The 288,358-nt window shown below is 38.1% G+C and overlaps 2 protein-coding genes across 4 annotated transcripts in view; both read left to right on the forward strand.

Moving 5' to 3' along the window:
- The first annotated feature begins 22,311 nt into the window (after positions 1-22,311).
- AKAP6 (A-kinase anchoring protein 6) lies at positions 22,312-226,046 on the forward strand. Of its 2 annotated transcripts, none has more exons than XM_088529284.1 (12): positions 22,312-22,683; positions 56,957-57,208; positions 61,709-63,502; positions 81,823-81,945; positions 94,898-94,994; positions 96,250-96,416; positions 148,895-149,043; positions 155,362-155,482; positions 184,532-184,678; positions 188,135-188,359; positions 202,385-202,600; positions 221,869-226,046. In XM_088529284.1, exons 1-12 carry the CDS (start codon positions 22,369-22,371, stop codon positions 225,211-225,213), a joined length of 6,951 nt encoding a protein of 2,316 aa, XP_088385410.1. In that variant the 5' UTR covers positions 22,312-22,368; the 3' UTR covers positions 225,214-226,046. The 2 variants fall into 2 exon arrangements, with proteins under 2 accessions (XP_088385410.1, XP_088385411.1); XM_088529285.1 differs by having other exon boundaries at positions 96,253-96,416.
- A 53,866-nt stretch (positions 226,047-279,912) lies between these two features.
- Positions 279,913-288,358, forward strand: part of NPAS3 (neuronal PAS domain protein 3) — a 565,719-nt gene continuing 557,273 nt past the window's right edge. For both annotated transcript variants that reach the window (XM_088529242.1, XM_088529243.1), the window contains exon 1: positions 279,913-280,267. In XM_088529242.1, the coding sequence (XP_088385368.1) occupies positions 280,218-280,267 (50 nt within the window). In that variant the 5' untranslated portion in view covers positions 279,913-280,217. The remainder of the gene's footprint in view (positions 280,268-288,358) is intronic.

The following is a 288,358-nucleotide window of genomic DNA, read 5'->3' on the forward strand; positions in this document are numbered from 1 at the left end:
ATTATTATAAACTACTGTAAAGAAGTTCTTGTTTGTTTTCACTGTGAACAAGCTGGGAAAAATCTGCACTTAACTAGTCCTTTAAATCAGCAAAAGATTTTAAAGGAGCAAGAGATGCTTTGGAAGGAACACATATTTTGGAGTGATAGGCAACAGTTGCAGCATCTGAAAAGCTCTTGCATTCAGGGTTTTTTTCCTTGCTGAGACCAGTAAATCTTCTTTTAAGGTCTTCTGAAAGGTGCAGTTGTTGCCTTAGCTACACTGAAAATTGGGGTTGACATCTATATTTTTCCTCAGTCATATTCACACCTATCTTAAATTATTTAAAGTTTTTTCTGATATGTCAGTGTCCCTATGTTTAAAATTCACGCTTTCATTTTTATCTGTTTCCATAAAAATCGTGTTTGATTTCTGCTTTCCTTGTACAAGGCAGAGTTAGTAGTATAGACAATTCTTCCGCTAGTCCACACTGAAAACCTGATAGTATGAAGAGAACTTTGAGACCCCTTTTCACAAACTTTCTGACTAAATGAAAGTTTCTGACCTTCAAAATATTGTTTAATTATGTATTTAACCCTCAAAGCATTATGGTTCCTGTGAGGCTCCATAAACTTTAGAGATTTACAATGTTCAGGGTTTATTTGAAACATATCACTTCTATAGAAAACCATCTGTGAACTCTGCTTCATAAAGTTAACTCGAAGGTACAGATAGATATTATAAACAAGGCCCATAAATCTGGTAAAAGGGGGTGTGACATAGATGGGTTTTGTAGAAGTGTAGATATGTACTTTATGGAAAAGTGTAGTAGTAAAAACATGTAAGAGTAAAACTAAACTTCTACAGTATTTGCTTTCTTTGTGGCATACTGAATTAACTACAAAACTCTGCCTACATTTTTCACATTTAGGTGGCATTGTCCTTCAAAGCTTGCATAGATTTAGTTTCCATTTAAATACAAGTTTTATAATATATAATTATATGGCTCAATTTGGATGAAAATTGTCACTTGTGGAAATCATTTTGCAAAAGATGAAAAATAGTAATCTTATTATTCTTCATTGGTCATCAGGTCTTTATTGACCCTGATTACTTTTAATCAGGGTCAATGAAAAGAAGTGCAGTATGAGGAAGGATAACTTTTACTGCTGTAAGAACATGTGCTCCTGTCTATGTATATAAAGCTGTAGAGATGGAAAGAAACAGGATAAAGGGGAGGATGTTGGGTTGCCAGGACTCCTCTTGATACATATGAAAAGAACTGGAGACATGTGCAAAGCTTCAGGTAGTTAGTTCTAATGTTTATCTTGAACTATATGCTTTCCAGAGTGGCAGAGGAATGGGAGCAATGGGTAATGTAGCAGCAAGGAAAGCAGTAGAGTGCTAGAGAATAAATTGATTACTGCACTATGTAATTTGTAAGGGCTTACAAATAATTCCATTCCATGCATAGATACATTTTTTTAATGGAGTCCAGCTTATTGAAATAAGGAGCTGCGTAAATTTAAAACCCCAAAACTGTGTTTTTTTTTTTTTTTTTTTTTAAGTGCTATAATTTCAGTTTGGCCTCAGACTATTACCCTAAGTTCCAAGCTGAGTATCTTTCTCCTCAGAGGCTAATGAGTTAGCATTGAAATTAAACTATCCTCCTGTCTTGGAGGAGGGGTGTTGATGACTCATTCACACAATGTGCAGATATTGAGAGCGAAGGAATGGTTTGAATCCATCATCCAAAAAAGACTTCAGTGTGAAGCTGCAAGGAGTGAGTTGAAGGTTTTTGATAGAATCTGCATGATTTTTGTGTGTGTTAATAAAAATATATAAACTGGACTTGGGAATAAAGCACAAATCTTCTCCCTGAATTGTTTGAACTAGAGAACTGTTCTCATAATTCATTTTATGGGCCGTGTTTTATTATTGCAACACCATGAAACAGCTCACGAAGAGTTCCGTTTATGCTTGAGCCATTCCCTACTCGCTATGCCCTGTCTCTAGGCAAGTGTCAAATGCGGCTTCAAAGCCCGTCTCTACAGGGGCTTTTATCTGTGCCATCTTTCCCAAGAAAACAATTTTGATCTACTTCGAAATTTCAGGCCTTTATGTCAAGATACTCCTCAGTCCAGTACCTGAAAGTCAGTATGTTCCTCCAGAACAAGTGCTCCCTGGAGAAGATGGGGGAATTTTCTCATCCTGTTGAGGTCTGTATGAGATGATCACAGGCAGCTAAGGGCTCTACACATTTAGGTGGCTGCATGTGTACTTGGCAACAGAAATTTATCTGCCTCAGATCTATACCAGATGCTAAGGATTTCAGACCCCTCTAGAACTGGGCTAGTGTGGCACTAATTAGCAGCTTGATTTTCAAATCTGAACACCTGAATCAGCATCCATCTCTTTTAAATCTCTTTGAGCAGTGCACTCTGCATACATTGCTTTTAAATCTCTCAAACTTGCAAGGGTTTTGGAATACTTTTGGAAAATGCTAATGATTGTGTGGTTTTCCTCTAACTTCATAATCTTGGGCAATCATAAGCTATTAATCAAAATACTATTACAGGCAGAAGTGGGTGTGAGAAGTGTTTTTTGCTGTTTTATTGACATTATTTTTTGTCTGTGTGAGTGATGTTTTGTGTCTTCATTTCTGACCAGGGTGCAAGCAGTTGCAGGGACATAATTACATGCACTCAACATCAAAGTAAGATGGCACTGATGCTCTGACTAGCAGTATTGATAGCTTGGATTGTATTGAATTCTCCCAACTTACTGATGCTTCGGTTTTTATATTTTGCATCTGCATCTAACATCAAATGACTGCCATGAATGACTATTTAAATATTTAGTAGGCCATTAATCAGAAGACTTTCAGTGTAGAGCAAAAATGATAGTAAAAAGTTAAAAGGGAGCTCTAAAACAGCAGAAGGTAGAAATAAAAAGCAAGAAAGAACATAAATGTATAAAACAGTATAGATCTGTTTTTTTTGTTGTTTGTTTGTTTGTTTTTTGCAGCAGTTCCTTCATCAAGGAACCTCTAAAGCAGTGATTTGGAGGTAAGGATACCAATCTTAGTCTGAAGGGAGGGGTTAACAAATGATTTTCCTATATTGCCATGTAACCTTCAATTGTATGACATGATGTGGGTGAAGAGGCAAGAACAAGCTATGACTGAGCTGGGAGTAGCTGACAGTGCAGCTGCAGATATGAGCTCAGTTAGAACTCTCATTTTCTACTATAATAGCTGATACATAAAAGTAACTGCTAAATCAATATATGTTTCCCCCTTTCTAGCACTTGCTACAAATGCAGTGTGCCAAAAACTTTGAACAAAAATGTATGTTCTCCTATTACTGCTTATTACTTGATTGTGCCTTAAGGCAACATTTCTCCCATTTGTGCTTGTCCTCACACATAGTAACTATTATACAGGAAAGGAGAAACATGATATTTAAAATAAATATTTGGAATCTAGAGGAAGTGTGAAAGAAACTTTTGCTTGTAGATAAAGATATTGTATGCGGAAAAACTAGAACAATCTGTGTCCAATGTACTAAGAGTAAACAGTGACATGAACTCAAGAAAAGCTTCAATGACATATTCATATATCTATGAAAATGTATAGAGATGTATACACCTATGTGAAAAGCAGGCAGTTATACTGTTAGTAAAGACTGAGGTGGCTTACACCTAGTGTGATCCTTAGGTTGGTAGTTTTGATCAAGGGACAGTGGTGTACACAGCCCCTGGTGAACTGCAGTACTACCCCAGATGGGCTATTGGGGTTGTATCTTGCTATCAGGTTTGTCTTCAGATACTTCAGCTAACTTACTTGAAATGATGATTTGCAAATTACTAACCTGATACATCTCATTCTATATACCTTGATTTTGCAAAATTGCATCAAGTATGTTGGTTTACAGATCAAATTATGCAAGATAATATACCATATCATATAATAGGTCTTGTAGAGACCAATTCAGGAAAGTTGTATTTTAATATATGCAGTATCTATAGTGACGGGTGTTTTGCTCATTTTGTGAATTAACTGACATCTGAAGCAGTGCCTCCATGACTGACTTTTCAGACAATGTGCAGGCATAACTTTACGGAGACCAGTAGCAATTATTTACTGGTCAAGATTTTATTATTATGGCATATCTTGTTTTGTTTGTGCATGTATATTTTTAAGGTTGTTTGCAACCTTTGTTTTACTAATAAGCCATACACGCAGACTGGAGTTATAGTATCAGTTTTCACAGACTTTTTCTTAAACAAAACATTGTGAAAAGAAATGGTGATTAAGTTTATGATGCCTTAGATTTAGTCTTCAGTTGAATATTTAAAAATCTTTGTGCTGTAGAGGTTTAATATATCATGACTTTAAGAGGTGCAAATGAGGTAGTAAAGATAGCTTGTGTTAATGGCACATATCAAAGATGTGATAAAAGTGATAGCTGAACAGCTGACAGCAGGTTGTACAAGACTTTCAAATAATGCTGTAGAAAAACTCACGTAGGTGGCAAATCTGTTAGGGCTTCTCAGTGTAATGTGGTAAATCTAGGGCTCTTTGCATGCCTGCTGCAGGCTCAACTTTCAACAGCAACCATTAAGTGCCTCAACATCCTGGAAATGAGGAGCTGCAGAAACAGCAGTGCAGGCTGCACACAGTTAGCTGCCCTTTGCTATAGAGCTGGTGCATGGGCAATATTGTAGCCCGGGGCTTCAGCTTAGGCCTGGTAACATCCGACTCGGTTGGCAAAACACCCCCAGTACCATTATCAGCCCATTTGCGGAGGCCATGGCCTTTGCCATGTTGGAATGGCATAGGATATACACAAATAATCAGTGTTTTTTGATTTGCAGTGGAGCAGTGCTGTGAGATGCAGTGTGGGAGTATCTCATTAGTCTCTCTGAAGGAGGAGAATTGTCTCCTGGATCTGACTGCAGTCCCAGGGAGATGCTGGACTAGGGTACCCAACCTGCTGCCCTCTGTCATTGTCCCCTCTAAAAGGACTTCAGTTTTGGGGCCATAACTATTCATTATCACATATATCAGAGCCCTGCACTAGGTATGTGGCAGACGTTTCTGGCCTGGTCACAGGCAGACTTTGCCTTTGAACAACTGCTGCAACTTGCTGGTCAAGGAGGATTGGATTAAGGATTATTTAAGCAAACTGGGGATTATTGATTAGGGATTACACAGTTAGGGATTATTTAGGCAAACTGGACACCCATAAATCTATGGATGGATTCAGGACTGGCTGGGTGGCAGAGCCCAGTGGGTGGTGATAAGTGGAGCCAAGTCTAGTTGGAGGCCTGTGGCCAGTGGTGTCCCTCAGGGGTCAGTCCTGGACCCGGTGCTGTTCACCTTGTTCATCAGTGACCTGGATGAAGGCATGGAGTGCACCCTCAGCAAGTTTGTGGGCGATGCCAAACTGGGTGGAGTGGCTGACACTCCCGGGGGCTGTGCTGCTGTTCAGAGAGACCTGGACAGGATGGAGAGTTGGGCAGAGAGGAACCTCAGGGGGTTCAACAAGGACAAGTGCAGGGTCCTGCACTTGGTGAGGAATAACCCCAGGCACCAGTACAGATTACGGGTTGACCTGCTGGAAGGCAGCTCTGCAGAGAGGGATTTGACAACAGGTTAACCATGAGCCAGCAATGTGCCCTCATGGCCAAGAAGGCCAATGGGATTCTGGCCTGCATCAGGAGGAGTGTTGCCAGCAGTTTGAGGGAGGGGATCCTGCCCCTCTCCTCAGCTCTGATGAGGCTGCACCTGGAACACTGTGTGCAGTTCTGGGCTCCCCAGTACAAGAAGGACTTTGAGCTTCCCGAGACGGTGCCGCGTAGAGCGACAAAGATGATTAAGGGACTGGAGCATCTATCGTATGAGGAAAGACTAAGCGAGCTGGGCCTGTTTAGCCTGGAGAAGAGAAGGCTGAGAAGAGATTTGATTAACATGTTCAAGTACTTGAGGGGTGATTGTAGGGAGGATGGGGCCAGGCTCTTCTCCGTGGTGGCTGGTGACAGGACAAGGGGTAATGGGTGTAAATTGAAACACAGGAAGTTTAGTCTCTATATGAGCAAGAACTTCTTTCCTGGGAGGGTGACAGAGCCCTGGAACAGCCCAGAGAGTCTGTGGAGTTTCCTTCTCTGGAGATCTTCAAAACCCACTTGGATGCCACCCTGTGCCACGTGCTCTAGGTATCCCTGCTAGAGCAGGGGGGTTGGACTAGATGATCTCTAGAGGTCTCTTCTAACATCAGCCATTCTGGGAGTCTGTGATGAAGCCACCCACAGTTTAAGATGGAAAACTCATGGGCTGCTTATACCTGCCAAAAACTGTACCTGACAGCAGTTCCACTATGCAATTTATGCAGTACAGAAGGAGGTATAGATTCCTCATTCTGAAAGATTAAATTGAGCTTATAATATATGATGGTTGTGATTTGACAGCACCATAGCTGCTTTACAGGGATGCATGCAGGCTTGCTTTTCCTAGAATCTTATTTATACGAACAAGTCTGCAGCTCTTCAAAGATGGAGCAGTTCTGTGAGTCAGTGAATTTTCAATTCCCTCCCTCAAATGGGGGGAGAAAAAAAAAGTCTAGTGGAAAGAAACCCTGAGTCACCCAGGCTACAGCTCTATATGAAAGACTGCTGTAATTACCCTGTGTACTATTGAAGTGTCTTCAGAATGATCATGAATGTAAGTACAGATCTGAGTCCATTCAGAAATGTCCTGAATTAAGAAAAAAACAAAAGCATGCCATAATATTAAAATTATAAATATTAAGTTTAATTATGGTTTCTTATTCATGGAGTCATTGTTGAGGTTGTTATACATGTACATAACATTAAAATCACGTTGTTTTCCTCTATCCTTTTAAACCATTCTCCCCCTACCCCTGCTCCTAGAGAAAGAGGTGGAAAAGGAAGGGGATTTCTAAAAATTTCCTTTCTGTCAGGTTGACTGTTTACATGGATTGCAATGTACAGACTATTTTTTCCTGTCCTTCTGAATCTGCATTTCTAGAAGCAGTCCTGTTCTCAGTAATTTATAATGTAACTTAGGGCACTGATAAGCTGAATTAAACCAGTATGGTAATACCGATGGCTAGGCTCTAAACGAAGACAATCGGGACACACTCATGACTATTGAAATACTCCACTCTCAGTGATGTTACTTCAGCTGTAATTCTGTAAAGAGTATTTAAAGGCTATTCTGTAGGTGAGGTTTATCCTTTACATTCACAAGTTGTTTAAAAAAAAAATAGTTGGAAAATTGATTGGATTATTTTCTCTTTTTTTGTACAGTTGTTTGTACAGCTCCTTGTATTTCCTAATGAATTTCTTCATTTTGGGAGAGAAGAGTTTTGTAGTTGGGGAGGGGCAGGAAATGGCATCGGGACACTAATGACAGTAAAAAAAAAATTTTTAGATCACAATCAGGAGGACTCGAAAGTTCATTTTCATGTTACTGCAGCATTCTCTACCAGGGAGACTTCCTTAGTGGTGTCTCATCCCTTCTCTTGGATGAGCTGGGCACAGGGGATGCTGCAGCCAGCTGCCCTGTTGTGCTGCCTGCTTTGCTCTTTAAGGTTCTGGTGATGCAGCTGACATGGCTGCATGCAAGTTTTGGTAGCATTAACCAGTGTGAATGCTTATTTGTAATACCTCATATGTTTTGGATCTTCCATCCATGAGGAATAGCCAAGGTAGTGGAAGAACCTGTTGTTTTTTTTACTAAAAAGGCAGTATAAAAGACAAGCTATGGATGTGCTGGATCTTGTTCATAGCATTCTTCTGAGATAAGGTGAAAGTCTGGGTCTTGAATAGGAATAAACTATTATACCCCAAAGCAGTGACATAAAATTTCCCCCTCTTCCCCTCTGTCCTATACATGTTCTGGCAAGACAGGATGGCTCCATCTCTGTGCAAGTATCCCCTGTGCTGCAGTGTACCAGGCCCTGGTTCTTCCCATGGGAAGTGCTGTCTATGTGCCTGGGTAGGAGTAACTGGGCACAGCGAGGCATGCAGAGAGGTTGTTAGGAGAAAACTTGCATTACTTCAGCTTGTTTCTACTTTCCTCACAGGACAAGTACATGTCCCATTTCCAAGCTTGTCTGGCATCTTTTTTTTTTTTTTTTTTTTTTTACAAAAAACAAAAAGCCACTAAATCTGTTCGACTGGAAAGAGACTCAAGGCAGCAGAGGGGCGGGGAAGAGCGTCACTGTGCAGTGCTCCAGGAGCTCTGCTTTCAGGCAAAGGAGAACACTGAACAAAAACGTTCTCTGGTAGCCAAAAAGCTGGTTTCTATGCTGATTAAAGCGGTTGGGTAACATCATGCTAAAAAGGATCATTAGTGTGGCAGAAGAGGGTACCAATTACTATCATGCTATGTTATGCAAAAGAATGCTTCCGCTAACAGCCAGAGCGGCTTGAAACAAGATATGCATTAAAGCTTCTACAGGGAGCAATAGCTGCAAATAATGGGTAAGCAGGAAACTAATGTGCTATCATCATAAGTGCATCTCTACCTTTGGCATTATTTCAGCCTCCTGATGGTCTAATGTGTATTTGTATTTAAAGAATAGTAATCTTCTTTATCCAGATATCACTAACAACTTGATCAGTTAATTCTGGCTTTATATATGTGTAGGTATGCATGTATTTCTGTTTCATAGTGATATATAAATTACCTGTCTGAATTTAGGTTTCAGAATATTCAGTATATTCTGATGTTGGTGCATCTTAGAAATAATTGTGCATCTTGGTATACTATTTCTTCTTGCTAAATGGGATGGTCATAGCTTCGTATGACCATTCTATACTGAAGTGAGTTGGAAGCTGGCGCATTTTTGTAGAATAACTATTTGATTACATTCTTTTATTCAATTAAGAATCACAGAATACAACTGATCCAAGCAGTTTGAGAAACATGCGACATTTGTACCTAAAATAATGTAAGCCTACTTCTGTAACTTAAAAATTGGAGAGTTCTACTGTCAAATGCTTTTACTCTTCCTTGACTTGTTTTATTTGTGATATTTTCTATGATTTCTGACTAACATTCATTCTTTCCACTGACAAGTTGCTTTTCCAGCACCATCCGTGTGCAGCTAATCTGGAAACTTTTGTTATTCAGGAAAAGGTATTAAAGTCATCTAAAAATGGTCTTGACAGCACATTCAACAGCTTTGTAACACCAAGTATATCTCTGTTCAAAGATAATACTTTCCAACATACTTTGCTTTTCTCTTCATCTTGATGATTAATATTTCAAATTGAACTTACTTGAGCTTTTCTGTGTGTTTCAGCCTCCTTTAATACTGTATGTGCAATCAGATATGCAAGGATATGGAAAGAATAATAGATTTGTTTCTAAGGAGAAATAAATCCTTTAAGAAAAAGGGAAAACAGTGGTATAAAAGTGAGATGATCAAATTTATCTGCAGTTGTACATGAGCAGAGCATATCTGATCATAGAAAAGATATAATATGTTCTTTGAGTAATGTGTGTGCTTCAATGACTCCTGAAAAAATTCTTGAGTTCTGGTGAAGAGGCTTCCAGCTGGACTTGATTCTCTCCTGAGAAGGAGACTCAGGATAAGACTTGGCAGAAGGTTGTGGTGTCTTACAGTGTGATTCAAATAGGGCAGATAATTTGAATAAAATTAAAGGCTAGAGACAAATGAGCATGAGAAAATATACATTTACAATGTTGAGAAGATAAAGTTGGCTAGCTGTAATAGGGACTGTTTGAACACAGTTTAGTTGCTAGTAGGTTACGGAGAAATAACACTATGCTAAATACTAGATTATATTAGGAAAAATGCTTTAAAATTCAGGAAAGATGAGATGGCTTCCAGGAAAAATTTTGAATGAGAAGCCCAGTTAGCCAGCTAGATGTAATCTATTACTAGTACACAAGAGGATTCATATTCCCAGTTTACCTCAAACTTGTTGCTAAACACATTACAGTTAAGTTCTTTCCAAGAAAATGAACAAATTATTGAAGGAAAGACAGAATGGGCTTGAAGTCAGAGATACATAAGGCTGCTAGAGCTGTACTAGGTCTTTGTGTTTACTGTTAGTTTCTTTCATATCTTTCTGTTACTAAAATAATAATAATAAAAATACCCCAAAAAACAACCTTGGAAGCAGTTGCTTTTTAGCGAAGTATGGCTGTCAACCCTTTTGTTGTGTAGCTGGAGTGTAACCAAGTTATCCCTCATTACCTGCAGTGCCTAAAATCCCCCGGTCTAATGGGGTTCTCTTGTGTTAGCTCTGGTACCTACTGTGGACTTATTGGCCTGAGGAACTTGCTCATTAAAGGGTGGAAATGGAAGCACTGAGAGGTACAACTTGTATAGTTAACAAATGCAGAAAAAGGATTGGCATGAAGGTGTCCGACACTGCCTCTTCATCTACACAGTACAGAGTGCAAGTGATGCTGGCAGAGAACGGGAGATATTCTATATGTTACTGAAAACCCTACCTGACATATTCTGTATCACAGGAGGGCTTCATTCATTCTGAAAATGTTGATCAGTGAATGAAAGAACAAGCTTGGGAAAGGCAAGTATCTTATTTTTGTGCATCAAATGATTACTCTGAGCTTAGAAGTTTTTAAAGCTGTTTCTAAGCTATAGCATAGTTTCTCACTGCACAAAGAGGCATCCTAGTCCTTGTAAAACTACCTTTTCTCAACATAAGGAACAAACAGATCCATTATTTCATGACGTAGTTGGACTTTTGGCTTGCAACACAACTTTGAGAGAAGCATCTGTTTCTTTTTAAAATAACATCAGGGGATGTATTTACCAATTAGAAAAAGTGATTCAGAAACATCCATGTCATCTTAATTGTATCAGGTTTTGGCAGCTGCAAGTAATTACCTGCTAATAGCTAGTTCAGCTCTTCCTCCTTCTGAGATTTTTTTTGCTGCTGTGAAGTCTTTCTGGGAAAATGTAAGCACTATAAAAAGTATTTCTTTTCACAGCTGCTATTTCACATAGCTGTTTGCAGTGTTTTCCACTGTTTCAGCTGGTAGTTTCCTGCTAGAATGTCTTATGTTATTTTGCCAACTGCTAGTTTCTAGACTATTTGAAGTTCATCACAGCCCTTATTTTGGCCCCCAAAATAGCCCAAGTATTTTGGCTGTTGGTTGAGCTTCTGTGGTTAATAAGTACATCAATTATTTGATGCTCATGGATTTCCTGAACAGCAAAATGAATTTTCATAGGCAACTTAAAGAAAAACAATACAGCTTAGTAGGCTTTAGCTTTTTTTTTTTTTTCTTTTTTTTTTCTGGGAGCTCTGCAATGATGACATGTATGCTACAGATTATTTCCTTTCTGCGTCTTGGCTCAAGCACGAAGAACTTTGCAATAAAACAAATTCTGGCGTTGAAGTGCTTTTTATAACAGACCTAATTAGACACAAGTATCTTTCATATTTTTGCTTTCTTGTTTAAACTGTCAGAATGTTTCTCTGCAACCCAAGAGGAGACTCTCTCTGTTATTGAAATAACACATTTCTCTTGAAAATAGTAGCTATTTTGAATAAATTAGCCATTGACTTTAATCATTACACTGCCATTAAAATATGTCAATAAGAGTAACTGGATTACTGTCCATGTAGTGGGTGAGTAATGTCAAACCTGTTAAAGACATGGCTTGGTGTGATCCTTACGTTCATGAATTTAGGAGTTTTCTAGGGTCCTGATGCACCCAGTGTTTTAACAATTGCATTGTTAAAACATACAAACAAAAATAAATAAATTCTACTCTCTATAGCTCAGTTAAACAATAAGGGTGAGTGAATTGTGCAAATCCTATGGTGTTTGATTGCATCTTGTTTGACACTGCTTCAGTTTCATGCAGGTCGGTTTCTACCCTAGACCTTATTATAAATGCAATGGATTCCTTGGTGCAATTTAAGGAATTTCAGTAGCAAGAGGAAAATGTTTTGGAATTGGGACCCCCCTGCCTTGCCCCTCTCCATGTCATCGTACGTGTTGACTTTAACAGTGGGCTCCAAGTGGGTGTTTCAAATCCTCAGAATGTAACAAGGTGCCAATGTTGATGTAATTGCTTGATCTCAAATTTAAATTGCATAGCAAATTGAATGTACCTCCTGTGGACAGTTTTATGGCATCCCTATCACTATCATTTTCATGAGTTTGTAATTTATTACAACTGTTATGTGATATTAAAAAGACTGTCTTGTATGAAGTGATTAACAACAGCTCTCAAAAGAGCAGCTGACACAAGTGTGATTCACATTAAGAATTTTTTCAGTATATAAAAAAGAAAATGACAAAAATGATGTGTGTATTAGACAGGATTACCAGAGCTGGGCTCCATAGGCTCGCAGTGAGTAAGGAGAGTGCACTGCTTCACTGGCCCATAAAATGTGCTGGTCACTCACCTGTTGGGGGCAGCAGGCATGGTCAAGAGCCATTGCTTTCAACCTACTCCTACAAAACAAATTTTATCTTAAGAATTTACTTGGGCAGATTTAGATGCTGGGAAATTAAAATACAACTCCCTGGCTGTGTTTCTAGGAGAAATCCCTGTGCTTGAAAGTATACAGAGAAGTTACGGAATGTGATGCATGTATCTTTTGGTGAAGGAGGAAAAAAAATGATAAGAAAAAGAACATCATATCTGTCTGAACATCTCATCCATAAAGTAAATGTAGACTACTTGCAACAGTGCAGACAACAAAGGCAGTGCAGTCAGATGTGTTGGGGTCCAAGCATCTGAATTGAACTGTTTTCTCCTGCTTATAAGTAGGTTTAATGACAAGTGGTTTCCACCTTTCTTTTCTTCTTTACAGTCTACTGTACAATTGATCTAGTTCTGTGGTGTGTGTGTGTTTTTTTATATATATATATATTTAGATTTTTCTTCCCCCTGTGTGTTAGTTGGGATGCACTATGCAAGGATAGCTTTGGGATGGTCTTTTGGGGTGCTCTAAGATCACTTCTGCACCATCACTGTCTGTTAGGTCTCGCTGCAAAATCAGTATTTTCTGGTGACTTTCTGGCCCCTTTTTTTCATAGAATTGCTCAGAAGTCAAAATCATGTGCAGAGGGAGGAGGAGAGGTGGCATTTCTGTTCAGAGTTCCTTTTCTCTATGCTAAAGTTAATACACTACTTTTCATGAAAGATGACTGATAGCTTGCTTGCTCCTTGCTACCAGAAGGATGCATTGCTTCTTAGGAAATACACTAAGAAACTGCTTGAGCTATATGAATAGAAATGCCATCTTTGATAGCATTCATATTTTCTCAGTGGTAAACTTGGAAATCTGTGTGCGTGCAAGTGTTTTTTGTTTGTTTTGTGTGGATGCTGATTAAACAAGGTTGTCGGGCAGGAAAGTAAGTGTTTGTTTTAGGAAACCTTGTGTCTTGTATAACTGCCTTTTTCTGACATAGATATTGTCACACTTTCTCTATTGAGTCTTTCTGCTAGTGTCTGCATTCTCAGGTAAGTTCAGCTACTTAACTTCTGAGTACCCTCAGATGGGTACCTCAGGGGTACCTCAGTACCCTGTGATGAACTGATCATCCTAATTAAAGGAAGAAAAAAGTGTGATATCTGGGGAAGTGGAATGAAAAGCAATGGTTATGGTGATTTTTCTAGTTAAGACTTGAAAAGTCTGAATTTAGCGCCTAAATCATTTACAATATTACTTTTCACAGCATAGTGTGGGCTTGCTAGGTCAGCTGGGCATGATCTGATCTGTCTTGCACAATACAGAGTTCTGACTTTCAAAATGTATTGGTCTCAGCAACTACACTGCACATCTTGCCAAGCAAAGCACTGCTTCAAAAAAACTGCTAGGTTACAGTAAAATGATTATTTAGTGTAATATAGCTTGTTTCAGAAATCACAGTATGTTTTGGGGCAGCTTTGTGTATCTTGGTCACCATGATGGGGACAGGGACAGCTTAGGAAGGCAGGGGAGATTGGTTCTTGGGCCTGACATACTGATGTCCTCTTCTGGGGATTTCTCCAGGCAAGTTATTGGCAGTTGCTGTGTTTAGTTATGTGTGTGGAAAGCGTGTTGTTTGTTTTACTTAATCTCTACAGAGAAACTTAAATATCAGGCTATCTACAATGTGCTTCATGCTGCCTTGACTTAAGGAGGAAGCCCAGCTGATCACCTTGAAGGACAGCTAGAGGTAGGTGTAAGGCTTAACGTATAGTTAGAGGCTGACTACGACTGACACACTTTGAGTGGCATATATAGAAGGAGAAGAAATGAGAGCTTAAAAATAGGCTGAAGTAACCTTGTCCAGTTCTACTTGTCTGTTCTGAGGCCTTGTTGCTTGATACAGGAAATGAATTTTTAATAGTCTTCCATGATAGAAAGGAATAAACTTAATTTGCTTCTGAATAGCTTTATTTTCTCTAAAATAGTACAATCTGTCTCAAGCGATTAATAGGTTAGAAATTAGAAATATTGGAGTGTGAAATTAAAGTGAAAATACTATTTTAATTTCTGTAACTCAGAGCTAAGTTTTGCAATACAGTCTTCATGCTACTATCATACAAGAAATCTTGAGAGTGCTGATGTAAGAGAAGCTCTGGAAAAGACAGCAGGACTTCCTGAAAATTCAGACATCCGTCTGCATAAAAACATATGTTTTAAGTGCCAATATTTGTGGAAAAGTAGTATGTATTTGATTGTTTTGTAGGAGCCCTCTCTTTCCAAGTTGCATGAAAAAGGCAAATTAAAACAACACTTGAAATCTCAGTAAAATGAAACTCTGAACCAAAGCCCTTGCTTTTTTGTTCTATGAAAAATGTCAAGAGCAATGTTGCTAATTGATCAAGCAATTTGAAGAGGTTAGTTATCATGGGAAACTTTTATAGGAGGAAGTTATTTTTCTATCTCAGACCAACAATTGCAGATCACAAATGCAGAATCAAATTTATATAGTGAGGCTGTCAATTAAAACTGTCCTAGTCTCAATTACTAGGGGTGTTGGTGGAAGAAGTGTTCAAGCAAGCAGCCTGTTTATGTATTTTAAATCATTTATGGATACTTCATTTTGTTTTAGTGAGTGGACACTTTAATTTGTATTTGATGCTGAATGCATTTTCAAAAAGCATCTCAATTTCAGAGCTGAAGAGCCTGTTCAGGCAGATGCACTGGGCAGCTCATGGTCAGCATTAATTTTCCTAGACAAAAAGACAGTTGTCATCAGGCTCTCTGCCACTCATGGTACTTAAGGGACTTGCTTGTTCTCTGTGAATGAGGTAACTGTTCATGAGCAAAAGTTGCTGTCTGTATTTGCTGTTTTGAAATTAATAAGCAAACATGTTGAGTGGTAGAGTTGAGTCATACCAACTGGTTCCAGTTTAGCCCTGGAAGCATTAGCATTATTAAGGCTTTTCCATTTATTTTGGATATACTCCAGTTCACAATTACTGTGCAATGGAGTGTCTGCTGTAGTAATATTATTTTGTACACTTTCAGTTTCATCGTGCTAAGTAAATCGGGTATTTATTGTTCCCTTTTCAGGGACAGGAAAGCACAATCAGAAAAGTCGTAATTTGCTTTGTGTGACATAGGACACGAATGCTGAAATTTGGATTAATCAAACTTTGTTACTCCAAAACATATGGAAAACAATACATCAAGGATGAGGGCTAACTTGTATGAAAGGGTGAGTGTAGAAGACTAATTTTTTTTTTTTCATACATCCTTGCTGTTGTATTTTTCTTTTTAGACTTTGGTAGGAAGTACTCGATAATTTGCCCTTGCTTGCCCTGAATTTGAAGAAAAGTAAAATCACCAACTTAAACACCTGTGATGGGATTTTCAGTTAATCATCAGTGGCCTGCTTTCCTACTCTTGGAGTCCTGGGCATGATACTCTTAATGGAAGTGGAGTTAATCACATAAAATCATGATTCACGTTACTGTTCAGCCTTAGTACTGACATTACAATACAAGACTTTTTGGACCATGTCCTGTCCTGTTCAGGCACCACTGTGATCCCTAGCAGACTCTCCCTTCTGAGAGTCTGCACACATTAATTACCAGGCCCAGAAATTGTCAATGGAAACTTGTCCCTTTCTACCTAGTTCATTCTGCTACTTAAGTTTAACGTATGTTGGTAGGAAAAGGAGTTATTTCAGAAATATGCTTATATAGCCGGCTATGCCTAGAATCATAGGGTCTCTTGAAAATACATTCTGTGAAAGCTTTTTGAAATTCTTACATTAAGTGTATGAAATCAATAATAAATGTATGAAATCAATAACAGAATCAATGTAGCGTGGATCATGTTAAAGCGGTATTAACTTCAAGTTATTCTCAAGGCAGTTATTGGTTATTGTGATTATATCAGAAGTTTTTTGGTGTACCAACTCAGTACATATTTGTAGTTGTTTGCCAGGGAAAGGTATAATCTCTTTTAGCTGGTAGAAGATTCCTGGCAACCCTGAAATGGAAAAGATATGGAGATAAAAGTTGTCTTTGTAAAATACCCATTTTGACAGTACCTGTTAAAAATGCAACATCAATGAGATCATTAAATCTGATGCTGAAATTTGCATCATTAGACTTCAAAAATCAGTAAGCATAATTATTCGGTGTAGTTTATCTTGCTTTGGTGGGGCATTTTGGAAAATAAAAAGAATTGTCTTCCTGATAGACAGGTGGCTGCATAATGCCTATGGTTGATTTTAACAATATGTGACAGTGAGAAAAATTAGAGCTCGTTAACATTCACTTGAGCCAGTATCTGCACTGCTGATCAATGCTTGGACTGCTGTATGGCTTTAAATGCCTAATGAATCCGTTTGACAGGAACCAACTGCCGTTATAGGAAAACATGGATGATCTGATAGGTGGCTCAGGGAATATGAGTTGTGCTTTATAAATGTGGAAAATGTGAGTGATTGGGGAGCAGAATGAGTAAGAGAAGGCTTCCAAGGCTTGTGATGATTGATGAACTATATTATGGTTGACACACACACATCCTATGTTTTCCATAAAAGCGTTAGCATCTGATTGTGCGGAAAACCTAGGAAAGTGAGATTGCCTGTGTGATTAGTGGAAGGTAATCAGCCATCTGTTAAGTTGACTGTGCTTACTAAAAATGAAGATGGACAAGGTTATGTGTGCATGTGCATGCACACTATTTCTCACCTTTTACACAAAGGTTTATGACAATATGGGACTGCATATAAAGAACAAAGTTATTGCAAAATACGTATCTCCTACCAGAAAGAGTATAGACTCGTAGGTATGTTATGTAGTTGAATTTTTGCCTGTCAGCAGGCTGAAATAATAGTTTAAAAAAGCTTTTTTTTTTTCCTTTTTAAGTAATACTGCTGGAACTCTGTTATGCTCTGATTGTGATGATGAAAATAAGAGTATACTCTGGAAATGCTGAGTATGAACACTTTGTTGATCACAACATGCTCTGCAGAGAAAGACCTGGGTGTCATGGTGGACTACAAGTTGACCATGAGGCAGCAGTGTGCCCTCGTGGCCAAGAAGGCCAATGGGTTCCTGGGGTGCATTAAGAAGAGCGTCTCCAGCAGGTCGAGGGAGGTGATCCTGCCCCTCTACTCAGCCCTGGTGAGGCCACATCTGGAGTATTGTGTCCAGTTCTGGGCTCCACACTACAAGAGGGATGTGGAGCTGCTGGAGAGAGTCCAGCGCAGGGCCACAAGGATGATCAGGGGCCTGGAACATCTGCCCTATGAGGAGAGACTGAGAGAGCTGGGCCTGTTCAGCCTCGAGAAGAGAAGGCTGAGAGGGGACCTGATCAGTGTCTATAAGTACCTCAAGGGAGGCAGTGAGGAGGATGGTGCTGGCCTCTTTTCACTGGTGGCCACTGACAGAACCAGAGGAAATAGCCACAAACTGAAACACCAAAAGTTCTGCATGAACTTAAGGAAAAACTTTTTAACAGTGAGGGTGACAGAGCCCTGGAACAGGCTGCCCAGAGAGGTTGTGGAGTCTCCTTCTCTGGAGATCTTCAAAACCTGCTTGGACGCAGTCCTGTGCCGCGTGCTCTAGGTGACCCTGCGTGCGCAGGGGGGTTGGACTAGATGATCTCTAGAGGTCCCTTTCAACCTTAAGCATTCTATGATTCTATGACAACATATGAGAACTTTTCAGTTGTATTCCTGCAAATTTAAAATGGTTGTGTTGCTACAACTAGTCAAGATAGAGAGGAGCTAGAGCCTAATTCCGCACTGCTTTGCGTTTGCATTGCTTGTTCACCGAAAACTATCACTCACTCTGGTTTTCTCATATATCACCAAATCCTAATAGAGTGAGCTGAGCTACTTATTAAAAAACTGAAGTTATAATGGTTCTGCTTGGAAGGCACTTTTATCACTTCTAACTTTTCTCAAAAAATTTGCATAGTTGCATAATTTTTGCATAACAACTCTAAAAGTAGAGAACTTAAAGATTAAATTTTTAATTGTATTACTAAATGCTGCAATACTTAAAATGATTTCCAGTTCATCACCTGTGCATCTCAATTTGGTAAAAACAAAATAGCCCTGAAATACAGTAAAACTCTATGGTCAAACTTTTCAATTCAGTGAGGTGCCCAGCACTGTACTTATTGCAGCAATTTACTTCAGGCTTTGGGTTGGCTTATTTTTCCACAACTGTAAGTTAGAAGAAGTATGGTTGAAATGAGAAAGCTTAGTATTTAAAACCTAAAATCAATTGTGTTTGCAGTTTATATCCCTGAAAATTCTTTGGGTTATTCTTTGGGTAGTAATATGGTTTTGGATATGAACTGTCTTTTGGTAGTTGAAATTTTATCTTCAAGAGGATTTAAAGTCGAATTTACAAGGAAACTAAATTTACAAGGGAAGAGATCAGCCTTTTGGTACCTTAGAAATTAGCATAAAGGACTTTCTATTTAGAATATCAAATGCTACAAAATATGATCCAAAGGTATTTAACTTGATCATGAATTCTTATGCCCTCTCCAAGTATTTTAATCCACTAGATATGAAATTCATATAACAGCTTAATGCAGCATTGTTCTTGAACAGATATTTTCCAATAAAAATGTTTTTGCTGAGATTTAAAGTACATTGCTGATTAAATCCCAGAAGCGTTGCAGCTGGATCTCTGTGTCCCATCTTGCTGTTTCCAGCTTTCTTGCTGCCATAGGAAAGTAATACCCTATGTGGGAAAGGCTGTAACAGGAGGCTGAGAGCCACGAGTGGCTACATGAGAAGGGTGAGGACATCAGCTAATTTAATCATGTCGGTGGGCTGGTGGCTCAACAGGAACTTCACAGTGAAGGCATCCAAGTGCCAAGCTGCCGAATGGCGTGGGGAGAGGGAGGTTTCCCTGCATGCTTTCCCTCTGTGTCCACGGTGTGAAGGAAATGAAGCAGGTCCTCACTGTTGTCAGCAGATGTGTTTGGTCCTGTAGCTGAGGGCCAGGGTGTCATGGCGCCTTACGTTGCCTTGGCCTTTGGCCGGCTGCCATGAGAGGGGGAGGGAGAGCTGGGGAGGAGCTGCCTGTGCCCGGCCGCCTTCCGGAGCGCTCCTGGGAACACACTCCTTCAGTGCCAGCGGCCTCGTGGAGGCCAGGGGACCCTCTGCTTGCGGTTGCGCCAGCGCAGCTGGATCTTGATGCTCCTCTGCTCTGCCAAGAAGCAACATGGTGAATCTGTGTGCTCAGGCTGAGTCACGTCTAGCTGTGGCAGCTTCTCCTTTCAAGTGTTTCTGGTCTCTTTAAAGCTTTCCCAGACCTTGTTAGCAAGCATCCACAGTATGTTTTATTATCTTCCTGTGGACTTTGAAGAATGTGCAAAGAATGATCTGTTCTAAAGCTTCTCCACATACTCTTACTTCAAGCGTTGCAACTTGTCGTGTTCTGGCAGAAAGAAAATGATTCAAAGGACTTGCCTTTAACAGCAACAGTGGATTAAGGAGGTATTAGCTGCGATTAGCTGCTGGAGAGTGTCAAGCACATGCTAACAAAAACCAGGTCAGCAGGTTCCTAACGGTGGCTTGTTGCAGACCTGGTTCATCCTAACTTGAGCTGTGCTCCGCATGCTGCCGGGCTGCCTTTTGCTTGCTTCTGCAGGAGAACACTTGGATTTCTGCGTGTTAACTGCCTTGGTGTCCTTACTAGGGTTGGGTCATGTTTAAAAGCTCTTGGGAAATGCAGGCTCCGTGTGTGGAGGGGAGAAAACAGCTAAGCGAGTACCGCCCTTGCTGTGCTTCTACGTCACTCGGGAGCAACTCTTCTGCGGGCAGGCCGGTGTCGATGCTTCGCGGTACACGCAGGGGAGGGAGGGCTGCATGTGCTTCACCAGAATCTCACTGTTAGGAGGAAATGATGTGAAGAACATCATCTCCTAAAGTAATAAAGTTTTTGCCTGGTAGAATAGTTGATTAACATGCTAAAAATACAGTATGAGTAGCAATGTGTAAGATGAAGTGTTTTCTAATTAGTTTGCCTAATGAAATGCATTTGTAAGGCTTCTGGCAACAGTGTTTTAAGGTGTAAAACTTCTTTGGGAAGAGATGGATGCAGGAGATTCCTGCTACAGAGAATTCAGTTGAAGTATTTGGGAAAATATTTCACTAATCACTCTAGATGTAATAGTGAAAAGTGCTGTCTTCCTTTCTGGAACCTTACAGCTGTTATGCTAAACTACAGTCTTCATAAGAGGAAAAAAATGTAAATATTTGGAATGGTACTTGAAGCAGTAATTGTATAACCAAGTTGTATTATATTGCAGTCTTAGTTATGAAACTTAAGAAAGAGGCATAGAAGAACAAATTGTTAACACATACTTGATTTTTTTTCTAACATTACTGGCTAAACCGTTTTAAAAAGACCTGGTCATCTTGATGCTATTGATATAGACATATTGAATAATTTTTACTGTTAAAGCATTGAAGAGGTTCTAGTAAAAGTTTAGTAAAACTGTCCAAGGTTGCCAAATTAGAGTCTTTCCAAATTAGGGCCAACTACATTACCTAGTGAATGAAAATTGTCATAATGCTGTGGGCATGTAACTCCAAACCAGGCTCAGTGTTACTAAGCAAAGTATCTTCTTCTCAGGCTTATGGCTTACAGCAGCCTGCAGTGCTGCATACAGGTAGAGTATACAGAGAGGGGCATAAATTGAAGTGCTTCCCTTGCCTTTTCTGGTCAGTCTGATGTTATGTTGTTAATTTTCTATTAGCTAACCAAGTTGAAGTTTCCTGAAAAATAATTTAAAAAAACCCCACCATTTTTATTTTGAAAAGAAGTATTGAATAGAATTGTTATCCTAAACAGCTATGTCCAGCTTCAATTTATTTGAATAAAAACTTTGCATTAATGTGAACATTGCACTTTTAAGGAATATATTTTTATAGAGTAAGTATATTTAAAATTGTAAAAATACAGTTTGCCTTATCCTAGCGAAATATGCTTCATTGGAGAGCACATATATAAACAGATAGATGCTCAAAGCAATTTGTATTTGGTAAGAACCAGCATGTCTTTTCATCACATACAAAACTGCACTGAGACAATTATCGTCTGTCATAGCCTTACTGAAAACTTTTACTTGATCACAAGTAAGCATCTTTGGAAAAGATCTTCTTAAGCATTTCTATACTTATGAAAATAAATTACACCCATTACATGTGTGTTGAAGACGAATGTTTTGGGGTTGAGTATGACTGCACTTGAGATATTTTAGTGTTAGGTGTGTACTTTGCTAACCTGTGGATTCTTATCTTATAAACTTTGGTATAAAATCATTGCTCGATGCGGCAATTTTTATAACAAAACTCCAATTTCAAAACTAAAACTTACCTACAGTAAATCAACCAAATATCCTTAATGTTGCCTTAAATCTGCCTTCAAAATTGACCTTGTGTGTGATCCAAAGTCAAGTGAGCAGTTGTGAAAAATGAACTTTCACTAATTTCATATAATAATTTCAGGTGACCTAGTGTGTTTTAATTCATGCTAGTTTACAAATACATATCTATATTAGCTCTGGACTTCAGTAAGTTCTATTAGCTTTGTTGGTGGTGAACTTGTTTCTTAATAATTGTAGGAAACCAGCACACACTTGGCAGCAATGAAAAGTAGCATTTTCAAGGTGGTGACTTTTTGCAGTGTTAGAAATGTGAGATGTGTTATTTTTTCCCCAAACAGCAAAACTTATTTAAAGATCTATTTATGCTTAGACTTCTGCTGTGGATTTACAGCAGACTACTTTAAAAGTATGATCTCTCCGAAAAGTTCAAGTTAGTTTTATTTTTAAAATGTTTTTATTTCAAGGTTCTCTTTTTGTATTTGCAGGTATTTGGGGAAGAATTATGGTTTAGACTGGCCCACGTTAGCAATGGATGTGGCACTTTCTCCCATGAGAACACAAGAACTGGATCCCATGCCTTCTGATGTGTCTCCCATGCTTATAAACATGACGCCTACAGTGGAAAAGGATGGGGAAGAGGATGTGATGAAGGAGCTTGATTCTGGCCAGCAGTATGAAAAACCTCCTCCTCTCCACACTGGGGCAGACTGGAAGATTGTTCTTCATTTGCCAGAAATTGAGACATGGCTTCGGATGACATCGGAAAGAGTCAGGGATCTGACATACTCTGTGCAGCAGGATTCAGATAGCAAGCATGTGGATGTGCATCTAGTACAGCTGAAGGTAGGATGAAACTTACATTGCAGACTTCTAAGTGAAGGTGTTTTCCTGTGCTCTGCTGCTGGCAAAGCAAATTAAAGGCCTTTTTGTTTAACTGCAGTAGTATGTCTGACAGCCTCTATGCTTAGAAGGTAAATAAATCCTTCTAGAAGGAAAACCAAGTGCCTCACTTGCAGATTGCTTGCAACATTATTTACTCATCACTTAATTCAACTGTCATGAACATATCTATAAACACGTTGACAGTCCATGAGCACCAATTTGCAGGTATCTGGCTGGAAGTCTGCAGAAGGGCCCAGAAATCTTCCCATTTTTAACAAATTGCAGTCCTGAAATCTCCAAGTCTGTGTTCAGTGAGTACAGCAGCTCTTTTGAAAACTAAGATGGTTTCAGGGACATTGTTGTGTAAAGGTTACATTGAAGGTTGAACTCAGATGGGACTACAAAATGGTAAATAAAATGTAGTGATTTCTTAGGTCTGCGTTTTTGTAAGAAATACGAATTGGTCAGATTACAGTGTTCATTGCAAGGAAACAGCTACTACTTCGTCATTAAGAGAATGCATTTCTAAACTGGGGCTTTGCCAAAAAATCTCTTTTAAATAGTACTGCTGTCCAGGTGTCAAACTGAAATATCAGTGTTGAATCTTTTAAAAAATTAAGGAAATTCAAGGCAAAAGTCAAATGTCAAATTAGTATTCAGTGGACCTGTGTGTGTGTTTGCATGGCTTGGTCTGCTGCAGCAGATGAAGCATGCTTTTGAAGGCAGCAAACAACTGCCAAAAATAGCAGCACATGTTATCTCTTCAAACTGAGCTGTCTTGAGAGTTCTGCATTCTGAGGCCTGTTTATGCAAACAGAGCTTTCCTTCTTACTCAGCGCTATGGTATTTTATGTGTTTATTTTAGGACTGAGGCTTTAGGCAGTCTTAAAATATAATTCTGCGTACTAACACTCACCATAGAATAACTGTACAATAATCAATGCTAACCAATTAGAGCTGATTAGTTTTTTAATGCTCCAGACATTATTAGCCTTTAATAAGGTTATGGCCAGAACATGCAATAGTCTCTTAGAAAGTATGTCTAAAAAAGTGTTATCATAGGCAGGCACGAACTCTGCTGACCCCCGGCTTGTGGCAGTAGCCGGACAGAGTTAATCTCAGACTGAAGAGCTGTGGAGCCTTTGGGCTGTACTTGCCTGGAGCTCGGGACCAGCTCAGAGCACAGGCAGAACTGATTTGTGCCTGCTTGCAAAAGAAGGATGTTCTGTACACACAGCTCCCCTTCATTCATCCTCCAGAATGCTTTATTTCCAAGGGGGTCAGTGAATTAATAGCATTCCTTGCAGTTTTTTTTTAAAGTTTATTTGCAAAGTAGTAAGTCATCAGTATTTCATAAAATTCTTTACTAATGTTTTTTCCATGTAAGCAGCTCCTAAATTGCCTAGGGATTGTTCCCAACTAGGAAGGGATCTGGTTAATGCAATTGTAAAACTGGGCAGAGACTAACATATCTGGCCTGTCAGACTGGGAGGGCCTGTCACTGAGGCTGTCAAACAATTTGTATACAGACCAGGACTTGCAGGGAAGAAGTGCTGTCTTTCTGTAGGTGTATGTGTGCCTGTTCATTATCAGAACTTGCATTTGCAGATATAATTATGATTTTTTTTTTTTTTACAAAATAAACTTTTATGAAGATCTTAGGTAACAGCAAAAGTGTCAGAAATGTGTGTTCAAGAATATTATGAATACAGTTCTCCTGTATGTCTTGAAAATCCTATACAGTCAAAGAAATAGGATTCCAGAAAAGCAGATTTTGTAGAAATGCTTTCCTCTGACTTTTCATTTTATATCATTTACTCTTGTATCCAGTTGCATTCTGTTGCTTAATGAAAATCAGCTAAGGAAAAAAAAAAAAAAAAACTGTGGCAGTAGTATTTCAGTTCAAGAAAAATAACGCTATTAGGGCTCTTGGAATTTTAGACCCAGCTCTGTAAGATGTATAGAACAGGGTAATTCCTGCCATGGTCAAGGTAATAGACATGTTTAGAGAAAAGGAAAATGCGTTCCTCATGAATATAATGAACTCAATGCATCTGCAGCTAATTGATGCTTATTTTAAATGCATAATTAGGAAAACTATTTTTAGGTGATTTTTTTTTTTCTTCTCCCCTGCTTTGGAGTCCAGGATGAGAGAAGCAAACTGCTTCAAATGCTGTTTTTAAGGAGGGAAAAAAAAAACTGTCTTGATAATTAATATTTTAATAAGTAAGTCATAATGCAATTGCTGTACTAAAACAATGCATCTGCAATATAACACTTAAATTTTAGGAATAAGATAATGTTATTATGAGAGTTAATGTTAAGAAACACTGTAAGATGAACAACCAGATGAGAACAAATCTTGCCCATTTCTTCATACTGCAAGTTGAAAGTCAGTAAGAGCACACAGCCAGCCACCCCACATGGAAATTTTGACATAAATGTGATCTAAAACCTGCTCTAATTTATAAAACGTGATTGTAATTCTTTTCCAAAACAGCAGGAAGTGGGTGATTCATGTTCAGCTTGTGATGTAGCAAAGGAGCTTGGAGCTCAAGTTACAGCACAACCTACTCAACTCTTATCCATTGCTGGTGAGAGTGGCTCTCAACTTTTAATTCTGTATAATTCTGAAGCTGTCAGTTATTGAATGGCACCTTTGTTCTTCCTCAGACCATTTCCCACTGTACCTGTGACACTTTCAGTTCCACACCAGCCTTTCTGATATACTTGAAGTACCTTCCACCAGTGCAATATTGGTTTCATCTGCAAATTTAGTTATTGTTCAAACTACTCCTTCATTCAAATCATAAAGACAACAATGAATGACACAAACTTGAGACAAAACTCTTTAACACAGTATGTACTGTATATAATTTTTACCTTGTAAATGCAACAATATTTTCATTTTTTCCATAGCTTATTTGCCTTGGAAGCAATGCAGTTCTATTTTCACATAGTTCTACTTGTGTTAAACACTTAAAGTTGATTTCTCTGGCTGTCAGTTTCCTTGTGGGGATGGGGCTGGTTTTCATGTCATAGCAGACTCTTATTCTATTTTCCGTTACAGAAAAATTGCTTAGCAAACAGTCTTTTTTTGTCAAGATTTGCCAAGATCTGGAATGCCTTGATTATAATCAGTTATCTGGTCATCAGTCTTAACACAAATATAACTGCTACTTTTGTACTCAACTAGTTAACTAGCCCTTTGCCTTTAGGGCCTGTGCTGAAAGGACTCTTTAATGACACTTGATAAATTTCAGGTGCTCTCATCCTGTTAAAGCTTTAACCTTCTCTGAGCAAATTCATCTCAAAAATTTGAAGTTTGATAGAGCTTGAATGCTTGTGTTCCCTGAGTCAGGAATGTTCACTATGATATCAGTAGGTATAAATAAAACCACATTTGAATTTTTCTTAAAAAGATCTTTTCCCTAACATTTTCAGTGTCCACTGAGGTTTGAATGACTTAATATTTGAAATTTTCAAGGTCCTTATTTAACTGTGATTATGTAAAAGGTTCACAGCTGAAGGCTCTCTAGGGAATTCGTATCGCAAGTTTGCTAACAATACTTTGGGTCTTTGTTCTCAGTGTAATGTATGGTGTTTCCATGTTAGATTAATCATTTAAAGGGAAATATGTAGAAAATTATTTTGCCCTCAGCTCCCAGGCTTTGGGCAATTTTCAAAGTCTCACCTTAATCTAATCTGATATCAGGTCATTTGGTTGTGGGGAACTGAAACACCCGATAAATAGCAATATGACTAAAAACCTATAACATGAAAGCCATCGTACTTTGTGCACAGCAATCCCCAAAATCCGATGCAGTCTGGCTAACTACAGATGTGATGTCTGGTTTTCTTATAACCCAGTGTCTTAGGTAAGCACACCTTAGCTAGAAATGCATTGCCTAATTGGCTGCATATCAAAATGTCTCTTTGTGAAAGTGTGGTGAAAGATAAATTTACTACATGGTACATTGTTAGTGGAATATATTTATGTAAAAATATAGGTTTATATTTTACTTGTATCAGTGAAATATGTGTATTTTTGGAGAAGAATGGGTGTGTTCTAACTAAATCCTTACTCATATGTACTTTGTGCAGTTGTCCCAACATCCTCAGTTGGCCAGCTCCATATACCTAAATTTATTCACCTACTATGTAAACAATTGCTTATAGGGTTTGTTTAGGTAAAAACAGAACTATTGCAGATTGTGTAAAGTGTTTGTAAAGGTATTGCTTTATTGGTATTGCTTTAAAGGTACTGCAATTCTTGTTGTTTTTTCAGATCAAATACATTATGTACTCTAGCTTTATACTTCTGTGTTGCAGTATATATCTTCTATATTTATTCTACCCTTTATGAACACAAGATTTACTCTAAAGGAAGCAACTGGATGTTTGAAAAGATCTATTTGCTTTGTCTTTGTTCTAAACAGCTCAGTAGAATGAAAAATCTACTAGAACAATCAAGTGTAAATGCTGGTAAATATAGTTTAACTATTTCAAACATTGGGCTTTGTGGAGGATACTTGTTTCTCACCGTTTGGGCTTGAATATACAAAACAGGATTTCTTATGAAATTTTCATTTCTGAATAGTTAAGTGGATCTGCTTTTTTATTCTTTGTGCCCTGCTCTCCAATTCCATGCCCAGAGCATAGTCCTGACTTGTAGAAGAGCGCAAAAAAGTCTTGTTTAGAGTGACAATTTTAATGGAAAAGTTTTGTGTAAACATGTCTTTAGCATGTTCTAGCATGCTTTACAGCAGCATAAAGACAACACATGGTTAGGGGCACTGTCATAATATTTTCACCTCTGTGAAGTTGATAGTTACGATTTATTGGCCACAACCTCTAGTTGCAGTAATGAAGAGTGGTTTCAGTAACAACAGTTGATAATAGCATCCCTGGTGTTAATTTAAACTGTTCCTTCTCCAGATAGTTATAGAGCAACAGGGGCCTCTGCAGTGAGCAATGTCCCTTCTATTTCCTTAGCTTATTGCAACAAAATATATAAATTACTTATCTATTGAAAAGATAGGACCTGTATAAACTGACCTGACAACCAGAGTAGTGATATTTATCTAATCTGAGTTTGTCTAAAACTCCTCAAGCAGGAAACTTTCCTTTGGTTCTAACTGACCGTCTGTGAGGACTCTTGCCTCTGCAGGCTCTTTTTTTTTTTTTTAACCTTTAAGCATTTTAGTATTGCCACTGACTATGTTAGCTTATAAAAACTCAGTTAACTTATTTCTCTTCAGTAATTTTCAAAAAAGCAAACATTAGTGTTAACGGCAAACTGTGATCTGTAATTATTGGTGCGGCCATATTTGTAGCCATGCAATTTTCAAATGGAATTTTATGCCTTCAATATTTTGCTAATGCATACTGGTGGTACTTAAACTTTAAACCGTTAAGAAAAATGTTAATAGATCACTCTCTTTAAAATGGATTAAAACCCTACAACTCTAGGCTAAAGAAGAGTGTCCTTTTCCCTCCTCTGCCAATATTGTATGGTCTGTATAGCAGTTTTCTTAATACTGCTACAATTAAGTAAGCAAGTGTATTGATATAGCACATTTATACAGACCCATGGCTCTTGCTCTGTATGGATGCTCTGGGCCAAAAGAGCGTAAATGTTACTGAAGATCCATTGACTGGGAAAGCTGGGATTGGCCCTGTTTTCAGGTATCAATTTAGACACAAAGCTATTGGTTAGAGTTCAATAAAAGGATGAAAGAGTTGTGAGGAGTGCTGGGGGAAGCAAAAACGGTAAGAAATTCCTATCTGGGGTTGTATCATGCCTGCATAGAAAAATAAGAAGTCCTTGCTCGTCTGCTGATATGTGTGATATGTTGAGAGCCAGGAAGGGCCTAACTGGTGAGGCCTTCATCCGGGACCTAGGTGGTAGTAGAACCGGCTTGCTGACTGAATCAGAATAACAAATAAACAGTGTAGCGTGTGCTGAACTTCTTTAGTTTGGGCTTTCTTTCCAGAAGACCAGGGAATGAACCTCGGTAAAAATGCCTGGGTTCGAATAATGCTGGGAGGGTTAGAAGATACCAGTGCCAGGTACTTGCCCTTCTGTGCTTGAGTGAAAGGGGAGGTAGAGATATCAGTATGTGAATTACTCAATTTAGGTTTTAAGGATTTGGGGTCTTTAGGTGTGATTCTTGAGGTATGTATACTGTTTGGAGTATTTAAGCCCCCTCTAGCGCAGGAAAAGATCAGACCAGTGTCTAATACTGGCTTGAGCTTCTCCAAGGGAATGCTCTCCTGCAGTAGCATCTAAGCAGCTACTGACATACAATGCAGTCTATTTGGGCATCATGAATGATGCGTAATTTGGGAAGAAGAAGATATATGGGAAGAGTAGCACATGTAATGCCACTGGTATCCTAAGGTTGTCCTACAATGGATGCTAAGATTATTCAGCAGTTAGGGACTCAAGAGAAGAAAATTGAAGTATGCTTGTGAAGTATGCTTGTGTAAGATGGCAGGTGTTTTACCACTCTCTTTATCTAGTTGTTAAAAAATGCCCTATAAAATCTCACACCCACTCAGATATGGCTATTTTTGAAAACAGTTATTCCTGAACTTCTAGTTTGGACTTAGCAATACATTAATGTGTGTAAGTGTCTACTGACCAAATGTAATGGTTACTTCTCCCTCTTCTCTGTGCATGTTGCTGTTATATTACTACATGCTAATACAAGCTTTAGAAAAATGAGCCAGTGTACTCTACTAATAGGCTCTGAGGAAAGATTAGAGTTAATGTTCTGCACAGGTGTTAGTTGTGATCTTTCTTAGGCTGTCTCATAATGTGATTCAAACACAAATGTTTACTAGATATAACAAGCTTTTAATTATGATGAAAAAGTGTGTTGATAATAGTACCTGCTGATGACAATTTGCTAACAAAATCTTAATAGTAGATTGATGGTATGAGTAAAATCTAGTAATGTTAACATTTTTCAGTTAAAGGCCATTGATGTCATGATTTGTATTTGAAGGGGAGAATTCCAAAGGGAGTTTTTAATCATGGTAGCTGTGATTTTTGCCAAAGTATGTATATTTTCATGTAGACATATGCACACACCAGTGCTAAATAGATTCCTGGGCTTCTTGTTTCCTGAAGATTGAAACATATAATTATAACTTAGATAATATTTTATAACATGCACTTAGTTAACAATGTAAACCAGAACTATTATATTTCCAACTTTTTTGCTTAACATATTTCAGTGTGGATATATTTCTTTCTGGAAATATTTCTTATTCATTAAACCGGTACAGTTTGTTGCTTTTTCATTTTATAATTGCATATAATTATGTTTTGGAGGTATCTAAAAGATATAATATGGCATGAAGGAGCAGTCAAAGAACAGGCACAGGAAACTGCACAAAATGTAAGGAATTTTTTAGCTGGCTTCATTGTTAAAATTGCCTGCTGGGCTTTTTATTATGAGAGCTGACACAAGAAATGTCAAGTTGCAAGATGACGGCTGTCTGAGAGCCAGAAATGCAGCATGAATGTTTCAGTAACCCAGAACTCCTGGGCTTCAGTAAGAAGTGTAAACAAGTTCCACAAGTTTATGATTTTAAATATCTTTGGGTGTTTGCCTCCTGAATTGTATGAGCTTTTTTCCTCAGAACAAAATCCTGCTCTGTATTGTTAACTGTTGAAGAGCCTTCTGTGAGTTGGTGTGATCTCTTAGTAAGCCAATTAATCTCATAGCCAAGAAGCAATTAAGCACAGCAAGAGTGTTCTGCATTTCCCTTGGAGACAAATGATGTGTCTGTATATCTTTGTATTAAGATGTAGCCCTAAGGACAGGCTAACTGATCCTGCATCCCCTTGTCCACATATTTTCTATATGGCAGAGCTGCCCACTTTGCTGTTAAGTCTCCGCTGCCTAGTACTGGGTTGTGGTTGTGTGAGATACCTCTGGAGGATTAAGCTGCAGTGTTTATGTACTCTGCCCATACCTGACTAATGCCTTCTGTGTAACTATCTTAAAGGAGAATGCTCAGAGGCAGAGACAGGTGATCAAGAATGTGATCGTTCATACGATGGGCTGAGTAGCAAGCAGGGACCCAAAACGGGAGCAAAGAATTCCCAGCTACCAGTTCCACCTCAAACTTTATAAATCCTCCTGCTACTGCAAGTGAATCCCTGGAGGAAGATTACAGGTTTTGTGAAGTCCATTATGATTCTGTCTCCCTTGAAGGGATGGAACATGTGTTCTTATAAGAGTAATGTTTTTGTTTCTTCTTGGAAAACACATACCATTTAGAAGGCTTAAAGTAGCACTGTGCTAATGATTGTAATACTCCAAAGTTTTGACAGATCTTTGGTAAGTTTTCACTGTGTGTGTAATCTACTGGAGTCTGTGAGCACTTTGTGATTTCCTTCCTGTTGATTGGTGTATGGTAGCTGAGGAAAAAGCATATTGCAATTTTGAATAAATTGTATTTTTTCTCCTTTGTTGGCCTGCAAGGATAACTGTCTTGAGCAGTGGTTAGACATTTCAAAAACACCTACAATCATGTCATATACAGTTTTTCTTCAGGTACAAGCCCTTTATCTTGAAGAAAGTGAGTACAACCACTGCTAATGCCAGGCTGCAGTCTGTGTCAGGTAATACATATGGAAAGGAGTTTCCTATTTGTCTTTCTAAGTGGTTATAATCTGACTGTGACTGGTGTTCTGAAATAAATTCATATTCATCATTAACCTACATACATGCATGTAATACCAGAAAAGAAATTCAGGACTGCTATTTAGTATATATATATATATATATATATCCATTTATTCCTCCTCCGCTTCTGCTTTTTATCCCATTCTTCTCAATTCTCTCTCCAAAAATATTTGACTGAATGCAGCAATTCACTGTAGTAGGTCATTTAATCTGTTTGTGTGATGGCAGTTAGCCTCAAGCTGAGCTATAATTTGGTAATTAGGCTGTTGTTCTACATAGGTATTGATGGGTATTCTATGTCTATGTATCTGTTTAGTACCCTGACAAAATACAAACATCACCTGACACACAGAATACTGAGTATACTCTTTAAGTGAGTAACTCCACTGAAGCTAATTGCTTGCATGTTTGTCATTGACTCAGTTTAAACACTCATTACATCAAGTAGAGTGTCACCATTTTTGGTGTCTTTATACTGTCAAAAGAGGCGATACCAGATAAGTGACCTCATCCTGTGCAGGAGCTAAAGAAATTCAGGTATTCCAAACCAGTTCTTGTCCTCAGGCAGGTTTCACAGGCAGCTAAACCGGCATTTCTGGGTATGAATAGCTTGGTTGGGTTTCTGGAGAAGCCAGGAAAGACTAGGTAATTAAGAGGAAAGATGAATGGACTAAAGCAGTAAATGTGAAGTGTGTTAAATTAGTTGGAAGGAGAAAGGTTGAAAACTTGCGAGGAGCTGAAAAGAAAAAGAAATGTAGCTAGCCAGATGGGTGGTTCTTCAAAATCTGGTTACTGTCTGCATAGCACCCCATGTTTGCTGGCTGACATAGAAATAAAGTCTCTTTGACACTGGGTAGCAAGAAGTACGCTCAAGGAGTAATTTCATAGTATAAATGGTACTATCTTTGTGCTTTGAAAATTTTACTTTCATAAATGAAAGACTGAAAAGATGCCTTCAGGTGTAAGACCTGAGCACAGAGGAGAAATAAGTGTTTGAAAGTAACAGCTGATGGGTACAGGTAAAGAGAAGAGGAGTAGTTTGGAAGGACAGCAGAGCATGTGCAAGGTTGCTTTGCCTGTTGGAAGGCAAATGAGTGGAGCCAGGGAGTCCAGAATGTGCAGCTACTTGCACCCCCTACAGTGCAGCTTCCTCAGGGTTCTTGTATATGATACATATAATCTTAAAAGAGTACCTTAAATAGCCACCCTGTGAATCTCAACCAGCAGTTCGACACAAGACATTAATGCAAAGTTAAATAGGGAAAGTATACATATGAAGGAAGCTAATTACTTAATAGAAACACTACATCTTGGATAATTTTGCTTTCAAAGAAGGCAAAATACTGTCAATACTGTATCTCACAATTCAGGTGGAATAAATGAGGATTCTTTTACTTAAGTGTTTTTAACACCCTGCAGTTTAAATGTTTTTGATCTGAGATGTGTGAGAATAGTTTTCATGACTCACACTTCTCCTTAAGAAGCTTTCTAGGTTCATGAATGAATGAAATGAATTATAAGGTCTCCTTCTATATATATATTTCTGTGTTTTATTTCTAGTTGTTAATGCTATTGAATAAATATTTAGAATATTAAACTATTTGAATTACAGATTTCATAGTGAGCTCCATTGATATTCAAACCACTATCTTCATTTTTGTAGTTACAGTATCTGGGGTTTGTATGTCTTTTGCCTGTTGTTCTTCATTACTAGCTAAATTTTCTTTGCTAATGCGTTGCCTCACATAGAGCATCTGACAAAGCTATTGACTCAGAATGATAGAGATACAACTAGTGTCTTTGTTGTAGATGTTGTTTGAAAATGTATTAAGACAAAACCCAGATTATTTAGGTATCTCAGAACTATTGGTAAAGAGCTATGTTGCCATATAGCTTAGAAAGAATAGCTTAGGGGCTTTGTTGGTTAGAGTAAAATAAATGGTTTTCTTACATCACTAGCTTTGTTTTCTAGCCTCTGTTCTATGTCCCTTCTCCTTTATCTCTTTCTTTTTTTTTTTTTTCTCCCTTTTGTCTTTCAAAATTCCCATAGGATTCTCCTCACTTTTTTCCTTCCTGTTTGTCCTTTGCCAGCACACACTGCAGAGTCATCTTCTGCTCCCATGCAGAGTTGCTGCTTCAAACAGCCTTTTCTTTTCCTTTGTCTGGACCAAAGCCACATTGTGGGGAGAGGGCTGGAGCACATGCTGGAGTAACGCGCACTGCACGGGAAGTGCAAGTAGGGAACAACACCATTCCCTACATGTGGGCCAGTTCTCACTGGAGGAAGATTTAAAATCTTTTTCTATGATGTTCAGAGGGGGGTGGGAAAAATATAGTGTGCAGGGCTTGCAGCTACCTCAGTTTGTAGTGTGGCTCCTGCAGCAAATGAGGCCACGGGCGATGAGCTGTGTGCCTGGCTGGCTGTGTGTTCAGGCTGTCTCCTGTGCCTGGAAGCCAGTTCTGTTGGCTCTGATGGAGGCTCTGTGCTGTGCCCTCCATCTTCTCTGACTAGAGACTAAAACTGAAGGGATACTGGTTTGGTTTTATTGCTGTTTGAGAAATTTGGTGTTGAGTAAGAAATACAGTTGTTAACATTGAGAGGCAGCTCCACTTTGGTGTTGCAAAATGGGAATAGGGAAGCAAATACACATTAGAAATCTACATGTGTCTCCCAGTGTCCTCTGTTAAACCAAAATTATGAAATGCTTTGAGCCAAGCCTACTTAGTAAGGCCTCACTTGGTCAGCCTGCCCTGGGAGAGTTGTCTTCTGTGGAACCCAGCTGCAGCTGGGTGGCCACCCAGGGCACTGGAGTGCACTTGCCAAGGCCAAAATGAGCAAAGATGCAGTAGTTCCATGAAGCAGGAAACTTCTGTTCTCAGCAGTATGCACAAAACCAGAGAACTGGGTGCATTTAGGGCATAGGTTTGTAAATGCATGTCTGTAAACCTATTGAACTATGTGGGACCACTCAGATGTACAGAATTAAACAGGAGTGTTTGTCATTAGTATGAAAATGTTTGTAATGTCTTTCCTCATTAAGCCATTTTTAAGAAGGAATAAAATCTGTACAGACTTGCACTCCCATTAGTGAAAATATTTTGCAAGGTGCAAGTTTCATGCCCTTTTGTCCTATAGGGAAAACATTTGCAACTTACCCTGTTGGCTTACTATATAAGAATATTCTTAAGAGATAAACTACAAGCTTCAAATGTGTTTGTCTGTAACTAGTTCGGTCTGTTGTTATTCATTTTTTGTTCCTTATTCATATGCCATGCAGAAAACCTGGAGTTTTTGTAAGGATGGAGGGCAGCATGAAAACCCGGAGCGGAGCGGAGCGGAGCCCGTGTGCAGCGGTGTTCGGGGCGCAGCTCGCTCACCCGCTCCGCGGAGAGGCCGTGCGGCCGGGCCCGCCGCGGGGCGGCGCGGGATGGCGGCCGCGCCTGGGCGGCAGCGCCACCTAGCGCCGCACGGAGCGCCCGGGGCTCTGCGGCACCGCAGCTCGCGGCGAGGGGGCAAAACAAAACACCTCGTCTTACATGGTGACATTAACAGCCCGAAAGGGAAGGGGTGTACATTATGTATGTGCTTATCTATACCGGTGTTCTCTCGAAATACTTGACTTGTGCAGTGCTTTATAGAGGAGGGAAAAAATAGCAGCCTGGCTGTACTGCTGCTGGGAGATGGTGTTTAACCTCGGGTTAGCCCTAGGAAGGGATATATGTGTAGTCCCAGCAGTTTCTCTTGGGAAGACAGAATTACAGCTCCTACAGTTGCTTATGAATCCCTAATGTTTTAGGGGGTTTTATCTGCTGTTTTCAAGTTACTTGCACAGTGTAAGTTAACATTACCATTCTCGGTGTATATACATGATATAATTGCAGAACAGATGGGCACAGTGTGACTTTTACAAAAGCCAACAATATATTGGTAGCCAAATTGGAAATAGGAAGGCGCCATCCCTAACATTATCATCGCAACCTTTCAGAAAATTCCCAAGGAATCTCTCTATTCAATAGCATATTTCTGTTACTGCTTTATCTGAATTAAATTGTGAAATGTAAATATGCTTTTGTATTTTAGAGGAAGCCTTGCTAAAAAAACAAGTTTTCTGGGAGACAACTGTTTCCCAGGCAGCTGTCAATGTGTAACATGCTGGAAACATCTAGCATGATAAAATTCTAGCATCAAGAATGCCCTTATGCTTTAAGTAGACCTTAACGGATTTTGTTAACCGTAAGTTCCTGGCCATCGAATGTAGCAACAGCATCAACTTTTTAGAGCTGCTTATGATTTTCTTCACTGCAAAATGTAAGCAATGAAAAATGCATAGGGGGAATGTGGGGCCCAAAAAGAGGTTAATTGTATGAGCTGGCACATGTATGCTCCACATCTGAGTGGGATTTTTCTTACAGGAAGCCCTGTAGAAAGTATTCACTCAACGCAAACAGCTGTGCACATCAAATCCTAGTCAGAAGCACTGTGAGCTATGCAACAAAATACTGTGCTGATTTCTAGAGTGGGATGAATAAGGGGCTGACACTCCACGGCAGCAGTGATAAAAGTAGTTTTTTTGTATATCATGTTTCTCCTAAACTCCGTTTCCTGTCTGTTACCTTGAGATGATATGTGCATTCATTTATCTATGAAATAAAACTGTTTGGTCTTTTGTGCAGCTTCATTTCACTGCAACTCAGACAAACTGAAAGAACAGCTGAATAACTTGATATTGAAAACTTAAAGGTCATGAATATTGGATGTAACAGCTGTTTCCATTAAAAAAAAAAGTAATCCCATTGCCTAGAAATGTCTGGAATGTGACAGTCGCTTGGTACAAGACAAGGAAAACCAGTTTTGACCAGCCTTTCATTTCCTAGGAAAGACCATGTTTAGAGTTTTGCATGATTGAATCCTTAAGTGGAAGAGCTAAAAATGCCATTTGTCTAGCTATTTAATCTCCATGAAATTATAAAAATGCAGTTTAGAAATGGAATTTCTCTGCAGAAGCCTTACTCAGCTTTTGCTTTTTCTAAAGCATTGCGAAATGGCAGAACAGAGAAGCCTGACTCTACTTGGAAACCTTCAATTCCAGAATACAAGCCTGAATGTGTCAACTCATAGTTCATAATGATAACACATTGAGGATTTTTAATAGGATGCCAAGCTTGAAAAGTGTAGTGTAATCTCCTATTAGAAGAAATAGGAAGCCAGCATGTATGCATTCCAAACAACCCAATTTAATTCTTTATTTTCTGAAAGGATTTGCAAATATAAGGAAAAACGGACTAAATCTTCAGCCCCTGCTGCCAGAAAGAGGAGTGTGTGCTATGACAAAGGGATGTAGGGTAGATATGCAGTAAAAAGTGATTGAGTTTCTCAAAGACTCAGTTAAAGGCCGGTAATGAAAATGGCAAAGGCAGCCTTCACAGGTATTGCTTTTATGAAAAGGAGATGTTAATGTCTATAAAATTTTTCTGTGCCTCAGGTGTATTTCTCCCCCTCCCCCCTGTCCCCAAGATATTTAAGTAAATACATTCAATAGGACCAGCAGACCAGCACTAGGGAAGAATTTGTTTTTAAAGTTGTTTTATTTTTTTGGGGGGGGCGGGGGGGTTAAGCCATAGCAATACTCAAGCTGCAAAACCCATCATGATAGAATTTCTGTTTTGTTCTTACCTATCTAATTCCAATTAATAGTTTCTTTTATCAAAGCAACAGGGAGGTTTAGGTAAGATTTAGAGGAAATTATGAACAAAATTTCAAAATATAAGCCATCTCTACTACCAGGCTGTTAAATTTTGTTAGCAGTTGACTTAAATTTCATGGAGTTAGATTGCTTGTCCACTCTGATATTGAGACATGAAATGAATTTCACTGAAATGAAATAAAACCATTTATTTTGATACCTTAAAAAATGCAGGTGCATAGCTGTAAATGCAGAGACATGTAGTATCATGCCCTTCACCTTGATACATGATAAGAACCCAAGTCCTGTGCAGATGTCCATGATGATCTCAGTGCACAAGTGCACTTGACTGAATCAGTAAATATCATATTGAACCAAAGCTGAAGTCTTTTGTCCCTTGTCAAATCCCACCTGAGGATCACAGATGCACAGAGGGCTGCAAAACAAGTGCTGTAGGTGTTTTGTTTTGTTTTGTTTTTTAAAAAAAGGATTTGCTTGTTTTATAGGGATGCTGAGTCACTTACACAAACCCTGCAGTGACATATAACCACCTCTGATTTCACAGGGAGTCTGCTCTGGGTTTCGGAAATGTTTCTTGTCAAAGGGTACCCCAACTTCGCAAAGTTTGATTTAAACTTTTTTTTTTTTTTTTTTTCTCCTGGGGAGGAACCTGTATAACTGGAACTTTTGAACTAGTGTGGCTTATATTATACTTAGTTGGCTAAAATGGTAGAAGATCAGGCTTACTGTATGGGAGAGTTACATTGTTTCTTATAAAAAGAGACACTTTTTTGTCTTGTTTTTAAATATTAAGTATTTGCCTGACTAGTTAAGGCAAATAGTTAAAAATGTAGACACTAAGCCCCAAACAGAAGTACAGTACTGAAAATGGTTAAAATGACCATGCAGGTTTGAAGTGAGAAGCCATCCTTATCTGATTTCTGAAACTTATTTTTTTAGAAATCAAATAACTAATTATTTAAAAGTCTAAACCCATCTACTTAGCGTCTATAAGTCCACCTGTGAATAAGCATTTAGGTTGTGAGCATCACTGCATTGCATTTCTGCGTGTTACCCAACCTTTCTAAGAGTATTCTTATTCAAGGAAAGTGTGTATTTTATTAATTCTATGTGTGAATTGCTTTCCTTAGCATCTTCTCTTTTTCCATTGCACTGAGCTACTTGGAGCAAAGGTCTTTAAAAACACTACACTTAAATCATCCAGCTCTGTTGAATTGTCTAGTTGCCCTAGTTGAGACATGTGATATTTGTTGACAAAAATGATAGGCTGTCTGTGTTATTCTGCTCACATCTGTTTCACCGTGGATTTTCATATGCCCTCTATAGTTTTACTGATAGAGACAGTTGTCCATGTCGGTCACCTGCTCTTCAGCAGGCTGTACCTGCCCTTGTCATCCAGCTGTGCTCCTTCCTTCTTGGCTCTGGCTCCCGCCGGGAGCAGCCAGTCCTGTTTGGGAGGAAGATACAGGGCTGCAGCACAAGCAGTGGGCAGAGATTTGCTGCTTGGAGTTCCCTGGTGCTCCGCAGGGAGTGGATTTCCTGCTATTAGCCAGATAGGAATCGAGCCTCGCAGTCAGCGCTGAGCGGCGGGTCCTCACTTGGACTTTCTCAGCAGTTGACAGGCCGAGCCCAGGAATGGAGGAAGCTCTGGTGATTCATAGCATTTCCTCGTGGCATGCTACTGTTATGTGTATATTAGATAAAACTTTTAATTAAACAAGATTTTTAATTAACCTTGAGGAAAAAAGTCTGTATTGTGAAGAGGGTGTAACCCTATTTGGATCCTATGTATGTGTCTGTTTATATATTTAGGTATGTAACAGCAGTAGTATTTTCCTGTGGAAGATATTTATGAATCAAGAAAAAATAATTTGAAACTGAGCTGAAATAATTACAGATTTTTATAATAGTTACATACTTTTCCTCTTTTTGTTTTTAATCTGGATAGAGCATTTCATATCAGATTGATCTAGGTAGCATGTTGTGGGCTGTAGTTTTGGGATCTCCACCTGGCAGCTGTGGTGAAACCTGGAAATGCTGCTTCAGTCTAAGGTTTCTTTCCCCTCCTCCAAAATTACAATCGGGGAGCAAATCCGTTGTGCTTTTACGATGTGTAGAAAGTTACAAAGTGATTGGAACTTAAGGAAAAAAAATTTTAACAGTGAGGGTGACAGAGCCCTGGAACAGGCTGCCCAGGGAGGTTGCAGAGTCTCCTTCTCTGGAGATCTTCCAAACCCGCTTGGACGCAGTCCTGTGCCACGTGCTCTAGGTGACCCTGCGTGTGCAGGGGGGTTGGACTAGATGATCTCTAGAGGTCCCTTCCAACCTTAAGCATTCTATGATTCTATGATTTGTAGTAGCATGAAGCTTTCCTAGGTATTTTTTTCTTTTATTATCCCCTTTAAAATAAGTATTACTATTTAAATGGTGTTATCGCTGTATTTTCAGAAGAGGTCACTTTGTGTGTGCGTGTGTGTGCACACGACTGTCTGCAGTGTGCCTGTGGTGCAGAGAACCAACCTCTTCCCATTGCAGGAGTTTCTCACACTTTCCTCTGGTTTTCTCAGTTCCTCTCAGTACTACAAAGGGCTTTGACAGAGTTCGGAACAAGCTTTTGAAATGTAATCAGGAAAATCTAAACCACATCTTGACCTGGTTCTGCTCTTACTTGGTTACTTGTGGGTGATGACAGGCCTCAGAAGTTAAATTGACACCAACTATTGAACTGTGTTTCCATAAAATATAGCTAAACTGAGCATTTGACACGTTTGTCCCTGTAAATGCTTGGCGGACTTATCTGCTTAGTCATCTTAGTAAAGTGAGAAGTGGGTTAAAGGCATCTAAGTAGACTGGAGGCTTTTACAGCTGCTTTTCTGAACAATTTTGGTGTATTTATTTGGTATGAAAGTCATAGTAGCTGGTGGTGGAGTAACTGTAAAGGACACATTTGAAATCTTTGGTTTACAAGTAACGGGGGGAGGGAGACAACAGTGCTGCCGCCCAGTCCAATGTTACTTGGAGGATACGCGAATGACCAAATAGCAATTAAATGAAATCAGCAGCCTGGAAAACAAGTAGAATTAGAAGTGCTTATTTATTTTTTGTTGTATATTTGAAATAGCTTAAATAGATGTTTTCTCCATCAGTGAAGCATGTGAACTCTTTGTCCATCATTCTCTCACAGTATACGAGACTGTGGCAGAAATTATGACACTTCCAAACTGCATCTGATGAGTCTGATTTCAGCTTAATAAAACCCTTCTTCAACACCAGGAAATTTTTTACCCCTAAGGTAGGCAAAAACCTCAGACAAGAGATGTCCCTCAAATGTTCTTTGAGTTGCCATGTGGAGCTAAAGGGAGATTTAGAGTTGTAACTCATTTCTGCTGCAAAAGTTTTATCGAGTGCTCCATGAGGAGACTGTGTCTTGCCACTCCTGTGAACTTTCATTTCAGTTATCTCTTTTCCAAAGGCATTTACCCTCCCCACAGCTCTGTGACTTATGGAAATTATGATCTGCAGTTAGTGATTAATCATTCTCATTATTCTAGACCTGGCAAAGAGCATGTGAATGCTTTTTAACTCTTCATCTTTTGTGCTGTTCATATATTATGGCAATTAAAAAGTACTTTTTACAGGAGAGGACAGGCAGAAATCTAGAGTACAGATATATTTATCTGCAGATATAATATCACTTGAGATTATTTTTCTGATCTTTGGATATTACTTGAGATGGCTTGTATGCTCTGCAGGCACAAGTTGTTCTATTTTTTTTTGTTTCAACATGAAACTTGGAAAAGCCATGAAAAAAGAAATAAGGAAAATTCATTTGCTGTTGCCAGTTCTTCCTTGACTTCTGTGCAGATGGCAAACCATGGTGCCAAAAGTACAAAATTAAATAGGGTTTTTCTGCTGTGTCTGCAGGAATGCTAGGAATTATATAGCTCAGTAGCCCAGCATCACTGAGTAAGAAGGCTTTACGTCTGAGCATCCTGTGGAATGTTCTGATGCATGAATATAAAGTGGATATTAATTGAAAAAATCACCTTCCCAACTTTTCTATATTGTTCAGCTTCCCAAAATTATTTGTCGTTAGAATTCTGGAATAGGCTGTCTCCTTCTCTGGAGATCTTCCAAACTCGCTTGGACGCAGTCCTGTGCCACGTGCTCTAGGTGACCCTGCGTGTGCAGGGGGGTTGGACTAGATGATCTCTAGAAGCCCCTTCTAACCTTAACAATTCTGTGATTCTATGATCCTATGTCCATTTGCAGTTGTATTAACTGTCATATGAAAAATTAAAATACACTTTTGTTCACTTCTGAGATTTTGAAAGAGGAAAGGAACCGATTTGGATCTTTGCTAGTCTAAACTTGAATACTGATATACTAGGATTGTAAAGGAAGTAAAGCAAGTAACATTTACAGAGTTGGGTGCTTTTTTATTGTAGAATTTAGTGGCTCTATTCTGAATTTGGTTAATAATGTCGATTTTTTTTTTCAGAAGAGGCAGCTGACTATTACAACCCTAATCTGGGACAGTCAGAGGAGCTGTTTATCATGGTCTCATCTGTGAGGTTAGATGTGCTGTTGTTGGAGATATGGGAATGGGTGGGAACAGGAAAGCTGATCCATGACCAGAAAAAAAAAAGGAAGGAGGGGGAGGAATGAGCCTGAACAACGAGTGAGGGTGTGGAGCTATGACTGAGCCTTTCGACATGACTCTGAAATAGTTGGACAGCCAGAGAATCTGAAAGGAATTCAGGGTAAATATAGGCTCCTTGGAGGCCCCGTACAGAAGAGGGAGCCCTCTTCAAGATAACGGTGAAAAACTAAAAGACACTGCTCAAGTCCAGCTGTAAAAATTTCAGCTTCTTAAGTAATTCTCTGCTCCCAACTCATTCTTACAAATGTGACCATTACAAATGCAACTCTCTCCTCGCTGTAAAGCGTGAATCGTTCCAGTGGGGTACTCAGAACTTCTTCTATTAATACAGTTGTTCCAGGCATATGATCTAGCGTGTCCTAAAATAAATTGTAAGCTTCCTAATATTAACCCAGCAAATCTTTCCATTTCTATGGAAGCTTATAAGCTAGAATCAAAATAAGTTAGGAGTCAGATATTTACTTATATTCTGCGAATCAGAGCCTCGCTTCTCTCTGCACTCAGCTTTCCAGGCTTACCAAGTGACCGATATTATACTAGATGCCTTCCTGTTACAGGGCCATAGACATTCTGCTGCAACTTAGGTCAGCGCTCAAAATAACCTTGCTAATTGCAAGTCTACAAGTGTCGACTGAAATTTCAGTTAGCTGCCACGCAGCAGAGCCGAATGCTGAGAAATCACTACTGTAGTTCAGAACGTGCAAGGAGAGGGCAGGCAGGCCCCAACTTGAGCTGCACAGTAACACAGAGGCAGCAGGTTATTTGCTGTATTTCGTGCAAAACAAAAGCAGTTGACTCGACGTTGAAGATGGATTGGGTCGCAAATCATCTAAGGCTTGCCTCTGTCTTTTAAAAAGGCCTTTATTTCCTGGATTACTGGTTATGTGTAACTGCTTTGACTGAGGAAAGGAAATGGGACAGTTGATTCTTTTGCAAACCTGATACCTGAAAACTCTTCCTTCAGTATAAATAAGGTAAGACATTACTAAAGGGAAATACTTTACAAAATATTTGTAATCCCTAAAGCAATAAATTATTAGTATCTGCAAACATTTTCTGTATCTGTAAGGGTGAATTCTTCTCAATCAGCTCATTTTTCAGCCATTAAACTAGGAGTGGGTGACATGTATGCGCTGGTTTGAAAAGATGTATTCTATTTCCTGTGCACTGTAAATCTAAGTTGCTCTTAATGTAGGTTTCTGAACACTGAGCAAGTCTTGTTCAAGCTCTTTCATTCACTGTTATACATAACATAAAGTTTCTGCCATCATATTCTTATGTTCAAGTAATTGAAATAGTTTGAAATGTTTGTCATCATTAAAGCTCTCAGTCCACATCTGTAACAGGGAGATTATAATTGTTTTTTGCATAGGTGAAACTTAATGCGCAGTCTTCTGTATGCCCTGAGATGTTACTCAGCTAACTTTTTATAGGTCATAGTATAATTAGAAGTAGACACTGTTGTATTATAATTACATTACTTTGGCTAAAACTTTGACCTATATTGTGAAGAGATGTGTTCAGTTAAGGCTTAGGAAACCAACAGGCTGAAAATAAGTAATGGAAAATATGATTGTTTGTTATGATATGATTGATTGTTATAGCTGGATTTCAATACCTCATTAAATTATGTAGCCCTTCCTAGAGGGACTGAATTTGACACAGTGAGGAACGCTGGTTCTTACTGCAGTTGTGTTTATTTAGGTGACCATTTTCAAAGTATTCTGTGAGCTGGTAAACTTCCAAAGGGCCTTTTGCTTTGTTCTCAGTTCAGAGTTGCCTGTGTGCTGTGTCCTGAGGAATATGCTCAGACTGTTCCGAAGTGGCTGTTCTGTCTGCAAAATCATCTGTTCTTTTAAAATTATATCTAGAGGGAAAAGTTCAGGAATTCTTGGTTAGGCGGGGAGAGTTTCTTCAGAGATCTGCATTGGATGAAGATGATAGAGCTTTCAGACTTCCTTTGAGTAGAAGCCGGAGGAGGATGAGCAGTTACACGTTGCTGGCTGGTATATAGTTTATATAGGTGCCAACAGAATGGGAAATCTGCCATAGATTATGGTAGCAGTTATCTCTCTTTTTGGGTAGGAACTTGTCATTGTCTAGTAGGTCTTTAAATTTGGTGCTTAACTGCCCATGCATGAGTTGCCAAGTGCTCTTGTTTAAACTTTGCTGTCTAAGCAAGCAATGACTGTTCTCTATAATGGCAGTCCATGCCATGGTCTTCTCCAAAAATACCACTCATAAGTTTCACTTAAAGCTCAGAAGCACCAAGCAATGGGATATTCTGCTACATGTGTTTACAGCTGCAGGTATGCAGGTGCCTGTCATATAAATATTATAGCCCCACTTCATTCGCATTTGATTTGTTGTCGTATCTGCAGTGACATTCTTTAGGTGAGTTTCCTGCCTGAGCACTTTTTTTCATTTTATGTGCAGCTGGCTGGCATGAGTTAGAGATATAGTAGGCTGGTATACTATATGCCTTTCTCTATCACATGTGGCACTTAAAAGTCAGGATACTGGTGGAGGCTTTTCTTTGTTTTTGTGGTATACTGGTCTCTGAGACAAAATCTTAGAATCTTAGAGAATTTTAGTCAAGTCAAAAGGGTACCTGTTCATGTTTTGAGAAAGGTGTATTTGGTAATACTGCGAGTAATTTTGCCATCCTTTCTGTTCATGCATCAGATTTGGGAGGGAGGGATTGATGTGTTCCTTAAGAATTCTGGCTTCCCGCAGCCTTTTAAGGGGGCTAAGCAGTTTGTACAGGTTTTAGGATGTCATCTTGTTGGAAGCTACTTTATTGTAATTCGTAAGAGTGGTCATAATAATCTATTCAATACATTAGTGTTTAGTTAACACTTCTGGTGGTAAGGTACTGAATAGGCTAGTACGATAAGAAAAAGGACAGAGGGAAAATACGTATTAGATCTGACAGATATGCTGTTATCTATACTACCTCAAGCATTTTCCAGCTCACTAAGGTTCCTCTGGGTTCAGTGTGACACAGTGTGCCATGAAACTCTGATGAAGTGTTGGAAAGTCTCGGAAAAGATTTGAATATTTTATAGAGTGTAAAAAATTGATTATTTAAATATACCAACATTCCTTTTACTTAAACTCACGAAAAGCTAGGCCAGAGTCAGCTAATAGCTAATATCAACTGATAGCCATAGGTGGCCTGTCAAGAGAGAGGAATCGGTTGTAGTTTTTATTTGTTTATATATCTTTATACAGACTTCTGGTATTGCTGTTTTGGTAGAAAATGACCTGTATAGAAAGGCTTTTTAAAGTTAAAATGTATTGAAAATACAGAAGCAACAGATCACCTAGAAATGTAGGGGTTTGTATCAGTTCCAGCCCAGATTTCATGAATATATGAGCTGCTACAACTGCTTTTCCTTCCCAGACTGTTACATGGTAATCCTGTCTTTAACATACTAGAGTTATTCAGCTCCTCCTTATCCATAAGTATTTTGTATTAACCATACAAAAGATGACCATACAAAAGTTCCGCTTTGCAGGGTCATTTCCCACCTGGAAGCAGCGAGGCTGCTTTATCAGGGGGAAATAGGACTGCCTCTGGCTCGGCAGGGTCTCGCGAGAGGCAGGAGAAGGGGGCTTGATGCAGGTCGGTTTCAGCTGGGCTCTGTGTCTGCAGTCTGCGAGGGCTTTTGCAGCCTGGCTCTATGCACGTGCAACGCTTGTGTTCAAAACCAAGAAGGATTTGGATGGTTCCTCATGAAGACTGAACTGAGGCTGGTAACGCTGAGATGGCATTCAGTTTCTTCAAGGCACTCTCCGTATAGCCACAGTTTTGGAACTTTTTCTGCTTAGAAATACTTTCTCACTTAGCAAATGCAGGAATGGCAGTCCTGGGACAAGTCCTGTTGCAGCTGGAGCTCCGGAGCGTGTTGTGCGGATGCCCTGGGGGGATGGTGACGCAGTGCTGGGCCACATTAGCTGTCCAGCCCCACTGCTGGTGCAGCTCGCAGCGCCTCAGGCCCAGCACTGGGCCCTGACATGTTCCCCTCTCCAAACCTGCTGTGGTGACGCTGCATTCATGGGTCCTTTAATGCATCTGTGCACGGGTATTCTCTATACGTATGTGTAAAAGGTGGTTTGCAAAATGTGTGTTTGGGAAACTAAAAAAAAAAAAAAAAGGTAGATGAATTCCAGGATATAAAATTAAATATAATCCTTAATTTTCTGAGTACCTGGCTAGCATTAATGATAACTTCAAGGTAATCTGCCGAACTGTGGGAATTTCTTTCTTAAATGTGGTGATCTCGAAGAGTAACCTAGGCCACTCTTGTGGTGCTTGTCCCAAATGCCAGAGCAGTGCTCCCAGTGTCAGCATGAGCTGGCTTGGCAGGTGGCCTCAGGTCGTGCTTGCCCCATCTGTTGTGAGCTGGGAAAGATGTGCCAGAGGTGATAACCTTTCACTACAGTATTCTTACATACAGTAGATCAGTGGATACAAAATCAGGCTCTAAAAGCCCCCAAACAGTAATACTGTCTCTGGATTTTCCATTTTCTTTTTCCTTTCTGATCCTCCAGATTCCATAAAATCAGAAACTCACTGATAGCTCCAGGCAAGGTCTCTAGTAATCTTAGCAAGAGTAGGATTTAGTTCTAGTTTGGTTGGCCAGGTAATGGTTATGTCCCATATATGAACCAACTTATTTCAAGTAAAAGGTAATTTAAAGAAAAAAGGGAAAAAGGTCTAATCACTAAAACTTATTGACATGGTTTCTTTAAAACTATCATATTATGATTTTCTTGTTTCATTTTGTTTTCAGTTACAACAGAACTTTAAATATTCCTTTCTGCAAGAGATGAACCGAAACAGTGGAGAGAAGCTTCCTGTAGGATTTTTCTCCTCCTTGTCAGAAACAATTTAAGTTCCTAACCTTACCTTCTTCCCTGTTTACGCTGCAGACTGCAATGGTATTTGGATCCTGTGGCATCTCTGGTGATAAGTACTATCTGAGAGAGATGAAAGATTTGGCTTAGTGTAAGCTTAGGATACAATAAAGCTAAATGGTTAATAACTACTTTTTGCAGGAAATACAAGTATATACAAGTGAATAAAGTACACAAATATTCATTTGAAGCTTGAAATCACTTAGTTCCAGTCACTTCCTCACAGCCGAGTTGGACTATTGAATTGCGAAGTGTTAGTTGACAAGCCCAGGCATGTGAACAGCTTTTCTTTTTCTCATTGTTCTTGTACAGAAGTAAGTCTTACTCCCCTTACCAAAAGCTCTGATCTATGAAAAGGTAATTTGTAACTCATCTCCATATTCCTAGGGAAAAAAAGAAACAACACATGTATACAAAAAAGATATGCAAGGCTGCTGATAGCTAAAATTGTTTTATTTATTACCATAAAAAAACAAAAAACTTAATTCTCAACAAAAAGCATAGGTCACAGTGGCTTGCTTTAAGATATAAATTGCACTGAAATTGAAGTGTTTTATAAATCTTATTCCAGTTAGCAGCATTAAATATATTTGCCTCTCTATATAAGCACTGCTGATTTCCAGCTTCTTTCAAACCACTTCAACTCAACTATATAGAGTCCAAGAGTACTTTCCCGAGCAACTTTGATATCTTAAAGCCAATAAGCCTGTCAATGTTATAAAGTTCTCTACTAAAGCTAAGCTGACACTGTTGAGAGCTGTCCTGACAGACCATAACTTGACCTCTCAAAATTGTTGCATTGAAATGTGCTATATATCAGCTCTAATGCCTAGTAACACTTATAAAAATTACAGTCTATTTAAGTATTTCTATCAGTAACATGTCTAATATTAAAAGAAAATACTTGTTTCTAAATACAATGTTAAAATACTAACCTCTGGCACATATAAACAGCCGGAACAAGCTCCTCTTATTAAATTTACTGAGTTTTAATAGATATTTCCTTAAGACCAATTTAATTAAGAATTAATTTCGTCAATTACGTATGCCAGTTTTGATTGCATTACACTAGAAACTTTAAGGATTAAAGCTTGTAAATACTGCAGAAGTAGTATAAAACCTGAGTCTTGGTCACTTGCTGTTTATACCATGTCCTACTACTCAGATCTCAGTAGTAGAGATCTGTTAAGTAGATCTCAGTGTTCTTGAAAATCAAGAAGGTTATGGACATGATTTTGTTTGAAAAGTAGGTACTCCACACAACCCTTTTAAAATATCCATCTATATTAAGACACCTATTGTATGACAGATTTGGAAATGGTCAGCTAAATCATATAGTTTACATATGCTGTATTGTATATTAATTTTAAGGATTTCAGTGTTTGCTAAAAGCCAACTAAAGACGCATACTACCCGTTGCACACTAATTAGGAATTATGTCTGATATACTCTTAGAAATTAAGTGAAACCAGAATAAAAATATTGGTAGCTTGTACATTTTAGATTTCTTGAGATTCACCTTTATCTCTTGGTTCTGGTTTTCTAAAATTTGCTCTTTTATTTCTTCATTCACTTAAGAGTCGCTTTTAATCTATGTGAAAGTATGTTATACTTCTACTAAACTTCCAGGTTGTTCTTCCTGGAGGTGGCAGCTTGGCTGCGGTGTTTGTTGGACTCACTAGCAGTGATGGCCGTGCTAACTCGGCCTCATGCAATAGAGCAAGTGGTAGGTAGGCAGTGTGAAAGGGGCCTCCTGGCGCGCTGGGTCCATGGGGAAGTGCCCGTCTGGGGCTGCTGGAAGCACGTGCGTATGGCTGGAATGCTTTGAAACATCACTAACCCACGGGATCATCTGCGGGAGTGCTCTGGCTGACTTGGATACTTCTAGCTTTAAAGAAAGGGCAGGAAGGTCACTAACATAACATGTGGGATGCAATCCAGGCTATACAGTAAGGGCATCCTTTGGATGGTTCTAAACTGGAAAAAAATTCTCTGTGATCTCTGTAAGTGTTGGTGGATTGACACAAAAGGAGCAGCAGTGCCAGGAAAGCAAAGGCTGCCCAAACACAAGAATGAGAACTTGCCATCCTTCTTGCTGTCTTCGACAGCTGATGGGAAATAATTTCAAATACAGGAGCATGTGACAGACATTCCTGGTGCTTTAGCTGCATTGAAGTAGAAGAGAGCCACTTAGCCTGGAAGCTTCCTACCGCGCTATCAGCTTTCATTGTGGAAAGCTTGGCAGCAACAACACGGCTCCGCTTCTCACCTGTTCCAGTAAAGAAAGGAGAACGCAGCCACCGCGTGGTGTGTCTGCTGCAGCAGGAGAGATCTTCCCGATCCTTTCTTGAATGCTGTTTTTGCCTGGAAGACTTAGTCAAAGAGAGTGAATGAGATTAGTGCTCTTTGGTTTAGCAAGTCAAAATGTTTTGATTAGAACTTTTCCCTTGTGCGCTGCATGTCTGTGCAGAGGAACGGAATTCATCTACTTTGTGAAACTGCAATTGCTTTTATTTATTTATTTTGGTGTATTACATTTCAATAGCTTATTGATGCCTTAAAATGCTTTATACTTGTTTCTGTGAGGTTACACTTCGGTAATTGCAACCAAATTATTTCAAGAATGAATCTGATTTATCTCAGAGAAATTTTTCTTCTGAACTGGCAATTTCTCTTTAGAAACAGCTGATCTCCATTGAAGGCTCTAACTAATTCTATTGACTTTAAGAAAAAGAATGTTTCTCAAGAAGTCTATAAAGTGGAAAATCTTTTAAGATAAATACACATATTCCTCTTTTGTATAAGCAGTAAAAGGAGATCTGCTCATCAGTAACCACTGCTCAAACTAAAAAGATTATATGTCCCCACAGAAGTTTTCAAGAATTTTCTTGTTCAATGTCAAGACTACTATCAAATCTTCAAATTACAACAGGGAGAGAAGATTTGGATGCATTCACAGCCAAGTTCTCTAATAATAGGTTAGCTGCAGAAGGCTTTGAAAAGTCAACATTTTCAAAAGGATAATTGTTTCAATGGAAGGTTGCTGAACTATTGGTGCATTAGTTTTGAATTCTGATGATTTATTTTATATGGATGATCAAGTGGTGAAGGTTCTGGTCAAATTCGATGAAGATAGGAGTGTTTTTCTGTTTCTTCCTATGGTTGACATTATTATTTATTACACTTGTTTTTTAGTATATTTTGAATGAAATGGTAGCAGACGGTTCCTTGTTAAAATAACTATTCTGTAGAAGGTCAAAAACAACCCAGTCCTGGCCAAGCTACCAACAGACAGTTGTTCCATTTTTGCAGGAGAAGTGCTGTGTTGCATGAAAAAATCTATAAAGTACTTGAAGGATGTTTTAACAAGTTTTTACTTTCAATTTCAGCGAATGTGAACATATAATGTATGATGAAGGTACTTAATGTAGCATAAAGCTGCATTATTTTTGACAACATTAAATGATCAGTATTAGACCTCAAAGAGCACAGCTTTTAAAAATGCCTATTTTTTTAAAAAAAAGACTTTCTCTCTGCTGCTCCTTCCTGGAAAAGGTTTTCATACAGTTTTTATTCTCTTTTGCTGGCAGTGTCAGCCGTATCTAGAATTGAAACCTGCTGTAAGTTTTGTACAGGTCAATAGCAACTATGCTCCTGTATGTAAAAACTATTCTAGTTATTTGCCATATTCAAATCTCATTCAAGTTTTTCAATGCCACAAATACCCCAGAAATGACTGGTCCTAATTTTGTTTGTCCTGCTCTTTCAGTACAGTTCTCAAGGGTGTCTCTTTCTTGCCAGAGCTTTTCTGTGGTTCTTCCTTTGTACCCCCTACCAGGTGTTATAATAAAGTGTTGTTGTGTTTCAGCTCTGTGAGACCTGGCAGGTGGACCAGCCTACCTAGGTGGCTAGCCTCTGATGAATGTTACGAACATAAAGTCTTTTTCAGCCAAAATACCAATTAAACTTAATGGTGGAAACAAGCATTTGAAAGTAGTCCGCCTTTTCTGCAGCTATCTTTTTCCATGGCGAAAGTACAGCATGGTCTTGTTCACTGCTCTGGTCCTGCAAGCAAGCTGGAATAGCTTCCAGCCGCGATTGCCTGTCTTCTGGACAGAGGAGCCTTTGGCTTTTTCTTAGTGTCTTTGATCCTTTGGCCCCACCAAAGGCCCATATGCTAAAACAAATGCCAGTTTGCTGGCATCTTGGGACAGGAGCTTCACACTTAACATTTTAGTGCTTAACCAGCTGATGTGTTTAGTGAGTGATTGCATCTCTGCCTGCCTGCCTTCCTGCTGCTCTTCCTGTCTGACTGATGCTCAACCACAGTGAGCATCCTAATAAAACAGGTCACATAAACTATTAATTAATGCCTCCATCTATCAGCACTGATAATTTGACATCTAGTTCATCCTAGTTTGTAGATTTGAAGTGTGCAGATATAAGAACATAACCGACTGATTCTTGAGATGACAGAATACGGTAGAAACATCTACTGAGATGACACCCAAAATCAAAGTCAATCAAAATAGAAGGCAAACAGGAAAAGAGAATAATGTTCAGAAAAGAGTGATGCTGCAAATAGAGTTACTATTAGTAAATATGTGTAAATATGATGAGGGAAGAGAGAGGGAAGCTAGCTTAGAGGACCAGTGTTTCTTCAAGCTCTTGTTTTTTTCAGTGGAAAGGCAGGGTCAGTGATCATAAAGCTCCTGTTAACAGTTATCCCACTACTCTTTGCCTTCTTCACCAGTAATTTGCAACCATTTTCCCTGCTCCCTGAATGCCACATCAATATGAGCTACAGTGCTAGCCTGTCAGCTCACTGTCTAATTTATGACTTGCAGTGAGCCTAGAGCTTTCCACTGCAGTTGTATTTGTTTGGTCAAGTTCTGGATTGTGTGTGTGTGGCTATTTCCTCCAGCTTCACTCTTATACTTAAGACATTTACAAAAAATGTAAAGTGTCTTCTCTGAAGGTTCTGCTAAGTTAGTATTCCAAAACAGGGAAGAAGAAAAAAAAAAAAAAAAAAAAAAGAAATCGCATTATAACACTATTTGGTAGATCTGCATTCTGCAGGTATTTGCTAGATGCAGAGAAAGATGAAATGTATTTCTGTTTGAGAAATGTTATTTTTAAAGGACAAATACTTGCTAATAGCTTTTCATACTTTACTAGGACCTGTAGATATTTGTTAAGCAATGCAAGTATTCTCTTTTGTGCTACTGCTTGACTTGACTCCCTAATTTTCAAGTACCTGGGAAAAAGGATCTGAAAAAATCTGAAATTTCTTCCTCAGGCTTTTTTCCCAAAACAGATTTCTACATTCTGATTTGAATCTTCCTATTGAATAAAAATGCACTTTAAAGGAAATATCAAATGGATAGACATTTTCTTAAATCATAGATTTTTTTTTGCTTGTTCAGTACTCATAAGAATATGTAGCAATACGTTTTTTCTAAAGAGGTTTTACTGAGAGATCAAAGAAGAGAAATCTTGCAGTTTAGTTCTTCTGTCATTGACGTTAACTGGAGCAATGTATTGCAACCTTTTATCTTTCTGCAACTTCATATAGATCTTAGCAGACTTTCTTGCATAGCTCTTTTAACGTTAAAGCTTAGTTTCCCTTGACTCTAAGGGTTTGTTTATGCTCATTTTCTTTGTCTATAGCAATGCTTGCAGTTCAGGCTATTTTAGTTGACACAGAGGGCTGTGAGCTTAGCTGATGGATTCAGCAGCTGCAAATTACAGCATCAGCTGTCTGGAAGGCTGAGTGAAGTGGGCAGTTGGCAGTCAAATGGGCACAAGCCTTATAGCCTAAGAAATTCCATAGTCCATAGTAGAAGATGGCCCGTGAGAAGATGGCTGAACTTTTACCTTACCACCAACTGTGAAAGCATGTAAACAGAAATGCCCAGTAGGTTACAAATGGTTACAAAAGGTTGTTTCAGAAATGGGGCTTTCTAAAATGCCTGCTGTGAAAGTTCTCAACATGAAATTTTATGCTGATAAAATGGGAAATAATTTCTATTATTTGTAGGCTCTTTGTAGGCTCTGCAGCTGACATGGAGCTGCCATCAGATAAACCATGTAGTCTTAAGTAATAATAATGATAATAATAATGACATCTGACAATATATTGTGTGTTTTGTTTTGGTTTCTGTCACTGCACTGCCTAATACTACAGAGAGGTAGGAGAGAGGAGGTCAGAAATGCCGTGGTAAGTGGTACCAGGTGCCAAGGGAGCAGGTGTGGGGTCATGGTTGAATGAGGTCGTGGCTCTGTTCAGATAAGGCTCGAGAAGATGACTTGATGTAAGACGGGGAGGCATCAAAGTGTATTTTGCTATGCAAAATATTGTTACTATTTAAAATATTATAGCAGAATATTCTAACTGCAAAACTCTGTATACTAGGTGCTTAAGGCAGAGACTTTTTTTAAAAATTGTTGTTTGTTGCTGCTTTGGCTATCATCTTTTGCTAGGGTTTCCTTGCCATAGTTGGAATTATTTTAAAGTTTTGTCTTCCCCCTGCAGTTTTTGTAAATTATGGTAAAAATATTTGGAAGATGGAGTTCTTGTACTAAAAAAAAAATCTTACCATCATTATTTCCACTGTCCAAAAGTACCATTTTTAGAGACAGGACTTCAATAAACACTGGAAATAGCTTGCCTCTTGCAGTTTTAGCAGGACAGTTGTTGACCTTGAATTTCCTCAGAAGGGAATGACATATTTCTGCCTTTAAAAAAAAATATAAAATCTTAAATTCAAATCTGTACTAGATGTAATTCTTTGTTTTGTTGATTTATATTCAAATATAGATATCAAGGCTGTAGTAAGAATAAGAAAGTGGTGTAGCCAGCTTTGGATTCAGTGTGGTGGTATTTACAATCAAGATCCTGTTTTGTGCCAGGGAATCCTAAAGACAGAACACAAGTGATACAGCTTAAACAGGCAGCAGCTTTATTGATGTCGTGCTGCTGAGGACTAAGTAACGTTAACTCATATAGAGAAAACCATAGTTTCTTCCTAATCATTGCTCCTTGGTAGAGGGCTGTTTTTAGCTTTTACCTGTCTATTCCTGTGTGTAATATGGGATACAGAAACATGAGTTATATGACTTATCTCAAGAATTACCCAGAAGAGTGATATATGCTCAGGTGCAGATGGCTAAAGGTCTGCAAGTGCGTGGTAAACTCAGCAGACCCCAAGTTTCTGCGGACTTGCGGTGTGCATGTAGGTGGGCAGCCCAGTGCGTGTGCCATGGGACAGTGTCACCTGGACGTGGGGCACTTGTGCATGCACAGCAGCCGTTTGTTGAGGACGTCTGAACACCGAGCAACTGGAGCTAATAATAGGAGAACTAAATCCCCTTAAATCTATGCCTGGCCCTGTTGCAGATTAAATCAGACTTCCTGAGCAGTTCGATCAGATTTTCACCTAATGTGAAAAGAGAGTGGGGGAAAAAAAAAACCCAAAGCACTTCATGTCAACTGACACGTAAACAAAGGAAATTTTCCATCATTTTGTCTCACAAAGGTAAAGACTGCAATGACAGAAATCTAATGCTATGCAGTCCTAGGGCTGGAGGAGAGTGAGCTGTTTATACAGTCCCAAAAAGGAGGGAGATCAGAATTTACATAGCAAGAAAGGGTATGTAGGGACGTGGTTACATGATCTCTTTCCTGGCTAAGTATCCTCCTGGTTTTTGGTCGCACATTCTTTCTAAAATGTTACTCCTTTAAAGAGCTGGTACTTCATTTCTTTCTAAGAGACAGTATGTAAGAGTAGTCTTATATTTGAAGACTCTCTCTGCTTTACAGGGAGCGTCAGATAGGCTCCTTTCAGAGTATGTGACCTTTACTTGCATATAGACTAAGTCGTCCGTAAGTTCTCTCCATGTTGCTACAGCTGTCAGGAGTGGTTAACTATCTTGTTAGTACATAAAGGATTTTGCCACTGCTGTGTCTAAAGCAATTGAAAGACTTTCTTTGTGCATGTGGAAAATCAGCAACTGATAACAAAAATGTAAGTATTAACAGATACTCACTGTTTTCACTTAAATACATGCTTCTCCCAAAACTTCAGTGATGTTGGGTTTTCCTTTTTGGGACAGTTTTATGTATTACTGGGGAAAGTTTCTCCACTTCAGAAGCTGCATGTGAGATGGGTAGCTAGTTGAAGAGCAGCTCTTGAAAAAAATGACTTTTTTTTTTTTTTTCATTACAGATGCAGAAATTCACACTATCATCTAGATTCATTAGGTGATACTTTCAATACATTATCTGGTGCTTGTCAGGAGCTTTTTGCTCCTTGATCATAATCTCTTCATACAGCTTGCAGTTTTACAAACTGTCTGACAATTCCTTGGGGAGTTGAATTTGGAATGCAACTAGGTGCATGATAGTTAGAAAATAATGAAAACCGATAGTGTAAATTGAAACATACTGAAGTTCATCCACATGAGTTTAAATACAGCTGTGCTAAAGTCTTGCCTGTAGGCTGAGAAATGGGTAAATGAATGATAGCTTTCTCCAAAGCTCAGAAAAGGACTTGCTGAGAGGTTGAGCTTTAATCAGGGCGTGTTTCTGTAGAATTCGAGCGCGGTGGTTGGCCTGCCTGGTGGTGAGCGAGTACCGCGCGGCATGGGCAGGCCCTGCAGCACGGGCAGGCCCTGCAGGCCCCGCGCGGGCGAGGAGGTGCTGCTGCTGTGGTGGTGACAGCACCTGCAAGGGGTTCACAAGGGACCTCTGTCTCAAGGCAGCCCTGCGACTCTGCTTCTTGAAACCCCAAGGTTTTTTGTGCTCATCTGTCCCTTCAGAGGCTTTCATGGCTCCTGCAGGGGCCTCCATTTAGCCTTCACTGCTTCATTAAAACAAGTTACTGCTGACAGCACTCAAGCATAACAGTTGCTCAAGGGCTAATATCGTGCTGGCTGCTGTACTACGTTTAAATTTTTTTTTAATATTCAAATTTCATTTTGGTTAAATTAAATTTGGCTTAATTTGTAAATGCTCCTGCCAACCACATATTGAATATTTTGGTTTTACCAAATTGAATTTCAAACTTAAAATGTCAAACCTGAACTGAGGAAAAAAAAAATACTATATTGATAACTTAAACATTTGGAAAGATTCAGCTTTAGTAGGTGTAGTAGATGTCCTGTTATTTTACTGTTGCTATTCTGCTGTACAAAAACATAAAGAGAATCAAAAGAGACATAAGGTTTCATGATAGTCATTTGGATAATCAAATTTTAAAAGAATCAGAATGAAGCTCATCTCATTTTTGGGTATTATGTAATTATTACCATTTGCTTAAAGAAATTATAGCAACTTAAAGATTGAAAACTTTTTTTTTTAAAAAAAAACTTTTTTCTAAGGGAATAAGTGTTGTAACTAAAGTACAGTAGTGATCTGCTTTTAAGTTTACGCTACAGATGAAGGAAAGTATACTCTGGGCTTTGCAGTAGTGTGTGCTCAAGTGTTCCCGTGTTCTTTCACAAATATGATGAAGTCTACATTGCACTGTATGCACAACAGGTTGAAATTCTAGAGCATGAACTGTTAGAATTGGAGATTATCATTCCATGACAGCTTACCCTGTCTTTAGAAGCTGGTAACTGTTCCAAGGCGCTCTCCCTTTCTCTCTTTCTCCACCCATCATCTTACATTTGTTGTTGGCTCCCCAGACCGACTAAGCAGAAGATGACAAACCTCTCATCACAGCAGCCAGAAATGGATCTCAGAAATGCCTGCATTGAGTCTACCCCAAACATATGCCCTATTTGGCTATAGAAACTAGATTAAATAATTTTGTACGAAAGAATTTTGTTGATCGTGGTACAGATTTGATTCATTTAAGTGGACCAAAAAAAAAAAAAAAGACTGGTTGCAGTGATCTTAACTCTTTGTTTCTTACTGTTACTGTATTCTAGGATGTCACTTGACAGTGTTAATTTTCTATTTCTGATGTATGTGATCCTGTTGTGCCACCCTTCCTTGCTGTAAGCTATCTCTGCACTCACTGAACACTCCTGCCAAACAGGACAGCTGCTGCTTCAGTTGTTGTAGCATTGCCATAAATAAAAAAAAGTAGAGAGAACCCTCAATGTATTAATTATACTATCTCCCCTCTCTAAAAGCTATTCTGCATTTAATAAAAGTAAAAGACAAGTAGAGCTGATCCATGGAAGGACTGTGCCTGTAGCTAAATACCTACTTTCTTTTTTCATTACAGGATATTTGTGAAGATATATCTGATCATGTTGAACAAATTCATGCTCTTCTAGAGACTGAGTTTTCCCTGAAGCTTCTGTCTTACTCTGTCAATGTGATCGTCGATATCCACACCGTGCAACTGCTGTGGCACCAGCTGCGTGTCTCTGTTCTGGTTCTGAGAGAGCGAATTCTCCAGGGACTGCAAGACACCAATGGAAACTACACCAGGCAGACCGATATTCTGCAAGCGTTTTCTGAGGAGACAAAGGAGGTATAGTAGCTACATTCAGCAATTTTAAGAACTTTGTTTGCATTTGAAGCAGCTCATCCCCACAGAAATGCTAGAATTATGGTTTTAATGATGACTTACTCAGTATCTGCGTATTTGATGATAATTTCGTAAGAAACTGTCATGTGTCCTCAATTAATGTCTATCCGCATTGAAGCAAATTAAAGGAAGTATCAGTCCACAAGTGTCTCAGGTGTCAGAGGTACGTTTGGACCAAAATCCTGAGTCTGATCACCCAGAAATGTAAGGTTCATGTCCACTTCAAAACTTATTTTTTGTTTGCGAAGAATTCTTTAGCTTAGGCATTTCTGGATTTGCATTTCTGGTTGGACATACACAAAATGTAAGCTTACATAATATTGTCCACAATTTCCCAGACTGGATTAATTTTGCTTTAAAACAGAGTACCTGAGCTTACTTTTTTTTTTGTGGCAAGCCTGCAGTGTGCCTCTCAACAGTTGTACGTTTTGCCTGAGAAGCAGCTATGCAGTCATCGTATGTTTTTTTCCACTCTTAAGTAGTGTAGAATTCAGACGCATGTATATGGTTTGTAAATCTGGATTCTTTTGACTGTACTGCCTTTTGGTAAGCATCGTTATTAAATTAGTTTAATTAAAATGATACTATTGATCCAAATTCTTAAAACTGAAAGAAAATGCAAATTTTAAGTAATAAAGCCAATAATATAAGATTGTTTATGGTGCAGAGAGTTCTTCATTTTCTGGAAACCCTAATATTGGAAGTAGATGCTTTAATTAAGATTAGGTAAATTTATCTACAGGAGGAGACCTGCAGTAAGAATGTAGTGAGATTCTGTGACCTCTGCTAAAAAGGCCACTAAACATGTTCTTAATTTCAGATCATTCGATATATTTTTTTAAAAATGTACATATTTCTCTAGTCACTGTTGGGTTTATAATTGCCTTTGCTACAAGAGAGTGGGTGGTTCTGAAATCAATGCTCAGATATGCCCAGGCCCACCTTCCGCACCCCCTCTTCCTGACGTGCACATACCTGCTGCTTCAGATTCGCTTTCTGCTTTGCTGTTGCTAGTAAACCTTTGCCGGCAAGTTTCGAAGAAATCCTCCCTTGTCTTAAAATGCAGAGCGGTGAATTAAAATGAAGTTGTTTTATGGCATGAGCATGGTGATTTCAAGAGAAGGGGCTGATTCAAATACCAAGAGACAAGACATGTCTGGTACAGATCAGGTTACAAATGCTATAAAAGAAACACCCCTCGAAAGAGGGGAGGTCTGACTGAGGAGGATGGTCTCTCCCTGGAGGAAGATGATGTTGCCAGATAGACTCAGGACATTATAAAAATGACAAATGTCCTACCATAGTGTCTCTTTTTTTTTGCCCTGAACTAAAACATAGGTAGTTTTTCATAAAGTTAACAGATAGCAATAATAGAGAGACTATTAATATCAAGTTTTTGTTCTAATGTTTGAATAACTTTCCAGAATTACTTTGTAGATTTTAGCTTTTAGTTAATTGTTAACTAAATAACTAATAGTTAACCAGACATAATGGTAGGTGCTGCAATTTAGTATAATAAATAATATATAAATAATAAATAAATAATATATAAAATAGAAACAATTAATTCTTATCTGTGTACTCTTATGGAAGTTTTCCCCTGCTACAACACTTTTCTGGAAGAGGAAGTCCTGATGGTGCGCTGTGGTAGGACCCAGAGGCATGGTTGGAAAGGCTACCTATGGAAGGGTCACTTTACGTGTTTATTACTGTCAGTAATAAACTGGCTGCATTTACAGTGTATTTGCAAAATGCACAAATATGCATAAATCAGCCTTGACACAAAGAGCAGGGGTCGTCCTGGCCAAGTAGCTGCAGGAAGGAACATGAGGATGTGGAGCACAGGCTGTGCTGGCTGGGTAATCCAACTCAGTAGTTACTGGGGCAGCCTTTGGGTATCTCTCTTTTTTTTTTTTTTTTTTTTTTTTAGTAAAAACTTCAGGAAGTAACATTTTGAAAGCCCTTTTTTTTTTCTGCTTCTGGGGTTATCCAAAGATAGATATGGAGAGGAAAAATGAGCTGTGTGCAGCCGCTGCGGGGAATTATCTTTTGGATCAAAAGCAGGCAGGAAATGCTCAAAATAGTTTTCCAAAGATGGCTCCAGGCTTTGAATTTTCAAATTCAAATGAAAATCAGTTAGCTTCTAGGAATTAAATTATCAATTTTACTTCACAGTTGATAACAACAGGAAAATATAGAAAGGAGCAGAGAAGGCCTGTGTTAAAATCAGATGAATCCTGATGTGCTGTAGCTCTCTGTAGAACATAAACTGTGAATGTAAATTCACAAAAAAATGTATCTTTCAAGTTAAACTAGCTCATCTGAAATAGTCAATAAATGCAGAATTGTATCAGTTTAAATATAAACACAAGGAAGGTATTGGAAATGCATCAGAGAGCTTTACAGGAAACATTAATTCACAAAAGGCATTTTTTTCAAAGAAGGTACTCCTGTTGGCAGCCAAGAAAATAATTAAATATAACATTTTCCTGAAATAAAAACTGTAGCAAAACTGGCATTGAATAATGTTCCTCTGAAACACATTTTTTAAGAGGCTGCCTGGGAAATGACCAAGCAAGATGGCTTAATGCATGTGATTGTAAAGTTTATTAATGTTAATAAACACTTTTTTAAGAGAAAAAGGAATGGAGCTCATTACTCAGGAGAAATGAAGGCCCTTAGGGCCTTGGAAAGGATTTTGATTTATATATGGCTTTACATTCTAATATTTTCCCAAGATTGGAGGGAAAATGCAGCTGTAATATACATCATTGTTTAGTCATTATTTTCCTTAATAATTGCAGCTACAAAATATAAATTTGGCAGATTTATAGGAACTTCCCCCTTTAATTCCAAACTATTGATGAGGGACGATTTATGGTGTGGACTATTCATTTAGATAAATGTACTAAATAAAGATATTTTTCAAAGCCCAAAATTTTTATTGATGAATAATTTTTAACCAAATTCTCTATAAACAATATTTCTATCTGGAAGTTTTTATATTTTGATTACTATGAGGGGGGTGGACAAAGTAAAGGGATCAAACGCTAAATGTGCTCATAAAAGATGGAAATGATAGCCTCTTTTGAGACTATTCTTTTCCAGACCATAGTCAAAGCAATTTATTGCTAGACGAATATAGCTGTGGAGTAATTGCATCGACTTAGGCGTGTTGCCTAAGATCCTTAAGCTATGGATTTAGTCAGTGGAGTGAGACAAGCTCCTCCAGAGAATAATTAGTACAGGAACCTATTATGAATACTCAGAATTTGCTTTCAAAGACTCTATTACAATGACCAAACATGGGAAGAAAGACCAGTATGCTAATTTGGGCACCTGATGTTAAAATCCTAAAGCATGCAGTGAGTTCTGCCCTTTATGATTGTTTTTAAATAGTTATTGTAACTGCTTGAGCTAGTAATGGCTTTCTTATATTTAAGTCTGTTAACTTCTCTTGTTACAGACAAGAAGTTTATGTTTATGAAGTTACCTAATGTGTACACTGTACTAAAGAACAGAAATTGTTTCTATAATTTTCAGAATAATTCAGTTATGCATTCAGATTTAAAGCTGTGTGCTGATATCAGGAAATAGCTGAGGCCTGCCTAGGTGTTAGAATAGTACCTGCTTTTGCTGTTATTGCTGTATATCAAACTGCTACATAGCATTTGCCAGCTGTGGTAGTCTTCTCTGGTTGTGTCTGTGACCAAAGAACTTCCATCAAGAAGGTTCTGGCTGGAGGCCATGGCAGGATGAAGCTGTTGGGATTCCTAGCTATCTTGTCTATTTCTTGAGCTGTTCTACATTTCTCCAGCAATAATTTGTCACTTGATAGCTAGAAAGATAGTGAAATGCAGTTAGCAGTCAATGTCTTATGGGTGTGGGAAGAAGTGTCTGTCATTGCTAGGTTTGAAAAGCTTGAAAATGTTTGAAAAGATAATATAAAATCTGAAGAGCATAGATTTGTGAGACCACAGAATTAACAAAGCAGTGGAAATAGTCACACTCCCCAGGATGTTCTCCTTCCATCTAGCCCAGGTAGTTAGCACCAGGAATGCTCTGAGTCTGCTCCATTGGATTTCTGATTTCTGAGTAAAAGGTCAGATAATAACAATGCTAATGTGGTAAAAGACCTAAAAATAACAACTTGAATATAAACGTTTTTTATTTTAATTTCACTTTTAATTACAAAATACTATAGAATGTCTTGCGTCAGGTTGAATATAAATGTTTTTTCTTTTAATTTCACTTTTAATTGCAAAATACTGTAGAATGTCTTGCGAATCTGTAAGGTACTGCACAAACTGTGAGGCAGGTTGGTGATGAATGCTTTTCTGGATGTTAATGTAGTGAAACATAGTAGTTAAGTGTTCATTACTTCCTGTGTGCTGTGTATGAGATTTAATCTTGTAAGAAGTACCTATGCTTTGTCTCTTCCAGGATCGTCTTGACTCTTTAACTGAAGTAGATGATTCTGGGCAGTTAACTATCAAATGTTCTCAAAATTATTTGTCATTGGATTGTGGTATTACTGCATTTGAACTATCTGACTACAGTCCTAGCGAGGATCTGCTTGGTGCTCTGGATGATATGACCTCCAGTCAAGGTAAAGCAAAATCATTTGAATCTTGGAACTACAGTGAGATGGATAAGGACTTTCCAGGACTTATCAGAAGTGTGGGATTGCTTGCAGTGGCAACAGATTCCATTGCTCCTCAGTGTAACGAAGCTTTAAATGAGAAAGAAACACATATACCTCTTTCAGCAGAAGATGAGGAAGGAAGAAAAGATGAGGAAGCACCACATGAGCTTTCACTATTACCTTCTTCTGAGAATTCCTCACTACCTAATGGACCTTGTTCTGAAAATGGTGTCTTATCAACTGATGGCAAAACAGTTTCCACGTTAGAGACACAAGAATGCGACCTTCCACAGCATGGTGGTGAAAAAATCAAACAGTCTCACTGTGAGAACTCAACTCCTAAGAGGTCCATTAGAGACTGCTTTAACTATAATGAAGATTCCCCTACACAGCCAACGTTGCCAAAAAGAGGTTTATTTCTGAAAGATGATACATTTAAAGACTATATGGAAGTCAATGAATTAAAAAGACAGATCTCTCAGATAGTAAAGAATGAAATGAGTAGAAGTACACCCTCATTGTTAGACCCACCAGACAGGTCCAAGCTTTGCCTAGCTTTGCAGTCACCCTACACTAACAATTTGTCTGCAGTTAGTCAGTCATATGATTGCTTGAATAAAATAGATGATAGAAATCTTGAGTACACTGTAAACAACCACTTTAAGGACAGTTCTGTAAGTCTACGTAAGTCTCCTTACTACATCTGCAAAGAAAAATCGAAGCAGAAGAAGTCTCATGACGCTATAGAGAAAGTGAAATCCAACAGAACACCTGGTGGAGTGTGTAAAATGGGGCCACCCATACAAGTCAAAAAAAGAGGACACTCAGGTCAACAAAATGGAGTTATTTCTTGCAACTCTCAGTCTCTGGAGGGGACAGAAGCAGATGCTACTTCTACGTCATCAGATTCTTGTAACCAGAAAGATCCAAATGAGCAAACAAAAGATAAAACTGAGCCTTTTAGTTCACCAGTACTTAGTCAGAAGTGTACTTCTCCAGTTGTTTCTGAACTTAACAACTCATCACCTCTTCTTCCAGCCAGAATGATGAATAAAAGTTACTCCTCATCACCAGGTTCTGTTAATACAAATGGTAAGGATTGTGATGAGGTCTGGTATGGATCTGATGAATATTTAGCACTTCCTTCACATCTCAAACAGACTGAAGTATTGGCTTTGAAGCTCGAAAATTTGACCAAGTTGTTGCCACAAAAGCCCAGAAGAGAAACTGTTCAGAACATTGATGACTGGGAACTGTCAGAAATGAACTCAGATTCAGAAATGTATCCAACATACCAGATAAAAAAGCACAAAAAAGTGGGTAGGATTTCACCAAGCTCTTCAAGTGATATAGTATCTTCCCTGGGTGACAGTATTGAATCCGGGCCTCTCAGTGATATTCTTTCTGACGAAGAACTCTGTATGCCTGTGTCCTCCATTAAAAAATACATAGAAGAAAAGTCAGAAAGGACTGCTGTCAATCAGCCCACTGAGAATGAGATTTATGGTTCAAGTAAATCAGGTTTAATTCATCAACTGATGCAAGATATACAGCATCAAGAGAATTATGAAACCATATGGGAAAAAATTGAGGTAAGGCAGTAATACTGTGTTGTTATGCAGTTTTTTTGTAAGCCTATACATGCAGATGAGAGTTGGTTTCTTGTTTCATTTTAATGATGAAACAAAATCTCACCTGGTCCAGCTACTTTGAGTTGAAAACGGCAGTGGACATTGTCATTATAGTACTCTGTAGTTATCTTTAACTGTGCAGAATTTGCCTGCATTATTTTATCTACAGCAGTGTCTTTAAAGCTTGGTAAAACATTGTTTTATCACTGGAGTTTCTCTTCATAAAGAATCAGGTAAATTATATGTTATTTTGGGGTGAAATGAAAGATAAACATTAGAAAATCAAGGATCTTTGTTATATTTGGATGAAGTGATGCTTTGGATCATCTGTCTGTTTTAAACAAAACCGCTTTAGCCCAGAGATAGGGGAATCATTTTCTTGATTCCTGTTGTATCATGAACAATAAAAACATGTCTTCTTAATCAGTTCACTTTCCTAGCAGTGATTTTACATTCCTCCTTTCTTGCACCCCCAGGGCTGCTGGAATTAAGCATAGGGCTGATCTTTGGGGTTTTTTTTCCTCAAGTAAATGCTCCTAACAATGGCAATATGTGGTGCAGCTCTCCCGTTCATCTTTGCAGAAGATGGGATTTTATCCTTGGCTACTGCATCACCCCTTCAGCTCTTCATTGGGAAAGAAAAAGGGGTTGTAATAGCAACCACAGACCTTTTAGAGAAGAGGTGAGCTTTGGAAAGAGAAGGAAGCTTGATGAAATCTTCAATTGAAGACCGGTCCATCTAAATAATACAGTTTTTACTTTATATTCTTAGAGTGTTTTGGGTTTTTTTTTTTTTTTTTTTTTTCCCCTCATGAGTTTGTATTCCTGGCCATTGTGCAAGAGTTCTTCTGTTCAGAACATTTCATGTGCATCTTCAGTAGAGTTTTGTAAAATGGGTGTTTGAGGAGGAGGAAGCTCCATCTCTATCGTGATGCCAACAGCTTTTGAAATTGACAGAAGATGGGATAAAGAGTGGTCTGTGTACCTGAATTTCAGACCTGGTATCTGCATAATCTTCTGTTTTGTCAAGCTCTGTAAAAGCTTTGGAAATAACAAGGACTTGGTTTTGTAAGTTCAGTAAACACTTTTTATGATGTATGATCTCAAAAAAATTTGAAGATACTGAAAATAATGACCAGCAAAGGGTATTTGAGCTAGAAATGTTTGAATATAAAGCCAGGATACAAAACAGAGGTTTCTTTTTAGAGGATGGAGCAGCAGCTATCAACCTTGGAACAGTTGGCTCAAAAGGGTAGCAACTCAATGATTTAAGTCATTCCCTTCATCCTGATGGCTGTTCTTCATCTTGGTGGCTGGGGATCACCTTCTGGACTCTAAAGAAAGAACTGCCTTCGTAACTACAAGTTGTTTTTATGTTTAAACCTGTATACTGTTAAAATTAGTCAAGATGAAGCTGGCAGATACAGTTTACTCAAGCAGTAAATCCCATCAAAGCCACTTGTGAATAAATAAGATGCTCTCTAGATGCAGACAAGCATCCTTTTGGCAAGAAGCAGGCGGCAGAGAAGCTTCTTGCAGCACCCTCTTAAATCATCGTACTTGCTTTTCTCAAACTTTTTGAATGGGTTAACCCCCCATTTTCAGGGTCATCTATTGTTGTGTTTCCCTGCAGCTGCAGGTTGGTTCTGCTGGAATTGAGGAATAGGAATAGGCTGTAATTGCTGGCTGCAGCTGTAAACACCCAGCTTCTTTCCCCATACCCTTCTTCCCTACGTGGCCTGCAGAGAACAGATTGAGCTCCTGGCAGCAATTAAAAAGTAGTTGGCCATCCACTGGCCAGAGTGAATCCTCCTAGCCAGTCATTAATGCTTCATCTCTTGTCCTTGAGGAGCTTAGCTACAGTTAACATGGCTTTTACTACAACTTCTCAGTGTTTCTGGTTGGGATCCCTGCTTGAGAAACGCTGAAAATGGTGTTTGAGAATATCCCTGTCATGTCTGTTATGAGAAGGGACTCAGAGCAGGAGAAAGGCTTAAAGAGAAAGAAGGCCAGGTGCTAAGAGCAGGAAAACAGCAGCTCAGTGATGAATGTCCTTAAAAGCAGCATACAAGAAAGTATCATATTTATTTAATGCAGAAAGATATATACTAGCTATACTAGTACATCTTAAATATGTACTTCCTGAACGGTGTATAAAAATAAGCAAAGGAAAATTTTTGAAATGTTTTGCAAAGCAATAAGAATTTTTTAAAGAAATCTGATTTTCACGAGCTGCTTGCTTAAGTTATCCCATTTTCTCTAGCAATTATATCTTATTCATCATCATTTTTTTGGATACATGAAATATTACTGAGATGATTTTGGTGTCAGTAATGTGATGATGCCTTGTTGAGCGACTCTTTTTAATTTGACATAAGACAGGAAAATCGAAAATATATTATGAACTATTGTAAACAAAACCCAGTTCAAAGATCCCATACCTGAATCACAGTCAAGTTCATTCCTTTGCCTGATTCCCTAAGCAGAATATCAAATGTGCCATTTCTTAATTATCTTCATTTGGCATTTATATTCACGTTTTTATATAATAAGCCTCCAACCCCAAAAGGAAATTTCTTAATTGTATGAATGCATGTCTTAGCAATAATTCAATACTATTCTTGCTTGCGTGGGTTTTTTTTTTGTTTTGTTTTTCTAAAAAAGTCAGGTTTGAAATGAGGATGGAAGAAGCATGCTTATAAACATTAGTAATCCAGTTACACTGCTGCAAATGTTTAGCCCAGTATATTTTATTTATGAAAGTTGTAAGAGAAGTTAAAATAAACCATTTTTGTTTGTTTTGAAAGAAAAGCAACTTTGAAATGACATGCAGCTTGAAAATCATTGGAAGTTGTATTTTAGCTAGAAAATAGTGCAAACAAGGAAGCTTCAATATTTTATAATGATGGGAATAATTTTGAATAAGTATAAATATGGTTGCATCTTGATAGTAAGCAACTAGTCAAATCTTTGCTAAGGCATTTTTGAAGCCTTCTCCATTGTCTCAAATATACTGAGGACAGTCTCGCAGAGGAACTGTTAACTTCATACTTCCAAATCATGCAGATACGCTTACCCAAATACTGTTGTAATATGACTATATCTTATTTTGATTAGTTCGCATTATCTGTTTTGTTTGATTGGGCCAGGTTGAACATTTTCTTGCTTTTGATAATTGCTACAGATTCTTGTCATAGTTTGTATTACGCTGCGCATAGTTCTGTGGTGCACACTTCTTATGTCTGTAGTAGTAGGTACCTCCATTCTGTGGCATGTTATAATTTCCAGCAGTTCCATGTGTGTTTCATAAATGGGATTTTGAAATTAAATGCTAGAATAATTGACACAAAGTTCTGAACGCTCCTCACATTGCAGAGATCTTGTGCTCTGAAAATGATATTAATGAGCTTATGGTAGCTACCTCAAATGAATCTTTAGAAGACAGATTAAGCACTGTAGTTTATTTTACTAACTAGAGGGAAAAAGATAAAACATCATTCTCATAGGTAAAATTAACACAGTTCTTTGTAGTAAGATGATTCTCATTTCTCATATTTAAAAATAGGACTCTACAATAAGTAGCAGTTTGGGGATTTTTAAGGTTCACTTTATGTGAGAAAACTAAGCTTTCCTTAAAGACTTAATAGAAATTGGATTTTATTTCAGTTTTGTATGCAAACTGAAAAATGGGAGAAGGTGATCCTGAACTGATCTAATGACCATACATTTGTAAGTGTCTCACATGAATAAAATAAACACCTTGTTTGGCCAATTTTATCTTCTTCTCTAGCAATATTAGTCTGACTATACTGATATCCTGATGCTGTCACCTGTGGTTGCCGATAATCCCATTCTGTTAGATTTTTGAGAGGAGCATTGTGAAGAGTAGGAAGGTAACCATTTGCAAGAGATTCCCTTTCAATGAGAATACACTTGCTTTGCAGGCCTCCAGGCCTACTGTGTGGAGTAAATTGCTGAATTTTTCCAGTTATACAGACTCACAGGTTGATTTATCGCAGGCTCCATTTCTGCAAGAGGCAGCTGAATTTCCTCTGAAAGTAGCAATTTGATGTCTATCGATCCTAGCTTTTCAGCTCACCACTTTTCAGGCATTTACCATCCATTTTGTTAGCGTGGTGTTCTGGCTGGAGAGCCTACGCAGCCCTGGCTCTGGAAGCCACCTTGCTGCTAAGGGAATAATGCTGTTTTCCTTGTTTTTCCGCTATCAGTGCACATCCCAGGGATCCTATACAGAAGAGCTGGACAAGGGCCTAGTTAGGGACCTCTGCACAACCCTCTTTCCCTTCTGAGGCCTGAGGGGAGCCTGAGGCCTCTGCATAAGGACACAGCGGAAAGACCTCTTCCAAGTTATTGGAGTAGGGTGTTAATTTGCTGTCTAGGAAGAACTAAGGATCGCTGAGTTTTGAAGAGAAAGATCTACAGAAAGGAGGGAGCAATGTTGTAACTAAAGTTGTGATTGTAACAGCTTGTGTTTCTGGGTGGAAAAGGTAGTTACATTTTTCAGAGAATGCTCACAGAGAGGGCAACTAAAGGGTAGGCTTCTGTGAATGGTTTGATGGATTCAGTACAGCAAATTATGTGTTGGAGATATGAGTGGGAGTCTGTCTGGACTGTGAGGACCTAGTTGGTTAGGAAGTACTCAAAGCATTTGGAGACCTGATTAAAAGGGGAAGGAATTTGTGTTGTTTGGGTTGAAGGGGACAGACTAAGAGCTGATTCTGGGCAGAGAATGAGCTGGAAGCACCACATTGGTACTGTGACGATAGCTGAATTGCTTTAGGGGAAGCCAAGTTTATTTGTGCTGGGAGGTGATTTTCACCCTTAGAGGAAAGGGCATGCAGAGGACAAGTGATGTCTGGACTGAGGCAGTGCCAAATGAATAGGAACTGTTAATATTGATGGCATGTGAGAGCAAAGAAGAAATGAAGAACAGAAATCAATAATGGCAGAACAGGTAGAAAAAAAATAAAGGTAATCAACAGGGAAGAGAAATTGTTTATTTTGGATTACCAAGAAAAAGGATTTTTAAAATGTCTTGTTGTTTCCCTCCATTTCTGTTTTTTTTTCTTTTCAATAAATTATGGAGCAGTGCTTTTAATACTACCTCCCTTAAAATAAATTTCATATTTTTTCTAAGAGACAAAATGACTGTCAAAATTACTCCATCTCTGCTGTGCTGTGTATGTTACATTGAAATACTACTTTTGGTTGATGACTAATTTATTAAAAAAAAAAAAGTAAAAGTGATAACAGATACAGATATTCCTTGGCAACTCTGCAGTCTAAGTCAGCAGCCTTTCTGGTTTGCACAGTCTCAAAGAGTTCAGGATGGTACCTATTTGGACACCTCTTCTCAGCTCAGGGCTGAGCTGCAGTGAGGAGCAGCTGCTTGTGCACGTGCTTCTGTGAGCCCTGGGCTCTGGTACAGGCACAGCCCAGCTCTAAGTGACCACTGTCCTTACCACCCTCAGTCATGTCTTAAGGATCTGTATTGTGGCTATGGGCCTGCACCAGACACATCCACATTATTTGTTTGTGAAAAGGAAGCTTTCTAGAAATGGGCCTGCACCAGAAACATCCACATTATTTGTCTGTGAAAAGAAAGCTTTCTAGAAATGGGCCTCGGATGCTTTCTTACTTTCTGGCCTGTGCTGAGAGGCCCCCCGCATGCAGCAGAGCTGCAGAGAGGGAGCGGCGACGTTGCAGGAGGTGAATTCCTGCACACCAAAGCGAAGGGCAGGCTGGAAGGGGAGCGGCGTGAGCAGCTCACCCCTCTGGAAGGACAACTGGGGCTCCAGATTTAAAGAGAATGCAGGAATCCTGCTGTCTCAGTTAGGATCTAGGCAACCATTCAATATGGGCATGAGGATGATCTTATGACTGCCATTTCTGTCAGTGCAGAGACCATCTGTGGGAACTCAGGGCTCTCAAACTTCTGTTCGTGGAGAAAGAGAAGTGCACTTAAACACCACAGAAATAGGCTTGGAACTTTTCAGTAATGGCACTGGCATTCAAAATACAGCGGGAAGCACTTGGCTTGTGTTTGGGAAGTAATTTAGGTGTGTATTGGTGGTTTAAGGAATCTTCTTGTGTTCAGGACTGAATCCTCTAAAAAAAGCCCTCTGATAAAGGGTAGCACTTGGTGGGAAGGTTGTTTTTTGTGTTTTTTTTTTTTTTTTTTTAAAGAGTTGGGTTAACTTCAGAACAAGCCTATTAACTGATTATCATATTGGTTTTCATGCTCCTTGGGAAATGCTAAGAAAAAGCTGTCAAATTGAAAGCTGCTTTCTCTAGTATTTTCTTAAACTTAGTAAATTCAGAGGGGTGAGAGAGAATTACTATTATGTTATATTTACACAGTTCTATGACATACCCAATGTTTTAAGGTCTAGCTGTTCTGTTATATAATATACTTAAACTATTGAATACCTATGTTTTATGCATTATTCTGTAAGAAGTACAGGATATTCCAGAAAGATACTGTATACTGAAATAGTCATGCTCTAGTCTAAATATTTAATTACTTAAATAATACAGTGCTACTAACTTCCAACTAAATTAAATTCCAGTCTCTCTACTATGGTTAATGCACCATTGCCTTAAAATGTGTACATGCTAAGATGAGTCAGAGCAAGAGAAATGTTCAAGGATCTAGAGAGGATTAACTTGAGAGGAAAGATCAAGTCCATTTATGTAAGATGGTTGCATAACTTTTCAAAATATGTTCATATCCCTTTCTTCTTGTGTATCTTTATGTGTTTTGACAGCAACTGGTCTTGGTTCCTCCATCCCATCCAGTTTGTTTGATCAGGAGCAAAGCATTAAAGCATGCTGACTTTTAAATCACAGTTGTCATCATTAGGCATCAGAGTGAATATAATTTGTGGCAAATAGGGACAGGAAGCTGTTTCCCAGAGGCCTGTTTCAGTCTGTAGGACTTAAACAGATATTTGAAACGTATCTTGAAAGCAACCAGAAGGGCAAAAGATTTTTTTTTTTGGCTTTGCTTTAGGTTTTGTAGCATAGATGATAATCTGCTGAAACAGCTGAGCTACGCTTAGCTGATCAAACTAGTATCTTATCTGAATATTCCTTTATTGTTACTCAAGACTTATTTTGAAGCCGGATGCTCAAGTAGTTCAAATAAGGTTGCCTGAGCGAGAGCTAGTTTTCTCATTGGTTTCTCTTCCTTGATGTTTGAAAACTCCCCAGAGCCAGCTGACAGGAGAGCCGAGGCACAACGAATTTGAGCTGTAGATGGATGGATAAACCGGAGGAGCTGAGTATTTACTGCCTTGTCCCTGCTGTAGCTGGCATCCAGCCATGTGACTGTTTCCTCTCTGCACTGTGCAAGAAAAAACCCAAACAGGGTAATTTAAAGCAGAGAGATCAATCCAGCTGAAGCTTTCAGCACGGTTTATATACCCTAGGGTAGTTAGTCTGTACTGAGCTCTGTTCTGCTCCTGCTGTGCTATTACCAGTAAGCAACCTGTAGCAGCTGGGAGGATAATACTGGCTCAGGTGAGTCCACGCTAAGGGTCAGCCTCCTCTGACTGTTGCAGTGCAAATCACCTAGACTTGCTTTAAGTATAGAAAGGTTACTTATACCAGAAGTACAGAAACATGGGAAAATCTTAAATTTGCTAGGATGCTTTTCAGATAAAAATACAGACTGAGGTTCAAAAGATGACAAACTTTTTTGTTTAATTTTGTAAATGTCAGCACAATTCTGGGCAACAAAGTAAATCAGGGTAAGGGTCTAAAGGACTATCCACTAGAAAGCACTGGAAAAAAAAGCTATCAAAAAGGAAAGGCAGGTAAATTAGGAGACAAAAGAACAGCAATCAGTAGAGGAAGTGGCAGGATAGTGTCAGGATTTCCCAGGAGGCTTCGGTGAAGGAGGACTAGGTGTGTGACAGGGCGCTAAATTGTGGGACTAGGTGAATATAAAGGAGTAAGTGAGTAGAAGTGGGAGGTAGCAGGTCTTGATCTCTCCTCCATGCTTCTGTATTTAGAGAAGAGCGGCTGTCAGTTTTGTCTGGTTTTAGTTTTCAACACAGAAATATTAACTTAGAGTTCATGAGTCAGAAAACTAAAATACCTCCTGTGAGGGCAGACTTATCCCCTTTTTAACCAATTAGCCTTATTCAAAAGGAAATTCTGAATCAGGAGTATGAAATGGTATGATGGTATGAAATCAAGGTCATACCTTAATCCATGTCAAGGGTATACCAGAGGTCAATATATTCAGTAGCTCCTCAGAAACAAACAGCATCTGTTCTATTTTAATAAAAAGGTTTTTTTTTTCTTGTTTAGATAACTTTTAGAAATTGTAATATACTACCCTCTTGAGGCCAGAGCTCGTTACTGCACCTATTTAAGAGAAATAACTTTGCAATCGTAGTTGTTAGAGATTCAATGATTAAATAAATTGTAATTTAGAGTATTTTATTCCCCTTTAGTAAGATATTTAATTTAGAATCCAATAATTTTTGCTTGATGTTTATTTTATTCCACCAAATTTAACTCTGAAATATCGTTCTGCTCTCTAAAATAATGGCATGAATATATTGCTGTTCTCAAAAGAAAAAACGGAAACTGCGCTTCTACATATTTTGTGAAATACATTGCAGAAGAACCCTCTACCCACCACAAATAATTCATAAACATTGTCTCGCTGCAAATGTAAGTGTCATTTTAAATTTTATTTAGTGAAAGCAATGCGTTTACTATTGCTTTCGCTGTTCACTAAAGCACTATTGGTTTAACTAAGAAATGTTTAATCCGGTTTTATGCCCATCAGGCGAAGAGTGGTGTGTTTCTTCCTTTGTCTGTTACTGGCTAGCTTGAGAATGTTATGTAAAAAAATAATGAACTTAGCTTTTAGCTTGCTTAAGTTCAGCTTTTTTGGCACGGACATGCACAACATTCAGAAGTATAGTTGAAATCGTGCAAAGTTCAGGCTGCAGGAGCACCCACGAACCGTGGTGCGCATGGACCACATTGCACACAGGGGACGGGCTTCCCTTCCTGCCGCGGCGAGAGCGGGGAGCCGAGCAGCGCTGGGGGCACTTGGAGGTGCCAGGGGAACCGTGCGTGTATGTGGAGGGTGGCAGCTGCTCTGGGGCAGGAGGAGCAGCTGCCCCAGGGCCTCCCGCCGCCTGCTCACTCCCTGCAGCGCAAATACTCCGGGTATGCAGGCCAAGGAATGATGGTCATGCACAGCTATCTATTTTTCTGAGCAGAATAAAACTATATGCTAATATATGGCAAAATACCATTATGTGAAAGCTACAAATAGAGATCAGTTTCTTTTGGATGCAGTGGAGTTCATAATCTCTGTGTGTGTTAGCTGCATAACAATCTGAAAATAATATGTGCTGCCAACACAATTTTTGAAATAACCATTTGAAGAGGCAGTGCAGTATTGCAAAATACTCATACCCTGTGAATTGCTTTAATGTTAGCAGTCATATGGGCAACATTTAGGAAGATATCAGACAGTAGCTTTACTAAAAATTAAGATGCTGATTTTAGCCCTGCACTAACCACAGACTTTGGTTCAAGGTTCAAGGCACAACAGATGTTTCATAATGAAGGAAAAGGGATGGATCAGGAGACTTGATTTTTGGGCTTATCTGTTGACTAAATACTAAATTTACGCTTATGAACAATGGGAGATGAACTTCCATATTTTCTATGATTACCTAGACTTGCCCAAGTGGACAAAAGAGGGGGATTCTGTAACAGGTGACTCTGTCAAAGCATTGTGCTCCTACCCTGTAAACAGGATGTAGTGATCCAGCTTGGTACCTGTTGGTAGTCACCAATGGGAGTCACTAGCAGGCATGACCAAATAGAGGCATGTCTGTTTATTAATAAATATATTTTTAGAAACAATATGCTAAATGCTAGTAGCATAACGAACTGCAAAGATCAGATTGGATGCTCATTCAAAAGTCATCTAGACACCTGACTGTGCTGCCTGGAGCTCTGTGAGCTTTTCTGTGATTTCACTGATTTGATCCCTCTCTGACCCAACCCTAAAAACCTACCTTATCTTACCTTTCAACCTGAACTGAGTTTAGCTTTTTGGAGAAAACAAACAACAACAACAACAAAACAATGATCTTGTCTTTTGCTGAACTTTCTTGTCCTTTATCCCTCTTCCCCTGCAGTTTATGTCCCTTTGTCTTATATTCTATTCTTCTTTCTGGTCCTTGTCTCACTTTCAGGGCTGTCAGTATCCTTTAACTATTTTTTTTTTCTCTCCTCCCCCTAGAGTCTTTTCCATCTCTGCTTGAAAACGTCATTAGAGCCCAGACTCGGGATGCTGAATGAGATATGTGATAGAAACACATGAGACAGATCTATGCTGCGGAGCTTTTCTGACGCAGCAGTACAGAGTAGAGCCATGGAGAATATTTACTTTTCTAGCTAGTGTATCTGTGACTGCAAAACCCAGTGGCTTTTAAACTTAGGCAACTCAAAGATTTTTGTTAATATTACTTCTGTCATTTGGGGGTCTGCAAAACAATGTTTTAGTCTGGTTTAGTCTGCAAAACAATGTTTTTCAGGTGGTATGAAGTGTCTCCACGAGGGGGCTTTCGAAGGCTGCCTTTTAGCAAAGTTGTTTTGTTGGAAGCTGGGCTGCAGCTCTGGCTTGGCAGCTGTGATCCCGCACTGTGGTCTGATGTGAAACTTTAGCAGCTTGAAAAATTGCCTGAAAAAATCACAAAGGGTCAAGCTATTACGCACTATAATTTAGCAAGCAGGTAAGCAAAAAGGAGAATGTTCTGTTACCTACAAAGTGAATAGGTGAAGTCTTTTTCTGTACAAATAAAGATATGCTAAGACACTTATTTTTTGATTCTCACACCACTTTTGAGATATAGCACTGGCCTCCCATACATCCTCAATGCACAAGAACGAATGCAGGATGCTGAGGGCCCTGTCTGGCTCGGTGACTGTTAACACGGTGCCTCATTTAAGGGGTTGTCGCGTGGCGGCAAGAAGGGATCAGCCATTTTGTATGTCTGGCACTATTGCCATCAGAGCAGATGGCCTCTCTGGAGGTTTACACCAGTCCATATTGCTGTTAAGTTTATCCCAGATGATTCTTTAAATGATAGATGAGTTGGAGACTCTTCCCTTCCCCTCCCTTCCCTCCACTAGTCCTCTCTACATTTGAGTATGTGCAAAACCACCACGATGCTGGCCTTTTCCATGCTGCTGCCTTCAATTGGTCTATGTTCCTGTCTTGGTCTCAATGCCACATAGATCTCTCCTCTCTCTACATAGTGTCCTTCCAGCCTACAGACTTTGCACCTCAGGTTCTAGGTGCCCACAGATCCTTCAAAAGGGGAGATGGGGAAAGTGTTACCAACAGGTCTGGAAGCTTTCCTGTTATTCTAGAATACACCTCTTGGAAACAGAGTTTAGGAAGAGTTTGACTAACCTTCTCTTGTGTCCATCTGTGTTTTTGCTCTGCTTCTATGAATGTCTCTCTTATAAGTCCCTAATATGCCTTAATTGTGGAAATTTAAAATAGTAGTAGAGGCCTTGCATTGGCTCTATTAAATAAAAAGTAGACCTTTACTTGAGCAAAGGTAAGGCAGAACATGGGGTAGAGAAGGGATTGTTTTTGGCATCATGGAAAGTTTTATGGAATCTGCAGAGATATATTTAGGAATGCTTTAATATTCAGATTGGCATAACCTACTCTTTGACTTTATTTTTGCTACTAGATAACAATTCCCTGGGGCTATGAAATTTCTTTTTGCAGAATGAGATCGCCTGTTACTTTCTGATTACTCATCAAATGTAGTTGCTTTTAACAGATTGAAAAGTGACATTTTGCATGTGTGTTTTCTTGTGTGTGTGTGTGCATATTCTGCTTGTTAAGCTTTTCCTATATTCATGTTGTGGCACTCTTACCAAAAAGGAACTGAGAACTTCTTAAAACTCATTTCTACACTTCTTGCCCTATAAAATGAAAATCAACTTGAAAATCTTAGCAAAACCTGCAGGTTTCATAACGGATCGCAGGACCTGCTAAAAATTGAGGTTGGGAGTGTACCCTAGCATTAACTTTCAGGTCAAAGTCAGAACTGAGTTAATTAGTGTTTTCCTAGGCCTGTAGCAACTGTGCCTCATCAGCCTCCTGTTCAAGTTTGGAAGTACTCTCCACTCCAGCGTGAAATCCCCTGAATAAGTGACATATGGCCAAATAAGTCTGGTTGTGCTTGATGTAGTTCTGTTTTTATATATTAATCCTCCCTGTTTCCCAGCACCAGAACTAGCAGAAGCCAGGAGCCTGTGAATGCTCCTGTGTGCTATATTCTATTATGTAATTAAATAAATTCTGACAAATTAGACAAGATCTCCATTAGGGAAAATAAATTCAAAAGCCCTTTCTAAGTCTGCATGTTAGAGTTGGGCACCAAAATGTAGAATAGTCTCTTCTTAAAATGTTTTTAAAATTTAACAGTTGGACTTTTTAAGTGCTCGATGTGGCTACATGTATTAGAGGACCGATCTCTGTCTTTACACAGATGTCCACCAATAAAAATCCCTAATCCTTGTATTTTCCATGTTTAGAATACAGACTATGCTTTGTAAGTGCTTGCAGTAATACATGTATGGAAAAGTGGCTACAGATGTGAGGGAAGGTGAACTAGTAAAGCAAAATTCAAGCCCTAGTGTCTGTCACATTTTAAGCTGCATATCCTCATAGCTGAGCATTATCAGGTGATGCTGCTCTACTGGTTTGTTTTATTGGCAAGCTGTTTGAATGAACATATCCTGAACTGCGTGTTGAGTATTAACATCCTGCTGATGTTGTGTTTGGGCAGTGCAAGGTCGTTGCCTGCCGCATAATCCTGACAGTGTTGCACAAAGAATATTTTCCATTGGGGCATCTTGGTTCCTGGAGGATCCCTCACATCTGTGCAGCTAATGGTTTTACTCTTGCCTCTGGGTCTGGCTCCAATTAAATTGACCATGGCGGTTAGTACAGCCTCATCCTCTTGAGTACCTGGATTTCTTTGACTTACCTTTGCCTATGAAGAAAGTGCACTTTTATCCTTTTGAAAATAAAGTCCATGGGCAGGAATGAGTTCCTCCTGAGACTAATATGCAAGTCCTTTTGTGGTTAGACAAAGGGTTTTCTTAATGTATTCTGTGATAGAAGTGCCCTTAGAGCCAGCTCATCCATGTACGCAGACCCTCTGTGAGCTCAGTCTTTTTGTAAATTGGGAACAAACTTTACAACACACTCTGCTTGCAACAAAATTGGACATTCATTTTTAAGCACACAACCTCATAACCAATTCTTTTAAGAACAGAACTCCCTTTGTGTCATAAAAGGTAAGGTGGAGAGGAAAAAGATCTAGGGTAGTGATTTAACAAGCACTGTGTTTTGGTGCTGCCGTACTGAGGCTTGCAGAATACAGTGCACTTTCTGCAGTCACTTTTAACTACCATAACAGATGATTTTAATATCTTTGGGTTTAATAGTTTGGTGCTTCAGTTTGATTTTAATCTTAGTTCAAGTTATTAGAAGTGTTTTTGCTTTTAAAAGAAAAATGACCAAAAGTTCAAGTATGACATAGGGTGACAGCCAGCAGCCACGTAAAATTAAAATGTTAGCTTAGTAAGCTGAGCGGTAGTAACACTACACAGCTTAAAATTACAAGCCAAGAGGTGCTGAAATAATGTTCTACCTGTGCCATGTGCATTCAGTAGTTTTGGAGAAATTTTATCCACAGTGAAATCCTGAAAGCAAAATTTGGCTTAGGAAGAAAGCATACATAAAATTTTGCATGATGGTGTTAACTAGATGCAGTTACATCCTCTATGCTTCATGACATAATTTTCACAATGTTAATACTGGTTTTCTTAACTGCGTTCACACAGATATGCATTTGAAGGAATGTGACCTCTGAAATACATTTAAAATATCTAAGATCATGCTGGTTTTTTTGTATACCCAAAGATAAAGTTGCATTTTTTGATGTTGTAAAAATTCCATGTTTACACATTCTTTTGGGTCCAGAAACTTGCTATCTCTTAGGCTTGAGCTCAAAGTTACAGATCAGATTCCAAGGTCTTAGTCTGTTCTCATTCTAAATATGGTTTATAAAGGTGGATTTGTGAAGCAGTAGCTGCAGCTGAGATGGAAACTTGCTCCTTTCCCATTCCAGTAATTAATGAAAGGTGAACTTCAAAGCCTAAATGAGATCATTTGAAGTGCTAAAATTATTGAACACCAGAACTGTTTATGCTCCTATATGATCCTAAAAAGAGATTGGCATGTAAAAAAAAAATAAATAAAATAACCATTGAAATATAGCTAAGAAATCTTAAAAGTCATAGTGCAAGAAGCAATGTTAGCTTAGCTGAGAGGGACTCGTGCACAATTTCAGGTGATTCTCTTGCCAGACACATATTTTTTAAATACTGAGACCATTATCAGAAGTACTGAAGTTGATGATCTGCTTGTTATTTTGCTGATATGAGAGGCAGCCTCAAAGTTTCTCCTGGGCTTTCTGCTTTGTTCTGTTTTGGTACTAGCAGCAGCTGTGCCAATTGCTCTGGCGGGATCTGTAGTCAGACGCGGTGGTACCAGAACTCCTTGACTGACTCGCGCAACGGCAGCTACCTCAGCCGCGGCCCGTGTGCCACAAGCCAGGGAGCAGCGAGGTGGTGGTTTCCAACCCTAAGGGAGGGTGGGGTGGCCTTTGGTCAGAGCTGGGGTGATGGTCGGGGATGGTGGGAGCTGGAGGGCAGTAAGGACTGTGTGTCGTGCTGAGGAGAGCCACCGAGGAGAGCATCCGTCCTGCGTAGGAAGCAACGTGCAAACGGGGTCCAGCAAAGCAGGAGAAAGGAAGGGGAGTCAGGGAGCAAACGCTCAGGAGGCCAAAGGCTGCTCATTTCTGTGAACGTTCTGTTTTTCTGATTTTCTAGTTATTTAATTTTTTTAAAATTGAATTTTTCACGCAGCACAGCTGCTTCCCTGCTCAGTTACCCATGTGCCCGACGCAGCCCGTTAGCCAAACCGGAGGCTTTTGCCTCGCTCCTGCTTGGTGCAAGGAGCTCGCAGCCCTCAGCAGCAGCCGGGGCCGGGGCCCTTGGCGGGGCCCCGCGTTCAGCCTCCCCAGCACCCGCTGCGCGTGCGAAAGCTCCGTCCTGCAGCCCCCAGAACCGGCAGCGTTGGTCACGAACGAGGAAGTCGCAGGATGCTTAGTTTAATCTTGTCCAATTTATTTTTTAATTCTTTGGTTACTTAATTAATACTTTAATTTTATAGAACAATTGAATTAAGTGTATCTTAATTCTTGAAGAGTGCCAGCACCAAGGCACACTGAGTTATAACTGGCTTTTCCCAGTGTTTACAATTGTCTGTCTTTTTCATTCTTATCCATCCAGAGTAAATAGAATTAAACAGCAAATATAACTTTATACAAGCCAAATTTCACATTAAGCCAGTTTTGCTTTATTTCTGTTCAGAGATGCGTGATGCGAACTTTATTCCTCTCTAGAAAAATCTGTATAGTTGTAGTAAAACAGAATGAAAAGCTCAACAGGTGAACATTTAAACATCTTATTGTGTGGGGAATGCGGAGAGCTTTATCATTATTTGCAAACTTTCTGCAGGAGTTGCTACAATTCATCCACTATGCAGCATTTGTTTGTGTTAAACAGTAGAATAGCAATGGTCCAACAAAGGCCTGGGGCTATTTAATAGCATCTAGTTTGCTAGCGCTGTATGATACTCCTGCATTTGCAAAACTGAACCAGCTGGTCAACAGACAGCCTGGAGTGCCCTGGTGCTCCACTTTTTCCTGCTCTTCCCTCATTTTCTCTCTAGGGACAGAGAATTGCACAGTAATTTGTAGCTACAATGCGACTGACTATGAGCTTTCAACTTCCAGCAAGTTGTGATGGAATATGTAATACTTTAATTTTCCATTATCCAGATATGGGTTGGATAGATTTTTACTCTATTTTTATTATAAGAATGATAGCCTCTGCATCAGAGTGCAAGTCAGCATCGCTGTGTCATAGTTTGTTTTATACCTGTTGATACTCCTTCCTACCTTAAGAATAACTAAGGAAAAAAAATGGAGGATTGAATTTATTTTTCTAACGGAAGAGGCAGAAGAGTAAGAAGTTTATAGCTTATAGGTATAGTAGGAAGTTTATAGGGATGAAGTTTTGTGTTCAGTTATATAAAATGAAGAAAAACTGAAAAAAACGTCATCCTGTGAATTTTTGTTTCATGGAGGCAGTCCTGGATTTGGATTCTGGATTGCATGTTAAGTCCCCTTCGTTATTTGGACACAGTTGATGCTGCAGTATTTTCTTTTCCCTTTTTCTTCGTGCTCCTCCTGCCCGCAGCGCTGCCTCCCGCAGAGCCTCGCCGTGCAGCTGCGTGCGGAGCTTCCGCGGGTCCCCTCGGGCCGCGGCTTGCGGCGGGGGCGGCAGGGGGCGCCGTGGGGGCGCCCGGGCGCGGCGGGGGCGGCGCTGCCCCGCGCCGCGCGGCCCCGCCGGGTTTCACCGCCGGCGTTTGGGGCATCGGGGGTTATTGCGGTTTGTGCCGCGTCGCCAAGATAATTCCCCGTGGCAGGGACGTAGTCGGGGTTTGCTCTCCCCGCGCGTCCTCTCCCCGGGGGGCTCACCACAGACGGGCTTGTTTTCGGGGCCGATTTTAATGCGCCATGGGAAACTCGTACTTAGAAATTTTTACTCTTTTTTTTTTTTTTTCTTGGCTTGTCAGAGTTTTGCGTAATATTATATTTACTTCATTTCAGGCCCCCACACTGCCCCCGAGGTGATGCAGGTGTCACCTACCTGCTGCAGGCACTGTCTCTGTGCGGGATGTTCCGCTCGGATCCCGCTCGTTTCAGAGCAGGGAAGAGATGCTTAGGATTTCTAAAATCCCGCTGCCGGGAGTTTCCAAAGCTATACACGAAGGAACAAACACCGCAGCCCGCCAGCGTGTTGCAAGAGGGCGGAAACGGTGGTTGCTGATAGTTGCTTTTGTGCCTGTGCGTCCTGTGGGTTTTCCGAGCGCCGCTTGGAGGGCGCGCAGGCACCCGCTACCGTCGGCGGCTGTTCTGCGTGTCTGTCTCCGTAAAATACGCGGCGCATAAACAAGCGAGCGCCTGCCTTCGTTTTGCCTGTGCTTACCATATCACCTTGTCTCTCAAGGACGGCACGTTGCTAAAGCGCAGGCAGAGATTTATTGGAGGGGCTGGAAGGACTTCACTCCTGCTGCCTGTCCCCATCAGCTCTCATCTCCCACTCCTCTGCCACACGGGCCTCTCGCAGGCTCGGCTGCTCTTGTAGCTTCTTCTACTCTGAATCAAAGTTAAAATCATGCTAGGGCTGTGGGATCATAGTAACAATATAGTCCTTGTTAGAGCTATGTTAGCCCAGTCTTTGGATGTTTGTGTTAGACAGTCACTCCTCTTCAAAGCTCATTTTCAGGCTGGTTACTTTATTCCATTAACCTTCCTTTTTTGTAGTGGATAGCAGACTTGGGTAAAATTATCTGTACTCAATATGTACCTCTGGTATCATCCAGTCATGTAAATTCAGGGACATAACATAATTGCTACGACCCTAGCTGTAAAGGGTGCCCCGAGAGGACAGGAGCACCATTCGTATAGCTGGAATGCAGTCCGAGATCCTTCTGCTTACCGCGGCACCTTCCAGCTCGCCTGCGGTTTGACTGCTTCCTTCCAAGTCTCCTCTTGTGAACCAGAAGAGGAATCACAAGCCCTGAGTCCTGACAAGTAGTTTCTTTCCTCCGTCTGCCATAATGTAACTTGTTACTACCGCTTGTTCAGCCAAGGGTGGCTGTGCTACCTGCTCTCTCCAGGACAGGATCTTGAGCTCAATTTTCCTTGTAAACCAAATGCAGCTTTTCATATATGTCTCTTCTAAAACTTTGCTGTTTTTTTCCACTGTACTGCATTCACGTGTATTTATCATATGGCCCTGCCCCAAAATGTCCCCTTATATAACACTGTGTTTATCCAGAAGCACAATTCTGCTCATTAGTTAGAAGGCCACTTGCTAAATGCTGCTGTTCTCTGCATGCTTGCAGAAGGCAAAATTCTACTGTACAAAACCCTCCTGACTTTGGAAAACAAACAAACAAACAAAAAACAAATAAAGCATACATTTTTCAGATTGCCGTTTCACTAACAAATATGCTTTTCTTGTTCTTTCTTTTTTTCTTATCTCGTAAGGGGTTTGTAAGCAAGCTGGATGAATTCATTCACTGGTTAAATGAAGCCATGGAAACAACAGAGAATTGGACTCCTCCTAAAGCAGAGACAGACAGCCTTAAACTGTACCTGGAGACACACTTGGTAGGACAAGATTATATTATGATTACTATCAGTAATTGAAGTGTTCTGCTGTGCTTTTTATTTGATTATCATTTTTTAATTACTAGTGTGCATCTGTATTTTAATACAAGATTTGTAGCATTGCAGTTTATTTTAATGAAAGCACAAATTGTCTGCTGTATGAATATATGTAGCTATAGCTTTTTTTAAAGAAAAATTAAAAAGCAAAAATACATTGCAATTGAGAAATTATCTTCAAAAGTGAAAAAAATGATAAAGGAGAAAGAATGAAGGTAATTCTGTGGTTTATTCTAGGATTTTTACTGCAATTGTTGTAATATTTTAAAAGCTTTTATTAGCAATGATTTCTTTTTTTTCTCTGCTACAGCATTAGCCATAACACAGAGGCATTTAAATAAAATATTTGAAATAATTATTCGTATGAAATTACTTCGCTTGATACGCATTTCTGTCATGTAATTAATACAACTCTCACTAACCTTGTTCTTGTGCAAAAAACCAAAACATTGGGTGGAAGTAGAAAACACTTGGATGAATAACCTTCTGAATATATTACAGCCTAGAATGATATATGGAGAAACATTTGATAAACCTCAGGAGGCTTTAACTGCATTCTTCCAAGAGCAATCTCTGGTTATAAGGAGGTGAAACATAAGGCATGACTTAAAGCAAATATTCAGTCCTCAAAACCAAAATGTTATGCTGTAGGTAAGGAATAGAGATCAATGTATCCTGTGAAGTGGGTAGATATCTTAATAGGTAAGCTAGAAAGGGGCGGAGGGAATTAAAAAAAAGAAAAAGAAAAAGAAATTCCTCCTCCCTCTTGCCCAGATCTTTGGTTCTCGCCAGTGTAAGCTGGAAGACAACCTGGGGATGAGCAGTGCTGTGAGCCCTGAGCGAGACACAGCAGGTGGATAAGGCAAAGGCTCAGCTGAAACCACATCAGCCCCCAAAGCTCAGTCTCATTTCCAAGCTCTGGTTTGCAGATGGTGAGAAATTATTTGACATTCCCAGGAAATCTAAAGATGCATTGCAGGAAAAAATATTTCATTCTAATCCCTACTGTAATACTGAAGTGACCATTCTTAAATTAATCATTTAAGTATGTATTAACCACACACAAAATTGAAACCTAAGTGTCTTCAAAATTTCGCCTATACAGCAGACTCCTTTGTGTCTTTTGTTCTTAAAGATTTTTGCTGTAGTAGGGCCTGGAGACAGCAACGAGATTAAGTCCCCATTGTAGTATTTTGTAAAATATAACGTGAAGGTTTTCAAGGGCATTGGTCATTAAATTTGTTCTCCTCTTGCTTGACAACATGAAAAGTTTGGAGAGATTAGTTTTTATGAGTAGCTATCTATTTTTTTCAGTCATGATTGAATAAAAATTAAACGTATACCTATAGCCATCCCAGGAATAGCAACAACCAGGCTGGTGAGTCCCACTCACATCATATTTTCCCTGTCTACTACAGGGAAAGGCATTAACTTTTGCAGGTAAATTCCTTCCAACTTTGCCTCCTGGTTCTATAGGAGTTGGGGCTAATCCCACCCATCAGAGTGCAATGTGAAGTGGTATAGCCCAGGACAGTTAGTTCAGTGCTAGAGGTAGTCTGAATAAATGAGCATGTGGGCACCTGTACAACTTCCCTTTCCCTCTGAAAGTACTTGGGCTCCCAGCCCTACTCTGCATATCCGCTGACAAATATTTTCATTTTTGATGAGAAAATCCTTTTGTTTTTCTGAGAGTGTACATGGGATGTTGCATGTTTCAGGATGACTGTTTTGTGAAGTCAGGTGGGTATTTTTTGCTGTTTTCCTTTGGTGAAGAATTGAAATGTCTAAAGCACACTGTAGTTTCAATTTGATGATAGCATGATTATTTCTATAGGATCAGTAAACAATCATTGCACAACCTGGAAAAAAAGAACCACAGTTGTGACACTTACTGCACCATTTCTTCATGGTTTTCAGAAAACACATGCTATCTTGTTCCTCTTGATACAGCAGAATTGACTTATTAAAATACAGAGCTTTTCTATAATGGGAAGATAGAGTTATTTGTATTAATTAGATTGTCAACTTTTCACTGGTATTTGTCTGACAGAAATTCTAATCTGTGTTTAAACAGAAATATGTGAACTTCAGTTCACATTAAGCTCAATGTAAAAATTTCCCGTGATTGAGCATTCCAAGTCAGCGCTGATCAAGGACTTGGGGTGCTTTATGAAGGTACTTGCCCTGCTTGTTTTCTTCTTTTGCAAGTCAGACTTCACATGCTGTCAGACTATCTTGAGATCTGTTGAAGTAAATGGTTGCTTTAAGTTCCAGATTTATGATTTCATAGTACAGATACCAGTTGCAAACTAACCTGCAGAATAAAGGAGGAAAATGAGTTGCTTCTCCTCCATAAGCTGCATCTGCTTTAGCTAACTTCATAACTATGATTCTTCACTGGTATACATTCCCTGCTCATAGAAGGAGTGTAAACTCAGTATAGATTAGTATTTTTATTTTTATTAGTAGAGACAAGGCCTTAGCCTTTGGCACAAATTATTTTTCACCACCTGTGATATTGTTTTGTTGGAAATATGCTTGTTGCAATAACAAAATTAGTGCCATAAAGAGAGAGTATTTTGTATTCATGAATTAAATCTCTGCTGTCACAGTCTAAGAGGAGAAAATAAGCAAGCAGGAAAGACAAAAATATACTTAGTCCATTTCTTGCTATTGGCCAAGAAAAGTCTTGTGGAAGAGATAGTGACAGGGTTATGAACATCCTCCAAATTTTCAAATATGTAAAATTCTTGATTATCATTACATGAGCCAAACATAAATGCAAAATAAAAAAATGGAATTTCAAAATCTGCCCTTTTAAGAATAGATACTCAGCCTCATTTTTACAGAATGCAGATGATATAAAACATTTTACAGTGAGGGTAGTCAAGCATGGGAGCAGGTCCAGAGAGATTGTATTATTTCTGTCTTTTCATATTATTTCTGGCTTTTCATAATCCAACTGGACGATGTCCTGAGCAGCCTGTTTCTGGCTGGCAGTGCACTGAGCTGAGCTGTTGGACTAGGTGGTCTCTGTCAGTCTCCCCAAGCCTCAACTGTTCTGCGTTTCTGACCTTGGTGAGAAACGGTGTTGTACGGGCACCCACATGGACAGCAAATGTTTTTAAAAAACAAACCTTAATTTATTAGCATCTTTGCATGGGGTAACAATGCTTGCATGGGAAATGCAAGATTGGCTCAAGCTGGCTAGGGAGGGGAGTCTCCATTTCAGCCTTTCTTGCAATGATGTCTTCAGGTAAATAAAGCAGAACTCGTGATTGATATCTGGGTGGATTCCTATATCTGGACCAGCAAGATGTGCGCTCAGGATGTTAATCGATGCTTTTAAGCATCCAAGTAGTGTCTATCAGTTGGTCTAGGCACAACAAGAGTGTCCTGTGACAGTCTGCAAGGCTGTCTTGAAGCCCCACCTGGGGAGCTTCTGTAACAGGCAGTGAAGTACTTCGTTGTGAAGGTGGCTACATGTGTGGGCCCCCACTCTTACCAGTTTGGTGAGTCAGCCCCTTACCTCATCTGTGTAGGGACTTAGTGTCAGTATGCAGTGGGTGTGCACACACACAGCCCTGACAACCAAGTATGCCACAATTACAATTAGTGGTAGTTATTATAGGACAAGCTTGCATTTTTAATCTTATATCACAGCTACAACATAAATTCCAGAGATTTTACTACATTGAATAACCATACAATCTGATAGAGAACATGAAATTTTCTACAAGTAGGTATTTAATCTACAGACAGGATAAGAATAGGAGAGAATAGACAGTCTTTAGCTTGGAGGGCAGTCTTCATTGCAAATTTTAAAGCTTGGCCCTTCTCTTTGTACAGAACTGAAATCTGCGTGCTTCATTTTAGATACATCAAAGCTTGAAGATTCCAACAATTAAAACATGTTCCCAGAGAACATATTTTATCCACAGATAGTGGGTAAAGTTATTCTTTCAGTTTTGCTGGTCTTCATCCTGTGTATCATCAATGAAACTTATTTGGGAGCTGTGGGTTTCATGTTTTGATGGTCTGTATGGAAAAGCTCATATGGGGCTGCCAACTCTGTAACTTCTGGTGGCCCTGCAGCAGCCAAGCTGAGAGATGTTGAACAAAATACTGGTGTTTTTCAAAAAAGCCTACTTTGCTAGAAGGCCTTCAATCAGCCTTGCCAGTGAACAAGGTTAGGCAGGTGATGACGATGCACAGTTCGGCTCAGATTGCTTCCTCGTGAAAGGATACCTTCACTGATCTCATCAAGAGGAAACTTCAGAAGAAGTTTCCACCCTTGAGAAAACTTTAGATAAAGGGCATTTTAAGCAGTTATGTTCATTGAGGACTGAAACTTAATTCCATAATCTTACCTTTTCTTTTTCTTGTTAAAACACTACTTTGTTTGCTTGTCGTGCTTCCTAATTATTCAACTTAATTTGTGGTGCTTGTTAGGTCCTTTAGCTAAAGCCATTCATGTATTTAGTGTCATACTTAGAGCTAGATAGCTAGATAGAGACTTTTTAATGAAAACATAGAATGAAAAATATTCTCTTTCAAACTTGTAACCATTTCTGAAATCCTTTTTGTATTATTAGTAGCCATTGGTGAATAGGATTTTCAGTGAAGTTAAAAATGAATTAAAAGAAGATCTCCTTAGAAACCCAGAATCAGTAGTTAGGCATTTTTGCTGTAACAATCATATTAATATAACAGGCTTTTAAGTTCTTGAAAAGTTCTCTAAGATTTAAGTTCTGAAATACTGAATACAGGGAACATGAGAAGGATTTTCCTTTTTTGAGTTATGATGTTCAGCATTTTTTTTCTTCCATGGAGAACAGAAGAATGGCCAGGTTCCAATGATGATGATCTTCCTTCCAAAAGAATGGGAAGTTATGGTCTGCTTGAAAACAGTAGATTGTTCACGCCTAGTTCTATGGCCTGTTTAAAATTGTTTTATTGTTCTATTTTATTTGTTTTTGTTGTTTTTTTCTTCTTGAGCCAAAATTTATTTTCAGTTTAATTGAAACCAGAGGAGCAAGTTGTGTCCTTGATACAAGTTGCTAAGACTGCATGGAGTCGTTGCAGGACCAAGTGTTGTTTGGGTTTGCTAAATGATCATTTTCATGAATCGGAATTCCTTGGTTTCCTTTTCTAATACATTTTATGATCCCTGAATGTATTCTTTACCCCAATTTAATTCAAAGCACCTCAAAGTGCTTTTTAGTCGAGAATTGTTTTGTTATATAAGCCTCTTAAATTGCTAAATTTATTTTACATGCTGCATTATTAAAAATATCACAAATTATCACTTATATTTCAAAACGAATTTTATAACTTGATCCGGTCTTTCAGCCTGTACAGCTTTTCTTCTGCACAGGAGCTTTAATGTGCTGTCTTTTCTTTATAAAACCCAATCGTACTTCAAATGCAGTAATTTTGAGAGCATAACTCTATAAAGAGAATTGGAGTGAAGGCTTTCCTGTGTTTAGTAAAAATATTTCTGGCCACTTCATGGATCAGCACTTTCTAAGTGAACAGGAAACACTTTCATACAGAAAATAGGTTGTGTTTTCACCTTTAAGGGATATTCTATTGGCATAGTAATTATGGTCCTGTGATTTCTCATGATAGCTGGTCATCAGTTTGTAACAAGTCTGTCATGTCTGAAAAAAAATCATTCCCATCTCCCATGTGGGTTTAGAGAAGACTTAAATACCCATTCTGTTTGAAAATAAGCTTAAATACACATGCCTTGGGCTAATCTGTGGGCTGTTTTGTGGTAGTGGTCATAACAGTGACTTATCTAAATCTGAAAGTGTTAAAGCCTCTGAAACAGGTATGTTATTTACTATGCTTTTGCAGTATGTCTATTTCCAATGTTCCTGGCAGCCAAGTTATTTTTTCCCCTCAAAATATACGAAGTATCTGCAGTGTGCTGCTGCTCAGGAGCCCAAGCACCACAAGTGGACTCATCTTTTCTCTCCAGGGACTTTGCTTTTAATCTGCTCGGCCTATTGTTAGTTTGACTTTCTGAATTTATGTCATTATCTTGAAAGATCATTTTTTGTATGCATGGGTTCCTGAATGTATGTCATTTTTGTATAGGAAGCAGTCAACAGAATTTACTAATCAAAAATGTAGACTACATGTGGCAGACATCAAGTAACACAAGCAAAAAACAGGACTTAATAGGAAGTAAGAAATCAACATTAAACAAAGGAAGGCAAATGTATGTTTTCAGCTGTGACTATTCTTTAGCTTACAAAACCTGTAAACCTGTTTTTTTCTGTTTCTTGAGTAAAAGTGGCAGAGAACACCAGAAGGGAATATTGCTGTCATTTAACCCATTAGGCTCTACCTGTATTACAGGCTGGAGCCTCAGTGTGTACAGTTGCTGACAGTGGGAAAAGTAGAGGTTGTTAAACTGCTAGGACTGTCTTTTGAACTTGAAATTCTTGTAATGCTTTTTTGATGACTAAATAAGAGAAAAATATATGCTGAGAAAATCAAGGTATATATCCTATTAAACAATGCTGTTGTGTTGAGCAATACAGAAATGCTGTCCTTGAAAGAGTGTAAAAGATCTTAAAGTGTTTCCCATAAGCTCATGCAGAGAGGAGGAAATGACCTGTCTTCTCTGTTTAAGGGAGAGAGAGAGGAGAGAATCATGCTTGTCCTCCCACCACTATTGAGATGGGAGATGGGTTAGGATGGAGATCTGTTACTGATATGTGTACCCTTCATAAAGGATGCTACCAGCTATTGCTACAAAATCCCTCTGAGGGTTATTTTTTGTAAGGTCTCTAGAATCAGCGATACTTTTTCAATAATTTTTCCACAGATAGAAAAGCTTGAATACTGCTAAGAGAAGAATATCACTTTTTTTTTCTAAACTTGCTTTCCAGATTTGTGCATTTTCAATGGTGGTTCAAGCCTCCCTTGGCCTCCTTTTCGTTTTGTTGCTATCACCCCAAATTTACATAGCCATGCATAGGAAGGAGATAAGATCCCATAATAAAATCTAACACTGTTGGGCTTTATATAATATGTTAGTTGCAGTAATTTGTGCATGCAGAACACCCAAAGTGCCCAATATAACAGGAGTGATTTTATTTCTTTAAAACTAAAATGTTGGTCCTGGTTTGTTTATGTCTAAATTACATATCTGTGGATGAGAGGATGTGCCCCATAGGAGAGTGTTCCAGCTTTTTTCATTCCAAGAGCTTGGATGCTCTGAGTGAAGGAAGCAAGGACAAATCTTGGAAGATGGCCTGAGTGTTAGCAGCTCTGCGTGTCACCTTAGAAAAGCAGCTACCATAGCTGACAGAGGCAAAAGCGTTTCAGATTATCTGAGTAAATGAAATGAAGAGACAAACATTTCCATAGAACAGGTTAAAACTCCTTCGGGGAGCACTTACCTAGTTGATGTGGTAGATGGAGCCGGGCAAGGCTGCGTAGCTTGAGCTGGCAGTGTGACAGTGTGGTCCTGCGCTGCCTCTCACTCTCACCGCCCCAAACTGGGCAACTCTCCCAACCGTGGACACTAATTTGAGCACTGTGAAAACTCCAGGAATTCCACTGGGTTTGTGGTATCCCTGGATTGCAAAAGATTTGTTCACATATGGAGGGGATTCAGTGTCTATCAGAATATAACAAAATCAAGCTGTTACTATAAAATGTTTTGAATTAACCTGATTAGCAAATTCCAGTGAAAAAGTATTTCAGCGATGATTATTCTGAATTAGCAGCAATCATCTACAATTGCTTGTAGAGCAAACCATTCTTGGAATGACAACTCGCTACATTGATAAATTAGAGTATTACCAACTTTTGACACAACTTTAAAAAACTTGCTTAGAAAGCAATAATTATATAATATATATTGCTTATATAAAAACTTTTAATTGTACTTTATATTTCTAATAAGAAGGGTGGTATTGCTTGAAGTTTTAGTATGCTAGTATGATCAACATGTAATTTGTTTTTGAGTATGATATGAAATGTATTTAAAAAAATCTGAGATTGGAAATCATTAGAAGAATATAAGGCTAGGATCGCAAATGATAATAAATATACTGAGGCTTAATTTGCAAAGCCTCAAAGTAACATTTTGTTGTTAACTGTATAAAACAATGTTAAACCATGTAAAAAGCAGAGACAGTGTGAAAATTACAGTAGTGAAATACCTGCAAAAAGAAGCACTATGATTTCTAAGCCTGATGGAATACCTGAATATTTCCCAAGCAAAGTATATCTCAATTGGTAAAAAGTCAAATACAGTTTGGTAATGTATTCGTTAATGTAATGTGTAATATGCACTACTTTGTAGCAGATCGGAAATGATAGTGTTTGAATTTTATCTGCCATGGTGAATCAGCAAGACCTACACAGCTTTATGAAGGGACATTTAATACTTGTAATGCAAAGTGTTAACAGAAATGTTCTGCTGTTCATACACAATTGAAACTTTCTCAGTATCATATTTTAGAGCTATACTACATTTTTATTGTAACATGCTGTTGTTCAAATAGTTCTTTCTGTTGCCCTAAGCTAGTTTAGTTTGTATTTAGATAGCTTCGTATTCACAGTTTGTATCAGATAGAATAGCTCAGGTTTACTTCACAGTTTACGATCCAAATATGAACAGAAAACCTATAATAATAAATATCTTAGGAGTCCTTAGAAATGTGTAGTGCGGGAATCATTATCTGCAAATTATCTGCAAAGGTCTGTTACAAAGATTACACACCCATATATATTAGTTCATTCTCCAAAATTGGTGTCAATGTGGCAGTTTGCACTGCACAGGCCTTGCCACAAACGCCTTTAAAAGGGCTACATACTTAGCCAAAATAGAAATCTGTGTTACAGTACTGTTGAGGTTTTATCTGAAAAGTGCAAGTGACTATTAGAAAATTCTAAATTAGACTTTCCATTCCAAATACTAAATATCATAGGTCGCGTAGATAATTTTAACTGTCCACATCATTGCTCTAAAGATATATGCTTTGGAAATAGTGATACTTTTCTCAGAACTACTTAAGTGCATCAAAAATGAACTCAAATCAGGACATTGACCTCAAGAGTACCACAGGAACTCACTCCGTTCCTGGGAAAATTGAAAATTCAGAAACTACTTTTAGTACAGTATCTTAGTCTGGCAATAGGTGTGAACTGCTGTGTCATTTAAACCAATCTATATCTGTTTATACGTTGTAGGTCCACTATGATTCCTAGTTGTTTATTTGTCTTTCAGAGATGAACAGTATAATGGAAATATTTATTTAGACACATCTCGAATTAAAAAGAAAATACTTATACAAAGTCTGTGTACCTGCAGAAACAAAAATATGTAATGGTTGCCTGTCCTTGCTGGTGATATGAATAAGTCAAGACCTAGGTTCTGTTTTACAAAATTCTGATATTTTATTAAGAACAGAGGGTCGTAAGATAAAGATTTTGTATCAGAGATTAATCTATACATATTTCAAAATATCTGTACAATGTAAATTTAACTGTAGTTATAAAAAAATCCTCAGGGGAAATTAAATCAATTTTTTTTTGTTTTACCCATTGTACAGATGAATAAGCTGTTAGGCAGAAGTCTGGATATGCTGTTTTTTTTTTTTTTTTAATACTCTCTGTTCTTCTTTAATACATCTCCGTTCTTCCAAGGGTATACAAAAAAAAAAAAAAGTTTTGCGTGTTCAGAGCCCAATATAGGTAGGTAGGTGCTGCTGTTTTTCTTGTGGAGGTTCTGGAGTACTGCGGTCTAATGGATTCATTGGTTTCCTAAAAGGTTGGGGACACGTGGCTTCGTTTGGAGCTGGCTGGGCCCCCTTTAGCCCATACAGTCAGTAGGAGTTAGTTCTCCTTGAGCTTAGTACTAACCTACTTTGGAGGTTCTCCTGTCTGGGGTCCTGTAGCCTTAATAAAAGTGCTTAATCCTTGCTTCTCTTGTATTGCTAAACAAGAACAGTTGATATTTATTTACATGGTGACAGCAAAAAGTAGGTGGAGAGCTTCACAAGGAAATACATTCTTGTAGTAGGTGATAAAGTGTATTATATAGACTGTGGAGCTAGGGATGACATTAATGTGTTGTTGAAAACTGGCTGTCAGGCCAATGCACATGCATTTTCCATAAAATATATGTGCTCAGTTGTGATATTTAGTCAGCTCCATAGCTGCAAATGCATTGGGAAAAATGGCTTTGATGACTTCCTTTTCTCCTTTCCTCTCTCCAGATGCAAAGGCTTCACTTACTATCAGAGTAGAGGGGGAGGAGGGAAACAGAGTTCCAGGGTCACACACTTTTAAACTTACAGATTTCCAAAGGCCAGAAGTTGGCAGTGGGCTGTGGAAAATGTGTAAACGACAGAGCCTCTCCGTGCTTGAAGGCCCTCCTCCATTATGGATCTTTGCTCTAATTTTGTCCTTAGCTGTGCAAATTTGTATCTCTCCATTCCACATATGTGCTATGCCTATTACATTTTAAACTGTGATTTTTTATTTGTGTCATTTTCAGTCACAGGGCTGTGAGCAACTGTGGGCTTTGCCTTGCACTGGCTGAGGGCTGTTCTTCTCAGTGTGCCTTGTCTTTTTATTCCTTGTTCTTAGGAAAATGCCACTCATTCAAAAATAATATATAACTCTAATACCCAAACTCGTACTTCATTACACATCTGACAATTTCCTTCACTTCTGTTTTTATACTTCTGTATGGATGGTTCCCTCCTTTTGCTGCCCATGTGTTGATAGGAGTTTATTTCTGCAAAATTTCATGCATGTTCACGGTGTTTGTGCCATGCATAATTTAACTATGAAATCAGAATTTTGCACAAGTAGAATATTGCTTGTCAAAACCCAAAAGTTTGGTTCCCATCTTTATTCATCATATTTTACTTCTTCAGTTAACATTATTACTGGTTAATAGGTGCACCTGAAAATCAAGCTATATTGTAGTATGTGGTGCGTTACGTTAAATGAATCTTTTCTAGGACAGTAAGTCTCTTTTTTTCCTAATGAAGAAGAATACCTCATCTTTTCCAATTTTCCTATCAAATACATCCACATCATCTTGAGACATTGCCACATCCAGCTGCATCTATACTCAACTTCAATTACATGAAATTACACACCCTACTCTCAGGTCCTTTAGGTTCTCTTCTGCTGCGTGAGGCACACGCATGGTGCATTTCCTGTGAAGTGCATGATTACAAACTATTCACTACAAGCCTGTTTTAAGTAAACAGTAAATTAAATATTGTCAATGCTTGCTCAGACTTGTGCTTATGAAGGAGAAAGAACTAGAATTGGGTTCATAGGACTCTAGATTTAAGGAAGGGCCAGGCTGAGCTGCTTTTTTCTCCCCTTATTTGAAATTCTCTTGGCCAATTCAGTTGCAATTTCAAGGTGTTCTTCCTTTCTGTTCTGTTAAACCTTTGCTTGCTCAACAGCTGATACAGAATGTTGTATTCAGATGCCCAGATGGGGAAAATTGGGCTAGACAAAATGCTGAAGATAGCAAAATTCCCCTTTATTACTCTTTATTTGTATGCAGAATTTTCAAAAACACTCTGTCACGAAATGTCAGGTACCATTCTGCCTGCAAGACTGTAGGCGTCTGAGCAATGTGCCTTTCAGCTACGACAAAACCAGTAGAATAATATCCTTCTATTACAGTTGTTTTCTTTTATGTCATTCAGTTTGACTGGAGGAATTGAAAAGGAAAGGAGGTGGTGGCTTCCTGAGAAATGAGAGCTTTTAAGTATTTTGTGAAGTCTGCTCCTTAAGCACTGGAGTAGGCAGCAGTATTTAGAGAAGTACAAGTCATTTCTGTAAAACCAAAAAGCTACAAATGCGCACTAGCAAAGTCCCCTTTAATCTCTGCCAGTTAATACACTTCCAAGAGAAGCAAAACCCCTTTATTCCAGGGGGTTGGATATTGTTGTCATTCCTTCCACAGACATTTGAAGGAGAATGAGAGTTGCATGTGTGTGTTCGGGCTGCACATGAGTTATGGTCAAGTATAACAAGTACCTCTTCCTCTGTTTTATTTTGTTTCTCTTCCTTATATGCAAGAGAGAATTTCTGGCAAATAATTCTCAAATTTATCCAGCTAAATTAGCAGCAGTTATAGTAGAACATTCTTCTGGTTTCTCTGTTACCACTTTGTAATGTAATTTGTTAAAAGAACAAACAAAAAAAAACCCCAAACAAACAAAAAAAACCCCCAAATCCCCCCGTTTATTTGAAACGAACATTTAATCACCTTTAAAGTAGACAGCCCATGTAAAGTAGTAAAAACATTAGTGCAAAAATGATGAAAAATACTTATTTTTACAAATTGAGGATGAGGAAATGTAAAGTAGCTTGATTCGTACTTTGAAAATGGGTATGGGAATTAACTCTCAAACACTATATTAATAGATCTGTCTGAGTGCACATAAGGCCAATATATTCAATGCTGTAATTTCTTTATGGTTTCATAAATAGTGCTATCACCAACATTTCAAAGAAATCTGAAAAAAAACAGCTCATATGTGATGGCATAAATTTAGTGTATTTTATAGAACACTGTTACCCCAGATATAGCCTGCGGGTTGTGACTTTTCATAAAACCTAATGAATTTCTAGATTTGTCAGCTGTTTCAACACAGATGCACTTTGCTGATCTAATGGAAACATTTTGAGCCCACATTCAAAATATCAGTAGCTTTTAGTATTGCAGATTAGTTTGGCTATTGGATGAATGAGGACGAGGTTGTTGATTTAAAAAAAAAAAAAAGGCAGCAGGTAATTTTATACATGTGTTTTATGCTTAACTGCCTCTCTGATGTCTGATGCTGATTTTTTTTCCTTTTTTTTTTTTCCTTTTTTTCCTTTCCTGCAGAGTTTTAAGTTGAACGTAGATAGCCACTGTGCTTTGAAAGAAGCTGTGGTGGAAGAAGGACGTCAACTTCTTGAGCTTATTGTATCTCACAAATCAGGTAAATCCCTCTGAAATATTGCAAGTCTTTATGTCTCCAGACTATTAAAGAATGAAGAAGCATTGCTGTAAATTACTGCATATATTCACTTCCTTATGTATTATTAATATTTACATTATCAGATTGACCTTCAAGATTTATAAATGTTTCATATACTGCATACAATGCAGTGATACTTATAAAATGAAATACTGCCTGCAAATAGTCTGTTCATTTTATTTTGGGCTTGCTGCTCAGCTGAGTTTCAATTGAAATCACATCGCTGAAAACTTCACACTGACATATTCTTTGATGTAGGTGCTATGGAAATAACATTAAGATAATGAATTAGGATTTCAAATACATACATCTATATTTTTTACATGTCCTATATGGGCAAAATAAAGCTTTATTTTGCCACTTACATTAAAATTAAGGTAAGAATTAGTTTATTTATGAGGAATAGATTAAAATTAAAATTACGTTTTTCCTTTCGTTTTGCTTGTCTTTTCCTGCAGAGGCCTTTAATTGAGAGGAGTGGGAGAGAGATACTGATTTCCCTCTCTCCTTTTCCCCCACCCCCATATTTTTAGATGTTAGCGTGACTTGTATGATAATAAGATTCTAATCAGCATGCTGTACTGCTACGGAAAACCATCTTAATTTTGGCCTACTCAGCATGCATTTCATCCACATCGAAGTTGTCCTTTGGTTTACATTTTTATGATCATATTATACATTTTGCATCTGTTGTTTCAGTGTCAGACATACTTCAATAATGTGAAAGCTGTGGGAAATCAGTGACTTATTTGTATGGTTCCAAAAGGGTAGAGAAGCTTTAACAAGGAAGAGTAGTGCCTGTCATCCTATATTTGGAAATTAGTAATGTAAATAATAAGTATAGGAGTTGGAGGAAAGAAACATTTATGTTGGTAGTTAATGATATGTCTAGAAACAGAGACATTTGAGGGTGGGATTACCAGAGCTTTCCTGTTGTATTGGAATCATCGTTTATGTGGGATTTTACTTTATGAAATCATCAGTCGAGACATAATTAAACTTTAATATGATGGCTAATAGAAGAATGCTACAGTGACCCTGTAGTGTTGTTTGCAGTGCGAACAGTAGTTATGCTTTGGTTTATTTCTCAGAAAATGCATTGAAATTCTTGGTTGTGTTTATTCCTTTAAATATCCTGCTATCCCTTTGAATAAAGAATAATATTTTACAAGGTAGTTGAGTTCACAACTTTTACTTTTTTCCCTTCATTTTGGAGAAGGACTGAAGGACATGCTGCAGATGATTGCAAGTCAATGGAAGGAACTACAGAGGCAAATCAAACGGCAGCACAGCTGGATTCTTAGGGCTCTGGATATCATCAAAGCAGAGATACTGGCTACTGATGTGTCTGCAGAGAATGAGGAAGGGACTGGGAGCCCTAAGGTAAGTGGCTTGAAGTTTGCCTTATTTCCTCTTATTTCCGTCGTCTTTTGAACTAGGCACCACTGAAGTTTTCTTTCCACCCTAAGGCTTTTCATTTCTACTGGGTAAACTTTTTTTTTATATATAAACAAAATGAAATGCCTTATTCTGAAACAATAAAAAATCTTAGAACTTTCAAGTTTTCCAGGAAGGCCTCGCTTGTTGTGTGTAGAGGGGCATGAGGGGGAACATAAAACATTTAGTAAACAAAACATAAAGCATCTTTAACATGAATAATCAGAATGGTTTTAAATTGTTTTGTTGCAACTATAAATCACTATAATCAGTGCAATCACTCAGCTCTGACATCCATTAGCCGCTTGGTTACAGCAAATTAACAAAGAAGAGAGAAAGTGATTCATTATCTCATTCCTGTTAATGACTATCAGATGCATTGCTTAATTAGGGGATGGCCATTGTAGTGGGAAGAAGGTCATATGCTTTGCCACAAATCTTTTTGCTCTGAGTTTTAAGTCCTCCATAGTAGTGCATGTGTTGAATACAACAAGTATTTTAAGAAATAAAGTATCAACATCTATAATCATTTTGTGGGTATTAATTGTCAGAGAGGGCTACAGTGCCCTCTTACCCGTTGACAAACTTGGCACTTGTAAGAGCATTTCAGAAACAAGGCATGCTTATTAAAAATGGTGCAAGCAATATAGGGATACTGTGTACAATAGAGACTTGTGACAATAGGTTCAGTGAACTTTTATTGCCATCAGTAAGAAAAGATAAGGAGAGGAGTGTTGGAAAGTGTTAAATTTTTCCACTGCATTCTGAGCAATTAACGTGCAACAGAGCAGTTTAGCAACTGCTAGCACCTTGGTCTGCAGCGAGCTCAAATGTATGGAAAAGTTCAAGGTTCCTGTTTCTGGAAATAAGAGATGCTGGTGCTAAGCAGATTTTCAGATTCTGATGCCAGGGAATTCTTCATATTGGCATTCAGTACTTTCTAGGGACTAACTTGTGGAGTGACTTTTGGCTGGACTTGCTTTAAGTGTTCTGGTGTTTTCTTGCCATGATTCTACACAGCAATAATAGTCCTAAAGGTGGTGGAGGAAGAGCCAAGGATAACAGAGGAACAAAAATAAAGGAAAAAGAAAAGTATAAGCAGGAGACACAAATTGACCTAATATCCCTAGTCCAGATGGTGAAAAATGCTCTTGTGTCACATATCTTTTAACTAAAGAAGTAGCTAGTGGAGCAACATTTGATTTCATTGTGCGATCCATTGAAATAAACAGACTAACTCAAAAGTTTCACCACCATGACCCGTAGTGTGACCCTATATGTATACTGATATTAATTTTGGCACATTATCTCTGAACAGCTTTGCTCACCCTTGGCCAAAAGTCTAATTGCCTAACCAAAACAATGAGGAAAAAGAAAAAGTGTCCTAAAATCCAGCTTGATTTTGCTATGAAAATTATGGAAATGCTAGTTTAGAAGGATTATATATTTTCTTGAGAAGGGGGGAAAAATGAAAGCATAGTTTAGGATACTGATTGTTTTTTAATAGCTAGGTGCTGTAGCTTCTTTCCCTATGCGTTTTTTTATCACAGAGGTAGGATCCTGAAGCAATGCTTTTCAGTGCCTGCTGTAAAATTAAAACTCATGCAACAGACTAATGACCAACCAAAAAGTATTTTAGGTTATTTTCTTCATTAAGCCACACCTCAACATGATTCTTTTAAGTAATAATGGCCAAAAGTAGTATCAGGCATCTACTTCTTCATGATGAAAGATCAACTGAATTAAAATACAGTTGGTAATCTAGCTGCAGGTTTCAGTTTGTGTGTTCATTTCAAAAGCCAGAAGGAACCTGAGAAGTATAATAGAAAATCTAAAGATTATATCTAGAGGGTATTTTTCTTTCTTGCCTTGTCTGAGAAACTACAGGAACAGTGTTGGTGTTAGAAATTGGTAAAGAAGTAGGAAAAGACGGAATTTCAAAGACCCTAGGAAACTTTGCCCTGGGGACTTTTTAAATGTCTTTTCATAGTACTATGGAATCTTTAATAGAAGTAGTGGAGAGTGGAAAGAAGAGAGGGAAATTCTGCAATTCTGAAAATATATCACCAACGTATGTATTCAGAAATACAAATTTTCCTTATGAAAATAGTCATTTTTTGTGCGTGTAAGTATCATGCAATTTATATACTCTTAAACATCTGTTTTAAGTGTTCCTAAGGCCTAACCTCTTGTAAATAATCTCTTCGTAACTTCCTAGAAACACAGTGAAATCTCTTCTTTTAACAAGTATTTTCTTAAGCTACTATTTCTGTGATTTTTATAAACAAGTGACTACTGTATTCAAGTTATGTATGTAAAGACTTTATGTATGTAAAGAGTGTGTAAAGACTTTCTTCTCCCACTGAAAAGAACATATAGAAAAATATCTCAGTCTTGCCACATGCTACCTTTGAACAAAGTACGTGGTCGGACAGTACTGGTGGTAAACATGTCACACAACACATCATTGATCTTTGTCTAAGAATCTTAGATGCTTATTTAGCAACAAGAGTTTTCTCCTATTGGAAATAGTGACTAATATTCTAAAATATCTGACAGGAGGAATGCTTGTGTAGTGTACCCGTGCGTTTTCCCACCTAGTGGAGATGTCTGAGACCGCTTGTTTTGTGCCTGATCTCTGGAATGTGGCCCCCACCTTTCCATCAGGAAAAACCTACCAGAACAATATTGCTTTCAATCAACAGTAAAAGCTGGTATTGGAAAATAACATGATGTATGTTTTTTGCCTAGTGGCTGAGTGTTACTGATCTATTAAATTCACAGTTTGCTGGAAAATTTTATTGCTTTTTGAAGAGCTGGTGAGTTAATTGTGTAATTAGTGTCATCAGAAAGGTTTAAGAACCCTAAATTATTTGTCCATAATGGACATTCTTCTTCATTCAAAATTGTATAAAACAGTATTTTTAGGACTGTCTGTGAGTTCTGTTCCCAATATGCATTTGGATAGTGATTGTAATTTCTAGAGCTGTATGTTTTTGTTCTGCTAATAGAGATTTGGATTCACAGTACTCTCTGGTGTTATAATTCGGAGCGTAGGATTGAAATCCAAAGGCTGGTAGGTTCATAAGATAACGGCGTACTCTCAAGGGGGGTGTGTGTGTATGTGTGTGCATATAATACATATAGTGCTGGATGTGTGTTATTCAAGAATTGCTAAACTACTGGAAATGATTTAGTTTAAACAGACGTAAGGCTGTTGTGTGTGACTCAAGTGTATAATGATCACATCTGTCAGTATATACGAATGAGTAAGGATTTGAAAATACTGGAAGAACAGGTAATAATATGTTTTAAAAAGTAAATAGATCTCCTAGCAGGAAATGTAGTTTGAAGTGGTTAGGCAAATGTCTGTGCACAGTTTCACAATTTCTACAGCCATTCTTAAAAAGTCTTCGGAAACCACTACAATATTTTTTCATGGAAAAAAATGAAAATTTCAAACTATTTAGTAATTACCCAAGTTAATGATTCTGGGAACTCTCGCTGAGAGTCAGTTTTGTAGTAATGCTGGTCCTCAATGGAATAAACATAGTAATCCATAACAACTACTTCCTGCTTTTTAATGAGGTTGAAATTGCAAAAGAGACAACAAAACAGAGAAAAGGTTAGGGAATGGTGATGGTCCATCTGTTATTGCTTCAGACTTGTAACTTTTCCAGGCTATCTAATCATGATGCTATAGCTACAACATTTAAATTAATACTTTGATACAAAAGTATACAGGCAAAGTCCTGGCATCTTTGTGATCAGTACAGAGAAATGTCATATATATGAATAGATAGATTTTCCTCAGAGCATTTTATCAGCTCTAGATTCCTGTTCTGCAGACGTACATGCCACTGTTATGTTAAAGCCAACACACCAGGCTTTTTTCCTGGTGACTCCTGCTATTTAAAATGAGGGAAGTCCATTATTGGAATAGCCTTATCAGCAGGCAACAGGTAGTATTCATTCAGAATCTAGTATTTTTACTTACATAACCACTTACAAGATTGAATTTCTAATGCTTTGTAAATTGGAGTATTGCATATAGTATTAGAGTGGTCAGTAGTTTGGAGCTGTCAAAGGGTAGATATAATTGGCCTTCCTTCTCTTTTTCTAGAGTTTCTTGTGTCTGGCACAAAGGCAAGAGGGGCATTTGCTAGACGGATGATTTAACTTGTATTCCTGGGACAGGCTGAAGTCACATGAGGCACTTCAAAAGTTCACACTTCACTTGCCATCTCTCTTTCTGTTATGTATACATCTGTGCATCTACACATGTACAAGCTCAGGATCAGATCTCTCCAACATGATCTCCTTCTAGGACCAGGTGACCTGCCTGATGGATGAGGGAAAGACTGTGGATGTGGTCTCCCTGGACTTCAGTAAGGCCTTTGACACACTCTCCCACTGCCTTCTCCTGGAGAAGCTGGCACCTCAGGGCTTAGACAGGTGGACTCTTTGCTGGGTGAAGAACTGGCTGGATGGCCAGGCCCAGAGAGTGGTGGCGAATGGAGTTAAATCCTGCTGGCGACTGGTCATGAGTGGTGTTCCCCAAGGATCACTGTTGGGGCCGGTCGTCTTTAATGTCCTTGTCGATGATCTGGATGAGGGGACTGAGTGCACCCTCAGCAGATGTGCAGATGACACCAAACTGGGGCAGAGAGTTGAATTGCTTGAGGGTAGGAAAGCTCTACAAAGGGATCTGGATGGGCTGGATCGATAGGCTGAGAGCAACTGTAGGAGGTTCAACAAGGCCAAGTGCTGGGTTCTGCGCTTTGGTCACAGCCACCCCAAGCTGTAGGCTTGGGGCAGAGTGACTGGAGAGCTGTGTGGCAGAAAAGGATCTGGGAGTGTTGGTTGACAGCTGGCTGAACGTGAGCCAGCAGTGTGCTCAGGTGGCCAAGAAGGCCAACAGCCTGCTGGCTTGGATCAGAACAGCATAGCCAGCAGTACCAGGGACGTGATCGTCCCCCTGTACTTGGTGCTGGTGAGGCTGCACCTCGAATATTGTGTTCAGTTTTGGATCCTTCACTACAAGAAGGACATTGAGGTGCTGCAGTGTGCCCAGAGAAGGGCAGCGAAGCTGATGAAGGGGCTGGAGCACAGACTTCATGAGGAGCAGCTGAAGGAGCTGGAGCTATTTAGTCTGGAGAAGAGGAGGTTCAGGGGAGACCTTATTGCTCTACTGAACTACTGTTGCTCAAGTACCTGAAAGGAGCTTGTAGCGAGGTGGGGATTGTAGCGAGGTGGGGGTCAAACACTTCTCCAAAATAGCTACTGATAGGACAAGAGGAAATGGCCTCAAGTTGTGCCATGAGAGGTTCAGGTTAGATATTAGTAAGAATTTCTACACAGAAAGAGTGGTGAAGCCTTGGAACAGGCTGCCCAGGGAAGTGCTGGAGTCACCATCCCTGGCAGTGTTCAAGAAATGTGTGGATGAGACACTTAGGAACGTGGTTTAGCAGGTATGGTGTTGAAGGTTTATGGTTGGGCTTAATGATCTTAAAGGTCTTTTCCAACCATAATGATTCTATGATTGTATGTATGCATTCAAACCTATATATCATGTTATTAATACTGTGGAATATAATGTCAAATAAATAGCTGTCATTTTGTCAATAGCAATTTGAAAGACCAAAACAGAAATCAGGTGATATACATGACTTCTTCATGCGTGGCTATCTCATGGTTTAATCAAGTGTTTTCTTGGAAGGTAAATATACAAGGAAAGTTGGTGTTAATAGAAGTTGCTTCCTATAACAAGTTCATAATGAGCCAATCTTCCATCTAGATATGAAGAGCTTTATGCAGTGGATCCCAAGCCTTGGAGCCTAGACATTAAAACTTAGATCCCAACCACCTTTATCCAGGCCTGTTCCCAACATCTGTAATTGCTGTGTGCTGCCTTGGTTCTCTGCAGTTTCAGATAAATGGAGTAGTCTCTCTCATCTAGAACAACTGCATACTGCTGAGCACAGTTAGCTTCCACTTTTCACTAGTGAATAATAATGTATTTGTAATATCTTACAAGTATATCTAGGTTAAAAAGTTGCACAGAAATTCTGTGTCTCACCCTTCATTAGTATATTCACTGGTGGTAAGCAATGTGATTTCATGTAATTGGAACAGTTCTGCTATGTTGCCATCAAGGCATTACCTTTAAAGTTTTAAATATTTAAAATGCTGTCTGTACGTAGACAGGATATTGTTATGTTAAACAAGTGAACAGTTTAAAGTCATTCATGTGACGTTTTAATTCTGAATCTTTTGGAGAAGTCTTCAGAAGTCAAGATTAAATATCTATACTGTGATCTTTTAAATACAATTTTGTTAATTGCTAATTAATATTAGAAAAGAATGCATCTACCATTTTTATTTTTGTTGGGTTTAGTTTAGAATTGGAATTACAATATTCTTATTCTGTCTGCTTCCATGCTAGTGGTTTGAAGCAGGGAGGAGGTAGTCAAAGGCCAAGAGGTGTAGTGATATTTACAGAATGATTCTCTAAATCAGCAGAAAGCAGTGATTTTGCTTGTAATAAGCGTAACTTTTAGTGTGTCAAACACAACTGAGTTCTTGTTGCATTAGTTGTTATCCAAATACAGAATTTGAAAAATCCTCTCAGGATTTCCAAGCTAATCAAGACGAGCTACGCTGCTGTAACAATCACAAGGACTTGGAAAGCAGCTGTAAGAAGGAATGTTTTTGTTCCCTTTAGTGCAGCTGTACTTCAGTGCTCAGTTGGCTAGTTTTGAGTACCTTCCCTTATAAGCTACATATTTTTAACCTTACAGATATCAACTAGAGTGTGGACAGCCCTAGACTTTGTTGTAACAAAGGTGAATATTTAAAAGGTGAACGCATAATTTATATTATAGACTTTTTTGTTGTTGTTTGTAATGGTTGAACAAAAGGAGCCAGAATAAACTTTAGAATAGATGTGGAAGAACTGGCTGGCATCAGTAAAAGGAGAGGCTGCATGTGGGCTACTGAATGGGACTGAATTATAGCGAGTCCTAATCATAGACGTGAGGAAGGAGATCTGGTGATGGGCGTCAAAGATGTGATCAGGAAAACTGAGCAGAAAAGGCCTGTTGAAGTACTGTACCTCGCCCTGGGAACTAGCTGGAAAATTTTACAGAAGTATGGATAGAAAAAAAACAGGGTTTTAGTGCAATCACTAAAAAAGTGGCTGTATGATCTGTTTTAATATCCTCCTTTAAATTATCATTGCTTTTAGAAGTCTTTTCCAGTTGATGCGGTATTGTTTGAGAGCTATGTTTTGAAAAAATGTTCCTTTTGTTTAAACAGTTGTAGATTTTTTCAATGATTTAAAACCATCGGAGTGCTTCTACGTGGTAGTTGTTCTGCTATTTACTGGAAACTGTTTCTCCTAAATTGTTAATTTTGTGTCTCTTAGTGGGCAGGGGGACTGGAAGGCAAACAGATAAGAGCTCTGTCTAAACTGCTTCTTCCATATTACCCAAGCCCTGTTAAAATTTGTCTATACCACTAGTTAAATAAAATATTTTTTGTTAGAAAATATATTTTTTGGTGTAGAAATATCTTTTTGTTGTAAAGCTGCATTTTCTGATATTTATTGGGAAATACATGAAGTTTCAAACACAGATCCTATTCTGATGACACTATTAATAATTGCAAAGTATCTATAGTTTTTGAAGTATGCTTCTATCATTTTTACATGGTCATTTTGACAATCTACAATTCTAGATATTGTGTATTGATTATTTTTCACAATTGTAGGCTGCCTGCAGACGTCACTGTTAGGGAAAAAAGCTATCCTCAAAGAGTAGCAAAGAACTTAAGATACCTTTAAGTATAAGGAGACCTAGTTTCCTTTAAAGCATAGATCAAGTTGAGCTTGAAAGATGCTTTAAGTCTAAGTCACTCCACTGAGAGCAAGTAAAGGCTGTGGACTTGATGAGAACAGATATTTAAACTGACATATGCCCAAGGGGAATATTTTATCATAATGCTATTTTAATCTTTGAAAACTGTTATCTGAAACTCTGAAAGTGTATTAGCCTCTTGTAACTTCCTGGGCATAACTGCACCAACTCTGAAAAGTTTATTTAGCCAAAACTCCAAGCAGGGTTTGGCCTGTATTTAGAAATGCCATGAGTGTGTTTGTGCGTGTGTTCACATAAACACATTTATCTTAGTGACCAAAGCTAAGAATGCTCTAACCACCCTAAGGCACATTGCTTTTTATTTAGCCATTTATTTTATTTTATTTGTTCCTTCTCCTTTATCTATACAACCATACTGAGATGCTTCTATTCTGTTATTTTTAATAGGAATACCTTTAAATTTAACTGGACTGCATTTTCACCAGTAATGTTGGTGGAAGTGCAGCTTCCCTTGTTCATGTCTGCTTATTGCTCAGATTTCCAGAGAAATGCATGTTTTAATAGGTTATTAATAACACCAGTACATGCTTCTGTTTTGCTGAAAATAGGGCAGCTCCCACTTCAAAGCAGAAATTTTGTCTCTGCTTCACTAGTGGGGGCAGCAGGCAAGTGTTTCAGGTACTGCTTTTCTCCTTTTCTGTGCCAGCATCCTGCTCGTGTGCCCATCCAAAGCCAGGTGTCTGCAGCCACAGGAGAGACAAAGGGCTTTTCCTTTTTCCTTTTCCTTTTGAGTTTGAATTCAGAAATTTATGGAAAACCCTCTCTGAGCAAATGGAAAGAAGGAATCTTAGATGACTAAAATGCCTGTGCTGAAGAAGTTTGTGGTTGTATTTATAAACAGGAATCACTGATGGGAAGTAAATGTTTCAAAATTTCAGATCTTTTCAGTTAAATTTTCTTTCTCCCTTGCCCTTTCAAAACGTTGTTCTTCAAAATACTGCATGATTTCTCCAGGACTGTAGGTGAACCAAAATGCAGGAGCATGCAGGGAGGGAACCTCCTCACAGTGTTTGTAGCCTGGGCAGAGCCAGAAGTTCAAAAAAGCAGTGAACTGGGTTTGTGGATTCCAACAGTGTGTGATATTTTCCTGTCACCAAAACAGATAAACGTTTTGGACCATTGCAACAACATGGCATAAGGGCTACAAATTGGGCTTTGGAGGTGTTCTTCCCTGCAAGCCCGTTTCACTCTTCCTGGCTCTGGTGTCAGCAGGGCGGTTTTGCCTCACGGGTCTCCTGCCTCCTCCCTCGGGCAGAGCCGCCCGCAGGGCACCGGGCTCCAGCTGCGCCGCTGCTGAGCGCCTTGTGGTGCCAGACTCTTCTGATGAGGTTTAAAGGCACAAATCTAGTATTTCCCTTTTGACATTCTACTAGGAATCATGTACTTTTAAAATGGCAGCTTGCTATGGAGGCCATCAGCAGTTGTCACTACTGAAGATAATTTCTTCTGCTACTAGCGTTCTACCTTTGTCACCTTTTTTTATTAAACTTGTATTACTGCTCTGAAAACAAAACATATTCCTATATTCAATTGAGTGACTAGCGTGTCATTCTTCTGATCTTTTAAAAGAAATTTTACTTTCATTTTATTTGTGCATGAAATTAAATGTTCATCTCTACAGAATAAACTAACATCTTATAAATACAACTGTATTTAATTAACAGTTCAGTATTTGAGTTTTTGCTGTTATGGTTGATGTCCAAGAGCGATTAACAGTGTAGCAGAGACAAAAGGAACACTGATGTGAACAAAGATACTATTAGATAAAGGTAAATTTTATGTTCTGCGTGTTTTTATCCTTTTTTAAATTTTTAATTACTTTTATATTCAGTGTGGTTGAGTAGCATTTCCCCCTCTTCTTTCCCCATTCCATTCCTATTATTTTTCAAAATCAGCATGTTTTAGCAACATTTTATCTGCAGAATCTTTCAGTTCTGGTCTCAGCTGTATACATGAAACAGCTGTTCTGCACTGGGGTGGTCACAAATCGAACAGTGTTTGAAGGAAGGAGTCTGCTTGGACATGCTGCATTCAAATCTGATTTGTTGTTAAGTGTCTGGTGGCACTGCACACTTGACTACACTTGCACTTGGACTCGACGTGATGTTACAGATTTTTCTAGTTTTCTGTATTAATTATGAGAAGGTAACAGGGTGCAATGCTGAGCATTATGTGTGAACTGACCCTTCTGTTATATGTATCTAAATTACTCAAAAAAATCAACAACATTTTTACTAGAGCACTCCATAAAGCACATACTTCCACAGCAAAAGTTCCAAAATGCTTTTAATAAGAGCATAAACAAGCTTGTGTGCAAGGTCTGGTAACATGTGCATAGTTCTTTTTATTTTCTTCTTCTTTTTAGTGTTTTGCCTGGGTTTTTAATGTAAACATTGCTATAGTATCTCAGTGGTTCTTACCTTATTGATAATAAGGTGATACCTTATACAGAGGTATGTAGGAGAGTTCAACAAATGTGAGAGCTACAGTGGGGTCTGTATCATGTTTAGAAATTCAGGCTTGTTCCTTAAACACCTGGAGGTAACTGCAGACAAATAAATGTGCTAGTTGTGTACTTAGCCACATCCCATGAGTAGCTATAAACATTAATGGCAGTTAACCTACAATGGCTTTCAGTATGGAAAGGATTTTCTGACCAGGAGACAGGTGGTTTGCCATTTTCTTTTATAATAGCTCCATCGCATGGTTTATGAACCATTATCAGGCCAGAGTAAGAACAGCTCATCTGGGCATGGACACTTCATTTCTTCAAACTCTTTTTCTTCTTGACAATGGTATGATAGAAGGGATCTGTGCATTTAGCACAGAATGAAAAGCTAATCTCTGAGTTTATGAGCCCTAAGAACATCAGAAGTATGGCTGATGCTGACAGATCAGACCATCCCTTATGGAATAGAAAGCAGTGGTGAGAAAGCAGAGAGAAAAGCACAGATGAAATAGTGCAGATCAGCTTTAAAGAGTTTGGCACCATGTGTTCTGAAATTCTGACTTAAATATATGATTTGCAATAGAAGTCCAGAATGGCACCTTTACGATTGCCTGCATTTGAGGACCACCATTTAAGGTGTAAGGCTGCATAGTATTAGAATATAGGCAGAAATGCAATAAAATAGGATCAATTTTATAAACTCTGTGTGTAGTCAGATGAAACAGCTCTGAAACAGAGAGCGAAGTATATATCCAGCTATTTTACTCTAAATATCACATTAATGAAACACTGCTGTTATTTGTTATTAATTAGTCAACAGCTGTAAGGTTTAAAAGATACCTTCATAGGTTTCTATTGTAATAGTGTATATTGATTTGGTAAGAAATATGTTAACAAAAATAACGGGAAGTTACTTAAGTTGCTGTTTTAGCTGGTCAATTCATTTAGGCCTTGAGTTTTGCTCTTAGGATAGATGTTGTGTGAAGTATCCACATTTGTTTCAGTGGAACTGCTCCTAACTTGTATTGCTACAAAGACTTTATTTGCAGAGTACCATCTTATTCACATAAATCTAAAACGGAACATGAAAAATGTTGGTTTCCAACTCAAGGAATGCTAGAAATATTATTATAAGTTTGTTTTTAATTCTTGAAAAACATATTAAAATTAACTTTTCTTCCATTTATGTAATGTATATAACTGAACTTCCTTCCTACTGTGTGACAATTTCATTTATTGTTATTTGTAAACAGCTTAGTAAAGATGCATAGTGGATTGGTCTAGAAACTCCTTGAACAGTTTCTTTTGAAATAACACTACATACGTTAAGCTCAATTACACATCCAAACAGCCACAGCACACTTTTGGTAATTTATTCATTGATTTAACATAGTACCCAGAAGAGTCATGCCTGCTGTCAATTTTGTAATATATTATGTTTTAAATATACTCATGCTCACCCATGCACGCCATTAAGGTGTGCATAAACCTGTGTTTTTCTCTCTTGACAGCTATAAATGTTTGTTATTATTACACAAAACATATGTTCATGTTGTTTTTGTCTAAATTATTCTATCTGGGGCTATAAAGTTTTAATGTTATTAGTTGCCCTTAGAATTTTAATGTTTCACTGCTGTAACCTTCTTAGGATTTCTCTGCAATTAAATAGAAACTATTTCACTACAGCCTGGAAGAACAATATATTTTATACAAATAATAAAAAGAACCCTTTCTTGCTCCATTTTCTTCCAGTGTAGTAAACTGTGTACTTGACAGAGTTCTATATACAGCAGCCCTACCTGTAGTATATTCCAGGGCTGAATAGTATGTTCTACTCTCCTTCCGTCTTCTCATTAAGAGAAAAATCTACCTTAACCAATTTAAGATAGGAAATACAAGTAGCTTTTTGAATGACTTCTGCCTGTTGTTTTCAGTTGTCCCTTTATTGGAGTTGTTCGATTTACAAAAAAAAAATCCTGTATCTAAACCTCGTATATCTACAGAGATGGGATAAAAAACAAAATTGAACTTTTAAGGAAATAGTGTGATATTAGTTTAGAAAAATCATTTGAAGAAATATCTCCTGTGTCATTTTGTGAATGGCAGAAGTGTTGTCAATAGAAAAATGTATTTTTCCTTGTAGTTTTCAAGGGCTCTTCTAAGAAAGAAGAGCAGAAGAGAATTCTTCCATGAAGTTAAAAGATATTTACTGACTATAAATGAGGAAATGACTCTGTGGAACATTCTCTGTTGTATACTAGATTAAGCCATTTTATGGACCTTTTTTTCTTGTAGTTTGTGCCAAAATACCCTCTTAAAAGCAGGTAATACCATGCAGATTTAGAATGTCTTACTTGCATTACCTATTTCTAACTAGAGCACACTGGTATTTCTACAAGATTGATCAAGGTTGGTTCCATAATCTGAGTAAAGCCCCTCTGCTGTGTAGAGGAGCAAGAGGGAGCAAGAGCAAACTTTATGTTAACTCTCTTAAATTAATTAAGTTTTATTTTAGGGGAAAAAATGTTATTTCTAACTGGATTTGTGCCGCACACTTAAGAGATTTCAACCTGAGTATTTGAATTGGAAGATGCTTCATGAAACTTATTTAAAAGTTTGGAATCAAAATAACCTGCCTGTCATATTGAAGTAAGGTGTGAGGAAAAGAACATAGTTGCACTAGGAATTATTAATGCTTTATGTTTTTGAAGGCACTGCATGCCTAGGCTTACAATGCTTTTTGGGAAAAAGAAGTATATTTTTGGATTTTACAGACAAAGAAACTGAGGCAGGGAGATGAAAAGGATTCCTCGCAGTTACAGAGAGATTTGTTAGGCCAGCTGGGCTTAGAAATCCGGAGTTTTGTCTACCAGCTGCCCTTGCATTGAGCTCACTCAGCTAGCAATTCTCACACTTCTAGAGTAACAAAGATCCATTAACATTTAATGCTCCCATGACTCTGCCCAAAAGATTTCTTTCTTGATGAAAATGAATTCTCTCCACCCAGATTTAATTTGTCACCCCTCTTTTCCTTGATCCTCTATTTTTTAATATTTTTTCATTCACTTTTTCCTTTCACATCCTCTTTGCTTCTTAATCATTGTCTTCTCTTTTCATTCATTTATTTCTTTTTGTCTGCTCTTCTCCCTCTTCTGTTAGAGAATATTGTATCTTTTCATCCTTAACAATATTTCTTTTTTTTCTTTCTCATTTCCTCTAGGTATCTCAAACCTGCCCTCAGAACTGCAGTGCCTTGCAGGCTACAGTTGCTGTGGGAGGATTGAATATGAACGCAGGCAGTGTTTCATAGCACCCTAATTTTCAAAATTTTAATTATATTTGAAGTTTGCCAATTACATGGTGAACTTCTGCAATGGAAAGAATAAGACCACAGCTTTCTATTCTCAGAACTGAAAAGCCTGTAATGGAAAAAAAAATGTAACATTTGTTGAAGAATAGAGATAACAGAGAAAAAGCAGTGTGTCAAGGTACTTGGTTAAACAATAATCTCTTACAGAGCACTCATTACTGCTAAATAATTGACTGTGTTGAGAGAAAGGTTTCTATGTGAAGAGAGGTTCAAGAAGGTCAGTTATCTAGTGGTAATGACCGTAGCGGTCATTAGAGGGTATTAATGCTATTAAGAACAGAACTTTAACTTTTTATTGAAGTTTTTATTTAAATTATATTAACTTTGATTCAACTTTTAATTGAGGTGCAACCATCCAAATTCTATAGTCAGGAACCAAGAAGTAATGAACATAAAATTACATGTTCTTCTGATAGGCTGATGGGTCTTTAATATATTATAATTTCAGGAGTCTCTACAGAGCAGTTATTAGTATAAAACTATTCTGAGGTATTCTATTAGAATTAGGGCTGGGTGATTGATTCAGGAGCAAATCCCAACTTGACCCATAGCAAATGCAGATGGTGTACTTTCTGCCTCAAAAAGAACTTCTTTTTATAAATACAGTTGCATTTCATCGCAAAACACCTGTTCAGTTAAAGCAGAAATGCTTTTGTTCCTAAAATGATCTGTCTTATAAGCACAAAACCTGATACATGGAGGCAACAACACTAAATTAATTTAGGTAATAGGTCTGTACTAAGTTCAGTACTTGTGGTATAAAAATTATCTTTCCTGGAGGGAGCAGGGAGAGTTTAGCTTCTCCCTTTTGCTGTGGAGGCTGGGGTCAAGGTTTGGCTGGGGCTTCCAAGAACTTCAAAGTCTGCACTGCAAGGTGGAGCGTTGAGTAAATGCAGGTGCAGCAGGAGCTCTGTCTTTGTGGGGCCGTCTTGTGTGTGGCCTCTTGGGAGCAGCCTGCTGAGTAGCTTGAAGTGTTGGAGGGCTGGGGAAGGGGTAGGAGACTCCGGAATGAACTCCCGGGCCTGGAGGAGTATTGCATGTCAGGCCACCTTCTAGGCTTTGTGCAAGGGGGCTTTGTTTCCTTGCCTTATTCAACATAAGCACGTAGTTACATGATTTAAAGTAGCGTGATTTAAACAGCAACAAAAATGCCGCTCTACCAGAACAAAATGCAGAACCCTGTGCCTCATTCGCGTCGGGGAATGATGAGCAAAAGAATGGCTCGTGTATGATAGGAGTTAATCGCCTTGCCTAATGCGTGTCTGGGCAGGTGCTGAGAGCCTGTGGTAAGAAAGGGCCTCGCACCATTTTGCGGCGAATAGCGCGCAGAGGACGGCAAGCTCAACAGAATCCCCCGCGCTGTCACAGCACATTTTCCAGGTACAACTTGAGAGCTGAAGCTATATTGTGTTTTTGACAAACTGACACTAAGAGATGTAGCAGCCTTACAGAGGAGCTAGGAAAAAGAAATCCAGGAATGAGATGTTTATATTAAAAAAAAAAAAAAAGAGAGAGAGAGAGAAAGAAAAGAAACTGCGTTATGCAAAAGATTTTTCTGCAGCTTTTATATTAATGCATCAAATAAAAGCAATAAGATCACATAATAGTAATGATTGTGTTATTGTCTGTCAGTTTCCTGCAATCTGGACAGAGGATAGGCTGTTACTACAACTATTCATGCCAATTTACCTTACTGCAGAAAAAAAAAATGGATTTTGAAAATATTTAGGGTGTTTCCAGGATTTCCAGGATGATGTTCATGTTGCAGTTCTGTTGTTTGTTATGTGTTTCTATAGTTTCATTGCATGGAGTGCTGCACAATTCTATGAAAACATCTCCTGCTTGTGAAATCCTGTGAACTTCTTTATTTTCTTGTAATCACAGTCCTGGGGAATACTTTGTATTAAACTGATCTGCTCCCATTTTCTTGCAGGCAAATTTGCTATATGAACTGCTAATAGCTTTTTTCCTGTGGAAAAAAAAATGTGGACTGCTTTGGTAGGAAGCCAGGTTTTTGTCATTTAGACATGTCACGTCGTTATGAAAACATCATGCATCATAACGCAGCATAACAATGTGATTTGCTGAGATGCTGACTCCTCTTGAAAAATTGTAAAGTGGTGTGTGCATATTGCCATGTGAAAAACTACTTGAGTATTTTAGGACATTTTCCTGGGGCTACCTGGTGCAGTGTCTAATGTATTGGCCTTTTAGCTGGGAGAAGGTAGGTTTGAGTAAATGATGCATAGGTGGTTCTTCACAGCCATATGACACTTTCATAAAATCATAGAACAGAGACCTAAATTCCTTTCAGGAGGTCATATAGTCCTCTGCCCTGCGCAATGCACAAACAATTAAGCCTGAACCTTTTCTACTGTACATTTGTCCAAAATTATGGTGAGGATTTATTCCAGCGCTTAGCAAGTTTGTAAGCTTTTTCCTGCTGCCTTGCATAAATTTACCTCACAGCAGTTTGTGCACAGTTCTTGTCCTAGCCTCGGCAGACACAGAGAACTATTACCTTATTCTGTGTGACAAACAGTCTTCTGCTCCGTGTTGTCCTGTAACAACAGTCACTGGAGGATGTTTCCACTTCCCTGGTCCTTTGATGCCAGCTCTTTGCATGTTCGTTACTCAAAGGGAGACCAATGAGGGGAAAAAAAAATGGCAAAGTAGTTCTTCACCTAATCCACTTTCCTTAAAGCTATTTCGGAAAGGTCCCTCTCTCATTCTTTTGTCCTGCTATGGTGGGAGATGGGGGTTCTGCCTTTGGACATGCTCTGCAGCTCCCATTCAGATCTGCAGGGTCCAGGCTATTTTTATCCTTCACCCTTCAAAACTCATTCTGTTTTTAGCTTAGGTCAGGGGCACTCTGGAGGTGTAGGTGTCCTCTGTATTAGAACAGTTTGCTTCCCTTTGCTAAATACGTATAAATGTCTATTGGTTGTATTAGGAATTTTCTCCTGCACTTAACTGGGTAGTAAACAGCTGTTAATTCCAGAGATGTATAACTCCATACTCTTTTCTTTTGTTACTGCTCATCATTCCTCAGTAGGTAATGGATCTTTCACTTTACCTTATGTTCTGTATCAGCCTGTACATTAAAATGATACAGTGTACAAACATTAGTTAAGGTGACCAAGGAACCACTAACATGAGTTGAGTCAAGCACCTTTTTAAAGGTTGCTGGAGTCAAAACATATGTAGGAATATGACATGATAAATGTTAACAAGCAATGGTGGTAGTAGTATTTGGAGAAATAAAAAACAAACCTCAGTAACAGTAAGGATTAGGCTTGTCACATGTGCATGTCACTAGCTAAAGAACGTGAGTCCACGTCATGTTTATTGGAATTGTTTTAGTCCTTTCACGTTTGCTTGTTGGAACTGTGCAAGCTGAGGTGAAAAAGCTGTGGAGAAGGGGGATGTGTAAGGCAGAGTGAATATGATGAAAAACTGAATAGAAAAGAGAATGAATTGAAGCAATACAAAAAGGTAAAATAATGGGACAAGAAATAGATTTACTATCTGTCCTGGCTGTTGACTATTCCATCTAAGCAAGAGCTTTGCTGGTTGAGATCAGAGCTGCTGTGCACTAGCTGCCATGCATCGATATGCATGTTCTTAGGAAGAGGTGAAGCAGTGGGGAACAGGAATGACAGCACCAAATGAACTATCAAATGAGTTTCGCAGTCTCTCATGGACAAGTAAGAGTTGAGCAGTTCCGAAGGATGCTGAGAGTGTGTATAGGTGAACAGGGTAGGCAGCCCTAAAACTTTTTCCCTCTGCTTTTACTGCAAGTTGATGGTGAGTTCAGAGCTCCCTGGCGAAGCCAAGCTGTTCGTGTGAGCTTTTCCCTGAGATGATAGAGAAAGAGGCTGTGTATGCAGAAGGAGTTACAGCCTAGAATGAGTATTATGCCCATCCGGTATTAGTAGGAGGGAATGGTGTTTCCTGTTTTTCAAAAATCGCAATCTCTCTTAGAAGTGTGTAATAGAAAATAAAATAAGGCCAACTTTTGTGCTTTGCAGTTCATTATGGGAATTTCGTGTGTGATCAACTTGGGTATGGTTGCTGTAAGAGCACTAATAATATTATCCCCAGAAGAATGGAAAAAAAACATATAATAAAAAAATGTTGACTATATGAGTAAATGTGAATCATCTTTTGACCATTCCATATGAACTGCACCATTCTATTCGTATGTGTTTTGTGAGCAACGTTTTGTCTGGAAAGTCCAGTGACCACATGTATTGATTTTTTACTGTAATTGAAATAGCTTTGTGTTGCATGGTATCTGGTTCCAATTTGTGACTTTGATTTGTAGGGATTGTGAACTAATCTTGCCATTGCATGTTACATTTGTAAACTGAAGTTTAAAACTGTGCTGATCAGACATACGCAGAAAATTACAGCTGCAGTCCAGGCTTGCACCTGTGCCTGGATTTCCTCTTTTCTAGTCTCTGCTCAGGACACATGTATGTGCTGTGAGAAAATTTATGGTGTGGGAAGCCTATATGGGTATGTGTACCAGAAACAAGTGGCTTGGAAGTAAGACTTAGTCCTGTTTTACAGATAGGTAATCAGAACAGAGAGACTGAGGCATTAATCTGAAGTTCACAGAGAAGCAATGACATCATATTCTGTGTGTCCTGATTCTCAGTTCCGCTCTGTGTAGACTCCTCAGCCTAATGTGCTTCACGTGTAGCTCCACTGCATGCTGCTTAAACAGGGCAGAAGAAGGCAATGCAATAAACTCCCCAATGAGCATACACAGGCAGTGATAGAAGAGATCACACGCAGAATGATCCGCAGTGATCTTGCTTCCTTTCCATCTAAAAGGCTGCCTGCATGGTGATCACCCAGAAACCTAACTAACTCTGTGAAATTACTGTGCATGAGTTAGAGCATTAAATTCCCATGTAGAAGTTGGTACTCAGAAGTGCCCTTAGCTTGCTCTAGCTCCTTTGAGAAGGATTAAGCTACAGCAAATTAAGGCCACTTTCCTTCAGAATGAATGTCCATATGGGGGATTAATGCACTTTAACTTATGCGCATTAGCTTTGAAGCATTAATTAATTAATCATAGAAGCCTTGTCCCATGCAGACAAGCCCTCGGAGAGCTTGTGGAGATGTTGCTTCCCAAAGCACTAGCTGGGATAGTTTTTTCTGCCTCTCTCCAAATACGACAATTCCTGAGGAAACATGCTTTCAAATGTTCAAAGTCCACAACTTGAGCACATAGTTTATGTGCATGCAGCAGTTCCCTTCCTTGGCTCCTGTAAACCCTGAAACCACCATTTTAAACAGATGATGTCTGCTGATACCATGATGGTGTTAGAAGAGAGCTTGCTCCATTTCAGTAAATTCACAGTCATCTTTAAAAGGGGAAAAAATCACATAAACATAAACACAGGCTTAGCTATCCCTCGTCCATGCTGTAGTATAATTTTAGATAAATATACAAGCCATTACAGCTGTATTTGCCAAGTTGGGCTGTCCCAGTGAAGAGCAAAGCAGTGTGAGGGAATATCCATGCAACTTGAGGTAGACCTGTCAATACAATTGAATTTGATTTTTTAAAAAAATGCATTTCCCAGAGATCTTTTTTTTGTAAATTTTCAAACATGCTTATTAAAAGATACTGCATAAGTCATATCTTGGATTGAGAACAGAAAACTGGTATTGGAAATAAGGAATGAATACTGGTAGGTATTCATTATTGCTCAAAATAAAAATAATTCCTTTCAAGCTATTCAGAAGTTGGATGTTGAAAAATAGCCAAACGGAAATTGATTTAAATGGAGGTACTTAAAGATGAAAAGGATGACAGCAGTTACTGATCTGACTTCATTTATCTGCCGTCATTCTCCTAAATACTCATCTTGACTACAGCTGTTTGAGTAGGAAACTGTCTAGCTCTAAAAACTGAACATGGCAAACTCTCTTGTCATGTCCCCATTGCCTAACCTTACATAGTGTAATTGATAAAAGTACCCATCAAATAAAACATACCAGGCCAAGGCATGTCCCAAATAGTATTTAAAAAGCCTACTTATATTGCTAAACAGATATTCATTTATCCTCTGCCGTGCTTTGTGTAATCAGATTGTCCAAAACAAAACCAAGCAAAGTTCTGAGAGTTCAAAGGATAATTCTTTATTCATCATGCATGCAGAGTTGTCAGTTCATTAAAGTATACCTGTAATTAAAAACTTAAGCTAATTAAGTTTTAGGTTTTTATATTCGTGTTATCATAGCAGAGGAAAAAAAAAAAGTCTAGAGGGATCCTAATGTCTCACAACTATTGCTGATGGAAGAGATCCCATCTTCCTGTTCTTGCTATGAAATATTTTAATTGAAAAAAGAGCACTGTTTTTATGATGATGTTTTAGACCATAATCTCAACTAAAAGAAAAAAAAAGTTGTAAAATACTTTTTGCAAAGCAATAGAAATTATTATTAATCAAAGAAAATATTATAAATCAAACCTACAATTTTTCATTAAAAATACTGCTGATCAGAAATCAGAAAACCTGCTGTACTCCACATGATAACATTTTGGAGTTTAAGATGTAATAGATCCTGCTATGAAAAGCTATATATTTTTTGTCTGAGTTCATGTAGCAGATTTTTGTCTTCACTAACATTTTGTTGTTGTTGTTGAAGTGTCTACGTGTGAAAAATTTCATGTACTCGTAGTTGTGTAGTTGTTTCTACAGACCCTGTGGAAAGGAAATGCTGAAAGCAAGTCTCAGTTGCATAAGATCTAGCTTATGTATTTAGTGTTGATATTCAGGTTGTGATTAATCATTCATTTATCTGAATGGAACTGTACTTTTGTATATTAGGTGTTTTGGTCTTTCTGGTTTCCAGAAAGAAAATCTATTACACGTTGCAGAGTTTGTGCTCTCAACATGGGGATGGATGGAGAGGGGTGCTCTTTTTCAAACTAATTTTGCTTGTTCTCCTGCAAGCATGGCTTTTCTGAGCACAGGTCATTCACTGCAAAAGTGAACTTACCATAATTTAAAATGAGATTTTTGTTGTTGTTGTTAGTTTGATTTTTAAGATTAAATATCCTGGAAATCAGTAGCACAGATACTCATGGGAAGTCCTTTAATAGCAATAATAATATAAAAACAGCAGCAGCCCTCCCTTTTTATTGGGTTCAGGGTGTAAGGTACCAGTGGGAATCAAACATCTGAAACGTGATGGTCAGCCCCTTTCCTGACAGTAATGGGCAAAGGTTCTGCAAAAGCCTGTCCACTCTGATGAGACTCCCCAAACCATTCTTCTAACTAGTTGGCCCGTCATCCTATATGACCAGTTCAGCATGCGTAGGAACCTTTGCTATTTAATATCTTAAATGAAGTACAAAACATCCTTTTAACTGCTCTAATTATATACAAAAGGTGTCCAGAACTGTCCAAAAGTCCCCCCTGGAGAACTCTTGGTTGTGAAAGTGGCCTAGATGTTGAGGCATCCAGCTGTTCTGGAGCTGGTCTGCTGTGTCTAGTCAGCCTGGGTCTACTCTGTGCAGATCTAGCTGGGGCTATCCCACAGAGTAAGTGACCAAGTATACTGGGCCGTCCATAAGGTAGTATGTGGTATCATCAATGCTCCTAGTTACACCACAGTTATAACTTTAAAACAAATTAGAATTTCATCCGTATAGCACACTTGCAGCTTAAATTCCATAGTCCTTGCCAGTAATCTCTGATGTGAGGAGCTCATTTCAGGAAGGAAGGAATGAACTATCTTTTGCTAAGCTATGTGTCTATGGATAAAAAAGAATTGCAACAGTGTTATTATATAAGATACACAGTTCTTTGTTTTGGCATATTAACATGTAAGTATGATAGGTACCACATGAAAGACAGAGGATTTGTATTTGTGTATTTCCTTGTCTATTTTTATTTGTATATCTGTCACTCCAAAATCTGGACGGAGCGCACAATGGAGATTAATTAAAATCAGAGTTACTTCAGAGAGCATTTCCTATAATAGAGCTGTATTAGTAAATTAGTTGTGACTATTAGTCTTTTGTAGATGGATTAGAGGAATGAATTAAAATGTAATCTGAAAGAACATTGATAGAAATTATGTCCGATAAATCCAAGGTAACTTCTATCCTTGCCTGGAAATATAAAGGCATTATACCATTGCATGCACCTACAGCAACACAGACTGCAAAAATTAGGTGTGCTCTAGGCTGTCCGTTTTCTTCAAAAAAAATCTAGGCTGGAGTAATCAAAAGCACAAAGAATGGTGGCTTATCTGTGAATTGAGTTGCCATCGGATTCAATCCATCTAATGCCCCCTTCTTGTGTATCTGTGTCCAGGATAGAAATTAAACTAAGCTCATGCAGGTAAGGACGTGTATGCATCTAAAGGGTTCACAATGTTTTAATATATTAAATTATTACTATGACAATTTATTACGTCTCATCTGGTAAGAAAATTCATCCTAAGTAATATATAAAAAACCCCCTCATTTTATTCAGGTTTCAGATCAGCCCAGAGGCCACAAGGTGACACTTTAAAGGTTACTAGTGTGGACTATTATCCACAGGATGTTTCCTGGGTTAGTTACCATGTGACAAATAATACATGACAATTATTTTATAAACATTCTTGTAGAATATAGTAAGTATAAGGAAATATTAGTATATGCCTCAAGCTATTACATTCTAGAAATTTCCTTCTAAACTAAGAAATATAATAATTCCTCCTAAATTAAGGTAGAAATTTCTATGCAGACAAAAAGAACAGTATGTGTTCAAACTGTATGTGCCAAGCTTCTGAAATTTCTATTACAAATTAGCATTGTTTTGGACTTCTCGACTTCCATTTGCAACATTTCAAAGCCTGTTTTGAAAGACCGGAGTGAAAGTGGTAAGCTAAAAGCAGCATCATTAATTCACTATTTGAACACCGACACCAGAGGTTTACTTGGGGACACATACAAAGCCTAGCAGCACACTTTTCTGCATTGTTTCAGTAGAAAGCTTTTTCAGACTGAGTCCTTTCCAAGTCCCCAAAGCATCATGTATTTAGGCATTGGAACCAAGGATGATTTTATGAAAGAAATGGATTTAAAGGGAGATTTGTATAAGGATTCAGAAGTTGCTTGACACGTAGGATTTGGGAAGCTGATGAAAGCAGAAGAAATAGTATGAAGAAAGTATAAAGCTGGCAGTGGGACCAGATAAAGGAGGAAATTCAGTGCTATGCAAAAGACCAGCACAAAATCTATACATCACTTAGATCTTACTTAATCCCTCAACATAGGGGTTTATATAGCTATGAACTGTTTGAAGAAATTATGATAGGGATTAAGTGGGATTTATGCAGAGCAGTGATCTTGTGCCAACTCATCGCAAAATGAGTGCTTGCCATATGGAGGATGACTGTGGTGAGTCTTAGGAACCATATGGAATATATAATGAAACTAGAATACAGGTATAAAAAAGGTCAAATGATGAAAACTTTGAAGGTATAACAGGATATAAGGAAAAATTATTAGGAAATATCAAGAAAATAATATTTCCAGATGTACATCCTTTAAGTAAATGGTAAATTATGACTCTCGTCAGACTAACATAAAAATGAAATTAAAAGAAAAAGAAAAATAAGGTCTCTAACACCTATCTTGTTTATACTAATCAGGGTTAGCTTTATCCTAATCAACAATCTTAGATTCAATCTGAATAATATTTCATTAGCTTTTCAGATCTACCTTTCCTGTCTAGGTCTAATTATATCTAATGGAATGTAGCTCAACTCACTATATTAAATCATTAAAAAAGCCCTCATCACTTTAAATGATTATGGGGCCTTGGGAAAGAATAGTCCCTCCTTTTTTCTATCCAAGACCTAAAGGGCTTGCCCAAGATACTTGTCATCATTTTTCTCCAGCCTATTGTATGTGCAAAAAGAAACTTAAAATACCCATTTTCATTTGCAACTATCTATAAACAGCTGCATAAATACAAACAAAAACATCTGTTCTAATCAATCCTCAGAGAAGGTCACCGATTCATAGAAGTGTGTGTTCTTTTTGAGATGTTTTAACATTTGTACTTTTGTGTTATACTTTTGTTTCTGTTCAGTGTATATCCAGATATTTATTAGTTGGTTAAATCACATGTTGAACTCTCTTCAAATATCTAAGGTATAGAATTGCCAAAATAGCCAGTACAGTTTGCATATGCAGCAACGTTTGGAAGCACAGGTATGTATCACTTGCAGGATATTTGACAGAACAAAACCAATTAAAAAAAAAGAAATTTAAACTATTTTAGAAATAATTAGTTAGAGGCAGAACATGAACTAGGCTAAGTAACTGTTACTTCTGTGTTTCTGCTGTTCATCTTTTTGAGAGTGATCAACTTTTAAGGAGAATTTACATACTAGGCTAAAAATATACCTCAAGAAGTCCTGAGAATCTAAGGAATTTTTGGAAAGAATTTAAGTAATAATATTGCATTTGACATCACTGCTTGTTTATCCAGCTGCCAGCTATAGTTCTGTATATCTCAAACTGTGGTATCAGGAGCCTGAAATAATGGAATAGTAATCAAATACTGATCCTGTGTTTTGCTTGATAAAGGTGGGGCCTGTGTACAGATTCCTTGAAAAGGAGAGACTTTGTTGAGATGACTAGGGAATCTTGACTTAAGCTATAATACTAGATCTAGTTATATGACGAGAATAGTGAACGTATTTATGCTGAAAAATGAGTTCTAGCTCTCTTCGCTTTTGAAGAACCCAGCTTTGCCAGTAAGAAAAAAGCAGTTAATGTTCGTTTTCTGGAAATGCAGTATCATTTACAGAGAAGAACAGAGATGATTAATCGAGTCTTTTTCTATGAGGGAATTTTTTCCTCAAGATAAAAGGGCTGTTAAGCTAATTAACTAGGTATCAGTATTATTTTATTTGCTTTTTGTTCATGTTTGCAAAATAACTTTATTGCTGCCATGTTTGTGGTGTTATACTCAGTTATACATTGATGATAAGAGAACATAATTAACCTGAAAAATTATTCTTTAGTGGCTATGTCTATGTTGTGTAGCTAGTGTTTCCCTTTTTGGAGTCTTATAGTTATTTTCCACTTGTGCTCAATTCTACACTTGCAGTCAGGAGCAATTTGTTTTCACAGTTTTGTCAAAAGTTTATTTCTAAAAGATTCTTATCTACATTGGTAGAAAAATTCTGTTTTCATTTAAAATTCTAATTTAATGTCTTGCTTCCTTGTTTCATTTTTTTTTTTGCACTGATATTTTCTTTTCAGCTATTTCTGTTGTGTATAAAATGCAGGGAGAAAAATTTTGAACTTAAATATCTTTCTTTTAAATGGGTGATGAGAATAGCAGAAAATTGAAACAAAGTCTATTTATAAAATCATGTAAGTTACTGTTATGCTGTAAAAAAAGCTATGTCATTGGTTACATACGAAAGTGAATTGTTAAAAATTAAACGATCCCCAGTAAATTAGTAAACATAGGAGTATATTCAGAAGGTTTTATTGTCGCTGCAGTAAATAAGACTGTTCTATTTTAGAATAAATGTTAATAATTTTAGAAACAAAGCTGTAAGAGTGTACTAGTAGAGTATATTTGTAGATAGACCAGTGCAAATGTATAATAGTAGTGCAGTACCCCAGGAAGTGGTGAACAGATCTAAAAGTTTAAATTCTACTGGCAGCCTTTCATTATTTGATTGCTTTTTGTCAACTAATACCTTTCAAAGAATTAGTGTAGTCATAAAATTGTGAGATACTGTTAAAATATAAGCCTGTGTAACAGGCATAGCCATATAAAAAAGAAAGGAGAGGAGAGGTAGCAGAAAGAATACCCTTCACTTCTGAAAAGGAGAAATCCTGGATTTTCTTTAATCTCTTCACAATATGTTCATATGTTTTATGCAGTGACTCTCTGTTGAAAAAGTGCTATCCCTGTAGCCGAGGGCTGGGAATGCAGGTTCTCCTTTCCTCTCACTGGGTTTGTGGACAAGGGTCCTCATCGCGGGACAGCCACGGTCCCTCGTGCTTGTCCTCTGCATCGGGAGCCCGGCCTTGCTCGTTGTCCTTGCCCAGCTTCCGCAGCAAGAGCAGGCGGTGCCTTGGGTGCCGACCACCTCCCTGAGCCATTGCTGTGAGAAATCAGATCTTCACTGCCAACTTCCCAGGAGAATGCCCTAAATTACCAAGATGCCAAAAAAGAGATTAATTGTAGCAACACTGATCCCCAGATTTTTTAAGAAAATGGTGATCGGGGTTTCTATACCTATAGGCATAACATATATGCATTTCTTATGTCCAGGAGGCATTTTTACTGTTTCAAAATTTCCAAGATATCTAGGACTGTAAAATCAGGAGACTGTTCCTCATCATCTCCTATAGGTTCCTTAGATAACTTCCCATTTCATGCACCAAATATCAGATATCCCATTCTAACTTCAGAATCATCTCCGTGCTTTCAAGAAGTGGGTCACTGCTTGGACTGTGAATGCAGATTTTAAATTCCAGGCTGGGTGTATGTTTCTGTCGAATTGTTTCTCAGTCATGTTTTTAATTTTACACTCCTTTTAGGTGTATGCTGTTCAGCATCTATATGACTCATGACAAATTCTGGATTTTAGTTATGACTTTCATATTGTGAAAGACAGATAAACAGCACAGAGCCCAGTGTTGTTAGAGTGCTGAATCGATAAGATATAAGTCAATAGGGAATTATGCATAAAGTTGTTCCTTAGCTTGGGAAGGTCACATAAGTGAAAATATTCAAACCAGAGTGCTTAAGGCTGGATACGTAAATCAACACTTAGATGCCTGAATAGCTTGGAATTCATAGCACTAAGTAGGGCTACAAGGCACCATTTCTGACAAGAAGACCACTTATTTTAATGTCTATCTAATAATTTAGATGTGTAATTGTAAGCATGAGTGTTTTCATCTTAATATCTGTTACCAGAAATTATTTTCTCCGCATCTCTTCACTATTTGTTGGTTTAAAGTCTCCTTTCACCTCATTAAAAGAGGCAAAGCTATTAAAGACTAAAAATCTTAGGGATTCCCATAACCTAAGGGCCAACTATGCACCAGCCCTATGTATATATTATCTGCAGCATTCTTAACTGTGTTATTAGCACTGTCAGCTACTGCATGAAAAACCCAAGGAGAAAAGGTAATATAGTCTTAAAGTTTATCCATTTTTCTATAGGCTGTCCTGGGGGTTATGGTAGGAAAATGCTCTTGGGTCTAGCCTTCTGCATCCTAATTTATAGATGATAATTTCAAATTCCACTCCTGCTGCCTCACCAGGTTGAAAACTTTGGTACGTGTAAGCCATAGTGCCTGCTTTCAAGATAATGATCACTGCGTATCTGTACCTTTTCCTAATAGTTGCTAGGAATTACTTTCTGTTGCCAACTATATACTATCTGCCCATTTAGAAAAAAGAGAATATCCTCTCTAAAATGGTCTGGTCCTCAAGGGATCAGTAGTTCAATTATATGTTCTCTTTTCCTGTAGGAAAATTCAAAAGTGCACTAAGCAAGATGCTGATCTTCACTTCTTTTTAAATATACTTTCCACATCCTCCTCAGAATGCCATTTCCCCTGATTTACTTAATTTTGCTTTCACTCCCTCTTTCTCATAATCTTACGATGACATTTTCTTTGACAAGGGGCTGGGTACACCTTAGCTTGGAGACCAGCTGAGAATGTTTAATGACAAGGAAGGGTTTCTGAGTGTTCTTATAACATTGCCAGCATTGAAGGGATAGCTAGTATAACCCACTAGCTTATTCAGCTAGAGAGTTACAAAACACTCACCTCTGTTATTTTGTTTTGTGTGGTGAATACAAATCCTAAATCCTTTGTTATTATCTTGGCCATAAAATGTTTGTGAGCACATTACTTATGTTGACTGAGTTTCCCTGTAAAAGAATATATGCTTTCAGTCTTTCTAAATGTCAAAAGGACTCGCCACTGTTCTGTCCCTGTGCACAGAAAAAAATAGATCATAAAAAGGTGTTATTAATTTCTATGCACATAGGTGCACAGTACTAATGGCTAAGGCTTACTGGAGCAACAGTCAAACTCATATAAAGCCTGAAAAAGTATCTTTCATTAAAACACCAGGAGGCAATCAAGAATATTGTTCATTTATCCTTTTGCAACAGTGCAAAGGCCAAGGTCCTAGTCTGAATCCCATTCTAGAATGAGTTTGGACCTGATTTCATTTTTGCAGGTCAGCCTTATCTCACTTCTATAAAGCGTGTAGCATACAACTATCATTTTTTTTTCTGCTAGTTATATACCTTTTAAAATTATGTTTCTTAATTACTGTCTCGTGAATGCCAAATCGTGATGCAATGCCATAATCCTATGCGTTTGACATTCCAGTCATTTTTGGGAAGATGAATTGCACTGTCATGAAAGAATGTGCTGTAACGTAACAAAAAATCTGGCAGATTAGTCCTGACAGTAGGTGAATCCTTAAAAAAGCAGTTACTCCTCTGTTATTTACATATATGTGCTTTGGTAATTTATAAGTGTAGGAAAGGAATTTACTCAGGAAGTATGTTATTTTGTTTTAACAGAATATTTTACTTCTGCAGTCACTTAAGGACAGATTTGCTTAGTTTAGTGCCCAAACTTACTAGGAGTCTAAAGACCCCTAGTTCCTATACAGATCGTTTATTATCTTCCCCCAGGAAATAACAGGATTTTGGGTGCATCCATATATGCGTTTGAAATGCCATTAACTACCCACCTGAATTCCTCAACACTGCAATCACCTTTGAAAAATTGTCATTTTGGGCACTCTCTATATTTAATTGTTAAGGCCTTCTTCTTGCAACTCTGTCAGAGCAGGTACCTGCTGATTTCCGTGGAGTTTTGGGCAGAAGACACCACTGAGAGATCTTTAGAAATTTCTTTGGAAAATTCTCACAAAGAAAACTGAATTTGGGGAAGGAAGAAAAAAATAGGTAGATTTAATTCAACAATTTTAAAGCATATTAGCCCAATATGATGTAATAATAGTAAATAAAACTTGGTAAGAATTATGCTCGTTAGGTTTCCAAAAATTTATATATATATATATATAAAAATTTATATATATATATATATATATATATATAGTTTATATATATATATATATATAAACTAAGTAAGGTTTCAAAGCTTGAAATCAATTCTAACTAGAAGGAAAACGTTGGAGTGTGCAGAGCACATCAGAAAAGATTTGGGAACTCCCAGGGAAACTTGACAAAAGAGATTTTATTAATCATCTGTAATAAGCAAATAATTTTAGCCAGTGCATTTTCTCCTGCCTCTTGCATAAGTGCTCAGAAAAGGACTGTGGCACCAACTAACCAAAATTCTTAAACCTACATTAATACTTTGGTCATGTATTTTGCCCCAGTGACTTTGCTGAAGCTGCCAAGACTCTTCAGCTCCTCTCCTGACTGGGACCAATAAACACAGTCAGCTCAAGTGCAGACAAAAGACGAAGTTTTGAGAAGTGAGATCTTCAGTTCTAGATGTGGTGAAGAAAACTATATTTATCTGTGGTGTTGAACTTGTGGGTGTTCATATTTCTACTAGCCTTTTTTTTTTCTTTTTTCTTATCAGAACATGCCGTACTTTATTCCCAGTAGTGCAGATGGAAGAGTAAGTGCACAGTATTTCTGGATATATATGTATTTTTTTTTCTTTAAAAGCATTTCCAGGAACATTAAATAGGGAGGGGAAAAAAAATCAGATAATTGCTAATACACGAACAAAAATGATAAATAGAATAAATTATGAGGTATAAGTGATGTAAGCATTAAATCCTCTTTGATATTATGCTCACATCTGTGTCTGATCATGAAACTGTTAAAATTAAACACAATTATCTGTAAGACAGCTAGGTTACTTTATAAAATTTAACCTCATTAGTACATGCTTTTTGGATCGTGTGTCTCCACATCTGCGTTATGGACTATCTCTACATGTCTTGTGAGTGTGTGCTCAGCATGGATTATGAAGTGTTCTTGCTCACTAAAAAAAAAAAAAAAAAAACGGAAATATCCTAACATTTTCTGGTATTCTTCTTGATGGCTAAATGTGTTGCACAGCTTTGCCTTAGTGACATGATCCATCAACGGCAATAATACACATTTTCTTGTAATTTATATGAAAATCTTGAAATCTTTTGGCGTATGAAGAGAGCTATCCTGAAAAGTGCTGGAAACCTGAATTCTGTGTTTTGGGTCCTCTGAGGAACAAAGAGGCAGCCTAATGCTGCCTTGGTAAGAAAGAGCAATTCGGTGTTGGATTGGAAGGAGGCTGAGCTGCTGTTTTGGTAGAAAAGCTTTCACCATTCTTACAGATACTACTCTTTTTTTTTTTTTTTAAGCACATTTTTAAAAACAGGGTAAAAATCCTTTGTTGGTTTTGAAATACAGCTGTTCCTTTTTGTGCATGTGCAAATTTTAACTTTCAGCTAATTCTGTTTATGAAATGGTTCTTTGCAGATTGAAACCCAGGGCCCTAGTAAACATATATTGCAAGAATTGCCTAAGCAAGCCAGTCTTTTAACACCTTTTTTTTTTTTAAATTAGGCATCTTTTATTTCTGGAAATCTAATAGCTGAACGAGCAACAGTAAAGATGTCCAGGTTTCAATGAAATACATTTCATAAATTAGCTTATCATTGCACTGATTTAGCATGCCTAGCAGGTGAAAGACAAAAACATGTGTTATCTTCCCTAGGGAACCTTCAATGAATGTCATTCTAGCTTCATATGTCTTTCTTCTCTCCCCTTCTTGAACTGATATAAAATTCTAATGTGTGCCCTCTGGTTCCATCTTCATTGAAATCTAGCAAAACCGCTGAAGGTAAGATAGTGGCAATGGTGCATGAAAAAAGGGAGAAGGAATACAGTGATTCATAGCATACTTGAAGAAAGTTGCAGTTGTTAACAGCACTACTTTTGTATGGAGACAGGTTAAAATGTGTCATACATCAGTGTTAAAAATTAAGTTATTCATCTTGGTTATTTTCTGAAAGATCAGAAAAAAAGGCAGTAAAACCTGTACAATGTGTATCTTTAAAAATTATTTCTCATGCTTCTGAAAACAAACTAATTCAATAGCTTCGAATGGTAGTAATAGTGAAGGCAGCATTTTTATATGGATGTGCTTGTGTAATTTCTCTAGTTATGGTGATTGCTCTTTGAAAAGCTTCCATGTCTTTTCAGGTCTCTTTTGTCCATGGACCTCCGAGTCACTAATAGTCAGTGACTCTTTTTAGTTTGCATTTTCTTTGCTCACTGCAGAATAATAGAAATCATCATTGAAAATAGACATGGAAAACACCCAGTAGCTCATTGCTGTCAGATTTTTAATTCATAGGCACGACATGCTCAAAGGTTGTTCTGTTACTTAATAAATTTGCACAATAAGATAGCAAATGTAACCAAATAAGGCAAAACCATTTGGTAAAATAGTGAGCAGATCAATAGCAGAAAATTAAATGAAAAGAACATTTTAACTCCATTTCCGTACAGTCATAGTCATGAAAATGAGAACAGCAATAGAAAAGTAACTCAAAAATAAAATGCTACTACCAAGCTCTGTCGTCCCTTGCTGGAGGGTGACAGAAATATTCTGTGGCATCTGGTGTTTTGAAGAAGCAGAATCCTGACCAACCAAAAGATCTGGCAGTCTTGTCATCTTCCCTAGTACCAAATATCCCATGGACAAGAGCTCCAGTTCTACACACAGCTAGACTTACATGAGCCTACCCTTGCAAACCTGCACACGTGGGAAGTACTGCTCTCGAGGGGAGCTGCTGAATGCAAAAAGGATCTTATGTGAGGGGAAGTTCCTCCACAAGGACATGTTTGTATGAGTAAGTCTGACTTGGAGCGCCGGCTACCTGGCTGCCCATGGCATCATGGAAAGCTGCAGGAGTAAAGCCCTGTGCAGGATTTGGGAAAGGGAACAGTGAGCACGTCAGGGCTGTGGGGCATCCACTGACCTCTAGCAGCAGCTGCATGTGTACACATCATTTAAACCCCACAGCTCCTGAAATCCTCTGCAGCTCCCAAATGCATTGGTTGTTTCCTTTTGTTTCCTTCCTGCCTTTTTTTTTTTTTTTTTGATTCAAAGGAAAAAACTGAGAACTGTTAAGACATATAAATCACCCTCTTCTAAAATGACTCATGACTTTGTGCAAACCGCTGTTCCCCATCTGTGTCTCAGACATCAGGCTCCCCTGGCATTTCAAAATAACAGTGTAGAATTGGAGTTCTTGAGACATATTTTGAGTAAGGATATTTTCATTGATTCATTGGGATTTAAATCAGAGTATACAATTTTTCTTCATTAAACACTCAAAGAAAGAGAGGAGAAATAAAAATTATGCTATCTACATGAGATAGATCATTAATATGTTCGAGATAAGCTGGGGAGTCCAGTGTCTCATTTGTCTGCAGAGCAGAGCTTAATTCTATTTCACACTAGAAATGAAGGAACAAACTGCAATTAGTCTTTCCGTAATAGTAAGTTTCTTCTCAGGTTGATGACCGCATATTTATGGAGCATTCAGTTCACAAGTAAATAAAAGGAAAAAGTTCTGAAGCAAGTGCAGAGCTTTAACTATGCTACTGACCTTCAATAGGGTAACTTCTGTGCTTAAATTTAAGCATATGTTTTGTGGAATCAGGGTTTTTGTTATTGCTTTTTTGTTTTGTACTGAAAGATTACAATTTGAATTGTCTGCTTTATACTTAAAAAATATGGGTGCTACTTTAAGGAATTATTGGCTTATATAGAGAACAATTTTAGGTTTATAAAAAAGAAGCTCTGTAAAAACAGGGAGGTTGTAAGTTGTGAATTAGTAAATGTAACATAGATAAATTTTAATTAATATTTAAAGTGTTCCTCTGTCATGTTTCTTGAGATCAGCTGGCACTTTTGGCACTATACGCTGTAAATGAAAGGATTCCAATCCATACTAAAAGCATACCTGTGTACACTATAGGTAATTGTGTTATGTAAGTAACAATAAATACAACATTTTTGGAGAAGCAGATTCCATAGTTGTTATATTAGAATTCCTGAATGACTGGTAACGGATACAAGTGTACAGCTAAATAAAGCTGCTTTTGTTGTGGGCATGTGTATCTTCATCTTCAAATGTAGAAAATGCAGCTAAGCTCTAGCCCTTCTTATTTCTTCATTCATGAGATGATACCTTTACAGCAAAAGCAAATAAGTAAAAAGTTTCTTTTACCCCAAATTAAAAAAAAAAAAACATTTTTAAAATATAAGTTCGGAGTTAGTCTTCCACAGATAGCCAATTAAATTATGCTAAAAATGACATTTTTAATTAAACACCAAGGTAAGCATAAATGGATTTCAAAATAATTAATCAAACATCAAAAAATTGAAACCTTTTTCTGCTTGAGCAGCAGAAATGAAAGAACCAGTCTTCAGGTCTCATAGAGATTCAATCTAATTTAATTCTCTGTCTTCTCTAAATAAACATTCCTAAAACCTTTTTTTCATCTGGGGGAATAAGGATGAGAGGGGTAATCAATATTTCTAGCATTTTAATTAAAACCGTTAGTGGAATAAATCCATTTAATTATCAGTTAATGAAATACAAGGTCATTTACCTGACAGGAACTTTGAAGGTGGATTACTAGCTGGAATAAAGTAGAAGAACCCAATGTCACAGCCATTTAGCTTCTGTCAAATTTAAGGTTAAAATCCTTTTAGACTGTTTAACCTATTCTCTACCATTTTTCTATTATGTATGCCAATTGGCAAGGAGAAATACATGATCAAAACTCATCTACCTTTATTTTTTCTCCAAAGTTTCCACTAAGTTTCTATAATTCCTTTCCATCTTTCATTTAAGAAGATGCAAAATGCAAATAAAGTACAGTGGGCTGAATGAATTCTGGGGTATTCCCACTTACTGCAGAAAGTCTCCTCCTTGAATGAAGTCGGCATGCTCCGAACTTCGGTAGGAAATCATTAACTATTAAACAACAACTGATGAACAAAAGTTCTACCAAAGAGACAAACAGTGAATGCAACTGTGTGCAAGCAGCCAGACCAACAGAGGGAAATGCTCTTTCCAGGGTTATGGGAGAACCATACAATCAAAAGAAAAAAGTCTGCATACAGACAGTGTTCCCACTTTGTGGTAGGATTAGAAGTTTTGGATTTATCTGGTTTAATAACAAATAGTTATGGTATATTGAGTTTTTTGACACTAATTAGAATTATAGATTTGCCCTGAAAGTATACACTATGTCATTTGAGAATATCATAAGGTGCACTGTGCTGCAATCTTACAAAAAAAAGAAAAATCTGCGAACGATTTATTGTGTTTTATATATATATATATATATATTTATATACATACATTGCCTTTTGCCTTTTAGGTTGGTTGTTCATAAGGTTTTAGTTCCATGGCAATATAAATGTAGAAAAAGGAAAAGTATATTTTAACTTTAAAATGACACATTCTTGTATGCAGTGTTGCCTTTGGAATTTTATGTCACATTTTGCCAATTTTTCTCATAAACCTCTATATGAGACAAATAACAGCCATAGAGGTTAGCTCTGTATTATCGTATCCTAAGAACATTGTTCTTAACAATAGGGTATCGGATGCCGTGTATCACACAGCATTTTGCTTTTCCTAGGAACAGAAGTGTTCCAAGAGTGTAGAACAGAACACATCCAACTTGGATGTCTCAAATTGCTTTTGACTTAGCCTAGCAAGGAGAGTTTATCAACTAGAAACAAGGGAGACAAAATTTAATACTTTTTATTGGGCCAGAATTAGCAAAAGAACAAAAAGAGTAAGAGGTGGCGCTCAGTTGCCTGTGGTAGCTGTGGGCCTGCAGTGTGCAATTGTTTGCACCTAGTTTGTGGGGGGCTCAGAGCTGCAAGCGAAGGAGAAGGTCTACGTGGAGCAGCAGCCTGTGCAAGAAGGTAAAATGCTCTCCGCACAGTGAGCCAAGGAGGTTTGTTGTCTGCAGCCTTTTAAAGCTTCCTGCACTGAGAAGCAGGGCTGGCATTCTAACCCAGCTTGTTAACTGAGCCCTGCTTTTCCTCAGTTTTCCTTGAGATGAAAGTAGACTAGCCCCAGTAATTTATTCTTAGAGCAATAGAATTCCATTTTTCCTGTAACTGCTGGAAAAGCTCAGGGCTTCTTCTGCCCTTTGCTTTGCTGCAAAAGACTTGGTGACTACTAGAGTATGCATTTTCTAGGTTAAAGTGTAGAATGTTGGCATCAAGAATCTATATCCTTGAAATTATGAGTTAATATATAAATGTTTTTGTCATATGATTTATAAGAACATATTTTGCTTCCATGAAATAAGTAAAATTGTAATTGATTTTGACAGAATAGAATCCAGCTGTAATTTTCTAAATTTAACCTCTCCTTTTAGAGGTGCTAGAAGATTTGAGCAGAAGCATTTTGAACATTCCCTGAAACATCCCTCCCTCCCTCCCTCTCTCGCTCTCTCTCTCTCTCTTCCTTCCTCTCTCTTCCTCTCTTATGACACCTGTCAAAAAGAGGAATCTGTTGCACTTTTCTGTTTGTATGTCTATGTTTCTTGTGTCCCAAGAAGACCTGAAGCTTCTTTCACACATGTGTAAATCTTTATGGAAGAAGCACATCATACCTACTACACTGGCCAGTTTGAGAGGTTGAATTTCTTGTCTAAGTGGAGCTGGTAGTTTTAGAATTTGTCTATTAAAGTGTATGCCATGTATATTTTTAATAAGTTAGAATTGCTTTGAGCTAGGCATTTTAACAGAATCTGAACATACTTACATAAGGAAAGTCAAAAATATTGTCACAGATGAGTGAAGAACTGATTTCAATACTGTAGAATTTCTGAAGCATTGTTCCCAACTGTTGGTTTGGTGTTAAAAGGGAAGCATGTCATTATTATTATTATGTTACCTATGTGGTACTGATGAAGAAAGAGTGTTTGTAGCAGTCTTCACCCCAACTTCAAGCTCATGTAAGTAGCATAACCAGCACTGGAAGAAATCAGAAAGTCTTTATGGCTCTAAAGCCACATTTGAATAACATGTTAGCACTCAAATTTGCTGTCTCTTCTTGTATCCTTCTGTTGTCCCTGTTGCCCAGGAGGAGGGAAGTTTCCTCTGAGCCCGTCAAAGAATATTGTTTCATTAAGTTTCATTAAGTTGGAGAAGGATTTTCCGATGGGGCTGTAGAAGAGTTGTCATTTTGCATATCCTACAGAGTAGGAGGGCTTTCTGCAGCTCCTTGATCTTTGCGTGTTCAATACGCTATTGCTTCTCCACCCCTGATGAGGCTAGGTTAATTCTCAAGATGATATTTAGAACTTTTTAAGCATTTTCCATGCATATTTTATTCTTGTTTCTTCCTTAGTTCTCATGGGAAAAAAATATGTAATTAAATTCAAGTAAGACAACAAATGAATTTGTTCAGTATTACATGTAAATCGGGATATCCACAGAATTCAAAAAAGTTTGTTTGGTTAAAATGACTGTTCTGAAAGTAGTGTCAGAGTCCTTTCTAGAGAACAGTGGCTCCCTGGTCTCGCTGGTTACTCGGATGCAAGTCAGGATAGAATTTGATTCTATTTGTGTTGTTTTCAAGTATGGTTTTGCAAGATTAAACATGTGATGAATTCAACAGCATGACATGAAAAGCTGTCAGCAAAGATTCTTCTAGTTGTAAAGCTCTTCAACTTGATAGAGAACTCTCAAAACTTCACAAACCGTCCTGCAGAATCTCACAAAATCTGGCAGATTGCACCAAAGGGATCTTTTTAGCAGGCAGCATTGCAGCTGGAAAATTTTAGGTTTCAGTAGGGGTGTGTGTGTGTGTGTGTTCGTGAATATGAAACACAGCGTAGGATTTATTCCCATGGGGAAAAACGTGCTTAAATTTAATTAAGGGAATGAAAGTTTCTGTTTTTATTCATGTTTATTTTACAAAAGCTCTTACCTATTTAACAAGATGAAACATACAAACAAAAACTGTGATGTGGTACTTCTGGGAGCTTAAAAAATTCAAGTCTAAGGATATACTCTTTTCTTTGCGGATACTTGGATGCAATAGGAGTGTATAGTTCATTAAGATTCTCCATTCCTGTCACTGTCAAATGCAGGGGATGTTCAGAATGTGTAGTATTTGCAAATACAGGTCTATGTTTCTACCAACTCTATTCAAGCCATCACATCCAGCATATTATTATGAGAATGTTCTAACAGTAGTTAGTGCACGTTCCACCTTTATGTACTGAGAAAGGAAACAGAGGGAATCTAAGAGTGAGTGGATGGGAAGCCTTCTTTGTGGTAATAATAAAATCATAGAAGTGGAATTTACTATTTTTAAGCAAAACTTTAAGTTTCAGATGGGTAAATTTATAACAGAAGTGAAAGATTAGCAAGATGAAGGTATCTTTGTGGTATTAGAAATGTATTTCAAACAATACTGTGGTTAACCTTTATTTAAAGAAAGATTTTTTTACGGTAGCTCTGCATCACTTAATTTCCTAGACTTGGACAGAGTTCCTTATGGTATGTATGTGTCTGGGAATCTCCTGTGTCTCTAAAGAACTTCAAATCGTTAGCAGAGTTGCCCAGAGTCATAAAGATGTTGACTGTACCAGCAAAGCATCCTCTCCTTTGGTTTGTGAAAAAAAAAAAAAAAAAAGTGTTTCTGTTCTTGTTTAAATTCCTCTGTATACATAGCTCGTACAGTTGTGAATGGGGCTTGTGCTACAGGAGGGCTGCTCCTGAATCGGCTCAGCTGCATCCCTGCAGTTGCCGGTGACTCCAGCTCGCAGGGCTGGTGATGCCCAGCATGGGCTTTGCTACATTGTGGTACAAAAAGCCAGAATTTATGAGCATGTTGTTTTAAGGCTCTGTGCAAACTCAAGACATTCAGTAATGTTTTCAAATCCATATTTGCAGTCATAGGCTTATGGACCCTGGGGAACTGCATGATGTTAAAATGTTAGATGTTAAAACAAACACAAAGGGAAAAACAGCTATTGCTGTTGTCAGGGCATTTATTTTCAAAATGTCAATTCTGGAAAAAATGGAGATGGAAAATTGAAAAAATATCCTGGACTCTGCTTGTAGAATTAGCAGCAACCAGTGAATCTGATTACAACAGAATAGTTTTCATTTACAAATCAACTATTTAAATATATACATAGAAGCATGTTTATTAATTTTAGACCAACATTTTGAAATACTGTGTGAGCTTTCCTCATTTTTCCATACTTTTTAGCAATTTTTTCCATTATATCAAATATTCAGTTAAACATGTAGAGACAGTTTTACTTGCATCTCTTTTTTTTTTTTTTTTTACATAATGTAATGTATTGAAAAAAGGATTGATATGTTGTATGATTTACAGTCTTGGAAAAAAATAACATAGTCATAACTTTGCAGTTTTTGTGATGCGTGAAGATCAGATTTTTTAATGTTGGTTAATGCTTTACTAATTAAAGTGTGCATGTTAATTAAAGCAGAGGCTAATGTTAATTACCTATATTAATGGAATCTCATGTAGCACCTGCCTGAAGCAATGGGTTCAATTTTCAAAATATCTCAATTAAGGCTGAAACTTTTGATTTGCATCTAGTAGGGTTTCAATTAACTGCATTGCAAACTTAAATAACACACTTAAAGGGATAATATCACCAATCACATGCAACACAGTGGAATTGGTCGGTTCCATTATTGACTGTGGCTGTGAGAGCCTTCACAGTCGGTAGGTAGGCACCGTGGTGTTGGCAAGTGATTATTGTCTAGAGCTGTCATCGCTTTGTGGCTGTCGTGAGAGAGATGTTCAATTGCTCTAGTTGGGTCTCACTGCAATGACACTGGTGAGAGGGGAGGGAAAAAAATGGAATGAGGTTTGCTCGCATTTGGCATTTAATAGTGAAGATTCATCTCCTCCCTCTGAAATAAGCCCATCCCTGTGAGATGGGAAGTTGCTTTAGCAAAGGGGAAAGGCATGTGAACGCTGAACGCTTCTCAGCCAAGCCTAGAGATGTGATTGTATTCCCAATCTCGGTTTCAGCCACCACAGCGTCAGGTGTTGACATGGGAGCTTTTAATGAGCAGCTTCAGGAAGCGATTAACAAAGCACTAGAAATAGATGCAATCATGCTGATTGGAAATGCTACCTAAGCTCCACAAACAAGACCGTAATGTCCTGCGACCATGCAGCTTTCTGTGGTAATTACTGATGGTCCAGGACTTGAAGTTTTAATCGGAGCCTACTCCAGGAAGACGTTGATGGTCCAGTTATAATGAAGCTGAGATTAAAGCAATGTTTTTATTTTTATTTTTTTTTTGGCACACAGCTGAATGGATGTGGGGTTCGGAACAGGTTCCCAGTCTTGTTCATAAATGTAACCTGAAGATAGGCATCATTCCTGTGTTCACTGAGTGGGAATAGGTCACTATGAATTTGTTTTTCAGGCATGCTCGGTAAAGAGGGACAATAGCTGCAAGACAAGTTTAGCCTTTAGTCTATATTAGCAGGGCCCCTCACATGTTACTGTGTACTTTCCTTCTGAAAACAGACTCTAGTCCTGAGACCATGACGCTATATTGGCTGCTGACTGTCCATATAATGGATTGAGCATGCTTATTAATAAAAGTTGTAGCAGTTGATTGTAATATTTGGGCCTAATGCCACAATTTTAATGCTATGACAAAAGTAAAAAATCTTCTCCTTCTAAATAAATCTTTTTGTAGAGTTTGTAAGATGAGAATGAAACCTTTTTCTGAAACTACATTTAAAATATATTTTTAAAAACATTGTAGTGACATTTCGCTTATAAAAGAGTTACGTTATCTCTCTTTCATCTGGATTAACCACAGCATAATGAGTGTTACTACTTTTTCCCTTTAAGGGACGTGCATCCCAAGTCATGTTAGATGTTTCAGAACTCAGTTTTCTGTCTCTGGAAACAGATGAAGGTCTGTCATAAGTTGAGTTCCCAGAATCTGCGTGGTTTCAGTGGTGATAATCAGCTTCCTTAGCAGTATGGTGTATTTTTCATGCTCTCTGTGGGCACAAATTGTTGTCTTATTTATGGTTGCTAGAAATTGATATCCTTTAATGAAAGCTTTCCTCTGACACATACTTTTGGTGGTAATTGAGTCTGGATTCTGAGAGTCAGTTTGTTTATTATTTTAGCTCAAGAAGGTACACATGTTTTCGTAGGACTTTCAGGGTCAGCAGTTAATCTAACAAGATGAAGCAGGTATGCATGGTCTACCCGGATTTGTTGTTGCTGTCCCGGATAGACTTCCTTACAGTTTGTTTGAAGGAAAAAGCCTAAACTGGGCGACTGTATAGTCATGTGAATGTTTCTTATATGCATATATGATATACAGTTACTGGTGTCTCAAGAGCCATGATTTTGCTACTGTCTGTGTTCTATATAACACCCAAATCCTTGGACCAGGTTCTCTTCCCTTGGTAATTCACAGCCATTTAAATATCTGCCTACACTTAAGGAAAAATAGCCAAATATCATGTGCTTTTTGGACTCACAGTAGTGCAGGATACTGTAACAATTAAAGCTTGTAATAACTTGGTGATATTAACTGCTTTCTAAATCAGAAAATATACAGCACTACCTGGCAGTATCTTGTGTAATGGTGATGTCTTTGATGAAAATCTGTTGAAATCATTGTATTTACAAGATTACTGAGCTCGGGTCTCTCTGGGTTTTGGTTGACCCACAGGCACTTAGCCAATTAAGGCTATTGGAAAAAGAGAAAGCAATCCAACTCGAATCTTTCTGAAAGGAATCTTTAACAGCATTTACAACTCTTGTCGTATAGAGACTGTAATGTAGCAGTTTAAGTATCTCGGGTATACTTGGTCTTGGTTTTATTTAACAAGGGCATTTTTTTTTTATGTACGAGGGGGAGAGAGAAAAAAAGTTTAATCTATTGTTTGTTAAAATTACAATGAATATTACATGAAAAGCATTGTAAAAATGTGATTCTAGAATACCAATGCATTAGTAAACAAGAAAAACAAAGATCCTGCAAATTTGGATGTATTATTATCAATGGTGATTTAAAAGGCACCTATAAAGTGCTCATTTATGCATTTTGGCTTGTGGACTCCTCCCCTATCATTTGCTTTATGAGTAAGTCAGGACCATAGGTGCTTTATCCAAATTCCATGTTCAGGATCAGGTCAAGAGCCATGACAAGTTTCTAATTGAGTTGTTGGGGAAAGTAGAACAACTAAAGTTACATAGAATCTTTGATGCAATCTGCCATATTCCAACATTTCCAACAAAAATGGAAGGAGCAAATTAGTTGAATCCTGTGAGATATTTATAGACTGGAATGTGCAGTATGTTTTTGAAAGGGTTCATGTAAGATCCAACTGTGTGATCAAAATTCTGTGTGATCCAACTGTGTGCAAGATTCCCTTTTATGTTATAGAAGTGTTTTTCTAAATGCAATATGTAAAAAATTAAGAGTAAGAATTTGAATGTTGGATGTTAGCTTTCTGGAACTGTCTTTTAAAGTTATTTTGAGAACTTGGACATCCATAAGGAAGATGTAATTCAAAATCTACCTTAAAATGCTACGATTTTGTCTAGGTAATGTGATAAATTAGAATTGCATTAGAACCCCTATCGAAGTATCTAACGTGTTTTTCTAAAAGAGCATTTGTCTTAAAAAGAATGTTTTTATTGTTTATAGAAGAGATGTCGCTTTTCTTATATCGTAGGGCCTTAATTTTTCTGTCACTTTGCCTTAGCCCTGAATAGTCTCTCTACATGAGTGGATCGTATCTTAAAATAATATGTAGATGTAAACTGAGGTTTTTAAAAAATAATATTATATGGCATCTGTTTTTACTGCATGTTACTGCATGTCTCTAGAGACATACAGCATTTTTATTTTCAAGTAAATTTATATTAGTTGCAGTCTCCAGCTGTTTTAGATATAGGATCATTTCCTGTTGGTACAGTTTCCAGTACAATTCCCTTTTTTTCTTCTCAAAAGAATGAGAAATTTAATTTAACAAAGACATCCTATAATTGCCTTTGTATCTAGCAAGGTATCTAGCAATCTAAATATTTTATTTTATTTAAAACATCTGTCCACATAATATCAGATGACTATACAAGCCTATATCAGCCTTCTGAAAGACAGCTGCTGCCACTTTTATTTAATTTATAAGAGACTAACAAAATTGCTCCTTAAGATAAAGCTGGTCTGGCACTGAGTCATATATAAAAAAAATTGCAAGATGAAAATTGCTTGCATTTACAGTTCTTTTTAACTAATCGAGATTTTTTTTCAAATTTAGGAGCATCCTTTCTCCTTTTTCCCCCTTGCTTTCCCCCCAAATCACTATGGAAACATAGAAGCTTTGCATATACTTTTTTTTTTTTTTAGCAGCTCATTGTATTAAGACTGAAGGTATTGTGTCTTTCTTTTTAGGATGAAATACAGGCTAGAGTCACTTAATTGCTCGGCTTTTGAGATGTATTTGTCATTTTCACAAATATTTGGTATGATTTGTTCAGAATTCTCATGCAATTTTTCAGAAAATACATAGGGGAAGTGATAATGTCAGTATAGATCTTTTTTTGTGTTGCTGAGGTTTGTTTATAGTGATTCTTTTTTCGTAAACTATTTCTTGTATGAAGCAACTCATACAAAAAAAGTGTTTAATAGATAGCATCAATTCAGGCACAGCAGCAGTCCCAGAAAAATAGACATAGGCATTTTGCAGTATGTGTAAGTAGGACAAGTTTACCTTTCCCAGGGAAGGAATCAAAGTACTCCTTTTTGGAGAACTAAGAGTATGAAAGGAAAATGTTTATGGTTCCCTACTGGCACACAGTTATGATTGACAGGAAAAAACAACATGTATGCCACATGAGACATCTTGTTCAGGAACTTTCAGGAGGGTAGTAAATTGGTGTTGGCACAAACACAAAAAAATAAAATGACTTGATTCAGCAGTTTTCAATTCTAAATCCCTAAGTTCCAAAGAAAGAAGTAAATATTCATCAAATGATCAAAATTTATATTGATTTTTATTCCACATTAGCAGCTCAAAGTCAAGATTCGTGACAGGGTGGATGTCGGTTTGAATGATTCTCTTTGAAATAAGGATGCAGGCGCTGGGCTGAGTGCTACCGTGCATTCCTGAGCCATAGGAAAAGGCTATTAGAACCCTAGGAATCTAAATTTTTTAAGGAACAGTATAAAGGCGTGCTTGTTCTGCACTATTTTGATAACTAAATTGTTGTTATTGGTATGTAAAGTAATTCTTGTTTTTTTCTGCTTTACTCCTTCCCTTCCATTATCATCTGAGGACAACTTTTTGTATGGAGCTTCAAAGGAGCTGCAGTTCACATACTATCATAACTAAGTTAATATCAGTACTTCCCAGCGTAAGTGTGAGGAGCTAGTCTGGCAGAGCAAGGAAGTAAAGATTATATCTTCATATTATACCTCCCTAATTCGGCAGTTTCTGCCAAGAAGTAAATAAAGATCTCAGGGTTGGGGGTAGGGGGTGGGAACAGAGGGTGGAAATTCAGGCAAGGAGGAAGCCAGCATGAATGCAGCACTGTAACACAAATGTGATAACCGTGAGTGCTGTGAGCTGTGTGATTTAATGGGAAAGCCTGTATGAGAGCAATGGAGAAAAACCTAACTGTCACCTCTGGTCTATGGGAGTATACTGAATCTCAGCCCCCAACAGAAAGTAGTAAGTTAGTGACATTTTTAACAAACTTAACTTCCCTTTTTATTTTCAATACATTTATTTTCATTATTATATTGATACAATATACTTGTTTTTTAAGTATCTCAGCTTGCATTGAAATTGGATTCATTGTTGTAAAATGGAAGCAGAGAATCGAAAGTGTGTATGTGCGTGTGAAAGTACTCGCACGCATGCAGGTGGATATTAAATAAAAGCAAGGTGAGGCAGAAACCCAGTAACTATCAAAGTGTTAACAAATTTCCCAAATGTCCTAGGTGCTTACAATTCAGCAAACATCTTTAACAGCATAGCTTTAAAATTAAATTTTACAAACATTATGGGTAATGCTTTAATAGTATGCAAATTGCAATGAAGTCAGCAGTGGCAAAGCTGACCTCTCAGCAATACAAATATTTTATGCTTAAAACAGTTATCTTTTTAGACTCAGTAGGAGTCAGATATAGTCAGATATAAGAGGCTCCTCATCTGAGGATCATAAGTAAACTCAAGCAGTCTGTGCCTGCTCTCTACATAACACAAAATATTGTAGAAATCCACATATTAAGCTACGTGTTTTGCCTTTGCAGTGAAGTCAACTTTGCTTTACAATAATTTTTGTACTCTTACTAATAATTTTTTAAAGCTTCCTCAATTATTTTGTGAGTTTTCTGTTTCTAATGTCTTCAGCAACTTTGTGTGTGTGTACAAAATTTCACTTTTATTTGCATAGGAAAATAATATGCCATGAAAGGTATTTAGCCTGCATTTCCTTGTTGTTATTAAATACGTTTTTTTTTTTTAAGTAACATATCGTTTTTATCTTCCCTCATAGTCTACTTATTCTTACTTGAACTTGCAGATCAACAGAGTCCTGTGTTCTCACTCGCACAATTTGGTGCCATAAAAGCAGGCATGATATCCTTAGTGCTGTTGGGGGAAAAAAAAAAAATGCTACTCTTTCTAGTATGAGGAGATAGGCACTCACCTTTTGAAAGAGACTATTGAGCCTCTCAAAATATTTAATTCCAAATACTGAGTTGGAAGGAGACTTTAGCTCAATTTTTACAATTTTTTGAGTGTCTGTATGTTTAGGAAATTGTGGCACTCATTAATAAAAACTTTCTTTATGATAACTGAGTTAGTAATATGAAACATTTGTCAAGCATATGAGTGTTTAAAACTGAGCTACTCTGACAAAAAAAAAATTATCTACCTAAAATATCTCGTGTAACATGCTCACAAAGGAAGCAGTGTTACTACAGCACCATCTTACTAGTCACTACTGCAATATGTAGATTCCTTTTAGCATGATAAATAACAGGATTCCAAAAAACCTCCGTTCATCAAAGCTTAAAAGAGGAATACTATTCTATAATACAGTAAAAATAATAAAAGACGGTATGTATTATCAAAATAACTTCAGAGACATACATTGTAAATTTTAGCAGGTAAATAGTTCTCTTACATTTACTTCAAAATGAGATTATTTGATTTTATGTATGTATTTTGGAATCCACTTTCTACAAATAAAGCACCAGATTTTATTTTGCTCTAAGCCAGTACTGCTTCCAATAGTGAGAAAAGCCATGTGCAAAAGGCATATTCCCCAAGCAGATGTGCACGTGCTCCAAAACACGCACAAAGCTGCTTTTCCGTGCTAAAAAGGAGCATTTTGTAATTTAAAGGCTATCCCTATGCATATGTATAGTGCCAAGTGTTCTTTTATATATGAAGGCCCCGTTTGCCCTGTGCTGTTATGACCCATGGGTCCTTTTACTGGACGTTTTTATCAAGGAAGAGAAGCGTTTAAGCCAGGAGAGCTGCAGGTATCCGCGCTTCCTGCCTCTCCGCGCTGGGTGGCGGAGCTGGCGGTTGTCCTGCAGCGCGGGCCGAACGCGAGCGCGGGGACGGGGCCTGCGCGGCGGGAGCCGGATGGGTGCAGGGGTGCGCGGCAGCCGCGGAGCGAGGCCTCCTCCGTAATGTGCAGGCTGCTCTGTGCAGTCCCTGTGCTGCCCTACCTTAAATAACAACTGCCAGTGACAAGCACCGAGCAGAATTTCCAGGAAACGGGCATAAGGGTTTTGCCCTTAGCTGAGTCATACCTTCCCGGGATGTGCTGGGAAGTCTTTCCTAGGAGGAGCTGGGTTTGCATGACCTCCCTTCCCTGCTCCTTTCTAAATGTATTTAAGTTTTAAGTTTGCTGCGGGATGGGGCAGAGCGAGGCACGGTGTCGCTCTGTGGTGTTTCTCTTGCATCTACGTGCGCTGCCCTGAATTCTGAGTGTGGCAGCTTCTGCCTTAAGAGCGCGACCATTTTCAGTGCCTGGGCCTACAAATCTAGGCAGGGGCGTTGCATGTGTGTGTGGTTCAGTGCACAAACCTTTTAGAGAAGCTAAGAAGAAGATATTTTTAGAAATATCAGTGTTAGGGGTGATAGGCAAACTTTTTACAATCTCTTTTTAAGCCACGTTGATGTGTTCAGCTGGAGCTGCATCTTTGCTTGTCTCTTGTGCTGGTTTTAGCGAGCATTGTCCTGTCCTCATGGCCCTTGCTCTGGGAGCTCCCTGGCCAAAGCCTCTCCTCCACCTGCTCCTTGGCCATCACCAAGCCTCCCTTGGTGTCTGCCTTGCGTGCTCCTGCTCTGCAGGCTGGAGATGACCTCCTACCAGGTGAGGAAAGCAGCAAAAATTACTGCCCACTGGGTGGATTCCTTTTTTGCATTTTTTTTTTTCTCCTTGCAATTTTGAGATGCTGTTGTCAGACAACTTATTCTCAATCTTGGAAGACTTTGAAGGGCGAATGCCTTCTTACTTTCATTCAATGTTTTTGGTATTTGTGATACATACAGAGAACTATTCTAGATCCACAGTAGAGATCTGACTGCTGCACAGGGCATGCCACACACCTGCAGTATATTTAATTTTACACCAAACAGAGCCAAAGGCATGGGCATAGTCAGGAATTAGACACCTGAGGTCCCGATTTCAAATAGCCAACATTAACAGAATACCACTGGGGATCTGGGCAGACAGTGCTGCTGAGGCCGTGCTGCTGATTGCATTTGTGCTCCTACAGACAGCTGGAAAGTCGCAGAGCATGTTCCTAATCTTTATAACAAAGCAGCAAAACTACATATTTCTGTCAATATGGGAAACCCTGCAGAAATGTACTGCTGTTATTTACTGGCTTGAGTTTTATTATGTTCCAAGGCTCTGTTCAGGAGCCTGGGAAGAGGCAGCCCTTTATGCTATGTCACAGTCTGACTCTAACTAAAATTTAATTTTATGAGACTGCGGACAGGCTGACAGACTTAAAATTCATTGTGTTGTTACTATAGGTCTACAGTGTGTTTTAAGTACCTTGATCAATAACAGTCCTCTACATGGAGGTTTTACATTGTTGCAAAGCTTTTAGTACGCTGAAAAACAAAGTGATAAAGTTATTACTCATATAAAAGCCTTTCTAAGATTTATGTTAATAAAAACACTTTACTAAGATTTTAACTGGTAACAAGCATGCCCTGATTAACAGAATTAATTTCCTGCATGATCAAAACACAGCATGTCCTTTGTAATAGGACTATCAAATGTTCAGCTTTCAGTAAACACGTTTTATGATATAGGATTATTTTTTAATCTGATTCAGTGCTGAAGAGAGTGCAAAGGATGAAAGATGGAGGAGACAGAGGAACCAAAAGCTGGAAGGGTAACAGACTGAAAAAGAAATCAACTGCAGCAAGGTCCCCATTTAAACTATGGAGAGAAGGGGAGGAAAAAAAGACACAAAAAAATTGCTATCATGCATCAGGAACAAAACCCAAATGCCTCTTATATAATGACAGTTGAAATTATAATGGCATTTGAAATGCCTAGATGACTTCTTGGAAGCGCTCTTTTATTCCTAAGTGTTTCCAGGCACAAAAGATCTGTTAGCTGGCACGGGGGATGGATGTTGTGGATGATCAGCTCCATACAGTGTCTTTGATCAAACTGTTGTGTTCCATAGAGCTCCTTCCATGAGCTCCATCTCCATGGAAGATACTGTGAGCCTTTCAACATCATTTTGTTTAGTGGCTTCTCCACATCATCTTGTTCAGTGGCTGCATCTGAGAGAGGGCCAGGGCCTATTTTTCATTCCGTAATAAAACCTTCTCCACAATTTTGTGATGTGGATAGGTGTCCAGAACACTGTGACAGAAATAGAAGAAAAATGCATCAAGACCCAGATAGAACTACATAAATGCTGCTGTGATGCAACTTAATTCTGGTGAGGAATTACTCCCAGTTCTGTTGGGGATAAAATTTGTCAAGGAATTATAAGGATATAAGAGCACCAAGATCTTCAGACATGTGCAGCCTTTTAGAATAACTCAACTCAGTTTACAGTGCTTTAAAATATACGTATAGATGAGCCTTTGAAGTTTACATGGAGCAGAATACTATCTGACCACTTCTAGCACACACTGATACTTGTGCTTTAATTTAGGAGACAGTATTTCTATCTAGCTGAAGTTCAACTAATGGCGGATGATCTAAGCTCTGTATGCATTTTGTATATAATTGTATAGTAGTTATGGCCCAGAGCAGTAATATAGCTTTCCTACAGCACTGTAGAGAAGGCATAATATAAGATATGATACTTCCATAATTCATTACAACTGAATGTATTGTAATTTGTATATTTAAAAAGTAGAATAGTTTGCTTATAGCAACATAGTTCATAACAAAAGACTTATGCTCCCTAGAAAACAGTGTTTGAAAATATTTTCCTTTCCACACCAATTCAGAGAGATTTATTTTAATGCATTACAGGATTAAAAAAAAATGATAGTAGAACAACACTAGTACTGAGTTCTCATCTCCAGTTTACACTAGTGTAAATTTTGAGTCTCTTAGTTGATGCTCTGTATAAAATATAGTCTCACTGTCTCCTTCCTCCTCACACAGTAACAGCTATTATTCAGTGTCTTGTCTTTCTCCACCTCAAAATAAGGTCATTCTGACACGTAGGTCTAACAAGAAATACAATGTATTTTCATTGATTTGTTATTGTCGCTGATTACCCCTTTGTGTTATATAGTGTCCTGTATAGTAAAGGACATTTTATATTGACATGCAGAGCCCAGTCTTAAGGAACTGAATCTGCACCTTCAGTTTATCTATAAATGCTTGCTTTTTGAAAATAAGATTTCTGAAGCATTAAGAATGTTTACCATTATCTAGTAACTGGTTAGTTACTAGACCAGTGTTTGGCACTAGTATAGTTTTTCCCCACAGAACACTGTTTTTTTCAGTCTTATTCAGAGACTAGGTATTCCACGCTCAGAAAAATCAGTGTTGTGTCTTTAGATTACTGGAAGTGTCCCTGTTTAATTTACAAATGAATACTGTAAACTTGCTGCTTCCTGGCAGGACAGTGGCAATAGCCACACAATTTGTACATGTGTGTAGTCTAATCATCACCAACGTCTTTTTCAATTGCATCTTTATTGCAAGAATGATCACTTATGATAGCGCCAGGAAGCAGAAAGCACAAAGTTAACTTTTGTTTTGTGGATGATGACTAGGCAGTTGTCAATACCACTGATGATCATTCCTTGCTTTTCTGCCTTTTTTTTTTCTTTTTAATTTTTAATCTAGTTTTTTTTTTTTTTGTATGCTTTATCTAAGTACTTCCTCTGAAAGGAGTTGAATTCCACTTTTGCTTTGGGGCATTAAGATGACCCAATTTCTTTTACACGTTTGGTGTGATACCTATTTCTGTAGCCTTTCTCAGGATTTGCTAGTCAGCTGTATTCCTGGTGGTGTGCTTGTGATAGAGATGAAGTTCTTGCAGTGCTATTAAGGAACAAGAATGTGTATCTAGAGCAGTCTGAAAATGCAAAACTTGTTCCATGGCACTCTCAAAATTAGACAGAAGGTAAAACATGTAACTTCTCTTTCTTTGATTAGCAGATAATAAGAAGGCTCCTATATTCGGCCAGAATACTTCAAAGCTAGTCCTTCATTACCACTACAGATCTTCAGATGAAAATAAATTACAGTAGAATTACTTGTATATCTGTGCTATACCAAACACTTTCTAGATTGTGCCTGTTAGTTCAACTTCTGCAGAATGTAGCTTTTTGAAACTTAATGCTGATCAATACCCCCTCCAGGTCTTCAAAGCCTCTCTGCTTTTGTTGTTGATATTGGTAGAACAGAGATGAAAAAAAAAAACCTTAGGTACAACAGTGGGATAGATGAATTCATACAATAAAGAAATCAGAGAGATCCATCTGAAAGTCTGTGCTGTCTGAGTTTGACTTGCTGTAAATGTTCGTATTAGCTGAACACTTGGGTTTAAGAATACAAGTAGTTGATTTATAGAGGGATCATATTTTTGAGGCAGAGATTCTGGGACACAGTTGCTTGTAGAGGAGCAGGATTCATAGAACATGATGCTAATGCAGTTCATGATCTTCTGCAGCCAAGAGATAGCTGTGGAGCTGTGGAAGAAATAGGGGGTACCCCTCCACAGATATTTACTCACTCTTTTTGTCCTGTTTTTCCTTTCCCCATTCCTTTTTCTTCTCTTGTTCTTCCTATACATTAAAGTTTGTACTTGTTCTCAAACGTTTTTCCAAGCCAGCAAAGCCTGAAAGTCTGAGAAAACTGGCTTGAAAGAGTCAGTTGCCTTGATTTTATTACTACTACTTTTTCTTTTCTCTTAAAATATAGACGAAATATGGAGAGGAAATTAGAAAATACCAAAAATGTGAATCTTAAGTACTCAAGTACTGGAACATGTGTTCATATCATTTAGGCATGAGTTTTAATTCATATATGTAGGGTGTTCTAGAGTTTAGGTTACATGTGAATTCCATGCTTTTGGAATTCTCAGTTAAAGTTTTTTTTGTACATAAATTAAAAAAAAAAAAAGGCAAGGAAAATTGATCTGCTTATCTCTATTTTCAATACCATCCTGAAAATCAGTGAAATTATGTATTTTGTTTTTTAAATATTCCAGAATAATTCACCTCTAGTCTTAAAGTAACCAGAAAATATATATATATATTTTTTTTTTCCTAAGGTAATTGTTTGGAGTGTTTACTACTCACTCACAAAAGGGATTTGGACAGAAAGTGCCATCTTAATTAAAACAAAAGCAGTTAATGAATAAGTGCTTTCTAGTAAAAATAAAATGAAAGAATAAATGCAGACACTGCATACAGAACAGCATACTGAAAGGCATCAAAGTCTGTAAAGCTCAGATGAAAGATTATCCTTGCTGGTGAAGAATCCTTCTGAAAAAGAAATTCAACTGAGGCCTGCTCTAGCCTATGGAAGGAGATTGTTTACCAACCTAAAGGATGGTATGCATGTGGTGGGGGATTTTTATTTCCTATCCCAAAAAATCACTGCATTTGTTTTTCTCAAAAACACATTGAGTTTTACAGTCAAATATAACACATTTCGCTATAAGAAGCTACCATGAGAAAAAGATGTGAATCTTTGGAGGAGAAGTTTAAAACAGAAATGTATTTTTCACATCAGTTTATATTACTACTCGGCAAAAATTTTATCAGTGCTAAAGTGAGGTATAAGCAAATTCTTGTAACTGCTGTCGTCACAAGCTTACAAAGACATTCCAGCTTTCTTTGAGACTTACTCTACTGACATTCCTATTCGATACCTGTTTTGCTTTACCTATCTGTATTTTTCCGTAGGAAAGTATTAGTATTGTTCCTTGCAGATTGCCCTTCTCCTTTATAAGTCTTTCATCTGTGTTCACTTTACAGATGCCCTTGCTCCACAGACCGGTAGCTCTGTCGGCAAACACCCCCTGCCCCATCTCCTCCCTGCCTCCAGCAGTAGAAAATGAGGAGATCCCATATAACATTTCCTCAATGTTTGTGGCATTTCTTGGCCAAGGTACCCTATAGTTAAGCAGGCATTCCGCTAATGGGGAATAGGGTATGTAGTTACATAGAAGTAGCAGGTTTTGAGCATTATCAGAATTTGTAATGTTTTTTGTTTTGTTTTAGTTTTTTTTTTCTTTTTTTTTTTTTTGGGTAAAGCATATTAAAAGAAAACAATAACATATTGGTCCCAAAGCACTTTTGAACTTATACCCTCTGTTCCCCCCCCTGTTCCTAAGGGCAAGTGTGGCAAGCAGCAGCATTCATCCTCATGTCATCTGGTGTGCTGAGCCCCAGAATCAAACTGATCACCACAGCTGCAATAAATAAAGTGTCTATCCAATAAGTTATGATGCCAAATATTATTCAACATTCTTTTGGCCAGAATCTGATGGAAAACAGCACATCCAACTTAATGCCTTTTTCCTTGCAATCAAAATTGCTGAGTAATCAGTGGAAACCAGGGAGGAGAAAGCAGAATATGAATACTGCCAATTTTCTTGTTTTTGTTTGCGTTTACTATTTAAAACAAAAATACCTGCATTAATATGGCATTAACTGTGGTGCACAATGTATTAACAAAATAAGTCTTGAAGACAGTGAAAATGTTATTTTATATATATACCTTTTCTGTCATGATGTATGATTTCTAATACCATTTTCAGTCACATCCAGACATTTCTATTCAGCATTTGACTGGATGGACATCTCATGGAATACGTAGTACATGCTCCGCTAGAAGACTAAATAGTGCATATCTAACAGCTGAGAACACACTGTACTTTGGTTTCTTAATTAGCTTTTTGAATGTCTTGCAAAGAGAAAAACTGTAGTGTGAATATTCCTCTTGGTTAAATTGTTTGTTGCAGTCCAAAAGTAGTTGTTTTAAATGCATTCTTTCTGAATTAAAAAAAAAAAAGTTCTGTTTTTTTTTTCTCTTTGTTTTCTTTTTCTAGGCTGAGGTTCAGCTATGCTATCTGGAAGCACAAAGAGATGCTGTTGAACAGATGTCCTTAAAGCTGTACAGTGAGCAGTACAACAGTAGTAGCAAGCGCAAGGAAGAGTTTGCTGATATGTCAAAAGTTCACACAGTGGGAAGTAATGGGTAGGGAACTATTCTTTTTGTTGTTTTATTCTCACTGATCTGTATTTTTTTTTACATGATATACTTTTTCTTACTTGGAAGTTAACCAGGATTTTTCTTCCTAGGCTAAGAGGCAAGGGGAAACTCTCTATACTTTTTTTTCATATATTAATGCAAAAATTAATGAATTCTGGATAATTTATCTAAATTATGGTTTCCTCGTAGGACTGCCTAATTTTATCTAATAGCGATCCATTATTTCCATTTAAAAAATGTTACATGTCCTTAGGCTTCAGGCTTTTCTCCTCCAATTTCTTCATTTCTTTTGATTTCTTAGTATTTTCACTGAAGTATTTTTATAACATGTTAGTACCTCTGAAAGCCAATTCTCTATAATCATAATTCACTAGCTAATAGGAAAGATGGATGTGAAGTCAGTCACTTATAACTTACCAGTTTTGTACTCTTAGAAAGCTGCAGTTTTAATGGTTTTCTCTGGTGTTGGTCATCTTAATGTTTTTCAGCTAGCATACATAAATGCATGTTTGTGCATGTATTTATCTATATTTGTATGTACTGTTACTTGATAATTTGAACAAAGAATCATGGACATTAACCACTGAAATGCGCTAAACTCAAGTCTTCCTCAAATGGCTGCCCTTGCCTTTTTTCACAAGCAAGCAATAATTGTTTGTTGTTCTGATTTAAGCCTTTGATGAAGTTCTTTTTAAACCATTCCAGCCAGCTGCACATGAAAACCTATTTGTTAGTTCATGATAGTGCTGGACAAAGATAGTTCAAAGGAGCTGACCAGTGCTCACTGACTGAGTGCATCCTTATCCCAATACCAGATTTCTGCTAATGAATAAACACTGTAGAACTTATCCCTTCTATTTCTTCTGTAAGGAAAATCATTTACTGAGGTGATCTTGATTCTTTTTTTTATCTCCAAAACTTCTTTTCCAATTGTTAACTCAGGGTTGAGGTCTTGGAAACAATTTTATTAAATTACCAACTCTAAAGATAAATGATCCTTGTAAACATCCCCTCCTATTATACGGGAAGATGACTGTTTTAGAAAAGTTGATGTGGGCTAATTATGTAGGATTACTGAGATCTTGATTACATATGCAGAAATCTGTCAGATTCTCAAGCGTGCTAGTGTAGCTAGTGCCAACCATAAAAATAATTTGTTCAGAATTGGTGTGTATATGTATATAAATGTGCACTGCAGGGTAAATGTTCAAAAGCAGCTTCTAAATTTGCAGCTGCACTTATGTGTGAGCAAGACTTAAGGTTGGGATTTTGCATAGGACATAAGAATGTCCTAGAATCATAGAATGCTTAAGGTTGGAAGGGACCTCTAGAGGTCATCTGGTCCAACCCCCCTGCACACGCAGGGTCACCTAGAGCACGTGGCACAGGACTGCGTCCAAGCGGGTTTGGAAGATCTCCAGAGAAGGAGACTCCACAACCTCTCTGGGCAGCCTGTTCCAGGGCTTTGTCACCCTCACTGTTAAGAAATTTTTCCTTAAGTTCCTGTGGAACTTTTGGTGTTTCAGTTTGTGGCCTCTAGTTCTGTCAGTGACCACCAGTGAAAAGAGGCCAGCACCATCCTCCTCACTGCCTCCCTTGAGGTACTTATAGACACTGATCAGGTCCCCTCTCAGCCTTCTCTTCTCCAGGCTGAACAGGCCCAGCTCCCTCAGCCTCTCCTCATAGGGCAGATGTTCCAGGCCCCTGATCATCCTTGTAGCCCTGCACTGGACTGTCTCCAGCAGCTCCACATCCCTCTTGTACTGTGGAGACCAGAACTGGACACAATACTCCAGATGTGGCCTCACCAGGGCTGAGTAGAGGGGCAGGATCACCTCCCTTGACCTGCTGGAGACGCTCTTCTTAATGCACCCCAGGATCCCATTGGCCTTCTTGGCCATGAATAGTCCTGATAGACATTAGCAGGCTTAGATTTTATTGAGGACAGGGAGTCGAAAGCTTTAAATCTCACGGAAAAAAAAATCCCACATAGAATACTTACCTGATTTTGCAGGGAAAGCAAACAATGTGGCACTTGAATGCATTTGTTTGCATCTGTAATTTCATGCCTAATACTGGTAACAGTAATTTGTTAGGCTTTTCCCTTCCTTTTCTCTGTTGTGACTTAGATTTCAGTTTTAGTTGTTAGCCCTTGGCCTTTATGGTCATGCCAGGCCTTGTAGTCTCAACAGTAGCTTGAGGAGCTGAGGGACTGGAGAAAGATGGATGCAGTGTCACATTTTCATCCAGTGTAGAAGATGTGTTCAGCTGAATTCAGATGGACATCTTTTAGCTGAAGCAATGTGAGGTATTATATTGAGCACTATGCAATTGTCTTTCAATTGCAAACATATGGCCCTTTGAAAATAGGATTTATACAACAGTACCCTACAGCATAAAAGCTGTGGACAGAGTTTCTGTAGCAGGATGATCGACTAGAGATTTTGAGTTCTCTACAGAAGAGGACAGTTCAAATAACTGGGAAAATTACAGTATCATTCTATTTGTTCTTTGTGGAAATTTGGACTAAGTAAGAATAGTTCATATGGAGAACTCGCATTACTGTGGATGAAAAATTGTGTACATATATAGATGGGTAAAAGATGAGGAGCTTTTGTATAGGAAATAGTTCAAGTGAGAAAGGTAAAGTAGGATATCTGAAGGCCAAGGTGAAGAGAAAATCTCCTGTAGAAGGTTGAATGTTGCAATTACAGTGGAGAAGGGTCCTGTGTGTCTGTACAGAAATGGCTAAAAGGACCATGAAAGAGAAGAGAATGGGCACCCCGTGCCCTAGAACGAGGTCTAGAGAGGTAACAGGGAGAGCTGAGAGACCTGCAAAACGTTGTGACAGAAGTGGTTGGAGATCTTCCACTTCTTCAAAACCAGTGAGGAACTTGTAGAGGTATCAATGAGTTACGCTCTAATGTCAACCATTTTGTGCCATGAAAGACAGATCTTGGGATATTTTTGTCAGCTAGTGATAGGGCTCTGAGATAAATTCATTGTAGAAGGCTCCAAATAGGCACAGAATAAACAGCATGTTACAGCTTTCAGGGTCAGAAATTTGATTTCTTCTATAACCTACATATAAAAACACATGTATGAAAAGGAGTTCCATCAAATGATGACCCAGAAACATGAAGGAAATTTTCATCTGGCTGAAAATTTTGGCAGGAATACCTGTATGCTTATGGTATTTCTCAATGCCATGTGAGTTATGCCATCAAAGAAATAATACAAACTGGATGTATGTGTTAAACATGGGGAGAAAAAAGCTGATGGAAATAGCTCCACATTCCTTTTTATTTATTAATGCCATAGACGAGCTGGTTTTCTCATGAGAAGGGCACTCATGAATTTTCATTCAAAATAATAAATTGATGTCCACATTTTAAGAAATATGTTTAGGGTTCAAGGGATTAGACATGCAACTCTGCATATCTGATTCCCTGTTTACCAAGATAAAATACACTTCTTAATGTCATTTTAATTATTATGTAGCTAATGATTTTAGTTTATTAACCATAAACCTATACTAAGGAAGCTGTAGCTACCTGCCCTTTAATTATCTTACACCATTTTCATTGGCAATTTTTGGATACTTTCAATGGAGAAGGGTTTTTTGCATAAAATAAAAGAATGTGGTTTTTTTTTAGCACATGGTGGATTTAGATAATCTACCAAAATTAGTTCATTTCTATAGTTCCTACATCTGTAACACAGATACAGTATTTCAGAAGTTATGCTTTCCTTGATTCTGCCTGAGGCAATATGAAAATGACTTGCTAAGCACAGAAAAAAAAAAAGTTGATTCTGAATATAAAAGGAATTTTCAATATACCACAGAAACATTGACAGTTAAGTTTCAATCTTAACTGGTCACTAATCCTACACTTGCTGTTTTTTATTAATGTCTTTCTAGGGGTGTATTGTTTGCATCTTTTTCCAAGCTGATAGTAATCAGTATTTCCATTTAGATGTAAGGCATTAATTTTATAAAGAAAGTATTATTTTGAAAAAATCAGGGTTATATCAGAACTGTTAAAAACATTGCAATCAAATTCAAAAAACCATGATGAGGCTTATAGATGACCTCACTATCTACAGGTTCAGGAAAATGTCTCCCATACTCAGTTTGCTTGAAAGTGTCTCCAGTTTATTTTGCAGCATAAAACAAGAAAGCAAGAACTATGCAAACAATGAAAAGAATCCCTGCAAGTCTTATATCCCCTCTTGGGCCTTTTCCAATGCATCCTGTTTCCCTCACTCGTCCTTTTGGGTTGAGTTGCTGTTTAGAAGTTAGTTAGAAATCAGACTGCTCAGCTGTTTCCTAGCACTTACATGGGTTTTGTAAAGGTCAAGGCCAGCTCCTTTCCTGCGTCTTTAAAGGATCAATGAATTCTGCTGCACCAATAAGCAGACAAATCTAGACTGTGGTTTTATAGACCCACACAGAAAGCAGGTGTTCGGATTGAGCATGTACATGTGTTCTGCACATTGTGCTATATTTCCAGGCCACATCCTGGTTTTGCTTCCAAACACTTCCCATGACATTCTCATGGCAGAAAAGTGTTGAGTGCTAGATCTGGAGTTTGAAGGATCTGGTCATCTTCATGTCTTGCTTCAGAATTTCAACTGCTACAAAATGACCAGAGCTGAAACTATACCAATTTACATAAGAGGAATAGCCTCTTACAAGCTCTTTTATATCTAGGGAAAATTGTGGAGAAAAAAAGCAGCAATAGATATTGGAGATAACAGAAGGGTTATATGTTTCTCTGAGAACTGGTTAAAGATTCTGTTTCACCTGTGTATATCGCTCCATTGAAATAGAATTTAGTTTTAGTTTAAAAATGAAACCTAAGCCAAATATCTCTGGAATGGGGAGAAATGCCCCAAACACCAAATGAAAATACTACTAACTTCAACACTAGTAACTTGCATCTTATGCAAGCTCTTCTTTATGATGGCAACATTGCTTATCTCAAGACACTGACAAATCTTTAACAAGTGCAATTTTCATAAATTATTGAGCATACTAAATTCAGTGGATCAGAGAGTTACTTCAGAAACAGTAATGAACACCTGTGCAGTATGCAAGATTTCTTTGTTGTCATCCCATCAAGAGTAATGTAACGGAAGGCAAGTACTTTCTTCTATCTTGCTTTCTTCCAAAAAGACAGTTCTACTTGTCACAACTTTATCTATAAGCATTCGAAACTACCATGCATATGATACTCTAGGTAATAACAACTGATAGTCCTATAGTATTAATAATATATAATAATATATAAAAATATGGGGAAGGTTATTTCTCTCTTGAAATACTCCGATTTTTTTTCTGGGCATTGCTAAGAATGTGGAAAACGGAAAAAAAAAATCAGAACTGGAGAAATGAGCTTTGGTGGAACATGCACTGTTGTTTGATTCTTATGGGGTGCTATGACAAGGCTTTTGTTAGTTCCAGTTCTGCAAGTTTAAAGATTCCTTTTCAAGAGGTATCTTTTTGACGAATGTGCAGTTTTTTGGCATGTACCTTCTGTCTTGTATCACGGTGTTTTAGAAGAATCTATGCTTTACTTATTCACCAGGCTTTCAATAGAGAATCACATTAATCCTTTTAAGCTCCTTATTCTAATGATTTATTTTGTTGAAAACCGTAGTGATCCTCCTTTGAATTTTAATGATTGCTGGCTATTCAAGGATTCATTGTTTTGACTTCCTGTCCTTACCTTTGTTTCTTACATGTCTGTAGGGAACACCTGTCTAATACTGTATCTGGCCTTAGTTCTCACTGGCTTACCATATTCACTCAAGCCTATCTTAAGGCGTTAAGTTGAAATGCTACCTACTCATCCATGAAAATAAATGTAGGATATTTACAGAGATGGGCAGATAGACAGCAGAGGGACGGCTGAATGGATTGAGTCATTTTGCTATGAAAGTAATATTTTTATATGAATTTTATCAAAATGCTTGTTGCAAAGTTTGCTCAATATAAAGTCAGCACTTTAAAAACCATTAAACAGCATTATCTATGGGGGATTCCTATTTTAAAATTTTTGAAGCAAATGTGGTATGCCAGCAGTTGTCAGGATCTAGCATCAGCCGCTGAATTTAGGTCATGGCGCTGGCTTAAATTGGATTTCAGTTTTCATTTCAATCCACTCTGTATAAATACAGGACGTCTCTTTAGAAATAGAACTAGGAACATCATGAGTTTTCAAGAATATATTATTCTAATACAAGATTTTAACAACTACACTGTATTTATGCATAATACATTTTGTTCCTTATCTACAGCCTTTTGGACTTTGATTCCGAATACCAGGAGCTCTGGGATTGGCTGATTGACATGGAATCCATCGTGATGGACAGCCATGACCTGATGATGTCAGAGGAGCAGCAGCAGCATCTTTACAAGGTTAGCGCTACCGTTACTGCCTTTACCTAGCTATAGAAGATCTGATTAGCTTGACAAGTCTTTCTCTCACAGGATATCTCTGCGTTCATTGTATGTATCATGGTGTCTATTAGAATTCCCTTCCCTGTCCCCAACCTCATTTCCATCCCCTGTGCGCTGACAGCCTGCACCGACATCATAATTGCAAGAAAGTTCCCTTTATCACATTCTATTTGGCGTAATTCTATAGAAGGACAAAGATTTGTCTTCAAGATGAATAGAAATAAATGAAACTGCATTAATAAATAGACTGAAACAAAATGAAGGAAAAAAAGGAAATGGTTGCATTTAACAAAATGTGTTTTGATTGGAGCTTTCAGCTGGATTTTTATCCACCTTTCAGTCCTCTTCTGGGAAGAAAGAAATTTGCCTTGATTTTTGGTTTGCCGCTGCCTGAATACAGGACTCTTCCAATTTAATTTTTATTAGTTATACATAAAGCAGACATTGTCATGTTAAGTCAATAGACTTGCTTGTGATTTCAGCAAAATGATTTTGAAATGCATATTGATTGCAGGGTCTTCGTCTAACATATAGATGTTCCATTTCCCTTGTTTGTCATAGCAGGTTTAGCCCAGAAGCTTTATCACTTTTTAGCTAGTGAATACTTTCAAGAAGTTCCCCGAAACACGTGATTCGATCTTAGAGGTACTTCAGGCTTCCCTGTGTGTCCAAGAAGCTGTAGTCTGTGCATAAAGGGTGCGGGAGAAGGGGAGGAGGGGCTTTCCGCAGAAATATCGGGCTGCAGTAAATCTTCCTCATTTAGGCAATTTTTATTGGAGTAATTCTGACAGTTGTCATCCTTGAATTGCTTTGAGCATATGGCATATTTCAAAGAGCAGATTGTGAATCATAAAAAATAAAATTAATAACTAACCACAGAATCAGCAACAGTATAATGACGAGAAACAACTACCCTCTAGCTTTTTTTTAATTTCTTATCGAATAAGTGGTACATTCAAGGTCAAATAGAAGTTGTTTTCTTTCTTCTGTGGTTGAAAGATTTGATAATTTATTAAATATAATTTACTTTTTTTGTAGTTTTGGCAACCTAATTTCTTGATGCTCTTCATACATTTTATACTCTCTAATGTCAGTCCTTTTATTTAAAATACCTGGTGGGGAGGTTGTCAAAGGTCTTAAAATATTTTTAAAAATAGAAAATGTGTTTCAGATCCAGCATACTGTAGGCTGCAAGCAAGTTTAATTCAGTGGCCTCCATTTCTTCTTTGTCAGGCACTTCATAAAGATAATAATATCTTTTTTTATATATAACTCATTTAAATACATGACATACTTAATCACATATTAACTGTTCTGGCCCTGGTTAGACTCAGGATAAACACTGTTAGAAATGCATAAAAATTTTCTTTTGAATCCAGAATAAAATGTTATAGTAATGCTTGTCTATATCAGACCACTTTGTACCATGCATGGTCTAACTATTAGGTTCAGTTCTATAAGAAAAAAAATCAACAAATGTAAATCAGATTTTAAGAGAACAAGCCACCCGCCAAAATGAAAAGGACTAAAGCTTTAGCAGCCAGCCCAAATAATTTAAACTGCTAGAAATTTGGAGTTTGGTTAAGAGATGACTGAGGAGTGACCATAAAGTGGGATGAGTAATTGCAGATGGTATACAAAACTGGAATGAATGGCTGTTTAAAGGCTATATCTATTAGCCTTAAAAAAAAAAACTCTCAAAGAAATGTTGAAAGCCCTATAATTTCAAACCTTTTAACATAGACAAAAGGAAACATGAGCAAATGTAACTGAGGCAACAGTCTTGCACTGGCAATGGAAAAAATAGATAAATCGCTAGGTTTTTATCATCCTTAATTTCAGACATTCAAGGAAAAAAAAAAAAGCAGGGGGAGGGGAATCATGTCTTTAAAACAGTATTAACAGTATTAATAGTTCCCGCAAACTAGCCTAGTACACCTTTCTTCTGGTCCACAGTGACACCTCATTATTTCAGGAGATCCTAGAGCCTAGCTGGTCTGCTTCGCGCTGGCAGCTACGTGGCATCAGGGCTGCCTGCACTCCCCAGCGAACAGAGAAGCCACCCTGCTCCATAGGGAGAGAAATCTGTAAAGAGACACCCAAGCGTGTATTAGAAGTCCTCAATGAGGTGGGGTGTTATGAAAACATAGGTCTCGCTTTAGTCATTCTTTATCAGCTACAGCTTCAAATATGAAACTGCTAATTGCACTCTGCTTTTTGGTGGATTCTCCTACACCCACAGATCCCTCTTCTCAGTTATTGAGCTGACAAGTAATTGCACCTCTGAGCCAGCTCAGCAAGCTGCCTCTGCCAGGAAACCTGCTGTGGCATCACTATTACCAACAGTAATCATTGCCCCTAAGGAGTCTGTGGATGGGAAGGAGCTATGATAAAACAGGTGAATCAGAAGGCAAAAGCATACATTAAAGCTGAATAACATAATATATATACACTAAAATTGCATATGGGAAAACAGAATACATTTTCATTGTTAATCTATTTCCCAATGCTCTATTTTCACATTTAGTGTAGATTTAAGTCAACTCTCAGCCTGGTTTTGTTTTGTAATATTCTAGGAGCTTCTTAGTTTTTATTAGGATTTTTATTATCTCTGTTTACCATGATTTTATTTTGCTCATACATGTAAGAGGAATGTATAGCACTATCGTATTTTTTTAAACTCTGAAAATATGTACGCTATCTTTCTCTGACACAAAAGCGGCTAGTGTTGTTGGCTCTTATTTAAAAATTCTTAGATTCAAGGACCAGCTTACAAAAAGAGAAATCTGTTCTTCATTTCCTTGCCGACACTGCCCCTCAGCCCTAAATGACTTCAGCTATCTTGCTGTTAAACTAATGAATTTGAAAATCAGCTAGTGTTTGTTAAAATGGCAGTCAGAGAATGAATAGCTGACAGTTTATTAGTCCTATAATGCTTTATCTATTAACTAAAGAAAAAATAAGTAGGAGCATCTCTATTGTTTTGTGGAATCTCACGTCTTTGTACTGCTCTAATAGCTCAGTTTAATGCCAAATGTATCGTGTTTACTTCATTTTAATCTACTGCATGTGAGTCTGATCTCATAAGCTCTAAGTACATAGAACTTGCATTGACTTCGGCTGGATTCTTATGCCATTACTGGAGGATCAAACCCAAAGAATTTAAACTCTGCTAATTAGTTCTTTAGCAGGAACTTGAGTAATTCTCTACCTTGAATGTTCAAAAATGAAGCACATCAGTATTTATTGGAGCTCTGGAGATTAGAAATGTGTAGAGTAGTTGGAAAAGTTAATGATAATTCCTTCCATTTTCCTCAGAAGATTAATTGCAAAACTTAATTGTGTTAGATTAAAACCCCATTTAAATAAGTACGGTATGATTGTTAAAACTGTTAGGATAGTCAGAATAAAATTAACCAAACATTTTTTAAAATCAAATAAAAGAAATGATATTTTCCTATTTGATTACAAGTAATGCATCGTGTTTGTAATACAGACTGAGAGATCCACGTCTTGCAATACTAAGTCTTCAGCAAAGATGGACTTGATAGTGGGGGGAAAAAAACGTACCACCGTGAAAACTTTGAAAAATTAGTTGATGGGGATTTTGAGCAGGTTAACTACAAGTCGTTTCGTCAAAGGGGAGCCGTTTGCCGTATTAAGAAGCACCCAAACGCACAGCAGAAGCTAAGGATGCCTTTTGAAATATGTTGCCTGTGGAGGGAAAACCCCTCAGCAGGTTTTTTTTGCTTGCCCCCAAATGCCCAGGCTGTGGGGCAGGTGCCGCGGGGTCCTGTGGGCGGCCGTGCTCCGCGGTGCCGCGCGGCCGAGGGGATCAAACAAGCCGTGCTGAAAGTTTGCCTCATTTGCATCACTTCTAGACAGCCCTGTCGTACTCTTTGCTGACAGGAAATCACTGTCTTTGTCACCTTTTTTCAGTGATCTCCTTTTGGCAGAGATTGGCCATGTGACCAGGATTAATCACAACAACAGTTCTGGCTCAGAACTCAATGACATGTTTTGCTCAGCACTTCAATAATGGTGTAGAGGAGTCAGTAGGAAATGACTACATTAATTTCAGAGTGAAAAGATAATTAACACTTAAGGACTAATGCTATAACCTATGGAGCTATTATTCAAATTGAAACTAATTTATTGAAAACTTGGGGGAAAAAATGGCCTTTTTAATGCAACTGCTAAAATAATCTTAGCCAAGTTGCTGGGTTTAAAAAGAAGAGCCAACTATATTTAAAGCAGTAATATAAATACATGAAAACTCCAACATTTGAAACTGGAGGCTGAAGTGTGTAAAGTGCTTCCTCAGATGATGTGAATAGGACACGGGCAAACAAAAGCAGCAGTGTGCTCCGCAAAGGCTGCGCTTCCAGGAGTTTCCTTGGCAACAGAAAGGCAGTTCCAAAAGTAGACAGAACTTTCCTCAGAAAACATACTATTAATAACACCCTTCCGGAACAACTTGGAACAATTTGACTACTTGGCAATAATAATGCCAAGTGTTCTGCAAATTAATCTAACACATAACAGTTATGTTTCTCTCGCCCGTAATTCTCCTGAGCGGGAGGACTGAGCTCTCTCCAGCTAGAGGATACAAACGTGCGAAGCGGTTCCAAATGCTGCTAACATGGAAAGCAGCCTCAAACTAGCCTACGCGGATCAATTAATGTGCTTTGTATCATTTTAACTTGTAAAACAGATTAGTTTAATTGGATTACTTTGTTCCATTTAAAACAAGTCCTGCATACCTACTGAAGCGACATTGTGTTTCAGTCTTTTTTTTTTTCCAAGCCCGTTTTCCATTTAAAGAAAACTTATTAAAAGATTAAAAACCTGGAAAGTGATATATTTGGACAATATGCTTAGAGGATTGGTTAGAGTCTAGAGAACGTCAAGCGTTTTGCCCCTGCGATGGATGTTCTGCAGGCTCTGGGCTGCCTCCTGGCTCTGCAGTGCCCGGGCAGTGCCTGCACAGAGCTGCTAGCAGGACGATGAGCATTGCTCCTGAGGAAGCTCTCGGCATGCTGCAGGATTAAGCTTCTTGTAGGTAGTAGCTGCAAATCTGCTCTGCATGCAGAATTTTTAAATATGTCATCGTTTCTGTGTGAGCCAAGAGAATAAACTAATTTCAGATTTGCCTTGCCAATAGGAATCATTAGGTTTCCACTGAAGGCCGTAAGTTTACTAGACAGGAAGAAGCAGAGTGCTCTACTACCTTGGCTTTTCCTGAATTCTTAGATCTAAAGGTTAAAAGTAATCAATATCTCATTGTGCAGCCTGATAATAAGTAATAACCGCGATGTTGAAATCTAAATGATTGCAGATAGCACTTAGGTGTGTTGACCCGTTTGGGAGTTTTTTTAATTGCAATCAGGCTAGTCATTAAAGCTTGCTAATAAACTTTTAGGCTAGATTGCAAGAATGGCCAACATGTTGAAATATGACTTTAATAGCAAGTTATGCCCCAAAATATGTCCTGCAGAGAAAGCTTATCTGATTAAGCATATGTAATTCCTTCTAGCATTAATACAGAAGTCTTATTTTGCTAAATAGTATCAGTGAAAATAATCCTTAGCAATTGTAAATTGCAGCACCTGTACAGGTCTACACATATGGATTGATTCCTGCCTAGATAGAAATGATTCTTTGACAGTATAATTAAGATATCTTTTAAATTGTCATTATATATAGTAGAAAGACTTTTTTTTTTTTTTTTGCAGAAAACTAAGCTCAGTTTTTGTTCTTGACTAAGTTTGGCAATTTCTTTGTGCTAGGCTGCATTTTTCTTTTGTTTTGTTTTAGGCGAACGAAGTGTTTTGTATGAGAGGTCTCCAAAAATGTCTGATACTCCAAGTAGCAGTAAAAAATAATTATCTGAATGCTACTATAGTATCAACTGAATGAGTTCAGAACCCAGCATAGCAAAGTTCTGTAGTCTCTTATTGCAATGAGTGATGAAATCGCTTAATTTTTTCTGCATAAGTATTTTCCGTTGCACTGGAAAACAGAGTAAAAACTCCTTTATGACACCTACTGTGGCAACCAACTCATTTTTCCGTGGTGCATGTGTTTAACATTGTAATATGATTAAATTTCTTGCTACCTCTGGCAAATTTTATATTTCAAGAAGCGGCAAAGAAAATTATTGTTGGCAAAAAGTCTTATTTAAAGCAGATAAATGTTAGGTTTTAATGTCCTGTATAATTACAACAGGAAAACACTCATTACCATGTCTACAGAATTACAAAGTAAGTCTAGGGAACAGAAGAAGAATATGAACAATATTTTTACATTTTCTTGGTTGCTTCCAAAATATACTTCAAATGTGTACATGCCTTTCTAAGGTAGTGTTTTAATTTCCTTGGAACAGGCTCCCTGTATTTCTGAAAGAAGTGGCTCTATGCATTTCACAAGAGTAAGTGGGTTTCTCCCATTTCTGCCCAGCATGACTTTGAAGATGAACTTCACATTGTAGAAAAGCAGCATTTACTGAGCTTGTAGCAAAAGCCAGTACAGCTTTTGGGAGATTAAAGCAGTGTGTCTAGAATGAAAGAGGCATTCGACTTCAAACAAAAGTAAATGTGTACCACATAACTGTCATCACCATTTCTTACTCCAGCTGCAAAACGTGGACAATTTACAGTCATCACATCAAGCATCTTAGTCAACTCCACATGCTCTGTCTTTGTGTCCTTACTGGTATAAAATGGTGGGATAAGATCCCGAGCACTGAGACCTTAGGAGACTGTCAGTTATTTGGCACTAAAGCAAAGGTCTGACACACTCAGTTACCCTGGTTTGAGTGCATATGCCCTACAGTAAGTTGCCCAAAGTCACTTAAGCATTTTTATTGTTTAAACCAATGCACAGAAACAGGGCCTTAATTCACCCCAAAGAGTAATGAAAATTATCACCCTCATTACTTTCGATGTTCTAGGCCTGCTTAGTGTCCAGGATGGACGGAGCTGAGGGGTTCATTTCAAATATATTAAATTTTCATGTTCTCTAGAGAGCAGATAAGAATAGCTGAAGTATGGCAGCACTCTGGCCTAACCATTGGACCAAGAGTCCTCAGGAAAAAGGTGTCTACAGTGCTACTACATCTGCAGGCAAACAAGGACAAGAATAACGGCCCTGTAATATTCTTCTGACCCCAATCAGAAGAGGCCATATGATGGCCTAAAACATGGGCATGTTCATTGCTCTTAGCACAACCTTCCAAAAATGCACCCTTTTATCTAACAAGTTAGGTTATCTGTGTTTTCTGATTTCCTGACCCACTGGATCACATGTAGACCAGATGTAAACAGTGCAAATCCATGGAGTCATGAGAGCCGCCCACTCTGTGAAGCTAGTATTTAATGTTTACCCTAGGAATGCTGTGCTATATCCATGATATTTGATTTCATCATGGAAGACCTTTTTTAGATGAAACCCAACTTTACTCAGTCCTGATAAACTTGCATTCCCTATATATTCAGCGTATGTATATATAAATGTTAATAAGTAAGTTGCCTGTGAAGTTCATTTTGGAGTAATTGTGTTTGTAGTCCCCTGAAAAGTTATTTTTGCATGCCAAGATGAGGTGACAGTTTTACATTGCACAACTCCATTTTTAATACGCAGTACTAAAAATAGCTGTAGTGTTTTTGCAAACTCTTTCATCTAACAAGGTAAAATATGTGACTGTATTGATCGTAGATGAATTTTATTCATATTGGTCGTGCACAGCTGGTCCAATGGGATCCTGGGGGAGGCTCCAGCCACCTCCTGCAGCCAGCGTGAAAAACGTTTTTGGTGCTTAGTAGCTTTCTGTGGGCACTGGTATTTTAGCATTACTGAGAACTTCCAGTGGTTGTGAACTGTAAAAAACACTTTAATAAGTTGGCTCTGTGGATACGTGCTTTGGGGGAAGGCAGCAGCTGTGCCCCTCACATCTCCTTGTTGCAGAATGAATAGGCGCCATTTCAGCTGAGCACAGCGTGTTCCGGCTGTGCACACCGGTGCAGACCTCAGGGAAAGGTATGGAGAGGTTATAGTTTGATACACTGGGAGAAGGGGTCATTTGTGGAGACTAATTTAGAGTACCAGGGAGCTAAGGAGACTAGCCTCACTAGTCAAGGAGGAAAAGACGTTCCTCTGAAGAGTGATTCAGAGCAGAAGCACAAGTCAAGCACTCTGAAATAGTTTCAGGGGAAACCTTTTCTCTCTTATTTCTCTCTCCACTGATTGTATAGCGAGGTTACAAAGATCAGCCTCACTCACCTAATGTTACCTCTCACTGACTCCCTCAGTTATCATGAAAAGAGGTTCTTTTAGTACCATTGTGTCATGTCTATGCAATATGCCAGTGCAAAACCCTGCTGTGATGCATCCCGAATTTGACAGGCATTACACTGGAGTCTGATCTTCTCTGCTTTACTGATTGATTTTACTTAGAAATGGGAGATGATAGATACAGAAAAGCTGTTAAGAGTTTTTCAGGTGGTAACTTTCTGAAGATGAACATTTGTATTTTTGAACGAGGTGTTGGGGCTGACGCATGTGTTTTTCTGGCTTTCATAAAGGAGGACTGCTATGGGTATTCAAGAACAATAATTTCCAAGATCTCTTACATTTTTGTCATGTGTGAAAAGATTTAATGACCACTATTCGAAGAGAGGTAGTCATATGTTCCTGATAACTTTTTTTGTCGCAAAAGTACATCTACACTGTTTTGTTTATATTTTTTTTGGAAAACTTATCCAATTTAAAAACAAGCTTCATTTTTCTCAAGAAGATCAATAGTCAAATTAGTCAAATTCCTTAGAGAATGAATACAGAAGATGTTAGGTTTCTTTTCTTTTTTTCTTTCTTTTTTTTTTCTTAACACTAGCAGTGGGATTCTTCCCCATTCCCTAAAAGTTTTCAAATTTGTGGATGCGCCTTCCTGCTACTTCTGAGAAGAATATGTGAATGATTGCAGAATTCCATTTCTTTAGACCTTGCAAAAGGCAGGAATCTAACCTTGAGTAATTAATTGAGGAAGGATATTTGAAGAGCTCCAGTTCAGCTGTTTTGTTTTTTAAAGTAAAAACTTCTTTATTTAACTCCAGATCCCAGAAAAAAAAAATAGAAAAACATTCTTTCTGAAAAGATATAGTTTCCTTATTGCTTTGGCAGAGGTCAAAGAAAAATTCCACTTTCAGAACTTCTATATCATTTAGTCTTAAATTATGACTTTCAGGTGTCTGCTTTTTGTTAGCTGTCTAGAAGAATATATAAAACAGAGAGTGAATCATATAATAGTTAGAAATATGTGTATATATAATATATATATATATAAAGGTGAAGAAAATGACCGCTTTTCTCTATGTTTGCCTAGTACGCTGAGCTGTTTCTGTCCATTTCTCCTCTTTCCAACATTAATGACTAAATTATATGGCTGTTTTGTGGCCTTATTTTCTCCTCTGTCCTTAGTTCACAGAGGCTACTAAAAATCAGAATGAATGTGATGAAAAATGTTTGATTCACTTTTAATAGAGAGGAGTTTTTGGGTGTAAAAATGGCTGGAAAACAGTTTATAGCACTTCTGATGTTACTTATATATAAGTTACTAAGCTAAAAATAATAATTGTTTGTAAAGGACATGAATACACACTGCTAAATTTATGGTGTCCGTACAGTTAGAGATAGAGGAGCAGGTTTCAGTGCTGGTGGTGACTATCTGTCTGGAACTAACCAATACTGAAGAATCAATCAAGGGGGTAAATAAAGAGGCAGTTTAATTTTAGAAATATCAAGACTTCTCATGTTATTTCTGTGAGTGTAGCATATGAGATAGGAGACAAAAGTCACATTAGAGAGACCCAAAGGAAGGAAGAGACTGTGATTACTCAGATAGCACAACACACCAAAAATGAAGGTAGATAACAGTGACTCTGAACTCCATGAAAACTAGAACTCTAGACAAAAAAAAAAAAAGGCTTTGCTTTAAGGCAATAGAAACAATGTTTGGGCGTGTAAAAGGAATTGATGAGAATGATAAAAATATTTCTATATAAATAAAAAGCTATAAAAGGGTTGTCTTAATCAAAACCAGGGGCAGCAATGTGAATATGGTATGGAGCCAGGAACTAGAGCACCCATGTGTAACTGGAGACATAAAACATTTCTTAATTGTATCTCTTTCCCAGGATCTCTTGTGAAATGCAGAATTTCAATTCACAGGGAAGACAGTAGAGTGAAACTGATGTAATATATGCTTAGTTACAGTGGCTGAGCTCTCCAGAATAGTGCTAAAAAAGAATCAGGAAAGCGCACACATAAATGTGTATCAAAAGAACCCATGAAGCAGGGTAGGTGCAGATTGATGGAATATGTAGGCATTTTAGTGCAACGTAGGTAGTATAACAGGCAACGTAGAAAGAAAAGTGTTTTTGAAGAAGAGAGCCAGGCAGACAGACTGAATGTTGCAGTTACTGTTAAAATTAATACGGCGTCTGAAGCCATTGAGAACTTAAGGTTTTAATGAAGAAAGAAATATCTGTAATGTGACTTAAGCAGATCTAAAGATTCTCAGTGTCCTGGCAATGCAGAAGGCTGCCAGGCATTCAATTGCTATATTTGCAACTATGCTATTAGATCAATGACTAATTTGATACCAGCTGGATTGTGGAGCCAGCTGCAGCACAACACTGATAAGGAACAAAATTAGGCTGGAGAGATGCAACCAAGCACTGCAGATGTGCAATGAAATCATTATGAGGCCAATGGGCAAATGCAGGCAGTCAGTAAGGAACCTTGAAATAAGAGATGTCATCGCTTAAAGTTTGTAGTAGTTTTCCAAGAATTCTGGAACAAGTGGGCACAGGTCTGCACGCGCTGTGGTTTCAGTTGCAAGGCAGCATTCAAAGCAGTATTTGAAACAGGCAGGACAGTCACTGTGACCCCTCCCGAGCATTCTAGCTGACTATATGTCCTATTTGAAGAAGATGAGCACTTAGATATTAAGTTTAAGGTAGCACAAAACCCCACTTTACCTCCCTAGAGTCCACCAAAACACAGAATTCTGTTAGGTCTAGTAAAAATGCTGAAAAAGGCAAGGTGGCAAAGCAGTGATATACCCACAGACATTCATGCAGAGTGGATGGACGTTCATGCAGAGTGGATGGATGGTCTACTTATGGTTGGGAAATCCTAGAGTAGGCTACAAAATCACTAAACAAAATACTAAAAGCCTGGAGTATATTCTCAGACTCTTTTAGGGCAAAGTGTTCACTGTGTTGTCAAAAAGTACTGGGTTTTGGCATATTGATCTGAAGGAACAACAACAGCCACTGTTTTGCCACGTGCTTTGTCAGATATCCATAGGCTTCTGTGCTCACCAGTCTCAGCCAGCTCCCAGGGCTATTCTGGTCTAACATGAACCAGGCACTAAAGACACTGCTATGCCTCAAGTGGGTAGCTGGCGGCATGCTAAACATAGGAAACAGAAATGTCAGGGAAGAGGCAATCCATCAGCAACTCTTCAACAGATACCTGGAGAGAGTGTGAAGCTAAATGCAGAAAATTTGAAATAATCCAAGTCTCTTGTGGGTGGCATCTGTTGATTTTTGGGGGACTTTACTGTTGGCCTTGAGAAACCGTGAAAGATGCAGAGCACTTGACAGAAGAACCTAGTCATCACAGAGACAAACAGTAATTATTACAATTTTTTTGTTCACCTTACAGAAGGACCTTGAGATAGTCCAGATAGAGTGATTTATAAAACAGCAAAAGAACAAAGAATAAATAAAAGAGCAAAGAAAATTGGAAGCAAGATATCAGTCCTTGAATAGTGCAGTTATTTCAAGCCTTTAGAGCTATGGTCTTCTACTTTGGAAAAGTGGAGCTCGCTTCTACAGATTTCCAGAGCTTTGGAGAATGCCCTAGTGATAGAGAGCTCCTACAGCAGCTCCTACGTCAGTTTTTCCTACGTTGCAGTAGAAATAGTGATAGAAATGTAAGCAGGCGAAGGTAAGAATGAAGATGGCAATCCTTCCCACAGAGATCTCCTGAAGGTTCCCAGTGACAGCTGGCAACTACACAATAGAGAAAGCTGCAAACTGATTTGCTACCTAAGAGTGATTTAATTGTTGGATTAATCTAAAGATGAGAGAAGCATTATAGGTAGTAAGTTAAAACTGTCCTTCCTTTACTTTCCTGTATATGTGAAAATGGTAGGTCATGAAAGTCCCCCACACTGGACCTTCTACGCATACATAAGACTTAGTTGACATACAGAGATGTGCAAGCTGCCTCTCGGAGGAGTGGGGCCTCCTGGATCCCAGCAAGAGGTGGGAATCAGTGCTCTGCCCAGGCAGAATACTGTGCATCAGCTCATCCGTGGTATCTTATTTTGGCCAAGCAGTAGCTTCTAGCCCTGGTTTCTGATCTTGTAGGAACCAGAAATTACTTACTGTAGATGCAAAGTAAAGAAGCTGGAGTTACTTAAAGATAATTATGTCCATTTAGTCCATTTTTTGTAAGAAACATCTCTATACATATTTCTTTTCTGACAGCACATGTGCTAAATAAGTGAGCTTTGTTGTTGCTGACCTGTTTCAGTGTAAATCAGTGTATTAAAACGTTAAGCAACAAAATGGGCATTTTAGGGAAAATGTCTCTATTTGGTGCACATTAATTAATTAAGAATTGGTGCTCAACTCTGCCTGTTAGCAGCCAGATTCCTAGAGGGGAAGAAGCAGCTGGTCAAGGAAGGTGACAGCAAGCACTGTTGTTCATTGAGGAGGCAGGTGAGATGTGAAGAGCTTTTGCATCTCTTTTAAAAAGAATGTGTCCCCTGGCTATATCTTGTCTCAGCAGCAGAATGTTCTCAATGAATGAAACAGATCCTCTTTAGGGCCATGATAAGCCAGAGGTGGATTTTGGTGCTGAGGCAGCGTGCTGAGATGATACTTAACATTTTGTGGTTTGTCCCTGCATTTTTAAGCAGTGAGCAAATAGATTCCCTGCTCTTCACCCAGGTGAATTCAAGCCAGAGAATTTCTCTTCTACCAATTTCCTGTTTCTCTCTCCTCTGGCCAGGCCAGTCTGTGAAAATATTCAGGCATAATAACTCACACATCATTTAAAAGCTGCTGTGTTCGTGAGTGCCTGTGCAAATCTCTTCACTATCTGAGTACCTCCAAATGGGAAAACCTGGTGCAATGGGAGATCTTCACATGATTTAGGCACTTGGTTTGCTTAAAATCATCAGATTGTTTCAATCATGCGTATGATTTGATTATAAATTTGATATGGAGATCTTATGAGAAGAGACTTCTCCATTGACATTGATGATTTTGTAAGACTAAAAATAGTGCAGAACACCTAATATTTTCAGTGACATGCATAGTGCTCTTTGCTCCTCCCTCCTGAAGCAGATGCTCCCAGAGATTGCTCATCAGAGCAACCCTTAGAGATTGATCAGAGCAACCCTTAGAGATTGATGCGTCTTTCATATCAATTCTTGTTATAGCTGTAACTTCTGGTTTGCTGGCATTATCTGGCTGAGGCCAGAATTTACTACCCCAGTGCTAAAGTTTTTACCACTGGCAGATTCTGACTTAATAAGTCTCAAAACCTCATTTATTGTGCTAGTTTTCAAGTCAGCCTCCCATTTTCAGGTCCTCAGTTGACAGACATCCCGCAGCTGATGATCCTTCCAAAGTTGTGGCCTTAACTCCTCTGTTCAGACATCTCAGCTGCTTGTTACTAGTCCCCAGTTATCTTGCATTTCATGTTCACTACTTTTTTTTGAGCCTGAGTGTGCAGGATCAACAACAGCTTGTACCTGTTTTGATTGTTCTGTATAGCTGTAAGGTATCAAGGTGCAGATTTAGAGACCAAATTGTCTCAGTTCCTAAGGTCCTTTAAAGCAATGCACTGAGTAACACATTTCTAAATAGCTCTAAGTAGCGTTCAGACTTCCTAGTAGTGCCTGGTAAAGACTTGTGTCCATATTTATGCAGGGAATGGAGAGGTAGGCTGTGACAAGCTGACCTGTTGTGAAACCTTCTTTTACAAAAACATCATGGGAAAAGCTGGGGAAATTAATTACAGTTTATTTTTAGCCCAGCCAGCCATTTATGGTCAGCAGTCCCTGATGTCCCGAGATAAGCTAAGGCAAGCCTCTCCTGTCTATATCTTTGCCCTACCTTCAGTGGGTTTTAACTGATTGTTTTCATGAAATTCTTCCATGTTTATCTTTTCTTCCTATGATCCTCTAATTTTCTTAGTCTAAAATGGATAATTAGCGTATTTGACCACCAGGTGGCCTACTACACTGTATTGTTCATCATCTGCCCTAACACACGTCTTGAGGCGGGTGTGCAATAGTATTTATTAAAACTTCTGTTGTTCAATGACGTTATTCTGTGAGTGCAACAGTGTGGCATTTGTAATGGTAAGTTTCCTCTGTTGTGCCAGACAAATGTAAATGTATTCGTGCTAATGGGACTTTTTCAGGCCTAGCTATGAAAGGTTGCGAAATTGAAAACATATATTATGTTATTAAAGATTTTTGCATGGTTTAAAAATTCAAGCCTTTTTCTTAAGTGCTTAATGGCTTTGCCAAAGGACAGTTAACTTCTGCCTCCTCTGTTTCTTCAACACTTTATTAAAGTGGTAAAGAAAAAAAATCAATGCAGTGGCAATTCTGCAAAAGTCAGTGCCTAATGCCAATCAGTAGCGTGCTGGAAAAATTACCTTTATTAGGGTTAATGTGGTGCTAGGCTAGTCTCTTAATGTACAGAAGCTCTATGGCCTGTTTTGAAATATGTATTCATAGCTTAATTTTTTTTGAATTGAAGTTTGGCAGCAACGTATTATACCTCTAGCATAGAACCTAAAGGAATAATCTAAAATAGTTAAGATTAAGATACAGATTTGATGGAAGTAATCTAGTACTGTTAACAACATAAAGAATTCAAAAAAGTGCTCTTTTTGTTATATAGTTATCATTAATTATAAAATGATTTTTAAACTACGAAATATGTGATGAAGTAAAACCACTTTATTTATGTGTGAATGAAGGGCAGAGAGCACCTCATTCATGAGGTCCTGCCACTATAAGAATAGCCAATTATTTTATCCCGATATTCTTACAGAATGTCATCTTTAAAAAAAAATTTCAAAAAGCTCTGAATCCACCAGTGAGGCTTCCTCTCTCACTTTGTGTTTCTTTTTTTATTTTCCTTCTTTATTAAGAATATCTAAATTCTCTCAATAGTCATTTAAGTATAATAAATATCTATTAACTAGGCAGGGAACAGTTAAAGTTGAAGACATCAGCACAGGTTACTTTAAGCATTTAGCTTAATTGTTGCAGATCTTTCCAATTACTATTTGAACTGCCACACAGTTATCGTGACATGCATGGTTACCAGGATTAGCTGTCTACAAAAGCAGGACCAGACTGCCTTGAGAGAATGCCAGGAAGAAAAATTCGTATGTCTTCACTAGTGTTCTCTACAGCTGAATTACATTCAAAATTTCCTGAATTTTGCTTCATATTACTTCAGTACTGGTTTTATGCCCTGATATTTCCTACTGCTGTGGTCCTTTCAAGTATTTTCTCTCTCAAATGTATGCATACCTGTTCCAATTATTTGAGACATGCCCTTTGCATTTCTTCCTGTAGAATTCAGATATTAAAATACTGATAATATGCCAGTCTCTAAAGGCACTGATGTTGAACTTCTTACATAGTGTTGAATATTGATGTTATAGCTACCAGTTTATCAGACTGCTTAGGGCAAGAAGATTAGCATTTCAACAATGGAGGCCACATAAATTGAGATGAACTTGTGTTTTATTTTCTAGAAATCTATCTGTACAGTAGCGTCTATACAGATTTTAATTACTGTAAGACAGGTTCTATTAACGAACAGGTAGGCTGTACATCAGGACTTCAGAGAAGCTCATTACAAAATGCTAAACAGAAAGGGGTAGATTCTTGCTCTGTCAAGATCACGTTCAACTTTATAATTTCCAAAGTGAATCTAGAGCAGTCAGCAATATGTACTAAAAATACTAGATAGCAATGAATATTTCAGCCACAAGGAGAGCATTTTGCCTGCTACTATGACCTTTTTCTTGTCCTCACCATCCTCTTTTTCAGCATGAGCAGGGGCAGAAAAAATTATAAATTGAAGTAGGAGAGCCAAACAACTAAAAGCCAAAAAGTCAGTTTAGGCAGAATTGCCTGTAAGTGCAGTTAAATCCAAATCCATTATTTTTCATTTATATCAGGGCCAGATTGTTGAAAATTGGCTTCCTGACAGCCCTAGGAAGAATTGAGCCATAAGAATGTCTAAACTATTGATACTTGAGTTCATAAGCCTCTGCAAAATTGTCCTGCAACTCTATATTCTGATTCCCTATGTTGTAATACTAGAAACACCAAAAAGAATTAATCAGAGATCAGTGCAAGTCATCTGGTTTCATGTTTGAATCTTGCAGTAACGTCATGCTTTGCACAGACATTCAAGCTATTGGCAAAAGTATAAGAAGATAAAACAGCTGGAAGTTAAAATTAAACAAATTCAAAGTAGAAACAAGCCATACAATTTCTAATAGTGAAGGAAGCTGGTTAGTTATCTTTTTAACAAGGAATGTTATGAATTTTCCATATTTTGCATCTTTTAATCAGGGCTAAATGCAATCCTGAAAGATCTCTTCTAAGCCAGGAAGTTTTATACAGGTGAAAAGGTGAGACTGCAAGGCTTATTTTATACAGGTTAGCATAGATTGTCACAATTCCAGGGACTTCAGACCTGTGAATTAACGTAAGTTTTGTCAGAGGATATTTTGGCAGAATGCCATTTGAGATAAGAACAAGTTTTCAGCTTTCCCCATGTCAGCAAGTAAGAGAGTTCACATTTAGTAGCAGCATAAATCCTTAGAAAGTTACCTGAAATCAGAGCCACAGACAGAAATAGGAAACATTTCTTTCATTTCTGTTTCACAAGTTGTTGTTTGGGAGACAAAATGAATTCAGTGTCACCTCATTCATGTACATTTTAAAGGTAATTATTACTATTATTTTTTAAATAACTTGTACTCTTAGAAGTTTTGTAGTACTAAGAGTTTAGAGATGTGGTATGACTAAAATGAATCACAGATACAATAATTTATTTTACTCTCAGTCTAGTAGAAAGCAATGGTAATTAGTTTTAAGCTCAGCCACGCTGGACTGTGTTCAGTTGAACAGAAAACTGGAATGGATCTGAAAAGATTTTTGTTCCCGCTTCAGAAATCCTTGTGACCCTGGACGCTTAGTCCTTCCGTATCTCAGTTTCCCATTTTAAATTGCGAATCATATTTCTCCAGTTCACAGGACTGTTGCAAACTTGCAGCTATTTGGAGTTTAGGAAGAGCAAAGAGTCTGCCTGTAACAGACTGCAGTAGACACCCCTAGTGATGGCACTCTGCAAAAAGCTAAACGCTAAACGCCTCTCCTAGGCAGAGCAGCATTTTGAGATCCTGAGAGACAGGTTTTGAGCATGTCCAGGAGTGCTTAGTTCCTAACTCTTCTGGACAGAAATTCATAACTATGTTCAGAAGCATCTCATTTCCATCACATCACAAAATAAGAATTTTTTTTTGTTTAGGTCTTGTTTATTTTAAGTTGTATAAAAAGTAAAATATTATTACCTTCTGAGAGTCCAGTTTTAGAAACGATTTTTAATCCATTCAGTCCTTGAAGTCTTAATTTTCTAAGGCACTGAAGGTTAAAATAATCATAATTTATCACGTCTTTTGAAACAAGGGGTATGCTAATATCCTTTACCTATTATTCCGCAAATATAAGGGTGGTGGTAGCTGTTCTAGAATTGAAATACATCTTGGAAGCAGTTACTCCATCTGCAAGGCAGCCGGACTCTTACTAGAAATCCTCTTGGACTTAACATTACGCTGAGTTGCATAACAGTGAGGAAGAGAAAAGTATCCGTGTTAAATGCCCGTGAGTCCTTTAGGGCGTTTTCAGTCATCTTTATATGCTTAGTTTGTTTTAGGGGCTACCGAACTTCACATCAGTAAGGGGAAAATGATCACTACAGCAGAAATCGCTATTAAAACTGTTAATACCCTACAAAAATGAAGTGTTTTCTTCCACATGAAAATAATTCATTGAAATTTGTGAGGTGTACAACTTCTTGCCAACATTTCTAATTTAAAACATTATCTGTTTGAGGAAAACATATGTTAGAAATTTTTAATTCAGTGATAGGAAAGGCACTAATGAAATATGCATGTATGAATTTTGTATCGCATAAGTTTCTTCTTTCTTGAAATGTGATTAAAAGCCAAACATCTGGATTATGTTTAAAAAGCTTGAATTTCCAGTTTTCAGAGAGATTCAATCTATTTTGACACTGTACACTTAGCGTTAACATTTTCAGCATGCTGTTAACATTACTTGGTATTGTAAAAAAGTAAGTCCAGGTTTAACCAAAGTTGGACATTTTAATGGTAAAAATATATTTTTTTAAAATAGCTGGTTTTGTATTCTTCATACAGCTGTAGTTTATGCTGTGTCAGCATTTCCATTATAAATTTGCTCTTGAAAGAGGCTTGTAGTTGATCATATATATATTTTTTTAACTTGAGGGTAGCTTTTCTTTTTTTATAAAATACTTAATTTTTCTCGAATAGTAGGAAATAAAAACTGGACATAGAATTCTTAACAGTTTTCAAAATCCGTCTTAAAATAGGATTAGCCCACTGTTAACACAGATAAGGACGTTGGGATGGAAACTTTTACATTTTGTTTTAATAAGAAACTAATTTGTACTAGGAAAGTGCATAGTTGTTCACCGTTACGTCTCTTCAAGTGTTCGGTATATGTCTGTCTGGAGATGATACTGAGTAATTAGCTATATAAATTTCTTTTTAAGGTGCTTTAAAAATAGTTTGGATGCTGTACATTTTAATTGCATTCCAGTAGGAAAAATTATGATGGTTAGCATGTTTGAGATAGCCAGTGAAGAGGTTTTAGCACTCCTTGTGGACCTGCTGGGTGTGTCAACTTTGACATAACTCAAGTGAAATTGTAAGGAAAAAAAACAGAGCACAGTATAGAAACTATTAGCTTTGACTTAATATAGTACAGTATGTGCAAGTAAAATAAAACTGATATTTTTCATTATAACTTTGGGGAAATTTTAGAAGCTTGCAGTCAGTATCAGATTTTTAGCCCTTGTGATCAGTACTTACATGGGCTTTCTAACCAGTGCAATTTCTCCTGTATAGAAAAACTTCCCATATTTCAAACACCTTGGTGTTACCCTAGATACTGCAGATGATGAGAACTCGGATCCCCATATTCTGAGTTTTTTTTTCCTAGCTGATGAGACACAGTAGCGTGACATTACAGGAGTCATATTGTCTTGAGCGGAAGGATATTGGAGCCATCAGGGACCGAGAACTCCTTGTGGATTCTCCAGGTCTTCAGCTGAGACCCTGCGTTTCTGGCCATGTCCATCTGAAGATTTCTGGATTCAGTCTGGCTCTTTCAGTGGGGAGTTTCTTCTTCCTTGAAACAATATAGGAAATAGGAGAAAAGAAGAACTGTGAGAATTTTAACCGTCAAGCATGTCCCAGTAGATATTGCTAGAAGAAAGGATAATTTATTTGTCACTTCTCAGTCAGACTTCACCCACAAGAGGCTGCTACTGACCACTATTAGCATTCTGACTAAGAATGGAAGGACGACTTCCAAAGAGATACTCTGTGAGAGATAAATGCAAAGAGGCATCCATTTCAAAATAAAATGATGCCTGTAATACACAGTCTGACAGTAGTAGGTGCATTTGGAATTAAATCTTTGTATAGAAGAATTCCAATTTTATGTTTCATGCATACTGCAAAACTGGGCACAGCTTAACAGAAGGGAGAATGAGTTGAAATCTTCAGTTCATAAATGTGTTTTTTGGTTACTTTCCTCAAAGTCACCATAATATTGTAATGTTGTATTTTATTTTCTAAAAATGTAGCTGTGTTGGATTCAGTAAAGTCAGCATTTCAGAATATTATACCAGGGAGATGTGCAACTTCACCTTTTTATTTCCAGAGCAAACACTTTCTCTTCCATCAAGTATATTTTCTAGTCAGAAATGGGCTAATTACCATCTACACCAGTATTTGGAAATCCTCCTTACTTTGTGTTTTTTCCTCAGTAAATATGCACGTGCACTAATCCCAATATATAGTAGATACTACGTCTTGAGGAACACTCTTTTTGTCTTACATCAATACTTTTCAAGGCAACTAAAAATGTAAATAAGCTAAATCTAAATTTGGTGTTTAAGCATATCTATAGGTTGCATCAATATTGGTCTGTGGGGAAAGTTGCACTTCTTGTGCAAGGTGTGAAATGAAAAAAAAAAATCAAAACTATAATAGAAAGAGTGTTGTTGTTGCAAGCAGTGCAGGGGATTTTAGAAATTCCTTGGTACATCATCAGCCAAAGATCTCACTTAAATACACAATATACCTGATTGATCAAGACACTGTTATAACTCGAAGTACATCAACTCTGTGGTTGTCTCTGAACTGCACGGTAACCTGTGTGGTGGGACCGTGTTCTAGTAGCATCTGCCACAGTTGGTCTTCATTTATACATAGGCCACCATTTATACATCTAATGGAATCTTATGCACCTGATGCTTGATTACTGTTGCTGTTGGGATATAAACTGCTGTATTTTGGCTATATGTTCTTAGCGATTTAATTATATTTAAAATCTGGTTAATAGTGTAGTAAATAACTGGTATTGCTACAAAATTGCATTCTGAGGGTAATGGGATTGAATTTCAACACAAGTTGACACTCAATTAAAATTTCCATATATCTAGTGAATTAGCCAGTTCTTGGCTGCTGTATTAGGGGGGATGTCTTCCTGCTTAACTGAACACTGAACAAGACAGGCAAAGTGCATAATAAAGCCAAATCAAGACTTAATATACCCCCTCAATTTTTTATTGTTTGCATCAAGTAGTAAGCTTGAAGAACAAACTCAGGATGTGGCATGCAGTTGAAAAAAAAATCTGTATTTAAATGCAATTCCTCTATATTTATAGTAATGAAATGGAAAAAGAAGAGAAGCCCTTAAAACTTCTTACTGAATTACAGCCATCAGCCAGTAGATCCATGGGGCTTGTTCGGCTAAAAGCCACAACAGACTTTGTAATGCAGTGATGTAATCTTGGCTTTGTGTCATTTATATTCAACCTAAAAAAACAATTTTCCTGAATAGACAGGCTGACAACAATATTGTTCAGTGTTGGTTTTTATCTGGATTGTTTCCAAATGGTTGATATGCCTCCGCAGTAACACACCATGCCTGCTGAAGTTTTTACTCTGAATTCCTAAGTTTCGCCTTTTTCTTGTATTTTATTTTGCCTCTAAAGTCCCAGTTATGTTTGTGAAACTAACCAGCTTGGCCACAAAATTAGGATGTATCTTGCAGAGTGCATTCATTTTACTTTTTGCATATTTTTCCTGAGGTCATGTCAAGGTTAGTTTGAATTCCATCCTACATTAAGACTTCTTTCACAGCTATTTAGCTCTGCAGCCTACTCCCCGCTGGGGTCTGCCCCTTGGGCACGTCAAAGCTTCAGACCTGACAAATCACACACAGATGAAGCTGTACAGTTTTTTAAACAGTTTCATCAGTAACGTTTTTTTTTTCTTTACACTATACTTTTTTTTTTCTTCTTCACTGGAGTTTATTCTCTGAATTGCAATATCCCAAAGACTGATTTCCATATAGAAAATTCCCTTTTGCAGCCCAGTTGTAGAAGAGAAATGGCGTTGTACGGGACACGCCACTCCGAGACTTCCAGAAACTGGGAGTGTTGAGGATGCTCTTAATTAGAAACAAGGAGCTATAAGCTCCTAGTCTAGTAACTGTAATTGTATTGCTAACATCTATTTGCACAGAAGAGCCTAAAACTACAAAGGCTGAAAAATATTCCAAATTTATCCTCCATATTGTGAACCCGTTAGTTATACAGGAGAGCTGTTAGTTGCTCACAGGAACAAACTTTCTGTCATCTCTGGGACTACTCAGAGGAGTAAATGTTCATCGGTGTCAAGAAATGAGTCTGTGCTTTAGCAGCAATCCTTATGGGACTTGAGAAATTTTAAGTGGGTGTATATGTGTACATATATAATTAGCTTCACAACTATATACAAGGCTTTCACCACCTACATTTATGCACAAACATGCACCCCCCACGTATATGTGAGAAAGCAGTTTTGAGTGTAGATTGCAGCTTGCAGGTGAAAATAGATTTTCTAAAATTCTGAGCTGTAAAATGCTGTCTGCGTTTTAGTGTTTTGTGAAACTAATGGTGCAACACCATTTCCCGTTTAATTGATGAAGTTAAAATGCTTGGCTGCTAATGAGTGTATTAGCAAACAATATACCCTTAACAAGCTTAAGCAGCTCAGGATTTTAAAAAGCAGCTTACTGTCCTCCTCATTTTTATAAGACAAAATGTACTGCCTTCTACAAATTGCTTGATCGACTGATGAAGTACTATAATTATAGTTGTATTGCAGTTTTGACAAAGCCACAATAACAGATTGTAGTTTAGTCCCCACTCTAGGCACACAACTCTTTGCATTACAAAACCCAGTTTTACTGGTCTAATTCTTACTGAGAACAAAAGGCACCTGGAGATGTTAACTATATGCTAAAAGAAAACTTGGAATCTAGGCAATAATAATATTGAAGCATGACTTTTCTTCTTGCAGTTAGTTCATTGGGAATGGTATCTAATGAAGAGTTGTCTAAAGGCTTGCTTATTTGGAACTAATTAAAGACAGATATCCTAAATAGAAAAAGGATCATGGGAATTACATTAGGTGTCTGGAGACTTGTTATTCTTTTGGTACTCTGAGTAGATTGTGGAAGTTGTTAGGGATTCGAGAAATAAGGGGAGCTAATAAAAAGTTCTATTTTTTCTGGTTATTGGCCAACTATTGTATTTTTGTTTGCAATAAGATTTGTGCCAACAGGCTAGAGGCTTGAATAAAACATTTAAACATTTGTGCATTAACACATTATGGTGAAAAGAGAGTCTTGTGCTTTCACTCAGTGCATTTCAGCCTTCAATTAATGTGAAAGCACTACAATGCCTATGCAACTTCTCTTGCCTAGTGGTGCACCATTTATCATTGCAGTTTTACATTGACCTTGACACCCACTTCATTAGAATAAAGATTGTCTACCATTTAGGTTACATTGTTCCTCTGCACAGAGACCCCATGCAAATTTCTGTTCAGATAGAAGAGCTGTGAGCCTGTCAGAGGTCATCTGCATTAAATGATTGCAGCTATTTTCCAACTGCTTCTTTTCATTCTACTCAATTCAGGCTAGGAGGATCAATCAAGCCCTCTGCCTGAAACAGTGGGACTGCTGGGAATATAACTGTTTTTGGTAGTAGTGGATATGCCCTAAACAGTATTAAATATTTAATATAAATTCATTAAAGGGCATACAAAGTCTTCAAAAAGATATTACATTTATAGTAAAATTTAAAGGGTTGGGATCACCTTCCTTAAAAAAGTCAGAGCAGCAGCTACCGACTGCATAATTTTTTAATGTGGGCAAAATTTAGTTCATGAAGTTACTTAATCTTTCTCTCAATGTATTTATTCCACTGGCTGCTAGAAAAGGGAATCTGTAGCAGAAGTATAATCCCCATTTGTTACTTTCTGAAAGAAAAAAAGCAAGGTGTCCGTGGGGGGTTATGATAAAAGTGCTAAGATTTGTTTTCTTATACCTGTGTGTGTGCTCATACACATGCCCACGCCCACATAAATACATATTTTACTACTGTGCTTATTTGTGGGGAGGGGGGAAAGCAAATGGAAATAACTTAGTGCTCTCCTTCTTGAGTTTTCTGAGTGATATAATTGGAATTAAATTATTAATGGGAGATACTTAAAAAAAGATTGTTTTATGATCTTCTATTAGAGAATTTGCAATTCATTTTAATATTTGTAGTTTGATTTATATTAAAGATAATGCAATCTATGTCCAATTAACAATACATAGCCAATGTAATATGATTTCCAGATCATGCAAATGGAATAAGCTGGAAGAGGAAAAACTGATTCTTAACCTCAGATGTAATTTACTGTGTGAGTTCTGGCAATTTCAAATGACATTGCACTTTTTAATTTTTCCAAAGGCTCAGCAGCAAATTTATCCCAATCAAGAAAGCCTATTATTAATTTACAAGGACAATTGTAGGAGTCTTTATAATTTCCCTGTGCAATTATTTGCCATAAATCGCTAGCAGTGAAATACATGAAGTTTGCAAGAAACAGCAACTGCTATTTATCTAGACAGATCGCTCAACCCAGATCATGAATGTTGTCCAGAGGTTCCAGTTGTATTGACGATGTAAGAAATATAACTAAGCTTCTGGACGGTTTCTAAAATGGTTCACACTGATAGTACCAAAAAGGTAGAAGCTTTAAGAGCTATTGTGAAGGGGAGGCTGGCCTCTAGCAGATTCCTTCACTTTGCTTGTATACAGCTGAGCTTTGGACCCTGGACTTTGGAATAAAAAGACTCTTTGTTCATCACTGAATGGCATTAGGCATGGGCTTCCTAAGGGGCCACCATGAAGCCTAGCATGAAGAGTGCAAACATTATCCAGAAAGCAAAGTGAGAATGTGTGTGAGGGGATGATGGACAAATATCGTTACAGATGCATTGCTTTATGTTTATATATATTTATATTTCAGGTGTGGTGAATGTGCTTGTGAAGTATTTATTGCTCAAATTTATGCCTGTAGTGTGTATTTTGTGAACATGTGCCAACAGTGCACATATATACACTGCACCCGCACACATGTGTGTGCATCTGTGTGCTTCTGTCTGCAGTGGTTGAATCATTCCAACAGGGGAGTTTTTAAAAATGTAGAGGTACAGTCCAGGTAAAAATAAAAGTGCAGCTGTATATTATACAGTGCTGTTCGGCTGCAGATGTGTTTTTAGTACGTGAAGGGTAGAAAGCAGAACATCTACTAATATCCTACCCTTGTAGCAATAATGGAGAAAGTTCAGTGGCTTAATTCCTCTGTACTTCGTAGCCATAGCTCCACTGTGTGTTCAGTATGTCTGGTCTCCTTTCACTATAACCAACAGAAGCACCATACAAAAGTCTTACAATGGATGTCTTAATCTCTCTGTGTGCTTTTAGAGCATTATTTTGAATTCCATCATGCAGGCTTTTTTTCTTTCCTCTTCTGAAGTTTTATTACAACAACAGAATTCCCAGGGAGCTTTAGGGGCAAGGTTCGCATAATATTGCCCTAAAGTTTTGCTGGAGAGGTGGAATCTCTACCCCAGTCCCGATCATCTTTTTGTCATGTTTCTCTTTCTGCACAAGGCAGTGTGTAGTCTCGCAGAGTTGTTAACTGCGTACAGTGCTTTTTTTTTCTTTTTTTATCATTATTATTTACCAGACAGCGCACATCGACGAACCTTTCATGATGATTTCTTTCTCTGACCTCTCAGTGACTAGGCATCTTGTTCCTTAACACTGAGGGAGGCTGAAAAATGCTTGAGTTGCTCAATGTGTGCCTTCTATACCAGTTTCAAAATGGCTTATTCTTCTGGTTTCCATGGTGACAATTAACACTGTTACAAGGCATTGTTCCAGTCTCCAGTTGGGCAGAATTTTCGGGTGTGATTTTTCACACAAAAAATGTTTTCTGTAATTTTTAAAGCAAAAAAAAAAAAAGAAAAAAAAAGAAAAAAAATAGCTTCTTTAGTATAAAGTGTCAAAAAAATGTGTCTCAATCAAGCCTGCTAAGATTTTGTAGAATATTTTTATCAGGGGAAACGAGGTTTTAACTTCCTTTGTTTTGGAATTCAACTTCTTGTGGTTTAAATATTCTTGCCAAACTTGCTCATGGATAAATGTGGCTGCCTTGTTTAGAACTCCACTCTTTTTCTTCTAAGAAATATAGATCATGGATAGCGAGAGGGTAACTTGAATATAAGGGCTTTGCATTGCTTCAGGAACACACAATCAGCCATGCATGCAACCAACGAATCATGCTGTAAATATTTTGCAGTTTTTCCTGTATGTCTTTGTCAGTTTGTGATGTGGCAGGTGTTATGGGAAATTAAATATACATTCATTAATTTATTATTACCAACATTGTGAGAAATCCTGTGACTTTAACTTTCTTAATCTCATTTTTGGCTATTAAACAGTAATCTATATCATAGCATCCACAGCCTGTCACAATAGAGCAGCCCTTGCTCACTTAAAGCAGAGGAAAGAATGAATATGAAGATTAAATTATCTTCTCACCGCAGGATAAAGTAGTCCTACTAGACTAGGGTTGTGCGGCACTGATAGAGCCGGTAGCTAATTTTATCATGCAACTGCTTAGAGTGTAGGTGTTTAATGGATTAAAAAATAGCATTAGCAATAGCATCTAGTGCTATCAGTTCTTAAACTGTACCTCCTGTACATTAAGCTCTTCCCTTAAATTAAAATACATACTGACTCTCAGTCACATACCAACACATCTAACAACGAACTGGATTCTTTGGTCTTTTACTGTTACAGTATAATGCATTTTCTGTCAATCAGCACTTTCATCATGCTTGTATACAATAGGTTACACTGTGAAAAAGACAGAGAGCGTACATAAAATCTAGCTTATTTATTTTTTAATGTAATAACCCTTTATAACATCTGTCACACTGTTTGGATTGTGCTGCACTGAAGAATTATTTTATCTAGTCCAAAATTAAATGAAACATTTGATGTTAACAAGAACGCTGCAGTTAAGAAGCATATGCAACGTATTGTGTTCCTGCAGCAGTCCCGCGCTGTCCCAGTCGGCTCGGCAGCCCCTGCCAGTCCCTAGCAGGTGGAAAGGAAGAACTGGCAGTGTCGGCAGCAGTGTCACGCAGCTAGAGGACTCCCTCAGTCTGCTGATTCACTTGGCAAAAGGAAGGGAGTAGCACGAAACTGGGTTTCTGTGCCTAGCGAGACGGACTCTGGATTCCCCTTGATATTACTTATGGAAATAATTATGCAAATCCTTCTCGGCTATATCATCTTTAAATAGAAATCAGATTACATAAAGAAGATTGTAATCTCCTCCAGTAACCATTCTAGCTGAAAAGGCAATAATATCTGACCAAGAAGAAAACTTGTTGAACATCTTAGTCCAATAAAACAGTGTTATCTCTTGGCTGATCTGGTGCCTTCGTGCCAAACCTGACTGTTTCCTAATATTGTACATTTTTAAAAGCCTAGCCACAGTATGCTGTGTATGAGAAGACAAGTTCTTTATAAACAATTCCTTGTTTTTTACTATGCATATTCATGTAATTTTGGATACGCAGACACCTGATCAGTGTTCATTAATAATGAGAAATGGTTTAAATCACCTCATTTAAAACATTTGCTCTATGATCCACAAATGACTAATATTTGCTGAAGTTTACATAATACAAATGATGTGCATGTGTTGTGTAAATGAAAGATTAAAATATGAAACTAACAATATGCAAACATATGCATGGAAATGCTGAGGACCTGTTAGCTGAAACAGTGATTTCACACCTTTCTTATTTTCTTTAAGATGTCTCCAATTGTATTTTTGTTTTGTTTTCCTCCAGAACACGTTCTTAGATCTGGCACAGGCATCCATGTTTTAAACATTCCTCATTCAAGTTTAACTTTTATGCTTATACCAGTTATTAATATTTTCAATATGAGCCACTATAGCAGTTTTCTTGGCTGGCTTTAAAGCAAGGAAAGCTTAATGTTTAGGAAGCAATTCCCTAATAGCTGTGCATAATTTACATATGTCTTGTAAATGCCTTTGTAAGAATAGGTGTTGAATTTTCTTCTTTGAATAAAAGGTATGTTTTTAGCCATATCAGGCCTATTTCTGTAAGTACGCTTTACGTAAGAGCAAGAGGGAATTGGCTTAACTGTATGGTGTGTATATGCACAACTATATGCCTGCGTGTTAAGTTTTATTTTCTGATGTACTGTACCAGCTACTGAAACATAATTAATCACTACGGACCTATTAAATACTCTATGTAGGCTTTCAGAAAATAAGGGTTTTAAAGAGATTCATTTGCTGATGTTTCATGTAGACAACCATGCCTTTTTAAAAAGTATGTAAATAATATAAAGCTAAGTATTTAGAAAGTCCTATTCAAGTAATTTTGGAAGAGACTCCTGTTTTTATTTCTGTTTTGTCTGTCCTTTTTTTAGGTGGTAAATAGCCATGCAGAAAATAAAGGGGAGTTGCAGGTTGAAGAAAATATCAGACTATCTGAGAATTATGGATGTTTAGCTTGTGTGCCCTTGCACTGTTCTTGTTGATCGATGCAATAAAAATCAAGTTACTGTTTTCTGTGGCAAAGAAGTTATGTCTAATTGTTTTTCTGAGGTGAAGCACTCGTGTTTTCACATGCCTTAGTTTTGGAGACCTGTATATATGGCAGAATCCAGAATGAGAGAGAGAAAAAACAAACTGTACAGAAAGAATAATTTTGATTTTTTTTTGCCTAAAAAATCTAGCTGAAATAGCACGTTTAAAAAATAAGATAGCAACTGATTGGAGTGAGACAAAGGAAAATCTGGCTTCAGTCCGGGAAGCATTAGGATATCTGTCCAGTATTACTATCTGTAATCTACTGTCTTCATATGCACATCATCAGAAGACAACCTGTTTGGTACCTAAATCTTGCCAGATGTGTCATCAGAAGGTTGTGTGCTATAAAAGAAAGGAAGAAAAAAAAAAAAGAAGAAGAAAAGGGAAGGGAAGACAACAGCACTGTCGGCATGATCATAACCGGCATATAGAATTAATGCTTAAATTTTTATAGAGAAAACTCAGCAGCTAATGTTATCTCCTTTTTTGTTTTTGTTTTGTTTTGTTTTGTTTTCATTTTAGAGATACAATGTAGAAATGTCAATCAGGCTCCCGAAAAAGATGGAACTGCTTAGTAAGGTTGAAGCTCTGAAGAAAAGTGGTGTTTTACTACCAAATGATCTCCTTGAAAAAGTGGATTCAATTAATGAAAAATGGGAACTGCTTGGGGTATTTGCATTTTTATTACTGTTTGTGGGATATGTGTACATTTTTGTGTGTTGAAGTACGCTGTCTGTCTGATTTCTAATTTGAGGCACAAATATCTCTCTCTTTCAATTCGCCACGTACATTTCAAACAAGCTTCTCATGCTATTACAAAAACTCCATAGCATTTTTCCTCTTCTGTTGATTTTCTTTTTCATTCCATGCTTCTCTCCTGTCTGACTTTAATAATTTTAGTTCTTTAATACATAAAAAATGTAAGTAAAATATGCCATGTATTATGGGCATGCACCAAGTCAACTATAATGCAGTATATCTGATATACACTGACTGTCATGCTTGAGTGAATGTTAATAGAATTTATTCTGAAGGTACATGTTAGAGACATCTACTGTTTAACTATTTACTATACCCTTAAGATGAAAAGTGGGGTTGTCACTGCATATTTCAGGTCACAGTGATGGCTCAAAAACAAATATGCAAATTCAGTACAAATCAGAATACCTGAAGCTAAGAATACAGCCAGGGATGTGTTTCATGCTGCTGTATTCAGCTCACTTTTGACAAAAGCCAAAAAAAGTTTCATGTAATTCATTTCACGCTATGATGGGCTGGGTCTCAGCCAAAGAGTGAGATACAAGAATCTGGCAAAAAAAGCAATATAGTGATTCTGTTACCCAGAGACCAGGGATGGCACCGTGCAGGAAGACACTATTGTCCTATTGTTGTAAAACAGCTGAGAGAGAGAGGTCAAACTATATATTTTTCCATCCACTTCTCTCCTTAATTGCCTTCACTTCAAATCAAGGGTAAGATAAATTTATGAATTACTTTAAATGATTAATTATAGATGTGTAATATTAGCAATACGGTTATATTGCATAATTTTGCATGCTATTATCTTACTTTAAAAAACATTCCTGGTATATTACAAGTAAGCTGTATGTACAATCTGCCAGCATCTTTTTAAATCCTGGCTTGTGCCACTTTAGCTTATTTGGTAATGCAATAGTCATTATACAGAGGGTGGGGCTTTTTTAGTTGATCACGGCTGTTTCTAATTACTTGATTCTTTAAATGTGGAAATTGTCAGCAAATGGCAGCTGTTGTCTTATACCTAGTTAGTTTCTTGTAAAAAGTAACATGCAGTATCACCATATATATTTTCACAGTATTGAAATGTGAGTAAATTTACTGCAAATAAAAAAACAGGTCATACTAAACCATTTTAAAAAATATAAGCATGATAGGTTTTTTTTTTCATTTTTGTTGTAAGGCTTGCCTTTATGACTTATAATGTGTTTAATCAATTCAACTCAGTGGCACTGATTACAGCTGGTCGGTTGTAAAACTTTGAGATAAGCAACTGCTCAATTATTCTAAAAGTGTAGAAATAGAATTTCTTAAAAAAATTCTCACTATATTAAAATCAAAATATACCTTCAGATTAAGTTTTGCTATTAATTTCAGCGTTTATAGAAAAATAAAAAATAAGTATTCCTGTTTTTTTGCTAAATGCAATTTCATGAATAATAAGCAGAGTTTGATAGAGTTTTGTGTAATTTAATAAAAACCTCTGCAGAAACTAACAGCACTAGGCATGCTGTTTTAATTGGCATGATTACGTTTTAATTGGCATGAAAAAAAAATTAAGACAAGGATTTTAACTTCTAACAATGGTAAAATAGAGGGATATGGATTTTAATATTACTTTCATCTAAGGTGAACAGTGTGGAATGGAAATACGTTAGAATGAAATGTCAGTGGTGCGTACAGTTTAATCTGTGAAATTTTGTCCCCTGTGCTGAATATTACTCTGTCTCAATTGCATATTAAACAACCCTATCAAGGCAGGCATTGGCATCTGCTGTGCTGACACAAATTGTGAATTAAATGAAATTGATGTCCTCTGTCGTATATTTATGAAGACGGACCATTCTCTGAAGTATTCTGTTTATGAAGAATTTATGATTGCAAACTGTTCCAGAACAAAAAAGTGGCAATAAATTCTTTTTTGTGACCCTACCCTCCAAGGGCATTGATTTCACCTCCTGCTGCTACTTTTGTTACAGCATAAAAACAATAGCTAGTGCTGGATTCCACTGAGGGTCTTCAAATTATCAATATTTGCACCATGAAAATAGAAGGGTGTTGCCAAGAAAGCATGTTTTTTCAGTTATGATCTCCTAAAGATGTTATTTACAGAATGCTACATAGTAGATTAATGTCTGTTGATCTAATTTTATTTGTGTTGTAAAGCTTATTTTGGGAGGCTAATTTCATCATTATAAATTTTATTCCCGTGACTTTCTCAAGCATGTATTTTCAACAGACAGCCATACTGGGTCACCTAAAACTGTATCTTCATGTTACAACAATTAACCACTGCTAGTTATCAGTTTAAAAGGTTATGTGATGTGATTGTCAGTGTATATTCAATATTCTACAATCAGTAACACAGATCTAGTGCTTATAATAAGTGTCAGACTGACAGCCTTATAGGTCACATAAAATACAGCTTGGCATAGAAGGAGCAGGCAACAGTGCATCTCCCCTGTGATGTTAAAGGATTGCCTTTCAAAATACTGAAAAGGAAGGTAACTTTCTATCTTTGGTCCCTCCACAGAATATTCATGTGCTCACTATGTCCACTATTAAAATGTTGTTCACTGCTTCTTTTATTAGAAATACCACCCTGAGAAGCTGCATGAAGTTAACTTCATTAGATCAAACGTGAACGTTTATTTTGGTCCATTATTCTTCAAGTGGATACTTGAAGATGCTTGGAGGGCTTAAATCCAGATTTAGTTACCTGAATAACTGGCTTGATGCTTGGTAACACTGCAGTTTCTGGCATATTGCTAGAAAGGCTGAGGGACCTCATCCTCTTTTAAAAGCAAACAAGTTCTTGTGGTCCGTTCCTATAGTCAACCTCATGGCTGCAAGTTTGCCGATCATAACCTGACAGCTTGGAGCTCAAAAAGGCATCTTAGTATTTCAGTGTTTCCTTAAAAATGTAGACTGTGCCTTGGATAAAATTTTGGTATATTCAGTGTTTGCCGTGTTTTCCATTCTCACTTCCTAAGCACCAGTGAGTCTTAGGGCCATAGATGCATAAGGCAGCTGACAAATTCTGTAGGGTAACTACCTTGCAGATTTATGTGCCATTTTGTCTTTTTTTTGTCAATAGTTGTTCTTAATAAGCATGGATTTATCATGCTTCCAGCAAAGTCAATGGGCTTGTCCATGGACTGCAGAGAGACGCGCAAGGGCATAAGTGAGAAACAAGGATACAAAGAATGACATTTCTTAAAACAAGGATGCAAAGAAATTAATTAGTTGATATTAGTAGTAAGTTAAAAATTATCTCTAGTCATCAAACAGACGCTTCTTGTTTCACACTAACCTGTGTATGTTTTGGTACCTAAGACTAATCAGTGTTTTCTTTATCTGCTGCATTAGAAAACCCTAGGAGAGAAGATCCAAGACACAATGGTAGGGCACAGTGGGTTAGGTCCACGTGACCTGCTCTCGCCTGAAAGCGGCAGCCTGGTAAGGCAGCTGGAGGTCAGGATCAAAGAGCTGAAAGGGTGGCTGAGAGATACGGAGCTTTTCATCTTCAATTCCTGTCTGAGGCAAGAAAATGAAGGAACAATGAATGCTGAGAAACAACTGCAATATTTTAAGGTAATAAAAAGACAATCATAGTTTTCATACAGAAACCTCTGTTGTTGGATAAAATACTTATCTGATACATCAAATAATCCAGTGCATGTACATATGTAATCATACCTTCATATTTTGCCTGCATTTTTGTTCTGTGTGTTCATTTATTTTGGCTTTTATTTATTGTTAACAATAACATTTGCTTCTTAGGCTACTTAAATGTTGGTCATTGTAGTCCTCTAAAAAGTGATCTGTGTCATCCATTCTACCTGAGTATAAACTTGAGTTTTGCCATGAAAAGCCTCACTGTTTGTTTCACTTCCCACAGTATTATATTTTAATTTGTGTTGTATGATCAGTTTAATAGCCTCTTTCTCTGCACGTATGACTTGAGTAGCCCATTTGAAACCACATTTAGAAAGGGCTAAAATTAGCCTGAGAAAACGTTCAAGTTTGGTGTGTATATGGAAAAATAAATGTACGCAGGGAGTTTTGCAGCAGTCTAGGCCACCTCTTGAGCCTAAGCCTGCAGAGCTGTGGAAAAAAATGGAAAGAATTGTAGTCATTATGTTATATTCTGACTGATAAGCTCTTACGGCTGAAGGCCAGGACTCAGCTTTGCCAGTGACTTTGTGGAGGTCTGTCTTTTGTTCCATTCCCCAAAATAGTGAGACAATTTGGGAAAGAGTGCTATTAAGTTAGCAAACAAACCTGGTTGAACCGTGTGATTTTCTTCTGTTCATAGCTATCACTTTTAAACAGTCGCTCACCTGTGTCATCATCACAGGTCACTTTACTCTGCAGGTGATCTTTGACCAAAGAAATAAGAAAGAAATCATGAGTAATTGTTGAGCTTTAGAAGTAAAGAGGTTTTTCCCTTCCACTAGCACATCAGGGTGTCTAGGGCACCAGCACTCTTGAGGTGACAGTTTATTAACTGTTCACCTCAGAAGACAGGTAGAAAACACTTTAAACAAATAATTTTTACACAGGTGTTCAAGAAAATAATTGCAGGAAAAGCAACAGTCTTCCCAGGTAGATGTTCTTGAAGTCTTCCTCTTCTTAGGAGGCTTACTAAGAAGGTTGCGTTAAAGGGTTTTTTTGTTAAAGTTTCTTTTTCTCTTCAGATTTCTGAGTGTGTCCCATTGCATCTAATTTTAAATTTGGCTATGCCATCTGTATTTTTTTTTGTTTCCTCTGGTTGGTAGTTTTCTGATAATGAACAGAAAAGCATTTGTGCTGATTTTGTTTGTTCTTTGAGTTCTTTAAGAATTCAATGCTGGCTTTAATTTTAATGCAAGACTTTTGATAGACCTAGAAAATCTTAAAGCAACAGATCCATATTTTCAGTAGGAAATGTGGGATGCTTGTTATTTCTGTAGAAAATTATGTATTTACTTAACTGGCTGACTACGGATTTAAAATCCAATTTTGAAAAAAAAAAAAAGTATTTGTAAAGTCTTAGCTAGGTATATCTACATAAACAGAAATATCCTAGCAATGTTACTTACATGGTTGGAATGTACATAAATCTTTCAAATGAAATGTTTTAAAAAGTGTAAGAAATGATGTCATGCCAAAAACTGGAGATGTTAAACAGGATAGTACCACCCACCATGTTGTAACCAGGGTATTTCATTACTTGGTTGATTATCTATTAATTACATAAATAATACATTAATTATTTTCAAAATGGTAGCCATTCAAGTATAAAAAATAATTACCTATCAAATATGGTAAAAGCACATCGCTCTGTCATATATATTAAAACCATCTTTGTCTCATTAAATCTGAAATCCACTATAAGTAAGTTTTCCATTCTTCACTGATCTCCTGGGGAAGTGTATAAAAGAGAAAATGGATATAATTAACAATACTGCAATGTATAATACATATATTTGAGAAAGAACATTTAGAACATTTTCAAAAACATTAACTATGCCACTAGTAGGAAACCTGCTGGGGTTTAGTTTGACTTACTTTCCACTTAACTGAAGATTTTAACCTTATTATTGCTTTCACTGTGGTAAGTGAATTGTTGTTTCCTAACGGAAATTTATTGTATTGTACCATCCTGATTATAGCCACTGTACACAGAGAAGCATTTTTAATAAAATAAACTGAACAATGCTGCTGATTTTCATTCTAGCACATTATCTTTCAGATTACAGTTGTGCCTTAGGAAAAACAGTTATTTCAGTTTTTCAGGGTGTTCTCCTTTAATTTTGTGATTGGAGGATGAATTGGAGGTTCATATGCAGTTGGGTCCCAGTGTGAGAAACCGGGTTGGAAGGAAGGTTGTTAAATTCACTAGTATGTACATATTTTGGCTTGTTTTCCTTTACGAAGATTCATGTCATATTAACTTGAACATTGTTTTTATTAAAGAATATACCACTGCATTAATTTTCTTTTGGGATATGGCTGTGCAATAATACTTAGCAGTTCTATAGTACCATCCATGTACATGCTGTACAAATATTAGTGAATTAAGTTTCAATAAATCTTTAGGAAAGATATTATTATCCTCTCTTTAGAAATGGAGGAAATAAAATGCAAGGAGATTAGGTGGCTTCTCCAGGCTTTTAAAGAAAGTCAATGGCTGTGTTACGACAGAACCCAGCTACTGTGACCCTAATCTTCTGCTCTAACCACAAGGCTGTCTTCCTTCCTTCCTTCTTGGAGATTACCTCTCAATATATTCCATTTTCGTACGTGATGAAATCAAACTGCTTCCTTGTGTTGAGCAGTGTTGCTGCTTATATTTAAAGCTCAATTCCTGCTGGGTATGTTGGGTTGGTTTCTTCCATTATTACTAGAATAGTTACGTATTAGAATTATTAGGATTTTATTAACTGCAGCCATCACCTAGCTGGTGTGTGTGTGTGTCGGGGTGTTGTTTGTTTTTATTTTGTTTCGTGGAAGCTGTGGTGTGCTCTGGTCAGCACTCTGGTTTCCGTGCAGCACAGTGTGCAACTGGTCACTCCTGCCACTGGCTTTCTGTGCCACTGGCTGCCTCCGACGTTTTCACTTTGGATACCAAAGGAAAAGCATGAGCTTTACTTCAGCCTGTAGTGACACTTGCTGGCCATTTCACAGCAACATTAAGTGACTTTCTACGCCAAGGGAGTTTATTGCTGAAAAGGCAAGGATATGGGTCACTTATTCCTCATCTGTTTTCTTCTGTTGCAACTTGAAAAACATGTGAAAAACACTAACAAAATCAAGAGATTGACTTAAAATTCTAGATATCTCTATAGCTACAAGCAGAGACATTTATTTATTCATCTTTTTTATTTCTATACTGTCTTTGGAGTTCTTGGAGCTCATATTTTCCATCTTTTCACTGAAGCTATAAGGGCTAGAATGAGAAGCATACTTTCTAAATGAAATACGAGATTCTCAGGTAAACACATAATTCCAGCAGCTGAAAGATCTAATGTCAGAAGACTGAAAACTGGCAAAGTTGATTTCGCAACCTAATGATGTATGGCAATTTTCTGGGTCAAGAGAGATTTGGAGCAGGAAAGGATGAGGAGCAATAATAAAAAGAAATTGACAATCTTTCATGAAAGTTTTAGTGAATCTCATTATTTGAGTAAGATCTAGACAAAAAATTGTGTGCTTGTTGGCTTGTAAGTAGGAGTGTTCTGCCACATTTGTTTTTATGTGTCTGGGACTTCAAAAAGCATGCTGTTTTCTGTGCAAAATCCGCTCCAAAAGAGAGCAAGGGAGCCTAAAGAATTAGTCATACATTTTTGTCACTTGTCATAAAACTCACGACTCTGCTCAATATAGAGAAATGACCCACCACCATCAGCAGGGTAGTTGTTAGGGCTTTGGCTCAGCGACCAGCTATTGAAGAACAAGTTCAGACTTGCAAGGATCTTTCCATCTCAGAATCCATTCTCAATCGTGTGGAACTGAAAAAGCTTCTGTTGCTTGTTGATAGTCAATTTATAAAACACCCTGTTCTCTTTTCCCTCCAGCCTCGCTTAAAACACCAGGACAGGACGTTAGCAGGAGTTTTCTGACATGATGTTCTCGGGCAACAGTAATGTATTTCTGAACTGATTCTATGTGAACCAATAAGCAATGTGTTACATTGTCATATCTGCCTCCGAAATATGTATTGGAGCTTTTAAAAAAATTACCCAATTTTCAGCATTTCAGAAAGCCTGTAGCTGACTGAAGCCATGGTCTTTGGTCAGAAATCTGACTGCTAATTTACTCCAAAAAGTGTTGGAAACATTTTCTCATTTAATATTTCTAAAAGTCAATTATGTATTGAATTCCATAGCTAGCAGTATTCATAGCCATTTCTGTTTGCCTTACAAATAGTGGAAAATAGCAAGTGCTTCTAACTGTACTTCTAATGACTAGACTCAGAGTTGTGTATGTTTTCCACTAAATTTGTGATTGAGCATAGCAGATGACGCAATGTCATGTTAAAAAATGTTTCTCTTCATCCATCCATCCATGTCATTTCTCTGATGCCTAAAGCAATTGAACTTTCTGATGAAAAAAAATGTAGACAGCATTAGTAAATAAGAATCAGCTAGTTAATCAGTACCTTTCTATGAAGCTTTTTGTTGTAACTGAAAACTTTGCATGATATCCATCTTTGCATTATTAAACTTTGCATTATCCATCTTAAAAACAATTCAGTTAAGCATAATTCTATCTAGTAAAACAGAATTTCAGAGCATATATTTTAACTATTTTAAAATCAAAGATGAATTTTAACTTAGAATGAAGGTTTGAGGACTCATGAGATTTAGAGATTGGACAAATGTGTTAATAGTTTCCACAGGTGCCAGGAATCACTCCCACTACTGCATTTTGGACCTTTTGCAAGTTTTAGAATGATGTTGTTGTCAAAGCTGCTATCAAAGAATTCAATGTGCATACAACAAAAGTATGCAAAAAGTTTTGAATAGAAAGTCCAAAATAAGTGAAGCAGATTTTAATTTTTTTATACATATAAGGTGATTTTTTAAAAAAAAAGTTTAAAATTTTTAATAAATTTCTCAAAAAGAGAATGTATCTTTAGAACCCTAAATATTTTCACATATGAAGAAATGTTTACCCAAATTCTATCTGGATTAAATTTTAGCAAACTGCAAGTCATACAGTAATATACCTTATGAAAAAGGATAGGATTGCAAGGACAAATATAGCTTGGTGTCATTTACAAAGTGACCCACCATCCCAAGTTGCACTTCGGTAGAGCAAGTGCAAGTACTGAATTCTCCATAAGAATCCAACCTTTTGGTGCTACACCTCTTTATGATAAGGTTAATGTGCGTATTTTTTTGACCAAGAAAAAAAAATGTTTTTTTTTTTTTGCCCTAACCTCAAGAAGTAGAGATGTCTTATATCTCGAATTTCAATTTAATATACTTATTACATTCTAGGAAAGTTCTTTTTGTGTTTCAATAAGACCTCCCCATTTAAGGGAAGAGTAGTATGAATTACAACTCCGATTTAGAACTAAATATCCTATTTGGGATAGCAGCTTTCATTCCATTATCCTATTTTGACTGAGTCATGAACTGTGAATTTCTGAGTTTTATTACTCACTACTTAGTGTTTAAACAGTCAAAATTTCAAAATTAATTATAAGTGCTATCTATCTAGTTATCTAAACCCCCCTTTTTCTTTTCTGCACAAATCATTTCTGTCTTAAGGCTGCCTTTACTGGCTATCCTTGGGAGAAAAAAGAGACTCAGAAAATCTAGCCACAAGAGATGGTTAGATATGGTACACGATGGATTTGCACACATGCGTCATAAAACATCTGCAGCCAGTTCAAGCTGAGTAGTGGCAGTTGGCTTCTGGGCAAAGACTAGGGTGTGGGGGGGAAATTAGAAACCATTATGTTGTTATAGTATGATCTTATTTTTTTATATTAACCCCTGAATTCAGCTGATCTCCGATATGTCAATGCACTGAATCCTTTGATAAGGGAGAATGGCCTGGTGGCCCTCTTTAGAGTATTAGCTCATATTTTACTTCCTCGTTATGTTCTTTTTTTCTTTTTTTCTTTTTTTAAAGCACCATTCCTTATTTCTGATTTACCAAGATGATTATTTTGCAGTCAACATAGTCATATGGCGAAGGCAGCATAAAGCAGGCAAACTTTAGACACTTACAGTGTTGAGATCTCTGTCCGACTTTCCTTTACAGTAATTGGAAAGAAGTGCTTCCAACATGCAGTTAACCTCTGCTATTTTAGACATCTCTCTATAAAGGAGATGAACCTCAGAATGCCTGTTTCTAAATGACCAGTTCAGGTGTAGACTTCTCCATTAGCTCAGCTCAATCCCACTCAAGAAGTTGTCATATATGAATATACATGAAAGCACCATAGTATTTTCCTCTGTTTACCCCCTGAGCAGATTAAGCTGTATATTTTTTGCATCCAGGTTAAATTTGCTTCCCAGGGAAAAAAAAAAAAGAAAACAAACAAAAAAACAGGAGAAATCTTTTTTCCTTACTCATTAGATGTGTTTATTTTCCGGTCTCTGCTGGTACTGAAGCCTCCAAAGAAAAGTCTGATTGATTTTGTAGTCAACGTTTTCCTATGAGAAGTTAACACTAATGAACCACACAATGCCTTTCTCGTGTCATTCAGAATAGGGTGAAAACCCACTGCACTTTGGGGGCCATTGCATACGGACAACAAAGATGCATTTGTCTACTCTCCGTGAGGAGATTAGGTTAGGAAACGGACCAGTACAGGATCAACACCTGGACCTCAGCCTGAGGGCTACAGGTGTTGATGTACCTCCATGCAGTGAAGTTCCCTTTGCAACCTGGGGAATGGCTCTGAGGTAGGATACCAAGTTCTAACATTTTTAGCTATTCCTTAAGGAAGGGTGAAGTTCACATACCTAACTTTTCAGGCAATTGAAAGGTTTATTTGCATCTTGTTAGTGATGTTTGTTGAGAGACTTAATTTATTTCAAGCTGTATATGCAAGTGAATTCCAACTATTGGAAGTCCAACCCAACTTATGTATCACTTGACATTAGTAGATATTTTACCTGTATCTTAAGTCATTTCTTCTTCTGAATTTCAGCTGACATTCATTTAAAGTCTGCCCAGTTTAGTAAACTACCACAAATTTCAAATTTGTAATGTCTACTACAGGCAAATTAAATTCTGAGGTAACATGTTTCAGGATTCATTACAAAGCAAACACAGCATGGATATTTTACTTTTGTTTCAGCATTTGAGGAAGGGGAGGGCATCCGAGCCTAACAAGTCGTACCACTTCTTTCAGTAATTTTTATTTGAATTTGTTTCTCTGGAAAGAGATTCTTCTCAGACTGAATTAAACATTACGGAAAAAAAAAATGAAAGGCTTGAGAAAGGGTACCTTGTAGTTCAGTAGGGAAGATGCATTTACATCCAACACTGATTTTTCTCTTCTTTTAAAAAGTTCCCTTCATGTAATTACAAGCCAGTTTAGAGTAAAGATAGGAGCATCCTAACAATAATGGGCACTTTTTTAACAGATTATTGCCAAAAGTGCATTCTTTATTCCAGGGAGACACTGTAATAGATACCAGTGCTTTAGTAATGATACAAGCAATCTGTAAGCTATTATAGTTTCTTTTATAGTAACTTAATCTTCATATTGTTTTATATGTCTAGAATTTTAATAGTGTTTTTAATTTATGAAGAAAAGTATGCTACATACTACTTGTAACATGTGAATATGAGCCAAGTAACAGACTGCTGGACTGTTTTCTTACAAATAAATATTTTAAAATACTTAAACCAGCATAAAAAGTGGAATGAAGAAATTAAAGAATGTCATCCAGGTGTAATAGGAAATTTCTGGAATTAGCCCAGATGCATCAATTCTGGATAGCTACCGTGTTTTAATCTACATATTGTGCTTCTGGAGAAAAGTGAGAAAAAAACACAGGTACTGTTAGAATATTATTTTAATATACACATTTAAAATATATTTGCTTAAATAAATTTAATAGCATTGTTGATTAATAAAGCATAAATACAAATTTCCTTGTACTTTTTTATAGCTAGTAAACTGAGTGAATTAATGTTTAATCTAGCAGTTTAGGTACATGATGACATGTTGGTTATAAACTCCTGTATAGATTCCTGAAGCTAGAGGAAGAAAGAAATATATTTTTTTCCATTAGTTATTTGTCATCTTTTAATGTGTGTGTAAAGGAGTTCACCACTAGAAATCTGGGCATCTTTCTAAGAAATATCATGAGCTGTACTCAGACCTGTCAGAAAAATCTTGTAGCACTTTGCTATGCAGTGAGCTACTGAGAGAGATCCTCAGTGTAGCAGCATAGTGGTTTTAATGCTATTAAAAGTACAGTTTCTAAATAAAGAGAACCAGTTCACTGTTTTGAAAGAAGTCATATGCTACTTTAAACTGTCATTCTGTGTTTCTGACTTGCAATTAGATGATATTTCTAAGATGTCAGTTCAAGATTCTGTTGTGACCATCACCGTAATAAAATGTGACAGCAAAGATATTATATCAGTCCTTTTTCCATAATTAGCATTAAAGATCTCTCAAGGTTTAAGCAGAAAAGTTGCAGATAGGTTTCCTGTTGAATGGTCCGCACAGCCTTGTGCTTTTAAAATCTTTTAACATGGGCAAGACCGGTGACAACCAGGAGACAAATCTATGAGCAAACCCGTTTGGAGAGAATAGTTTTGTGGTGTGTGATGTATGTTACGTAAATGAGCTTATTAGGACTCTCATCTATTTTATTATTGGTGCCCAATTTAATAGAGGCATTTAAAAAACAATATTTCTGCCTGACTCCTTGAAATGAAGAAGATACATTGATATAATTGAGAGCAAATGATTGCATGTTGTGCCATTTAATCATGTCATTTTTCAATTGCTGTTTTTTGCACTTCAGTGCATACTTATAGAATATTTAGCTTCAGTATAGATTAAGTCCCACAGTTTGCAACTGAGTAGAGTTCCTATATTAGCTGACATTTTCTTTTAACCTTGAAATCAAAAAAAGCACTCAGGTTTGCCAGTATTTTTCTACAAGATGACAAGTCATCATTCATTTCCTATCTTTGTCATTTGGCTTTTTTATTTTGAAGAATTACTTTCTTACTAATATTTTTTGAGGAATTACTGGTTTTCTTTTTCATTCACTAATAGAAATGGGTATTTTTACCATGTGTCTTGTAAAAATGGATTCTGAAATACAGGTTAGCATTATCCTGGACAAAAGGGCAGCATGCATTGTCATTTCACAGAAAATGCTGAAAACTAAGTTAAACCAAAACTTTGCAAGACAAATTGTTTCTTGTTTTCCCCTTACTCTTCTATTAGAAGCATTAGCAATGTTTCTTTAGGTTTTGCATTGGCTCTGTTGAAAACTGAAGTGCTGCTCTAGCCAAAAAACATGTGCAATTTTTTTTTTTTTTTGAAGAGTTGTAATTTGATCATTGTTGTGAGCAGCTCGGTTTCCATTCTCACATTTTGCATGAATGTCTGTGCATGGTTGTACTAAATAACAGGTCCAGCATTAGCTGTAGGCAGCAACTGGTGCAATAGGAAGGATACAATTCCTTCCCTCCCCTACAGGCATCTTGTGACAAGGAGAGAGAGTGAAACGTGTAACAGAACAAGCTTAGGTGGGAACTTCCTCTTAGAGTTTGTAATTTATGTTTTTCTATGGTGGGGCTTCTTGTGTTTTCTTAAGAGTATCTAGCATTGCCCATAGACAGAAACTCAACATGAGCCCAGAAATAGCATTTGCCTTGAGATAGCTTGGTAGGTTTTCTGAACCTGTAAGCACAAAGAACATCCATCTGTGTGACATTTGTCATCTTCCATCCACTTTTCAAAGTTCTCAGCACCTCTACATGGGTCTTTAGTATTCCTGATTGTAAAATGAGAGCAAGAAAGTGGTTGAACTACGGAAGTGGTTGAAACAACTTGGGCTTCATACAAATGAATTCCATAACTATAAGCTATGAATGGTGCTATAGAAATGGTATCTAACCATTTTGTATGGTAGTTACATGTGTATTATGTGTATTTAAGCTAATCTAAGGTGACTTTTAAACTAATAGTAAGTGCAAGTAGTCCACTGAATTCACCGACAATCTTAGTAATATTAAATGATTAATTTTGAACACCTCCAGAAGAACCTTCATGTAACTGCCTAAAGCTGCACACGTTTCTGGTCATGTCATTTGCTTAGGAATCATGCAGCTGTACAGAACACCTTCTGTTCAGATCATGGCTACTTCCAGCCCCATGGATAGTGCCATTAGCCCATGGCTTGGAAAGAGTTTTTGATGTCATTCCACTCAGCAGGAGCTTTTCCAGATGATTTAAGGCACGATATTAACAAGCTGTGAAAGTAGTTTCAGCTAGCCTTTTTTAACTATGCAAGTGATAGCTTCAAAGCACTAAAAATAGGAGTGGGCAGAGGGAAGAAAAATCTCCCCAAGATTCTGACAGCATGGACAGGAATCCACCGGGTGGGAAAACATGACTTGTAATAACATTATAATGAATCACACTTCAGTGTTATCAGGGTATCTGTTAGAAAGCAAAGGATTCAGTTGCAAGGTCAAGTTCATACGTGGCAGCTGCTCTGTATGCTCTTAGCCTGCAGCAAGCAAAGTCAAACAAGTTAATTTAAGTCTCTCTGCAAGCGATTTAAGTGAATGGGTTTCTCCCACAGTTGCAAAGGTCTGTATGTGGAGTTATTGCAGCTCAGTTGACACACCATATTATGAGGAGCCACAATCAGATATGTCTGATTTATACTTCAGCAAGACTTTCGCTCACAAGAGCCTAAGTGAGGCTCCTCAGTCTACTCTTAGACCAGCTCCTGATTTCCTGATCTTTCAAGTACCCAACAGCTGCTACAGCAACTGCAGAGTATCAGGCCCAGACCTCAGCAGAGATACTCCTCAGGTGTACACTCTGTCAGAAAAATGTCTTTCCTTCTTTCTTTTCCTCTTTTGTTTTTAATTAACCATGACTTACAGCTATTAGTTCACAGTGTAGAACATGCCTTGCAGACAGAACTGTGGTGGGCCTGCCAGCACACTTTGTGGGTACACACACCACACTGACAGCCTTTTATACAAGCAGGCCATTTTAACAGCTGCAGAACATGGATGGATATGCAACACTACGAGATGTCATGTCATAGGATTCAAGCAATTATTATGTCCCTTTAGGACACTGTATAACAGACCATAGTAACACTTAGATTCACTGTTGCCTGTGTTATTACACAGGATTTAAAGACGTCTTTACATGATTAAATTATCTGGCTTTTAAAGTATTGCTATAGTCAACCCTTTGAATACATGGTTAGATACAAGCACCTCATTCCTCTCCTGTTTAATATTAACCATAATAATATCATGTAATAAAATTGAAACAAAAGTGCCATAGGCCTAATTGTACTGTCATGGCCATGTAAATCAGGAATAGCTTCAGTAAAGCTAGTGTTACTGTGCTGGTGTAAAATTGATGTAAATTAGAGATGACTTGGATCCTGTGGCTCTGCTTTCATATAATGCAATGTAAAGGCATCACTTAAACTCACATACAGTGGCTTATGAATGAACTACTCCTTATGTCATCATATTTTATGGAATTGTGTCAGAAATGACCAATATTTATAAGGGATGACATAGATAGGTCAAGGTTAGAAGATAAGTTAATGTTATGGGACCAAATTTTGGGCACTGTTGACTTCTGTGAAGTTAATGCAGATCTACATAGATTTAATTGACATCAGTATATACCTTATCATGGCTTTCATAAAACTGAATTGCTTTGCTGTTGTGCAGTGTTAAATTAGAATCCTGACTTTATCCTTAGGTAGATTTTTTTTCTGATGTGCTGTTAGCCTAATGAACAGCATCAGAAAGGAAATGTGTCAGACACAGCGGTTACATCAAGAACTATGTAGGAAACTAGTAATGAACCCTTGGAAAATAAATAAGTGCAAGTTCAGGAAACATAAGTGAAAATGCAGCTCTGGTATAAATTGAATAATAAAATTCCTGGTCATATTTTGCCATAAATAGTGGTTTGGGAATTTGTCATTCACCTTATTTAAAATTCAGAAATATTAAAGGTACAGGGTTCTCTCATTATAGAAATAATAGAATTCTAGCTATTATGGAGTTAGGGTAATTTAAATAGCTATAGAATGCATTATATCAATAAGTGGAACATCTGTATGAAATGTCCACCTGCTGATATACTACTCAATGTACTTTACAATGAAATGCACTTAATCATTTTAAGACGCCTTCTAATGAAGTCTTATCGGGATTAACATTTTGAACACAAATACTTTTAGGCATTAAAACTTCTGCTCTAAATGAGATTGCATTGTCTTGTTTACCCTTGTTGATTAATAAGCAATCTGTTAACTGTTAGAACAGTCCAATTGTGCCAGTGAAAGTAGATTAGTAATTCAGCAACGTTCGTGGGTTTAATTGTCATTTCTCTTGAAGACTTTAAATGAAAAAATCACTTGCACTATCCTTAGGCGAAAAAAAGATATGTATTTTTAGATGCCTATACCACTGTTTTCCTTTAGACTTTTAGCTTAGGGTTATTGATGAAGTAGATACTTCTATACAAAACTAAAATGTAAAAATCTAGAAAACTCTGTTTAGATAGTGTTATTCTTTTGCTAACGAAATTCAGGAGGGCTTGTCGTGTGAATAGATTTGAATTTTGAGAGAGGTGGTGGATTTTTCTTTTTCTTTTTTTTTTTTTTTTTTGGCTTATTGGGATTAGCTGAAAGGCGAGTACCCTGTCTTTAAAAAAAGATGATCGTTGAGATTTTCTCACAGGGTCATGCACTTTCATCTGTGGCATCCCACAGAGGGAAACAGATGTTGGCAAGTTATAGTTAAATTATCTGGAAAGCTCCCATGTGTGGAGCACGGTCCTGGTTAAAGTTAGGAGTAGCACAGGCCTGTCATAGTAGCTGCATGCGTGAACCCTGCAGTGCTCCAGAGTTTCATGTCTCTGGAGCCGGGCTGAAGCAGTGATCCTTATAAGTGTTTGCATCTTGGGTAACCCAACTTTATAGATATTATTGTAAAAAAGATATTACAAGCTGATGAAGATATAGATTTTGTGTAAAATGGCAGTAGCGTGAGATTGTGTTTGTAGATAAAGCACTCGATGCTGTCAGCTGCTTCAGGGTGGTGGATCTCTCTATATTCCTGGCATGGAGGAGACATTATTTATACTGGTATTCAGTGAGATTCTCAGCACAGTTATTTAGTTTTCTGGGGTATAAAGAGCAGGTCCTGACTCCCACCAATGCTTAGCAATGTTAGGACCTAGCAATTCTCTCCTATAGTGCAGCGCATGTGAGGTCGTGGAACCTGTGGAATGAAATAAATGCAATGAACCCCACATCTTTGAGAAGTTATCATAGTATTCCTACATTTACTGAGATACAGAACTGTCCTAAAAGTATAATCTGATAACTAAAAACATCTATGAAAAATTTTATACCAGCTTCTCTACTCTTCCTTCCTTAAGGTTTCTCCTCAGACGAGGTGCATACGAAACATAAATTTTATTGATTCTTCTATAAGTACATATATATTCTAATTGTTTGAATCTTTTTTGTTCTGTTTTTTTTTTCTTTTTTTTTTCTGAACAATTTCTGAAGTTGATTACTGTCAGAGTAACTCATTTCAGATGTGTCGCTTTAGAATGAGAAAAGGAAGAATAAACCAGTCTACACCATAAAGCTTTCAACATTATTGAGACAGTTAGTTATGTCTGGCATTTGTTTGGAGAAGACTGAAAGTAGCTTTGCTCTTTCTATGCCATTAAGATTGTGGTTATCTGAAAATAAAACACTAAGCTTTGTCACGAAGCATAAGCATTTATGGAAAAACTAGAAAAAACCTTTGCAAGACAGAGATCAGGCACCACTAAATATCAAATAATATGTAATGTTTTCATTTGCCAAGTATTGCACACTGATGTCTGTCCCCCACTGTGTCCTGCAGTCCCTTTGCTGTGAGATCAAGCAGAGACGTCGCGGGGTTGCCTCTGTGCTGCGATTGTGCCAGCACCTCCTGGACGACCAGGAGACTTGCAACCTAAATGCAGATCACCAGTCCATGCAGCTGATCATTGTAAATCTTGAGAGGAGGTGGGAAGCCATCGTCATGCAAGCTGTCCAGTGGCAGACAAGGCTACAGAAGAGACTGGAAAAAGACTCGGTAAGTGACGCTTGCTTTAAAAAATCTGACGTCAATTCACTTTCTGCATGGGAAACATTTTGTCAGTGCTAGGCAAATAAATTCATTTCAGCATATTTTCTGAGTGAAGATGCCATCTGTAGTCTTTCCTGACAACAAATAAAGCTGCATTCTTTACAAAGCAATACATTCCATGGACACAGCTGATTGAGAAGATAAACTCACAGTATGCATGTCCTGTTGCTGGATTTTTAGTCTCATCGTATCTGATCCTGTAATGAGAACAATCTTTTCCTGTTGAGATCAGTATAAACCAAGTTGCTCAGCACCTAACAGAATTGGGCCTAGAGTCATCTTTCATCAATTGTAAATATATTTTGGTAGAAATTTTCACTCTGTAACTAAGACTGCTTTTAATTACGATCCCAGCAGTAGATGTGTATTTCACATAAAATGTCATGGGTATGTGATAAATATACAGTTCTGTGTTATTCGAACGTAAGGAAACTGCATTAATTTGCTTTTATCTCAAGGAGAAGATTCCTAAGAGGCAAAACAGTGTTCTGCTTAAACCATCCATTAAATGGCATAAATTAGACAGGTTTCCTCGGCATAAAACCATAATATAATGCAGTATCTACATTTAAACAATAAACCATAGGGGGGACAAAATAATCCCTACTGTAACACCATTGACTGTAATGGATGAATTGGCTCAGCATGGTTTGTGCCGCTATCATGATGTGTATACTGCAGTTACACTGGCAGCAACAATAGCCCTGTGTAGTGCATATACTGCAGAGCCTTGATGACATATGGGAACAAGTGACATATATTCAGCCTACCTAATTTTTAGCTTTATATCTAAAAGAAAAAGGTGCTTGACATACCTGCTTCCCAAAAGTATGTAACTAATGGTGACATACTGCTTTTTTACTTCTTTTAGTAAGGTTCCTTTAAAAAAATAATAGAAGCTGTCTTACTCTTGGAGTTGTTTGATTAGTGTGTAGCATTAAGATTACAAAACACTATTCAGAAGCACTGGCATTCCCTGGCTGAAAGTGCTATCACTCTGAACAGACCAAGAGATAATGAGTCAGTGAGGAGGAGGATGCAAAGTGAAGTGTTTGAAGGTAATAATGATCTGTTGTCTGTCTGCCTTTAACAAATCTTGGAAAATGGGAGTGCCCCTCTGCCTGTTTGGTTAACCATTTAGTTGATTCACTCTGGGCATTAAGACAGAAAAAGGACTTTAGAAAAAAACTGGTCAAAAGGGGCATACATCCAAGGCAACATGTGAGCAAGGCTGCTGCAAAGCAGTTAGTGTAGCAAGGCTGGTGTGGTGTGTGTGGAAGAAGTCAACTGGGAAAGCAGGAACATTAGGTATTAGGGGAGAGTTTGCTAAGTCTTTGAAATTTTGAGCTGGTTGGAAGGAATATAAAAGACTGATAAAGCCATATGTGAGAGAAAAGCAAAGATTTCTTCTCAGCTTTTGTTTATACATGTCTGTAGGAGAGAGAATTATCTCCTGAAGAGGCCACGCTGGAGGAAGATTTTGGAAATAACCAGAGGAGATCAACCTAGAGTTTGCACTATATGATCAGAGGAAAAAACTGAAATCTTAGTAATGCTAGGAAGGAGTATTCTTCTTATAGGGCTACTAAAAGAGAGATGTAAGGGGCATAGCTGATGTAGGTTAGCAGACTAAGAACTCAGTGATATTGACAGTACACAAGGGAAGAGGAGATTAGGGGAGAAAAGTCCAAAAGTTCCAATCTGACTGTGCCCAGTTTATGGGCATGAGAAGGGAGATACTTGGGCAGAAGAGTGGGATGGGAGAGATTAATGCATAGAGGCCATCAGTTCACAGTTTGGAACTGCAGGTATCTAAACATATACAATAATCTAAAATAAGAACATGAAAAAGGTAAGGAAAAGGCTTGTTGGTAAGTCCTGTGAGGAGAGAAGTATAAGCAAAAGATTTAGAAAAGTTCAAAAAGAGATCTAGAGAGCAGAGAAATCCAAGGCAGGAATTTGTTGAGAAGATGATAAAGCGGTGGCAAAAATAAAACAGAAACTGGTAAAATTAAGGTTATGATAGAAAGAGAAATTTCAATGGAATGAAAGGAAGAAACTCAATTAGGATCCAAAGTGAAGCTGAAGAGAAACTGGTGCTTAAGCAATATATTCACATTTAAATGAGACGCAAGTGAGAAAGACAAATGCCATCTCACCAGTGGCAGGGAGACAAAATTCCTGAGTTCTGGGCAATGAATCTGGGAGAGAAGAAATGGGAACAGAAGCAAGGGAATTCAGCAGTGAAATAGACTGGCAAGTGAATAGGTTGGAAGAGGAATGTGAGAATGAGGAGTAGAAAAGATTGTTAAGCAAAGAAAATAGTAAACTTTTTAACCGTGGAGAAATGTTTGTTATGTTTTTGTACTATTTCTATCTTTTGATTTTTTAAAAAATTCATATTGCTATGTATTAGATCAATAGTAAACTGATATGGATTAGATGGATTGGATCTACTATAGATTGGATTTACTATGGGTTAGATCAATAGTAGATCAATAGTAAACGGATATAGTAAACTGGTTAGTACTATGGAGCACAAGAGTTATACTGAGGTGACCTACAGTAGGAAAAATAGTTGAGTTTTGGAGCTGCAAGAGCAGATGTATGCGGTACTATGCTACCACCTATGTCAAAATTCTCTCTTTCTCATAATGCTGAATTTTGGTTGCTAGAGGACCAACTTGAGGCATTTGGGACAACAGCAGGAGCCATTTGCTGCTGGCTCTAAATAGGCTCTTCTGCGCTAGCTAGAGCTTGATGCTGCTCTTGCAGCCGGGTGAAGTGAGCCTCATGTTCCAGCCTGGGGTTGCAGTCGAGGGGAAGCTGAGGCCACGCGAGGGTGCGAGAGCTGCGCGTTGCTTCATGTCAGAGGGCTCTGGGGGTCAGAGAGCTTCATGGGCTGCCCGCTGCTTCACTCCTGCTTTGCCTGAGGGAGCCTGGAGTTATTTGCTGGATTGAGTTGCCTTTCCCAGGGCTGGGGGGGGCCATTCCCTCTGCTGAGAAGTGGCAGCCATTAAGGGCTATGATGATGCTCATTTAATTTTCATCATGGGCTGTTTCATTTCAGAACCTCTCATTTTATGCTTGTTTTATAATAACTTGGTTCTTCGAAGTATGGCAATGTCCACCAATTTCTCATTTTGATAAAACTATTTTTATTCTCAACACCCAAAAGATGCCCCAGCCCATGCAGAATTCAGGCTTCTTTGTCTTCCCTGACCTAAGCTGGCATGTTAGAGCCTGCCTTTTCATTCAGTTCCTGTGTAGTCATTTCTTGGGTAGGTACCAGGATTGCTTCTTCTGCTTCTCTATCTGTCAGCATTTGATGGCATGCCAGTCTTGGCACATGAACGGCGTCCCTTGGTAACAGGTCTTTATGTGTGGTTGCCCACAAAATACTGTAACTTATGAAAACAAATTAGATGTTTTTATACCATGATGGCATCTGACTCAATCATGGCATCTCATTTGCTGATAGCCAATAAGATAGCCCAAATTAGTTACATTAACTTAGAGAAGTGCAAGAGTCACTTGCACCTTCTCTCTTCTGAATTTGTGCCCAGGGATCTTCCTTTGTCCTGCTTCTCTCCCTTGTTACATTCAGTCATTTGTTTGGAACAGTTACAGCATTGCAAAGTTATGCTAGAACTGACCACAGAAAGCTTTTGCATTTCTTTCAGTTTGCTTTTTTTTGGGGGGGGGGGGAGGGGGGGTGTTTTTCAATAGTATTTTTCAATCTTCAAAATAGCAGGCACCATTCATTTACAAATAACAAGAGATTAATGAGTATCACAAACACCTGGCAGAAGATGCTGTTCTCATGAACCAGAAACTTTTATGTCTAGAAGTGTCTAGAAACTTAAATTCTCAAAAATCACCCCAAAAGAATGAAATGTGATTAGATTCAGTTGATCCGTCTAGCTATAAAGAATGTGATATTCCTACAAGGTTAAAAAATAAAAAATAGAACAGGATTGCGTTTTTAAAAGTATGGGGTATTGTGTCTTATTAAATGTACTTTTAATTTCTTCTAGCAAAAGAGGTTTTTATCTCCCCCGTCTGTTTTTGTTGGTGCTGGTGGTGGTGGTTTTTTGGCAAATCCTATACCTCTAATTTAGCATTCCAAAGTTGACCGATACAGTGTTATCTATCTACTATATTTTACCTTCAGAATTACACAGATGACTTGCAGTTTGCTTAATTAAATCCTTTTGGCAATCATCTTAAAAGAAAAAAGAATGTGTCTGGCAATAGCAGAAATCTTTGGTTAACTAAACCCAAAGCTGCAGTCTGAAATTCCTGCTCAACAGTTGGAGAAGCTTTAGCTCCTGAGGCATTTTTCTTTAGAGGATGTAGATTACTCTGGATATGTAACGGAGGTTTTTGGACAGACTTGATCACAGGTTTACCACAGCTAACTCGGATTGGAAATATATGCTTTTTTTAATGGGTTTGTTTTATCTTATGCTTAGCCAATGACATACCAAATCTAATTTATGCTCTGAGCCTCAGTGGATTATTCCAGCAGCCACAGATGCTGACAGTTTGGGGTTGCGCTGTCCATGGCGGATACGTCTGTGCACAGGGAGCCGCAGTGCACTGAGTGTGGGACTGAGCGCTCCTCAGTGTGAGGAATCCTCTACCAGCTCCCGCTGTTGTCACGAAGACTGTTTGATCAATATTGGAGAACGTAAAGCTGTTGTGTTGCTGTTGGTGACAGGGTGCCAAAACAATGTGTTCTATTGGGTTTTATTTCTTAAATTACAAGTCTATATTCCTACCTTACCACTGGCAAGAGAACCTGCTTGTTCTCCAGATTGCATTGAATGAGAGAGGTGATCTGTTTTATGGAGCAGACAATCTCTTTTCTTGTTTAACAGAGAGAGGTAGTTATTGAAAGGACAGTGTTAATCATGCTTTTAAAATGGATATTTTGAGCTAAGATAATTCAAGTTAAGGTTCTGTAATTCTCACATGGTCCTGAAAGTGTCTGAAATATTCATGCCTTTGATCATTTAAGTTCACTCCTATGCTTCATGCAATTTTTTTCTCATTTTTCTTTTTCTCCTGAGTCATCCTGTGTGTACACCACACTGTATGTCCAGCAAAAACCCCATGTGTATTGGCTTGAAAGTATGCAGCACATCCAGCCCCATAATTGAAAATAATAAGGCCACAATAAATGGGATGGCCTTGGGGTATAACACCCAAGGGATGCAATTGGTGTCGCTTTGCATCAATGTCCATGCATCATGGTAATTGAGGTAACATAACCAATTACCACATTTTAATTAGAGTTTTAAGGACTTGGGAAAATCTGCAATGGTGAGACAGCTCACTTAAAAAAAGAAAAAAGAAAAGAAACGAAACGAAAAGAAAAAGCTCCTCTTTACTACAGGCTCGTTTCTTGGTTCTTGTTCCTTAGAAAGGAAAGAGCTACTTAAAGCACTGCTTAGGATTTTTCCCAGATTCCTCTTGATTTCTTTCTTTATAATGCTCTTTGAAAAAATGTTGTTTTAAAATGCTATATTGCTTCTGCTGTGCTATCTTTATCCCTTTTCTCTATTCATCTGCTTCTATGATGCCTTTTGGAAAAGGGAACTAATGCCTTTTGGAAAAGGGAATGGTGCTAACTGAAGTCTCCCCCTCACTTCTCTGAGCTTAATTCATGATGCAAAATTTTTTCAAGTCATGGACTGATACATGATCTGAGCTTAAAAACAAAATTAAAGCAAACAAACAAACAAAAAAAACACTTACAAATATGGCAAATGTATGCATTACTATTCAGTCATTTTGTTAGAAAGCTCCACTAAACAAAAACTAAGTTTTGAATGATTCTAATTTTAATCACAAGACATTATTTTGTCAGATTGGAGCTAGCTAATAATCTTGCGTAAGAATTTAGAAGTTCATCAAAAGTGCCTGATACAACGAAGTGCTGATAAAAGATTAAGTTAATTGGCTGAGGAGAGTACGCAGAGTGTTGTAAAGTGATGAACGCCTCTTACATGAGCCAGCCCTAACAAGTAATTATTTAATGACTTATGTTTAATCCACTACAAATTGTTTTTTTCATTATCTATCACAAGTCACTTCTGCTTTGATATTGGGTCTCACTCTAGTAAAGTGTATGACAGGACAATCCTGATTGCACATATTCGTTTCTGTCACAGTCATTTTATTCTAGTCATTCTATTTCAACACTGAAAATTGCTAGCTTCAGTACTTGGTTAAAATACATTTGTCTTTAAGCAGGTGGACTATAGGGCCTGTGATGTATGTTGCTCTCTGAGATTGGTGTACTCTTGAAAAAGACCTGGGCAAGAAATCAGGCCAGGAATCTTCTCAGGTAGAATATACAAGGCTCAGCTGAGCAGTTGTTGAGAAGCACCAGACTGAACCATCTTAAGGGGTGCCATGTCTTTTTTCAGCTTCTAAGTGGCCTTGCATGACTCATTTCAGACCTGGAAAAATTGTCTGTTGGGTATGAGAGAGGCTTATTTTTTCCTTGAAATTTAGTGGCAGATAGGTGATGTTCCCGATATTCTTGCCATAAATCCTGTATTTCTGGTGATTTTCTCAGAGAAATGGCAATATGCAGAGTCCAGATCTCACATTCCTGAGAAAATTTCCTGAGTGGTCATATGCAGCAGTAGTGTTTTAGAGTGGATAGAAAGAAAATGTAGTATATGTAAGTAATTTCTTAACAATCTCTTTTCCATCCCCAGAGGATACAAATCTTTCAGTTACAACTAATGAACCAAGTTGGATTAGGCAAGGGGCTAATGATTAATTCAGAGTCCAGAGATTAAGGCAGCAGTATTTCATAATCCCCACTGAACCGTAGAAGGTTTGAGCAATCCCTTTGGAGAGGATGGAAAGTCCATACTCCTAAACTTTCCATATGGAGTCCCAGGTCCAAGTCAACTTTGTAACAGGCACAGTTAAGCTTAAGAGCAAATGTTGTGCTTGGCACTTTTTACTTAGTTGCTTGCATATGTGTGTGCGTCTGCAGTCGTCTTTGTACATCAGTAGAAGGTACTCTTATACTGGGAGTTACATTTGAAGATTTTTAAAATGTGTAAATTTTTTTCCTCCTTCTTTGTTCTTTTCTGTTAATGAAAAAGCCCTGAAAAGAAAGTCTTCCTGCTTAGCGCAGATTTGTCATGGACCCTCTTGTAGTTCAGCTTATCCTTGCTTCATAAAGCAAACTATCTAGAGCTGAAAGAGCAGTTCAGCACTTTTGATTTTTTCAAGCATTTTTTCTATATTGAAATTTCCAAATATGGCAATATTTCCTGCCAAAAAGGATGGCATTGGTTATGAATGAAGTAGTGGATCTCAGTACCTGGAAACCTCCAAGAACATTTCTGTAGGTTATTCAACCAGCAACTTACAGTAACCTATAGTAAAAAAGTAATCATTTTTAAAGCATTACTTCTTTGGATTTCTTCTGTATTCCTTTTCAGGCTAATGCAGCCTTCAATTGTTCAATATGTAGATTCATAAGGAGATTTAAATCTGTTATATATAAAGATTCAGTATTTGAAAGTTCTATAAGCACTTCAAACTGAAATATCTCAAGAAACTTCAAGGCCAGGCAGTGGTGCTGCATTAGCCAGGAGAAGCTGTGAGCCTTTCCTTTCCAGTGTGTGCAGAGCTTCTGTCTCCACCCGCACATGGAACATACTTGTCCTCTTTCTCAGCTAGTTGTTGACTAATCTGTGTTTCAGTTTAGGACCATTTTGGAGTTGAGTAAAGGAATTCCATAATTGATAGAAAACTAGAAATACTTATCTACCGATATATGTCTATATATGTATTTTTTAGTAAGCGTTTGTTGTTTACAAACCCTCAAAGATTTAGACTATAAGTCCATCAGAAGTGCCACTTCGTCACATGGCTCTGTAGTTTGCCATATGATCATGAAAATGGCGCAGCATGTCACTCATGAGTAATGGCATTTCACAGAATCACAGAATGCTTAGGGTTGGAAGGGACAGGGTGGCATCCAGGCGAGTTTTGAAGATCTCCAGAGAAGGAGACTCCACAGCCTCTCTGGGCAGCCTGTTCCAGGGCTCTGTCACCCTCACAGGAAAGAAGTTCTTCCTCATATGGAGGTGGAACTTCCTGTGTTTCCCCTGGTTACCCCTGATCCTGTCACTGGCCTCCACGGAGAAGAGCCTGGTCCCATCCTCCCTACAATCACTCCTCAGATACTTGAACATGTTAATGAAATCTTCTCTCAACCTTCTTTTCTCCAGACTAAACAGGCCCAGCTCGCTTAGTCTTTCCTCCTAAGACAAATGCTCAAGTCCCTTTATCATCTTCGTGGCTCTCCGCTGGACACTCTAGAAGCTCAATGTCCTTCTTGTACTGGGGAGCCCAGAACTGCACCCAAGAGCATCAGAGCTGAGTAGAGGGGCAGGATCCCCTCCCTCAACCTGCTGGCAATGCTCCTTCTGATGCAGGCCAGGATCCCATTGGCCTTCTTGGCCATTTGACCCTCACTGGTGCTATATCTAACTTTCTTAACTGCTTTGTGTTTTCAGATTGCTAGTGTACTGGCGAATCAACTAGTCACAGTATTTTTAAAATAAATTTTCATCAAATAGCTGCAAATATTCCAGTCCCAGGACAGCAATATTCAGTTACAGAAAATTTAGAAATGTGTGTTTTATACTTTATGATGGAAAAAGTCAACATAGCAGCAGCAGATTTAGGTCTGGATAGTGGCATAGATTTCACCAAATAGCTGTCAGTCTGTTCAAATTAAATAATGGCTGAAGCAGCGTGGGTGAATCTTTTTCCACAGCTTTGATAACAATTCATTCCCTGCTCCAGAAACCTGTGCATTAGAACTGTAATATGTATAAAATCTTCCAGTGAATTATCAGGAACGAGTAGTTTTAGTAGCAAATGGGGTATCTGACATTGGCAATTCATGCAGTTACTGAAAGGACTGTCAGTCTCTTGTGAAATGTCAAAGATAACTCATTAAAAAATGAAAGAGAAAATAAGACCGGGTTTTTGTTTTCAAAGACAGAGGACAGATTTCAAGAGAACTTGGTTCCCATTTATGTACCTAACTCCATATAGGGCCAGCTATTGCAAAGTGCTCGGCAGATAGCAGCTTTCATTGCTGTGCATTGTGTTCAGCTTACAGGATGAATTTGGTATTTTGTTCAGATACCTAACATCCACTAGTCATAACATCATTCCTCAGGCCAACAATGTTGAAAAAATGAGAGTTAAAAGAATCACAAAGCAGTGATTACTGAATGCATTTAATGACTTGTTGCACTGCAGCTGTAATAGTCCGATTTCTGCAAGGAGCAGTGTGTGAGTATGATTAAAGCTAATTTCCTGATGTATTGTTTCAAGAGTGCTAAAGCAAAACAATTTTTAGAGTGAAGAGAGTAAGTCTTATTTTCTAGCAGGTTGTACAGCACTTATTCTTACCCTACAAGGGTCTTCAGTTTTGGATGGTAGGACCCCAAAACTCCAACCATTATGGAAATGTTTGGTAGGATCTTCAGTAGGCATATATATAATCAAAATTTCACTGTCCCATATACTGGGATGTTCTGGGAGCTGCATCAGCTGCAAGAATTGAGGTATACAGTATTTTTAAAAAAAAAAAAAGAATAAAAATTAATAGGTACATTCATTCACTCTTAATTGAAGCAGTGAAAGGTACCCAATGAAATGATGAGGCAGGAGATTTAAAACAATCAGAAGGGAATTCTGTTTTCATGGAGCGCATAATTAAATTGTGGAACTTGTTGCTGCAGGTTGTTGTGGCGCGAACAACATTTGTAACAAGTACAAAGGGATTCAGTGTGTGGTTAGACAAGTTAATGGAGGAGAGGTCAATTAAAGAGCACTAAATTCCAACTCTGAAAGGCCGGCTTCTGTCATAGGGGGTGGCAGCCTCCATACCAATTAATAGGTGTTTTATTGTATTGTATTATATTGTATTTTGTTTTATTTTAGGCTCCTATAGGAGTTAGGGGACACAGCTGACTACCTATTGAACTCACCCAAAAGAGCAGATGCTTTTTGCAAGCACACGAGCTTGCAGGTTTGGAGGCCTGCCTATGACAAATTTTTATGCACAGCAAAACAATTTTGAGGAATACCTGGGGCATTTTCATTGTCGTTTCTTTCATTGTTTCCAAAAACTGGAATGTGGCCATTTACGTATGCTGTTTTCACTACAGAAAAACTTCTAAAAGTGTACCCACTTAAGTTTTTAAAAATCTTCCTGCAAAAAATACAGAAAATTTAATACTTAGATTTAATATTTAAATACGAGTGGACATTTGTATACCAGAGGTAACATAATATACATTAAATAATAGCATGTAAATCATTAGCAGTGATCTGAATTTTATTTCTCTTTCTGTGGAAGACATTTGTGTCATGATTGTAGCTCTAATCCATATTCAGGTCTTCGTGTTTGGTGTGCAGTAATATGTAAATTACCTAGCCAGCTGCATTAAGCAGTGTTTGTTTATTCTACTTCTTTTGGCATAGCATATAACTGAATTTCTGCCAAAAACGCGGCTGCTTCAGGGAACACTGTTCGAGTAGAAGGAAGTTCTGAAAGGAAACGCACATCCTAAGTCTTTACCCTGTGAAACAGTAAAAGCAAAACAAACTTTCTGTTCATAAAAATATCTGTATTAATGTAAAATAATGTGCTTGTAAAATACAAAGGGCAAACTGAGTCTTTTTAAGAGTGCTCTGTTTACACTGGCTTTGTAAACAAGGCTACAATACTAAGAGGCTGGTGATTTTTTATATGTGGGAAGGGTGACTGAAACTGGTGAAACGTGAAAATGGAAAGTTTTAAGAGAAATTATTTTAAAATGGCATATTAATCTCTCCTAACACATAACATTTAAATGCATTTAAATTTAGAAAGCAGTGAAGTTTAAGTGTTAAAAAAAATTACATTAATGATGCATAGAGCTATCTACTTATGCTGGCAGTCCTTTCAGTCTTCCCGGCTGACACTTCCTTTTTTTTCCAGCCAGCTAATTTCCCTTCTTTTGTGAGGAGTGACTGTTTTCACACTAGTGCTTACCCAGCAAGCCTCCTCACTGTTTCATGGTTAATTATCTTCTTGAGCTTCACCTTCTCGAGCGAAGGCAGGAAGAGGGAGCCTCCCCACTGCCCTCATGAAAGCTGGGCTTTAGAGCTGCACTCTGTGAATAAACGCAGCCTCTGATCTAGCAACATAATAAATGAGTTCCTAAACTTTATGGAGTCACAGCTCATCTAGTAGGTTTACTCAACAGTGCAAGAAGTTTCTTTCTGTTAAAGATGCTTTCTTTTTGTTTTTTAAAGAGGGAGGGATATTGCTTCAATGTGGAAACGAGTGCCATAAACTGTTTGAGAGCATCTAAGCATTTCACAAAAGCCCTTAACAAACATTCGGTGCAAACCTGAGTTATTCCAGAATCAGATAAAAGCTTTTGAGCACTATGCTTCAGACTGGCATGCTAACAACATCAGTTAATACTCCCAGTATTTTAATACTCCCTGTAATTACCCTCCTGTAATGCTGAAGGGCTCCTCTTTGTAACTCTGCATGCAGCCAAGTTGAAACAAATGGAGGCAATAGAGGCAAATGGAGACCTCTCACTATAACAACACTCTTGTCCTCTACTTCATGTTCTGCTGCAGGGTATGCTTATACTAAGTCATTCCTCAGGCTGGTCCAGACTAAAAAGCATATGTAAAACCAATACTTCACACATTGTGCAGAGATTAGATTAATCTAATCTAGATTAAAAAATCCTTTTTTTTCCCCAGACAGCTCTAGTGTGTGTTGGTATTTGTGATGTACAGAAACAACTATAAACATCAGGTGCTTTATGAGGGATGGAGAGGAGAATAAAACTCTGAAAGATCAAGATTAAGATGATTCTAGTGAAAAAGCTCTGCCTAGCGTCCTCTTACACCCAGAGATAGGGCTGGGGTTTCCATTTTGAAAAGCAATCATTCCTAGATACAGGCTGTGTACTGGCAAGCAGTGGTGATGTTGTTGTAGCCTCAAGGCACTTACCACTGTCATGTTGATTCATTGCCAGGAGAACTCTCTGCCCATATTGACAGCAGCAGTGTTTAACTTAATGCTTGGAAATCCACAGGTAGACAGACACTGTGAAAATACTTAAAATGCACAGCTTGCTTCTAGCCTCCAACTTCACAACACTTGGTCATCAATTCCCTTCTACCTTACTTGTCAATACCCCAAATTTACAGGTGGTGAATCAGTGACATCAGGAAGTGTCTGTAGTGAGGTACAAAGAAATTCTGTCAAAAATTCAAAGAGGAATAAAACAGTCATTTATGATGAGATCAATTAGGCTAAATTTGGTAGTCCCTAGAGTGCTTCATGAGGAGGAGAAACTGATGATAGAACCAGATAGTCTTGATACATTCCTGTTATTTGTAAATAATAAATAGACTCTCCCTCTCCCCTATACAAGAAGAATTTTTATTTAGAAATTCAAACGTCTCTTCTCCAGCACTGTGTGAGGAAACTTTCTCTCCAGGTTTCTCTAAGGTCAAGCTCCCTAAGGCTTATGTCCTATCCTTTTGTACCTTATATCTATCTGTTTCTATGGTGATTCTCAATCTTTGGTGATTCTCACAAACATACATTCCTATGGAAACAATATTTAAAAGCCCTGTGATTCCAGATGTCCTGATGTGCCCATTTTAGGTTGGAGATGGTTGTTGTGTCTGCTGAGTCTAATCATAGTGTCCCCAGAGCTGTTTTGTTTTAAGTAATAGTATACCATTAAAAGTGTACTAGTTACATAGTAAATTGAAAATTTCAGTTAGTACAAAGATGTCTATAAAATCACTCCGGTTTTACTACAGTGATTTTAAAATGTATTTTAAGATCTGCCCATCAATTGACAAAACATTAGTGATTTTATTATGCCACTGTTTAATTTTGCCACTATAACTTTGTTCAATGAGCATTTGATACCAGAAGATAACCGGTTTGCTGTCAATACACATGTAGTATAACATTGTGTTGAAGTTTTGCAGAGTAGGCAAGCAGTAGTTAAATCTGGTTAAGCATGGTCAGTTCTGCAGATTTCTTGTTTCAGGTTTCTTTAAAGACTTATTTTTGATGGATTTGTGGTTTGGCCCACATTCTGAGGCTTGACATGGATGAACTCCCACCAACTTGCAGGAGAGTGCAGCTGGGGTGAGGTGCCAGGAGTTGGTTCTTTACTGAACTAGGTGTGCATGGCAATACTTTGTTTTTGGATAAAGCTAGGAATGTTTTTTTCCACGAGTTTCATGAAGGTCTTGTGTTGGATTCTTGCACAAAGAAAATCATATATTCCTCAGAAGTAAAGGTGAGACCAAAACGACATTCAAGGGCAAAAAACTCTGTCATGTAACCTCTTGACAGATGAAAAGAAAACTACAAAGGAGCAAAAACAACAGTCAGTAAAATATGCCATATAGCCAGGTTTTCTCATCATGAGAAAGAAAAAAAATATATATGTGTATATACACAACTCAGAATATAGGTCTGCAATTGTAAAGCTCTTCATATGACAATATGATTCAGTATAAAAATGTTTTAGATGATTTTCTGCTCTCTAGGAACATTTAAAGAGCCCCTTCAGCTGATGAAGAACTGAGATGTTAGAAATCGTGTGAGGAGGCAGTGGCTGAACGGAGCCTGGGAGACGGCGGAGGAGGATGGGGTGTGAGCAGTGATGCTCCCCATGCAGTGTGGGACCAGATAGGCCTAGTCCCTGCTTTTGCCCTTGGTGGTGGTAGGAGCAAGTTCCCTTAAGGCTTTTCCTGGCACCACTCACTTTCTGTTTCAGCTGACTCACGTATATAGACCCGGGTGTGGAGGGTGAGTGAGTTGGAGTTGGGCCTTTCTTTTGGCCATCTGGTACCATATCAGGAAAGCTGGGGAACCCCCATAGCACTTCCATGAGGGCATTACTGAATGTGGTTAAGCCACATTTAAAGAGCAATAGAATGGTTGGTTTCTCTGACTAGCAGGGAGAGGTCTTTTCAGATGGGCATCCCCTTAAAATGTCACTGCAATAATTGCCTCTATTGTTTAGAAGGTGAGCCCACAAAACAACCATCATGGTAAAGAAAACTATAATTTTTAAAGCATAGATCTGCCGACACTATCCTCTAGACTCCTTTTTGTGAGCGTTGTACTAAAGAGAGGAAACAGAGCAATAGTCAAACCTCAGTTGTTCACATATGGCCCAGCTGAGACCCTTGTCAGTGACATCTTCGGACCACAGACAAAGTCAGTGTCCCCTGTGTGACAAGAATCTGCATGTGTCACCTTGAGCACAGGATCCTGGCAATTCCTGTAGGCATCTGTAATACTTAACAGAAGAGTGTAAGAAAGTTCTGTATGTGCAGGCCCGAGCATATCATTTCACTGAGGGACAAAGTAAGAATTGTAAAATGAAGCAAGTGAATATAAGAACCACAGTTTGGGATTTTTTCTTAGAATATAAACAAACACATACCTTCTTATTTTATCTGTAGTTACAACAAACCGGTGTGTTGAGGATGAAAAAGTATACTGCTTCCCTAAATTTTGAGACCCTGTTGTAATGTGTAGTTTGCTGTTTCAGCGTCGTGCACATGCAGTACTGAACATATGCTTGTTATATTAAAATATTGGTGTTGGGAAACGAGGACAGTTCTCTTACTGGTTGCAGTATAGGGAGCCTCGTTTAGAAAGTGACCATAAGAGAAGCAGAGGTGAACTGGGTACTGTACACATGATTCTCTCCCTCAGCCGAAGTACTTGGCATGCTCACATTTTTCAAAAGACAAAATCATGTTTGTCTTCCTTGAATGTGCGCACATTCCTGGAGATGGGGGATGGTCTTTCTTTCTTTTTCTTTTTTTCCCCTGGCCCCTAAGTGCAGCTAAGTTTGGATAATTTGTCCACAGCAACAGAAGGATATGTTGGAGGGGGAGAGAGGAACAGAGTTTGTATTTATTATTGTAAAAGCTCTTTTTTTTCATGTTAATTCCTTTAAAAAAATATAATGGTACGTAGGGGTTACATTACAGGGCTGTTTCACCAACACAAAGTATCTGTACTGGAGTAGCACATGCAAATGAGACTGAAACAGAGAATCATTGTTTAATAAAATTGTGGAGAAAAAGCAAAACTATCTGTGTTTTAGGAAAGGAAATAAACAGAAATAAGTGCATTTTTTTTTAAGTCGTTTTTTTTCAAAGAGCACTAGGGCTGGCTTTATAATCTTGGTTTTCCTGTTAACATTTTTGGTAGATTAGTGATTTAAAGCATTTAAGTACACCCTTAACTTTGCTCACGTGAGTTATGCCACTGAAACAGGGACTCACTAGTCTCCTGAGTAAAGTCATCCAGAGTGCAAAATGGGAATAGTCAAACTCCTTAAAGCAACACATTCAAATAGTAGTAGAAGTATTTCAACCTTTCACCCTTCCAAATGTGTCATATAATTGATTCCCAGTTTAACTGTATTGAAAAGTTTTCATGAGGCAGTAAAAGCCTCCTAAGTATTGTTTGTCTAGCAGGAAAGGCATAGAAATGGGAATATGCGTATTGCATTTTTTTATTATTGTATTGTTTTTTATTCGCTTTGAACAAACTGTTTACCTATTCTTACTTTGTACTACATGGCAATTCAGATGCACTCTAGAAGGAGTTGTGTTTAGTGGCTTTATAATGATAAAGGTAAGAGCATGAAGCTCTGAGCTAGATGATATATGTCAAGATACACATACATGTACATGGATGCTGCTCTCACCTACTACTGCTGTCAGTGCCAACAAAGGCTGGAGTGACAGCATCTTCTGTCCTTCATGCCAGAGCTTTACTGAAGAGTTTTCCTGTTGCTTTCTCTCCAACAACTACTGCTGTGTCTAAACTCTCTTGATTGAGCAGCTTGCTAGGTTTTGTAAAAAAAGAGTGAAACTGTGTAACACCGCCAAAAATGCCAAATGACTTCCAAAATGTTTGTGACTGAAGTTGGATGGCTTGTTTCAAGCCAAGTTAAAAATTGGTCTGCACTTGGTAAGGACCATCAATGTAGCTGATAACCACTGAGGTTATACTGATATAGCTCCTTAGGGGACGTGCTGTTTATAAAAAAAGTAGTAATTGGTCAGTACAGGGCCAGTCAGTTTGTTGGACAGAGAAAGCTAGGCTGGCAAAAGGAGCATACCTGCATACACAAGAGCCTTGGGCTATATAACTGTGACAGTCAGAAAAACATTCCTTTGCCATCATAGTTATGCCTGTAAAACTTCTAAGTATATACCAGGCCTTAGAAGAGCATCTGCATTTGAAGGATAAAAAATGGGCTTTGAAGTAAGGAACACTTGGTGAAGATGAATGGACCGAGGTCACAACTCTACATGTTTTATTGTTTTAGTCCATCTGACTTGCAGAATAAACAAGGCATCCAAGTGGTGATTTACAGGGGAAAGGTTATCTTGCTGACCAATAAGGACCAAATGTTTTGTTTTTAAGAAACAAAATCAAATTCTGTGGAACATAAAATCCTTGGAACCTGCTGCTGATTTCCTGCCTTCAGGAATTTCTTTTAGCAGCTGGCAGAAGCTTAAAACAATAAATTGTGTGGTTTTGGATGCTTTGCATAGCAATGTCTTCCTAATGCAAAGTGTGACAGAGTAGTAAAACATGCCACAAAGAAAATGAGTGTGTTTAGCTGATTTTTTGTTTAATTTAACAGGCTTTCAAATGAACTTAATTTAAAACTTGTCATTCTCTTGCACTGTTTTTTACTCGAGGATTGATGAATTGATGTGTCTCTCCTTAGCTATGTGGGAAACTGGGCCCAACTAAGTCCCAACCTGAAGCCTTTATGAAACATAAATGATAAATCCAAATATGGACTGCTAAACTCCACAATATACAGCATTGCTCTGATAGCCATGGTTATCTGGCAAATGGGTGTTTTCACAGGAATTTAAGATGTAAGCTACATTTTTTATTGTCTCACAGACAAAAAGAACTGTTTAATGAATTTACTCTATTAACATTTTAGGATATATCCACAAAGAGACACTTGCCTTTAACAAGATATTTTGAAATAGAAGATTTGAAAGATTGTCAAAATCCCCAAGGCCTCCTGACCTGTCGAAATGCAAAAATTCTCTGGCACCCCCATTTCTACGTGTGATTATTTGCAATACCTTAATATAGCTGCACTGCTCAGAGACTTGCCTTCCAGCTCAGCCCAAGGGACTCCGAGGACACAGATATGGTTCACATGGAGGCTGTCTGATTTTCTCCAATACACCAGTCACTGTATTACGCTGCTGGATGGTGGAGAGCTACTCTGCCTAGTTTGGGCAAATTGTTCTTTATGTCAGCTGTGCGCATTAGCCATTGGGCTACAGGACGTATTGGGATGGGATGCCCTTGGTGTCTCCCACAGAAGCAGTGCGACCCTGTTTCCATAATTAAATAGACGCTGGGGCAGGGATTTGAACCTATCTGTCCCTTATGCCAGTCAAATATGAACACTGCATGGTAGGATAAAAATCTGTTTGTCTCTCTAGGACTCAATTAATATATAATTATTTTATGCACAATGAAACAGCATCTGTTGGGTCCTTACCATAAGAGTTTGTAGGCAGGATTCAGGAACCTGGTTTATGTCACTTGTTCCCAGTTTAACAAAATCTCCCACACTCTGAATGAGTGCCCTACCAATTGGGCTGTTGAAAAATATCTCATCATCTCATGAAAAGACTGAGCAGGCTTAGTGTCTGCTCTAAGAAGAGCGCTCACAGCTGAGAACCCCAGTCAGAGAGGTATGTGTCTTTCTCTGTATGTTGGCCTTGGGTGAGTCTTTATGAATCTAAGCTAATACTCAAGTTACATACAACTGTGCTTCATTTGACCATAGCCTCATTTTATCTGTTTGTATTTCAATAAGTTTGTAAGTTATTTGTAATTTAGAACAGTTTGGCATGTCATCAATGCTGTATTTGAAAAACAAGCAATGCTCCAAGAAAGCTGTAGACATAGAGAGACATCATTACTGAAAGCTTTTTTGGAAAAAGTGTTTGCTTTTTTGGGTATAGTTATCACTGCTCTGTTAAGGTTATGTAAACAATTCTGTATTAGGTAACAGTGCTATTACAAGATTTACTGTATGAGCTGAGTCTTCCTTAAAACAGAGACAGCTCAAAAACCAGAAAGATAAAGTGAAATTGTACTCAGAGAGCCAGCCCCAAATCAGGGACCATTTTGACGATTTTCAAATGAATCTGTAGTATGACTATTTAGCTCTCCCACAGGTGTTTCTAGAAGGAACAACTTTGGAGATGAGATGTACTGAGCCTGTAATAGCTGTAATAACCAGTATTAGTGGAAAGTTACAAAACTCTTGGGGAAAAAAAAAGAAAAGAAACTAAGCTTAGCTCAATTATTTATTAGCACTTTCCCAGAGAATAGTGTCAGCATGGAAAATATTTGAAATTCATGTAGTATTTGATTAGACTGATTGATGGTTCTTACAGCTCAAGATTTTAACATTCATTAGTCTTACTAACTGGTCATTAGCACTGCTTTTATTAGCAAGCAAAGCATAAACAGAAATTTCAACAGAAATTCATCATGGTGAGTTTATTCAAGTCTTGTGATTTCCGCTACTTTGGAATAGTTGTTCTAAGAGTGAGACTATAAAAATTTCTGTTATAAAAATTTTAAACATCCTTTAATAAATCCTATCATCTCAAATCTTTTAAACTTAAGTAGGCTAAGAGATGATTTCGTGTATCCAATGTAGTTAAATGCGAATAGCATGTTTTTTACTTACTACTACATTTCTGTGAGATTCAATGGATTGGCTAAAGCTTAGAATAAATATTTTAGTCACATGACTCACCAAGAGAAATCTTTCTTAAAGAAAAATCAAATTTCTTTATTATATTATAATGGGAAAAAAGATAAAATGAAGAAATCATGTAGAACTTAATGGGTTTAATTTTAATTGATTGTTTTAGTGGTACACAATATGTAATAGATTTAAAAGCCTCTCTGATCATTGTTCCAAAAATGCACTTTACTCCATTAATTTATTGATGTAACTTCAGTGGAAGCACTCTTAAAGTAGAGTTGTAAATATTTTCAATCTTCGATATTTTTACAGGAGTCTCTGAACGTCATTGATCCCAGTTTGATGGAGCTGAATGGTTCGAGTGAAGATGCCCTAGAATGGGACGAAACAGACATAAGTAATAAGCTGATCAGTATTCATGAAGAGATAAAGGATCCTGATCAGGAGCTCAAGAAGGATGATCTAAGCCAGAAGTCCACCTCAGGAGAATGTGGTGATAATGATTTGAATGAAGAGGGAAGTGTCAGTGACCGTGGAAGTCCTCTTTATTGTCCTAGCATGACTTCTCCTCCAACTCCTCACATCTATCAAGTCTATAGCCTTCATAACATTGAATTATCAGAAAAAAAACACATGGCTTTCTTGAAAAAAACATCCAAGCTCCCCAGTGTAACGCAATCGAACATTTTAAATAAAAGTCTTAGTAAAGACTCCTCATTTTCATCTACCAAATCCCTGCCAGATCTAATTGAGGGGGCCACACTGACAAAACCATATAACTACATGTACCACAGTGGAAACATAAGCAGGCATTCTGAGAGTGAGAGTGGAATAGTGAGTGAATGTGATACAGAAACTACAAATAATTCAGAGATTTTTTTGCTAAATGGTATTGAAACCACTCAGAGTAATCCTGAAATTGGACATGCAGAAGTTCAAATGGATGACATAGTTGAAGTAATAAAACAAAAAATAAAACAAGATGAAGACCACCACCTTAATCTCTCAGATAATTTCCAGTTGGCACCTTCTGCACGTTGTGCAAGTGAAAATGATGGAGAGTTGAACAGTATTACCAAGTGTAACCCAGTCTGTCCTGAAGAATTGCAAGGAAAACATGATGTGTTTACATTCTATGATTACTCATATCTTCAAGACTCTAAATTCAAATTACCAGTGATAATGAAACAGTCGCAAGCTGAAAAAACACATACAGAGGGCACTTTTCTTCATGGATTTTGTTTTGATAAAATAGCTGGCAAATCTGAACATGAATCTGGAGAGTCACAACCAGATGGCTTTATTCATGACCGTATTTTGACAGATATCTCTGGAGAATCAGATCCCAGTTCCTGTAAATCTGCAGAAACCGTAAGAAAATTAACTGATGCACAGAATACAAGACAAGTTTCAACTTTATCTCGCAGCTCTTCACTAGAATCTCTTTCTGTAGTGGGTGATTTGTTCAGCTCAAATATTTTTAAAAGTGGCGATGGTCTTCAGCGAAGCACTTCTTTGGAGAGCTGGCTGACTTCATACAAAAGCAACGAAGATCTTTTTAGTCATCATGGCTCAGGAGACATAAGTGCAAGCAGCGATTCTGTTGGAGAGCTCAGTAAAAGGACGTTAGATCTTCTGAATCGTTTAGAGAATATCCAGAGTCCTTTAGATCAAAAGATAAAGCGTAGCATTTCTGATATAACACTCCAAAGCAGCTCTCAAAAAATGTCTTTTACTGGACAGATGTCTTTAGATATTGCATCTTCAATCAATGAAGACTCAGTGGCTTCTCTCACTGAACTCAGCAGCAGTGAGGATCTTTCTGTCTGCTCTGAAGACATTGTACTGCACAGAAATAAAGTACCAGATTCAAATGCATCATTTAGAAAACATCTTAATAGATCTGTAGCTGATGAGAGTGATGTCAACGTCAGCATGATTGTTAATGTCTCCTGCACTTCTGCTTGTACTGATGATGAAGATGACAGTGATTTGCTTTCAAGTTCCACCCTTACCTTAACTGAGGAAGAGCTGGGTATCAAAGATGAAGATGATGACTCCAGTATAGCAACTGATGAGGATATTTATGAAGAATGCAATTTAATTTCAGGGCTTGATTATATAAAAAATGAACTCCAAACTTGGATTAGACCAAAATTTTCTTTGACTAGGGAGAAGCGAAAAAGTAACCTCAGTGATGAAATTCAGCGCAGTAAAGTTAGTAATGAGACAGCAAAAGCCACAGATACATTCAGCATTGAAACACTTTTGAATGGTTCGGTCCAGAAAATATCGGAAAATAATGGCAATAGTAAGAATGTATCATCTGATCATGGAAAGGGGACAAAGGGTCACAGAATAAAAGATAGTTCCCAAATTGCTAAAGATCACCTTGTGGATGATGTGGAGAATGGCAATGTTGAAAATACTCTTGGCAGTCAAAAGGAAGAGCTTGTTAGAACATCAGCAACTCCAAGAACTCCTAGGTCACTTGATGTTAGGGAGGCTGAAAATGAATATTGTGTCTGTGAAGCACTTACAGATAGTTCAGATGATTCAAATATGGGTGTCAAGGAGGGTGTTCTGCAGTCAAATGGATCCAGAAACCCTCCAAAAGAATGTCAAAGTCATCTTCAGTTTGATGGTCATAGTGCTGCTTACTCTCCTGCCAAAAAGCCTTGTCTTGAATCTGCCTCAGAAATGAATTGTGTAGAGATACAACTAACATCCTTACCTAGTGGTCAACAACACAGAACAAGTATTAGGGAAAAGTCTGTTGATTGTTGTGCTGCCCTAAAGTCTAATGAAACAGAAGATATCTCCTCAGCCAGTGGTCATGACTCATGCTGCAACTGTGAATCTGAAGCTTTTGACAAAAGAAATGTAGAAGATGGCTCAGTACACAACTTTGTGATGGAGATAATTGACATGGCATCAACAGCTTTGAAGAGTAAATCACAACCTGAATGTGAGTCATCTGCTCCAGCTTCCTTAGCACAGATAAAGGAAAAAGTGTTAGAACATTCTCACCGACCCATCCAGCTAAGAAAAGGTGACTTCTATTCTTATCTCTCACTTTCTTCTCACGATAGTGACTGTGGAGAGGTAACCAAATACATAGAGGAAAAGAGCAGCACTCCCATACCAGTGGACTTCACAGATGAGAAGGAAAACATTGAATGTTTTTTTCAAGCTTGTCCTGAAGAAGAACGGGTTGAGCAGCATCAGTCCATTTCTGACAGTACTCCTGAAGCATCTCTGCCGTCACGCAAAGATGTAAAGTCATTAGGAGAAGTTAAAACTTCAACGGAAGGCAGGGATTTATCTTTCTTATGTAATAATGCTGATATAAATATCCCAAATCCTAACACAAAAAAATCAGTAAACAATCTGAAAAATACTGCTGCTGACTTGCTGATTTCAGATAGCCTACATGAAGGTTTTGGACGTGAAAAGAGTAACACAGGAAAAACACCTGGAGTTGAAGAGCCCAGAGGATGTGCTGCTGCTTCCGAAGAGGCTTCCGCTCTAGACTTTCAGTTAAAGCCTGGCCATTCACAAGATAAGGAGGTTTTACACCAGAACACTAAAACTCTTACTTGCGAAGAAAACCTCCTGAATCTTCATAAGGAAAGGCATATAAATATGCACAGATAGAATGTAACCTCTCCAGGCACGTACATTATCCTAAGAACAGGTATGTACTCTACAATATACAAGTTGCACATTATTTTTTTTTTTTGAACATTTTTGTACAGTGAAAGGAGATGAATCACCATACTGGGCTTTTCTTTTATGATAGTGCTGTATCATTTGATTTGATTACACCATAATTCCAATTCACATGCCACTGGACAATGAATGCAGTGAATACTGCTTCTTGCCCTTTGGCTTTGCACTGACTGGAACTGCTGTCTTCTGGAATACTTCAGATCTACTATCTTGCAGAACTTGGGAATCCCTGAAAAGTGGTATTTCTATATCAGCGTCCTCTTCCCTTACCATCTGAGCTGTGGAATTTATCAGAAACCAGCTCTACTCACTGACCCCCTTCTGCACAGTCAGCTGGCCTTATGAGGTATTCAAAAGCACTTGATGAAGCTGAACTTCTGGTTTTACAAGCATTTTGGGTGACCAGTGAGTTGGAGCTCTACAATATTTACAGACAAGCCATGAAGAATGGCTAAGCAGACTGGAGAATAAATAGAAAGATAAGTCATCTCTTGATGTCAGTTTGCCATGATTTAAGTTCACTAAGCTATTATTAAGAATACAATAACTAAGACATAATGTCGGGCCAAAAGTTGAGGTTACCAAAATAAGAAATCTTTGTCACATCAGTGAAGAGTATAATTTGAGGGTAATGTAAAGACCCGAACACGAAAGCAGATGTAAACCGGTAGCCACAATAGCAGTACTGATTGCTTCAGTTATGTTTTGTGATGTGCATTTTGACATATAAATAAAATGTTTGATCCTAAGGTGAAAAAGTGGCTCCAGTCTCTGCCAAAATTTTAAAGTGGTTCAATGGCTAGTAGTTTCTAGCCTCACATAAATTTCTGAGTATACGTTGTACATTTAACAAAGAAAAAAAAATCTACAAAAACTGGGCCAGTTCGTGGCATGTAATGATGCTGTTTTGTGTCTTACTATTTATTCTGTGGCCCAGGAGCCAGCATGTGTGAATCACCATTAGCCTGGAAAAGCTCCTCCAGATCCAGCATGACAACTCAAAATGCCACTCTAATTCCAAATGCTGCTGCTTGTCACAGGCAAGTAGCAAGGGAAATTACAACAAGACACAAGGTTAAGCACTGAAAAAGGTTGCCCAGGGAGGCTGTGAAATCTCCATCTTTGGAGAGTTTCAGTATTCAGCATGACAACACCCCGAACAACCTGATCTAACTTTGAAGACAGCCTTGCTTTGTGCAGGAGGTTGGACTGGATGACTTTCAGATGTTCCTTCCAACCAAAGTTATTCTATGATTCTGTGGTATTTCTATGAAAACAGGATGTTATTTATCACTGCCCATAAAAACCACTAGTACAATCCTACTGAGAGCTGTGTAGCTGTTGCAGAGGGTCTGGACCTATTTATACAAACTAGATTGCTGCTATTGGATGTTTAACTTGTGCATTTCCTACTTTGTTATGTTATTTTATTATGTTTTGGGTTTTATTTTGCACATATTGGTGGCTCACCTACCATTCACATATTTACATATATATGAATATGTCTAGTGAAGTCCTTGGGGTTATGACAACAGTACATCTTGCAACTATCCCTTTCAGACATATATCTATTTGAATAATATATTATCTTTAAATTGTGATAGAAGAGAAAGGATATTTCTTGAAGGGTTTGAAATGGACTTTCATGACCTGTTGATTAGGTTAGTAATTGAACGCATCCGCATAACTGGAGAAACAACAGAAATCAATTGGAAATTAGAAACCTAAAGATAATACTATGTTTTAGAATTGCATTAAAAAGATAATGTGTATATGGAAGTTTCTGTGTGGAAATTGAAATGATGACAAAACTGTGCAGTTGATAAGTGATTATGCTGTAAACATAAGGTTTTCCTAAATTAATATTTTATCAGTTTCTGATTTTTTCACTCTTTCTTCAATACTGTTTTGAGGAAGAATAGTTACTACCATGAGTGTGACATTCTTCTTGTTCTCATTGTTTTACTGATGAGGATAATAACATAACTTTGTACTTCATTAGTACTTTTTCATCTCAAAGCAGTGTATAAACTTCCCCTCGCACTTCAGAACTCCATAGATACTTATATGGCACCCAGCTGTGTTTTCATTAGCCTGGGATATGACAATATGCAGCTAACAAGGCACTAGGACTAAGATTGGACATAGAGGATGGAGATAGTTACAAATGCTCTGCAATGCAGTGAAATGATGTGCAAAGACTGTATGTGACAGTTTGATAGAGTTGTATCAGAGTTTTAATTTTTGCCTAGGCTTGGCAGATATCTTAAGACATCAAAGCCCATCACGCTATATCCTGCTTTTTGCTTTTAAGGAGATTTTCTTTAAAGTGATATAGAACATTGTTTCCATGGAAATTATGTACTGTATTATTCTCAGTTGCAAAGTCCTAGGATACATATAGTGTATCTCAAGTACATCAAAAACTGAAAATGTGAGCTGCTAGATGTGGTTTCACTAAAGTCTGAGCTCCCTTCCCCCATTTGCAAGCTTGGTGCTTTAACTTCATCTCTCATGCTATGGGGAATGAATTACAGAAGCAATCTACCCTAATTTGTTAACTTATTCAAATAACAGTTATTATACTTAACTATGCTAAAGATTATCTTTTTGGTGGCAGATTGTTTATTTTTTGATGAGGCTAATTACTGATTTTCCAAAGGTAATTTACATTTATTACTAATACATCTTTTAAAATGTGACAGATAAATGTTGTTCCCATAAGTGTATTATGAAAAAAGTTACTATTTAAAAACACATTATTTAATTTGAAAGATAAATGGCAAACACCATTATTTTTCCTGTAGCACCTGTGCTGTAAGCTCATTTAAATGTGTAATTCCATGTGTAGCTGCAATACTTAGAGAAAAGTAATCTATAGTATGTGTGTACCTTAAAAGCATACTCAGAATTCAAAGGTAAAAAAGGCATAGTTTCAAATGTAGTCTGATTTTATACTATTTGCCTTGGCTCTGCAAGAGGATAAAAGCAATAGAGAAGAAAATATTTCTGCCAAATGTATGTAAGTTGCAAGCTTGTTATTTAGCAGTGTGCTCTAAAAATGACCATTATGGGAAGGTAATAACAATTCCATAAGCGGACTCGAAAATACCCCTCTTAGCACTGTTTAGCCTTGTACGAGCCCACGTAGAGCCCTTCAGCAGAGGTGCTCATACAGCTATGCTGCTTTTCTTTCTCAATAGTGGACAGCCTGCAGGAACAATCTTTTGGGATCCCAGGTCATGCAATCTGCTGCTGCCACTGTGACCTGTGACTCACCAGTGGGAGGGGAATTCTTAGTCAGGGGTTCAGTGTGTGCAGAGATCAATACATTGAGGAGGTTTATGTGATGTGTCCAAAGGCTTCTCCAGAAAATACTTTAGACTGCTCTGGGTTATCTGTTTGTGCTTACAAGTAAGTCACAAAAGCCTTTTCCTGTGTAATTTAAACTTAAGTTTTGACTTCATCTTAAAAATATACATGGGCTTAAGAATAAATCAGGTTTATCTGACAACACTGCGATGTTAGCCAAAATATCCTGCCATTTACTGTACCCTGGAGGACCCCAAGGAACAGGGTGGCAGCTGCCCAGCTGCCAGCTGCCCGGGGCTCCGGAGGTCTGACTGTTATTTCCTGCTCAGCAATAGATTCTTGGGATCACCTATTCCCTCCCTGCCTCAGTTTCTTTAGTGACTGTGTAGTGAGAGTAATGATTGATGGGACCTGTATAGCATGAATCAAGCTTCTTGAGATCCACAGATAAAATATGATGCATAAATGCAAAGTACTGTTAGTTGATTATTCATTATAGGGCAAAAATAGAGATTTGCACAATAGCTAGTATGTAATAATTTACTTTTAGAAACTGGCACTGTACAAAGAGTCTAAATCTTTTCCTACCATTTTTTTTCTTCTTGGAGTTTTTATAGGGAGCTGGATGCAGTGATGTTTCTTTACTGAGCTTAAAACACAGTCATGATTTTTTAGCTCATCACAACGGCTGGCTTCAAAAAAATGTAAATAGAATCAACAGATAATCTTATATTGTCTGTGAATGATAAAACTTTTGAAAACAATGAAGTAGTCCCATCAGTGAGACTTTTCTTACCATGGATATAATAAAACTCATGCCAGAGTTTTATGCACATTTGATGCAATCTTCGCCTTTGCTTGCATCATTTCTAAACAAATTGTTATTATTTTCATGGAAGTATATTTCCTCAGTAAGTTGAGGTGGGTCAGCTACAGCAAATAAGATCGAAGGAGAAGATAACTGGATAGAGGCAGATGGTCCTGCTTAATTTGGAAGACACATAATGCACGGCTGGAGTGCCTGTTAGGAAATACCTACAAGATGTACTTTGCGCTAATCTTTGAGCTGTATTCTGACAGTTATTTTTTCATAATCCTCATCATAAGCCTGTGCTCTTTGATGAATAGTCTAACCCTAAACTCCAAGCTGGATAATTCTATGGTAGGAAAATTTAACTCATTGCTGGTACCAGACATGTCTAAGTAGCAATTTGCAGTTTAAAATATAGCGATGGCATTGACAGTTCTGTTCATGGACCACTTCTGTGACAACCCTCTCCTCCTCTCTGTTGAAATCTCGTTGTATATGTTTACATAAATATTGAACTGAGTGCTGGGTAGCCCTTTTTGTTTGGCGTTTGCAAATTCATGTGTTTTCATTGATCAGTGCACCTTTGAGTGCGCTGAAGGTAAGTTCACAGGTAAGGATGAGGACAGGAGCCAGGGAAAAGGTCAGATTTGATGACTTCCCGTGTTTCTTTGGAAACAAAGTCTTTACAAAAATCAATGAGTTTTTTACATCAATACGATTTTTTACAATAACTTGTACCTCAGGCTGTTAAAAATTATTGTTTGCCTACTGTATGCTTCTGCATTAAAGGCTTTGGCATGTGATCATTTAATGACTGTCTGTGGTTGTTCTGGAAGAGCTATGTTTTGCAAATAAAACTGCATTTTCTGTAACCTACTATTACTTTTTTGTTTCCTTTTAGAAACTTGGCTGCAATTCAGGTGCAGGTTCATCCTGTAAACCCTGGGATGACCTCCAATTCCATTGTATCACTGCCTTTCATTACGCTGACTCCCAAGATAAATTTTCTTTCCAAATGTGATTTTGTCCGTGTTGGCTTTGTGGTTAGGCTGCATATGGTGGTCCTATTTCAGTGATCATTTGGTGTTGTAGCAAAGCCATTTGCTTTCGTATGGATTCCTCTCCCAAGCTACCTCTAATGAATTCCCCTTCCTAAATTGGATGCTCCTGTACTACTTATCATCAGTTTTCTTCTTCTTTAAAGTTTTCTAGTGCCACAGAATTCATGATCAGTCTGCTTCATCTTTTCCAAACTGTACCTGTCAGTAGTCTTTTATTTTCTGAATCAAATTTAATATTTATGTGTACAATGCATATGTTTATTGAAACTATTTTATGTTTAAAATGACAATTTTGTTGGATTGCAGCAAAAAGAAGTCATTAGCCCTCCTGATTCAGTGCATCTAAAAATTAAGCTATTAGAGTAAATGCCATTTTATTTATTTTGTTTTAAAATTTAATCTATGCAACACTTCAAGAAACAACTACACAGTGTTGTATACTAGGAACTGTTGACATTCTACTGAATTATGTACAACATTTTGGTTTTTTATGCTTCTTGAGGTGGTAATGAGAAAAAAAGTTTTTAAAAAATGTGTGCCTTGCTGTATTTCTTATACCATTTATTAAAAAGCTGCTTTCACAGTAAAATTATGTTGGTTTGAAAGGAGGAAATAGCAAGGTTAAGATGTGTGAATAATTTCTGTATATATGTATAACCAAGTGCAAACATTGATGTATAATGACAGTATAAAATGCTTTCATGTTTGTGATGTCCGGTGATGTGGAAAATATAAGCCTTAAAACCATTAGATTGCATGGTAATTAGAATTGGCATAATAAACATAGTTTATTGGGGAAAAAAGAGCAGAACTGGTGATCTGTTTTACCTGCGTTCCAAGAGCAGAACACTGCCCCCGAGTCCCGAAGGATGTGGTTTTTGTTCGCAAATACTTCCTAGAGACAGGAGCTTGTTGTACCAGGGGGAGCTCTGTGTTACCTGGCTCAGAGGTAGAGATCCTTTTCATGAAAGATTCGGCAGGTCTTTTAGGTCAAAGAGAGGGAGACAAATATTTAGTGGATTAGCTAGTACATAGGCAATGGAAATGATGCAGTGGGCAGTGATACACTGTTGTATTGGATCTTTCTTTCTTTACCATTACTTGTTTGATCTGGTGTTTTACGCCATTTTCTGCCTTTTAAAATTTCATTCATTTGTATAACTACATCAAATAAGCTTTGTATATTTTTGTATAATCACTTTTGAAGTTGGCTGTTTCAGTGACTTGGATTGTACATTTTTATCTTGTGCTAAAACTGTATTGGGTGGCTAAAAGAGGCAAGCTGCTTTATAAGAAATCTCGGAAAACATGACATTCATCTCCTAAATTACTGTTGTGAAGGAGTGTCAGGAAAGTTAAACAGCAGGGAATGCGCTCCCATACCATCTTTTTATCGTTATTTTTCCATTTTTATATATATTTGTACAAAATACTCCAACATTCTGTTTCCTTTAAGGAAGGAGCATCAGGTTCATAAGCCTAGCTACTACCTAAAAGAGGAACTGTATCAACCAGCCAATATGTTTGTACAATACTGAAGGAAAAGACATTAAAAAAACCCACAAAACAACAACAACAACAAAAACTCATGTTTTTCAAATGATTAACACTTCCTATTACTACTGTGAGTGAATTATTTATCTCCCAATTTAGATTTCTGCAACATAGTCTTGACATGGATCAGGCAGCAGAAAGCAACTCTTTAACTGGAAGGAAAATGTTAATAATATAATATGTGTCAATTTTTAAGACAGCCTTTTGGATCTGTAAAGTTTTCTGCTCTTGCTTGTCTTTGTATCATGTAAAAATCATTAGGGTAAACTTATAACTACCTAAAATGTGTAACTATCTAGTTAAAGACAACTGTAACATATTTCAACTATTTTTTAAATTATATAAAAAGTAATTCTGAATATAACCCCTAATTTTAGTAAAATATTTATAGTGCCAATTATGTTACTTTATCAGTTATTTCAAGCATGGTTTGTAAAATGGTTTTGACATGGGAATTGAGTTCTGAATCATTCTTTTGTCTCCCTAGCATTTTCTGGTTTATATTACATTTTTTAAAACTTTCTTTGACTATAGTCATATCTTACACTATGATGACAGGAAAACTAATAAGTCAGAGGCTTTTCAGATCTGTCACCTCACCCAACAGACTGTGCAGAACTCCATCAATTACTTGTACCATTCTATTAGGCTATTTGCCACAAATTCACTTTTTTTTTCCTAGGGGAAAATTGCAGTACTTGTCAAATCAATAAACCACATATTCATCATGCAATATCTGGAATATTATATGGTCACAACTCAAATTTCTGTGGCTCTGTGGTTACTTTCTGAGAGAGGCTGAACATTTTAATTTAAGTGGTATTCCCAGGTCTATATTATTTGGTCTCAGGAGATAAAGTTATCATTTTTATGACTGTGATGCAAGGTCCATCATTAACAACTATCCTCTTTCTGGCATGCTTATAAGCTTTATTCTTTTTTATTTTTCTTCTCGCTTAAAAGCTATTGGATATTGATGTCAATAAAAATAGATTTCTGAAAGACATCTCTGACACATATGCTACAGGATTTGTTCATGTCTTATGTCAAGTCATATGCTTATGGCCAAATTGTGCAAATAGACCTGGGAGAAGTTCCAGTGCTAACTCCCTGAAGAAAAATATTGGTGTAGTTTAAAAATAATGTTGATGTACCAATATTACCTCTAATGTCAAGCCATACATAGCTTCCTCTGCAGACCCTGGGTGAAAATGTCTTGTGGTGCAGGCGCTTGCTATGAGCTTTCTGCAGGGGTTGTCCCCACCCAGGGCTCCATAGGCTGCTTTTTATTCCTCACACTCCCTGGCTCACGCTTGAACAACATCTGCAATGTGTGAGGAGCCCAATTGACAGCAATGGCCCTGACGTGTGGATCTCCCTTTCCTGCCTGCTTCACATTCCTTCCACGGAGAGCCAGAGCTCTCCAGCTTCCAGCTCAGGGAGCCGCGCTAACGCTGCTGGTAAAGCGCATACTGGGGACTGTGATTTAAAAGGTGTTTTGTAATCACAGTAGTTTTATATAGGGCTACCCTTGTGAACCACTTTGCCAGGCTTCTTCTCACCTGATGCTCTGCCTTTTCCCCGAGGTAAGTCAAAGAGTTTTTATGGACTAGTGCCTCTGTGTCCTTGTTGTAGTAAGAGAAATTCAGGTGGTTTCTTTGTGAGTGGATTATGCTTTTCATTTTACACACCTGCATACCTGAGCGTGCAATCAGCAGTGATGCAGCATTGCTGCTGCTCTTTGCTCACGGTAAACTCAAAGACACACCATCAGCTGGAGGGCATCTTCCCCTTCCTCCTCAGAGGGGTGAAGGGTTCGCACAGCGCGTGGGCTGTTCTTCCCTGCCCACGTTCTAAATTTCATTCCAATTCCCCTGTGTTGAGCAGAGCAAAAAAATTTTGCTAAAATGAATCTTTAAAAGGGGCATTCTTTTGGAACTGAAGACATCAAGAATAATGTTTCAAAGGTTTCTGTGCTGCAGTGCACAGAGAAAGGGTTATTAATGTTCAGACCAGACGGTTCTCGTAGTTGGCCCGAGAGATTAAAGGGGACGTCAAGTTCTCAGCTAAGTCAATCTCCTTCACTGACAAGTTTCTACAAACTTATTCCTAATAATAGCATCACTTTGAGAGGGATTTTGGCCAACAAATGACATCTGATCTATTGCCTTCAGTGCTGTGCCTCTACCTTTCCAGGCTCACCCTATCTTTTATACCTTTTCTGTCAGCCTGAGTTGCGTGCATTTTTCATGTGCCATCTAACTATTTGCTCATGCTTGTCCCTGATTGAAAAAAAAAAAAAAGTTTTAAGGACTGGACCATAAATGAACTTGACACTGCATGGGACTGTGCAATGGGCAAGTGTTACGTGCTTTAATGCTTTAAAAAGGTTATTTTCTATGCAGTAGCAAGTATCATTAATTTAGTTCTGCAGCATAGGGAAAGTTAAAAACTGAGTTAGAATTAAATCTAAATCAGCAACCTAAGTACATAAATATTACTAGGATACTAGAGATATTCTCAAAATAAGAATTAAAAATAGAAATAGTACAGAATTACAGTGTTTCCTATACTTAAAATGGAGCGATATGGTATGGAAAGAATAGTTATAGAAACATGACTACTACTGTCTTGTTTTGAGCTCATGTCTCTATAGCATCTTAGGATTGTGAACTTAAATTGATTTTTAAAAGCACATTCTATTTTTTAACGAATTTTCCCCTTCTTGTAATTATTGTGAGGATGTTTTGAAAGCAGCAAGGGATCCAGTTACAGCCTTTTTCAAAAGAGCATCTTGGGACTGACAGAACGGGAAATATAGTTAGCAGGATTTCCAGCAGTATTGGGAAAGGAGAATTCTTCACACTGCTCATTTACAGAATGATTAAAATCATATTGAGCAGCAACCATCTACCCCAAATCTATCCCTTCTCTAGGGCAGGGGCATAAATGCTACTAGACATAATATGCCCTAAAGTAAAATGATATGGCAATTTCTGATCCAGGGCTACTGTACATATGTATCTGAACCATATCTTCAGCATCAATAACCAAGTCCCAGACCTGCCTGTAGAGGTTTTGCTGCTTTTCTACAAAGAATGGGACCAAATTAGGGCCAAGAAACACGCACCTCTGGCATCTGACAAGCTTGAAAATTAAGTCATAGCAAGTAGATTTTAAATAGTATATGTTTGTAGGCAAATATACACCTATATATATATAGAGAAAAGGAAAAGAAAACCAAAAGCAGTCTTTCTGTAAGTCCTAATGGTCCCCAGCCAGTGGTTTAATCAGAAGTTTTGTAGGATTATGCTAGCTCTATTAACTGAACGTTATTTATCTCGACATACCAATGCCAGACAGTTTCCAGGCCATAGCTTTTGGTTTACCTACCTCAAAGTGCCAGGCACAATGTAGACATTTGTCTTTTTAATTGTTTCAATTTTTGTGGCAAGAGTCAAGCAAGTCCCAGAGCTCTGCTGGGCTGCTTAGCTCCTGGGCCGACCCCAGCTGATCCGTGATGCTTTTGACCTCATTTTGTGGAGGCAGGGATTTTACAAGCCTTTTCATGCCCATGGAGCTCTATCTTCCAATATTAATATGCCTATTAAAAAACAATAATAATACCTGGAGGGGGGGGGGGGGATGGAGTGTGTCCGCATGCCATGAATTAGAATATAAATGCCAAAACCTGTTCCTGCCCATTTTACTTTTTCCTTTAATTTTTATCCTGGCTGCACCTCCAAGTTAAGCAGTTCCCCCCTTGCATCCTTTTCCCATGCCCAATTCTGCCACAAAAGGAAGAGTTTGCGACTCCCATTTGCAAGTGCTGGGCTCCAAAGCTGCAGGCAATTATGAAGCAACATTTTGAAAAGGTGGGCAAGGGGCTGACCGAACAAAAGGAGCTTGGAGGGGGCGCAGAGGTGGCTCCTCCATATGTGGTGCCTGCTCCATATGTGGTGCGTGCAGCTGTGCCAGGCACGCTGGAGGGAGGGTTTGGATCTGCAAAGGGCATGCTGGCTGGGGCCTGAGAAAGGAGAGACGAGCAGAGGAGGAGCTTCAAGGATGGCTGATGGGAACAGGCTCTGATAAAAATATTTGTAGAATGATCGGAGCATACACTGTGTTGAAACAGATTTATCTCTATTGCTAGACTTGTTATTGCAAACTGCAAAGTGATGCTATTCATGAATACTCATTTTTCTGAATCTGCTGCTCAGTATGCCAAGCATATCAATCAGTTGTACCATTGTCAGTTAATTAACATTTGATTGCATTAAATATAGGGTGTTGAAAGAGGAGGTTTCTTCTTGGAGGGGGAGGGTGCCTACGTGTGAGTTCTCTGGCCGGGTGAGGTGGGGAGCTACGGTCTTAATAATTATCCTCAATTGTGGGGAGAGTTGGTCTGTGATGGGTGCGTGCACATTTCTGTGCCACCCGCCACTCACGACCACGGGAAAAGGGCAGGACTTGGCTGTCCTTAGCCCTGCATACTGGATTTTCCAATACAGAACAACAGCATATGGAAATGTAGAGGTTGCTACATCTGTATAAGTAATATGTAGAGATAGACAAACAGAGAGAAAGAAAGAAAAAAGAAAGAAAGGGAAGGAAGGACAGAGGAAGAAAGAGAAAAATAAAGGTTGTTATGCATACAATATGTGTCTATAACTATTTCATGGCATTTTGTAACACAACAGACATGATAGCATTCCAAAATAATGAATGGTTTGGTTAAGATAGATCTGTCTTTCTCCTTCTTCGAGCCATGTAATACTAAGTCAATCATAAAAATGGATTGGTAGTGATTTCAGACATGATGGAAGGAGATACTGTACTTCTTTACACGCTATATAATTAATCTGTGGAATTTCATTTCTGCAAGAAATTACTGAGTCAAATAGCTTAGTGGGATTGTAAAGGAGTCTAAATATAGAACAGGCAGCTGTGCTAAGATAGCAGGTTAGTTCAAACTAATGACAGTGGAGAGCAAACTTCATTCTTCACTATGAAAGCTGCTGTCCATGGAAAGAGCAAGGAAAATTTCCCAAACCCTTTGCAGAAATGGCCAAAGCAAGATGGAAGATTTCTGCCATTCTGCAGCAATTAAAAAGGGGCCACTGGCAGACACAAGATATTTGCAAGATGCCTAGAAGATGCCCGGATTTCTCTTTTCTCCTTTTCATTCCCTGTTGAGTGTAAAGATGTGATCTGTCAGAAACAAATTATTCCAATTACTTGACAAGCTATTGCACTGCAGAATAAGAAATTATCTCAAATATGATTTTGTGGATAACTGTAACCAGCTTTCCATATGCCATATGTAACATATCTATATGGTTACCTAGAAAGAGCTAACTGTGATAAATTATATTTCAATAAAGAGAACACTCATATTTCAGGCAACTTGGGTAACAATATTTCAGAAGAATAACCCTTCTTTAATCATATGCTTTGATGGAGGAATGCTCATATGCACATCAGCACAGCTCAATTCTTTCCACAAGGACTGACATCTTAAACTGCTCTGAACAATGAATCTCCTTGTCAAATAAAGTGCAAAATGGAAAACCTGCTTCCAAACTCATCTGATATAATGACATTTACAACAACATGTTTGAGGTGATAAACCGACAATAATAATTATATTTCTCTTAGACTTCCATTGTACTTTGAAAGTTTTATGCAATCATATGTTCTTTCTTTTTCCTCAAGAAAATTTTATACCAGGACCTTTCCTTGATGAGTCTTTAAAGCAAGGGCATATGCAAACCACATTTTACATACAACTGGAACTCTTAATTTCAATATTTTCTTAGACTAGAGTCACAATTGCAAGCCACACATACATCCTCACACAAAGATTCAGGTGGTTCTTTTAAAATACAATATACATTACAGTGATTTTCCTGGGGCTTTTCAGTGATGATTGATAGTATTTATCTTTGCTGATCCCTATCACCACAGTAACACACTATGAAATAGCTTTGCGTGTATTTCTGTATGCTTCGTCAAACTGAAAAGAGGACCTGAAGAAAGTCTGCGTTAATCGTGGAAATCTAAACATTTTATCATGTACTAAGCAGGTTTGGTGAAGGCTAAGAAGGTAGTTTCAGAAACATCCTTCCAATTGCTCTTGCCACTACCAAAACTGTGTTCATAGCTTGCCCCGCTAAAAACAGTTTTGAACCCAAATCACTGGTGCTCTGGCACCTCTGAGCAGGGGCTGAGATGACATCCAAGAAGATCTGCAGTTAAATCCTAGCATCTGTGTAAAGTGCCTGAGATTTCACCCAGCTCTCCTAAAAAGAAGGTTTGACATGTGACGTTTTTAGAAGTATTAGAACTGCAGTTATTTAGTATCTGCAACAAACACATATAGATCTGATGCTGTAGAAAAATAGGCCCCTTGGGAAAAGCATGACTTTCAGCGCTGAATATGTGTGTTGAGCTGGAAAACAAAGGTTTAGGAGCGTGGGATAAATTCTGCAGCCGCTCTGCTGAACCCCAGCTGACAATCTTTAACAGGAAGGAATGCAATGACCCCTCAGGTGCTGGGGAAGTAGAATGTGTCAAGAGATGCACATGAGCCAGCCCCTGGAGCAGAGAGATTTGGTGTTCCTTCTGAACATACCAAAAGGACCCTTTTCAAAGTAGGTTCAGGCTGCTAATACAATTTTAAATGCTTATACCATTATATTCTTGCATATAAAATGTAATGGGTTGAGGGGAATATTGCTATTACAATATTATTTGCTAAAGTACCTGTTTGGTTAAAAATGTCATTAATAGTGCTTGATTACTAGTGCAACCTCACAACAAAATATTCAAATGAACATCCTCTTTGAAAGCTACTTTCTCTCTTTTTTTTATGACTACGTTATATTTGCCTTGCACAAAAAGAAACAGGAGACTGGATTTTGGAAGAGTATCTGTTTGTTCTTAAGAAGAGAAAAGAAAGCAGAAAGCCATGAGCACTTCCTCTGTGCTCCTACTCCCAAATAGATGTATGAAACACTAATCATCAGCTAAATTACAAAATCTGGAAAAGGGAAAATTACATAGTACACAGTTATTTTATTTATGCTTATCTACACTTAAAAATAGGTCTTATGCACTTAAATGGAATTTCATTGTGACTATGTTAGTGAATGAAAGCCAAGATTTTCCAGCAGATCCTTAAATATTGGTCAGAGAAGGGAACTGTAGTACAAAGCAGGTTATAGATTCTCATTTGTTTATCAGAAAATTCAGTTTTCAACCCAGAAAGTGAGAAAAGATCTCTAAGTACCTCTCTCTTTGCCATGCTGGAAAGTGTAAAAATGGATAGGGAGGTCTCATATTCACTAGTGAAAAACAACTTGTAGATACAAATGTACATACAATCAAGGGAAATTGGATGAGATTAGAAAATTGTCTAATTAGAAAAAGTTTGCCTTTAATTGAAAGAATTCCTATGATGTAAAATAATAATAATAATAATAATAAATATAAATAATTAGTCTTCATCCAACACTTTTTTTCCCCACTCTATAGGCTGAAACCACAATCAAGTAAACTGAACTCATTTGAGTGCTAATAGTGTGAGATGGATTTGGCACATAGATCGCAGGGCTTGCACCCATTCCAGATGTGACAAATGAGTTAAAAAAATTGCAGCATCTCTACTTAGTGGAAATTCTAAACATGTTTATATATTATATTCTTTATGCCTACTGATTTTTTCTTTTGAGTCACCATTTTTGATTATGTAACTCTGTCTTTTTAAGCATGATAAACCTACTGTAATAAGCCTATTAGATTAGCTGGTAAGTACAACTAGGTACTTAGTAGTTTTACAATGGCCTTGGGGGGGAATTATTTTATTCTGGATATAAAATGAAAATTCAATTAAAGATAGAAGGATTTAAACTTAATTTACTTAATCAACAAATGTTTATGTTTTAATGTTATAAATATCTTTATTAGTAATAGTTGTTTGGAATTTGAATATTGGATCACATAACAATATTTTAAAATGAAAGTTACTGACTTTCTGTGTCAGTACGTATATCCACAAGTCAAATTGGATTTTTAGACATTTGTTTTATACAAATAAGAATGTGTCTCGCAGAACTGGTGTGTGGAAAATAGGTATACTGTTAGGGTTTATTAATAATGGAGATTCAGACCGAGAGTCTTGCTGATGCAGAATTACCTTTAGTATGTACATGACTCTAAAGGCAGAGTCTCCCATTGGAGAGGTGATCAATATGTAACTTGCAGTTCTATTAATCTGTAAAGTTCTATTTAAAAATGAAAATGATGTTATGGAATTGTAAGCCTACTTCAGCCAGAATTGTTTTGAGAATTTAAAATATCAGCAATATTCTAATGCATATAGAGCAACTAGATAAGCAGCTATGGTATGCTAAAGAAATAGTAAGAGCTTCAGCAAGCCATTCTGGAAGGAACTAGAAATGGCTGTGTTCTAAAGAGATAATGCCAGGTAAATAATAAATCGACTGACTTGCATATAATGAATTTAGTTTCTCAATCTTTGTACAGGCCAAGTGACATTTGACCTGATATGGGTGTATTATGAGTCCTAGCGTATAAACAGGAGAAAAGGAAGTACTAACAGGAAAAGATCTTTAATTGCATTGCTCGAATCACTTCCCTAGGGTAGATGATGGAAAAGTGTCTGAATTTTTGGTCACTTTTTTGAGGCCAAGCTTTTAATAGTTTTTATTTTTAATCATAAAAGGGGAATTGGTATTGATTACACTGTCAATTTGCTTCACAGTCTATGAATTAAGATTATTTACAGAAGACTGTGTTAAAGGCTTATCTTTTATTATTGCAGAAACAAAAGCTTTATTTTTATGTATGTTTAGTGTTTCTTGTATATCCCTAATGTTTGTACAAGAACTCAGAACAGCTGCATATTTTAGTGATTCCAGAAACTGTGCACTTTCCTTTTCAACTAGTATTGGTTCTTTGCTAGAAAAAAAACATGCTCTTTCAGGGAAGAGGAAAGTCTCACCCTATCCTTTTTTTAAAGACATGGAAAGCGGGATGTCAACACACCAGAGGAAGCATAAAGCAAAGTGTGCCTCAGAAAGGGGGCTAGTATGAGGGCTCCGCAGCAATTGCAGAGGAATGACTGTTTCTGCTCTCACCGGAGCAACCTTGAATTATCTTAAAATCAAGTCCAGTAAGGCCAATATCCAAGTTCTGGGGTTGCCCAGAGGAAAAGGTTTGTAAGACTATAATCTTTGTGGAAAAGTTGTTCCTTGACCTTTTTTGGCACTGTATGTCTACGGCAGCATAGGGAGGTCAAAAGTGCACTAGTTGTTAGCACCAAAGATGAAGCTTAACCAGACACTGAGAGCAATGATTGTCAAACGGCTCCATTTGCAAGACAAGAAGTGTATCCTTGGTGGAGCAAGGGAGATGAAAGAGATTATTTTTCAGGGGTCACATTTGTTCTTCTCTTCTGACCTCTCTCAAGATTGTAAAAGAAGCGGTAAGAGTTTTCTATAGCAAAGAGGTGCTACAAAGAAAGAGGGCCTGTGCTTTCCTCATCCCTCTGCTAGTCTTCCACCAAAGCTGAGCTTTATTTTACCATTCTCTCTCTTTCATAAGAATCTAGCAAAAAATATATAAAGCAAACAGAGAAATTAAAGAGACAGTTTGAAATGCCCGTAACTTGACATTTTAAAGCCCTTCTTATAACCTTGAAAGAAGTTTGGACTATGCCTTGTGGGGAGTTGTTTGTTTTTTTTTCACACTCCTTTCCACAGTTTCTAGCATTAATGTTTGTATGGTGGCAGTACCTAAGAGTCACTAGTCAACAGCATTCTGTGAGATACTGATTTTCTGCTTCACATCTCCATCATCACTCTGATATTTATTAACTTTAGCTTGAAATGAACTTACCTGATTTATGTTGGCTCCCGTCAACTCCTTTCAGGATGTCAGAGATTTTCAGTGAATAGGGCTTTGCAATGCTGTCTTTATTTCATTTGTGCGTTTGCAGGCCCAGCCTCTGCAGGGTGCACAAATAAAACTGCCTGGAGAGGGACTCTTTCAGTAGCTAGTCAGAAGACACTGTGGTGATACTATAGAAGTTTATAGAAGTGTATTAGCTGGTTGGAAACGACTGAAGAGTTCTCATCCAAAAATGATCCAAGCTTTAAAATATTTAGTCTTTGAACTTAAAACAGAAGATAAATTTTGCAAAGTGTTTGGAATATTATAAGTTGATGTGTTATTTGTCATTTAAAATCATAGGACCTTTTTGTAAGTAGTGAGTTTGAAACTCATGATTTCCTACCTTCTGATAAAAGATCAGGATTGTGGATAACTGAAGGGTTATTATAAGGCACAGTGTGAAGTGGTTGCTGATTTTTTGTGCTTCACTGGTGTGACCTAAAAATCAAGTTTGACCTAATTTTCCAAGATCAAGGATGAGGAAAAGGAAAATTCTGCCTAGAGGTTACTTAGAAATATATCTTGAAGCAAGTACAGGATATATGGAATGAAACTCCCTGAGTACCGCAAAAATAGCAATTGATGACATTTTTGAATATTCCCATCTTGACAGAGTAGTCCAGTCCATCCAGATGCCACTAGATAATATCTTCATTCTAGGAAGCTCAAACTATGGCCAAAAATTCCAAAGCTATATATAAGGTTTGAAAAAAAAATACAGGAAGTCAGTAGGATATGAGGATAAGAAAGGAAGAGAAATTCTGACAGTAATGGACTGTATTGTTTGGCTTTAAATGAGATTTCATGTACCTTTGCAAGTTCTCTGTCATAGCAGAGGATTCTGTGATTATTTTTCTTACGACTAATTTATGTTCTACTGTCAGTCATCAATGTTTGTTTAACACATGGAACGGCTCTATTTAAACATTCCCTCGAGCTACTTGGCTAAACTTGCTATCCATTGGGTGCCTCAGAGGATAAATTATTGGAATCTAAGCCGATTAATACCTCATTCTTATCCCATGGCTAATGCACAATTTTGCAGTTGGAATAAGAGTTCTAAGCCAAAACTTTAAGTGATGGAAAATTCTGCCTGCCTTAGAAAGCAAACAGGTTGAAGTTGCCTTTTCAGGAGATGAAAGGCTCTTAAAAATTCCTTACTGTGGGAGGGCTGGGCTGGGAAGTCCGTGTGAAGAGATGATCTGCAAAAGGCTTCCTGCACAGATCCACAATTTGTAACCGTTTTGGAGCATAACCTTGCTAACATGTATTGAGCAGTATTTCAGTAGCTAAAACTCCAGATAAATAGATAAGCATAGGAATCGAAAAAATCTTTCAAGACACTTAACCTTGTCCTTAGATTTCTTCACATCAGGTAACATTCTTTTGAAGTGATTCAAAAACATTTTAATGGGACAAAATTCACCATTTTATTGTAAGTTCTGGGCTTCTTCAAAACACTGTGTTCCTGATAGTTGGAAAACTTCCTTTGACTTCTATTTTATGAATAAGGATCTTTATTAACAAGATGCTGATGACAGTTGGTATATATAATAAATATTTCATAGTTAGGACACAGTTAGCATCTTTCTGTCATCTTTAATGAAAGATGCTAAATGCCTTCATTCCTGTAGGTGCCAATGTGCCACTTTTCCTTTATTCTATTAACCCTTGACCTCTCTAACATTTGGGCCCTACTTCTTTCTGTCAACAGCAACTATTTGTCTCACTGTGTACGATTCATTTTAAAAGCTCTTCAGTTATGGTGTTTGATATCAAGGCTGACAAAATAACAATTCTTTTTTTCCCCCTTATCCTGCATAGTTATCTTTCCAGAAGAGGTTTTAGAATTTAACTACGTTACCTTCTCACCATAGGTCCTGAGTGTTTTTTTTTACAACCCCCTTATAAATACTCTCTCGTTTCACTTCAACAAACAAGAAAAACCAACAAAAGGCAAAAGAACCTACAAACTAATCCGTTCTTAGAAAAGCAAGATATGAAGAGAAATACTGCTGTGGTACTGTTGGTTTTCTTTACCTCCCCAATTTCTCGCTTCTATTGTATACCTAAAAACAAGAAAGATAATGATCTAGGGTAAAATAAGTTCCTGTAGGTTACAAAATTTGAGAATCTCAGTCCATACCTGAATCTTAAAATAATAGACAGGATTTTCAGAAATTCTGATCAGGCCCTGTAAAATTGGGGCCTAAGATTAGTTTGGAGCAAATTGGTTGAATTTAGGTTCCTAGGCCTAAAATACCTAATATAGTGGCCCAAAGTCATTGCGTCTAATGATCTAGATACTGTGTAGAGCTGTAACGAAACCCCCAAATATCAAGGGCAATATTAAGTGTACCTGTCAATAGAAAAAGACTTATGGCCTTGTCTCCCCCTCCCTTTTCCTCTTTTGATCTCAAGGATCACACTTCATTTTAGCAAAGTAGTGCTAAGCAGAGTTCAACATGGAGCTCAAGATAATACAAAGGTAAAGATAATACTTAAGGTAATACAAACCAACTGTTGTGTTATGGATGTGCTTCCAGGACACATCCATATATCCTGGGCTTCCAGGAATGAGTACAGAATACCTTTTTGTTGTTGTTTTTGATATCCCTCTTAAATCGTCTTCAGAGCACATTTGAAAGAACAGGCATGACCTGGCTCATTGTGCTCAGTATCTTTTATGAACTCAGCAGGGCTGTGGAGATAAAGTACAAAAAGAGCCTTCTGCCTTGATATAGCAGGAAGAACGTGAGTCCCACAGAGACTGACTGGAGCAGTATGGATGTGTGTAGTGGACCTGAGCCAGGACGTGGTTTATGTTAATTACCTCAGAAATAGTTGAGTGACAAACAGCAATGATTAATTTAATAGGGGGAAAAGAGTTATGTAAAATGTATCAAAACTAATGAAGATCCTACTACAATTATTTCCTTGTGCTTTCTAAATATTTCCAGAGTCAGATGCTCTTCCAATAACTAATTGCATAACTTGCCACACTCCTCTGAGTTAACTTTAAATTATTTGCTTTGGAGAAAGTTAGGTTGTGTTTGAATTAATTTTGTTTAAGTGCAACAGTAGCTTCTCAAATATCAGAGGTTGCAACTTGCATCACCTTTTAATTATAGGTTACTTTATGAAAAGTAATTTTTTGCTGAAAACCCAATATGGCTGGCAATTCTCTGCACTGAGAGGGGTTGCTGTTGGAAAGGCTGGCATGCAGTAGCCTGGAAGTGAAGTATGTTGCTCAAGTAATATAGACTTAATTGCAAAGAATCAGTGATCTAGTTAGTGTCTAGTATGATAATATACTCCTATAAGAGTAAAAGCATAATAGGACCCCAGGAATAGAAATAATAAGGCCTGTTCATTCAGAAAGATAATAACAGTATATAACTTTGATGCAATATGTAATGTTCTGACTGCGTATATGTAAACTCATTGCCTATAACCATTATATGTAGTCTATATTTACAGGAAAGGCTATAAGAACAGAAGGATGTGCATTGCCTTCATAAGGCCGGTGTCATTCAAATCTCTAACTCACACTTGGTCTTGGATGATGTTGATTCTATAGTCAAAAACAGTGCCTGGAAGTACTCAAATGTTCGAGGTGTCTTTGTTTTATATTCAACAGGGGATTAAAGTTCAGCTTTAAGATCCAGAGAAAGTGACTACTTTCATTGCATTCTTAATGCAGAAGGCTGAGGATTTAAACCGAGGTCTTTTGTACCCCCATCCCCATCCAGTTCTTAACCAGTGCAGAGCTACATTGACAATCTTTGTCTCTATAAATATTTAATAATTCAACAGGCAGGACTCGCAAGAGTTTTCACTCCAAAATACTGACAGCCTCCCAGACAGAACATTAGACAAACAGTTAAAAATGAAGGTTCAAGTCTTCTCAGGCAGAGTAAATTAAACTCTCTCCCATGCTTTGGGCTTGTTCTTATCACAGAGATTTTGGAGGTAGGATGACACTTTCTTCTTTTGGAAAAAAAAAAAAAAAAAAAAAAAAAACACCAGCTATCAAAATGGTTGTTGAGACTAAAAGGGAAAGAATGGTTTCTAACACATCATAAAGTACCTTCAATCTAGCAAGATATAAAGCTATCAATCCCATGTTTTTGGTAGATTCTTTGTTTGGAACACATTTCTTAGTTTACGTGTCTAAGCTAGCAACATAAAAATACCCCCACCTCTTTCTTCGAAATCACAACAGTGACAGCTAATATCTTTATATTTTTTTTTACCATCTTTACCAAAATTGGTATCTACAAAATGTATCATTTACTGGTTTTGGTTGACAAGTAAAAGAAATAACTATCTCCCTTTCTAATTAATTGCTTATAACAACGTTAGGAGAACAGAATCCGTCCTTTTGGAATATTCAGGAAATGCTACATTAAAAAAAATAAATCTTTAGGTTGCTTAGAAGTTCCTATTCGGAGCACAAGCTCATATGTGATGGTGCAGTATTACAACATCCAAAAAGCCACTGTAAATGGAATGATCTTTCAGCTTAATGAAACAAGATGAAGTTAATCATCTGATTAAGTTGGTGGCCTGCCTAACTATAAAAGCTTCTCATGAAATTTGTGTATGAATTCCATACTCTTAGTATCAGAAGAATAATATTTACTTCATTGCAGTTAGGCCTCTTTAGCAGAAGAGGAAATAAAACACAAAAATTGGCACTGGGGAATGGATAGACAAGCAGTTGTCCTGAATCTCTATGAGGTGAGCACTGGCAGAAGGGCCATAAACAATGTTCAGTAATAAGAAGAGTTTTACACTAATGTTTCTTGGCCTGCGTTTGACCAAGGGTATGTCAATGATCTTAATGGCAGATTTAGTCTCTGCTCTTGTGAATCATCCTGATCGTAAACAGGAGTCTGCCTATGTGGGCGTCTTCACTGAGTTGTTACATGTTGTATTTTTGCTGAAAAGATTATATGACACTTCAAACTGAAAACCGAATGCATTTGGATACAATCAGGCAGTTCTAACACTAGCAAAACTCCTGAAAACATAGATGGAGTTTTGCCTGTGTGGAGAACAGGAGTAGCCCCTCACACAGTTGTTTGTTCAGAGAACATTTTTGTGGAAGGATGCGTGATGCATTTCTTTTGAATTTAGCATTATTTGCTCAACATAGATTTCTTCTGTTTGGTATTTCCTCATCCAAACAAATTCTGCTGTGTGAAGTCCAAATAACTTAAGTTTCTTCATTCTGCATTTAAACCTGTGTCATACAGCGCAAAAACTGATCTACTTTGACGTTATTTCCCAGACTTTTTTAAAAAATTTTGCTATTAATTCATGGTTAATGAGAATGACCTACATCAGAACAACTCATAAATAGCGACTTCTCAGATGTGCATGCTGACAGAGCTTCACATATGCTGTGTGGGAAATTTCAGGCACTGTAGGAACAGGTCTATTTATATATGGGAAGTGCAGCTCTGCTTCCTAACTGATGATTTACAAAAACATGCAAACAAATGGCAAGAACTGGTGTCATCCTTGGCAGTCCCAGTGTGCAGTGTCTTTCTCTAGACTGAGAAAGTGAAAGCTGTGAAAAAAGAGAAGTCTCATAACGTAGGTTACAGCTAGAGTCCCCTGACTGACCTAATACATAGGAAAGATGAGTTTTGAATTCCAGCTTTTTTTTTTTTTTTTTTTTTTTAGACAAACTGACTACATCCATGATTTTGGATTAATGTCATGGATTTTATACAATCTGAATGCCTGTTTTTTCTCCCAAAACAGACATTTTTTGGTTAAAGGGTGAATTAGTGATGTGGTAGCAGGAAAGTTAGTACAACTGGACCAGTTCTGCCATGTAGATCAAGAGCAGACTTCAGTCTCCAAATTACCTTTCAAAAGTGCCATATTCAAACAATGAATTAAAGGATTCTCTTTTCCTGAAATTACAAGTGTCAGAAAGATAAGAAAAAAAGATTTGCTTTTTATACATTGCTAGTTTCTGGCATAGGCACCAAAATGCTGGCCAAGAAATACGAGATGTTTGCAAGCATTGCAACTGTTCCAAATGTAGTAAGAAAATATTCATATCCTTCTAGTGATATGATGATATTTCATGTGAAAGACAAGACTTTCCTGATAGAATTTTTAAATAGATTATGAAACTTGTTGTTTTTTTTTTTTTCTAAAGGGACCTATTCTGACAAACTTGAAGTAAACTTGTTAAAATACCTGGATTTTGCTAAATTGCCTTCCTAAATGAAGCTGTCTGAAGGCTTAGTTTTAAAGTGAGAGGTTTTTCCCTACTTACATTTTTAAGGGAACTAAGAAAATATTACCTCTGGATGCTTTAGGAAACAACTGCAAAAATGATTCCTCTTTACTTCCTGAACTGGATGTTAATATACAGTTTGTAACATGAAATTTTAAATTATTTGAATCCCCATTTTGTTAGCCAAATTATGTTAGCTAATGTGTGACACTTGCCAATATTCACCTAGATGAAGCCTTTTAGCTCTTTTATACATCTGATGGATATGATAACCTTATGATTTACTGTTAAATAGATTTTTACTCTTTTTTTACTGTAAATCCTGCTAGTAAAAATGGATCAGTTTAAACTTAGACATATTTTAAATCAAGGAACTTAAATACTAACACATACAATACAACTAACAACTGAAAACTGAAGGGAGCTCTTCATAGTCTAGCACTCTGGAACCAACCTCCCATGCTAAACTTACTATATTAAGATAGTTAGTTCCTAGGGTAGAAGTGACTAAAACTAAAATAAAATCTTGCATTATGTGCAGAAGAAGAAGAATAACCTCCCTGTAACTCATGCCCTTTTTAAGAGGCTTTAGCTCTGCCAGAAGTACATATAACAGACTTTGCTTCCTTTCAAAGCTTCCTGAAAATCCTTACTTAGACGCTTTGGTGTTCCACAGAAGAAAGTCTCCTGTTTGGGTGGAGGATCAGAAAAACACATTTGAACATTGCAGCATCCTGCTGCAAAGCACAGAGTCAAGAGCTACTGCTGCTTCGTAACATTTAAAGTTTCATCTTTCTGCTTGTTCACTCTAACAACAGCTGTTCTACTGTGCATTTTTTCTGCATGCAGAAAAATAACTGCGTCCTGCAATACCATTCTACTGCTGCTAGTCACTTCATAGTTCTATTGTAGTTTCAAGAAAAGCCATGTAAATGTCAGCCACAATTATTCAAAGTATTTCCCTCTATTTGCCTGCATGGCAATTATGTAATCAAGTACTTTAAACAAGCGAAAAAGAGACTAACTAGTATGAAATGCCTACCTTTGTGTAGCATAGCTAGTACTATCTGTGGAGCAGTTTCGTGAGAAAAATAAATTGTAGCTCAGAAGCCAGCACTGACTCTGGTTTAAGATATATATGTATATTGATTCCCTTTCCATTGTGGCAAGAATATTGCCACGCTTGGCACTCTTGATAGCAAAGGATTACAGGATCATTGCAGCACATTTTCCTGCAATAAATTCTTACGGAGAGGTATTATGATAATTAGGTCCAGAAATTCATTGGGCCAGTGCCAATATAGGCTTAGGTCAGCCTTTTTGGTTACATCGTAGGATAAGCACAAGAGGAAGTACAACTGTAACCATTATTCTTCCAAATTTCACAGTCCACAACTGTGATCATGCCCTAACTGCTTATAAGCCTTTTTTCTTATTATTTTTTATTATTTTTTTCTCCCTCTGGCCCTCTCCTCCAGGAGGAGCATTAGGCAAAGGTGGGCCTGTCTCCTTCTAGAATCTGAGCCATGTTGTGAGGAGCGTCTTGGACCACATGGGATGCAAGGGTGTTCTGAAATATCACACAAATGGAGTCCCTTCTTTGTCTGGTTCTCTCATAGATCAAAGAGAAATGTTCATGCTCTCTGCGTGGCAGAATTTTTCACATAAATCATATGGGAAAGGGAAGAGAGATAGAGAAAAATGTGGGGAAGAAGGACAAAGGTTACAACTGCTCAAAATAATGTGTAGGTTAGGGCTTTACATATTATGCATCCTTTGGAGTTCATTTCCTTTGGGTTTCAGGATTGGTCCCTGAACTGAGATGCCCAAGAGTTTTATTACAGTAATCAGTACTGCTTCCTCATGAAAACATCAGCAAAAATTTCATACAATACTGTTGATAGGCAATTTAGAAATTGAGACATACCATTCCATGTCCTAAACAGGTTTCCAATTAATTAAAGTGCTAGACTAGTTGGTGTTTCATCATATTATAGAGTGGAATCTAAATGGAATCTCAATTAAACCAATTTTACACCAAATCCATCAACTTCAAATAAAAGGAGAAATACATGACAAAGACAAAAATGAAAGACTCAAGAGAATGCTAACACAGGAAACTTAAAATGTGAGATTGCATTCAAGAGAGTAAATAATTTTCTATAATCACTGCCCTACAACAGACTCTTACTTACATCAGGAAGAATTTCAATAATCAAATGACAGGCCACCAAATGTGCGTTTAGTAGTGTTTATATTGCACTGAGGAATATTTCAGAGATGTGATTTTGTTACATTGCTTAACAAGGAGTTGTTTATGGGGATGAATGTCAGAGTGGTATTACAGATTCCTGTGCTTTCGCTTACACCTTTCCTGGTCTAAAATTGGCTACCATATTACCCTCTTGCATTTGCTGAGGGCAATTTTACAAAAGGACCCCCTGCAAACTTTAGGCTCACTTTGTTGCAGTTCCTTCATGTTTAGGACGATCGAAGAGGATGCCTCTAATAGCATTATAGTCTGGAACCAATGTGCACTTTTGAAGTACAGCTCCCAATGATTTCGACTTAGCAGGCTTTGGTTCACATTATGGGTTGGCATGAGAGCATGTAATCTGGATTCCTCACAGGTAAAATGTTTGTTTAAAATATGCCAAATAGTGTACATACTGTGCTAAATATGAACGAGCTTTTGGTGCACAGGACCAGATTAGAGCAGTTCTGAAAGAACCCTCTAGATGGATATACCTTATTACTGTGAGTTTAAAACTAACAGAATTTACAGGCTGAACATGATTACTTTTTGACAAAATGGCTGATGCCCTTATTCAGTAAGCTAAGGAAGCTTATAAACATCGGCTTAACTATTTTGTTCAATATAAGGCATAGCTTATAGTGGTGCATGTTTTACATTTGCATTTTAATAAAGTGTTAGGCTCTAGTCACTTCCAGTTTCTACTAATTTGGATTATTTGACTTGCAAGTAAGTTTTCATGTGATATGATGAACTGAAAGTGTATCGATAACACCAAATGAGGACAAGAATCCTAGGCTACCACAGGAATCTTTGTTATGCTTGCCTTTGTTTAACTTCATTACTGACTTCTTAAAGGCAGTAAACAGCAATTTTCATAAGTGATGTTGATTTGGGAGGAGCAGCCATTATTTCTGAGGAACAGAGAAGTAATAAGAGAAGAAATATTAGAAAATTAGATTTGTGGATAGAAAAATAATCAAATTGGATTCTATCATAAAAAAATACAAGGTAACACAATTAGTAAATTCATCCTAAATGTCCTAAAGGTAAGAAAGAGACCTGAAACAGTTATTTGAATGATATAGGAAGTTTTGGCAAGAACAAAATAGATACCAATGTGCTATTTGCATTAAAAAAAAAAAAAAAAAAAAAGGTGTGTGGGGGAAACACTGCAAATTTGGCCTCTTTATGCCTATCTAGCACCTCAGGAAGACAGGAGGTAATGTCCTTATACAATAACTAATTCAAAGCCCACTGAAGCAAATGGAAAGACTCCAACCCCTGTCAATGGGCTTGGAGCTGGCCTTAGGCATGTCTGTGTGAACTCGCTTGGAACATTGCATTCCCTTCCCTGGCACATCCATTACTGCAAAGACACTGAGAAACTGAAGGCAGGCCAGAAAACTCCACTACCATAAGTGTAGGCATTGGAAAGACTCAGTTCAGGGGAGATTGATTTAAATCTGCACACAGGAAGCCTGGATTTCTACTGTTAGATATTGTCTTGCTGTGCACTTGTGCTTTTTCTTTTGTTTTTCTTAAAGAAAAATTTATTATTTCCAGTGACCGAGTGGTACGTGTTGATTTTTTTTTTGTCTAGCCATAAAAACCTTAAAAGAAAGACTTCTTTTCTTCTTTAAAAGTTTTTTTTTAAAAAAAATGCAGAGTTTTCAGCTTTGATAAACGTACTTAATGCACTGAACCAGTTAGAGAGATTGAATAATCTTCCCGAATGATCTGAATAATCTTGAATAATCTTCCTGAATCTATAGGCAGGGCTGCCAGCAGAAGCTACCTTACCTTTCCAGCAAATGCTAGTTCCAGGTACATGGTTACTGATATTCAGTAAGTTCAATAGGCGTTTTTTCCCCCCCCTTTTAAAAGTCAGCAGCAGAGGTATACAGGTTGTTTTTGAAATGATAAATGACTTCAGAATTACAATAACTTGAGGCTTAAGAAACCTAAACCAGACATCTAATTCAAATAAAATTTACTAAAGAGAAATATCTGGTATACTTTAATTCCTGCCATCTTTTCCAGGTTTCAGCCACTTGATAGTTTTTCCATGTCTTCCTTTATTATTACTGAAGTGTTAAAATAAATGAGAAGGGATGAAGGGAGAGCACCAATCCAAAAGTTCTGGGAGGACACAGTTCCTCTGAGGTAGGCAGTCGGTGTGTTGCTAGCTGCCTACAGAAACGGCTACTATCATAAGTACAAGAGAAAAGGCAAAATTTCAACATTTTGGCTTCTTTCCATGGAGCTTGTCAGCATCTCGAGAAGATAATCAAATCAGTTAATTGGGGCTCAGCAGCCTATTTTGACCTCAGTTCCCTCCAAGAGGGACATCTTGCATCTACTTGCTATCTTATGGGAAGATGGCACTCCCATCCAGTTCTTATGTTGTGGGCATGTATACGTTAGAAGCAGACAGGGCAGTGATTTAGCAGCTATATAGCACCACATATAGGAGCACTGCAGACTTAAGAACAGACTTTATTTACAGTGGCAAGAGCTGACAATGTATATGGAATATCTTGAGAACAGAGGTGAACAATACTGGGGAGGCCTTCTCTAGCTTCCTATATTCTCTAGAAGAAGGTGTACTAAGTCTGGAGTAAAGACAGGATATCTTTCCAGAATGTATTTCCTAGTTCAACTAGAATTTATGATTTCTGTTATGCAGAAATTAGCTAAGTTATCCAGAACAGCTTTTGATTATCTTAGAAGTTTGCTATTAACATCACTGAATAAAAATGGAAAGCAATTTTGTTATTTAATTCCTGGATTTATGTTAAAGAAAAATGAAAATCAGGACTAGATGACAGTACAGATATGGTTAAAAAAAAAAAAAAAAAGCGCCCTCAATATTGGGTGTGACTAATGGGGCGAAAAGAGAAATTTGTGGCATCCTATACTTTTTTGTTAGGCAAAAAGAAGAGATAATTTAGAGTAAAAAAATCAAGCCACTTGAGTGTAGTGGCTGGAGTACTCCATAGCCTTTATACTTCTGTCTGTGATGAGGGAAAAGGACCAAAGAACCCATAAAATGATTGATTACCTCTTGCAACTATTGCTGCTTTGCCACCTGCTCTCAATCATGCCAGAAGTCCCTTCAGAATGAGGGGATATCAGATATACATCTATCCCAGAAAAGGTTTCTTCAGGGTGAATCTACTTATTCAGGAGCTATTTGCTAACTGTAATGACATTCCTGATGTCCTTTATTTGACAATAAAGACAAAATTCTGATCTAGTCACAGGGCTTCTTTCAGACATTGTCATGGCTACTCAAGCACGAGATGCTAAACGTACCTTGTATCTCTGTAATTAGCTTTTCATGAGGGTGTGACATGTACTCAAGAATGGAGGACTTGCTCCAGGTTCCGTGAACTGGCTGTCCTGTGAATGCCAAGAGGGAGATTAAAAGCTCTGGTCCCACCACACCACGGTCATTGCCTTGCAGCAGTACCAGATGAAATTGTAAGTATTACACAAAGTCTTGTTCAGCCTTTTATTGCTGGGAGAAATGTCATGCAAGGTTACACAACATAAAAGATGGTCAGGTGATCACAGTTTTATCTTCTTGTTGAAAGCATTACATTTAAATGCCAGTACTTATATCAATAGTATTCTCCTCATATTCTGTCTTTAAGATAGCTGATTTCATCCTGGCCTGTAGGATGTCTCATCAGAAGGGCACTTAGCCACATAGGCTGTGGTCTTGTCCAAAATTATTCAACATTTGGATCTTTGTGTTTCAGAGTATTAACCAGATTACAGGTCATAATCTGTAAAAGCTCCCCTGCCACTGCTCTGCTTGACTCCATTCCAGATGAAATCTCTTCAAACAAAATCCTGGATCACAATGATACTCCTTTGTATGTCTACAGCTGGACCAAAAAAAAAAAAAAAAAAAAAAAAAAGCAGAATGGAAAGAAGTGAAGGGAAAAATGTATGTATATAAAGAGGGTTTCCTTCAATAATAAATGAAGTTCTTTATTATCATTTCAGAAATGATAAGTATTTCCGTTCTTGTAAGAGGCCAATTACAATATTTTGGGTAAAGTAATCCACCTAGTGATCTCTCTTCCATTCAAAACCTATGTTTTATGCCTTTTTCTGTGGAGTCACAATGTGAATATACCTAGGCATGCATGTGTTAGTTCCAGCAATTTAGAGCAATTGTGAGACATGGTTTTGTTTTTCATACAAGTCCACACATGTATAGTTTACATACAAGTTTATATGCCTCGTGCACTAAGAAGTGTCTTGTATATGAAGTGCCATTACTGGTTGCTGACGATTTGATATTGTTTCTATTCTCTTGTAATGAATACTGCTTATCAAACACTTACTAGTTTGAATATCTCCCCCCAAAAAGAAATTAATTATAAATATAAGGAGGGGGAAGGGATAAGTATTGAAAACGTCATTGATATCCTAGCATGTTTCCTTTGAATATGCCTAGCCAAAAGAAACTAAGAAAAAACAAGGTATCTGTTTGAGGTGGAAATCAGAATGACAGTACCCATTGTTTCTAACAAATATTTACTCAAAAGAAAGAGCAATTAGATAACCTGAAAACCAGCAATTTGGTGATGATGACTCCAGTTCCCTGGGCTGGCAGGAACCATGGAGGGCCACTCGGGTTCAGGTGCTTCCCTTGTTAAGCACTGCCTGGGTGCACCTGACATGATCTGTAAGGCTGCAGAGTAGTTGCACTTCCCATGTCTTTCACTCACACTTCACATTCTTTTTCTTTGAGATACTCTTTACTAACAAGATTTCCCATATTGAAAAGAAGGACTCTTTCAAAAGATGACAGAACCTCTCAAAAACTGAACAAAAATAAAAAGATAAAGGTAAAGGCAAAGTAGTACTTTGGCATAGTACTAAAAGGAAGTGTTATATTTTCACCTTTATTGAAGAGTTTTATACTTGTTTTGATTTTTCACCTCAACGTTTCTTAAATATGCAACTTTTTGATGTAATATACACTTATACAACAAATTATGTGTCAGAATAAATGTGTTAGTGTCCTTGCATCCTTATCAATCATTTGCATTTTGAACTGCCTATGTGGGTTGTACACACATCATATGGCTGGTTGCCAAGGTGTTCAGCTACAACACAAACTGTTTTCAAGTTCAAAGCTTACATCATCGTTCACTTTCTTCTTATGTTTTACTCTCACTTCTGTTATACCACTGGACGATGTTTCCCTTGCATCAGTAAAATCCTTAATACCTTGCTCACTTTTAAAATGTGAAAGCTATGAATGCAAAAAAAAAAAAAGAGGGTAGGGTGGAAGAGAAAGACTGATATATAAAGACAAAAGATGCCAGCTCTGTGCAGCTGTTATTTTCAGCTATTTTTAAACAGCCAGTTCAGAAAGATCTGTTCAATTAACAGTTCAATTAAGCCATCCTTAGAGCTGTTGTTGGTCCATTAGAGGCTTTGCCTCCCCGTCCTGGGCACATCTGTGGATGTTTTTTGCCACTAGAGTCCCACACAGGCCTGGAGCTCCAGCACGGAGTTTTCAGTTGCAAGACCAGAGCCTTTGTGCGGACAGCCACTAACAGAATAAATATATATACTTTTAAATATAGGTCAAGTTACCTGAGTATGCTCGACTTGCATAAGGTATCAGTGGTCATCTTTCTTTTGTGTGTTTCCTGGTATTAAATTATTCCCTTTCTTAGCAAAGCTTTTTAAAAATAAATAAATATATAAATAAAACATAATAGAGCTGCTTTTCCCCTCTCAACAGTCAGGTTTTTCTCTCTCAAATGGAAATTGGGGAGGGGAACTACAAATCTACCTTTGAATTTCTTGATTGCATTTTCTTTCTTCTTGAAGAGATTTTTATTTCTTTATATATACCAAGTAAGAGCAAAGACTGGGAATAAATTCCCCTTGGAAAAAAAAATGATACCCTGAAAATGTCTATAAACTGGGTCTATTATTTAGTGGAATATAAGAGCAGAGGACAAATATCTCTACAGGATTCAGAAATTCTCCAGATTTTCCTATCCTCCAGTTATTCAGTAATAGGCCCAGCATGGCATTCATGGTGAATTACAAAAATTAAGGATCGCATTTGCATATGCACAGTTCTCTTATGTTATTTACATTGATCCTTTTTTATACCTCTACTCATTATTTCCCAAAAGCAGCTACCTCACAGATATTGGTACTAACAACAGGCTGTTGTACAAATATAGCCTGAAAGATCACATTTTCCGTATCAAGTATATTGGATCTCTCTTGAAAGGGTGATGTTGTGCAAATACAAACAAATAAACTATGGGACACAGCGGTTTGTGTTATGCTTTAAGAGCAGACAGTTACAGTGATTTTCAAGCAGGTAGTCAAAGGACAAATGTTGTCCCTGGACAACATGTGTTATAACCAGACTATAACATTCAACTCCAACCAAATTCTGTCCTGAAATTTTAAAACGCAAAGGGTCCCATTAATTTAGCATAAATTATTTTTATTACAGAAATATTAGTCCTTCTGTCATTCTGTAAGAAATAAATAGATCTAATGTGAGTAAATGTCTGTAAGATGAAGAAACATTTTCCATTGCTGAAAGTCTACATTTCAGAAAGACTATCTTCAACCATTGCATTTGCATTGCATTTGAAAATTTACTTGCATTTAACTTAATGTAAATGTCATCTGTGTTTATCAAGAAGGAAAAGGGATTCTTCCACTACAAATGCAAAGAAATGACACAGAGTATGTCTCGTAATAACCTTGCTCTTTTTGCTTAGTGTACTGGAATGCTTTAGAAAAAAATGTTCTGTGAGGCACATGTTAAATTATTCCAGTTTACATGTATTTTTTAATGAAATCAATTGAGCTAGTCACATGTCTCAAGTTATGCATGGACTCAACTATCTTGTTGAATCAGAGCCTTTGAGTATGTTGGAAGCAGAAGGTTCCCTGGAGTTTGGCAATTGACAATCTGAATTACACAGGAGAAGGAAACAAAATGCTGACAAATGGATCAAACCAACTACAACAGAGGCTCCTCAGGAAGAGAAGAAAAAGGAAAAAAATCATGAAGTGTATCTGAAATGGCAAAGACATGTATGTGGAATAAGAAAAATGAGTCAATGGAAAAAAAGGAGAGAAATGCAAGACCAAAGCTACACATCTCTGGAAAGAACTAGAAGATCTGTGAGATTGCCTTTCCTTCCTTTGATCTATCCTCCTACCTTGATCTTCTCCCCCTTTCCTCCATTTCCTTCTTTCCTTCCTCCCTAATCACTTTTTATGCCTGTGTTTCTGAGAGGGAATCTTGGTCCAGTTAAGTGAAATGAATTTATAGCACTGATTTCAACACAAGTTGCTAGACTCAGGTAAGGCATCTGAATTGCACCCTAAATTCGCTCATTATCATCTACTTATCCAGCAAACTAGAGCAACTGACACCCATTGCATTTTCGATGAATGGTCAAAAACTACGTGTAAAGAATAATCTTGCTTTTGTGCTAAAAAGTCATCCGTAGGAAAACATACCACTGAAAATGTTAATTTTTTACCATGTCTACACAGTAAGATTTAGCAGATCTACTTACACTGGGCTATTCAGTATAATTTAATGCTTCTTATATGAATATTATACATGCTCCTTGTATCTGAAAATTTAGCTTAAAGAAATGTAAAGATATCATAAACTGAGAATGTCTCTCTCTACTAACCAAAACAAGATATTCAGAGCTGAGGACAACTGCACAAATTTTCAAGTTACCAGATTGTTTGAGTCGGTGTCAAATATTAAACCAGCTTGTAGAGACAGAGAGCTGTGATCTACATACTGGTGTGTTATTAGATTTCTGGAAAGTAATTTCTGGCACTGGGAGTGAAAAGGAAAAAAAAAAAAAAAAAAGCAGTAATGTGGAATGGCCCCTTATTCCGGAAACTTTGAAAATGTGCAGCCATAATAGCTGTGGTGACGTTCCTTTAAATGAAACCTCGGTATGCTGTGGAATAAAGTCAAAATAGGAGATTGTGGCATTCCAAGTCATACTGAATAAATGCATACACTGGGCCAAATTGTGGTCTTATGCACAAGGGAACATTTTCCCCCCTTTTTCAATAAAAAAAAAAGGCGCCGAGAACACTTTAAGATACAGGGCACAAATGTGTAATTATTCTTGGCTAACATGGTAGCTGTTGATCATTTAATGAAACCATAATTACCATATAATGGCAGGGTATTTATATGACAGATTACTACATTATTACAGGGTAAGTGCATGATTATTTCTGTCCTCAAAATCAGAATAAAAAACACATGGAAGGGGAAAAATAAGTTGAAAAAGGAAGGGGGGAAAAATCTGAATTTCCCAGTGCTACTCCCATTTTGTTAATCCCTCCCCACCTCAGTCATACAGGCCTGGCAGTGGCTGCTGGCATTCACGATGAAGCCCAAACCCTGCAAGAAACCCATGCCACCGCAGCACAGCAGATCACGAGGCTCCTTGCCCAGTGGCCATAGCTCCATCGTCCTTATAGTTCAGCTGCTTCAATAGCAGCTTGGTCCCTGCTTCCTTGTCCTTGCTTAGACAGACAGATGGGGTATATGATAGACATAAAACTCTGCTTTGAGCAATGTTCAGTTCTCTGCCTTTCTCAGTGAGCCTTGCTGATGATCTCGAGCTCAGCAAGGACTATGGATGTACCTTGGGGATGAACACTGCTTGATTTCAGTGGGCACTGCAGGTGTTCCATACCAGATGGATTTTTACACATTTAGTGAAAATTGCATATAAGTGGAGGAAAATGCCTAGATGACTTACTGTATGGGGGAAAATACATTGGGAAGTCACAACCGTAGAAGTTACAGAGAAAGCTTCATAGGCCAAGCAACTTCTACCTAGGACTTTATCAGTAGGGCAGCAACTTGTCATGTAGGAGGCAGCATTGAAATGTAAATCTGCTTGACTCACTGATTATCTGAGGTTTAAGTGGATGTCAGCGGTCATCTCCTTCACCTGAATCTGCCTCTTCCCTGGCTCCTTCAGCTGTGCAGGAGAAAGGGGCCACTGGGCACAGTTCCCAAGCAGCGCTCGCTGAGCTAGGACTGTAAGTTTCAAGTTATTGTAAGTATGAGAGCTTGGCTCTGAATAACAACTTCTGAATTTGGTGAGATTAACTCTGGTTTTCCTAGACTTTTACCCAAGGAAGAAAAAAAAAAAAAAAAAGAAAGCATTGTTGGAGCTATGTTTAGCTCCTGTTTCTTCTCAAATCTCTTTGCAGGGAGGGGAAAATGGGTTCAGGTAAAAGACACAAGCTGTTAGGTTTGCTCAGGGTTTATCCTGTATGTCTGTATATGCTGCATGAGAAACGTAGGTTGCAGGAGGGAAGAATTTGCAGGCAGCACTGAGAAATCAGCGTGTATATATCCCCTTCACTGGCTAGCGATAATTGCAGCCCCCTTGTAAATAGCTCCCTTAATAAACTGGTTATTACCCTGAATGCTCAATGATTGCTCATAATTTACTGCTGCTAGATTATTTAGCTTTACGGAGATGGAACTTCTGGTCCTTAAAAGTGCAGGGCACCCATCGATGCTGGTGGGAACTTTGTTTTACCGGAGTCTGCCCCTTCCCTCCGTGAAGCCAAACGGAGCCAGGGCACATTCCCACGGACAGTAGCATCCATTCATGGAGAGAAACAAACAGGAAGCGGCCTGTGCGCGCTGCCGAATCGCTTAAAGAAGTCCTGCCTCCTTTTCATTGATGCACTTTATTCTATGTTGTGTTTTCTGTGGTTTTTTTTCTTTAATTACTATTATTTTACATGGTTAATCTACATAAAAATTTAGGAATTTATGGATTTTAATACAGCTTTATGTGCTGCAAAAATGAACTGAACCCTGTGATTCTGTTATCTTTTCACTAGAGGCTTCTTTTTTGATGCAGTATATCTGCCTCTGCTATGTTTTAGGAATTAGAAACTGTTACATTGTCTGAATGTCATTAAAACATCCTCCTATGGATAAAATGGAAAATAAAGTCAAATTATGAGGCTCTTTAAACTCACAGGATTGAAATACTAACATTTTTGGCTAAATGTATGATCTTCCTAAAGCTTGTTTTTTGAAGTTAAATCTAGGCTCTGAATTCTTTATAATGTTTTGCAAATTAAGTGTATTTATAAAATCTTCCTTTAGAAGGTGCTGATTCCTATGGAAATTAGCAAAAGTGAAGACATTCAGCAGAAGAATAGGAGTAATCCGATTCTTTTCCTTTCAGAGATAATGTTATTTGGACTATAATTTCTGTTAGGAAAGCAATTTCAGAGTTTTATCAAATCTATTTTCTTAAAGACGTTTTGTTCACTCCACAGGAAACCAGTAAACATTTGCCCTCTCACCTGACCAAAACACTCTCTTTTTTTAAAACCTCTTTGGGTTATCAAATGCTATGCTACTCTAAATCCTTTTAAAGCCCTTATAATGTTATTCTCCAGGACTCAATCCCTCTAGAACAGTAAAAATTTCACTGACTTTGGTCATATATGGTAGGACTCCAATCAAGTCTCGTGAGTAAGGGTTTTAAAGTGGAAAATAACTTGTAATTACTTTTAAAAAATATATTTTGTTTTATTATTTTTGATAGTGACCCACAGCTATTGTCACCTATACTCTTGCTCTTTCATCCATTTCTAAGCAAAGGTCATATATTAGTAATTTTACTTTTAGATTCTCCTGGCGAAAATTCAGAGACTCAGGAAATTTTATCTCAAGCTAAAATAAGTCAATGGCCAGAGTTTCAAATTCTGGCAAACCAGCTTCTCCAAGGTCTCGTAAAAATTCTGAGCTGTTATCTCCATATGCCTGATAGACTTTTTTTTGTGATCATAATTAAAACCGTCTGTCCTTTCCCTGTGACTTCAGGAGAATGGCAATGAGTCACAAGAGCTCTGAAATAGCAGGAAGAATAGAGGCTGAAGTTATCAGCTCCAAATCACACAATGTACTATATTTCATCCGCAGAAATGTGGATCCATTGCTCTGCCACCTGCCTCTTAATGGGACTGCAGAAAAAGTCAAAGTAGCAGGTGACTAGTTCACAGGTAGCATCAGGAGACAGAGCTTCAGAAAGAACCACAGAGGTAAAAGAAGTCATTTCAACTGATATGACATGATCCTCTTTGTCTTCTTTTTAGCCTGTCTCATATAATACATTAGAATTTTCCAGTGATACATCTTTCAATGGTCTGTAGGTAAAATGTATATTTTTTAATACAAGAATGTTTGAAAAAACAAAATGTGGAAGGCATGAAGCACAAAAATGATTCTGAAACCACTCTTGGAGTGTTATTATGAAAATATTTAAACTTCAAAATATAAACATTACTTTGCAATGATGTTGTCTTACTCCATAACACTTGTGACTCTGCTTTATTTTTTCTTTCCTTTTTTCTTTTTTTTTTTTTTTTTTTTCCCCTCCCCTCACACTTTGATGTCCGTTCTCGAAATTTAGTTTACCTCCTGTCATTTTTGAGCTATCTTTACTTCCAGGGCTTTTTTGTCACTTAAAGAAAGCTTGCTGGCCACGTCGGCTACTACTTCAGCTCCTAGAGCTCTGATCTCCTTCCTTTGATCGTAATGACAGCCTTAAGAGCCAGTTGCATTTCTTGACGTAGAATCATAGAATCATTATGGTTGGAAAATACCTTCAAGATCGTCAAGTCCAACCGTAAACTCATCACCACCATATCATTATTAAAAATCCTGCAGTCAATTAATGCCTTGTAGTCAAGCAATGCTATAAATTTCTTAACATTTTCAGAGATAATTGTGATAAATCAGTTATTTTACCTCCCCCTCCCCCCCCAAAAAAAAAAGAAATAGGCTTGAATTGGACTATATATTTGACCCCACATGGTCTCTAGGAGCCCAGTTGTTCCCTCCGGGGTTGGTCAGGTCTGTAAAACTAAGTAAATGCAGGTACACACCGTGATTCCATCTATTATAAACTCAAAATAATATTGTGGACAGCTTTGTATCCCAAGTGCAGGGGAGAACTTTGAACAGCGCATGAGGCCCATAATACAGGTCTGAAGCACCAAGTTACCAGCCACCCCTGAGACTTGATGGCCTTGGCACTTGCCAGAGTTCAGTAAACCAAAGTGTTTCTGAAGGGCAGGATCTTGGGTTGCACCTCTGCTTATTTTCAAGAGTTGGGCACTTAACCTCCTTTGAGGACCTGGATCTAAGCTGTGCCCAGGTCAGGCTTCTTAAGTAGCAGAAGGTTTGCTGTTGAGAGACAGGATCTCTGTCAAACGGTGTGCAGAGTAGCACTAATAAAAGCAAACATATCCATACTGTGAAACAAGTGCTCCAAGAGGAACAAACGTATCCCTGCCATAACTCTCCCGAAATCACCTAGAAGCAGCTTTGACAAGCAAAACTTTTGTTTTTAATGCATATATTTCTTCAGCATTTACTAATTTTAACAAGTTTTCTTTTATCAAACTTATTTGGATTTCATGAAGGCATGCACATCTACTAATATAAGCAGGCTTATCAGTTCAATTTTTCTATTGAACATTCCTTGTGTTAGTTTTTTCTTTTTAAAGTTTCCTGCTTTATCATTCAGGAGATTTGCACTGTATTCCTGTACATATTTGGTTTGTTGCCCAGAAATGTATTATTTTAACAGGGCTAGTTCATTAAAAGTTATTACCTTACAGGGGTTCTACCACGCATACACAATTATATGTATGCCCTTTTACAATGAACACAGCGATAGAGTAGCCATTAAAATTTTTGCTTTATAGCATTTATTGTCTCTGTCATTTCTAGTCACAATGATTTGACTAATCCTGGAACCCAACTTCCTAACTTTGACACACACACACACACACACACACATATATATATATATAATCTGTGTGTAAAGAATAAAGGTATTGAACTGTCCAAATGTAGTTTTAACCTTTTTTTCTTCAATCATATTAGTCCTTCCAAAGCTTCCGACTGTGTGACTCAGCAGGTCTGTCCTGCCTTGGCGCCGCCCAAGGCAGGAGGGGAGGCACCGCCGCTCAGAAGGGATCTGCTGCTGTCAAAGATGCCCCATCAAATCCAGGCAGGTTCAGTTCAGTGACCTGCACAAGGATCCACTGTGATGCTCTCTCAAAATCCATTTCAATTACAGTATTTTTCAGTAATTCCATATTGCTTTCTGGAGAGAGCTTTTGAGACTGACCCCCACCTTATACCTTATAGCTCATGGCTTTTTTTTTTTTTTAATGACTTTTAAACTGGCAAGAATCTAGGTGATTTTTTTTTTTTTTAAAAAAGACATTTCCATGTAACTATCTGTTTTTACAAAGCTGCATCAGGCAGCTACATGAGGTTTAAACAAATAACAACAACAAAAAACTCTGCAAGCTTTGCTGAGATGTGGCATTAGCAGACTATAAGTATCAGTGTGGGCATTGTAGTAGTGCAGCTGCTCAAAAGCCGAAATTTTCATGCTGCTCTGAAAAGCATGTTATATGTAGTGTGACTTTAAAATTACAGAAATGTCTTCTGTACTGCGATACCTGATTTGCTCCCTGTAGCTAAGACAGAATGAGAAAACTCATATATTATGCTTGAAGGAGACAAGGCATTTAAACTTTTCACTGCTTGTTTCTCATCTTTGCCCACCTGGAGTTCTGGAGGATTGGTTTGAGACCACTTAAACTACTCTATATCAGCTGGCTCTATGCTTTTCAAGCCCTATGTTAACAAGGTTTCACGTCTTTTGTAATCATATATACCATCTAATTTGGCATATGTGTTTTTGTCCCAGTGCTGGTGGAACATTCCATGTGTTTCTATTCTAGTGAATCTGCAATTAGAAATTGTGACTCCTGAGATGCAAAGTGACTTGGGGATGAACAAAAATAATAAAAAGAATGAACTGCTTAATGAAACTTAACATTACTTTAAAATTGAAATGGCTATATACTGTAATTTTTAATCAATGGGAAACAGACCTCGAACATAGGCAGCATTTTGGAGACGTAAACCAGAGGGCAGGGTGGGGATGAAAATCCAAATTCATCACACATACAACATAGAATTACTTTAAGCATTTTAGATACTCCCACATAGCTAATTCATGCTTGTGTATAGTATTGACCCACTGACATTAAATTTGCTACTGTAATGTGATTATAAAGTGATAAGTACTTGTGGCATTAAAACATGCATGAAATGGTAGAGCAAAGGAACTCTGTCACTCTCAACTCATACAAAATATTCAGAGTAGGATGCAGTCATGCACTGGCCTTTAAACTAGTTCCTTTAAAAACTTTGAAAGCTAATAAAGATTTTATTACAAAAAAAAAATCAAAAGGGCAAAAAAAAAGTATTAAAGATGCTTTTTCCTAGATGAGAGCAGCTATATTTATTCTGCATTAGCAAATGCTGCAAGTCCTGCAAGTGTTCTGGTGACATTACACTAAAATTAAAGTACTCTTAATCAATACCAGAAAACAATGTTCTTTTGTCTTGGGAGAAAAAAAAAAAAAAACAGAGATTGTGTGCTTTACAGTTGCTATCCTTTGCATGAGACTCAAGTGGCCTCATTCTGATGGCTGCCTAGCAAAAAGTGAGAGCTTGTGACACTGCTCAAAGTGCAGGGTTTGTGATACCTTTCCTAGCATTCTCTCTCCCTCTCTCTCAAGAGGGAGGGGAAAAAAAAAAAGGTCAATTCTGCTGTGGTATGATATTGTATGGTCATCCTGAAAGCTTAAGTGCAACATCTGCTTACAAACTTGCTCCACTACTAGTGTAGGAGATGCTTCTCTGTAAGTGGTTGTATATATTGCAGGAAAGTAACTATGCACAAATCCAGTACTTAAAGCCTCTTTTTCTTTGCAGACAATGCTGTATTGAATGTAATTGCACTGTATAGGGTTTACTTCCTCCAGTCTTGGCTTCAATGGCCTGCTATCAAAAATGAATCTCTGTCAACTTCAATGAGACTCACTCCTCATAGTGTTGGCCCACTGACTTCAATGAAACACTATTGAAAATTATTTTCCATTCATTTCAATAGAGAATCATTTTTAATAGCATTAGACCGTTGATTCCGCTATCATACTGTCAGGACCAAATATTCAAACAATTCATAAAGCCAAAAACAAACCTCAACATACTTTGATGGAAAATTGTTCCTTGTGGTAGTTGCTTGTTGACTCCAGATAAACAGTGCTGGATATAAGCTCCAAAGAAAGAGAAGTATCTTGCAGAATTCTTGGTAGTTCTCTTTTTAAAACACTTTTTGGTAAAACACACGTTTTTCTCTGTCTTGAAAAGAGAGCGGCATTCTTCTATACAGCCTACTAAGAAGACGTGTCTCTTTCCTTATGAGAAACCTGACATGACATATTCAGAATGCTTATTTAAAGGGTGATGTTCTTTGTGACACTTAGTCTTATTTTTCTTGAGAACCATCTAATTCTTGCAAGAAATTAAACTGACAGCACAGAGAGAGTTGGGGGAACGCAAGCATGCTTGCTTTCTGCTTTGCAATAGACTACAACTCAATTATTACTCCAATTCATTATTGAGTAAGGGGTGTTGCAATTTTAACCACTATTCTGTAGCATAATGCTGCTCTTGTTCTTGGTTTCTCAGAGGGAAAGTGTAATCTCACCTTTTCCCTCCTTCTCCCTTCCAGCTCTCAGGCTGGGTATCTCTTTGAGACGTGTACATGTTCTCTGTTATTTGTGTATTACAGCTGGCTTTGTTTGAGTTCCTTCAGAGTCGGTCATTCATTTGGGTTTTTGTTGTAACCACTGATTTAGCTTGAAATCTATCCTTCTACATGCAAGACAACTTTGCCATTTTCCTTCAGAAGCCAGACAATTTATAGATGAGCTCAGACCAAATAAATCAGAGCAGATGTATTTATAGGTCTAAAATACCATATATATTAATATATATTTTAATCACAATCACACTGTCATCCTGCCGAAATAATTAGCTTTGAGCATGGCATATACATCCGCTGCTTGAGCAGATCCTGTTGCCAATATCCAGGCGAGGACACTTCAGAAGAGCCGGTGTTTAGACTTGGTCGCTGCGTGCCACTTGTGCTGTTAGTGATGAGGCCAGTCTTCCTTTCCCTGCACTAATTCACCTGAATGACTATGTAACTGTAATTATCCTTAGCCTGAACAATTTCTCCACAAGAGAACATTTACTGTAATTCTGAACAAAGAAATATAGATTCACACTCACATTAACTCTAGTATTAACTGCTGAAAAGGCCTTGGCTCATCTGCTTCACAGCTCCCGCTCCCTCCCCATAAAACCCCAGCATATCCTCAATTTCACTTTCCAAACAGTGAATATTATATCAAAAGAGGTCTTCATCTTGGATTTACCATATTTCTGAATATTCACTTACGAACAGCAGTGGTTTGTCTTTCAAGGATGCTGATCCCCACATAATACTAAATGAAGTTGATGGGAGATGCAGGAGTCTCATTCTAGCTTCTGTACAATTTTAATAGAGAGTGCTCAGTTCTGGATCCCTTTTGAAAGGTTAGCAGTAATTTCATCATCTTACAGCATCATAACTGAACCTAATAATGAATCAATAGGCATCCATTTCCAGGACCATGTTAAGTTGTATGTTTTAGATTATGGAATGGCACGTGGGTGTGCTAAAATGTGCAATACTAAAATCCAGTCCGAATCTGAAGAGGTGTTGTTCACTAGTCATAAGGGCATATTCAGGTTAGCAATTTGTACATGCATGCGGTATTTTTTCCTTTATGTTCACATTTTTTTTCCAGAAAACTTTAATAAGGAGTTCTTTTTAAAGACTTTCTAACTAACAGTGAAGATAGCAAAATTTATAAACTCTGTAAGTTGTGTGGTCTGACTCCAGCCATGTGTGTTCAACTAAGAAAGAATGTACACATGTATTAGAGATACTGGGACTTAAAAGTAAAAGGAAGACAGAATGATTTGCAATGCTAACCATCATCTATTATAACAACAGGTTTCAAGAGCTTACAGTCGCTCAGCAGTCAAATTATTTTTGGCTATTCCCACTCATGGCCTCTCCCTCAGAAAAAAAATGCACAAAAAAGTAATGTTAGTGGAAATAGTAAGGGCATGTAATAATGACATTCTCAAAGTTAAGAACAATTTTTATTTAAACTGAATCATTTCTGTATCTTCAGGTATGCAAACTTTCAAGTATATGTTATTAACGTACACCATGAAAAGTGTAAGATGTACAGTGAGTTCAAGAAAAATCTTAATCTTGTTTTTTCTATTTTGAGTGTTTGATATATCAACTTTAGTCATTTTATTAATTCAAGACTTTTTTTGCGTATAATGTCTTCTTTATTATGCAGAACTTCACCCCTTGTACTTCTCCATAAGCTGACAACAGCTGAATGAAACTCATTAGAATCAAAAGTTCTGCTTCAAAAAGAGTAATACATAGTAGTATAATCCAGATAAATCTAGTCACTATATCTGGCTAGCATATACTGAAGGACTGGATGCAAAGAAAATCCGTGTTACTGACTGACAGTACAGAAAATAAAATGGAATATTAGAAATGTTTTTAAGACAAGATTTTATTTTTTTTTCAAAATGAATTCAGTGATTGTATTTGAATAATGGAAGAATTATTGCTATCTGGTAGCAATAATTGCCCAAAAGACTTAAATTAATTTTACCTGTATGTATATTTATCTATGTAGACTTAATTATTTAGGGAATAAATATTGATTAGTCCAGCTAAATTAAGCCAGTTTTTAATGATGAAACTTCTCATGATAGCACACACTTCGTAACAAACATTTCTTCCAGAAAATTGTTGCAGAAACTGGAAAGTAGCAGCTAAAAATAAACATTGCTATTGTGCAGATGTTGCTGTTATTATAACATCTATTCGTATGAACTCTCTGATATTTCTTCTTGTTCTAGCCTGAAAAGGCCAAATCTATATTAAATGAAATATAGCTGAAAGCCTGTAGGAGGTTGTCTCTCAGATAAAGGACCTATGTCAAAAGAAATGAAAGTTTGGCTGTAGGAATTCCCTTCCTTTTTCTTCTACGTTAGATCACTGGTATGGAGGGGTGTGAAAATAAAAGTACAGTAAAACCTGTTCAGTTTATTTTGACCTAATGGAATTTGTATATATATATATATACATAGCCTATACATCTGTATATTGCATAACGGACCATTATAAAAAGGCATTGAAACTTATAATGCATCAAACTTTTTAAACAAGAAAATAATGGCTAAATTGCATAGTTAAGGGTACTAATGCGTGTCTGACTTCCTTCAGAGCGTCCAGAAGTTTTTCATCCAATACACTGCCCATTCCTAACAGTGAGCCTCAAAAGTCACAGAGACATTTTCTATGTTGTTCATTCATCTCTATAAAAATGAAAGAGTATGATCCATCTGGCAATAAAAAGAAAAACGTTAGGTAGCCTTTTTTTGGGTAATTTCCAGTGAATACAGTAAAGTCATCAACTTTATTTAGGCAGAAATTACTGTCCAGACTACTTTCTGATAATGAAAATACACTTTAAGAGGGTGACAAGACTTATGACCAAAGAACAAAAAGGAATTGACTCTTAGAGATGGAGTTCAGTGTGTTCTGAATTTGGTGCAATTTATGACCAGACTGTGAACTAGCCTACCTGTGGAAAATAAAGGTCTAGCTCGCCATAGAAGAAAAAAATCTCAGATCATTTTCCTCTCTTGTCAGAATGAAAGCCTCAAGAAAGAAAATTCTAGAGTGAAAATTAAGGCTACTTGGCTGGGCGCTACATGTCACATATGTTCAGTTCTTCTAACTGATTATTATAGTATGGGAGGAGTGACAGAAATAGAAGCAATGTGGAAGTAGGTCTAACTTGGAAGTGAATTAAACTATGTTTTTGAACTTCTTAATAGCCCATTTATAAATACTTCAGAAAAGTTAGTTTGTTTTCTTTTAAACAACAGAGAAGTTGCCTGAAAGTGAAAAAATAAGATTTGAAATGTGTATAAACTTTGAAGGCCTCTTATGAATAAGCTCAGTACTTGAATTGCTTGATTAATTAAAAAAAAAAAAAAAAAAGTGGAGGGGATTTGGACTTTCACGGCTTCTTTATAGTGAGAACCGACACAGAAATAATAAATAACTGTAAATAAGAATGGTGCTCTGTTACAGACTCCTGTGCCTGGGCAAGGATCTGTGCTTTGAAAGGCTACCCTGCATTAAAGTCCTTGACACATACACTTCCTAGGGAGAAAGATCTGATTCTTTTTTGGAATAACACAGGGCCCAATGATCAAAGTCTTTATTTCTGACTCCTGTGTACGCATGACGTTTCAGAAACTGCAGCTCTCCATGGCTGCCCACCTGGGACGCTGCCACGCCGGACACAATGTGCTGTTGTCTCTGGTGAAAAACACGACGTTGCTGTTAGCAGAGAGCAAAGACACCGGGGAGCAGCACGGCTGCAGGGACCCAGCCCGATGGTGACCACCCCTGTGGCTGAGAGGTGCCAGCTCTGTCACTTACCGCGCTGGGGGCTGAGCAGCGTTTTCCAGCGCGCGGTGCAGAGGAGCAACGGCCTGAACAGGTAGTCCTGCCAATTTTGCTGTCTCATGTTCGCTGCTGCATGACTCAGCAGTCGCACCAAAGAGAGACAGGGGCTATGTTGGACTGTGCTAGGCTTGTCTCAAAGAGCTCAGGCAGGGAGCTCTGTTCTTTATAGCCTGGGTGTGTAATTCACTCTGATTTATTCATCAAAAAAGACTTAAGAGAAACAGAGCGTGTGTGGTTTCTGTTCTTCTGCATTGGAAGGGAAGCACTATTCACTAAGGGAAAGGATAAGAACCCTCCTCTGGGTGCACAGAAAAATATTAGGCTGCCGATTGATACTATCTTTCCAGGAGACACCCACAGCTGCTTCTGCAAATTATTTTGTTGTGGGAACACCGACACAGGCTGAAAATAAAGATTAAATAAATAAAAAAGGGAAAGTATCCTGATGAATCCTTTAAAAGTTGCTCATTTTATGGGCAAGCGGGAACAAGGGAGATTACCAGCCCCAAAATCTGAATGTGGTGAGGGCATAGTGTGAGATATGAAAGATATTTAGAAACCCCTGAGATTAAAAAAAAAAGCACCTATGTGATTTTTTTTCCATTTCCTTGAACTAAGCTTCTTATCAGACTAGGAGGTATGGGTTTTTTTGTTTGTTTGTTTGTTTGTTTTTTGTGGTGGAAGCAGCAGCAGAATTTAGTTATGGTCTCCATGACCCTAATCTGATGCCAACAAAAATCAGATTATCTTATTTTGGACATGCAACACTGATTTTAAGGAGGTGGGAAATGGGTACTGAGGTGTTAAAAACTGTCTGGACTAATATCAGAGAACATGTGAGTTACATGCTCGTTGCAGTAGCAGATAGAGTCTGGAGAAACTATATGGTTGTCCTTTGATCTTCTACTGGAGCAGCTGGACAATTTGTGAGAGATCAGTGTTTTGGGAATGCTCTGGTGCTGACCAGTAACTAAAATTTCTGGCCAGAGCAAAGGCTACAACACAAGAAAAAAAAATAACCATAATGCAGCTGCCCTAGCCTGGGAAAATCAGCTGTCCTAGGCCAGGGCAGCTCCTCCACTTCCAAGCAAGCAGGGAATTAGGCAAGATGACAACGGAGAAGACTGATGCTCCTCCCTGAAGCAGCTCCGCTGGTTAGCGTGGTGCCCTTTGGGCTTGCGGGCAACGTCTCGTCCTTCCCACACTGTGTCTGCACCCTCAGCTGCCAGTGCCAATGAGCAAGATGTCAGGAAGAGCCTCGGACTGTGGCAGCGGTTTCGCAGTGGCAGTGCGGTGTGCTAATCGCTGAGCCATCGGGAGAGCCCTGTAGGGCCTTCGTCTAATAGTTTTTCTAGTTCTTTCACTGATGTCCTTATACATCTTTTATGATTTCGATAGTGATGCTACTTTCCCCAGGCACTCTCCTTCTATCTTGCTCTGTGCTTGCTTTGCCTTTGAATATATGGGGGGAGGGAGCTACCTTAACCTTGCCCTTCATTCCCAGGGCAACCTTTCAGGGAAAAAAAAACCAAAAACAACAACAACAAAAAACTTTCCCTGCTCTTCCAGCCCCAAGTACGTCAAGGATTTCTAAAGATGGAAAGCATTCGAGTGCTTCATATTTAAGTTTTGATGGTCTTTTTTCCTGACTTCATGTTCTATTTAGAGGTAGTCTTTCTTTGTTTTGCTCTCTACATAGATGAACAGCCAGTTCTTTTTGATTTAAAATTAAACTCCAAATATTTTCTTTAAACTGCACTCATTGGTTTTACAAAGGAATGAAAACAAAATGCAGCACATGACATCACTTGAAGGAAAAATTTGTTATGCTCAACAGTTGCAGAAAGAAACTGTATTTTTTAACTGCAGCTCTTCTCTAATGTGCACTGCTGATAAATAGTGAAAAGAAATTATTTCCTAACTATATATTTCCTCTCACATTATACATATATTAATTCCTTTGAGAATCACTTTGGCAATATAACTTGAGATATGAGGTAGCTGATATATGTGTGGTATTAATATGAAAAAATATTTTCACTGCATGTATGTTATAAAAGTATAAAGCTTTTGTAATACAGGTCAGTTAAAGAATTTCCCTATCCTTGTTCTGCCCACATTTTTTTTTCCTGCGTGGTCCGTCTTCTTTCCTTCTCCTCTGTTATTTTTGCTTCCCTTCTCATCTCCCATTCACTCTCATTACCGTCTTCTTTCCTTCTCGTCTGTTATTTTTGCTTCCCTTCTCATCTCCCATTCACTCTCATTACAGGGCACCTTTTGAGGAGCTCCTTTTGCTTCACACTAACACATATTGTAGCACATATTGTAGCAGCAACTCAAGCAACAGCAGACACTTTTAAAGATGGGGAGTTGTAAAATAATAAATCGAATATTTAATACTTAGACAGAAGATGTGGACTTTATCTACAGTTAATGGGTGGGGAGGCTGATTACTCATTCATAGCTACGCCACTTGTGAATGATGAGGTCACCCCTATCTGAGGAAGATAAATGCCATATCCTGTTATGACATATTCCTTTTATACAAAATTAGTTCAATTTTCTCACTAGTGAGGAATCAGTAAAACTAAAAAAAAAAAATCACTTCAAGATAAAGGCATTTTTCTACTGTAATTCATTATATATCCTATTTTCATTTTATTTTATTTCTGTTCTGTTTTGTTCTATCTTATCCTGTTCTACGTATAGTATTTTACCCTCTACCTAAATGATATCTGACTAAAGTGAAGCAAAAATTAGATGATACAATGAAGCTTTGTAGCATTCTCTCTCCTACCTGTCACAAGCTCCTTCCAACAGCAGATAATGAAAATTCAAAGTCAAACCATTTAACTTTAAGTAAATGGAAATGAATTTCCAGAGAAGAGATATTTTTTCACCTGTGAAAGAAAGGAACAGTAGTACACTGGCAACGAGAATAAAGATATATGTAATTGTGATAGATAGATATATGTAAAGCATAAATATTAAATGCTACTATATTACACTGTCATGTGTTTTTAATTTTTATCTTTACTATGTTTTTGCCTTGAGAAGGATCTACAGTACATTGAAGGAAACAGCAGCACTGTACCAGAACATTTCTTAGCTCAATCAATACTAAAGCAACTTGCAGAATATCTTACAGTAGTATGCAGTATTTAGACAAAAAGTATGTCATTCAGACACCAGAGTCTGTCAATAATCTGACCAAAATAAGAAATAAACTGAATTAAAAATACAGGGCTTGCTCTTCTCATTTAAACTAGCATAGAGCAGTGAATTCACTCCTGAAAAGCAAGGAGAATTGGGCCACGTTATTTAATATGGCACAGAGTATTAGCTTAATGATGGATATTTTCATTGATGGACAAAATAAGATACAAATCTCAGGAACTCTTACTGTGTTTTACTATTGTTTCATTAATTTGGAGAAAAAAAGATGTGAACAATCAAAATGGGCTGTTCTTCAGTTATAACATTATTTATTTGGTATATTTTAAGGGCTATGAAAAAGAAAACGCTTCCGTATTCTGCAGACATTCACAAACCTACCTTTGAATCCTGCTAGTCCTACAGCATACAAAACTATCTGTCAATAGTTCCACAGATTCACTGAGGCTACTCGTGTGAGCAAAGACACAGGGACAGGCTTTTTGGTTACATAAACAGTTAAATTAAGATATTAAGCATTAGCCATACAGGTAGCCATTAAATATCACGGGGGTCTGGTTCTGCTCATGTAGATGAAAACTGGTGAAAGGCAGGAACAAGCTGAAGCAAGCTTGGCTAAAGGCAGGCTTTCTATCCGGGCTGTCCCTTTGAAGCATGGAAATCTGGTTAGAGTTGCCACTGCAGAGTAGAGAGTGACAATCAATGGATGGGGACTTCTAAATGATTACATCCACTCTACTGCCTGGCCATACATTGACAGACAAAACTACTCTAATGGACTGATCATTTGGAAAATGGCTACTGCCCACATTTAAATTCCTTTCAGTGTTATTCCATAGCCAATTAGAGTGGTATCCCAGCCTATATTCATGCCAGTCTTGTACTATATTGTAAGAAAAAGGAAAGGAGCAGCTCAGAAGTCTTTAATTATTCCTCCAGCCATTTATTGACCTGCTCTCTAAAGGCCATATACGGGTCTTCATCTGCATGCAAAATTCCTATTGACATCACTGGGAGGGCCACAGGCAGATGGAGGGTACTTTGTAAACCTTACATTTTAAATATGTTGTAAGAGAAAAGAGCAGAATTTGCAGTCCTTAAAAAAAAAAAAAAAGTGAGCATCTTTATCTAATGCGGTCTTCAAACATGGAGTTTGAATAATGTTTTTCCTAGCAGTAACATCCCCCCATTTCTCCACAAGCTATCTAACCTACACGTTTCTGTAAAGTCTTCATATTTAACACTCAAACAATTGATGTCCCTATAGTATAAACAGGATAGATAATGAATATAAGTGGGATAGAAAATTAATCCTACTTGCAAGGAAAGAGAGTCATAATTCACTTAGGCTTCTCAGCTCTTACGTTATGAGGTCTTCAGCTAACTCATGGGATCCATTCCACATCCCACAGATGCTCATTATGAATTCTTTTTATGTGCAACATGTGGGGACTAACCAGTTTCATATCTCCTGGTATTAGCTGCAATCCAAAGCATTTTGTATTAAAACAGAATGCAAACACAGATGCTATTTAATACAAAGGATTTGAATGCATTCTCTGTTTTAACATAAAGTTGGTGTGTCTTAATTTGGCTTGGCACCGAGATGGGAAGAAAAGTCAAGATAAGAGGACATTGTTAGCCTGCGAGCCGAGCTCTGCTTGCAGGAGGCACACATTGCATGGGAAAAGGAGGGCCGGGACCAGGTGACAGCTCTGACTTATGGCAGCAAAGGTTACGATGCCTTTGGGGTGAGGGGACAGACTGGGACATCTGCTCGCTCGGCGAGGCTGCCACAGCCCTGGGGGGCGCGAGGCGCGCGCGGAGCGCAGCCTGCGCGCTGTCCCACGCCGCTCCGCGCTCCTGCCGCGCTGCAAGGTGCACCCGGGGGGCTCCCTGCCTGGCGACGCTCCTTCTCCCCGCGCGCTGAACTCCGCGGTTCAAGCTCGAGCATCCGCGCGGGGCCGCGGGTCGGGGCTGCCCTCGCGCGGGGAGCCGCCGCGGGACCGTTCTGGCGGGAGGGGGCCCCTTCCCGCCCCTCCGCGGCTGCCCCCGCCTCGGGCGGCGCCCGTCACCGCGGACTCGCGGCGGCAGCGCCTCCCGCAGCGGCTGCGGCCCCTCCGCACCTCGGAAGGGAGGGGGGTCCCGCCCGCCAACTTCCCGCGCGCGGTCCCCACGCCCGCGCAGCGCCGCGGCCCGGCGGGCAGGTCCGCCCGCGCGCACCGTGAGCAGAGGCTACGCGGGGGCGGCACGGCCGGGCCGAACCGATGTGAGCCGGGCCGGGCCGAGCCGAGCCGAGCCGAGCCGAGCCGCCCCCGGGCTGCGGGGCTGCCTTGGCGAGGGGCTTTAGCGCCGCTCCCGGCGCTGTGATTGATACGTGGAAGCGGCGGCAAGGCTCGGTGCGCGCACACGCACCGCACACCTTACAAGTTTGCCTCGCAATAACAGTGCTGCACACTAGGAGGGGAGGAGAGTCACTTCCCTGGAAGAGGGAGCAAACTCTGCCGTAGCACAAAAGCGGCGCGTTTCCTCGCTTGTGAAAACTGTCCCTTCATAGAAAGGAAGAAAGAAAAGGAGGGGGGGGGGGGAGCAAAAGCAAGTTACCAAGAGCAAGAACTTGCGCTGCAACAATCCTGCACTCTTCCTCTGCTCCTCAGGACTCTGGGAGCGGGGCTCTTCCTCCCCCTCCCCCGCGCACACTTGGCGCTAGCCCAGGCTGTGGTCAGCCGCCTTTATTATTACTTCATTGAGACAGAGAAATCCTCTAAGCCTTGCTTTTTGGGTGGAGGGTGGGGAGTGGAGGGACGAAAAGGAGGAGGGAAAAAAGGCAACATTTGCTGATCATCATTTTCACTGCACCGCTAAAGTAATTGCGCCCCCCTCTCTCCTCCCCGTCCCTCCTCAGCTTGGATTTTCCTTATACCTACAGCTCCAGTGGTATTAGGCATACCTTTTTTTTTTTTTTTTGGTAGCTCCGATATCCCCCTCCAGGTTTCAGGCGTTGCATGTTTGCAATTCGGTAAAATCCCCCCCCCGCCCAGTCCCCCCCTCCCGTTTGCCCCAACCCCCCCCAAACCCCTCTGTGCATCTCAGCCCGGCAGCTCACATCAAAGCGCCCTTCTTCACTCGCAGTGGCCGCCGCTCACTAATGGGATTGCAGCGCGCCGGGCTCTGCTGCTGCAGCCGCCGGAGGGAGAGCCGCTGCCGCCGCTGCTGCTGCTGCTGCTGCTGCGCCTCTTCTCCCAGCCTCGCCGCGTGCTGAGCCGCGGGGATGATCAGGATCTTCCCGGATTTCAGCGTGCAGGTGACGGCGGCGGCGGCCGGCGGCGCGGCCGGGGGGGTGCCCGCGGCGCCGGGCATGGGGCGAGCCGGCGCCGCGGCCAACGGCACCCCGCAAAACGTGCAGGGCATCAGCTCCTACCAGCAACGGTGAGCGGCGGCGGGGAGGGGGTGCGCGGCTCCTCGCGAGGCTCCCCTGCTTGCTTTTTCTTTGTGCTTTTGTGTTTCTTTGTTTTCCTTTTTTTTTTTTTTTTCCCTTGCTGTTTGATTGTTTGGGGGGTGGCTGGAGGGGAGGCTTTCCCCCCCTTTTCTTTTTTCTTTTCTTTTCTTTTTTTTTTTTTTTTTAATACAGCATCTTTTAAAATGCACTGAGAAGTAAACACAATCTCCCTACTTTTCTCTTGGATGAGCTGGAAAGAAACAATAGCCAAAAAAAAAAAAAAAAAAAAAAAAAAGTGAGACCCCGGCAGCTCAGCTTGGCCGCTGCGAAGTTTGGGATCCCGTCCGCTCATCCTTTCTAAAAAGGAATTTCTCAATGTCAATGCCTTGTGCAAATCCCAGTGTGTGGCAGCCAGGGGGATAATTGATCATGGTATGCTGATTGATAATTTGCTTTCAACCAAGAAAGAGAATAATTTTCACTTGGGGTTGCACACTTGCAATTCCACATTGTAGTTTAACAGTATTATCATGTCACCTGTTACTACAGGGAAATATAGCTGGAAAGCCTAAGTATGCTCAGCACTGTTATTTTTGCATCTTAAATGCATTCTAATGCAAATGTAGGAAATTCACAGGCAGCGCCTTTAGGAAGCAAACCGTAGAAAGTTGGCAGTAAGTCATAATGAAGTTTAAAGACCTTCCTCATCCCCCCCTAACAATTCATCGATACGTGCTGATACTAACCTGACGCTTAATTACCTGGCATTTCTTTGTGCTTCTACGATGCAAAAGCCTGAAGTTTCAATCTGTTAGTTTTTCTCTTTGATAACCGAAGCCGAGCTCTCAAAAAAGTAACTGACAACAGACAAATGTAGGCTGAAATCCGAACAAAACGTTTACATTTCTCTAAAAGCAATAAAAATGGCACTGTCCAAATATCCTGCTACCCAATATCGCATTAAATACTGAGGAAAAAAATATAATAATCAATATTCAAACTAAATATCTCTCTAGCGTAAAAGAAAAATCACAGGAAGTTTTAACGTAATATTTCAAACTTAATTGTTACAGGAGCCAGTTTTAGATAATCGATCATTGCCTGTTTTGTTGTTCAGCAACTTTGAGTTGCTTCCTCTAGTTTTGGAAAACATATCATTGTATTTTTTCCATTTGATGTCCAGGATAGCAAATGTTTGGTGTTAACTTTTGGAGGTTTTATTTAATGAAAAAAAATAATAGAGCACTGAGACTCCTGAAATAATCCCTGATGATGCCTAAGCACTTTCTTAGATAAGGAACACTTAGAACTGAACACAGGTCTTATTTTAATCAAGTAGACACACCGACCTTTCTTATATATATATATGTATGTATATATATATGTATATATATGCATATGTGTGTATATATATAAAGAATGTGAGAGCTATAAAGGATAGATTAAAGTAGATTTTTTTCATGGCTTCTGTATGATTTTTGTCACTTATAAAATATTTAAATTACAATGGAAGCTGACGGACACTTTAACGAGGAAGTACAGGCAGCAGTCACAATAGTTTAGTCTGTGAAGTGGGGAAGTCAAGGGTCAGAAATGTCAGATTGGCTTTTAGACAAATGAAAGAGACCTCTGGAGACTTTAAGTTAAACAGAAATATATAGACAAGGCAGCATGCGAATTTTTTAGGACTTCGCATTTAATAGTTTGATTCTGTCAGCCTGTAATGAGGAAGAAGTTCTAAAGGCGATATTCTTCTGACAAACTACTAACACCTCTAATCCAAATATTGCTTAGCAGATACTCAAGCACTTTAACTAACAGGAATCCACAGCAGTCTGGGTGTCCGGCACACTAACTCAACACTGGAAAACATTTTTGCACTTTTTCCAAATTCTAACTATATATTACCGCCAAAGCAGCGTCCTTTGCGCTTAGCGATCTTTCTACGTGCTGCCTGGAAGCGCTGAAAACAGAGCAGCCTCCGGCCCCTCGTTACGCTGTGGCACAACCCGGGGTGACACCTGTTAACTTTTTTTTTTTTTTTTTTTTTTTTTTTTTTTTGGGAGGCGAAGACACAGCTTTGCCGGAAGGAAACGGCACGTGAGACTTTAACGTTAGAGCCCCGCGTGCCTCACCTGAGCCGGCACCGCCGAGCGCCGCGGCGTAACCCCCGCCCTCGGCGCCGCCCGCCCCGCGCGGGGCTCCGCGGCCGCGCCGCGATGCGCGGCTGCTCCGCGGGCCGCTCGGCGCCGCCTCCGTCCCGGGGGAAGGGGCAGCCCGGGCGCCCGCGGCCCAACTTCCAGGGGCTCTGCCAACTTCTGCCCCCGCAGGTTCCTCTCGCAGATGAGGCGCGTGTCCCCCAGCCACCGCCGCCGGCTCCTCAGTTTCGGCAGGGGCCGTGGAAATGCTCCTCGGGAGCGAACAGCGCGGCTCGCGGGGCCGCGCCTTTCCCGCGGGAAGCGGGTGGACTTCACCCTGCGAGCCGGATCAGGCCCGGGAAAGCTGAACTTCCACGGCAGCCCCAAAGTTACCTTAGAGATGGGAAGCTTTTAGCCAAGGAGCGGCTCCTCGCCTAAAAGCTCTTTGCGCGCGGCTTTTCTGGGTGACCCGAAAGCAACAATCAAGAGAGCGGTTCCTCTTTCCCGCTCGTTTATTTCTTGATTAGTTTCACAATCCCCAATAAAGCAGCGTGGAGCGCTGCACTCTCTCCCAACAAAGCGCCTTATTCCGCGCTCGCGGCGTTTCCAGCATCGCCCCCTTTATTCGGCGGGGACCCCGCGCTGCTCGCAGCAAGTGTCACAGGGGGGCACAGGCACCCGCGGCCCGTCCCGTCCGCGCGTGGGGCCGTGCGGAGCCGCGCTCACAAGAGCGGGCTGCGGCGGAGGAAAGTGTGCGAAACTGCAACTGAGTGGCGTTGTTGCGCCGGCAGCGGAGCCTGCGTTCCCTGCACGCAGAGCGGCGGCGGAGCCGGCGAAGCAGCTGGAAAATGCCCAGAAATACTTTCCCAGCGGTCAAGCCCGGAGATCCCTGACTCCCCTCCTTCCCTCCCCCGCTCCCCCCGCGGGTGTGTGCGCGCGGGCGTGGGTGTGCGCGGGTGCCGCTGTGTGTGCGCCGCACCTGCCGGGCGATGCCCGCGGCCGGGCTGCCCGCCGGGGCTGCGCCGCGGCTCCTTCCCGCCGCCGCCGCGGGCCGCCCATGTCCCTGGGGCTGCCGGGGCCGCGGCTCCCTGCGCTCCTCGGCTTATGGACGGCGGCAGCAGCAGCGCTAGCGAGGAGGGCGAAGCGAAGCAACCTGCAGCAGGAGCGCGCGGAGGAGCGGGAGCCCGCGATGCTTCGGCCTCAGTACTTTTCCCTTAGCCTGCCAGGCTAAGCGGGGCCATTGCCGCCGCTGCTAGACACACAACACACACCAACATCAGCAGGGGGAAAAGTAAGGGAGAGAGGAGAGAGAGGAGAGGAAAAAAAAAAAAAAAAGCCCAGGAAGATGGCGCCCACCAAGCCAAGCTTTCAGCAGGATCCTTCCAGGCGAGAACGGTAACACTTTCTCTTTATTGAACCTGCAGCAGCCGCCGCCGCAGCGCCGGGCTGCGCCGCCGCCGCCGGGGCCGGCTGCCATGGCGGGGGGGGCCGTGCCCGCCGGCGCCCGCCGCGCGTCCCCCCACCCCCGTGCGCACCCGCGGCGCGCACCCACGCGCGCGGCCGCGCACACGCGCAGGCAGCGCCGCGCAGGAGCCGCGCGGGGCCGGGCGCCGCGGCGCGCGGGGTGCGCGCGCGCGGGCACGCGCGTGGGGAGGCGGCAGGGCCCCCCCCCCCCCGCGCCCGGCGGCCCCGCGCCAGGCCCGGCGCAGCGGCGGCCCCGGCGGTGCCGTTCGAGCACGGCTAGGCCGGAGCCGGGGACAGGGACGGGGGGGTCGCCGCGGGCGAGGCCGTCCCGCCCGCGGAGGCGGCGCGGGCCCGGGCGCGGAGCCCCGCCTGGGGGGGAAGCGCGGGCGGGAAGGGGCCGCCGCCCCCCCGGTGCTGCTCGCGCGGCTGCCCCCGCGCACTTCGCTGGGGGAGACTGCGGGCTATTAATCTGCGCGCTCGCTGACATGAATTGCCCGTAGCGGATTTGTTCGAGTAAAGTGAATCTTTCTAGAAGTGACTGGTAGGAAGCGAGAGTACAAGTTCATGCGATGTTACTTTGTGGTTCTTACAAAAGTGCTGGGTGCTCCGGTGCTGCACCGCGGTGCGATGTGTGTCCCGGAGGGGAGCACCCAAAGGGCTTGGGGAGCTTGCTGGTTTATTTTCCCTTTTTTTTCTCTCCCCGCCCCCCCTCCCTCCACGCCACGCTTCTTCAGCTTTACAAGTGAAATTGGGGGGTATGGGAGGAGAAAGGTTCTTAGTTTTGAAAATGAAAATTAACATTTAGACAGCTTTTAAAAGTAGCTGGATCATGTATGAGTTTATATTTTTTAATGCAAGTAGGTCTGAGAAAAAATGAAACAAAAATAAAGTGTAGGAAGTCAATTTCATTTTAATCTTAATTTAAGACATACATTTCAATACTATAAGCATTCCTCGTATCATTTCCAAAAAAATCTCAGATCTTTATCTCAATAGCTAGACTTTTTCATAAGGAAGCAGATTGCTCAGTATCAGAAAACCATACATTTCCTATTCATCACTAAAGTGTTAGTGCAGCTGTGTTAGATGCATTAGTATTAACTGTTGCACTTTGACAAAACTATATTGATATGTAGGAGAATTTGGAGATAGGTATAATGGGAAAACACTGCATCCTCAGAAGTCAATGACTTAACTTACAGATTTTTTGTCTTCGGCTATAAATATTTTTTAAAATCTCCCATCAGTGTCTGCATAGGCATTTTTGTGGCGTAAATAACACTTATATCAGCGCACTCTTTTTCTTCCCGTAGAGTTCTTTGTTGGAAAAACAATTTGTATCAATAAGTCCTTCCCCCCCACCCCAGCACAGATTTCTGCTGTCTCCTTTCTGCGAATGGTACTATATTAGTACTAAGTGTATTTGCCAGGATAGCTTCAGTAATCTCTCCGGCAGAAGCATATTTGTGTGCCATTTTGGGAATTTCTCTGAGATAGGAATCTTGAAGATAGAATTAATTTCTAGGGGAAACTTCATAGCCTGTGCATGAGTGCTTTCTTTATCACCTGTCTCCATTTGGCATTCGGAGAAGGTAAATCAAAGTGCGCGATTTGTTATTCTGCTCCACTTGAGAGCTGAACTAAATAACACTTGGTCTGAAATTCTGATTGAAGTTGTAGGAGGATATACTGTATTTAATTTAATGCCCTTTAATAGCATCTTCTTGTTCAGCTCTGATGCTGTCATTTTAAAGGTTGGATCAGAGTAGTTTTTCCCTGTAGGGAGTGGGAGGAGTAATCATTTCAGGGGAAAAAAGTACTCTAAATTCCTAGAACGTGAATAGCCATGAGCTTGGCCTGTTGTCCGAGCAGTTATTTTTTGCCCTTAGGCTTCATTTTGTTCATTGCTTCATTCTTTGCAATGCTCTGAACAGTTTAGTATAAATATTACGCGGCGAAGCAGACAATGTATCAGAAATAAAGTCAAGTTACCCTTGCTTCAGAAAAAGTTTTTGAAAAGATGTGACAGTGCTTCAGTAAATACTTGTACATTTTCTTAGAAGTTATGTAATGTGCCCCTGAATTCTTGCATGTTACTGTTTATTTAATGTATCTTTTTACATATCCTTTCAGCTGCATCCACCAAGCTACTTGAAATGCAGGAGCTAGATACCTAGAGGGGTTCAGAGTTTCTTATTCTTAGTTACTACTTCACCAGTTCTCAAGATTAAGCAGATCCTGTGCGTTAATTTTGTATACCATCTTTGTTTAGTCTTCAGTTCCACGATGTTTAGGTTGATTGTCCATTTTCCCAACAAGGGGTTAACAGTTACAGATGTAAAAGGTAGTAGTCTTTAATGCAAGCAAACACTTGAATCATTTTAAAACTTTTTTTAAAACCTGTTTAGATTTTGAAAAAATGCTTGAAAAGTTACACCCGTAAATTTGTTTGATTTGCTACTAAACTCTGTTTGCAAATTTTTACAGTTACAGTAGCAGCTTAGAATTTTTCAATTGTGTGGATCTGTAACCAAGAAAATTAAATAGACAGAAGTGTAGAAGTGTCATGCATATGACATGCCAGCCCTGTTTTGTAAAGCATATCATAGTATCAGAGCACTATTGGTTTAAAGTAAAAGAGAAAAAATACCTTCATTCTGGCATTTCTTTCTAGAGCATGAGCTTAAACATAGCAGTGATAAATGATGATATGCATTGTCTAACACTTGCTTTTATATAAATAGCTCCAGAAGATTGCTTAAATGATAATCGAAAATATGAAATAGGGTGGCCTTCATATCACAAGGCCAAGGGTCTACAAATGGAAAAACTGAAATAATGAAATATTTCCAAGGCAACAGACTGTCAACAAGAACAGTAATGCATGGGCATATCATAGAGCTACCAGAGAGGATATTAGATCTTATAGCTCTAGAGCCAGGAGTTATAATGACCTTTATTAAATAGAGCCCTCCCACATTACAACAATCTTTCCGATTTCTGATTTATGGATTAACAGTCATACTACTCTTCATAATTTGAAACATTCTCCCACCATATTTGATTTGCTGCATTTTTCTCCGCTGGAATCATACATTATTTAGAGCTTACATGAGAGTATTGATCAACAAAAGTTATACTAGGCATTTTCAGTAACTAATGGGATTCTAAATAACAAGGTTTTGTCTACAGCACTCTTTCTACATTCTTTACAGCACAACTATTTTTTCTTTGCAAAAACTTATAGCCAGTTAACTAATTTTATACTAATGTAATGGTACTATGGAGTAATCCTATGTTATAAATATATTATAAGTAATGAGAGAGTTGTGTTAACAAATTACGGCAGCACCGAGAACTGTAGGCATGTCTAAGAGGATATCAGGATATATCGTGAGCATCCGTCTCCTTTTATTAGTGTCTCACTTGAATTTCAGAGTCTAATATATTGGCAGTTTCAAATCACATTTGTTTGAAACTTGGCACACAAGTTGCCAGCCCAGATGTGAATTTTACTGCCTGAGTGGTGTAAAACAGTTGCTGTAAATTGACAAAGGCAGAATCTTTTTATCTTTCTAGGCATTTGTTTCATTGAGAGCTTTGCAAAAAAGTACGATTAGTTTAAATAAATGTTTGCTTCATAAAACTGTCTTTGTAATGATACCTTCTTTATTGGAAAATACGTTCTAAGATCAGATTTCTGAATATGTGATCTTGACCACGAAAGCTCACTGTTACCTTTTTGCTCTCATTCTGGGGTTGATTCTGTTCCCATTGATTCTGCTACCTTGGAGGTCGCTAAGACGAAACTCATTTACAAATGTAGCAGAATTTCATTTGATATCAATTAAGTAATTGTTTATTGGAGTTTAACGTAGTGAGACTCTTTCCTGAAGCCTCTTCTGATACGAGTATATCTTACATGCAGTCATCAGATTCATTTTATATTGCTACTAGTAGTAGTTTTTGCAGATGTAGCAGTGCCTTGAGTGAGATGAGATTTCAGCATTATTCAAGTTGTTTTAGAATGAATCAAATTAAGCTTGTTCTGCCTGGATTTTTATTTTTGCTTTTAATTTTCTAAACATACGATAATTTTAGACAGCATAGTCAGGACTTTTCTTCTGCCTCCCCCCCATTTATTTATATATTTATTTATGTTTTATGTTTGTCTCTCTTTTTTTTTTTTTTTTTTTGAGAGAGAGAGAGAGGGAGAAGGAGAAGCTGCCAAAGATTTATGGCCATGAGAGGAAATGTTTTGAAATTTCATTTCATAATAATTGTATTTTTTTCAGAGGAGGCAATTTCTTCCTATATAATATTTGCTGCATGTTATCTTTAACATGCAAAGTCCCATTAGTGTGAATGAGGTGCGTGACTTCTTGTTTAATAGAACTTTGCATAATAAGAATAATTTGTAATAATATTGCATTTTGCTGCATAAAAAGATGTTCCATAGCAAGAAGAAAATGGGTGCTGGCCTGTCTTATATGACTGGAGCATTGTTCTGTGGCTAGCACGAGCGCTAGTTTCGCAATACACAAAGTCCTAGTCAGATGAATAGGACTGTTGTGCCGTTGATTTGAACAGAACTTAGTATAGTAAAAATATTCATTAATTTTGTGTGCTATAATAGTGTGTATATTACACAGGGTAAAAAAGTATGGCAAGGGTAGAGTAGTATTTATATCTTTAACTTGGAAGACTGGACCCTGTCTTTGGAAGAATATTGAGTTCAAATTGTACGTTAATCTTAAAAGGTTCCAAATGAAACTACACACATAATTAAAGACTACTGTAAATAAATAAAAGCAAGGATAAAAATATTTTGCCATGTAGTTCAATAGATGTGATTTTATTTTTCTCGGAGGGATGACAATGGCTGACTTGAATGTGCGTTGGTGGGAGGAGAACTGGACTTTGCATCTGCATGTTATTAAAAAATGCAGAAGTTTTGAGATTCCCAAGTAAAAATGAAGCAGACCTCAAGAAGACTCTGATCTCAGTCTGCTGCAGCGAGATACTGTGAGTTATATTGGCCCTCACCCAGCACCCCGCATGCAGGAAAGAGTCAGTCACATTAAAGAACAAGTGAAATGTAGGAAGAACCTAAAATGGATTATTGAAGGTAGCATTTTGAAGATTTGTTGTAGGCTGTTTTTCAGTTGTTTTCTGTGTTGCATTTTGGACTTTCAGCCTCTGATTATATCTTGTCCTTTGTCTGTTCTTGGGAAATTTGCAGATGCTTACAATGTCTGAGGAACACATTAGTATTAATACTTAGTATTTTTGCAAAGTTACTCCTTTATGTAGGTTAGTGTGCTTTAAAAGATCTGTAAACATTGTTCCGTGAGTTTTACCGATGAGAGTGTTAAGGCAGAAAACATTTTTGAGAACTGGCAGAAGATGTCAATGTTAGCACTAGGAATAAAATTCCAGCCCCCATTTTGACTTCTTTTTCAAAGATTACACTGCCTTCATTAGAGAGATATACATTTCTTTTGCAGGCAAGGCTTCCACTGAAATAAAGTGCTTTCATAGAATAGCTTGATTGCAACCTAAAATTAGCTGTTAGCTTGAAATATAATAGAAGTTCATACATTTAACACTATGTTAAATAATTTAAGTGGAAAAGTACTGCTCCACTACCTGCAGGCATCTTAGGTTTGCATATGTATATAGCGAACTTATGGGATATTGTCTGGATAATATGTATGAATGCAATCTAGTCCCTGGGGCTTTGGTTTTCCGATGAGCCTGTTGGATTTAGGCATCCAACACACACGCATTTCAGGGAAATATGAGCACCTAAATCCCATAAGTTCCTTTTAAAATACCTGCCTGGGAATTTCGTCTCCATAAGGTGTATGGAATAGGCTTCATTACACATTACATTTTTTTTAAACTGAATTTTATTGAGTGATGAATAGGCTTTGAACAGCCAGTTTGGATTAAATCCTAAAGGGTTGTAGTTTTGCTTGAATTCAGGCACAGAACCATTACATTAATGTTATGACTGTGAGGTTTTATTTATTTTTTTTTATTTCTCTTGCTTGTGTGTTTGAAAGTCACATCGACATTTACAAGCAGTTTACTTACACCCCAGGTTTATATGAGTTAGGTGATTCGCAGTTGTCCTTTCAAGCCTGTAATTCATTTAGCAAAAGTGTGACACCAAATTTTAGAGTAATGCTTGTTAGAAAACTGTCTTTTCTTAGAGATGATGAGAGGCAGAATATGTTACTTTGTGGGGAAAAAATGTAAGCGGGCAGTCTTCTTAGGTCAAGGTTGAGGTCAACAGAAAGCACTGAGTGACTGAATCTTTGCAGTACTGGCAGTGGGATTAAAAAAGAAAAAAAAAGTCTTTAAAAAGAGAATTGCTGCCGGTGGTACTTTTCCTTCAGCCTTGACAGCTGCAAAAAAAGTAGCTGATTTTATTTGTCTGAGTATGGTTAGAAGTGGGATTGGCATGTTTGCTTCACCTTTGCATAAATTACTAATAGTATGGACGGGAGGTTCTGAAAAAAATGCATTATTAAAAAAAAAAAAACTTTTCTCTTGGTAGGTAACAAATAAAATATGAACATAAAAAAGAGAAACATATGCTTTGGGCTGATTTATTTATTCATTCTTTCGAGCTGCCACTGATTTACAGCAAAACTTGTATTTCTTGTGGAAAATCAGAAGGAAAGTAATTTTTTTCAATGGCTGAATGAGCTAGATAAATGGTACTCAAGTAGCAGTGTTTGAAGGATCCAAGTAGTTTACTAAAGTATCTTAATTAATTGGATGCTCACTTTAATAGTGAGGTTTCCTATTTGTAGACAGTGTCGTGTAATGAGAACATACATTTGGTACGTAAATGATATATATGAGTTGAGAAGGCCAATTTTTACTCAAGATTTATTTTTACTAAACAGCCATTTCAGGTAAAAAAAACAACAAAAATAAATGGAGGTGACAGAAAATACATACTTCAAATGAAAGGAATGCTAGAAAAGATAAGGCAGATTCCAGATCTTTCAAACATATATGCCATTTCTTTTATCAGTCACTCCATTTACACTCAAATTTGGAAAGTAAGAGGAACTGACTTTGCTCTTATTTCTTTGTTAACAGAAAGAAAAATGTTTTTCTATAGGACTGTCATTTGGAAACTGTTATTCCATTCTTTCTGACAGAAGTTTGTTCAATATTTTTGTTTTTCTATCACTTCTAAAGATCAGAACAACAGTCTCTAGGATGTAGCAAACACTGCAAATCCCCTCTTCTCCCCGAAGAAATGATTTAACAATACTGCGTATATATACTTGGAAAAAAAACAATATTTAAATTCTTTCATTGTTTAAGAATCCTTTTGGAGTGGTGATTTTTTTTAATTGTTGCTCAGTGATTTTGTGTTACTGTCGCATAAAAAAGTAACTAAAGCCCTGCCGATGACTTATTTTTTCTTGTAGCAGTTATCATATATTATGCTATTTATTTAGTTCAAAAAGAAAAAAAGCAAAATGATAAAATGAATAAGGGAAAATTGTCCTGAATAATAATTAATGAATAAGGGCAAATTGTCCTTATTAATTGTGTGGCAGAATATTCTGTGTGAAAAGTGAAATCAGAATGCTTTGTATTTTTTTTCTGCCTGTACTGATTGTGAGGAAAACTTTTAAAAGGTATTCCATGCAGATGTATGCGTGTATACTATAAAGTGTAGGTATAATGTGCTATATTAGATAAACCCAATATGCGTATTTGCTGGAAGGAAATAATGCTACTTGATTGTCTTCAGCATGCTATAAATGTCTTACTTTAGATAAAGTTAAATGTAAATACATGCATTGGAACGGTGATTTTTTTTTTCTTAATGCTGTGAGGGAAAAGTAGGCTCATCATTTTTTTTCCACATTTTTATTGTTCTGTGTAAATGTAATTTGTTAATCCTGTGAAATTTGTCATAGATAAATTTGCTTGGATTATCTTGTCACCACCATATCTGCATTCTTTTGTTCATTGCTTATTCATAAT

The sequence above is a fragment of the Tinamus guttatus genome, unplaced genomic scaffold, assembly GCF_059628265.1.
Source record: "Tinamus guttatus ecotype Peru unplaced genomic scaffold, ASM5962826v1 Tinamus_guttatus_pri_ptg000327l, whole genome shotgun sequence".
In the NCBI taxonomy this organism is placed as follows: domain Eukaryota; kingdom Metazoa; phylum Chordata; class Aves; order Tinamiformes; family Tinamidae; genus Tinamus; species Tinamus guttatus.

Excerpts from the sequence above, each read along its gene's own strand:
- AKAP6 (XM_088529284.1), top strand. The coding sequence starts at position 22,369 with ATGGATGTGGCACTTTCTCCCATGAGAACACAAGAACTGGATCCCATG. Across the intron at positions 63,503-81,822 it reads CCATATGGGAAAAAATTGAG|GGGTTTGTAAGCAAGCTGGA; the intron begins GTAAGGCAGTAA and ends TTATCTCGTAAG. Across the intron at positions 184,679-188,134 it reads AAAAATGGGAACTGCTTGGG|AAAACCCTAGGAGAGAAGAT; the intron begins GTATTTGCATTT and ends CTGCTGCATTAG.